General features: G+C 54.0%; 4 protein-coding genes and 1 long non-coding RNA gene across 5 annotated transcripts; 4 read left to right on the plus strand and 1 right to left on the minus strand.

Moving 5' to 3' along the window:
* Nucleotides 1-33,983: 33,983 nt before the first annotated feature.
* LOC133750563 (olfactory receptor 10AC1-like) lies at nt 33,984-36,321 on the plus strand. The gene is made up of 3 exons (XM_062180133.1): nt 33,984-34,109; nt 35,058-35,141; nt 35,383-36,321. The coding sequence occupies exons 1-3, from the start codon at nt 33,984-33,986 to the stop codon at nt 36,319-36,321; spliced, it is 1,149 nt and encodes a 382-aa protein (XP_062036117.1).
* Nucleotides 36,322-80,504: 44,183 nt separating this feature from the next.
* Nucleotides 80,505-220,992, plus strand: RNF216 (ring finger protein 216). The gene is made up of 17 exons (XM_062180141.1): nt 80,505-80,581; nt 86,379-86,514; nt 93,845-93,978; nt 100,047-100,874; nt 102,216-102,292; nt 110,780-110,882; nt 111,934-112,098; nt 124,030-124,144; nt 130,637-130,776; nt 131,845-131,895; nt 133,040-133,177; nt 135,643-135,791; nt 136,246-136,324; nt 191,405-191,502; nt 199,746-199,968; nt 217,979-218,048; nt 218,638-220,992. The coding sequence occupies exons 2-17, from the start codon at nt 86,448-86,450 to the stop codon at nt 218,955-218,957; spliced, it is 2,757 nt and encodes a 918-aa protein (XP_062036125.1). The 5' UTR covers nt 80,505-80,581; nt 86,379-86,447; the 3' UTR covers nt 218,958-220,992.
* Nucleotides 220,993-228,898: 7,906 nt separating this feature from the next.
* Nucleotides 228,899-235,744, minus strand: FSCN1 (fascin actin-bundling protein 1). The gene is made up of 5 exons (XM_062180484.1): nt 234,842-235,744; nt 230,637-230,793; nt 230,421-230,542; nt 230,156-230,323; nt 228,899-230,005 (listed from the first exon to the last, which is right to left on the minus strand). The coding sequence occupies exons 1-5, from the start codon at nt 235,671-235,673 to the stop codon at nt 229,803-229,805; spliced, it is 1,482 nt and encodes a 493-aa protein (XP_062036468.1). The 5' UTR covers nt 235,674-235,744; the 3' UTR covers nt 228,899-229,802.
* A 341-nt stretch (nt 235,745-236,085) lies between these two features.
* Nucleotides 236,086-242,015, plus strand: LOC133750880 (uncharacterized). The gene is made up of 3 exons (XR_009864734.1): nt 236,086-236,165; nt 240,454-240,541; nt 241,742-242,015. It is a non-coding gene; the product is annotated as an uncharacterized LOC133750880 (long non-coding RNA).
* A 26,358-nt stretch (nt 242,016-268,373) lies between these two features.
* Nucleotides 268,374-271,743, plus strand: ACTB (actin beta). The gene is made up of 6 exons (XM_062180395.1): nt 268,374-268,458; nt 269,169-269,297; nt 269,552-269,791; nt 270,184-270,622; nt 270,715-270,896; nt 270,982-271,743. The coding sequence occupies exons 2-6, from the start codon at nt 269,175-269,177 to the stop codon at nt 271,123-271,125; spliced, it is 1,128 nt and encodes a 375-aa protein (XP_062036379.1). The 5' UTR covers nt 268,374-268,458; nt 269,169-269,174; the 3' UTR covers nt 271,126-271,743.
* Nucleotides 271,744-276,982: the final 5,239 nt, after the last annotated feature.

Raw genomic sequence — 276,982 nt, forward strand, 5'->3', positions numbered from 1 at the left:
TTCGGCTCCTTACGGTCCATCCCCCGGACCTGAGGGTTTCACACGTTGTGTGGGCTGGAGGCGTGGTGTGGCAGTGCGGTACCACCTCGTCTGAGCCCACTGCCTCATAGCCGCTTTTGCGCGGCTCATCAGTTAGCGGTTTAACAGTTCAGCAAGTTCCCCACCTCGCAAGGCCCGTGTGGGTACGTGGTCCAGCATGGCCACACATCCTACAGCACGCCTGTAACTGCTGTAACAGTCCTACCCCTCGTACACGGACGTCCTGTAGACCCATCGCCTTGAAGTCAGCCGGGCATACCTAACATAATTATCTAACTCAGCTTAACAATCTGATGTACTCGGACACGATCAGGATAAAATGATTTTGATTACAAAAAAAAAGGGGGTTGAACTTATTATAACTTGACCTGTGTTGACCTTACTTGCTTGGAGTTCTTGTATTGGCGCAGGTCAAACATGTGGTCATGTTGAGTATGTTCAAGCGTTCTTGTATGGATGCCCGCAGCTGATCTGTTCCTAGACTGCCTGCTGGTACTCTTATCGTTCTTGACGTGAGGATAGTGGAAATTTCAGATTGGTTATTCACGGGAACTTGGCATGCATGGAAGGCTCATAGACACTTGCTGTCAATGCTGACTGGTTGGTCGGTCATATTTTTGCTGGAAATTGTGGCGTTGGCCTTTTCCTTAATGCCCATGATGATCCTGAAGTTTCCTTGATCTGTTGTGCTGGGTGGGATCCCCTTGTTGGCGTTTGGATCAATGCAGTTTCTCGTACTGGGTCTCCTGTTGTGACGTATACAAATGGTGATGTTTGGTCGAGGCCATCTGTTTTGAATATTTGCTCATCTAACCATCTGGTATCTTCAGCTGGTATTACTGCTGTGTCGCCAATGTCCTGGGGGTTACCGTTTCTTCTGTGCAGTAACTTTGTTTTCTGTAGGAATCTGTAGTCAGTTCATCTCCTGTGTCTCTCGCAGGCATCCTGATTGTCCTGTGGGATCTAGGAAGGCTTGTGAGTATGTCCTGCTGTTCCCGTTCTGCAAATTTGTGTAATTTCTCCAGTTGCTTGGTCCATGAGGTGTTGTAATGGTAGGCGGGTAGTCTGTTTATGCCTGACGGTTCATTGTGCATCGATTTTTTTTTTTCATTCATCTTTTCTTGGTTTTCACACATCGTCTTAACAGAATCTTTGGGCATTTCGTGTTGTATTTCCAGATTATTGGTTAATGTTGTTACTGTGCCCAGTGAAGTGGATAATGCATTGATTGCTACTATTTGATCGTGTTGTACCTTTGTGACTTTCAGTATCTCTGTTCTGATTTCTTCAATTTTTGCCGTATTTGCTATTTCTCCGAGAGCCAGGCCTCCTGTGGCGAGCCATTGGTGGGTTCCCAGGAATCACTTTTGTGGTTTGTTAAATTTTTGTGGTAGAATTGGGGTCGTTATGAGTCCTTCTTCTTGGCAGTGATTTACGTTTTCCTGTAGTATTGATGTCTTTAGTGGAAAGGTTGTTTTTATTTTGGTTACTTGGATTTATGATGACTGCGAGTGGAATGTTTAAGCAGGGAGGTATCACTGGTGATTCTCCAACGATCGAGTCGCTATGTGATCTAGTTTATAATGTGCATTTAATAATAACGTATGTGTTGAATTCAAGTTGCCTCTTTCCGTAGTGCGTGATTCCTGTTTAATATCACACTTTCCAAAGGAGATTGGGAAGATCCGAATCGTTTGGTGGTGGAGCTTTGCCAATGTCCTACTGATAATGTGTGGCTGAGAAGTTTCTTTGATCATCATGTCCATCAATGTCCATTTTCCATAATGGGGTAGTAGGAGCGGGAAGGAATATGGTAGTGTTGAAATGTCCTGTGTTAGGAAATTTTGGAATCATTGTCCCTATGTTATCCAAAAGTCCGAGTCCTCGTTATCTGTGTGTTTTAGATGATACCAGATGTTTGCGAGGATAGGTCGGTTCTCGGCTGAGCATTCTACTAGCTGTACGTGTTTTGTCTGAACCTTTGGGATTTTGTAGTCTTTGATGTTAGTTTCACGTGTTGTAACAGATGATCTGTTTCTGCACTTGGTACGGTTGGCTGGTTGTGGCTTTATATCCAGTGGTATGTGAAGGGCCAGCGTGGGTTCTGATTTTGTGTGTCATCGCTGATGAAGAGTTACCTTGTGGTCGTATTCTGTGTCTGTCTGGTAACCTGATCTGGCTCCATGGAAGGCCAGTGAATCTATAACGGGGAATATTCTTCCAAACGTATCTAGTCTGCTTAACCCATTTGTTTCAGAATTTGGTTTTGTAGCCTTGACGAATGGATCCTTTGTCCTATGAAACCAGAAGACTGTGAAAGTATTACTGTTAATTTCTAGTTGTTCTACATATGAGGAGTTGGCTCTCCAAAGTCTTGTTGAATTAAATGTAAAATTAGTTATTTTTTTGCAATTTTGTAACTTAGAGTTATGTTATTATCTTTGATTGTATATATATTGTGTTTGTTAATCCATTTTATTGTTTTATCCAAAGTAGTTTGTTTAACATATTGGAGATTACAGCTATGAATCTGTCATTTGGATGTTAGTTTGTGGGAAACAAATAGTGGATGGCATCCAATCTGTGGTGTTCTGGTGATTATTAATGATTCCTGGTATACCCGACCCCAAAAGGCAGGCATCAGTGATCTGTGTATTTTGAGATATTTGCTTAGTGTCTAGTCCGCAATATAGCTTTGTTTGAAGATTTGTGGGATGGTTTCCGTTAGTGCCAATGGGTGTGTCCCAAATTGGGTTCCTGGTGTGGTAATTTTTCATGAGTCTTCTACACTTGATCATGAGATATTTGTTACTGTCGGGTCTCAGCTGTTATTACAATTTTTTTATATTACGTTTTCCATAATGTGACAGGTTTGGAAAATCTACCACGCATGAGATTGTGGTGTTCACATTGTGTGTATTGTTCTGACTTCTTGTGGGTATGGAAGGCTGTGCGGGAATGCTGTCGGTTCTGTCGGAATCCTGGTGTGTGAATCTAGGGTGTGTCACCGGCATCCTTGGACCTTGACCTTCTCTGTTGTTGGAGTAGTGGAAGGAGTAGATTCCTCCCCTTCCTTCTCTTGGTTATGTTCTGATATTGGAGTCCTCATAGTCATTGTGCCCCACATCTGGTTGGTACCACAATTGCTTCCAGGCTGAGAGAACTTAAAGTTCATGGCGTTTTGGCGATGGTACTGGCCATGTTGTGTCACTGTATCTTATCGATCTGCCTCCATGATGTCTTTCTAGAGTCTGGCTATCTGTGTGGCACTTCTATGGGTTTCATTTACTTGTAATATTCGTATTGCGTCACGTCCTAATAGCTGCCGGTAGGCGGGTATATCGCTCTGGGTGCTGTAAGTTGTCTCCATATCTCTGATTCTTGACATCTATGTGGGTCGGCTGAAGTTACCACCAGTGGGTCATTTGTTATATGGAAATGTGTAGAGTGCCAGAACTATGTCTTTTATCTGCTTTGTAGTATTCTTCGCACTGGCTGTATAAACATTTTTTGCTTACACGGAAGCGGAAGACGTATTTGGCATAGAAGCTATTCACGCTGTAGCAGATATTTTTGGCACGCTGTAGATGATCAAAGCATCCGGCCACATGAGTAGTGTTGTCTAAGAAGGTCCAGCCTGTTACTTTTGCCATGGGGTGAGGTATTACGGTTGGAGGTGCGCCAGCCTGAGCGCAAGTTAGGAGTGTAGACGGAAAGGCGGGGCCAAGGGCGAAGGGATTGACCAGTCTTCCATTACTCTGTGTCTCCATCATCTTGTCCAAAGGTTTTCTCACAAACTGTGCCGCAAGTTGGTGTAAATCAGTGAGCTGGTGAACATTTAATTGTGGGGGTAGGTCCTCGAGGAAGTCATTAGTGCATAGCTATTCTTCTGGATTAAATCTTTAGTGTCAGTTTTGTCATTGATCATGGTTTTCGTCTGCGTCTTGGTTTGTATCATCGCTATCTGTTTGATCAATCAGGATTGCATCTGTATCTACTTCATCTGTTTCCATATACTCTTGGCTCGTACATTCTTGGGTTGATATCTGATCAGGAATTGATCCGATGTAAAGGGTAATGGATGGAATCTGTGTAACGCCGTCTGGGCTCTGTGGCTCTATCATCTATCAGTATGGGTGTGTTGAGATTACAGTCTGGGTATTCACTTCCATTGGTTGTTACTCTTTGAAGGCTTCAATCAAACAGAAGGTGTCGTTGGTGATGAGCTTTGTCTGCCAGTCACTGCTGTTTATGTGCTGTCCACAAAAAGTGGAATGTCCAGACAGGAGGGCAGTGGTAAAAATCAGGCAGGTTAGGGCCACCGTAAGGAGTACGGTTTTGATGAACCTTGAAACTGGTTTTACGGGGTTGGACAGGCAAGCTGGCGTCCCGCGCTCGAGGTAGGTATTATCTAAGTCAGTGTCAGTGTGGAGGGCGTCGCAGTCAATGTCTGCGGTAGGACTGTCGTCCAGGATACTCACGGAACGCCCAGCAGTTGTGAGAAATCCATCCGAGGGCAGTAATGGTTTATACGAAGCTGGCGCTGCTGAGGGATCCTGGTCCTGTACGTGAGTTTCCACCTGACTTTACAGAAACGTTCGTTGATCCCTTGTGAGAGTTGTAATTGTCTCTTTTTGCCTGTGGTCCAGTATGTGTTTCCCGGTCCATTGGCTATAACTTCCTGTGGGGATAATGTTTGGTCCTTAAAGGCTTTTCTGATTACCTTGTGTGGTTTTGAATTGTGTGACATTTCTTCTAAGAAGTCATTGACATGTTGTGTTCTACTCTTTCTCTGGGGGCCTTCCCTGCTTATCCTCGGTCTGGAGTGTAATTCATGAACTGCAATGTCTGGGGCGTTTTCTAATTTTTTACTATTATTGTCCTGGAGTATGTTATTTTTAATTAGTCCACTAAAGCTTCCTACATTGCCTCTGCCTTGTGGATTATATGGCATATGATAACTCCATATTAGGTCAAAATTTTCCGCCCATCTTTTGACTTCAGATCTCATACGGTAGGTTCCTGGTTGCGTTCGATCACCACTGGGCCGCCCGAGTGTGAGACCCTCGTCCACAGCGAGCTAACAGTGGCGTCCTGGTTTGGGCGTTTGCGTTCTCTAGCCATTCCCAGCCCTGTCCCAGTGTCCACTGCTGAACGTGCTCATTGAATGACTCTTTAAAGCCTATTTGTAGTAAAGAGTTCAGCCTTCTAGTTTTACAACTTGGTGGCGGGTCTCCGTCTAGATCGGACAATTTTATATTTGGACAATCATTACATTTTTACACTGTTGGCACTTGATGGGGGGGTTTCTGTCCGAAACTCATTTTTAAAGAAAGATTTATTTATTTTATTTGAAAGTCAGAGTTACACAGAGAGAGGAGAGGCAGAGAGAGAGAGGTCTTCCATCCGCTGGTTCACTCCCCAACTGGCCACAACGGCCGGAGCTGAGCCAATCCAAAGCCAGGAGTCAGGAGCTTCTTCTGGGTCTCCCACATGGGTACAGGGGCCCAAGCACTTGGGCCATCTTCTACTGCTTTCCCAGGCCATGGCAGAGAGCTGGATTGGAAGTGGAGCAGCCGGGACTCGAACCGGCACCCATATGGGATGCCAGCGCTTCAGGCCAGGGTGTTACCTGCTGCGCCACAGTGCCAGCCCCCAGAAATCCATTTATACATTCCGTGTGTTCCTATGTGTCCTTGCTGTTGGTGTAATTGAATAATTTCTTCTGTTACCTTTAATGGGTGCCATTCACTATTTTCCACTTGGATTTTCTTTTTAACTTTGGTGTATTTATTTGTATTTTTCATTTTCTTTAGTGATTTCTAATTTAGGTATGTCAGTCATCCAGTTATTAGAGTCTTTGTTAATTTTAATAGTTGCTCCTTGAGCTGATTTACTAAGCTTGTCTGCCATCTCACTGTATTGTTCTTCATGAGTAATCATTATTTTAAGTGTTGACTCTGCTGTCTCCATCCATGTCTCTTTGGACCAAATGTCTTTACCTTGAATTTGCCAATTATTTTGTTCCCAAACTGCGATTGCATTGCATGCGCACCATGACTCACTGAAAACATAAATGAGCTCACGTCCTCCTTGGGTGTTCTTTCTCCTGCTGGCCAAGTCGCAAGGCTCTCTGCGTGTTGTCAGGATCCTCCCTCCGAGGGTCCGTGGGCTGCAGCGTGCCGTTGTCTCCCAAGGCTGGGCCACCTGTGAACCAGGCTTTCCCGAGTCGCTCTGACCACGTCAGTCCTGTGCCAGTGGGTTCAGGCAGTGGGTTTTGTCTGTGGTGGTGGAGCCACTGTCATCTCAGCCGCCTGTTTGGTGACTTGAGATGTTGTCACCTGTCTTTGCCTCTGGCTCCTTCAGGAATTCTTGGATTTACCGTCTCCAAGACGAGACCTTTGGTTCCAGATGCAGCCATGATGGCCTCTCCAGTCATAGTGACCCGGGGTAGCACAGGTGTAGTTGTTTGGATTGTTATGGGTTGGTCCCAGCAGAGGGGGCATATTTCTCAGGGCTTCATATAGAGTCCATACTGTTTTTTCAAATAGCGAATATTTGAAATCTGAGTGTGGAAAGCTCTTGCAGTGGAATCCAATTGGTATCCTGGGTTTTTTTAAATGGTTTTATAAAGTGTCCAGTTACCATAGTTTTGTTTTGTTTTGTTTTTTTTTTTTTTTTTGATAGGCAGAGTTAGTGAGAGAGAGAGAGAGAGAGAAAGGTCTTCCTTTTTCCGTTGGTTCACCCCCCCAGTGGCCGCTACGGCCAGCACGCTGCGCCGATCCAAAGCCAGGAACCAGGTGCTTCCTCCCAGTCTCCCATGTGGGCGCAGGGCCCAAGGACTTGGGCCATCCTCCACTGCACTCCCAGGCCACAGCAGAGAGCTGGCCTGGAAGAGGAGCAACCGGGACAGAATCCGGCACCCCGACTGGGACTAGAACCCGGTGTGCCGGCGCCGCAGGCGGAGGATTAGCCTAGTGAGCCACGGCGCCGGCCCAATCAGTTGAATATTAATAGCTGTGGAACATGCTCTTTAAAAATTACTGGAATCCAGTTCATTCCTAAAACATTACACGGGGCCGGTGCTAGAATTGTTTTACCTAAATTATCTTTTCTGTCATAATTTTTCATTTTAATCAGGATCTCCTACGGCTTTGTAGTCTGTCCACTAACACCTTCCGTCGTTTTCTCGTTTCTACTTAGAGTGTCTATGTGTCTGATTATGGTTACTTGGCTTCTTGCATCTATTAGGAATTTTAAGTAATAATGTATATATTGAAAGTCAACAGGCCATTTATGATTACCTATGTAGCTGCATTTTAATCCTATCTTTTGTATTTTGGTTTCCACTTGGGAACAGGAAGTTCCTGTTTGCTGTCAGGCCAATTGTCGGGGCCATCCCCCGACTCTCACCTGTTTCCATGGTATGGGGGAAAATTTGGTGGCCTCTGAAAATGTGGGAGGAATGTGGGGCCCGAGGGATTTTCTGCTATAACACAGGCAATTCTGGGGGCCCCTGATGGGGTTTTTTGGTGAGTTTTCCTTTCAATAATTATTTTGAGTTTTAGGTTTTGGGCTCCATTGTATATTTTTAAATTTTTCTCTCTGGATCTAGCAAAGAAGGTGGTGGATGTCTGGGTTTTGTCCTCCTTCTAGGTCTCTGGCTTGGTGGAAATAATCGATAATTTCTTGCATTGCTTTTGCTCCCGTTAGGGTGGGCGTCAGTTTAAGACGCGAATGCTGCGGCCCACCTTTAATAATTAGATTTGCAATCCCTCGTCCTGCAGGCACCATCGTGGGAGCGGTTGCCTCTTGGGAATGTACCACCGTGAACAGCCCAGGTTTTCTCCATGGCCTCATGGTCTGGCCTGTGTTCTGGGGCACCCCCAGGACACAGAGAGCTCGTGTTTGAGTCCCAGCTCCACTCCTAGCTCCAGCTTCCGGCTGCAGCAGCCACGGCCCAAGTACTTGGGCCGCTGCCACCCATGTGGGAGGCGAGGATGGAGTTCTGGTTCCTGGCTTCAGCCTGGCCCAGTCCCGGCTGCTGCATTTGCCACTCGGGGGAGTGAACCAGCAACTTGGAGACCTCTCTCCCTCTCTCTCTCTCCCTCTCCCTCTCTCTCTCCCTCTCTCCCCCCCTCTCTCTCTCAGATAAACCAGATGAGCGTGGGGACTGTGATGGAGCGAGAGGCTCCCCACAGGGGCTACACACCTGACAAGCCCACACCTGGGGACCTCGGGGAGCTTTGCGGGGGAGAGTTTATGTCCTGTGTGTGTGACACGGAACTTGGATGAAAGGTTCACTTTCCCTGGAGCAAGGAAGAAGCTGACCCGTGGTCACTTTGCCTCTGGGCTGGGCAGCCCTGATCTCGGGTCTGCAGCCCAGTGCATCTCAAAAGTGGTGTGGGCAGCGCCCACTGCCTGGCCCCCGGATGCCGCCTGCAACCTGCCTGCCCCGGGGGAGGGCAGGGCGCAGCTCCAGCATGGACGTGTGATCCCCTCGGGCCGGGGCCAGCTTTGACCCTTCATGGGTCACCCAAGCGCTCCCGCAAGAGGGGGAACCAAAGCTTGGGAGAGTAACACCACGTGGGCACACACATAAACACACACACACGTAAGCACATGCACACATGCATGTACACACACAAAGCATACACATGTGCGCGCACACAGGTGCACACGCACGCACACACATGCAAAGATCCACGCGTGTGCGTGCACACACATGCAGCCATACCCACATGTGCACAAACATGCACGCACACACATGAGGGAGCAAGGGGAAGCCAGGAACGAGGAAACTGCCTGCCGGTGTCAGAGGTGGCCGGCAGCGGGGCGCCTTGGACGGCGGGGAGGCGCCAGTGCCCGCACTGGTCCCGCTGCCGCCGCCCTCCCCTCTCTCCTCCCAGGGGTGACGGCGTCCAGGCCGGGGAAGAGCCGCCCGGCCCCGGCTGCGGGGGAAGCGGCCAGGGCTGGAGTCCCCGCGCCCACAGCCTCCCCCTCCCTGTCCTCAGGGTCCCGCTGAGGACGCTTGCAGGGCTCAGGGTGGAGGTCAGCGCGTGTCCGGGCAGCCTGGACTCCGGTGCTTGTCGCCAACGCTTGGAAGAGGAGGTGCCGGGGACTCCGTCCACTGGGCAGACTCAACACTGGCCCCTGTCCCCAGAGAGGAGCCCTCGGCTCTCCCCCAGGCGGCGGCGTGCGATGCTCCAGCCCCTGGCCCCTGCTCGGCTGGTGAGTGCCCTGCCCAGCCCCGCCCAGCCGCCGCACCTGTGGCTTCCTCGACCCGCCTGGCGCCCGAGGGGGTGCCGTGTCCAGACGACCTGGGAGTCCAGCATACCCAGGGATCCCCCCCCAAGCCCACGAGGAATTTATGTCCAAGAAGGGCAGCGCGGGGGCGTCAAATGAAGAGAGGGGGGATGTGCCCGCGGTGGGGGAGCAGGGTCCCAGGCGTGCCAGCTGCAGCTGCCGCGGTGCAGCCCCCCCCCCCGAGTTCGCGCGCTGTGGGTCCTCGCCGGGCAGGGCCTTGCAGGGACGCGAAAGGCGCCCAGTACAGAAACCTGGGGCCTGGCTGGGGGTGGGGACGTGGACCAGTCCAGTGTCCAGCCAAGAGCCGGGCGCCGCCGACCCCAGCCCGGGCGAGGCCCAGCAGGGGGGTCGGCCCGCAGAAACGCGGACCCTGCGTGGGGACGCGCGGACCCCAGGGCGGTGGCCTCGGGCTGCATGCGTGTGGCGCGGCCCTGCCCTCTGGCGGCAGCACGGGGAACTGCGCCGCCAGCCCCGCGCGCCTGGGCAGGAGCACCTGCTGTGCACCTTAATGCATAAGGACCTCCGAAAAGGACCTTCCGGAAGGGGCTGGGGGAGGGTGGGCGGCCAGGGGGAGACCCCCTGAAGACGGGTCAGCGTGGCCCCCGTGAGACTCGACCTGAGATGTGAGGGGTGGGCCCTGGGCACCGAGATGATGGGGTTGGGTCTCGTCCCTGGTGCGTCCGGGCTGTCAGCCTGGCCCTTGCTCTTGGCACCAGGTCCACCCTCCCGCGACTGTCGGGGTCTCCTGTCTGTCCGGCCTGGGTTCCGCCTTTCCTCTGGGTTCAGGGGTTCACGGTCAGGCTCAGGGTCACGGTCAGGGCCAGGTTCTGGACCCAGGTTCTGTCTGGGGCTGACGACCTAAGCGGGCAGGTGCAGGAACAAGGGAAAGCTTAGGGACCCCCCATAGAGACGCCAGCAGGCTCAGCCCATCCTCACATACCCCCCGTCGCTGTCCAGCCTCCTGCCTGCCTGTCCCGTGGTGAGCAGTGGGGTCCCCGAGAACATTTGGGGAGGCCTTGAGAGTTCGTCTTCCTCTGGGCTCTCCCTGCGGGCCTCGGGGCAGCAGGAGCTGAGATCCGGGTCTTGGGTAAAGAAGGGGTGCCCCCTCCCCCAGCGCTGGTGCAGTGGGCCCGCCCCCAGGCAGGCAGCTGCTCTGCCTCCCCCCAACCTCTGAAACAGGAGGGGGATTTGCATCCTCTGGGGCTGTGTGCTTGGCTCAGGAATGTGGAGCCTGGACTTGGGAAGCAAGGGGGCTACTTGCAGGCCCCTGACCCCCTGAGCCCTCTCCTGGGGGAGGAGGCACCCTGAGGACACCCACTGCCCCCAGGAAGCCCCTCGTCGTCTCCAGGGGAATGGCGCGGAATACTGCCCTCTGGTGGCCAACTGCAGAACTGCAGAGCCCCGGCATCGTTTCTCCCTACTCTCAGGTATATTGATTTAAAAAATCACAATTTTTTAAATAGATCAAATAAACAAAAATTTAAATATAAAAAAATCACACACACATACAAAGAAGATGAAAGGCTTGAACTTGTGTACAGAGAAGATTTTGGTTATGGAAAGCAGGCCACGGACACAAAATAGACATAAAATTGATGTTGCTGAGCTCTAAAAGGGCATCTTAAATACCCAGATACAGTACAGGAAATACATTTCTAACAAGTTTTTTGTTTATGTCAGGGGAACAGATTTCACATACTTTTCAAATATTTGAGAGGTGACCGGCGCCGCGGCTCACTAGGCCAATCCTCCGCCTGCGGCGCCAGCACCCCAGGTTCCAGTCCTGGTCGGGGCACCGGATTCTGTCCCGGTTGCTCCTCTTCCAGGCCAGCTCTCTGCTGTGGCCCGGGAGGGCAGTGGAGGATGGCCCAAGTCCTTGGGCCCTGCACCCGCATGGGAGGACCAGGAGAAGCACCTGGCTCCTGGCTTCGGATCGGCACGATGCGCCGGCCGTAGCGGCCATTGGAGGGTGAACCAACGGCAAAAAGGAAGACCTTTCTCTCTGTCTCTCACTGTCTACTCTGCCTGTCAAAAAAAAAAATGTTACCTGCAATCCTCAGAGAAATCACTGCAAAAATCACACACACACACACACACACACACCCCAGGAAACAGTCAAGGAGAGAAGGGACTTAAAATGCTGCAGCCGTGGGGCTGGTGCTGTGGCATCGCGGGTAAAGCCACCATCTGCAGTGCCGGCATTCCATATGGTCACCAGTTCAAGTCCTGGCTCCTGGCTTTGGATGAGCACAGCTCTGGCCACTGCGGCTGATTGGGGAGTGAACCAGTGGATGGAAGACCTCTCTCTCTCTCTCTCTCTCTCTCTCTCTCTCTGCCTCTCCTTCTTTCTCTGTGTAACCCTGAGTTCCAAATAAATAAATAAATCTTTAAAAAAAAGGCAATGAAAATGCTACAACCAGAGAATGTCCATTTAACACAAAAGAAGGGAGTATGGGGGACTAAAAAATAAATCCTAAGTCCTTATCAATAATTAAATACAACTTGATTGAACAGTCCATCTTTTTTAAACATGCATTTGAAAGCCAGAGTTAGAGGGAGAGAGAGAGGTCTTCCGTCCACTAAGTCACTTCCCAAATGGCTGCAATGGCCAGAGCTGTGCCGATCCGAAGTCAGGAGCTGCTTCTGGGTCTCAAGCACTTGGGCCATCCTCTGCTGCTTTCCCAGGCACATTAGCAGGGAGCTGGGTTGGAAGTGGAGCAGCCAGGACTTGAACTGGCACCCATATAGGATGCTGGCATCACAGGCGGTAGCTACACCACAGACCGAGTCCCAGATTTTTTAAATTTCTTAGTGCTATGTTGGTGCAGGGGCCCAAGCATTTAGACCATCTTCTGTTGCTTTCCCAGGCGCATTAGCAGGGAACTGAATCGGAAATGGAGCAGCCAGGACTCGAACCAGTGCCCATATGGGATTCCAGCACACTGCAGGTGGTGGCTTAACCTACTGGGTGACAATAACTTTTAAACAGCTCTTTTGGGGTATAATTGACAAAGCTTTTAAACAGTTAAAGCATGCAGCTTGCTGTGTTATGTTAATATACGTAGACATTGTGAGATGATCACCACAATCCAGCAAAGGAACCAGTCACCTCACAAAGGTACCTTTCTCTTTGGTGCTGGACCACTTAACCCTCTCAGAGAATTCTGAGTCTCCGATGCTGTGGTGGTATTTGATAGCCACCATGCTGCAGGTAGATCTCCAGAGCTGGTCCCCTTTGGTCAGCGTCCCACGCTCCTACCCCCAGCCCCGGGCAACCACGATTCTACTCTCTGCACCTGTGCTTTGAACGCTGAGGCTTTGTGAGTGAGATCCTGCTGTTCCTTGTCGACTGCATCTGGCTTGCTTATTTCTTTCTTTTCTTTTTTCTTTTTTTTCTTTCTTTTGACAGGCAGAGTGGACAGTGAGAGAGAGAGACAGAGAGAAAGGTCTTCCTTTTCCGTTGGTTCACCCTCCAATGGCCGTTGTGGCCGGCGCATCTCGCTGATCCGAAGCCAGGAGCCAGGTGCTTCTCCTGGTCTCCCATGGGGTGCAGGGCCCATCCTCCACTGCACTCCCTGGCCACAGCAGAGAGCTGGCCTGGAAGAGGGGCAACCGGGACAGAATCCAGCGCCCCGACCGGGACTAGAACTCGGTGTGCTGGCGCTGCAAGGCGGAGGATTAGCCTGTTAAGCCACAGCGCCGGCCCTGGCTTATTTCACTCAGAATAATATCCTGCAGGTTCACCCGGGTCACTGCACAGTAGGATTTTCTTACTATTCTGTTTTTTATCTGAGAGACAGAGAGCTCCCTTCTGCTCGTTCACCCCCTGGGCCAGGCTGCAGCCAGGAACACACTGATTTCCCACGTGGGAGACAGGGACCCAGCTGTTTGAGCCATCGCCATCACCCCTGTCTCCAAGGATCTGCGTTAGCAGGTGCTGGAATCGGGAACAGAGCTGGATCCCCAGGCGCTCCAGGCTCCGGGCTCGGGCTCCAGGGATTTTCTGTACAAGGTTGAGAAATATCCCCGAGGGAGTAGAACATGTTCTTCGTCCATCCGCCAGAGGACTTGCTTCCTGCAGCGCTGCTGTTGGGAATCGCCAGGCAGTCAACACGGGGGTGCAGCCTCTCGTCACGACCCCGATTCAGAAAGGCTAAAAAAATGCACATAGTGGAAAACATGGGTGGAGCACTAACTTTTTTTTTACACCATAATAAACTTCATTCCATTATCCTGTGAACTTTTGGAGGTACCCTCATAAGCCCAGGGGAAGGTGTAGGATCACCTGGTGGTCTTATTTTTAATTTTTGGGGACCCTCTGTGCAGTTTTCTGTAACAGATGCACTAATTCATGGTCCCACCAGCAGTATAGGGGGATTTATTTATTTATTTGAAAGGTAGAGTTACGAAGAGGGAGAGAAGAAGAGAGAGAGAGAGGTCTTCCATCCATTGGTTCACTCCCAAAATGGCTGCAATGACCAGGGCTGGGCCAGGCCAAGCCAGGAGCTTCATCCCGGTCTCCCACGTGGGTGCAGAGGCCCAAGTGCCTGGACCATCTTGCATTGCTTTCCCAGGCACATGAGTAGCAAGGGAGCTAGACTGGAAGTGGAGCAATCAGGACTCCAGCTGGCTTGCAGGTGGTGGCTTTACCCACGCCACAGTGCTGGCCCCAGTCTCTTACTCCTTTAGTCAGGGTGTGCCTAAGCATTTTATTCTTGTTGTTGCTGTTGTCAGTTGGATTGTTAGTATCCTTTTTCAGGTTGTTGCCAGTATATAAAAATGCCATTGAATTTTTGGTATGTTAGTTGTGTAGCCTGCAACATTACTAAATTTGTTTTATTCTAATAAGCAAAGTGTGCAGTTTTTATTTTATCGCTGTTGGCGTTGATTGCTCTCTACACATTTACCTGGGGTTTTCTCCGTGTGAGTACGCCATCTGCAGACAGATTTTAGTTCTTCCTTCTTCTGGTCTAAATGCTCTGGCTAGGACTCCCAGTACGGTCAAGCTGCTTTGTGGTGCAGCCTTGTTTTCACCCACTGGTGGTCCTGTTAGCCGCGGGCTTCCATCCTTCCATGTTGAGGTAAGTTCCTTTTGTTGAGAATTTTTTTTTTAAATCATGAGTGGTTGGTGGATTTTGTCAAATACCTTTTTTCCAGCACCTACTGAGATCATCATGTGAATTTTCTCTAATTTTGTCAATGTGGTCTCACACTGACAGATTTGCATGTATTGAACTATCCTTGCTTTCCAGAGATAAATCCCATATGGTCATGGTGTGCAGTCATTTTATGTGCTGTTAAATTGGTTGGCAAACGTTTCATTGAGGATTTTTACACCTATGTTCATCAGGGAAATGGGCCTGTAGTTTGCTTTTTTGCATGATGTTCTTGGCTTTGTTATCAGAATGATCCGGCCTCATAGAGAGTTTGGACGCATTCTTTATTCTGCTTTTTGGAAGAGCTTTAGAGGGACAGATATTAATTATTTTTTGAAAGGTGGAATCCACTCCTGAACCCATCGCCATGGGCATTTCTTCATTGGGCAGTTTTTGACTACTGATGTCTGTTCAGGTTTCCTATTTCTTGATTCTGTCTTGGTAGATTTATGTTTCCAGTAGTTGACCCATTTCTTCTAGGTGTTCCAAGTTTTGGACATGTAACTGTTCATAACACTCCCTTATGATCCTCTTTACTTGCGGTATCAGTTATAATAGTCTCTCTTGTATTTCTGATTTTGTGTTTTCTCTCCTTTTTTCTCACTTGAGCTAAGTGTTTGTCAATTCTGTTTATCTTTTCAAAAAGCCAATTCCTTGTTGATTTTTTAAAGATTTTTTTGAAAGGCAGAGTTACAAAGAGGCAGAGGCAGAGAGAGAGAAGTCTTCCATCTGCTAGTTCACTCCCCAATTGGCCACAGTGGCCAGGGCTGCACCAATCTGAAGCCAGGAGCCAGGAGCTTCTTCTGGGTCTCCCACATGGGTGCAGGGGCCCAAGGACTTGGGCCATCTTCTACTGCTATCCGAGGCCATAGCAGATAGCTAGATAAGAAGTGGAGCAGCTGGGACTCGAACCAACACCCATAAGGGATGCTGGCATTGCAGGCAGTGGCTTTGCCAGCCACACCACAGCACCAGCCCTCTTTGTTGATTTTTAAAAATTGTTTTCCTGGGGCAGCATTTGGTGCAGCAGTTAAGAGGCCCCTTGATTCAATACTTCACTTTCAGCAATGGACAGATAAACCAGACAGAAAATCAACAAGGAAACAGCAGAGTCAATCGACTCTGTAGACCAAATGGACCTAACGGATTCCACAGAACTTTTCATCCTACAGTTGCAGAATCCGCATTCTTCTCACCAGTACATGGAACTTTCTGTAGGACAGATCACACGCTAGACCATAAAGCAAGTCTCAGTAAATTAAAAAAAAAAAAAAAGAAAGAAATCATACCATGCATCTTCTCTGACCACAGTGGGTTGAAGCTGGAAATCAGCAACTCAGGAATCTCTAGAGCACATGAAACACATGGAGACTAAACAACACGCTCCGGAATGAACAGGGGGTCACTCAAATCAAGAGAAATAAAAAAATTTCTGGAAATGAATGAAGATGACAACACAACATATCAAAACTATGGGATACAGCAAAAGCAGTGTTAAGAGGAAAGTTTATAGTATTTGCTGCTTAGATCAAGAAATTGGAAAGGCACCAAATAAATGAGCTATCGATGTATCTCAAAGACCTAAAAACAATAGCAAACCAAACCTAAAACTGGTATGGGCCCAACTAACCAAAGAAAGGAGGGAGAAGACCCACATCAATAAAATCAGAAATGAAAAATGAAATGTACCAACGGATGCCATAGAAATAAAAAGAATCATCAAAAATTGCTATAAAGAGCTGTATGTCAACAAACTAGGAAACCTAGAAGAAATGGATAGATTCCTAGACACAAACAACCTACCTAAACTGAGTCATGAAGACACAGAAAACCTAAACAGACCCATAAACAAGACAGAAATTGAATCAGTAATGAAGACCCTCCCAACAAAGAAAAACCCAGAACCAGACAGCTTCACTGCTGAATTCTACCAGACATTTAAGGAAGAACTAACTCCAATTCTTCTCAAGCTACTCAAAACAACTGAAAGGGAGGGAATCCTCCCAAACTTCTTCTATGAAGCCAGCATCACCTTCATTCCTAAACCAGAAAAAATATACAACAGAGAAAGAGAACTACAGACCAATTTCCCTCATGAACGTAAGATGGAAAAATCTTCAACAAAATACGAGCCAATCAAATCCAACAACACATCAGGAAGATCATTTGTGGGGAACCGCAGGCTGGCCACCTGTGAGAACCTCCTCATCTACATGGTTTGCAGCAATCGGTCGACCACAAGGCCCACGAAAACAGCCAGGTGAAGCAGATGAAACGGAATGGACTCTGCATAAACAACTAGGAAGAACCAGGTGAAACAGATGAACTTTCGACCTGAGGTTATAGGCGCCCTTTCATCTGATTGGATGGTATCAGCATAAAGGGACATTGGGATCTGGGCAGGGGGGCGCGGCTGCCGCTGCTGGCGGCCACCACCGCGGCCCCTCCTCTTTTCTCCTCTCCCCACTTTCCTTTTGCCCCCACAAGTAAAAGTTCCTTGAGAACCGAGAAACAGTGACCGTGTGGTGACTACGTTGGACCTTCGCTGGCGAGGGTCCGACAAATGGTGCTGTGACTCAGATCGTCGGACCGGTCACTGGAAGCAGGAAAGAAAAAATTAGAACGTGTGGAAAACACGGGAGTCGAGGCGGTAAAGTCTAGGAGGATCGGTACCGGGAAAAAAATTAGAACGTGTGGAAAACACGGGAATCTAGGCGGTAAAGTCTAGGGGAAAAAATTAGAACATGTGGAAAACATGGGAATCTAGGCGGTAAAGTCTAGGATTGGTACCGCGGAAAAAAGGGATCCCTCAACAACCAAGTTGTCCTTAAAAAAAAAGTAGCGAGGACGCCCGTGAAAGCGGCCGCTGTAAAGCAGTGCGTTAGAACAGGAACAATGGCGTAGAGTCGGAAGACAATTGAGGGCAGCAGAAAAATCGCCTGAAGTCCTTAGGTTATGGCAACTAATCGACCAAGCTAGGAAACAGCAGCCCTCTTAGATGAAGGGGCTGATTTACTAGAGGAAAGAGAATCTCAATCTGGGAGCCTAGATGGAGACAGAGGTCGGCACATTTGCTCATAAGAGGAGTTCCCCCGTGTTGCTGCAAACTGGCTCCAAGGCAGTGCTTGGTAGGGAAGACTTCCTCCTCTGGTCCGTGGCTTACAGAGAGCTTGAGAGGGCTCAGGCCCATGATAACGCTAGGAACGGTCAGCCAGCCTGGAACGAGGATAATGACGAACAGGCTCAGGCTGGTTGCCCTAATGAGGTTTTGATGCAAGTGAGAGAACTAGCTCAGAGGGCGTGGAAGGTCATCCAAGATTACACAAGGCCCGACAGAACCCTATGCTGATTTTGTGAACAGATTAATGGAGGCTACCGGCAATATCTTTGAGACCATGGATGAGGCTATGCCTTTAGTCCGAAGGTTAGCCTATGAACAAGGAAACAAAACCTGCCGTGAGGCTCTAAGACCCCGGCAGCACAAGGACATTCCCACCTTTCTAAAAATCTGTGGGGATGTCATGGATGAAGTAGCCTCGGGCGAGCACGCAGCAGTTGCCAGGGCCAAAATTATACGCAATAACGGGCTAGGACAAAGATGTTTTAAGTGTGGAAAAGAAGGTCACATGAAAAGGGAATGTACAGAACAGAGACAATCAGGACGCCAACCAGGACTGTGCCCTCGATGCGGTAGAGGCAACCATTGGGCAAATGAGTGCTATTCCAAGCCAGATAAGGCAGGCAATCCGCTCCTATCGCCCACCAGATTAAGTGGCCAGAATAGTACATTCCAAAAAAACGAGTGGTGAGCCCCCACACCCAGGGGCCTGAAAACTCAATGGGTGAGAGGACAAACCATGGGGGGAGTAGGACCGTCTCAAAAGGACCGGCAAGCATTTACTGCACAGAGCTGCGAGCCACCAACTGTTTAGTATTAACACCTCCAATGGGAGTCCAGGCAATAGATGTGGAACCTCGGGAGCCCATGGATGATAGCCACGGTTTAGGCCTTACTATAGGAAGGGCTACAAATTCATTAAAGGGGTTAGTGGTTATAACGGGGCTTATTCGGTTGCCTTGCTCACAGCTCGAAGTAAAGTTCCAATCTACTAAGGGGATAGTGCAGCTGTTGCCATTGCAGCCCGTCGCTCAGCTGCTAATAATAAGCCCTGTAAAGGATGCTAGAGGTAATCAAGGAAAGCATTTTACAGTCCTCACTATGACTCTTGACTGTGGACTCTTATCAAAAGAAAGGCAATCAAGGGGCTGTTAGGTACGGGCGCAGATGTTAGTATTATCTCCAAACAAGACTGGCCTCCTTCATGGCCCCTCCAGGAAGGAGATAACACCTTGGTAGGATTGGGCACTGCTGTTGCCCAATCCCAAAACTCGCAAGTGCTAGACTGGAAAGATCAAGAAGGCACCACAGGCAAAGTACAACCTTACGTGTGTGCCATCCCTGTAACTTTATGGGGGAGGGATGTCTTAGAGCAACTTCATTTGCAGACCTGTTGTTGGCAGCCACGAGAGACGACACCCTAGAAAGAGCGTTTACCATGCTAACCTCATGCTTGCAGACGGCGGGGTTACAAATTGCACCAGAAAAGATTCAAAAGGGCACCGTGGTCCAGTACCTAGGACTAAGGTTAACACCAACTACTGTGGCTCCTTTAGATTTTGTCATATCCACCGCAGGGCTTAGGACGTTATGTGGTAACTTAAACTGGATACGGCCTTATTGTAAAACATCTTGGAAGGCGATTCACAGCTCGCCTCACCTCGTACAGCTGCAATCTTACAGAATGTTGATGTTTTTGTATCAGTTTTTTCTTTTGTAAATGGCATTAACATTGTTACTTGAGGTCTTGCTTAATCACTTTTGTTGTCCTGAGGACTTGAATTTCAAATTTCCTTACATTTCTCATACAAAAATCATAAATATCTGTAGTGGTCCGACAGGCTATGCTTGCTATGTATCGCTCTGACCTTCAGCAACAGATAATGGCTTAGCATGATGAAGCGGTAGCCAAAGACGGGTAATCACTAGCGAGTGCCCCTAGCAACCTAAGAAGCAGGTGGCGCGTCACTGGGAACCTAAGACAGGCACAACTCCACACCATAAATAACAAAAAAGGGGGAGCTGTGGGGAACCGCAGGCTGGCCACCTGTGAGAACCTCCTCATCTGCATGGTTTGCAGCAATCGGTCGACCACAAGGCCCACGAAAACAGCCAGGTGAAGCAGATGAAACAGAATGGACTCTGCATAAACAACTAGGAAGAACCCGGTGAAACAGATGAACTTTCGACCTGAGGTTATAGGCGCCCTTTCATCTGATTGGACTATATCAGCATAAAGGGACATTGGGATCTGGGCAGGGGGGCGCGGCTGCCGCTGCTGGCGGCTGCCACCGCGGCCCCTCCTCTTTTCTCCTCTTCCCCACTTTCCTTTTGCCCCCACAAGTAAAAGTTCCTTGAGAACCGAGAAAGGGTGAAAGTTCCTTTGCTGGCGAAGGTCCGACAATCATTCACCCAGACCAAGTGGGATTTATCCCTAGTATGCAGGGCTGGTGCAACATTCACAAATCAATCAGTGATACATCACATCAACACACTGAAGAACAAAAAACATATCTCAACAGATATTTGACGAATTACAGCACACTTTCATAATGAAAACTTTAAGCAAATTGGGTATAGAAGGAACATTGCTCAACAGAATCAAGGCAATTTATGACAAACCACAGCCAATGTCCTATTGAATAGGGAACAGTTGGAAGCATCCCACTGAGATCTGGAACCAGACCAGGATGCCCACTCCCCCACTGCTATTCAGTACAGTCCTGGAAGTTTTAGCCAGAGCCACTAGGCAAGAAAGAAATCAAAGGGATACAAATTGGGAGGGAGGACGTAAAATTATTCCTATTTGCAGCTGATATGATTCTATATATAGGGGACCAGAAGACTCCACTAAGAGACTATTGGAACTCCAAGAAGAGTTTGGTAAAGTGGCAGGATATAAAATCAACACACAAAAATCAACAGCTTTTGTGTATACAGACAATGCCATGGCTGAGCAAGAACTTCTAAGATCATCCCATTCACAGTAGCTACAAAAAAACATCAAATACCTTGGAATAAATTTAACCAAGGCTGTCGAAGATCTCTACAATGAAAATTATAAAACATCAAAGAAATTAAAAACACCAAAACGTGGAAAAATTTTCCATGTTCATGGATTGGAAGAAACAATATAATCAAAAATTTCAATACTACAGAAAGCAATTTGTAGGTTCAATGCAGTACCAATCAAAACACCAAGGACATTGTCCTCAGATACAGAGAAAATAAAGCTGAAGTTCATAGGGAGGCATAGGACGCCCCAAATAACTAAAGCGATCCTATACAACAAAAACAAAGCTGGAGGCATCATAATACCGGATTTCAAGATCTACTACGGAGCAATTATAATCAAAACGGCTTGATACTGGTACAAAGGCAGATGGCTAGACCAATGGAACAGAATAGAAACTACAACAATCAGTCCAAGCATCTACAACCAACTTATCTTTGACAAGAGCTAAAATCAACCCCTGGAGCAAGGATAATCTCTTCAATAAATGGTGCTGGGAAAACTGGATTTACACATGTAGGAGTATAGAGCAAGACCCCTACCTTACGCCTTAATTGACACATGGGATTACATCAAACTGAGAAGTTTCTACACTGCAAAAGAAAGTCAGGAAAATGAAGGCGACTGACAGAATGGGAGAAATTATTTGCAAATAATACAACTGATAAAGGATTAATAGCCAGAATATATGAAGAGATCAAATAACTATACAACAAAACAAACAACCCAGTAAAGAAATGGGCAAAGGACTTAAACAGACATTTAAGAGAAAATCCAATGGCTGACACACACATGAAAGAATGTTCAGGGGCCAGCGCTGTGGTGAGTGGGTTAAGCCACCATCTGCAGTGCCGGCATCCCACATGGGTGCTGGTTCGAGTTCCAGCTGCTCCACTTCCACTCTAGCTCTCTGCTATGGCCTGGAAAAGCAGAAGATGGCCCAAGTCCTTGGACCCCTGCACCTGCATGGGAGACCCAGAAGAAGGTCCTAGCTCCTGGCTTCGGATTGGCACAGCTCTGTTGCAGCCATTTTGAGAGTGACCCAATGAATGGAAGATATCTCTCTCTCTCTCTCTCTCTCTCTCTCTGCCTTTCAAATAAATAAATGGAAAAAAATGTTTAGGATCACTAGCCATCAGGGAAATGCAAATCAAAACCACCAAAAAGTTTCACCTCACCCCTGTTAGAATGGCTTTCATACAGAAATAAACAAACAACAAATGTTGGTGAGGATGTGGGGGAAAAGGTACCCTAGTTCACTGTTGGTGGGAATGTAACCTGGTAAAGCCACTATGGAAGACAGTATGGAGATACCTCAGAAATCTGAATATAGACCCCCATATGACCCAGCCATCCCACTCCTGGGAATTTACCCAAGGGAAATGAAATCAGCAAATAAGAGTTATTTGTACCCCCATGTTTATTGCAGCTCAGTTAACAATAGCTAAGATATAGAATCAACCTAAATGCCCATCAACTGAAGACTAGATAAAGAAATTATGGGATGTGTACACCATGGAATACTACACAGTGGTAAAAAAAAATCCTGTCATTTTCAACAAAATAGATAACTGGAAAACATCATACTTAGTGAAATAAGCCAGTCCCAACAGGACAAATGCCAAATGCCGTCCCCAATCTGTGATAACTAACAGAACACCTAAGAGGGAATCTATAGAAGTAAAATGGACACCTTGAGATGCAATGACTGAACAGCCTTGTCTCAGCTATTGAAGAACAGGTTTTTTCATACTATTTGTTGAACTCTACTTAGTATAGTTAATCATATATGTATAAAGTTAATTGAAAATAGATCTTAGTAAAAAATAAGAATGGGAATAGGAGAGGGAGGAGGAAGAGAGGTGGGAGTGTGGGTGGGAGGATGGGTACAGTAGGAAGAATCACCATGTTCCTAAAGTTGTGCTTATGAAATGCATGAAGTTTGTATTTTGTTAATAAAGGGTTACTGGAGGGGAAAGTAAAATGAGAGGCCCCTTGAGGGGCTGGTGCTGTGGCACAATGGGTTAAGCTGATACTTGTGATGCCAGCATCCCGTGTGGGCACCAGTTTGAGCCCTGGCTGCTCCGCTTCTGATCCTTCTCCCCACTCTTGCACTTGGGAAAGCAGTGGAAGATGGCCCATGTGCTTGGGTCCATGCACCCAAGTAGGAGACCCAGATGAAGCTACTGGCTTTGACCTGGCCCAGCCCTGGCCGTTGTGGCTATTCAGGGAGGGAACCAGAGGATGGAAGATCTCTGTTTCTCCTCCTCTCTAACTTTTTAAATAAATAAATCATTAAAAAGGGGGGCTGGCACTTGGGACACGCACATCCCATCTCAGAGTGCCTGGGTTATAGTGCCAGCTCTGCTCTGATTCCAGCTTCCTGCTAGTGTGAGTCCAGGGAGGCAGCGGGCGTCGGCTCAAGTGGTTCTGTCCCTGCCACCCACATGGAGAGCTGCATTGAGATCTGGCCTCCAGGCTGTGGCAATCGCTTGGGGAGGTCACCAGCAGAGGGGAGATCCGTCTCTGTCTTTGGAAGGATTATCTGCCTTCCAAATAAATAATTCAAAACTTTTTCTTTTTATTAAATATTTATTTACTTGGAAGGCAAAGTTAGAGAGGAAGGGAGAGCACGCACGAGAGTCAGACAGACAGACAGACAGATCTGCCATCCGCTCTTTCATTTCCCAGGCCATGAGCACAGAGTTGGATTGGAAGTGGAACAGCTGGGACATGAACCAGCACCCATACGGGATGCCACCTTTGCAAGCAGTGGGTTTACCGGCTACACCACAAGGCTGACCCCTCCTCCTTTTTGGATGTAGGTATCTATCACTATAAATTTCCCTCTGAGTATTGCATTTGTTATATCTCATAAATGTTAGTGTGTTGCGTTTTCACTTCCATTTGTTTCAAGTTTATTTACTGTAAAATGTCACCGATTTTTAGGGGCCAGTGTTGTGGCACAGCTGTCTCAGGATACTGGCATCCCACACTGGAGCGCTGGTTTGCGTCCCTATAGCTCAGTTTCCAATTCATGTTCCCTGCTGTGTTTGGGAGGGCAGGAGAAGATGGCCCAAGCACGTGGGCCCCTGCCACCCACATGGGAGGCCAGGAGGGAGTTCCTGGCTTCAGCCTGGCACAGGCTTGGCTGTTGGAGCCAACTGGGGAGTGAACCAAGAGATGGAGATCTCTCTCTCTTCCTCCTCCCTCACCCTGCCTTTCAAATAAGTAAATAAATTTAAAATATGTCTTTATTTTATGTGCAGGGGGATGGAGACAGAGCTCGATCTTCCACCTGCTGGTTCACCCCCCAAGATGTCCACAACAGCCAGGGTTGGTCCGTTTTGGCTTTCTGCTTCCAATGGTTGTATTGCCTAACTCCCACTTATTTGTCAATTTTCCTATTTTTCAAAACTATTTATTTATTTGAAAGCTGCTCTCCCAAGTGGCAGAGAGAGAGAGAGAGAGAGAGAGAGATCCTTCATCCACTGGTTCACTCCCCAAATGGCCGCAATGGCCTGGGCTGGACAAGGCTGAAGTTAGGACCCGGGAGTTTCATTCAGGTTTCCTATGTGGGCTCAGGGGCCCAAGTACCTGGCCCGTCCTCTGCTGCCTCCCCAGGCGTACCAGCAGGAGCTGGATTGGGAGCGGAGCAGCCGGGACCCATACTGGTACTCATCCGGAATGCGGCATTGCGGGCGGTGGCTCCACCAGCTACGGCACAGTGCCCAGCTCCAACTTCCCTGTTTTCTTAATGTTGCTGATTTCTGGTTTCAATGCAGTTGGGAAAGATACTTGGTATGATTTCAGTTTACGTAACTTTGTTGAAACTTGTTTTGTGACCTAACCTATGACGCCAGAGCACGTTCCACACGTGGTTAAGGAGGTGCGACTTCCTGCTCCTGGGTGAGAAGTGCCGCGTGTGCCTGTTAGGGCTACTCCGTCTGTGTTCACGTCAGCTGTCCATTGCTTTTTCTGTCTGAACCTTCTGTCCACGAAGGAGGGCGATACTGAAGACTCCCGCTTAGTTTTTCGGCACTGTCAGTTTCCCCTTCAGATCTGTCCTTAGCTGCTCTGATGTTGGGTGTATCTATGCTTACAACTGTATCTGCTGTTGCATTGACCCTTTTCCTATCCCACCCATATAATCAGCTTCTTTGTCTCTGGTGAGAGTCTTTCTTCCTTCCTTCCTTACTTTCTCTCTTTCTTTCTTAAGTATAGCCTTCATTCCTTTCCTTCCCTCCTTTGAAGGGAAGGCAGACTTGGAGAGAGAGAGAGAGACCTTCGATCCACTGGTTCATTCCCCAAATGGCCAGGGCTGGGCCAGGTGGAAGCCAGGAGCCTGGAACCCCATCTGGGTCTCCCACGTGAGTGGCAGAAGCCCAGGCACTCTGGCCATCCTCCACTGCTTTCTCAGGTACATCAGCAGGGACCTGGATTGGAAGTGGAGCAGCCGGGACTCAAAGCAATGCTCACAGGGGACATTGGCATTGCAGCCAGTGGCTTAACCCACTGCTCACAGCACCGGCCCCCTCCCTTTCTTTAGGATACCATTTGCTTGATGTCTCTTTATCTCTTCCCTTTCAACTTAGGTGTGTCCTTAAATTTAAATTCAGTCTCTGTACACAGCTACTCCCAGGATTCTTTTTTTTTTTTTTTTTGACAGGAAGAGTGGATAGTGAGAGAGAGAGAGACAGAGAGAAAGGTCTCCCTTTTGCTGTTTGTTCACCCTCCAATGGCCGTCGCTGCCGGCGCACCACGCTGATCCGAAGCCAGGAGCCAGGTGCTTCTCCTGGTCTCCCATAGGGTGCAGGGCCCAAGCACTTGGGCCATCCTCCACTGCCTTCCCGGGCCACAGCAGAGAGCTGGCCTGGAAGAGGGGCAACCAGGACAGAATCCGGCGCCCCAACCAGGACTAGAACCCAGTGTGCTGACACCGCAGGCGGAGGATTAGCCTATTGAGCCACGGCGCTGGCCCCCAGGATTCTTTTTTAATCAGTTCAGCCATTTTATGGCTTTTTGATTGGGGAGTTTTATCCATTTATACTTAAGGTAATTATTGATAGATAAGGGCTTACTATTGCTATTTCATTGTTTTCCATCCTTTTTGCAATTAAAAAAAATGTATTTGAAAGGCAGAGATACAGAGAGAGAAGGAAAGAGAGGGATATCCTCCCTCCACTGGCTCATTCCCCAAATGGCCAGAGCTGGGCCACTCTGAAGCCAGGAGCCAGGAGCTTCCTCTTGGTCTCCCACGTGGGTGCAGGGGCCCAAGCTGTCTATCCTCTGTGGCCCTCCCAGGCACATCAGCCGGGAGCTACATCGGAAGTGGAGCAGCTGGGACCCAAACCTGTGCTCACATGGGATGCTGGCAAGGCAAATGGAGGCTGAACCCTCTTTTTTTTTTTTTTTTTTTTACACTCTCCCTCTCTTATCTTCCTGTTATGTGATTATTTTTCACAGTGATTTGCTGTAATTCTCTAACGTTTCTGTATCACAGGTTTTGTCTCTGCAGTTGCCATGAGACCTACATGAAGTCATCATAACCATGTGTTTCTCGAGGGTAACAACGTCAATGGCGTACAACACTGCACTGCAACTTCTGCTTCTGTGCTTTGTGTTCTTGAAATCAGTTTGTTTATGTAGTCATTAATTTTTGTGTGTGTGTGTGTGTGTGTTTTTTTAAGTTACAGAGTTAGGTCTTCCATCCACTGGTTCACTCCCCAAGTGGTTTCAATGGCCAGGGCTGAGCCAGGTTGAAGACAGGAGCCAGGAGCTTCTTCCAGGTCTCCCACGTGGGTGACAGGGGCCTAAACACTTGGGTCATCTTCTGCTGCCTTCCCAGGCCATTAGCAAGGAGCTAGAATGGGAGTGGAGCAGCCAGGACTCAAACTGGGACCCACTGGGGACACTGGTGTTGGAAGCAGCAGTTTTAGTCACTATGCACATGGCCAGTCCCCTTGTGGCTATTCCTAGTTTTACCTTTCAATGTCCACATTAGGATGTGACATTATTTTACATTTGTGTATATATCTTTACCATGATGTTTATGCTTGGATATTTTCACGTTGCTATTAAGCATATTTTTATTTTAATTTGAAGAGTTTCCTTATTGTTTGTTTTCTAGGAAATTTTATCTCCTTTCTGTTAAAGATGTAATTTGTTTGAAAGGCAGAGTTAGAGGGAGAGAGGAAGAGACAGAAACAGAGAGAGCGAGCAAGAGCGAGGTCTTCCATCTGCCATTTCACTCCCCAAATGACCACAACAGCCAGGACTGGGCCGGCCTGGAGCCGGCAGCTGCCTCCAGGTCTCCCACGTGGTGCAGGGGCCGTCCTCTGCTGTGCTCCAGGTGCGTTACGAGGGAGCTGGATCAGAAATGGAGCAAACCGGTGCCCTGATGGGATTCTGGTGTCGCAGGTGGCAGCTTTACCCACTACACCATAGCGCCATTCCTGGTCCCTCTTCTATTTTTCAAAAATTTTGGGGGGCAGGTATTTGGCTCACCATCTAAGGTGCTACTTGGGGGCTGGCGCTGTGGCATAGCAGGTAAAGCTGCCACCTGCAGTGCCACCATCCCACATGGGTGCCAGTTCTAGTCCCAGCTGCTCCATTTCTGATCCAGCTCTCTGCTACGGCCTGGGAAAGCAGTAGAAGATGGCCCAAGTGCTTGGGCCCCTGCACCCGTGTGGGAGACCCAGAAGAAGCTCCTGGTTCCTGGCTTCAGATCAGCATAGCTCCAGCCATTGAGGTCAACTGGGTAGTGAACAGTGGATGGAATACCTCTCTCTCTCTCTCTCTCTCCGCCTCTCCTTCTCTGTGTAACTCTTTCATGTAAATACATATTTTTTTTAAAAAGAAAATAAGGTGCTACTTGGGATGCCTGCAGTGTTCCTGGGTTTGAGTATTGACCCATTCCCGATTTCTGCTACTGCACATCCTAGGAAACAGCAGGTGATGGCTCAATTGGCTCCCTGCCACCCACATGGGAGACCTGGATTGAGTTTCCTGGTTCCCAACTGGTTCCCAACCTGGTTCCCAATCGGATCAAGCTGATCCGAGCCCAGCTATTGTGGATACTGGGAGAGTGAACCAGCAGATGTGAGACTTCTCTCTGCCTTTGAACTTTCTTTAAATTTAGGAAGGATACTTTTCCTTTTTTTTTTTTTTTTTTTTTTTTTACAGGTAGAGAGAGACAGTGAGAGAGAGAGACAGAAAGGTCTTCCGGAAGGATACTTTTCCAACAATGGGATTCCTGGCTGGGAGTTTTCCTCCTTTAATGTACCATCCCTCTTACAGTCTGCAAGGCTCCTGCTGAAAATCTGCTGACAGTCTCAGGGGATTCCCCCGCCTGTGGGGGTCTCTTTTTTTATGGCCACTTTGAAAAACGCTGTTTGCCTTTGACTTTTGACAACTGAATGGTAGAATCTCTCCTGCTCTCTTCACGTTCCTACATTTGGGGTCCTTTTCCTTCCCAAGATTGGATGTTTTCAGTTATTTCTTCAAATGATTTTCTCCCCTCTTCCTTCCAGTGTTTGTATTCACTTGATGGTTTCCCACAAACCCTGTAGATTTGGCTCCTCCTCTTTTGCCTCCCCTCTGATCTGCAGTGGAACTCGTGGACGTGTGGGGCGTGGTGGGGCTGGGTCCAGGGGTGGGCAGGGCTGGGCTCCCTTGTGTGCATGGTGGGGGACAATGTGGTGGCTGTAGTCTGGGGAGGCCCCGTGACCTGGGCTTTGAGTATGTCAGGCAGCTGGGGTCCGCGTCAGGGAAGGTGGGGGTGTCTGTCGGGTCACTGGTGTGAGAACACTAAGTCTTCCTGTGCGTACCCCTGCTGGGGACCTGTGGCGGGAGCCTGAGCTGTACCGGGGGGCCGGGACATGAACCTGTGTTCGCTGTCCTGTTCCATGCAGTTACTCTTGGGTTTTGTTCTCTACTGGGTTTGCTGCAGCTCCCCATCTAGACTCTAGAACTCTCTCACAGCTATTTCGATCTGTAGGTAGTGGTGACATCATTGCTGCTTGAAAAATTCATTCATGGCCGGCGCTGTGGCTTAACAGGCTAATCCTCCGCCTTGCGGCACCGGCACACGGGTTCTAGTCCCGGTCGGGGCGCCGATTCTATCCCAGTTGCCCCTCTTCCGGGCCAGCTCTTTGCTATGGCCCAGGAAGGCAGTGGAGGATGGCCCAAGTGCTTGGGCCCTGCACCCTCATGGGAGACCAGGAGAAGCACCTGGCTCCTGGCTTCTGATCAGCGCGATGCACTGGCCGCAGCAGCCATTGGAGGGTGAACCAACGGCAAAAAGGAAGACCTTTCTTTTTTTTTTAAATTAAACTTTTATTTAATGAATATAAATTTCCAAAGTACAGCTTATGGGTTACAATGGCTTCCCCCTCACAAAACTTCCCTCCCACCCACAACCCTCCCCTTTCCCACTCCCTCTCCCCTTCCAATCACATCATGATTCATTTTCAATTCTCTTTATATACAAAAGATCAGTTTAGTATATATTAGGTAACGATTTCAACAGTTTGCCCCCATATAGCAACACAAAGTGAAAAACAAATACTGTTGGAGTACTAGTTATAGCATTAAATAAGAGTGTACAGCACATTAAAGACAGAGATCCTACATAATATTTTTTTAAAAATTAATTAATTTTCTATGCCATTTCCAATTTAACACCAGTTTTTTTTCATTTCCAATTATCTTTATATACAGAAGATCGATTCAGTATATAATTAGTAAAGATCTCATCAGTTTGTACCCACGCAGAAACACAAAGTGTAAAAATACTGTTACTGTTTCAGTACTAGTTATAGCATCACTGCACATTAGACAACACATTAAGGACAGATCCCACATGGGGTGTAAGTACACAGTGACTTCTGTTGCTGACTTAACAATTTGACACTCCTGTTCATGGCGTCAGTAATCTCCCTAGGCTCTAGCCATGAGTTGCCAGGGCTATGGAAGCCTTTAGAGTTCACTGACTTTGATCTTATTCCGATAGGGTCATAGTCAAAGGAAGTTCTCTCCTCCCTTCAGAGAAAGGTACCTCCTTCTTTGATGGCCCCGTTCTTTCCACTGGGATCTCACTAACAGAGATCTTTCATTTAGGTCTTCTTCTTTTTTTCTTTTCCATGGTATCTTGGCTTTCCATGCCTACAATACTCTCATGGGCTCTTCAGCCAGATCTGAATGCCTTAAGGGCTGATTCTGAGGCCAGAGTGTTGTTTAGGACATCTGCCATTCTATGAGTCTGCTGTGTATCCCACTTCCCATGTTGGATCCTTCTCTCCCTTTTTGATTCTATCTGTTAGTATTAGCAGACACTTGTCTTGTTTGTGTGATCCCAAAAAGGAAGACCTTTCTCTCTCTCTCTCACTATCCACTCTGCCTGTCAAAAAAAAAAAAAATGCATTCATTTTTGTTTTATTTGAAAAAGAGATCTTCCATCTGGGAAGACGGGGCTGAGTCAGGCCGAAGTCAGGGGCACAGGACTCCAGCCGGGTCTCCCCCAGGGGTAGCTGGGCCCCAAGTGCTCGGGCCATCACCGCTGCCTTCCCAGGGTGTGCGTCAGCGGGAAGGGGGACTGGAATCAGGCCCTGTGATGTGCGACGTGGGTGTCCCCAGTGACCTCCCTGGAGCTGCACACCCCTGCCCCCGAATGCTTGGTCCTGCAGGGGCGGAAGGGCTGGACCCTCCTCCCGCGCGGACGTTACTCCCGGTCAATCCTGAGTCTCCAGTCTCCCCTTGGTTCCACTTCCGGGGAAAGCGTGGAGCACAGTGACTCTGCTCTCCCAGGAGCTGGCCTCACCGGTGCTTTGGGCTGCTCACTCCCCTGGGCTCGCGTTTATGCCATCTCTTGCCGCAGACAATTTTTGTCACTGCAGGGAGGGGACCTGCTGTCCCCTTGGCCCAGAAGTTTCAGATTGTCCCAGGATGCCACGGTTCAACTCCCCAGTCCTCTTCTCCCTCCGCCCCTGGGCACCACGGGCAGGGTGGGGTGGATTCTAACAAGGCCCTGGGGTTTTCCATCCAACCAGACCCGTAAGTGGGCCCGGGGAGACCAGTTAAGTACCTTCTCTCTCCAACATTGAGTATTCTCTCCTTATGGGGAATAAGAGTTGGGAGACCGGGATGAGGGAGGGATGAAGATGGGTGTAGCCCGTGCCCTCGCAGGTTGTGTGGAGTCCTCCCACGGCTGTCTCTGCGGCTTCATCAGCTCTGTTTACAGGGGGGCTGACGTCTTCCCTGGCCCCTGAAGAAGAGGTGCAGGACGGCCCTGATGTTGGAGAAGCGGGGGTGAGGTGGGGGAAATGAGCGATGGCGGCACACCCCTATCCAGGGCTCGCACGGAAGGACTGGGGCAGAAGACAGAGGCGGGTGAGTCCACGTTTTCATGGTTGGACTTCTTTGAGCCAGAACCCGGTCCCTGGGTCTCTGCCTGTCTCGGGAGCCCTCGCTGGAACTTGTGTCCCGCCCCGGCGGGGAGGGCTGGGGTCCTGAGTCTGCGTCGTCTTTCCACGAGCACTCGCGGCTCGGTTCTTCTCCTTCCAGGCGTGGCGTGGAGGTGGCGTGGACGTTGTCCCTTGTGGGGAGTGCGTGTGGGGACTGAGTTCAGAGCTCTTGATAGCATCCTCCAACTGAACGCATGTTTCAGGAAGAGGGAAAATGCAGTAAGGTCCAGAAAGCTGGTGGAACACAGAAATGTCCAGCTCTCCCTCCCTCCTCTCGTCTCTCCCCCTCTCTCCCTTTCCTTGTGTTTCTCCTGCCCCCTCCCCTCTGAGCCAGCTGGGCTGGGGGCTCCTAAGTCTGCCGCCCCCGCCCCTCTGCGGCCTGACTGCGCCCTGTTCCGATGCCTCTAACGCTGCTCTTCCTTCCAGTCCCTTTCACGCCTCCTCTTTGGAGGGGAAACAGTTAACGAGAGCAGACCACAGCCTCCAGCCTAAGACCACAGACACTGAAATCCGTTAGGCCTGGGGACGTCCCAGCCCGGGCAGAAGCCCTGTGACCCAGGAACAGTCGGTCCGTCTCAGTGAGGGCAACACCTGTCCCTGTGTGCTGCTCCCGCAGGGCTTAGCCCGGCCCCGGCGTCATGGGCTCAACAGACGGCGGTGGTCACGGTGCTGGAGTACACAGCTCTTGCCCATGAGGGGTGGGTTGGAGGTCATGTCCGTGTCACCAGGCGCCTGTCCAATTGTCCAGCACGGAGGTCCGGCTCATCCTTCATCCACCTGGGCGAGTCCCCCTTCCAGACAGCGTCAGCCAGGGTAGAACGTGAGGTGTGCGCCGAGCAGGAAGATGAGCCCGGACCCGAGCTCATCCTGCTGCTCTGGTGGTGTAGACCCACCCGCACTTCCTAAAGGCAGGGGCCGCCGTGCCCAGCGCCACCCACGCACTGCGTGCACAGGAAGCTCATGTCTGTCCTGCTGTACCACATGGTTCATCCCTGCAGAACTGGGAAACTGTGGCCAGGGTGGGGGGCGTCTCAGGGCCCACCGAGCTTCCAGTGCCTCACAGCGGGGAGAGACAAAGCATCCGAGACCCAGGGCAAGAAATACGACTACCCGCAGCCAGGTGGGACCAGAAAGCAGAGCTCTGACCCCACTCCCCACGCTTCTCTGCTCCCAGAGGTGGGAGGTGAAGCAGAGGATGGCCCAGAATGCACTGCACTTGTGAGCCAGTGCACATTGACGCAGGTGCACTGCCTAGCTGGAGCATCCTGGATACGTACCGCGGCCCTTCTGAGAAACGGGGCCAGCCACCTCCTGCTTACTGAACATCCGCCTTCCGATGAGCTATTCTAAACTACACCTAGGCTTTCAAACTTCCTAAGAATTTTTACGAACCTTTTTGAAAAGCAGAAATAGGTAACCAGAGATCTTCCATCTGCTGGTCCATGTCCCCAGATGTCTAACAGCTAACGCCGGGGCCAGGCTGAAGTGAGGTGCCTGGAACTCAACCTGCGTTTCCCATGTGGGTGGCAGGGGCGCAAGGACTTGGGCCATCACCTGCTGTCCCCGAGGGTGTGAATTAGCAGGAAGGAGGGATTGGAAGTTGAGCTGGAATGCAAACCAGGCGCGCTGAACACGGGATGCAGGCACCCCGGGTGTCTTGAACACTGCACTGGACGTCGGCACACAAAGTTCTTGATGGGCTCTTAAAGCATCCAAGTGTCTTAATTAACAGCTTACATTGAGGATAAAGACAATCACAGTCCACTTGTGACAGAAGCGCAAGATGTCAGAAGTACAACACCTCCCTTGTTTCACAGGCCAGGAAAGGAGCCCCCGCATGGTGAGCTGCTCCACGTGGTCGATGCTCGGAGGGGGATTTCGTGGCTCTCAACGTGGCTTGGTTTGAGCTCTACAAGGATGACCTCAGTGCCCTCCCAGCCTCCTGTGACCTGCAGCGGCCACTGATCAGACAGCGGGGAACGGTGGTGGTGTTGATGGGCCTCATCGTGTCCGTCAGGGCCTCTGGCGATCTGACTTCAAGCCAGGTAAGGCTTCTTCAGGAAGGTGAACTTGACTACTGTTTTAGGGGTTAGGACACAGGAAGAGAAAGAGGAGGAAAATGTGGTTTTTTAAAAAGATTTATTTATTTATTTGAAAGTCATAGTTAGACAGAGAGAGGGGAGGTAGAGAGAGAGAGAGGGGTCTTCCATCTGATGGTTCACTCCCTAATTGGCCACAATGGCCAGAGCTGCACTGTTCCAAAGCCAGGAGCTAGGAGCCACTTCCAGGTCTCCCGCACAGGTGCAGGGACCCAAGGACTTGGGTCATCTTCTACTACTTTCCCAGGCCATAGCAGAGAGCTGCATAGGAAGTGGAACAGCCGGGTTTTGAACTAGTGCCCATATGGGATGCTGGTATTACAGGCCAGGGCGCCAGCCCCTTGTTTTGTTTTTTAAGAGATTGACCTATTTGAGAGGCACAGTTAGAGGTCTTCATCTGCTGCTTCACTCCCTAAATGGCCACAACAGCCGGAGCTGGGCCAGTCCGAAGCCAGGAGCTTCATCCAGGTCTCCTACTCAGGTGCAGGGGCCCAAGCACTTGGGCCATCCATCCTCCACTGCTTTCCCAGGCTATTAGCAGAGAGCTGGATTGGAAGTGGGGCAGCCAGGACTTGAACCAGCACCCGTAGGGAATGCCAGCTCTGCAGAGGCCTATACCTTACTATACCACAGCGCCATCCCCAAACCCGTGTCTCTTAAAGGAGTCAGGGGAAGGCAGGACTCAGGCCGCTGACGGCCGGGAAGGGAGCCAGGCGTGATGCTCGTCATGCTGGGAGGTGTTGACCAGAAGGGCGACTGCGCGTCCCCGAGGTCACTGTGACACCGACAATGACGGCCAAGGGCAACTTCAGCGGGGAGGCAGTAGGATCTGGAGCAATCGGCCGTCGAGACCTGTGGCTGGCCGTGGCTCCAGAGCCACAAGCCCAGGTCGGCGACACAAGAGGCACAAATCGGGTAGGAAGGAGGGCTAGCACCTCCTCCCTTTATGCACAGTAGTTCAGCAAACAGAGACAACTCAGATCATTGTGCCGAGTGGACCTTACCCGACTCAGCGTTAATGGACAATGCCAGGCCCGAGTGGGGGACAGGAACGTGTGCCCAGGACGTGGTGTGTGTGAGTGCAGCCTCAGAGGACACGGTGGCCTTTTCCAGGTGGAGAATGGGGGCTCCAGGGAGTTTCATGAAATGCAGAGAGGGGTGCAGTGCACGAGAGGGAGCAGGTGGAGCTGCTGCCATGCTGTGTGGGGCCGGCAGTGCTGTGTGCTAAGGGGTGTGGACGTGAGCTCCAGGAGGCTGAGGCGCCACGCAAGGCAGTGGTGTGAGGAAGCCAATGGAGGTGGAGGACGTGTTTGCACCTGCTGTGGTCACCCGGGAAAGGGGGGCTAGGGAAGACCTGGGGGGTGAGATACATGGTGACATCTGGGGCCCCACTGTGGCTGAGGGTGCAGGAGCGAGAACTGATCCCGACGGCTTCCTGACTCCCACTTCGGGCACTGAGCCAGGTCCACTCCCACAAAGGGAGGGGGAGATTTGGGTTAGAAATAAGCCGATTTGGGGACAGCTTGAACTGGAAGTGCTTTGGGAGGGTCCCGAGATAGATTTGCCAGTCATGGGAGCAGGAGCCACTGCTCCCGAGGGCTACTGGTCACCATCAGGTGATCACACCCCCATCTTCCCTTGCAGGGTTCTTCCCGAGAAACAATGGGCTCAGAAGTACCAGTGGCTTGTCCCGAATCCAGCTAAGAAAAAGAAGAGAGAACACACCAACCAAACCACCACAGGGCAGGTGAGAGACAGGGCTGCCGGCACAGCGCCGGCACACACCGTGTCCGCCAGGAGCGGCCTCTGAACACAAGCTTCCAGTGCTGCCCCAGCCCCTAACCGTCATGGCTTTGTCTGCAGGTCCGGTCGTCGCTGCAGCACGGAGTCAGCCCCCTCCTCTTCCCCCTCCTGGCTGTGGGCCGGGAACCAGGATGCCAGGCTCAGGTACAAAGCAGGGACGACTGGAGGGTGGGGAGGGCAGCTCTGCCACTGGATGGCAGGAAGTAGGACGCAGGGGAGGAGAGACGCGCCTGATGGGGAGAAGGCGCCACGGCCCTGAGGAAGTGTGGGGTGGGCAGGGCCAGGCGTGGGGGCCCTTGGGCCTGGGAGGTGGTGTCACCAGGCCTGTCCTCCCCCAGGCCCCAGCTGGAGCCACGGGCCGGCGTCCAACTGGACGGCCCCACAGGAGTTCGTCATCCTGGGCTTCTCGGGGTGGCCCCCGGGGCTCCGAGTGCTGCTCTTCGCGCTCCTCCTGCCGCTCTACCTGGCCACCCTGGCGGGGAACCTGCTCATCCTGGGCCTGGCCCTGGCCGAGCCCGCCCTGCACACGCCCATGTACTTCTTCCTGGGCGCACTGTCGGCCGTGGAGGTGGCCTACACGCTGGTGCTGACTCCGCGCATGCTGGCCGGCTTCCTCCTGCCCCCGGGGGGCCAGGCCGTGGCCCCCGCCACCTGTGCTGCTCAGATGGGCCTCTTCGTGGCTCTGGGGGGCTCCGAGTGCCTGCTGCTGGCGGCCATGGCTTTGGACCGCTACCTGGCCATCTGCCGCCCCCTCTACTACCCTCAGCTCATGACCACAGGGCTCTGCTGGGGCCTTCTGGCCTCGTGCTGTGCAGGTGGCTCCGTCCTGGCCCTGGGCCTCACCACGACCATATTCCAGCTGCCCTTCTGCCGTGGCGGGCTCGTGAACCACGTCTTCTGTGACCTCCCGGCGGTGCTGGTGCTGGCCTGTGGGAACCGGGACCTGCAGGAGCGGGCGCTCTTGGCGGCCTGCCTGCTGCTGCTGGTGCTGCCCCTGGTCCTGATCCTGCTCTCCTACACCCGGGTGCTACTGGTCATCTTGGGCGTGGGGGGGGCTGCGGGCCGCTGCAAGGCCTTCGGCACGGTGGCGTCCCATCTCACGGTGGCCGTGCTGCACTACGGCTGTGCCACGGCCATGTACGCCAGACCCCTGAGCAGCCGCTCCCTGGACGAGGACAAGCTGGTCTCGCTCATCTACGTCAACCTCACACCGCTGCTGTACCCTGCCATCTACACGCTGCGCAACCGGGACATGCAAGGTGCTCTGCAACGGGTGGTGGGCGCCAGGGGGCCGGTGGCGGACCCCCAGGCTGACGTCACCTGACACTGCACATGGAGGGGGGAGGGGGCAGGGTCTGTTTGGACGTTTTCCCTCTAGATGGAGATCTCGCCCCCCCAGAGCCCTCTGCGGCTCCCCAACACCGACACAAACCCGGGCGTGGCACGCAAGGACCTCGGCTCTGTTGGCCTTCTGGGCGGGACTGTTCTTTGTGCTAAGATGTTCAGCAGTGTCCCAGGTCTAGGTTAGATGCTAGTTACCAGCAACCACACCGTGTGACAGCCAGAACTAGCACTGGACACGGCTAAAGGTCCCCAGAGAGGCAGAATCGCCACCACTTGAAACCGGCCCCGAACTCCAGCCACGTGGAATCTTCCGTCAAGAATGAAACGAGTAACGGACAAACCTTAGGGACGTGCTGTTTCAAGGAGCCGGACCCAAAAGCGAAGGTCCACAAATGCAAACGCCTGGTGGCACGGTCCACGATGACCACACAGCAATGAAGAGGCGTGAACGGCACCTACGAAGCCGAGAGAGGGGCACGTCCTGTATGGTGGCATCCGAACAAAGGCCAATGCCCAGTCGATGGGGCTGATGGCTGATGTGGCAGCCGTGCCCCCCTGGGTGGCGGGTCTGGGTTGGACTGAATGCCTCTGTCTTGACGAGGGTGGTAAGGATGTGGGTATGTGCAAGTGCAGAACTCCGTCAGATCCGGGCAGCCCGGCCACCTGCGGTCAGGCAGCTCGGCGTACATTCGTGCGACCCCGGCGTGCCCGTCTCTGCTCCTACCCAACCCCGCTGTGCCAGTCGGGGATCTGCCCAGGCCCTCCTCAGTGCCTTTCCCTTCTCCTCGCGGTGACGGCAGGTGGCACTCTAAAGCCTGGTTCTCCCCGTGGCCCTTGCCTTGCTTCCCGCCCACCCCCACTGAGACTGCACGCTGCCTGAAGGCAGAGCTCGGCCCCAAGGGCTCTGCCGTCCTAGGCGATCGTGGAAAAGCGCTGGGGTGCGTGGGGGCGTCACACACAGACTGCAGCCCTGAAATCACCACAGTGGATACCCGCATGACTGACTTCTCCGGCCGTCCATGGCTGTCTGAGCCGGCTGCGGGGACCCAACTTGCTGATGCCAGGGAGCCCGAGGAGGAACGGGCTGCAACTCCGAGCGAGCCACTGCGTTCGGAAATCCTGCCACCTGGCTGTGCCTGCAAGCGCAGGGTCCTGGATTCCGTGGGAGCTTTGCCCCAAGACGTGACTAAGGGGGATCCTCAGCCTAAAGACTGTCCGAAGAGCCCAGGATCCCTGGCGCCAAGTCCTGCCCACCCCGTCCCCGGCTGGACCAAGTGCGCGTCAGCAAAAGCTGAGCCGGAGCCCAGGAAGTTCAAACTGTGGCCGGCGCGATGGAGCCGCAGCTGGGGAGCCCCCCGCTGCTTCCAGCCAAACCTCCACCTTCCTCTCCCTGAGGCTGGTGCCTCGGAGCCCGAGACACAAACCCCTGCCCACGGCCCTCGAGCCTCCCACCCCGGAAGGCAGGAGGATGATCATGAACTTGGTAGCCTCCAGATTCGGGGTTCCACAGCATTCACCCCAAACAGCGGAGACGGTAGGCGAATGTCGAGTGTGGGCTTCCGGCTTAGTCAATTCTATGGTTCTGGTTTCAACATATGTTACAAAGATGGCAGTGTAGGCTGGCGCCGCGGCTCACTAGGCTAATCCTCTGCCTGCAGCGCTGGCACCCTGGGTTCTAGTCCCGGTTGCTCCTCTTCCAGGCCAGCTCTCTGCTGTGGCCTGGGAGTGCAGTGGAGGATGGCCCAAGTGCTTGGGCCCTGCACCCGCATGGGAGACCGGGAGAAGCACCTGGCTCCTGGCCTCGGATCAGCACGGTGCACCAGCCGTAGTGGCCATTGTGGGGTGAACCAATGGAAAAGGAAGACCTTTCTATCACTGTCCACTTTGTCAAAAAAAAAAAAAAAAAAAAAAAAAGACGGCAGTGTATACTTTAGTGCACAAAGTCGGCACTGTCTTCAGTTCCTTGTCAAAAATGTTTTTACATAGCACACTCAGGAACATAACACCGAATTACTTCTGAATCTTACACTATTACCCTAAATGCCCACCGGAAAGTTTATATGCACACTTAACACAGACACCCTGTATAGTCAAGCGTATCCTATACAAATACATCATTCCAACAGCTCATCGCTTTTCTTGATTGACTCAACTGGTGGTGGGGCTGTGTCCATGGGTCTCTGGGTGCTTGCCCAGGGTGCGCCCATGGGTCTCCGTGCTTAGATGTGCCAGGATTTCTCCACGCTGACATCTGGCACTCACCCGTAGAGCTGCGCCCTGGTGTGGATCCTGTGGCGGTGGACGAGGTTCGCCTTCTGGGAGAAGGCCGTGCCGCAGGCACTCGTTGGGTTCCTTGCCCATGTGGGTCCTGCAGGAGTGCCGGGAGAAGGCCTTCTGGCTCTCGGTGCAGCCGGAGGGCTTCTCGCCCAGGAGACGGGACTTGCGGGAGAAGCCTTTCCCACTTCCTGAGCACTTCTAAGGTTTTTCTCCAGGGTGCACTGGCCTGGGCACAGAAAGGCTGGCTTTGCCATGGCTGCTGTCCCCGTGGGCTTTGCCGTGTGTGACTTCCTTGTTGTTCGAGGCCAGTCTCCTTGAAACTGTCCCTGTCCTCTGTGGACTCTGATGGACGGCGACCTCTAACTGGCAGGAGGTTTTCCCACATTGCGTACCTGGGTGGGGCTTCTCTGGGCTCGGGGTTCCCAGATTGGCATTAGGAGCCACGTTGCGACTTAGGGCTTTCCTGTACCGGCTACAATCACGTGGGTTCGCTCCAGAATCTGTTGTCTCAAGCGTAGGGTAGAGAAACAAGTTCCCCTGGCCATCACACTCGGACCTCCTCCTTGCAAGGCAGGCGTGAGGCCCGAGCTCCACGGTGGCTCTCAGAATCTCCCCACACGAGCCGTAGGTGACGAGCTGCCGTCTGGGCAGTGCAGGGGCTGTGCGCCGAGGGGGCTTCTCCCCAGGGCCCTCCCCCGCCTGGAGCCTTGGCGTGGTCAGGCTTTGTCGTCCAGGCCTGCCGCCTGCTCTGAACGTTGGTCTTGGTGTTGTCTGCCCGCCTGGGCGTCGACCTGCCATGCATCTTCCAGGAAACAAACGCGTTCACCTTCCCGTGTCAGAGCACACGACATTTCAGCAACATGTGGAGGGAAGATTTCGAGGTTTTAAGCCTAACTGCCTATTGTAAATAGTAATTCTACACTTTTTGGGGAAAAAGATTAAAACTAGGGATATCTGCTGACACTGGATTGTTAACGTAGCTCCGATGCTAAGGAGTTCGAGGTGGTAAATGGGCAAACAAGACAGAGCTGAGGGCGAAGGACCCCAGGTGCTGGTGCAGCCATTCGCTGATGGGATGGGCAGGAAATCGCCCGGCTGCAGCCTCGCTGGGGCCAGGGGGGCCAGGGAAGTGGACACATTTTACAGTGTGAAAGTATAAGTTAAACAAGACAGGACCGGTCCTGTGGCTCACTTGGTTAATCCTCCGCCTGCGGCGCCGGCATCCCATATGGGCGTTGGGTTCTAGTCCCGGTTGCTACTCTTCCAGGCCAGCTCTCTGCTGTGGCCCGGGAGTGCAGTGGAGGATGGCCCAAGTCCTGGGCCCTGCACCCGCATGGGAGACCAGGAGAAGCTCCTGGCTCCTGGCTTCAGATCAGCATAGCACTGGCTGTGGTGGCCATTTGGGGGTGAACCAACAGAAGGAAGACCTTTCTCTCTCTCAATGTCTGTAACTCTACCTGTCAAATGTTAAAAAATCTATGAACCCTACTCATGGCAAAGCCCCTTTCCTAACCCCAAGAGAAAACATAAGACAAAGCTCCCAAGGAGGGGCTGGGCAGAACCCGAGGATGAACTCCCGTCTCAAGGTCACGGGCCCCACATCCACGGCATACTGCACGATCCAAGGCTTTTAAAACCCTTTCCTGGGGGGAGGGGGCAGCCACTGTGGTGCAGCGGGTTAACGCCCTGGCCTGAAGCGCCCACATCCCACATGGGCGCCGGTTCTAGTCCCGGCTGCTCCACTTCTGATCCAGCTCTGCTATGGCCTGGGATAGCAGAAGATGACCAAAGTCCTTGGGCCCCTGCGCCTGCATGGAAGACCCGGGAGACTTCGGATCAGCTGTTGCAGTACATCCCCAATCCGAGTGCTGGTTCAAATCCCACCTCCTCTCCTACTGATCCAGCTTCCTGCTACCGTACTGGGAAGGCCGCAGGTTAGGGCCTGAAGACTTGGGTTCCCCCCAATGGAGACCAGGGTGGAGTTCCTGGCTTTAGCCTACAGGACACTGTGGCCATCTGAGGGGTGAGCCAGTGGATGGGAGATCTGTGTAACCCCCCCCCCCCATCTGCCACTCTGCCTTCCACAGGCATGAATGAGTAAACATACAAAAGAGCAGTTTCCTGGAACGAGAGAGCTTGAGGCTCTGCTTGGGGTGACTCGTGGCCCCTGCCCTGGCAACGCTCCTACCTGGACAGCTCCTCCTCTACCCATGGCTCTCTGCCCTGCTCCAGCCGGCCGATTGCAGCAGGCTTGCCGACTTGGCACCCTGGTCACCAGATAACGTTACAGGGTTACAGCCGAGCCTTCTGAGTGGACAGAGGTGTAGGCTGTACCATAAAACACCGACATGTTGGCCAGGAACCAGGTCCCTTGCTCCGGAGGCGAGGTCACAAACAGCCGCCCCCATCGCGGTGGGCAAGTGGTTCCAAGACCCACACCACCCTGGGTACCAAATCCACAGATGCCCGTGCTCCTTATTTAAAACAGGGCTTCATTTGCATAAAATCTGTACCCCCACATACTTTACATAGATGATTTACCAGAATACTTCCAACGCCTAACAACATAACTGCCTTGCAACAAGTTGTTAGCTTTGGTTGTTTAGGGAATAACGGCGAGAAAGCAATCCTGGTCAATACAGACCGTTTGGTTCTGCAGGACTCTGTGGTTGGCTGGACCCGCCGATGCTGTGGGCCGAGTGCACTTCAGGGGGCCGCAGCTCGGGCACGAGGGGAGAGGCAGGAGCCGAGCTCACCCAGGGAGACCTGGTGGCTGAGGTGCTCCAGCATCACGCCGTGATACAGGGGGCCTCTGTGTGGGCGCCAGCTGCTGCCACTCTTGTTGGGTGAAGCCCACGGCCACGTCTCCAAATGACGGCGACCTCTGCAGCAGCACAGCCCTGGTGAACGTGGCGTCTGCGGCACCGAGCTCCACAGCAGAGGCTGGGAAGAAACTGAGCTCACCACCTCGGGGGTCCGGTTTCCCCGATGTGAGGCCACAGAAGACGCTTAGCATACTTCCGACTTTGTCCCGTACTCTGTGGGAGAGGGAGAGAAAATATCAGGGAAGATCTCGCTGCTGGATCTCCATTCATCCCGGCAGCAAGCAAGCGTCCACTGAGGATGCTGGGGCGGGAGCTGAAGGCTCCGCCGCTCCCATCTACGGGTGCGTAAGTCTGACAGAGCGCGGGGAGCAGTGTGGGATGGCAGCCACATCCCACGTCCTGGCATCAAGGTTAAGCGTCACGGGCAGTCACGTTCGTGCAAGACGAACCACTTTCCGACGTCAGAGGGTGTTCACGTGACGAGGCCTGGCGTGGGCACAGGAGGCGAGAATGACAAGTGACAAGCCAGGGGAGCGTGCGTGCGAGTAGCCGAGACTGCCAGGAAGGATTACGTTTTCTCGCCTGTTGTCTGAGGGCTTCTGTACCACAGCGCGTAAAGACAGGAACTACAAGACCACCCGAGGTGGAAGGAAGGGGAGTCACGGGGAGAGAGGGTGAATGGACTGGAGCACCACTCTCATTGTCCACGCCACGTCAGGTCAAAGTGGAAGTGATGTGTGTGGGCCAGCCACACCAGTCGAACAGAACCTGAAGGGGGGCGTGGGAATGAAAAGAGGGACAAGGGCGCCGAGAATGGACCAAGACAACGAACTGATCCAGGCTCGTTTATTCCAGTGTCTCAGCGGTATTTATACCTAACCAGCTGCAGCTCAAGAAAGCACAGACGATAGCATGCAAGCAACTTATCGGGCTTTCTGTAACACAGTTTTTTTTTTTTTTTTCTCTTTTTTTTTTTTTTTTTTGACAGGCAGAGTGGACAGTGAGAGAGAGACAGAGAGAAAGGTCTTCCTTTTGCCGTTGATTCACCCTCCAATGGCCGCCACGGTAGCGCGCTGCGGCCGGCGCACCGCGCTGATCCGATGGCAGGAGCCAGGTGCTTCTCCTGGTCTCCCATGGGGTGCAGAGCCCAAACACTTGGGCCATCCTCCACTGCACTCCCTGGCCACAGCAGAGAGCTGGACTGGAAGAGGGGCAACCGGGACAGGATCAGCGCCCCGACCAGGACTAGAACCCGGTGTGCCGGCGCCACAAGGCAGAGGATTAGCCTGTTGAGCCACGGCGCCGGCCCTGTAACACAGTTTTAACAGTGTTCTTGATCGTCTTCCTCCTTCAACATGGGAGTACGCGACTTTCTAATCCCGGGAATTCCACAAGCCCCAGGACTGACCTTGACTTGTCCATAGGCTGCCTACATCTCTCCCCTCTTTATTTAACTAGGAGTGGCCTCTGCCTTAGGTTGCCCTCAGTCATCTCCGTCCTTACCTGTCATTGGTAACTCTGGCAACCTGGCCTAGAGCCCTGTCTTAGGGTGGTACGGGATGCTGTCTTACCTGTCTGAGGATTATTCCAGCTTGACATTGGGCGAGAGTCAAGGATGGATGAAATATGCGGCCAATTATCAATTATTTTGATTATAAAGGAGGTTTGGTACCAAGTTTTAAATGATGGATCTCAGTCCATACAGACTGTAGCGAAGTTAACGTAAGTTGTAAAACACGCGGAAAACATCCCATACAAAGTAGGAAAAGCAGTAGCAGTCCAGCCAACATTAATAACCAATGAATCCGTTGGAACCCTCCAAGTGATAGGGGGTTAGTAATAAACTTAGGAGTGAAGTGCAACATATGTTTATCAATGACAGACTCTACATATGACACATGAACAATGTTAAAACAACATCCCCCAGGCACAGATTCCCAGCTTATGTGATCTTTCAACAGTAAGTAATCAACAGCCGCACGACTTAAAAGTGCCCCTGAGCGGACCTGATCCAATTCTTCGGCTACATTGGACAATGCAGCAGCGGTAAGATTAACTGTCTCGGTTACTAAACATGCAAGCTTTCCCAATCCATGGGTATTCCCATAAGCCAATCCAGGAACTCCCACCAGCGATACAGCCATGATAAAGGCAGTGTCCTCTCCGAGTAGGATGACAGTGTCATTGCAGTCCTCAGGTAGTGAACGTCGCCGTCGTGTCTCTGAAAATACGGACGTCAGCATCGGGGCCACACGGCCCAGTGAGCAGTCACGGAAATCATCAGGGGCTAACGACGGAAAGGCATATTGGCTGCATAAAAAAGCCCACCCCTTAGGAGCCCGCATCCCATTCAACAAATCAAATTCTCTGTAGCTAGTTCAGTTGAGCTGCCATGGTACGGTAAATAATACACGAGTAACATCATCTACTTCAAGGGAAGTTATATTGAGGCCTGTCATATTGGTAAACTCCTCCCTAGAAGAGGGTATCCCTATAAGATTATTGGCAAGAAGACGGGAAGGAGAATCAGCTGTATTAACACAAAAAGAAGTATTAGTTGTTGCTGCCAAGTGCAGCCAAAAATTGCTAGATTCAGTAGAAAAAGCAGCATTGACAGACAAAGTTACATTGACGGTTCCATTAAGGACATCAGGGGAGTTCTTTTTCCAAAACTGACAAGAATACACCCCCGCATCTGATAACATGGCCAGTTTGGTTATACTAAAATCGGAACTTTCTCTTTTTGATTGGTCAGACACATTACGCCCCTGCCAATGGGTTATCTTTTTCTGGCGAAATATAGTTTGGTTCTTACGCACCCACCGAACAAATCCTGCTGGGCCACTCCCGTTAGGGTAAACACAAGAACAGTTTAGAATCACCGGAGCGCCCACAGAGACAGTAACGTTGGCCTGGCGCGTGGATAGATGACAGGACTCACTCGTCTTCAGGAAGATCCCGATCGTTAGCAACGTCCGGAGGAGCACCGTCAGGGGGCGTCGCTGGGAGGGTATCCACCTGTCGCACCAACCGTTCCGGCGGCCATCGCACCACATCGTCCTTTTGGGAAAAAGCAGAAAAAACAGCACCGGATCAGGTCCGTTCCATTGTTGGCGATGGGATCCCTCCATCTCACCATGGCTCTTTTCGCCGGTTTGTGGATGCCCGTGTCCATCAGCTGCAGAACGACCATCTTTGTCCAATAGAAGAATTTAGAATAAAGCACGTGAAAGCCATTTATTAGGAGAATGGACAGAAACCCCATGCTCCCCCTTTTATACTTAAATATTGCTTTAAGGTATTATGAGAATGTTCAACAATGCCTTAGCCCTGAGGGTTATAGGGAATGCCAGTGACATGAGATATAGAAAAGGTTGCAGCCGGCGCTGCGGCTCACTAGGCTAATCCTCCACCTTGCGGCGCCGGCACCCCGGATTCTGTCCCGGTTGCTCCTCTTCCAGTCCAGCTCTCTGCTGTGGCCCGGGAGTGCAGTGGAGGATGGCCCAAGTGCTTGGGCCCTGCACCCGCGTGGAGACCAGGAGAAGCCACCTGGCTCCTGGCTTCGGATCAGTGTGGTGCGCCGGCCGCAGCGGCCATTGTGGGGTGAACCAACGGAAAAAAGACCTTTCTCTCTCACTGTCCACTCTGTCGGGAAAAAAAAAGGTTGCACAAAAAGTTTTAAAAGAGGCAGAAATATAAGCAGGTCCATTATCTTTTTTTTTTTTTTTTTTTGGACAGGCAGAGGGGACAGTGAGAGACAAAGGTCTTCCTTCTGTTGGTTCACCCCCCAAGTGGCTGCTACAACCGGCGCGAAGCCAGGAGCCAGGTGCTTCTCCTGGGTCTACCATGCGGGTGCAGGGCCCAAGCACTTGGGCCATCCTCCACTGCACTCCCGGGCCATAGCAGAGAGCTGGCCTGGAAGAGGAGCAACTGGGACAGAATCCGGTGCCCTGACCGGGACTAGAACCTGGGGTGCTGGCGCCACAGGCGGAGGATTAGCCTAGTGAGCCGCGGCGCCAGCCCATTATCCGTTTTAATCTGTTTTGGAGCTCCTAGGGAAGCAAAAGCTTGTAAGCAACGGGTGATGACATGTTTTGTCGCTTCACCTGTATGTAAAGAAGCGAATATAAATCCAGGTATCAGACACATGTATGTATCTATTGGTATTTGGTATTGTTTACCAAATTCCATGAAGTGGGCGATATCTGTCTGCCACAACTGATGAGGGAGCAAACCACGAGGGTTAATTCCGTAATGAGGTACCGGTGACAAAATGGAGCAAGTAGAGCAGGGTTTCCCGACCTGCCGAGCTTGTTCGAGTAATATCATGTCTTAAGCGTATCGTGTGAGCATTCACATGATGTACAGCATGGTCTCCTGTAGCTGTCTTAATAGAACACCCGCACAGAGCGGTATCCGCTGAGCGATGACCTTCTACTAGAGGCCCAGGAAGATTAGAACGGGACCTATAAAGAAGGGCGAGTACGTTGTTGGATAATAGTGCAAATGCAAGAAAACCGAGCCGCAGCAGCGGATTCAGGAGCAAATGAACAGGTGTCCATTTGAGGTACTGCTAAGAAAGCATATTGCTATCAGTGTGTACGTTGAAGGCTGTACTTAGAGCAATTGCAACGCAAGCGCAACAGCAGCTAATTCTACCGACTGTGGCGATGAGAAAGGGGTGTTGATAATGGTACAGCGACCGTCATGAATCAAGGAAGTCTGACCCGTGTTGGAACCCATCAGTAACTATCAAGGAAGCATTTTTTAAAGGTTGGAAACTTGTATTTTGTGGGAACACACAGGGATGTTGTCACAGAAACTGCAATACTTTGTCTGTTGGATAATTATGAACCTGACCCGAAAAGGAAGCTAATGCAAGAGGCCAATCCTCTGGGAAAGACAGGAGCCAGGTTACTTGTCTGTTGGTATATGGTTGACATCAATACATTGGTTCTATTCCAAATATCTTCCTACATTCCTGTCTCCCTTTAGCTGTAACCTCAGCTATAGAGATAATATGGCACAACATTGTTCTTAAGGGTAGCATGCAAATAAATCCAAAGCAAAGGAGCTTCTTGCCATAGCAGGGTGGTGGGTAAATAATCTGTAACTAAAATAATGAGTGTTAAAGGTTGATTATAATCAATATAAGAAACAAAGCTCCGAGATAAAGCCTGTTGTACCTTTTCTAAAGCTAGCTGTGCTGCGGGGGTAAGTGTTCGCTGGGAGGTAGAGAAACTATCTTTTAGGATATTAAGTAAAGGTTTAAGGTCTCTTGTAAGATGGAGATGTGGACAAAGCCAATTGATATCTCCAAAAAGTTTTTGAAAATCACTCAAGGTTTGCAATGAATCTGATCATAAGGTGACTTTCTGTGGAAGTATTTTTCATGGGTATAATTGGCAGCCTAAGTACTGATGGGGTACTTTTTTTTTTTTTTTTTTTTGAACAGAGTGGATAGTGAGAGAGACAGAGAAAAAGGTCTTCCTTTACCGTTGGTTCACCCCCCCACCCCCATGGCTGCTGCGGCTGGTGTGCTGTGGCTGGCGCACCGCGCTGATCCGAAGCCAGGAGCCAGGTGCTTCTCCTGGTCTCCCATGCGGGTGCAGGGCCCAGGCACTTGGGCCATCCTCCACTGCACTCCCGGGCCACAGCAGAGAGCTGGCCTGGAATAGGGGCAACCAGGACAGAATCCAGCGCCCCAACCGGGACTAGAACCTGGGGTGCGGGCGCTGCAGTCGGAGGATTAGCCTATTGAGCCATGGCGCTGGCCTCCAAGTGGAATCTTAGCCTAGAGTTTAAAACTAAATACTGGTTAACTCCTGATGAATTTGGATGTGTCTGGCATGCTGCCAATCAGCATATGGCTGGAATGCACTACCTGGCCCCAGACACCCAGAGGCAGCCCGAGCTGTCCCCAGAGCCAACCCTAACCCGGACTGGATTTACCAACCCGGGGTCCCAGGGCTACAGGCCGAGACCACGTGATCTGATGCCTGCTGGCGGCCATGGTAGAGTATGTCCCATCTTACAGAGGGGATGGTAAAGCATACTAACACCGATCCCAAATCCCCAGAGGGACGGCTGTATGTAAATTCCCACTTTATGTCCTAGTCAGCTCCAGCTATCTGTCACAAACTCCAAAAATCACAAGGTGGTAACAGACCCCGCAGAGGGACCTCACAGATGCAACTTTTCGCATTTTAAATCAATAGAGATGAGGAATTAAGGAAACAGAAAACTGAAGTTTCAGATGCTTACCTCTAATCCACCAAAACCAATTCACGCCAAGTCTCACCCCCCGAGATGCCCTGCTACCGATGCAGCAATGCTGGGCACTGGGCTAAGGCCTGCTCCAACAACTCCCAGCCCACCTCGGCTCAAGGCCCTCCGTGCCAATACCGGACATGTGTAAACAGATGCCCAGAGTGCCTGAAGCCAACATTCAGAGACTCAAAGTGATATTATTCCCGATATCAAAAGAAGCAACAGGGCTCAGACAGGAAGTGGCAGCTGGAACTTGACTCCATCTGCAGCACCCTCCCCATCTAATTTCTTTATTTTTAATATTTATTTGAAAGGCAAAGTTAGAGCGCGAGACACAGAGATTGTCTGTCTGCCAACGGCCCAGGGCTAGGCCAGGCTGAAGCCAGCAGCTTCACCCCAGGCTCCCACGCAGGTGGCAGGGGCCCAAGCACCTGGACCATCCCCCACCTCCCTTCCAGGTGCATTAGCAGGGAGCTGGATCGGAAATGGAGCAGCAGGATCTAGAACCAGAGTGCTACGGGCTGCTGGCCCTGCAGGCAGCCGTTCAACCCACTAGGACACACTGTCAGACTGTTTTGCTTAATTTACTTGAAAGGTAGACAGAGAAACTGATCAATCTTCCATCCACTGCTTCACTCCTCAAATTCCCAATACAGCCAGGCTGAAGGCAGGAGCCAGGAGCTCCATCCAGGTTTCCCCGCATTAGCGGCATGGACCAGGCCATGGACCATTACCTGCTGCCTCCCAGGGCGTGCATCAGCCCGGAGGTGGAGTCAGGAGCAGAGGCAGAGAAGCACTGACAGAGATGTGACAACCCGAGGGGCATCCTAACCACACGGCCACACATCCGCCCTGGATTCCCTCCTCGATTCCCTCTAGAGGGAAGCCACAGGGCTCCTGAGCGACGGCTGCCAGCGCTTCCGAGGCTGCCTGTTCTATCACGGGGCAGCCTCCAGCCTTCTCTGCAGAGCACTTAGCTCATATTTGCATAGCCACACCTCCAAGGAGCTTTGCTCCCTCGTGGTAGCCCTGACAGCTACCCAGGGTGCACCTGGGCAAACTGTATGTCAGAGTTTAGCTGGTGTTTAACGGGTGAGTGACCAGATAGGGACTAGAACTCTGCCCCCCCATTCCTAACCCAATGCCATTCCCACTGGACACCTCATCCCAGTCTAAGAAGGGAAAAGGACAGGAGGGAGAGCAAGGTGGTGCTGCAGTGGTGGCCCTGGGGGCCATTGGACTCGCCTCAGTTGCTGCTGTAATAAAAGTCTACTTTTGAGGGGGAAGGGCAGGAAACCTGGGGCTCACTCAGCAGACCTAGACTGGAAGAGGTGGAGGCAAGGCTGACGTGAGCATCCTTGGACACTGGAGCAGGTGGTGTACCGGGAACGCAAGCCCGGGCTTCATGCTGCGCTTTGAAAACCGCGGCCAAGACACCGCGGTGCAGGCCAACCCCGCTCTGTACCGCGCCTCCACGTTCTATACGCACGCCGACACTGTCCTCCCGCAGTCCGCCCGCCGGCCTCCCCCTGTGCAGTCAGCACTGTTGCTACTGAGCTAGGATTCACATTCAGTGAATACACAGAACCTAAGTATAGTCTGAGAGATCTTTTAAAAAAAAAAAAAAAAAAAAAAAAGAGAGACCTATTTAAGATGCAGATTAACAGGAGAGTGACAGACAGTGCCAACCCCTCTGATTAAAAAAAAAAAAGAAACACATTTGAAAGTCAGTTACGCAGAGAAAGAAGGAGAGGCAGAGAGAGAGAGAGAGGTCTTCCATCCGCTGGTTCACTCCCCAAATGGCCACAATGGCTGGAGCTGGGCCAGTCTGAAGCCAGGACCAGGAGCTTCTTCTAGGTCTCCCATACGGGTGCAGGGGCCCAAGGACCTGGACCATCTTCTACCGCTTTCCTAGGCCATAGCAGAGAGCTGGATCAGAAGTGGAGCAGCTGGGACTCACACCAGCGCCCGTATGGGATGCCGGCACTGTAGATAGCAGCTTTACCCACTACACCACAGTGCCGGCCCCCTGATGGGTCTTTAAAAATGTATTTGGGAAAGATTGAGTGAGGCTGGCACTGTGGTCTAGGTTAAGCCTCCACCTGCAGTACCAGCATTCCACATGGTTTGAGTCCCAGCTGCTCCACTTCCAATCAGCTCGCTGCTGATGTGCCTGGGAAGGCAGAGGATGGTCCAAGTGCTTGGACCTCTGCATCCATGTGGAAGACCAAGAAGCTGCTCCTGGCTTCAGCCTGGCCCAGCCATTTGCCATTGCAGCCGTTTGGGGAGTGAACCAGTGGATGGAATCAGTATCTATCCATCTCTCTCATCTTTTCTCTGTATCTTGGCTTTTCAAATCTTTAAGAAAAAAAAGAGCTCACTCCCATCTGCCCCACTCCGGTCTGGCTGCCTGCTGAGGTACCTGGGGAAGCAGTGGAGGATGGGGCAAGTGCTTGGGTTCTTGCATCCATATGGGAGACCTGAATGGGGCTCCTGGCTGCAGCCTGGCCTAGCCCCGACTACTGTGCCATTTGGGGAGTGAACTAGTGGATGGAAAATCTCCCTCCCTCTAACTCTGTCTTTCAAGTAAAATACATATTTTTAAAGACTTGTTTTATTTATTTGAAAGAGTTACAGAGAGAGGTAGAGACACAGAGGTTTTCCATTTGTTGGTTCCCCCCTAGATGTCCGCAACGGCCAGTTGTGCCGATCTGAAGCCAGGAGCTTCTTCCAGGTCTCCTACATGGGCGCAGGGGCGCAAGGACTTGGGCCACCCTCTACTGCTTTCCCAGGCCATAGCAGAGAGCTGGATCGGAAGAAGAACAGCCAGGACTAGAACCGGTGCCCATACGGGATGCTGGCACTGCAGGCCAGGGCTTTAACCCGCTGCACCACAGTGCCGGCTGCTGTGTGTCCACTGTGGAGGAAACGTTTGCCTCCCACAGTCTGCAACAGGACCTGATAGCAGGACAGAGGGCGACGACGTGGAGTGGGAGACCTGGGGGAGGCTCCGTGCCCCTCCCCGCTCCCTGCTCTGCCTCCTGAATGCGTCTTAGTTTAATTCAGAGCCGGCGATTCTGCACGGGGTGATGACTCAGCAGCTGCCTTGGCCACAGGCACAGGCTGCAAGCAGAGATTCTCACAGCAGGGAGCCGAGAATGCTTGAACAATGCACGTTCTCTCCAGGAAAGCAAGTGCCACGGGGACGGAGGCCACGTTCTGTGTCCAGCAGTTTCTAGTGCATACAGGTTGAGAACCCCTACTCTGAAAACCCAAAGTGATCCAAAACCTGAAACTTCCTTGAGTACCAACTTGACACCCTAAGAGGAAAGTTCCACACCCATTCAATGTTAGGCGTGTAGGTTTGAGTATGTATAAGCAAACACTTGCAGGGCCAGCGCTGTGGCATAGTGGGTTGAAGCCCTGGCCTGCAGTGCCAGCATCCCATATGGCAAGGAGTAGGAGCGCCAGGTTAGGAGTTGGAGTCAGGAGCCAGCGCTGTGGCATAGCCGGTAAAGTCGCCACCTGCAGTGCTGGCATCCTATTTGGATGCTGATTGGAGTCCTGGCTGCTCCACTTCCAATCCAGCTCTCTGCTATGGCCTGGGAAAGCAGAAGATGGCCCAAGTCTTAAGTCCTTGGGTCCCTGCACCCTCATAGAAGACCCAGAAAAAGCTCCTGGTTTCAGATCGGTGCAGCTCTGGCCGTTGTGGCCATCTGGGGAGTGAGCCAGCAGATGGAAGACCTCTGCTTCTGCCTAACTCTGCCTTTCAAATAAATAAATTTTAAAAAGCCCACTTGCTTATGGCCAGCATAGGTTCAGTCAGGGATATGCTGAGGCCAAACAGTCCTCGGGGTGGGCGAGACCCAGCTGCTTTCTGCCGGCTCAGTGTGCACAGAGTTGGTGTCACACACCGGACTATTTAAACCACTGCATAGATTACCTTTACCTTTGACTATCTGCGTAAGGTAAATAGACAGCTCACTATGTACGAGCACACACAGATATCCCAGAATCCAAAGCACTCCTGGGCCTAAACAGTCCAGATATGGGATCCTGAACCTGGACAGGCATTGAGAAAACTATGTTTTAGTGTGTCACGAGTACAGTGTGACAGGTTGGCTCAAACATTCCCACTTCTGGGCTGGGTGTTTGTAGGAGCAGTTAAGACGTTGCTTGGGACACCAGCATCCCATATTGGGGTTCTGGGTACGAGTCTGGCTCCACTTCCAACTCTAGCTCCTGCTAATGCACATCCCGGAAGGTGGCAAGTTAAGCCGCTGCTTGCAAAGCCAGCATCCCATGTGGACGTGCAGGTTCTCGTCCCGGCTGGAGGCCTGTCTGCTCCATTGCTATCTAGCTCCCTGCTAATAAACCTGGGAAGACAGGGTGACTGCCAAAGTAATTGGATTTCTACCACTTATGTGGCAGACCCAGGTGGAGCTCCTGGCTCCTGGGCCAGCAGGGAGTGAACCAACAGATACCAGATGGGTCCTGATCTCAACCTCTCTCTCTCCCCCTACCTTCTCACTCTGCACCTTAAGTAAATTTTTTAAGAAAGATTTATTTATTTGATAGGCAGAGAGACAGGGAGAAGTCTTCCATCCGCTGGGTCACTCCCCAAATGACTTCACCAACCAGAGCTGGGCCGATCTGAAGCCAGGAACAAGGCGTTTCTCCAGGGTCTCCCACGCCGGTGCAGGGACCCAAGGACTTGGACCATCTTCTACTGCTTTCCTAGGCCATAGCAGAGAGCTGGATCAGAAGTCGAACAGCCAGGACTTGAACCAGTGCCCATACGGGATGCAAGCGACAGCTTTACCTGCTATGCCACAGCTCCTCAAATCTATAAAAAAAACTACAAATATTCCCACTTCTATCCAGAACTGAACAAAGCTGTTAGGTAGGAAGTCAGTTATGAGCTTATGTGTGTGTAACAGGCCTAAAGAGAAGACATCTATGTCCAGCATATGCATCTGCATCTCAAAGTCATCCCAATAATGTTTCAGGGGCAGCCTGGCCCTCGCATCCTGCCCTGCCCCCTTCTGCCTGACAATCTTCCACAATCTCCCAGGTGCAGCCTAGTATCTGCATCTCAAACACCCTGCTCCCTTCCTCCTGTCTGATAACATTTGCATCCATAAAGTCCTTTGTATCAGACCTTCAAGAGAAGTTTTTCTATTTGCTTCCAAAAAGCCCTTTGTTCCAAGAGGAGCAGAGGTGGGGAAGCCAGACCCATCTCCTTAAAAACCCCCAGCCTCAACTGGACTGCACGCTCAGCTCTCTGCATCTTTGCTGAGCCGCCCGCCTGGCCTGGTCAGGTGTAATCTCTCCACTCAACGTGTAACCTCCCTCCTTCCTCCTCCCCAGTCTCTCAGGCTCTGTCAGGAGAGGTGCCCATCCGTCCTTACAGATGTTCCTGCCCTAATAAACCTTGCTATTTTACCTCCCACTACTTTGTCTCACGCCTGAATTCTTTCTTGCGCTAAGACAAGAACCCTGCAATTTCTCCGGTAACAAAGCCAACAAAGATACCAGGAGCCAGGGCAACCAGCACAGAGCTGCACCTTCACACTTAGGCGGACAAACCGCTGACCAGCAGACAGGGCTCTGGCAGCCTGTCCGGCACGTCAGGGTCCTAGGAGTCACTGCTCTGTGACAACAAGGAAAAAAACCAGGAAACGAAGAACTCAACGACCCTTCTCAGAGCTGCCTGAGCAGTGAGGTCAGGGCGAGCTGCTGGTCCCTAAAGGATGTTGCACCCTTCCCTCCTCCTCCTCCCCTGGCCTCATTTCCTCCCTTGGTGCCTACCAGACCCTTCTCAACTCCTTCAATGCAAACGGCAAAGCAGGTGAGCTGCACAGGGAAGCTATGAGACAGCAAGAAGAAAGTTCCCCGAGGCTTCAAAGAGCCCCCTACCCTTCCCCTCTCTCACCCCCCCCCCCAGTGGCAAATTCCCTCCTTAACCAGATAGAAATCTGAATTCTAAATGAACCTGCACACAGTCTCTCCAAGCACAGACTGTCGCCAACCTCTTTGCTTCAAATAAACAACCTGTCTCTGTCGAGGTCGGTCTCCGTGTTCTTTTTCTGTCTCCTTTCTGGGGGTATGAAAGGCCAGAACCCCGAGCTAGTCCACACCTAACACCCCCAGGTTGGAGACAGACAAGTACCGAATGCGGACTCACAACTTACCCAGGCAGCCAACCTCGAGTGGGGATTTCCACAGAAAGCAGCCCAGGCCGAGGGAAGCTCGCTGGAGGCTGAGACGGAAAGACCCCGGGATCCGCAGGGCAGCCTCTGCAGGGGCCCAGGCTTTGTGAGGAGGAGCTGGCCCAGGTTCTCCCGATCACCGCGTTGGAGACTCGGCCCTCGGGCGTCAGGGCCTGCCTCACCTGGGGAAGGCGAGGGCTCACACCCACCCCGGTGCCGCTGGGCTTTGTCCCAGGTTCTGACAATAACCACGTTGGAGACGCGGCCCTCGGGCTTCAGGGCCTACCTCACCTGGGGAAGGCGAGGGCTCGCACCCGCTCCACGTGCCGCTGGGCTTCCACCTATGGGAGGACAAACCTCACCACCTGCCTCACCCTCCCGCCCCCCTCCTGTCCCATCAGAAGGCGGGACGTCAGCCCTGGTGGAGTTCACAGTCCCCACAGTTTCCTGCAGACTTGGCCCACGGCAAGAGTGGGCGGCTTCTGCACATCTGACTTTGACCGCCAGGGCCTCGCGGTGACCATCAGAGGACAGCCCCCTCGTGCCTGTCGTGCGGAAAGCGGCATGCTCCAGCCCCCGGCGTGGTCATCTTAACGAGGTCTGCCTGTCACAGGAGGGACCAGGTGACCAGAGCCTAACCTGCTGGGCTCATCAGCACCCCCTTCCCCGGGGACACAAATGACCCAGTGTGTAGCACCTCCCCCCCAGCCACCCTCTCACTGAAGGGGTGGCGAGGGGGGCTGCGAAGCACTTGCAGTCCAGGGGCACAGCAAGACCAAAAGTCTGCAGGCCGACCAGGGGCCACGGAACCCCTCCAGACACTCAGCACCGCCTTGCCGTCCCCTCTCCCCCACCCACGGGGTACTGGTTCCAGGACTCCCGTGAGCACTGAGATCTGAGAATGTGCACGCTCCTCATACTGAAGGGCGGAGGATCTTCACACAACCTACTTGTGACCGCACAGGTCACCTTGTTGGACCTCTCAGTAGTAGAGATGCCCACTTGCTCGAGAGGACGCCCAAAAATCCAGACTCCAAACCAGTTGATGTAAAAGCATGAGGTATTTATTGTACGTTTGCGCAAACGGGCCCCCACCTCAAGCAGTGAGGAGCCCTGAGCGGCAGTTTCACACAGGTTATATAGGCCACGAATTAGCATATTCCTAACGCATGCATAGGATTGGTCAGTTCAGAGGGACCGTTAGCATATGGGAGAATGCTGGCGAAGAATGCTGGTGGAGAGTGCTGGTATAAAATGCAGAGGTGGCACGGGATTGGTTGGTTCGGAGGGACAATTAGCATACCGGAGAATGCTGAGGGAGAGTGCTAAGCGAGAGTGCTGAGGTGTTACAGGATTGGCCGGTCGCAGTGACATCATAAGTGTGCGCCTAGAGACCCTCCGAAGGGAGGGGCAGCTCTGCTCTGGGCGCGCCCAGAGGTTTCCTGGAGGGGAGGGGCATTTCTGCTCTGGGCGTGCCTAGAGGTTCTCTGAAGGGGATTGACTTTTCCTTCCCAGAGAAGGTCCTGCCCGCTAGACTCTGGGGAACATCTAACCTCTTAAGAAGCCCCTGATATTTGCCCAGGCCTAGTTTCTTGTCCCCCTCCCCCATAAGGGTCCATCATTCCCTCCTTTTCTTTTTGCACAGATTTTAATCCTAAAATCTATTGGATGTTGGGTCTTAGTCCACCCGTACAGGATGGACTGGGTCCGAGGAAAGGTAAGTGCGCCGCTTGCCCGTTCCCCAGCCTCCTGGTCCCGGAGACAATCAGACGCAGCGGGGAGCCAAGTCTAGCAAGGACTCAGTTACCTTCTGCATAATAGTACCTTTTATAACACAAAACTGCAGAGTCATTGGGGCAGGGCTAAGGACCAACCAATTACTTAAAAAAATTACCTTATGGGGGGATTTCTATAGGACTAGCCCTATGTCTATACACTTGTTACTGGTTTTGTTACCTCCCCTGATGTTGCGCAGCCAGTTAGTTTTAGTGGTAAACAACTTTGGATTTCGCCCATCTTACTTCCTCTGGGCGCCATTTTACTTGGCTCCAGCTTGGGCGGGGGCACCCGGGGGCAGCTGCGCATGCGGAGCCCCCGGGCCTGGCCTGGCCATGCTATGGCCGTGCTCATGCCCCACAGATTTCCCCTTTTTGTTTTAGCACGCGATCCCTGTCTTAGGTTGCCCCCAGCCGTCCTTGCCCTTACCCGTCATTGGTAACCCAGGCAGCTTGGCCATGAGCCCTGTCTTAGGTTGGTGCAGGACGCTGGGTGCTTTACCCGTCTTGGGGTGTCGCGTGACTTGTAATTATGGGAGTGGGGTGAGCTTTCTCCACCGCCTGTCTTAGGTTGTTCCAGTCCATCCGGAATCTTACCCGTCATTGGCAATGTGGAGAGCACCGGGGGCGCTTCCCCAGTTTAGGGGATCATAGCCCTCTGTGGCTAGCAGCCTCTGGTAATGAACCTCAACCTGTCTTACCCTAGTTGCCTCTATGCGCTATTGTATAAACTGTATAAGCCTATTCGTTATGCATGGGCCAATAGCAAGGATTAAAAGCAGGGCAAGAAGCAGTCCAAGAAGAGAGAAGAGGTAGGGAAAGAGTCCATTACGGCTCGTCCAAAAGAGGCTTTTTTGTAGTTCTCTTTGTCTTTTTCAGGTGCTTTTGAAGTGTTTTGATGATCTCGTTTGGGTCATCGAATCCCCCGTCACTGGGCCGGGCACTTCAGGATCACAGCGAAGAGTAGTGTCCACATCATCGCCTGTCTTTCGATTTCGATCTCCATCCATTTCTGGAAGAGGAAAGACAAGGGGATCTCCCTCAGGGGCAAACTGCTCCCTGGGTGGGTTGTTACTTGCATAGGGCATAGGCCTGATATTTCTGGCCGGTATTTAAATTGGAGTCAACTCCCCTATGGGGAACACACAGCCAAATCCTCTTCCCAACTGAATCAGTGGGTCAGGCCCTCTCCAGAGTCAGGTGAGAGGGTCTCTCCATCTAACGAGCATCTGAGGTTTAGGGGTTAAATGTCCCCAATGTTTTTGGAACCTTGACTCCCTTGACCCTTTTAAAAAATTTAAAATATTGATAGTAAACAAGGCCTTATGTAACTGTCATAATGATATTTAGCAATGCTTTTCATCAATTTGAACTTAACAGAGACAGTAGAGTACACAATAGATTACCTTGAAAACCAGAAATAAACACCTTGAACATAAGAGTTAGCACACAAAATCCTTACATAACTTAGAACTATTTAACAGAGCTAAAAAGGACCTAACTTTAGAAATGGCAGAGTAACCCTTTAAGCAGACACTGTTAAAAAGAGATGTTACAGTTTTTGCAAAAACAGATTAAGATTTACGACTTAGACCATTTTTAGATATTTACTAACATTAGTGTACATTTTTTACTTTAACTTTAGGTCAATGTAATTTTGGCATTAGCACGTAACTTAAAGAAAACTCTGTAAACAATTTTAAAGTTGTAAACCTTTTAAAACCTTTTATGACTTGTTTACACCTTTTGAAACTTTATACCTGTAGTTACTTTTACATAGTTTTGAATTGTCATGTATGGACAATTTATGAGAATACATGCTAACAAACTCAAAAAGTCTCTTAATCGAATTTAAGATGTGAAAAGTACACAATACATAAGACACTGAGTTATTAATGAATACCACACTATTATCTGAATTAAAAGTCAAAATTACATTTCCATGCTTTTAAGTAACATAAGAATAACTCCTCCTGGACAGTAAACATGGGCCCTAGTACATGTTTACAACTTTGAAAAGATCTTTATCATCGTTAAGAGAAACAAGTTTAAAGCATAAAACTGAGCAAGTGAGCTACCAAGCAAACCGAAGGGCTTTGGCATTAACTGAATTTTCTGAACCAATCTGTATTGGCTTGCTTTAGTTAACAATATAAGGGCTTGTATACACAGAATTTACTCTTATTTTTATAAGACCACTTTAGCTGGAAAGCAAAAACATGAATACAGCATAGGTCTGACACCATTTACAACATTTTAACCAAAGCTGTGGGGTAGATCTGATCAGAGTTAGGTAATTACTTAAACATTAAAGATAGACAAATTTAATAAAACACGAAACCTTCAAGACACGTGCAAACTCTCAGATAAGTTAACTACAGCTGCACAGAAAAGAGCTGGTTATCAGCATAGGAGCCCATTGCTTAGGACAGGGAAACACATCTGAAATAAAGCGGCAGGGAATGAGAGACTTCCGTAGTGCTGGAGAAAAAAGTTTCATTAACTGCAAATAAAGACTCATTAGGTTGGAAAGGGTTAATGGATGAAGGTTTTTGTTCCTTTAGGTAAGGCCAGTGGTAGCCAAAGGTATTTTTTTTTTTTTTCCCTCCTAGTGAGGACAGCATTGAATTGTAAATGGAGAGGAAAAAAGCAGCCCTTGGGACTAGTCTCCCTAGAATACCTGGCCACGGGCCTGCACGGATGCAACAGGCTACGCTGACTGGAAGAGAGTGCAGAGAAAAGCCATGGTCCCCCATTTACGGGGAAGACTGTGCACGTCGGGGCCTAGCAGGACTGGCTGTGGGGTTGAGTAGGCATGCTGTTTACAAGATCGCGGCCGGCGATTTAAGGGAGGGGAATAACCATAAAGGGGTGGCCACATGGGCGGAATTGGAGGCGCCGTGCATTGAGGCAGTGTTGGGCTTTTAGGGGTTGCCGCCACACCTGGGAGTTTCACCTTAGTTTTAACTGCCTCTGGGGATTTATGAGCCTCCCTCAGGCCAGTGCAGGCCTTCCGATGATCAGCATTTATTCCTTCCCAAACAAGCATTTTAACAAACTGATCCCGAAGGTCCCCAGCCAGCAACTTACAACGGAGACTATGTTCGACCCTAACTACAAAATTTGGCAGTGACTTTCCTGGCTTTTGTCGCACCCCCGCGATGGGAGATTTGGTGGGCCCCTTATCCAGCTTGTACCAAGCATTAAGTCCTTCCTGCCTTACTTGTTCACGGTATGGAGCAGGCAGCGCAGCTTGCTGGATCCCCGTAGAGAATCCTTCCCCCGTCCCAGCCAGCATAGCATATGTAATAGGGATAGCTGGCTGGGCTGCTTGGTTAGCTTCGGCTCTCACCCGGCACTCCTCCTTAAAGAAGGCACACCACTTTATGAACTGTGAACTTGTGAGGACTGCCTTGGCCACGTCCAACCAGTCCTTGGGGACGCTTGGGTGATAGGCTATATCTTGTAGCAATGTTTGTGCCCAGGGGGAATTTGGCCCGTCTTCCACCACTGCCTTGCGAAGCTCCTTTAAGTCCTTCCCTTCCCAGAGATACCACTCCAGAGCTCTGTTGCCGCCTGGAGCTAAATTAACAGGGTAGGCCTGAGGCAGCAGGTTCCCTGGCCCAGAGTTCAATTCCCTATGCTGCTTTATGTCCACCAGATAAGTTTCCGCAAAGGTCGCCTCATTTCTCCTCTCCCCTCCTGGGCAATCATAAGTGCCCAGATCACAAAGCTCCCTCCATGGCTCTACATAGGGGGAGGCTGCCTCTGCCCCGGGGAGGTATGGGGGTGGTCCCAGCCCTTCTAGGGTGGATGGGCTAGGCGGGACGCATATCCTCCGTTCTCCTGTTAACCTCCCGCAAGTCCTGTACCGGGCGGTAGTCACCCGTACCAGGCTTCTTTACTGGTAATAGGGGGGGTGTTCCAAGGTGAACGACAAGGTTTTAAAATGCCTAGGTGTAACAGTCTCTGGATATGTGGCCGGATACCTTCCTTAGCTTCCTTGCCCATCGGATATTGACGAACTGACACGGGAATGGCCGTGGGCTTCAGATCTATGATCAAGGGAGGCCGGTTGACGGCCAGCCCTATTCCCGCAGTCTCTGCCCAGGCCTGAGGAAAATCTGCGAGCCACTTGGGATCCAGGGGAGCCATGGTGGACGAGGGCCTCTCGAATAATCGATGTTCGTCCTCCAAGCGTAGTGTTAACACCTGGAGGGGCCGCCCTCCTGAGTCTGTGATGGTAGCTCCTTTCTCATGGAAGTGAATTTGGGCTCCTACCTTCGAGAGTAGGTCCCTGCCCAGGAGGGGGTAGGGGCAGTCTGGCACTAGTAAGAACGAGTGTGTCACAAGTCCTGTACTCAACTGGACCTCTCGATTGGTTGTCCAGCGATATAACTTCCCTCCAGTTGCCCCCTGAACCCAGGAAGTCTTGGAGCTTAAAGGCCCTTTTTCTGAAGTCAGTACCGAGTGCTGGGCTCCCGTGTCAATCAGGAAGGTTACCGGTCTGCCCCCCACTTCAAGGGTTATCCTGGGCTCAGGGGGGGCTCCTGGCCCTGACTCACCTAGTCGTCTTCTTCCAGGGACAGGATTGGAACTGGTCTCTTTTTTTGGTCCCTGTGTTTTCTTTGGGCAGTCTTTGACCCAGTGTCCTCTTTCTTTACAATAGGCACATTGATCTCTTTCCACCCGAGGCTTTCGTTTGTCTCCCAAGTCCCTATTCTGTCCTGGTCTACTCCTTTCTGTATCCTGCACTACAGTGGCCAAAACTCTACTAAGCTCTCGATTACGTCTTTTATCTCTTTTGTCTTTCCTTTCCTCATGCTCCTTGTGGATCCTTTTTGTTGTAAATCCTTTCTGCCTCCTTTATTAAATCTTGTATAGTATACCCCTGAAGCCCCTCTAGCCGCTGCAATTTATTGCGGATGTCCGGCGCTGACTGTCCTATAAAGGACATGATTACATCTCCCTGCCGGTCCTCTGCCAGGGGGTCAAACGGGGTGTACATACGGTAGGCTTCCATTAATCTTTCTAGGAAGCCTGCCGGCGTTTCCTCAGCCCCCTGTACTACTGCACGTACCTTGGCCAAATTGGTGGGGCGCTTTCCAGCCCCTCTGAGACCCGCAAGGAGAATCTGGCGGTAAAGACGAAGTCGCTCCCTACCAGCAACGGTGGTGTAGTCCCAATCAGGACGGGTTGAGGGAAACGCCTCCTCGATTTCGTTTGGCAGTAGGGTCGGTCGGCCATCTGCTCCAGGGACGTTTTTCCGTGCCTCAAGGTAGACGCGCTGCTTTTCCTCAGTAGTAAGGAGGGTCTGCAAAAGCTGCTGACAATCATCCCAGGTGGGCTGGCTGAAAGACTCGCGCCTTAATCTGTAAAATAATATCGAGGTTAAAAGTGCCGTTCCTTGGCCAGCCGACCTCGAAGGCCGGCCACTCTGAGGAACAGAATTTTGCCCATCGTTTTCTTTTAACCTCCACTGAGAGGTGGCGCGCGCGTTCTCGAACGTCCTTCCAGTGATCTAGAGTGAGACTTAAAGGGGTGGTTATTTGTTGACCCATGGGTGCAAAGATTTCAGCCCAAACAAAAAGAATAGCCAATGCACAGACATATACAGTAAGCAAGACAAACCGCATGGCTAGGACAAATCGAACGCTATTGTGCTATTTTTGGGAGCGGCTGCCTGACCAGCCCTCCCCGGGAAGGAGGGAGACTTGGTCTCCGACCCACCTCCAGACCACCCCGGGTGCGTGTTCCGGGGGAACAGACCGAGGGTTTCCCCTCTCATCCCGGAGCGTCCTCCGGGGAACGGGCCAGGGGTTGCTGGGCACGCCTGCCTCCCCCACTGGTCCCACAGAGTCAGGTCAGATACTGGCCAGTCAGAATACTCCAGTCAGAATCAAAATACTCAAGACGAAGACAACAGACAGAAAACACTTAATTATACCTCCAACTGGTCCGCAGAGAATGGGTCTGAGGGCGACCTCAAGCCCCACGTTGGGTGCCAAATGTTGGACCTCTCAGTAGTAGAGATGCCCACTTGCTCGAGAGGACGCCCAAAAATCCAGACTCCAAACCAGTTGATGTAAAAGCATGAGGTATTTATTGTACGTTTGCGCAAACGGGCCCCCACCTCAGGCAGTGAGGAGCCCTGAGCGGCAGTTTTACACAGGTTATATAGGCAACGAATTAGCATATTCCTAACGCATGCATAGGATTGGTCAGTTCAGAGGGACCGTTAGCATATGGGAGAATGCTGGCGAAGAATGCTGGTGGAGAGTGCTGGTATAAAATGCAGAGGTGGCACGGGATTGGTTGGTTCGGAGGGACAATTAGCATACCGGAGAATGCTGAGGGAGAGTGCTAAGCGAGAGTGCTGAGGTGTTACAGGATTGGCCGGTCGCAGTGACATCATAAGTGTGCGCCTAGAGACCCTCCGAAGGGAGGGGCAGCTCTGCTCTGGGCGCGCCCAGAGGTTTCCTGGAGGGGAGGGGCATTTCTGCTCTGGGCGTGCCTAGAGGTTCTCTGAAGGGGATTGACTTTTCCTTCCCAGAGAAGGTCCTGCCCGCTAGACTCTGGGGAACATCTAACCTCTTAAGAAGCCCCTGATATTTGCCCAGGCCTAGTTTCTTGTCCCCCTCCCCCATAAGGGTCCTTCAACCTCTAGATGGAGAGGGGCACTGCGGTGCAGTGGGCTACCACCGGGGCGCCTACATCACACATCAGAATGTCAGTTTGAGTGCCGACTGCTCTGCTTCCAATCCAACGCCCTGCTAGTACACCTAGTGGGGAGCAGAGGCTGGTCCGAGCACTTGCACCACTGCCATCCATGGGGGAGACCCGCCTGGATTCCTGGCTCCTGGCTTCCGCCTGGCCCGGCCCTGGCTGTTACAAGCATTTGGGGACTGAACCTGCAGATGAAAGATCTGTGTGTGTGTGTGTGTGTATTCCTCTCTGTCGCTCTGCCTTTTAAATACATATTAAAAAAGAGATTATTTATTTATTTGAAAGGCAGAGCGACAGAGAGGGAGAGACAGAGAGAGATCCTCCATCCACTGGTTCACTCCCCAAATGGCTGCAATGGCCGGGGCTGGGTTAAGCCTAGGTTGAAGCCAGGAACCTTGAACTCCATTCTGGCCTCCCACATGGATTGTGGAACCCAAGTATTCAGGCCATCTTCCACTGTTTTTCCCAAGGGCAATGGATCAGAAGTGGAGCAGCTGGGACTCAAAACTGGTGTTTAGGGGCTAGCACTGTGGTGTAGCGGGTAAAGCCACTGCCTGCAGCACAGGCATCCTATACTGGTGCTGATTCGAGTCCTGGCTGCTCCACTTTGAATCCAGCACCCATATGGAGGACCACTACACCCACGTGGGAGACCCGGAAGAAGCTCCTGGCTGCTGGCTTTGAACCAGCACAGCTCTGGCCATGGTGGCCATTTGGGGAGTAAACCAGAGGATGGAAGATCTCCGTCTCTCCCTGTGTCTCTAATTCTGCCTTCCAATAAATAAATAAATCTTTCAAAAAAATTGCCTTGAAAAACAAAACATCAGGCCGGCGCCATGGCTCAACAGGCTAATCTTCCGCCTAGCGGCGCTGGCACACCAGGTTCTAGTCCCAGTCGGGGCGCTGGATTCTATCCCGGTTGCCCCTCTTCCAGGTTAGCTCTCTGCTGTGGCCTGGGAGTGCAGTGGAGGATGGCCCAAGTGCTTGGGCCCTTCACCCCATGGGAGACCAGGAGAAGCACCTGGCTCCTGGCTTCGGATCAGCGTGGTGCGCCGGCCGCAGCAGCCATTAGAGGGTGAACCAACGGCAAAGGAAGACCTTTCTCTCTGTGTCTCTCTCTCACTGTCCACTCTGCCTGTTAAAAAAAAAAAAACAGAAAAACAAAACATCAGAACTGGTGTTTATATGGAATGCCAGTGTCACCATGGAGCCAGAGATGTTATCAGAGATCAAGAGGGAATTCCACAGTGATAAAGGAGTCACTTCTCTAAGGACATGTATGTCCCCAGTACCAGCATAAACACACGTAAGGCAGAGAGTGTTAGAAGTCCCGCCGCACTCGAAGACCTGCCGTAAAACCAGCAGCCCAGCACGGGTGAAAGAACAGACTCAGATCCGACCGGGGCAGAGGTTGTCTGGAACAACCGCACAGCCGCAGGCAACACAGCAGCGAGCCCAGACACAGGCCTTCGTGGCTCACAGCTTTCTGGAGACTACCAAAGGCACGAGCCCTGGAAACACACACCGGCTTCATTACAGGGTGGGTACCCACAGGGCTGCTCTGCCTGACAGCAAGGCTCTGCCCTGCATTTCTGAACGGGCCGTTCCCACGCACGTGTTTTTGCAACATCAGGGGTCACTCGTTTGGAAAATATCGGTCACTCAGTGATGCACTAACAGGAAAAAAAAAATAAAAGCTGTTTTTCCTTCTGCTTTCTCCCCCGCCCCCTGCCCTCCACCGTGCCAGGCGGTTCTCCCGATCTCTGGATATTCCCTGGGTTTCCACCACACAAACCCCACAGGCTCGGGGCTCAGCCCCACGAGGCGCCCCCACTTCAGACGCCAGCTCCAAGTCCAGGCGTCCTGTCCTGATATAAATTGGGGATTTTGGTGACCCTGCCCCCAGCTCCGTGGTTTCAAGAATTTGCCAGAATGGCTTACAGAACTCAGGCAAACGCTTTGCTCTTGGGAACAGCCAAATGCAAGCGAGAACACAGGGCAGGGTAGGGAGAGGGGTGCCCCACGCCCCAGCAGCTCCAGGTGCTCATCAACCCAGAAGCTCTCCGAATCCCAAATCTCCGAATCTTTATTGCTTGTCTCAAAACTGGGGCAGGATAGAGCAAGCCATTGGCCGTTAGTGATGAACTTCACCTGGCCCCTCCAAGAGTCGGCCGGGACCCCTGGCAATCAGCCCCGACCCTTGGCGGCTTCGCAGAAGGCGCCCCGGCCACATAAGTTCAGGTGTGGTTGAGACAGGGGCTTAGAAAACAGCAGAAGATGCTGCCTGCGCCTGGGCCTCTCCAGAGCTGCCGCAGGAGCCGGGGACAAAAACCAAACACGGGGAAATATCAGGACAAAAGATGAGCCTGGCTTCTCTCTCGTCTCTCCGGAAATTGCAAGTGTTTTAGGAACCCCGGGCAAGAGCGAGCACCGGAAGACAAATTTCTTCTTCTCTCACAAGAGCGCGGCAGCTTTTCTGAATGCTGACGCGTTTCATAAACTATCAGAAAATGACATCTGTTACTATCGCCACCTATCTCGTCAGGAGAGTTTTCAAGTAGTGGGAAGCTGTCAGGCGCACAGTGGCGGACATAAACCTTCCAAAATTCTAATCTTCTCTTGAAAGCTCAAATGTTCTCATTGCACAGTTATCTCCTTTGAAGTGATAGGCTCACTTTGTTCAGTCCTGAGGAAATGTCTGTGTGCAGCCAGGTCTGGATTACCAGGGTTTACCAGTCCGTCCGCCGTTCCTTCGTGACAGCTTCCAAACGAGCTCCGCGCAGCTCAGGAGCCCGGGCGCCGCACAAACTTTCCCTGTGGGTGACTCCTGTGTTCTGCGCATACTTCCCATCTCGCATTCAGAGCAATAAAAAGACACGTACTCGAGCACCTACATTTAATAAGATTAATAAATTCTGCTGGTGGAAGCGTGATCTTAAATGAAACCAGAATTTTGCTTTCTCTGCCATTGTGTGGTAGCCAGAGAAATACTGTATGAGTCTCTCTGGTGCCATTGTCCTGATTAGTGCTGAGAGGCCAATATTTCTACCCATCTCTGCTTTTGCACCATTAGCAAAAGTATTCAACACAATGAGAAATGAAAAATTACAAAGTAAGTAGCGTTGCTATTGTTGTAGGCAGGCACACAGGATAAAATTGATTAAGTCTGTGAGCTGGGAGGCCACGCCTTCACCACGTTCCTGTGTGACCGCGCGCTCCTACCTGACCACACCTGTGCACCCACCTGCCAATCAGGCTAAGTAACCATGCCCCTTTAGAAGTGGATTAAAGGCTTGGAACACAGTGGACCCAGCCCTCGAGGCCTTTTGCCCTGGACCCCCTTGCTGCCCCTGTGCCTTTGGGCCACCCGCCCCATGCCTCCTGGCCTGCCTGCTGCTCCATGTGGCTGGCTCCTGGTCTTGGTATGAACCCAGATTTCCCCCTCTCTTAGATAGGGTCCCCACTCTCCTATGCATTTTTCCCACTGAATAAAAAACTTAAAACTGTCATGCTGCCTCGTTCATTTGTGGCAGGATTCAGAATTCTCTGAATATTAGGCAAGAATGCACACAGGCTTGGTAATATTCTGGATCCATTAATAAGCACCGGTAATATAACTGGCACCTCATACTCTGATAGTATTTGGCGACCCAGATGGGACTTCTAAGGGAGTATGCCTCCGATAACACTATGACAACAGGTTTGACCTCACAGGCTCCCCAAAGGGCTTGTGGCGACCTCTGGGTTCCACAGACCCCGCTGAGAAGCAGAGCTCTGCAATGCGTCACAATTACACGTAGCTGTGCAGGGCTGAAGCCACAGTCTGAACGCTAAGAGAAGGCACGACTTCATGGATGGGTTCCCCCAAAGGTGGGACCTTGGCACCTGAGAAACTGGCAGAAGCAGGAAAACCACTCTCTTCTCGCCCCCTGAACTCTGCAGCACAAAGGCCTCACGGGAGAGGCATGCTCCCATATCTGGAGGAGAGACGCCAAGGAGGACCAGCCAGACGAGTCTCAGGTCAGACCTGCTCTCCAGTCAGAGCTCCCCGTGACCATGCACCGTCAAACCCAAGCATACGGACGCAGGAGTTTCCCTGTTTCTTTGGGTCTTCTCTTGCCAATCTGTCTTTTGTTACAGGGGCTCAGCCATAAACCAAGTGATGAGAAATTTTCTGTACCTGTTGATTTAATAACTGAATGGCAGACAGGCAAAGAGTGGGCATTTAAAACACATTAGTGGCCGGCGCCGTGGCTCAACAGGCTAATCCTCCGCCTTGCGGCGCCGGCACACCGGGTTCTAGTCCCGGTTGGGGCACCGATCCTGTCCCGGTTGCCCCTCTTCCAGGCCAGCTCTCTGCTGTGGCTAGGGAGTGCAGTGGAGGATGGCCCAAATCCTTGGGTCCTGCACCCCATGGGAGACCAGGAGAAGCACCTGGCTCCTGCCATCGGAACAGCGCGGTGCGCCGGCCGCAGCGCGCTACCGCGGCGGCCATTGGAGGGTGAACCAACAGCAAAAGGAAGACCTTTCTCTCTGTCTCTGTCTCTCACTGTCCACTCTGCCTGTCAAAAAAAAAAAAAAAAAACACATTAGTAGGGTCTGATTCTTCTCCTGGATATGTCCTTTTTAAACCTGGGTACAGGGACAGGCATTTGGCCTAGAGGCTGGGACGCTGCTTGGGATACCACCATCCCACATCCCAGTGTGCGGGTTCCAGTCCCAGCTCCGCTCCTGACTCCAGCCTCCTGCTCATGGAAACTTCGGGAAGCAGGAGGTGTTGGCTCAAGCGCTTGGATCCCTGCTACGGAGGCAGGAGACCCTGACTGAATGCTCAGCCCCGCTGATGCGGGCATCTGGGGAGTGGATGAGCTGATGGGAGATCCCTGTCTGCCTTTCAAATCATAAATAAATAAAAATTACAAATCTGGGTGCAGAGACAGCTAGAGAGGGCAGAGCAAAAGGCAATGGCTGTGTGCAGTGGAAACCGGAAGCTGGAACATGGAAAAATCTCCTGGGTTTTAGGCCAGACTCCGACACTAACAGCACACAGACCCTTGCCCTCCGCTTTCCACCTATTAATGCCCCTGTGACATCAGATCAGCTCTTCCAAAGCAGGTGCATCTACCAGTGGTGCCAAGCGAGGCTGTGTTAATTGATAAATGTCTGTATTCTAGAAGCAGGGAGAGCGCCCCCATCAGCTGCTCCGTTCTCCAAGAGCCTCAAAACTAGGAGCCACAAGACCGGACAGTCACGCAAAACAGCAGCCTCGGACACGGGACTGCATGCAGAGCAGGGCCACGTGCCCTCAAGAAGGCTGACAAATGAGGCAGCCCTAGCTGTCCCCAGCTTCCTGCTGGAGGCAATTTCTGGACCAAGGATGCAGCAGGGAAGCTAATCCAAGGCCAGCAGCTTCGTGGCGTGCAGGAGACAGACCGGCTCTCAGGAAGGCGGGGGTGGCCGGCGGTCGGCAGGCACAAAGCCCGGTTCTGGAGAGGCCAGGGTGGTGGAGTTTCTGTTACAGCGGAAGGGAAAGCACAGAAGACGGTGGGAATGTCCTTGTGGGGTCTCAGGTTACACACACAGTGGGAAAACATTATTTGAGGATGGGGTGTGGTAAGATAAGGCCCCATGTCATAAGCCTTAGCAAAAAAACGGTAGAATATTAATTCAAAGAGCAATAGCTGATAAGTTGGTAGTGGAGATAAAATGGAACTCACAAAATTAATTCAATCCAAGGAAAGAAAAGGGGGAAAGCAAACAACGGATGGAAGAATCAGGTAGAGGGCAAACTGCAAGGCAGCAGGCGCAAACTCAGCCGTATCATAACCCCAGTGAGCTGGGGGATCAAACATCGTCCACGTCAATTTAAAAATGCACCGCCACTCCTTCTTGCCACCCCAATCCCGCTATTCCTGAATTTCACCGGCAAAAGGAGACAGGGACCAAGAAGGGCCCTTAGATACTTAACCAAATGTAAAGAAGTGAGGAAAAATATACTTACTGTTGGAAAATAAAACTTGGGACTGGCATATGGTGCAGTGGGTAAACTGGCATCCCATATGGGCGCCTGTTCAAGTCCTGGCTGCTCCACTCCTGACCCAGCTCTCTGCTAATGTGCCTAGGTAAAGCCGTAGAAGATGGCCCAAGTGTTTGGAACCTGCCACCCACGTGGGAGACCTGGCAGGAGCTCCTGGCTCCTGGCTTCCGCGAGCGACCATCTGGGGAGTGAACCAGTGGATGGAAGGTGGATCTCTGTCTCTCTCTTTTTCTCTCCTGCCCTCCAACCCCATAACTCCGACAGGAGCGGTGGAAAGCACGCGCCTGCCTCTGGAAGGTCATCCTGCTTTGCAGGGTTTGGGCTTCCAGGAGCTTCTGGACTGCACACGATGCGCGAACCCCGTGGGGTTCCCGTGGCCGGTAAGCCGGCATCTGAGCCTTCCACTCAGCTTTCCAACGTCATCTCAAGGATGAGCAGGACAGAATTCTTGCCCAGTTGATCCCATAATGCAGCCACTGAAGAACGTCTCATCTGAGATGGGGCTCGCTTAAACCAGACTAAACACTGCAACTCACTCATTCAGCCAGCCAAGGTCCTTCTCCAAAATGTCTACCAATCTATGAGTGAATTCAGAAATAACCATCTTATTCTGCAGTTTTCCAAATGTAGTTGAAAAGTTACGGCTAGGCAGGGCTGTAACCAGAACCTGTGTGGCTCAGTGGTGGTCCTGGTGGCGTGGTCTGAACATCTTAATGAAATGACAGACTATTGGAGCTGATAAAGACAACTGACCCAGCTCTATGCGATCAACAAACCTACAGGTGTCGCGGATTTCAAGACTCCTCTCTGACTAACCGCCAGACCAAAGACACAGAAAATCCGTAAGGATATAGATTTGGGCACCGACGCAGGCAACGACACAGGGCCACTTCACTGAGCTATGCAGAACCAACGCACTGGGGCGTGGTGGCTTCCGCCGATGCTCATCATGCCATATCAGAACAAGGGTTCTAGTCCTGGCTGCTCTGCTTCCAATCTGGCTTCCTGATGATGGGCTTGGGGAGGCAGCAGATGATGGCCCAAGGGTTTGGATCCCTGATAGCCGTGTGGGAGATCCAGATGGAGTTCTCGGCTCCTGGCTTAGGCCTGGGCCAGCCTGGCTGTTGTGGCCATTTGGCAAGTGAATCAGTGGGTGGATGACCTCTGTCTGTCCGTCTGTACCTCCCTCTCTGTCCTGCTCTGTCTTTGGAATACAAACATTCATACATATGTCTTTCAGAAAAGGACCCATATTCTTTCCAAACGGACCTGGGAAATTCATGCAAGTAGGCCATATAACAAACCTCCATAATACTTTTCAAGGTGACGGCAGACAAAGCATATTACCTGGATACAAAAGACTTAAACTAGAAGTTAGTAAGAGAGATACCTAGAAAACTCTCCAAATAATGGAAGAATTAAGAACACAATTCTAAATAATCCATGGATCAACAAAAAGAATTACAAAGGAAATAAGAAAATGTTTTAAGTTGAATGGAACTTTTAAAATATATATCAGAATGTGAAACTTTTAATCTTTAATATTTTTTTCATTTTATTTGAAAGGCAGAGGGAAAAAGAGATCTTGTCTCCCTCTCCCCTCCCCCTCATATCCCTCTGCACTCTATTTCTCCCTCTCTAACTCTGCCTTTCAAATACATAAAATATTTTTTTAAATGGGGACAAAATTTAAATAGAAGCTCCACAAAAGAAGACACAGAAGTATAAAAGGCCACAGGCACAGGGCCTGACACGTAACTGATCACTAGGGAGACACCAATGGAAACCACAGGACATCCACGGCGACAGCCAGGATAAAGACTGGCAATGCCAGGTGTTGACATGGAGGCCACCGGGCTCCCGTTCACTGCCGGGGAGAGGAGAGGACAGAACCACTCTGGAAAACACTGTGGTCCTTCCTATCAGACCCTGCCTTTCCACACCCAGCGGGAAGCCAGCACCCCAAAACGTGACTGCAAACGTTCGCAGCCGCTTTACTTCTATAATACCAAAGCGAAAACAACCCAGTGTCGGTCCACAGGTGAACGGATGAACAAACTGTGTTCTGTCCTCACAGCCGGACACTGCCAGGCACACCAAAGGAGTCAGTACCGATGCAGACGACAACGCCGAGGATCTCAGAAACACGCCACGCAGAAGCAGGCGGGCACAGAGGACACTCTGTGGGATCCCACCTCGACGAAACTACAGAAAACGCAACTCCAGGCCACAGGGACAGACAGCAGGTGAGGGCCTGCAGGGCACCAGGGAGGGGAGTGACGGGCGGGCTGGGGGAGTGCAGGGGTCTGCCGGGCACCAGGGAGGGGAGTGACGGGGGCACCAGGGAGGGGAGTGACGGGCGGGCTGGGGGAGCGCAGGGGGCCTGCCGGGCACCAGGGACGGGAGTGACGGGCGGGCTGGGGGAGCACAGGGGGGTCTGCCTAGCACCAGGGATGGGAGTGACGGGCAGGCTGGGGGAGCACAGGGGGGTCTGCCTAGCACCAGGGACGGGAGTGACGAGCGGGCTGGGGGAGCGCAGGGGGCCTGCCTGGCACCAGGGAGTGACGGGTGGGCTGGGGGAGATGGCAATGACCTCTACCTTGACTGTTGCGCTGGTTACCGGGTATAAAATCTGTCAAAACAGAAAGGTGCGCTTCATCTGGGGGCCATGTACTGTGCATAAATTATACCTCTGAACATCTTTTTTTTTTTTTTTTTTTTACAAATAATGGGCCAGTCTGGCAGGAAACTACTGCTTCTAAAAACAGACTGAGGTGAGGGATCATCCCCTCCATGCCAAGACCGGCACAGCTTCATCCAGATAAAGCTGACGGCAATACTTGGTGCTCTTGGGATCAAAGCTGACGCAAGACTGTAACTAATGGCTGTTGTCTGCCAGTGAAAAAGATTTCACAGGCACCACGCACGCAAGTGAAACTGAGGGTTGCAGAAGCGAAATACAGTAGCACTGTGACGGCTCACAGCCACAGGCCACGGCTCTCGGCAGGCTCCGGAGTCTACTGTGTCTTTCAGGCTGTGTGGAATCATACCTACTATAGATAAGATGCCCTGGAACAGATGGAATTCCCATGCTTCTTGCCAGAAAAGATCGCCAGACATTGCTTTTGGAAGACCCCTTGAATGCACAGGTTTCAAATCTCTTTTGCATCAGGTGACTGTTTAGCTTGGTGGTTAAGACACCAGCACCCACATTAGAACATCCGAGTTTGATTCCCGGCTTTGGGAGTACACATGCTTGCTTGCTCTCTCTCCTTCTCTCTCTCTGCCTCTCAAATAAAAATTAAAAAAGATTGCACCCAAGTAAGCTTATCTTTTAATTCTGTTGTTATTTAAAGATTTATTTATTTATTTGAAAGTAAGAGTTATAGAGAGGCAGAGGCAGAGGCAGAGAGAGAGAGAGAGGTCTTCCATCTGCTGGTTCACTCCCCAAATGACTGCAATGGCTACAGCTGAGTTGATCTGAAGCCAGGAGCCAGGAGCTTCTTCCGGGTCTCCCACACAGATGCAGGGGCCCAAGGACTTGGGCCTTCATCTGCTGCTTTCCCAGGCCATAGCAGAGAGCTGGCTTGGGAGGGAAACAGCCAGGACTTGAACAAGCACCCATATGGGATGCCAGTGCTGTAGGTTGGGGCTTTAACCTGCTGCACCATGGCACCAGACCCTTAATTCTGTTTTCCAACCAACTTTCTGAAGTATTCCCATGTCTTTGGCCCTTTTCCAGTTCTCGGTGCCTGTTAGCATTAAAACTACAAGGGAGTGGGTTGTTAGCCCAAGTGTAGATATCCACTTCCCACATCTGAGTACCCAGGTTCAGTTCCTGGCTCTGGCTCCTGACTCTAGCTTCCTGCTAATGCAAACCCTGGAAGACAGTGTGACTGCTCAAGCAATCGGGTTCCTGCCATCACCATGGGAGACCTGGATTGCATTTGGAGCCCTGGGCTCAGGCCTTGGGGCCTGCCTAGTGACAGCCTTATGGGCATTTTGGAGGTGAATCCGTGGAAGGGAAATCTTTCTGTTTGTTTCTCTCCCCATCTCTCTGCCTCTCAAATAAAAAGAAAAAACATTTTTTTTAAACAATAACAAAAAGACTCAGCTTACTGATGTAGAACTTCCTTTCTTTGAAACTAAAACACATGAGCAAACAACCCTTTCCTTCTGACTGATCATAAACTATCTCATTCTTCTCTTAAAGACACTTATTTTTTTAAAAGATTATTTATTTATTTGACAGGCAGTTACAGACAGAGAGGGGGAGAGACAGAGAAAAAGGTCTTCCATCCACTGGTTCACTCCCCAAGTGGCTGCAACAGCCAGAGCTGGGCTGATCCAGAGCCAGGAGCTTCTCCTGGGTCTTCCACGCAGGTGCAGGGGCCCAAGGACCTGGGTCATCCTCTACTGCTTTCCCAGGCCATAGCAGAGAGCTGGATCAGAAGTGGAGCAGCCAGGACTAGAACTGATACCCATAGTGGGGGCTTAAGCCTACTACTCTACAGTGTCACCTCAAGATATTTATTTTTAGTTATCCATTTCACACCTTTCTTAGGCTTAATTTGTACTTGCAGTTCATTCGTTTGTTTAAGCTAATGATAAATTTTCTTAAATACAATAATAGGGTTGGGCATTTGGCACAAGCATTACGATGCTCTCTGGGGGGGAAGGTGTTGTGGCACAGCGGGCAAAGCCAGCCCCTGTGGTGCTGGCATCCCATGTGGGCACTGGTTCCAGTCCCAGACGCTCCACTTCCGATCCAACTCCCTGATAATGTGCCTGGAAAGGCAGTGGACATGGGCCCTTAACCACGTGCGAGACCTGTGTGGAGCTCCTGGCTCCTGTTAAGCGCGGCCCAGCTCCAGCCTTTGCGGCCGTTTGGAGAGTGAGTCAGCAGGTGGAAGAGCTCTCTTTCTCTCTCTCTCTTTTCTCCCTCTTCTGTAACTCTGAATTTCAAATAAATAAATAATTTTTTTTTAAAAAAGCCGCTGCCCGGGGCCCCCACATTCCGTCGGCCTGGCTCTGCTTCTGTTTCCAGCGCCTGCTCACACACGCCCTGGGAGGCGGCAGGTGATGACTGGAGTATGTGGATCCCTGCGCCCACGTGTGGGAGACCTGGATTGAGTTCTGGGCTTCTGGCTTCGGCGTGGCCAGTCAGCCCTGGATGTTGTGGGCATCTGCGGAGTGAACCAGCAGATGGACTGGCTCCTCTCCCTCTCTCTCTCTTCCTGTCTTTCAAACGAATAAAAGCAAATAAAAACTTTAACATAAATTAAATGCAGTCATACTGCTTTATTTCATTGAACTTAATGTTTACGGTTATTTTCTGTTTGTGGAAAGCTAGATTTGTTTTCTTTTTATAGTAATAAAGTAATGTTTCCTTTGGAAAGAAATTATTATTATTTTTTTTTATTTTTTTTTATTTTTGACAGGCAGAGTGGACAGTGAGAGAGAGACAGAGAGAAAGGTCTTCCTTTTGCCGTTGGTTCACCCTCCAATGGCCGCCGTGGCTGGCGCGCTGCGGCCGGCGCACCGCGCTGTTCCGATGGCAGGAGCAGGTGCTTCTCCTGGTCTCCCATGGGGTGCAGAGCCCAAACACTTGGGCCATCCTCCACTGCACTCCCTGGCCACAGCAATTATTATTTTTTTAAAACATGAGAACATGTACTTTATTTTTTTAAAAGATTTATTTATTTTAAATTCAGAGTTACACACAGAGATAAGGAGAGGCTGGGAGGCGGGGGGTTCCATCCGCTGGTTCATACCCTAATTGGCCACAACAGCTGGAGCTATGCCGATTCAAAGCCAGGAGCCAGGAGCTTCTTCCGGGTCTCCCATGCAGGTGCAGGGGCCCAAGGACTTGGGCCATCTTCTACTGCTTTCCCAGGCCACAGTAGAGACCTGGATTGGAAGTGGAGCAGCCAGGACTAGAACCGGCATCCATATGGGATACCGGCACTGCAGGCGGCAGCTTTACCCGCCACACCACAGCACCAGCTCCAGAAATGAATTATTTTAATGAAAAATACATCAGTCTAAAGAAATAAATATTACTATATTAGGTGACAGTGCAAACACTGTGGTGGTCCTGCTCAAAGGTCTAGGGGTGCAGCGGCCGGGCCTCTGACTCGCTGGCTGCTGTTCTGTGGCTCTCAGAGGGAGGCTGTGCCCTTGGCGGCAACACCTGGGGAGACCTGCGCATGCCGCTATTAGCTGGGGTCCTCCTGCTCCCTCTGCCCCTTGAAACCCCGTCTCAGACCCTTCTGTGAATCGCAGCGCACAAGCTCCTCTGTGCAGAGCGTTCAACTTTTCCACTGCTTCAGGGCTCGATTTAATTCCCCTCTTCCAGCTCCCGATACAGGGACCATGGCCATGCAGCGACCTCCGTCCCCTGCTTTCTTCCCAGGGTGTGTCTGAACTGCACAGCGGGCAGGGGAGGGAGGGCTTGGCTACTCAAGGCACCTGCCCACAAGGACACCCCGATGCTCCTGAGGTGGGCGGGCCTACAGGTTAAAAATGATCAAGTTTGGGAGCTCGAAGGCCACGCCTTCACCACGCCCGTGTGACATCATGCCCAACCTGCCATACCTGGGCGCCCACCTGCCCACTAGACCATGTCACCACTCCCCTTTGAAAATACATAACAGGCAAGAGCGCCCCAAAATCGCTCTGCCTCCGCCTCGCTGCTCGTGCTAAGCGGTGGATAGCTGCTCAAGGCGCTTGCTGCACGTGGCTTCTGGCCTGCTCTCTGCTTGGCTGGACACCACCCTAACCTCCAGATTTTCCCTTCTCCTTAGGCTGAACTAATGCCCTCACTCTCCTATGCATCTTTCACACGAAATAAAAGCTTAAAATGCACCATGCTGCCTGGTCCAGAGAAGAATTCTGAATTCTAGGCAAGAACCCACATGGGCTCATTAATACGAGGAACTTACTAACAAGCACATGGTGATATCCCATGGCACCCCAAATTCCGATATCACACCCACTGTCCACATGCTCTCGGCCTGCAGGCTGCTACGCACACCCTGGCCCCTGGGCCTTGGCTCCTTCATGTCCAGGGGCTTTCGTGTGTTTGGACACAGCTCTTTATACCCCTCCCTCTCTGGCTGTCCCAGCCACTCCGACTGCCTCTGGATCCCCTGTCTACACCCCCAGCATTCTCCCCGCCATGGCTTCCTTTTCCAGCCCCGGGGATTCCTTTCGCTGAGCCCATGATGAGCAACAATCACAGTGGAAAAACCACGTGCTGTTTTACTCTCAGATGCCCACCTTCCGTGTTGAAGTCTCCAGAGCAGTTTCCAGAACTGCAAAGGCCAGCAGTCCTCCCACCGACCTTGCCAGGGGAAAGGGGAAGCAGAAAGAGAAAGCCGTGAGGACAAGGGGAACTGGGAAATTCGCGTCTCTGAGCCTTTTCCTACCTTAGCTAGAATCAGCCGGCCTGGGGAAGGAAGGCCTGAGACCCGAGAGGGAAGATGCAGGCAGCCTGTGCGGGCAGAGCGGCCCTCTGCCGCCCTCTCCAGGCCACGTGCAGAGTTAGGGACAGCGTCTCCCAGGCCCACAGTCCAACACCTGGACAAACGACTACCACAATCCCACGTCATCCCCGCAAGAATGAGGGCAGGAGATAACGAAATATCCGCGTTTCACCAAGGAGCAATCCCAGGTGATCACGAGGAGCAATCCCAGGCGATCACAAGAGGAATCCCAGGTGTCTCGATCCCACCTCTCTTGGATTTGACACCAGCGACAGCAAGATGCAGGGGTCCGGGAAGATCCCGGCCTTCGTGCCAAGGTCACCGAGCCCCTCCAATCCTGCGAGCTTCCACGTTACAGACGGTCTATGAGAACGGTCTCACGAGGTGGCTGTACCTGGGACGGATTTTTCCACTTGTCCCGAGAGGACCACCGTGGGGAAGGAGCCAGCAGGCTCGACGTCCTTGTTCCATGTTTCAGACTGTTCCCGTCTCAGTGTGTCCCTCCAACAGAACGCCCCAGACCGGGTGACTCCTGAGCAAGTGTCTTTCTGCAGGCCGGGAGGGCCACGGCACGCGGCAGCATCTGGTGAGGGCCTCCTGCTGCAGCAGAACGCGGCAGAAGGTGACGGGAAAGCCCCCCCCCCCCCCCCCCGCCAAAGCAGGAGGCTTCAGAACCAGCCATGTCCGGGAGAACATCCCACCCCAGTCAGAGCGGTTTCAATCGCTCTCCCAGCACTGCCACGTCGAGACCTTCTGGGCGCCACGTTTGACTGCAGCCGTCTCTTCGTCAAGCTCTCCCACCTGTGCACCCTGTCCACCTGTCCACTCTAAGCTCCTCCATCCTGTGTGCCCTCTGAAGCCCACGGCCTCATCCTTACCCTCTTCTATAAGCAGCCCTTCAGCTTTTTCTCCTTTTTTAAAATATTTACTTATTTATTTGAGAGGCAGAGTTACAGACAGAGGGAGAGACAGAGAGAGAGGTCTTCCATCCGCTGGTTCACTCCCCAGTTGTCCGCAACAGCTGGAGCTGGGCCCTGAAGCCAGGAGCCAGGAGCTTCTTCCGGGTCTCCCACGTGTGAGGGGCCCAAGCACAAGCGTCTGTGTCTCCTGACAGAGCCAGCGGCTCCAACGATGAGGGCTCCACCCCATGACCACTGCCCACAGACCCCACCTCCAAACACTACAGCTGGACGAAGGGTCCACCCTCCAAGGACTACCCACAGAAGACTGGGCACTCACCCGCTCGAGGGCAGAGTGAAGATCGTAGGTAAACCAAAGGGTGACAAAAGGCCCGTTGTGCTGTCCTGGACGTCACACACTCCGGGCCGCACACAGCATTCTGTCCTCTCCATTTCAGTTCAAGCAACACAAACGACGATGGCTCCTCACGGCATCCAGGGAAGCACGTGCCGTCAGCCCGCTCTGCCCTTTCTCCCACAGCCTTCCGCTCACCTGCCGTCACACTCTGCCCTCGCCGAAGGTTTTAGAACCTGTCTTGGGGCCAGGATGTGGTGCAGCAGGTTAACACCCTGGCCTGAGGCACTGGCATCCCACATGGGTGCCGGTTAGAGACCCCGCTGTTTCACTTCCAGTCCAGCTCTCTGCTGTGGCCTGGGAAAGCAGTGGAAGATGGCCCAAGTCCTTGGGCCCCTGCACCCACGCGGGAGACCTGGAAGAAGCTCCTGGCTCCTGGCTTCGGATCAGCACAGCTCCGGCCATTGTGGCCAATTGAGGAGTAAACCATCAGATGGAAGACCTCTCTCTCTCTCTCTCTCTGCTTCTCCTCTCTCTGTGTAACTCTGACTTTCAAATAAATAAATCTTAAAAAAAAAAAAAAAGAACCTGTCTTTTCCAATGTCTCCCCTCCCCCGCCTACCACCTGTTGCTGACATCTCCTGAAATGACCCACCCACACCCAGGCCTTAGTTTCCTGGACACTCCCCTTCGATGGTCTTGACCCCACCTCTAGTTCAGCCACCTGCTTGGGGTTGCAGCCCAGGCTGCATCAATACCAACGCCCCCACCCTCTCCGTAATCTCAGTCCCAAGCTTCGCTCTGACCTCTCTCTCTCTCTCTGGCTCCATTTCTCAGCATGTGAGCAGGTGTCTGGGGCAAGACCCATGTCTGCCACCCGGCCTCCACTCAAGCTTATGATTTCAAACTCTAGGCCAGGCAAGCTGACAACAAGCTGCCTCCCACCCTCTCCTCCCCTGCCTGACGTCACTCTCAGCTGGTGCCCCTCCTGGTTTCCCGAGACTCAACTCCTCCGAGCAGCATCTGGTACCACTGCTCACTCCTTTCCGCTCTGAACCACGCTCTGCCGGGTTTTCTCCACATCCCCTACCCTTGGGCGGAGCGCTCAGTAGTCACCTCCTGTCACATGGCGTACGTATTACCCATACGTCACTGAGCCACCGTGTTTTCAATTTTTAACGACACAGCACCTATGTGACGGATATCTCAATGCATGTGTTCCGTGGGTGACGAGCCCACGATGGTAACCATCACCACCAACACTCACCATTTCTCTGGGTTGGGGAACTTCAACATCTTCTCCACTATGTATTTTGAAAGACACAATCGTCAACAAGCACGGTTAGCCCACTGTGCCTCAGAACATCGGGGGTTATCTCTCCTCCGCCACAGTTCCCCTGTGTCCACACTGTGTCCACACACTGTCCACGCCTGCCTCCCCCAGACCGTTCCCGGTCCCGCCAGCCACCGTCCACGCGTCCACGCTGCACTTCTATGAGCTCAGTGTTTCTGACCTGCACAGATAGGAACAAGCAGTGTGCTGACTCCAAGTCCCGCTTTCTCCTCAAGCTACAGCCTCCTGTGTCTAACCGCCTACTGGACATTTCTCCTGGAGGGCCTACGTGGCAATTCAGCGTGCCCACAACATGCTGGCTTCTCCTGCCCTGAGTACAACCTTCCTCCCCTCCCCCATCTTCATGAATGGAACCATCCGCCCAGCTGGGCAGTCAAAAACCACGGGAGTGACCCTGGACTCCTCCTCCTCACCCTACACCCATTCCACCCGCAAGCCATCTTTTTATTCTATTATTTATTTAAAAAATATTTTTAGGGGCCGGTGCTGCAGCGTAAAGCCGCCACCTGCAGCGCCGGCATCCCATATGGGCGCCGGTTCGAGTCCTGGCTGCTCCACTTCCCATCCAGCTCCCTGCTATGGCCTGGGAAAGCGGCAGAAGACGGTGCAAGTCCTTGGGCGCCGCCTTCGTAAGGGATGCCAGCGTCGCGACCACACAGCCTGCATGTCTGTCCGTTTCTCACCGCCTCCCCCCCGACCGTACCGGTCGGCCATTTGGACTCCTGCAGTGGCCCCAGACCGGCCTTCCTGCTTCTCCCCGGACCTCTCTACACTCTCCCAGCAGCCGGAGACACCATTCCTGCCCCTGCTCCCCGCGGGGAACATCTGGATGCTGCAGCCCTGGGGGGGGGGGGGGCGCACACGCCTGTGCAGGGCCTCTGCCCCTACTTTATGTATTTGAAAGACAGAGTTAGGCAGAGACAGCCATCCGCTGGTTCACTCCTCAACGGCCGGGAGCCGGGAGCTTCCTCCGGGTCGCCCACATGAGCAGGGAGCCGGGTCGGAAGTGGAGCGGCCAGGCCTCAAACCAGCGCCCGTACGGGATGCCAGCGCCGCAGGCCGGGGCTTTAACCCTCCAGCCCCTCTCTCCTTGTTTTTTAAATATTTTATTTGACAGCCAACGTTACAGTGAGGAGGGGAGAGACACAGCCATTTCCCACCCGCGGGCCCACTCCCAAAATGGCTGCAATGGCCCGGGCTGGGCCAGGCGGAAGCTAGGAGCCAGGAGCTCCATCCGGGTCTCCCACGTGGCCGGTAGGGGCACGAGCACTTCCGGGAAGCAGGAGAAAGGAATGCTGGGTCGGAAGTGGGGAAGCCGATGGCGCCACAGCAGCCCCTCCCCGCTTCCAGACCATTCTGTGGAGGTGTTCTTAGCCCGGGTGGTCCCCACGGCTCAAATACCTGCTTTTCTGGGGGAAATGGCTTTCCCCAGCCACCCGCACTACCCCTTCTCATTGCTTTATGTATTTATTATTGCTTTATGTCCCCCCACCCTCCTGTGGTTGAACTGCGGCCTCCACACACCCAGTCTTGTCAGTCCTTGGCCGGCCACCTACAACGTCATGGCACCCGCCATGCCTAAGAACGGCGCCCAGCACGCACGCAGCCGTCAGGGCGCTCCGCGAGGCAGCGATGGGCGACTTACCAAAGGCGGGGGCTGCACACAAGCACTCCCACGGCCACCTGCCCTCCTACCCCTTCCTCTCCACCGAGAGGGGTCGAGCAGGGCGCCTCCCGTCCTTTCGTCCTCCCGCCTCGTGGGGGAGTCGAGGCCCCGCGGGCGGGCGCGGCTAGGCGGCCCTCTCTATGGTCTCTCCTCCCCAGCGCCCCGCGTGCCTCTATGGTTCTTCCTGTCAGCAGTCGGGAGGGGGCGCTGTGCGCAGGCGCGAGGTGACGCCGCGGCAGGGCCGGAAGGAGCGCGGCGGCGGCGGTGGCGGCGGCGGTGGCGGCGGCGGTGGCGGTGGCGGCGGCGGACCTGTCGGCGCTAGAGCCAGCTGACTGAACGCCGCGGCGGGCGGGCGAGGTGGGTGGCGAGGCCGGCGGGGCCGCGGGGCCCGAGGCGAGGCGGCCTCTCTCCCCGCCGCCCGGTGTGATCCCTGTGGGAGTGGGGGCGGGGGCCGCCGGGCCGAGGGGGCGCGGGCCGGGGTCTGGGCCCGGGCCGGGGGGCCCGGCTCTGGACGCCGCCGAGCCGCTGTGGCCGGGGCTGGAGCGGGCGGGAGGGCTGCGGGCGTCCGGGCGCCCCGCTCCCGCCACTTCGGGAAGTTTGCGCGGGGTGGCCCGCGCGTCTGTGTCGGGGGTCCTCGCCCCCGCCGGTCCCGGGCTGGAACCCGCGGGGTCCGCGCGGCCTCGGCGGGCCGGAGGAGGCGGGCCGCGACGTTGAACCCTGCTCTCCGCAGCCCCCGGGTGCCGACCTTTCGCCCTCGGTCCCCGGGCGCTCGGCGGAAGTTGGCGCCTGTCACCGAGCGGGGCCGGGGTCGCAGCCGCGTGGCCGGGGTCCTGGGGCGGCCCGGCCCCGAGACAGCCCTGGCCTCTGGTGTGTGGAGCCTGGCGGCCGCTTCGGGCCAACACCAGCTCCAGTCGTCGCGGTCGGCGGCCTGGGGGCAGTCGCCCTTGGGGTTTCGACCGTGCAGACAGAAAATCGTCTCCGTGCCCTGGAAGGAAGAGGGAAGAGGACAGGGACAATCCCCCGGCCTCTTCCCGACGTGGGGCGTTCGCCTAAGCCGTGGCCTCCTTGGCTTTGCCTTGTGTCCGGTTAATTCCTTGTGCCCTGTGGGTAGGGCATGGTGGTGAGTTGGGGGTGCAGGCTGGCGAGCTTAGCGCAGAGTTTGCACCCCTTGTGACCCTCGCTAGAGGCTGTACACAGGGACCCCTCGGAAGAGAGAGCTGTTGAGTGGCTCTGGGTTAACGCGCTGCAGGCCTCCCATACGGACACCAGTTGGAGTCCCGGCTGCTCCACCTGGATCCAGCTCTCTGCTGTGGCCCGGGGAAGCAGCAGAGGATGGCCCAGGTCCTTGGGCCCCTGCACCCGCGTGGGAGACCCGGAGGAGTCTGGCTCCTATCTCCCTGCTCAAACCCTGGCTGTTGTGGCCATCTGGGGAGTCAACCAGCAGATGGAATCTCTGTCTTTGTAACTCTAACTTTCAAATAAGTGAATCTTAAAAAAAACCTTTGAAGGCCTTGTAGTAAAGTCTAATGAAGTTGGGTTCTGACTCGGAGGCTGAAAGCATACAGATAGGATGGGAGGGAGAGGAGTGTTTGCTGACGGGAGCAGGAGCTAGTATTGAGCACGCTCACTAGGGAGTCTTGGGTTTACTTCAGACTAAAGCTATTTATTTTTATTTATTTATTTTTTGACAGGCAGAGTTAGAGAGAGAAAGGTCTTCCTTTTTCTGATGGTTCACCCCCCAAGTGGCCGCTACGTCCAGTGCGTTGCGGCTGGCGCACTGCACCGATCCAAAGCCAGGAGCCAGGTACCTCCTCCTGGTCTTCCATTCAGGTGCAGGGCCCAAGCACTTGGGCCATCCTCCACTGCCCTCCTGGGCCACAGCAGAGAGCTGGCCTGGAAGAGGGGCGACCGGGACTAGAACTCGGAGTGCCGGCGCCGCAGGCAGAGGATTAGCCTAGTGAGCCATGGCGCCGGCTAGTTTTTTATTATTATTTGAAAGGTGTAATGACAGAGATCTTCCATCCATTGTTTTTGCCAACTGGCTGGGGCAGGCTGAAGCCAGGAGCCAGAAGCTCCATCCTGGTCTCCTACATGTGTGGCAGGTGCCCAAGTACTTGGGCCGTCTGCTGCTGCTTTTCCAGGTGCCTTAGCAGGGAGCCGGATTGGAAGTGTTGAGGGACTCAAACAGGCGCCTAATGTAGGATGCCAGTGTCACAGACTGTAGTTTAACCCACTGCAGCACAGTGCTGGTCGCGTTATCTTAACATATTTTTAAAAAATACCTATTTGAAAGGCTTACTTACAGAGAGGAGAGACAGATCTTCCACCTGCTGATTTACTACCCAGATGGCAGCAACAGCCAGGATTGGGCCAGGCCAAAGCCAGGAGCTTCATCCGAGTCTCCTACATGGGTGGTGGCAGGGGCCCAAACACTTGGACCATCTTCCGCTGCTTTCACAGGCCATTAGTGTGGAGCTGGATCATAAGTGGAGCAGCCGGGTCTTGAACCTACTATGCCACAATACTGGCCTCAGTGTCTATTTCTAAGGGGAAGAAACTAAGGTGTTGAAAAACAGCTTGCTTGGTCACGTTAAGGGTCAGGGTCAGGACTTGAACTCAGTGTGTCCAGAGCCCGTCACTCGTTATCCTTCTGTACCTGTGAATGCTGCCTATTCACAAAGTATTGCCAACGTGTCAGCGTGGTGCTTGGCAACGTGCTGTGTCCTGGGGCGAGAAACAGGAATCAAACAGATGGTCCCGCCTTCTTGGAACTTAAGGTTTAGCCCAGGAGAGCCATGGTGAGCAGTGTCCTGAGTGACCGAGTGACATTTCTACGTGCTAAGTACTTTGAACAGCCGAGGGGTGTTGTATGAGTTCACGGAGGGGAATAGGAAAGGGTTTTCTCCGAGGAAGTGACGGTCTGAAGGGTGAGTGGGTTTAATTCGGTCCTCAAGCGGCAGCGTAGAAGAGGAATGCAGCCAGCCCGGGAGCCCGGGATAGGAGGCGGCACGGTGTGGTTGAGGCAGAGCCATTGTCGCTGCCGAGTGGGGGATGGGGGTGAGGTAAAGGTGAGGCTGGTCAGCAAGGCTCGTGTGATGTCGCGTTCTGTATGCTGCTTCTGCTGGCCATGGTTAGGGTTTTATTTTTATTTTATTTATTTATTTTTTGACAGGCAGAGTGGACAGTGAGAGAGAGAGACAGAGAGAAAGGTCTTCCTTTGCCGCTGGTTCACCCTCCAATGGCTGCGGCTGGCACATCGCGCTGATCCGATGGCAGGAGCCAGGTGCTTCTCCTGGTCTCCCATGCGGGTGCAGGGTCCAAGGACCTGGGCCATCCTCCACTGCACTCCCTGGCCACAGCAGAGAGCTGGCCTGGAAGAGGGGCAACCGGGACAGAATCGGTGCCCCAACCGGGACTAGAACCCGGTGTGCTGGCGCCACAGGCGGAGGATTAGCCTATTGAGCCGCGGCACCTGCCCATGGTTAGGGTTTTGATTCTACCATGATGAGTTTGATGGTTTAAAGGGGGGGAAACTTAATTCTGTGTCAAGGGATAGAGCCTATAAGGGCAGTATTTGGGATAGAAAGGTCAGTGTGGCATGGTTCATGACAGAAGATTCAGTTGTGAACTCATTGTAAATACTCATTTTTGGGACTGACTGGCACTGTGGCAAAGAAGGTAAAACTGCAGCCTGCAGTGCTGCCATCCCGTATGGGCGCCGGTTCCACTCCCAGCAGCTCCACTTCAGATCTAGCGCTCTGCTCATGTGACTGGGAAAGCAGTAGGTGGCCCAAGTCCTTGGGCTCCTGTCTCCATGTAGGACACCCAGAAGACCCAGCTTCAGCCGTCGTGGCTATTTGGGGAGTGAACCAGCGGATGGAAGACCTCTCTCTGCCTCTGCCTCTCTCTAACTCTTTGAAATAAATAAATAAATTTGAAAAGAAATATTTATTATTGTCCACAGTAGATGAAGATGTGCTTGTTTGTCCCAGTTCCCAAATCTTAATGTTGTCTGTAAAAGCAGCCAACTCACTGAATATTTTTATTTTAATTTTTGTTTAAAACCTTACCTCTTGTGGATATAACTGATGACATGATTTTTTGAGCTGTTTCAAGCACTACTAAAATTCCAAACTTGTTGTCGATACAATTATGCCTGTTTATGAATTTCATCCTTCCACCTTCATCATTTCGTTTTGTGTACGTGTTACAGTGAACACACGCTGCCTGTGTTCTCAGCTCATCATCTGTCTTGTTCTTCTTTGACAGCATCTCCATCCTGTAGTCACCTGACCCCAGCTTCCACACCCACTCCCGTTCCTTTCTTCCCCTTGCTGTGATGGCCAATTTCACACAGAAATCTCATCGAGTCTAACTTGCAGGCAGTCCCTTGTGTGTTATTCCTCCGCCATCACACGGTTATCTCCCCTCCAGGCTTCACTGGCTCTGGTGTCCTGGCGCCAGTTGTCTTCTCGTCTGCCTTACACACTGCGTTGAAGTTGATTTTCCGAAAGCGCAGCTCTCATTGCATTGCTTCCCATTGGCTCAGTTTCCTGCTGATGCGTAACAAACCACCACAAACATGTAAGAGTCTTCTTTGTTGGTGGTTTCATCAGAAGGTGGGGACGGCTCGCCTGGGCTGTTTTCTGTAGTCTGCTGCCAGCACAGGTGGTGAGGACCGAGGGACCCACTTCCGAGGTGGCCTTGTCAGACTGCTGGAAGGCTGGACTCAGCTGGCCCTTCTCTCCAAGGCAGCATTCAGACGTCGTAGCTCCCAGAATCCTCGGTGAAAGAGAAGCCGGGCCTGTTCAGTGCTCAGCTCAGCTGCCTCGCTTTCCCCGCCGCCCTGCCCTTGCCCTGCTCTCTTCTGCGCATTCACAGTGAGCTCCGTTGTGTGCACATGCTCCTCCACTGATGGCACTCCGAAGTCTCCCAGCAAAGAGCTGTGTGGCATTTTCTTTATTTATTTGAGAAGTAGAGTTACAGAGACAGGGCGGAGAAAGGTCTTCCATTCGCTGGTTCACTCCCCAGATGGCCGCAGTAGCCAGAGCTGAGCCCATCCAAAGCCGGGAGCCAAGAGCTTCTTCCAGGTCTCCCACACAGTGCGGGAGCCCAAACACTTGGGCAGTCTTCCACTGCCTTCCCAGGCCATAGCAGAGAGCTGGATCAAAGTGGGATGCTGGTGCTACAGGCAGGGGCTTAGCCTACTGTGCCATAGCACTGGGCCAAAAGCTTCTCTTTGGATGGAATGACCATGTATAAATTGGTCTCTCTTATTTAATCTTCATCACAACATTACAAGGTAACAAGGACCAGTGTTGTGGCATAGTGGGTTTAGCTGCCACCTGCAAAGCCAGCATCCTGTGTGGGTGCTGGTTCAAGTCCTGGCTGCTCCGTTTCTGATCTGCCTCCCTGCTAATGGCCTAGGAAAGCTCCTGGTTTTGTCCTGGCTCAGCCCCTGCCATGGTGCCATTTGGAGAATGACCTAGCAGCTGGAAGATCACTTCCTTATTTTCTCTCTTTCTGTAAACTTTGCCTTTCAAATAAATAAATCTTAAAAAGTATTTTGAACACTAAATTCCAGTAGCTAAACTTAAATTCTTTTTTCTTTTATCATAACTAGCTTCCTTCAATTTTATGCTGGAAATCAAAGGAAAATGTGATTAATTTTACGTCTAATTTAGTTAGGACGTCAGACCTGTAGTTAAACAGATTGCTAGTGACCTTTCAAGATTCCTTGGGAGTGGCACATCAATGGCCCCAATTTATCATGGAATTTTTATTCTTCACCAGAAGTAGGGCTTACAGCAGGTCATTTAAACCCCTGACACTCAGCGCTACCTCTAGGCTTCAGATCATGATGCCTACATTTGAATCCCAATGTACTGAACTAGTGAATGGGCTGGGCCAGGCCAAAGCCAGGAGCCAGGAGCTTCTTCGAGGTCTCCTACATGGGTGCAGGAGCCCAAACACTTAGGTCATCTTCCACTGCTTTCCCTGGCCATTAGCGGGGAGCTAGGTCAAAGGTGGAGCACCTGGGTCTCCTGCTGGCGCCCACATGGGATGCCAGCTTCGTAGACAGCAGCCTTACCCAGCACGCCACAGTGTTGGCCTGCTTCATCGCCCTCAGTGCTTCTCTTTTCTCCTTTTCCAGACCCTTCGTAGCAGAAGGTCACCATGTTTAGATGTTAGCAGCCATATATGTGCGAGTCTGTGATTGAAAATGGCAGAGGGAAACAGCAATGAAGAGGTAATTCCCCTGAACAGCTTTCACTGCCACCGGGGACAAGGTGAGTTGTGCATCTGTCTCATTTTTTCTTTCCTTGTTGCTTTTTCTTTTCTTTTAGCAGCCATGTCATCTTGGAAACGACCATGTTTTCATCATTTAAAATCCAGAGAGATTTGAGTTTTAGGTTTCAGAACGTGCAGCATAAAGGGACTTGCCAGAGAAGAGTTAAGTCAGTGGTGATACCTCCTGGCATGAATGGAGTTGAGAATCATCCATCACAGGGAATGGATGTTCAGCCTAGTGGTTAAGATGCCCGTGTTCGGGCCAGGGCTGTGTGTGTAGCGGGTTAAGCTGTCATCTGCAGTGCTGGCATCCCATGTGGGGGCCAGTTCAAGTCCCAGCTGCTCCACTTCCAATCCAGCTCCCTGCTGATGTGCACTGGGAAAGCAGCAGATAATGGCCCGAGTGCTTGGGCCCTGCCACATGGGAGACCCGGAGGAAACTCCTGGTTCCTGACTACAGCCTGGGCCAGCTCTGTTCATTGCGGCTATTTGGGGAATGAACCAGCAGATGGAAGATCCCTCTCTCTCTGTTTCTTCTCTCTGCGTAACTCTGACTTTCAAATAAATAAATAAATCTCTTAAAAAAAAAAAAAAAAAAAAAAAGCTGCCCCTGTTCTACATTGGAGTGCTAGGATGAGATTCCTGACTCCAGCTTCCTGCCCTGGAAATGCAGGCCCTAGGAGGCAGCAGTGCTGGCTCAAGTAATTGGGTTCCTGCCACCCACATAGAGAACTTAGATTGCATTCCTGGCTCCTGGTTTTGGCCCTAGCCCTGTCCTGGCTGCTGTGGGTGACTGGGGAGTAGCCCAGCAGGTGGAAGCTCTGTCTCAGTCTTTGTCTCTCAAAAAAATAAGTAAATAAAAATAAGTTAATTTTAAAAACTGTAAGCTCCCAGAACAGCTCTGAATTTGCAGCCGCAGGCTCTGAAGAGGTGGATTACTGGGAGTCCAGTTCTGTTTCCAAGCGTGGTGACAATAAAGGTGCACTCCGTGCTGCAGTGCTGCTGAGAGGTCTCACCTTCCCATGGCTTAGCCTCATGGGAAATTTTGTGGTATTTAAAATTCTGGGAATTTTACTGGTTTGTAAAGAGAAGAGTGCCTGGCTCTGGTATTATGGCACAACAGGTTAAGCTGCCATCTGTGACTCTGGCATTCCATAGGAGAGATGGTTTGAATCCTGACTGCCACTTCTGAGCCAGCTCCCTGCTAATATGCCTAGAAAAGCAGCAGAAAGTGGTCCAAGTACTTGGGTCCCTGCCACCCATGTGGGAGACCCAAATGGAGTTCTTGGCTCCTTCCTTCTACCTGGCCCAGCCCCAGCCATTGCAGCCATTTGGGGAGTGAACCAGTGGATGGAAGACCTCCCCCTCTCTGTGTAACTCTGCCTTTCAAATAAATCAATGAATTTTTTTTTTTTTTAAGAAAGTACCTGCATTTCTGTGACATTCTTAAGTGTATTTGAAATTTCCTGTGAAATATTCACATTTGCACTTGGGCTAAAAGGAAAAATTCATGTTGATGAGTAGGAAAAGAATCCTTAAGGTTGTGCAGGTTTTGTTTTCTTCTGTTGATGGTATTTTGTGCTCACGAAGATGACTGTTTTCCAGGAGAGAATAAAGTATATACACTTGGCTTTCAGAGCATTCAAAGTTGAGCAAATTTTGTTATGCAAATAAATTGAGAAAAATAAAATTGCTCAAGCTGTGCAAATTCTGAGTATCAAACACTGATTTTTAGAATTTTATTAATGGTGTGTTCTAACTTGGGTGGTGATGGTAGCCATAATTTATTGTGATTTTGAAAGTTTTAAATTTTAGTTTTAACTTGTATTGTATTCCAAATTTTCTGTATATAAAAGATAAGTATTGTGGTTGTTATCTTTTATTTGGGCCTTAAATACAAACTTTTTCAAAAACAATAAATAATTAATTAGTTTGGAAGTCAGAGCAACAGAGACATAAGGGAAAGGCAGAGAAAGAGAGCTATCTTCCATCCACTGGTTCACTCCACAAATGGCCGTAACAGCCTGAGCTGGGCGGCTCCAAAACCAGGAGCCAGCAGCTTCTTCCGGGTGTCCCACGTGGGTGCAGGGACCCAAGCACCTGAGCCATCCTCCACTGCCCTCCCAGACACATGAGCAGGGAGCTGCAGTGAAACTGGAGCAGCCGAGACTCAAACTGGTGCCCGAATGGGATGCCTGCATTGCAGGTGCTGGCTCTACAAAGTATGCCACAAAACGCGAGCCCCAATAAATAAGTCTTTAAAAAAATTTGAAAACTCAGTGAACTCCCAGGAAGGTTAAACACAGGGCAGTCTGTACCTAGACTGCCTGTCTTTTGCCTGTGTGAGTCATGACTTGTCACCCGGCTGCACGGGAGAGAAATCTGGAAATCTGCTCGCAGTGCAGACTCAGATCACTGCTCCCCTGTGCCCTCAGGAGTATCGCATGCCACACGTGTCTGAGCTCTCCTGGGGCTCTGCAGGGTGAATTAGGCCATTTCTGGTTGTCCCGTCTGCAGACTGATACAGAGCTTGCCTCTTGTAAAGCTGCAGATTGGAAGAATTTTGTTGAAGTCTCTTTCCTGCTGTCAACTCCCGTTTCTCCTCCTCGTTTGAACTTGAGGGTTATTCTTGAGTTCCTTTACTGTCGTCATCCTGGTGGGGCTTTGGGAGGTAATGATGATCTTCTGGATTCGTTCTGCCAGGTTTAACTAGAAGTTTCTTTTTATTATTTTTAAAACATTTATTTATTTATTTGAAAGGCAGAGTTACACAGAGGCAGAGGCAGAGTGAGAGGTCTTCCATCCTCTGGTTCACTCCCCAGTTGGCTGCAACGGCTGGAGCTATGCCGATCCAAAGTCAGGCACCAGGAGCTTCCTCCAGATCTCCCATGCAGGTGCAGGGGCCCAAGGACTTGGGCCATCCTCTACTGCTTTCCCAGGCTGTAGCAGAGAGTGAGATCAGAAATGGAGCAGCTAGGTGTGGCCTGGGAGGGCAGTGGAGGATGGCCCAAATGCTTGGGCCCTGTACCCGCATGGGAGACCAGGAGGAAGCACCTGGCTCCTGGCTTCAGATTGGCGCAGCGCCGGCTGTAGTGGCCATTAGGGGAGTGAACCAACGGCAAAAAGGAAGACCTTTCTCTCTGTCTCTCTCTCTCACTGTCTATAACTCTACTGTCAAATTAAAAAAAAAAAAAATTAAAAAAAAAAAAAGAAATGGAGCAGCTGAGACTTGAACCAGCACCCATATGGGCTGCCAGCACTGCAGGCAACGGCTTTACCAGCTAAGCCACAGCACCGATCCCTGGAAGTTTCTTATAATGGACCTTCTAAGCCCTCAGTTTAGGGGATAGCTTTATCTATTTATGCCTTTAAGTCCAGTTTTCTTTTTCTTTTTTTTAACAGTAAATTTTTTTAAAAAAATTATTTATTTGCAAGTCAGAGTTACACAGAGAGAAGAGAGGCAGAGAGAGAGAGGTCTTCCATATGATGGTTCACTCCCCAGTTGGCCGCAACGGTCAGGGCTGTGCCGATCCGAAGCCAAGAAGTTTTTCCAGATCTCCCACGTGGGTGCAGGGGCCCAAGCATTTGGGCCATCTTCTGCTGCTTTCCTAGGCCACAGCAGAGAGCGGGATTGGAAGTGGAGCAGCTGGATCTCGAACCGGCACCCGTATGGGATGCCAGTGCTTCAGGCCAGGGCATTAACCTGCTGCACCACAGCACCAGCCCCCCAGTTTTCAATTCTATGAATATTCCAACAACATTTATTTCAAAGTTACCATAGATAGAAGAAATATTTATTGCTCAATTTGTCTTCGTAGCTGCCCTATATAGAGGATGATGGGACATAATTTACAGTTAAAGGTGGCTGTGGTATAGTGGAAACACCACTGGATTTGAAAGGAGGCAACTCTGTAATATGTCAAGTGCTGTATAATAAAACAGCATTTTATGTGGGTTTTCACAATTATTTGCTAATCTTAATATTGAGGAAATGGATACTTAAATTAGGTGACAACTCCAACAGCTAGTGTGTAGTACAACTGTCAATCCAACCTTATATCCTACAGACATACGTTTTCTTTTAAACTGCTGGCCCTGGTATCACCATTGTTTTCTTGTAGGACTTAAATTAAGTTATTGGTTTTTAATGGCTTTTCAAATTGTAGGGTGCCAAAAAATATCTGAAACATTAACCTTGAGAAAGAAATTATAGCTTTAATGGAAGAATTTCAAAAATTACAGTGGTAATGCTTTTTTCTTCCCCCAACCTTGCCTTCTCTTAGGACACTGAGTATACTTTCTCTTCACTGCCCATTTTAACCTTTAACATTTCCATGGAGGCACTTAGGAGAAAAGTATGTCTGTGTTGTTACCCGGGGATTCATATAAAATATCATCTATCTGTAAGCAGATAGAAGGAAGTAGATACCTCGGACAGAATTATTACATCTCTCTCTTTTTTTTTTTTTTTTTTTTTTTAGATTTATTTGATTTATTTGAAAGGCAGAGTTAGAAGTAGAGACAGAGATCTTCCATCCACTGGTTTGCTCCCTCAAATGGCTGCAACAGCCAGGGCTGGGCCAGGTTGAAGCCAGGAGCTTCCTCCAGGTCTCTCACGTAGGTACAGGGGCCCAAACAATTGAGCCATTTTCCACTGTTTTCCCAGGTGCATTAGCAGGCCACTGTATTGGAAGTGGAGCAGTCTGGACTCAAACCAGTGCCCACCTGGGATGTCAGCGTTGCAAATGGCAGCTTAACCTGCTGTGTCACAGTGCCAGCCCTGAGAATAACTGCATCTTGATGGTTTATTTATAATTATATTCAAGAAAATTAAGAAAAATACACTGCTTCCTGTCATATATACTAAATGGTTACTGAAGTATGTTTGCTTAAATAATCCTTAAGGTTTATGTCTAAAATGAGCAAATTTTTAATGTTTTAAATATTGAATGAAGGGTTACTGTTTTTAAATGGATTTTTTTTTCATACCTAGCAGTTTAAATAATTGAACCATTGTTCCTAGGAAGAATATTTTGGGAGGCCATGATTTCACTTTAAAGAAAGAGGCACCAAGATTTTATCAGGGGCTGGCATTGTAGCACAGTGGGTTAAGCCACAGGTTGCGACACCAGCATCCCATATGGCCGCAGATTCAGCTCCCTGCTCTTGCCCTGGGAAAAGCAATGGAATATGGCCCATGGACCCCTGCACCCACTTAGGGGACCTGAACGACGATCCTGGCTCCTGGCTTTGGCTTGGATTTGCCCTGGCTGTTGTAGCCATCTGGGGAATGAATCAGCAGATAGAAGGTATCTTTCTGTCTCCCCCTCCCTCTCACTGTAGCTTTGACTTTCAAATAAACAAATAAATCTTTTTATTTTAAAGATTTACTTGTCTATTTAAAAGGCAGAGTTGGGGGGAGCCAGGGAGAGAGAGTTTTTCCATCTGCTGGTTCACTCAGCGAATGGCTGCACCAGCTGGAGCTGGGCCGATGAGAAGCCAGGAGCCAGGAGCTTCTCCCGGGTCTCCCACACAGATGCAGGGGCCCAAGGAGTTGGGTCATCTTCCACTGCTTTCCCAGGCTGTAACAGAGAGCTAGATCAGACGCGGAGCAGCCAGGACTCTAACTGGTGCCGGTTTGGGATGCTTGCATTGCAGGCGGTGGCTTTACTCATTAAGGCACAGTGTCAGCTCCATAGATAAATCTTTTAGAAAAGATTTTATCGATAATTTCTCCAACCTAATATAGGAGAAAGTTGATAGAAACTGGAATTGTGGTGCAGTGGAGTCACCTTGCAGCTCCAGCATCTCCTGTGAGTACCAGGTCAAGTCTTGCCTGCTCTGCTTCCAGTTCAGCTCCCTGCTGATGTTGCCTGGGAAAGCAGAGGAGAATGGCCCACTAGCTTGATCTGTGCCTCCAGTGGGAGACCTGGATAGAGATCCAGACTCCTGGTTTCAGCCTAAACAAGACCCAGATGTTACAACCATTTGGAAAGTGAATCAGTGGATTGAAGATTTCTGTCTCTCCCAGTCACTCTGCCTCTCCAATAAATAAATTTTTTTTTTTTTAATTTTTATTTATTTTATTTATTTTATTTTATTTTTTTGACAGGCAGAGTGGATAGCGAGGGAGAGTGAGACAGAGAGAAAGGTCTTCCTTTGCCGTTGGTTCACCCTCCAATGGCCGCTGCGGCCAGCACATCTCGCTGATCCGAAGCCAGGAGCCAGGTGCTTCTCCTGGTCTCCCATGCGGGTGCAGGGCCCAAGCACTTGGACCATCCTCCACTGCCTTCCCGGGCCATAGCAGAGAGCTGGCCTGGAAGACGGGCAACCGGGATAGAATCCGGTGCCCCAACCGGGACTAGAACCCGGTGTGCCGGCGCCGCAAGGTGGAGGATTAGCCTGTTAAGCCACGGCGCCGGCCCCAATAAATAAATTTTAGAAGAAGTTGATGGCTGACGGTTGTGGCATAGTGGGCTAAGCCTCTGCCTGCGGCACCGGCATCCTGTGTAGGCGTCTGTTCGAGTCCTGGCTGCTCCTCTTCCTATCCAGCTCGCTTCTATAGCCCGGGAAAGCAGTAGAAGATGGCCCCAGTGCTTGGGTGCCTGTACCCATGTGGGAGACCCAAAAGAAACTCCTGGCTTTGAATTGGCCCAGTTCCGGTCATTGCGGCCATTTGAGGAGTGAACCAGTGGATGGAAGACCTTTCTGTCTCTCCCTCTCTCTCTCTGTAACTCTACTTCTCGAACAACAGCAACAGCAAAAAGTTGATAATCTGAGCCTCGTATTATTGTCAGATTTTTTTGGTGCAATTTCTAAAATGTGCTCCTGAAAAGAATCAGCATAGAAGCACGACTCCTGTATGTGCTTAGTTGCTCTCTTACTCAGAAGGCAGAGTTACAAAGAGGGAGAGACAGATCTTCCAGCTGCTAGTTAACTTCCCAGATACCTGGAATGACAGGGCTGGACCATGCGGAAGACAGAAACCTGGAACTCCGTCCAGGTCTCTCAGATTGGGGGCAGGGGCCCAAGTACTTGGGCCATCTGCGGCTGCTTTCCCCCAGCACATTAGCAGGGATCAGAAGTGAAGCAGCTGGCACTTGAACTGGCATCCAGATGAAATGCTGGTATTACAGGTAGTGGCTTAACCCCTGTGCCACAGTGTTGGCCCCTGGAAACATGGCTTGAAATGCTGAGTTGCAGGTGCTGCTTGAGGGAGGTAAGTTAACCCACTAGCAGCTTTCGGCTTCTCCCTCTTCAGACCAGAGTTAAAGGACCGAATGTGATGGTGCTCGTCTCCCAGTAACCATTTTCTCCGCCTTCCCGTAGACTGGGTCAGTCTCAGAGATGGGCCCATCACCATCTCTGACTCCTCTGATGAGGAAGGGCTTCCAATGCTGGTCACCCCGGCACCTCCACATCATGAAGAAGAGGACTTGGATGATGATGTCATTCTGACAGAGGTGAGTTTTTCTCACATGTACCGTGATGCGACGTATTGGAAGTTAGTGATCTGATGGTTCCACTGTGGGCCTTGCAGAGCAGCTGAGAGCACCTCTTGTACATTTTCCGCATTTCTGAGAACAGCCCCTCTCGCCCTAGCTCACATTCCTGTAGCTTTAGAGGTGGTGTGTGTGTGTGTGGCTGGAAGTCTGCGCCACCCCTGCTGCTGTAATCACTACAGCACTGTAGTGTGTCCCAGAGGCTCGTCACCGAATGATTTCGTGTGTTCAGCACCATCCTCAGTTTTCTCATGCTGCTATTTTCACATGAATTTTACAATCAGCTTTTCTGCTTGAAAGTTATCGATAGATAGGGCCTGGCACTGTGGTGCAGCAGGTTAGCGCCCTGGCCTGAAGCGCCAGCATCCCATATGGGCCCCAGTTCGAGACCCAGCTGTTCCACTTCCAATCCAGCTCTCTGCTATGGCCTGGGAAAGCAGTAGAAGATGGCCTAGATCCTTGGGCCCCTGCATCTCCGGAGGAGACCCGGAGGAGGCTCCTGGCTCTTGGCTCCTAGCTTTGGATTGGCACAGCTCTGGCCATTGCGGCCAGCTGGGGAGTGAACCATCGGATGGAAGACCTCTCTCTCTCTCTCTCTGCCTCTCCTCTCTCTGTGTAACTCTGACTTGCAAATAAATAAATTAATCTTTTTTAAAAATTATAGGTAGATAAATACATAATAGGTTTATTTAAATCTCAGCAAATCTTCAAATCTTGTTACACGTAGAATAGTTTATAATACTCCAAGTGTCTTGCCTTTTTTTTTTTTTTTTAAATTTAGTTATTCATTTGAAAGGCAGTGGGACAGAGATCTTCCATCCACTGGTTCATTCTCAAACCTGGTTATAGCTGCCAGGGCTGGGCCAGGCCATAGCCAGGAGCCAGCAGCTCCATCCGGGTCTCCCAGGTGGATGGCGAGGGGACATGCATGTGCACCATCATCTGCGCTGCCTTATCAGGCCCATTAGCAGGAAGCTGTATGGGAAGTGGAGCAGCTGGGACTCCGCCAGCACTCCAGTAGGAGATGCCAGCGTCACAGGGGGCGGTTCAACCTGTTATGCCACAACGTCAGCCCCTTTCTTTTATATTCTTCAACCAGGGCATTTTGAATTTTTCCTAAAATAATCTAAATTTTTTGTTATTCATCCTTTTTAAAAATATTTATTATATTTTTATTTGAAAGAGTTACACAGAGAGAGAAAGAGAGGCAGAGAGAGAGAGAGAGCTTCCATCCACTGGTTCACTCCCCAATTGGCCAGGAGCTTCCTCCGGGTCTTCCCGCATGGGTGCAGGGGCCCAAGGATCTAGGCCATCTTGCACTGCTTTCCCAGGCCATAGCAGAGAGCTGGATTGGAAGTGGAGCAGCCAGGACTGGAACTGGGGCTCATGTGGGATGCTGGCACTGCAGGTGGCAGCTTTATCTGCTGCGCCACAGTGCCAGTCCCTTGTTATTCATTCTTGCTTATTTTATCTTTTCCTTTTGTGAGTGCTGTCTTTTCTTTCATTTTAATGGCTTTTTTAAAATTTAAGAGTTATTTTTTACATTTTCTTACAATTACCTTCTGTTGCCTAGTCATTTTTTTCACTTGTCTTTCTTAATTTCTTGAGAGTTTTTGCATTTGACCTGTCTGCAATTAATAATTTTTCCAGCTTTTTACTGTGTTTTGCCTAATGATACTATAATACTTCAAAAAAGCTTAATTGTGGTGATAATAACAACAGTCATGACATAACTGGGAGTATTCTTAATATTTCTTTTATAAGTGATGGTACCTCTTTGCCTGTGATTTCTTCTGTAAAATATTAAATTAAGGAAGTAGCCATTCTGTTTTATTTCAAGTTTTTCTTCCATATGGATGTGGAATTCTGTCGTGTCAGCTTCAGCATCTACAGATTGCCTCAAGATTTTTCTTTGGTCTGTTGATTTGGGGAATTATTCTGTCTCTGGTCATGGTCATGTAATGCTGGTGGATTCCATGTGCTAATACTTGATTTAGGCTTTTCTCTATAGATTTCATAAATGAGATTGGCGAGTAACTTGAGTGTGTGCCTGTGTTTTCTTTGACAGATTTTTAATAAGCCTGATCCTTGCTTTGTGGAGACAAAATAGCATGTTCCTTCTGCCTTCCCGTATGCTGTGGTTCCTGTTTCGTATGCTTGTGTTTTCTGCCTTTTTCTTGATTTCATGAGCTAACCTTTACATTCCCTCCCTTTCCTCCCTTGTTTCCCTTCCTCCTCTTTACCAAAGAAGCAGCCCTGAAATTTATCTCAGTTCTACCATTTGTTTTCCTTTTCTTTTCAAAGATTCATTTATTGGAGAGGCAGAGTTACAGACAGAAGGGACAGAAAGGTTTTCCGTCCACTGGTTCACTCATCAAATGGCTGTAACGGCCAGAGTTGGCTGATCCGAAGCCAGGGGCCAGGAGCTTCCTCCAGGTCTCCCATGTGGGTGCAGGGGCCCAAGGACCTGGGCCATCTTCCACTGCTTTCCCAGGCCACAGCAGAGAGCTGGATCGGAAGCGGAACAGCCAGGACTCGAACTGGGCCACAGGCAGAAGCTTAACCTACTGTGCCACAGTGCTGTCCCTACCATTTGTTTTCTTACTCATTTTTTTGACAGGCAGAGTGGACAGTGAGAGAGAGACAGGGAGAAAGATCTTCCTTTAGCGTTGGTTCACCCTCCAATGGCCACTGCGTCCGGCACACCGCGCTGACCCGAAGCCAGGAGCCAGGTGCTTCTCCTGGTCTCCCATAGGGTGCAGGGCCCAAGCACTTGGGCCATCCTCCACTGCACTCCCGGGCCACAGCAGAGAGCTGGCCTGGAAGAGGGGCAACCGGGATAGAATCCAGCGCCCCGACCGGGGCTAGAACCTGGGGTGCCAGCGCCGCAGGCGGAGGATTAGCCTATTGAGCCGCGGCGCCAGCCCCATTAACTCTTCTATTTGAGCATATTTAACAGATTTCTTTGCGTCTGTTTTATGGCCCTTTTACTAACTTCTTGAGTTATCCATTCTTTTGTATCATTCTGGTTATAGCTGTCTAACTTACTACAAAACTTAATGGCTTAAAACAACTTCAGTCTTTCTGTTACCTCTCATCTTCTGTGGTCAGGATTTGAGAGTTCCCTTGGGAACTCTTTGGGCTGTCATCAGATGGTGCTGGGGGAGGGACGCTGGCAGGGAGCAGAGCAGCCAGGCACTGGCAGACCTCATCTCTGCAGGACCTCTGTGTGGTCTTTTTTTAAATATACTTTATTAGACTGTACTTCATATAAGTTCATATACCATGCAGTTCTTCCATTTAAATGTACAGTTCACTGATTTTTAGCACGTATTCACAGTTGAGCAACTATTGCCACAATGAATTTTTGAACATTTTGATCAGACATCCCTGCTTTATAGTAGTAACTTCTCATTTTCCCCCAACCTCTACTCCTGACTTCCCACTCTAGGCAACCACTGATCTCTGGTGTACCTTTAAAGATTTGCCTATTATGGAAATTTCATGTAAATGTACTCTTAAAATATACAATTTTTTTAAAAGATTTATTTATTTGAGGCAGAGAGAGAAAGAGAGAGAGAGGTCTTCTCTCTACTGGTTCACTCCCCAGATGGCAGCAACTAGCAGAGCTGCACCCAGTCCAGAGCCAGGAGCCTCTTCGGTCTCTCACTACGCTCTTCTGGGTTTCCCCACTGCAGTGTCAGCACCACACGTATGAGTGTTGTACCTAGGTATACTTCGGGGAATGGTTTGGAGTCTTTAAACAAAGAATTATTCTGTGTAAAGTTTTTCAACTGACTTTTCTTCACTAAGCCTTTTTTTTTTTTTTTTTTAAGATTTCTTATTTATTTGACAGGTAGAGTTACAGACAGTGAGAGGGAGAGACAGAGAGAAAGTCTTCCTTCCGTTGGTTCACTCTTCAAATGGCCGCAACAGCTGGAGCTGTGCTGATCTGAAGCCAGGAGCCAGGTGCTTCTTCCTGGACTCCCATGCGGGTGCAGGGGCCCAAACGTTTGGGCCATCCTCCACTGCTATCCCAGGCCATAGCAGAGAGCTGGACTGGAAGAGGAGCAACCAGAACTAGAACTGGCGCCCATATGGGATGCTGGCGCTGCAGGCGGAGGATTAACCCAGTGCGCCACAGCACCGGCCCCCAGTTAAGCCATTCTTGATGAGCTTTGCTTTTTAGTACACACTGAGCTACTTGATTTTTTTGGTGGAGGGCTATATAGAGTGTTTTGTAGAACAGATAAGTTACAGATTACTGAAACATTCTCATAGGGATAAACTCTAGAGTATCTAGGTTTTCTTTTTACACTACAAATAGTATGGCAGTGAATATCCTTGTGTATGCTCTCTCTAAATATTTAGGGATTTGTAGAAAAGATTTTAATGAAAAAGTGACATTAATAGATCCAAAATAACATTTTTTCATTTTACTAAATAGTGCCATATTGTTCTGCTAAGTTCATCAACATAAATGACGGTATTAGAGTTGTCACACGTAGCCTAGCCATTGCTTGATATTTGTCAGCAAAAAGGTTTGCCCATCTTTTTTTTTTTTTTTTTTTTTTTGACAGGCAGAGTGGACAGTGAGAGAGAGAGAGACAGAGAGAAAGGTCTTCCTTTTGCCGTTGCTTCACCCTCCAATGGCCGCCGCAGTAGGTGCGCTGCGGCCAGCGCACCGCGCTGAACCGATGGCAGGAGCCAGGTGCTTCTCCTGGTCTCCCATGGGGTGCAGGGCCCAAGCACTTGGGCCATCCTCCACTGCACTCCCTGGCCACAGCAGAGAGCTGGCCTGGAAGAGGGGCAACCGGGACAGGATCGGTGCCCCGACCGGGACTAGAACCCAGTGTGCCGGCGCCGCAAGGCGGAGGATTAGCCTAGTGAGCCGCGGCGCCGGCCAAGTTTTGCCCATCTTACGGAGAGAAAATGGTCTTAATTTTTGTTTTGCTGTTGCTAATGAAACTTAGATTCTGCTCATATGTTTATTGACAGTTTCTTGTTCCTGCAGCTTGTTATCGTTCTTCGATTATTTCCTTTACTACTGGGCAGTTATTTTTGTTTAGTGATCTCAGAGGTTGAGTTATAATTTGAACTATAACTCAGGCTTTAATCTATGCGTCATTACTTTGATTCTAACAGATATTTTAGAGTGATCAAATTTCTTTAAGATAAATGTAAAGAATGGATTTAAAAAAGATTTATTTATTTGAAAGAGTTACAGAGAGAGGTCAGGATACAGAGAGTGAGGTTTTCGAACCACTGGTTCGCTCCCCAAATGGCCCCAACGGCCAGAGCTGAGCTGATCCAAAGCCAGGAGCCAGGAGCTTCCTGCAGGTCTCCCATGCAAGTTCAGGGGCCCAAGCACTTGGGCCATCCTCCACTGTCCTCCCAGGCCACAGCAGAGCTGGATTGGAAGTGGAGTAGCCGGGACTCGAACCGGCACCCATATGGGATGCCAGCACTGCAGGGGCAGCTTGACGTGCTACACCACAGCACTGGCCCCATGAAGAATGGGTTTTGCTAAGAGGAAGGGAGGGTTTTTTTATTCTGTTTTTCCTTATTATTTTTTTTTTAAGATTTTTATTTATTTATTTTACAGGTAGAGTCACAGACAATGAGAGAGCAACAGACAGACAGAGAGAAAGGTCTTCCTTCCGTTAGTTCACTCCTCAAATGGCTGCTACAGCCAGAGTTATGCCTATCCGAAGCCAGGAGCCAGGTGCCTCCTCCTGGTCTCCCATGCGGGTGCAGGGCCCAAGCACTTAGGCCAGCACTTAGGCCATCCTCCACTGCACTCCCAGCCACAGCAGAGAGCTGGACTGGAAGAGGAGCAACCAGGACAGAATCCGGCGCCCCAACCGGGACTAGAACTCGGAGTGCCGGCGCCGCAGGCAGAGGATTAGCCTAGTGAGCCATGGTGCCGGCCCCTGTTTTTCCTTATTCTATCTTAGAAGCTAAGTGTAAGTGACATACAGACATAGCTTTCAATTGAATTATTGTTAAAATTTCATTTTTTTTCTTAGACAAATAAACCTCAGACATCACGACCCAATCTCATCAAGCCAGCTGCCCAGTGGCAGGATCTGAAAAGACTGGGAGAAGAAAGGCCTCAAAAGCCTAGAGCAGCATTTGAATCGGACAGGAGCAGCTATTTTTCAGTGTGTGACAACCCGCTGTTTGATCCTGGGAAGCAGGATGACTATGGTGAATTTCTGCATCTTGGGCCTCCTGGAATCTCTGAATTTTCTAAACCAAGAGGCCAGATAGAAAGAGAACCTAAACCTGGACCAAGTCATAGCCAAGCAGCCGACGACACCGTCAACCCCAGAGCAGAGCAGAAGGTCATCATCTTGGAAGAAAATAGCCTTTTCCCAGAAGGTGATCCTTTGGAAACTGCACACCGGTCTTCTGAGGACTCTGAGACAGAGCTTGTATCAAACCTGGGCGGATCCGCTGGTACAGCAGGTGATCAGGTCATCGGAGAAGACTGCTGGCTGAGCCATCCGTACCTCCGCTCTCTGAGCCAGCAGCCCCGGGAGGTCAGGAACCAGGCCGTTCCTCAGGAGCGACAGCCTGAGGCAGAGCTGGGCCTGTTGTTGTTCCAGCGTGAGCTCCCGGGGCCAGCTTTTCCCAGGCCGGAGCCTCAGCAGGATGGGATTCCAGGCCCTGCCTCTCCTCAGCCCGCCCATCCCCTCGGAGAGCTTGAAGAGCAACAGTTAGCAATCGATGAGGAAGAGCCAGGGCCAGCCTTTCCGCTGCAAGGATCTCAGGAGACCGGTTTGAAAGATATTTGGAGACAGGAAGCTACTGAAGTAGATCAAGAACTTATTGCACTACTAGTTAAAGAAACAGTAAGTTTTGTTCTTGAAAATTATTTAAGTAATTGTGTACATTAAATGTTCTGACCTTTCTTTCATAACCAAAAAAAATGTTTGTGTCTGTGGACTTCATTTTCCTAAGTACATGATGTAGGTGCATGGAATAGGAGAAGACATTAAAATGATTGGTTTTTACTTAGCTCTCCAGAAAGCACCGAGGAGTTCTAGCTGCTTATCAAGGTGTCCTGGTGCTTCCACCTGACTTCCTTCAGCAGGTTTTTTTCAGAGATCTGAGTTCACTCCAAACTTAAACCTGTAACACACGTTTATGGAGTTACTTAATCCTGTTTTACCCATTGTAGCAGTCGTTAGCTCCATGAGGCTGATGATATTTAAATGTGATACAGTTGACTAAAATTATAAATTCACTTTAAAAAAAGATTTCATTTATTTACTTGAGAGGTATAGAGTTACAGGAACAGAGAGAGGTCTTCCATCCGCTGGTTCACTCCCCAGATGGCCACAATAGCTGGGGCTGGGCTGATCTGAATCCAGGAGCCAGGAGATTCCGGGCCTCCCATGTGGGTTGCTGTCTTCTGCTGCTTTGCCAGTCCATAACAGAGCTGGATCAGAAGAGGAGCAGCTGGGACTAGAACTGGCACCCATATGGGATGCCGGTGCCGCAAGTGGAGGCTTAAGCTCACTATACGTATCACAGTGCAGCAGTGTGTGGCAGCAGTCACATTTTAACCCCAGTAGCACCATGGGGCTAACAGCTGTCTTATTAGGAAGCCCAGAATAAAAGTTTCCATCATCACCCAAAGTTCTGTTGGATAGCCAAAGAGTAATGCAGGGCTTAAGAATGGGGGTGAGTGTTTGGCAGAGCAGGTAATGTATCTCTTGGGGTGCCCACATCCCATATTAGAATACCTGGTTCAAGTCTCAGCTCCTCTGCTTGCCTTCCAGCTTTCTGCTCATGTATGTCTTGTGAGGCAGCAGGTGGTGGCTCAAGTGCCTGGGTCCCTGCCACCCACATGGGAGACCTGGATTGAGTTCCTAGCTCCTGGCTTTGACGTGACTGGCCCTGTCTGTGTGGCCATCTGGGGAGTGAACCAGCAGATGGAACATCTCTCTATATAAAAGAAAGAACAAAGAATGGAAATGCTAAATGGGAACAGAGAGCCAAAGGATCTCTTAAGAAACTTTAGACTTTATCTTCTATACAACCAGTGAATCTGAAAACCCACACACAGAACTGTTATAACCTTACTCTAATTGTTATTTTGTATATACCTCTTGCTATCTGGTTTTTATTGCCACTTAAAGCCAAACTGAATGAAATATAAGTAAATAATAATAATAATATCTTTCCAGGAAGCAAGATTTCCAGATGTAGCAAATGGGTATATTGAAGAAATAATTCATTTGAAGAATTACTATGATTTGAATGTGTAAGTAGACACCATACTTTTTTTCTTTTCTTTGGTGATAAAATATGTGTACTAAAATTCATCACTTGAGCCATTTTTTAAAATGTTTATTTAGTTAGAGAGCTGTTATCTGCCTCCTCACTCCCCAGATGCCTGCAACAGCTGTGCCTGGGCTGTCCCCGTGGGTGGTAGGAACCCAACTGCTGGAGTCAGGAGTACCTGCATTCAGTATAGCACCTGGGCATCTTAATACTAAGACCAAAAGCCCACTCTCCTTTTTTACATTATTAACTGAACAAAAGAGTGCTTTTTAAAGATTTTTTAACGTTAGAAGGGGTGGGGAAGCCGGAGCTGTGGCACAGCAGGTTAGTGCCCTGGTCTGAAGCGCCGGCATCCCATATGGGCGCCGGTTCAAGACCCAGCTGCTCCACTTCCAATCCAGCTCTCTACTGTGGTCTGGAAAAGCAGTAGAAGATGGCCCAGGTCCTTGGGCCCTTGCACCCATGTGGGAGACCCGGAAGAAGCTCCTGGCTCCTGACTTCAGATTGGCTCAGCTCTGGCCATTGTAGCCAGTTGGGGAGTGAACCATTGGACGGAAGACCTCTCTCTGCCTCTCCTGTCTCTGTGTAACTCTGACTTTCAAATAAATAAATAAACCAGCTCTAGCTCTCAACTCCAGCTTCCTGGCAGTGTAGCCCCTGAGAGGCAGCAGGTGATGGCTCAGGTAGTTGGGGTCCTCCAACTCATGGAAATCTGGATTGAGTTCTTGGCTCCCAGCTGGATCTGGCCCAGTACTGGCCATATCAGGGGTTTGGGGAGTAAGTGAATGTGAACTTCGTCTCTATCTCTCTACCTCTCAAATACAATTTTTTTTCATGATTTTTAAAAGATTGCAAAAGAAAAGTGAGAGAGGGCGCCAAATCAAGGTTTCTCAATGAAGCTTTGAAAAAAATTGCCCTTGTTTGTTGAGAGGAGCGAGCAGGAGCATTGCTGTATGGAGGACTTTGTTGTTCTCGGGTGTTTTTCTGTTACTTTTACTGCTTTCTTCAGAAGACGCTACTGATAAGCAGATGTTACCGTTCTTTGGTCCTCCAGAAAGTCCACAATGAGAAAACTTTGATCGTCCCAAAAAACTATTGCCATGACCTTTGCTCCTGACCCTCCCGTTTTGGCTTTGACTGGAATACATCCACCTCTTGGTAGCCCTTGCTTTACCCGCTGTGCCATGCCAGCCCTGTCTCATCCCTTCTTAAAACAAGTTGTCTATTTGTAAACTGATTTGGAACATTGTCCCCGTAAAACTACTGGTCAAGCATCAGTGGCTCCACTGTTTGTCCATGAGGCTTTGCCCAGTATTTTGATACTTGCTCTTCTAGTTTAGCGGGAGCTCGTGTTGCTCCGATAGAGACTTTCCTCAGACTTCAGACTGATGTCTCTCCCTTCTTTGTGCTTCAAGCCAGCTTCTGTTCAGACCTCTTACATGTGACAAGTTACTCTGAGTTTATTTTGATGGAAAATTTGTTCCATCCATGCATCATTTTTTCTATCATTCACTTTACTTAAATTTTAAGACCCTCATAATAGCAATGTGAAATCAACAAATCTTAATGCTTTGTTTGCACTGAGTATAGACCTCAATTAGGCAGTACAGTTAGAAGGTAAACTATATGGGGCCAGCATTGCGGCATAACAGCTTAAATCACTGTCAGCGTGGCCTCCCATATGGGCACTGACGAGTCCTGGCTGCTCCGCTTCCAGTCCAGCTCTCTGCAGATGTGCCCAGGAAAGCAATGGGAGATGGCCTAAGCACTTGGGTCCCTGCATCCATTGGGGAGACCATTTGGGGAGTGAACCAGTTGATGGAAGTCTCTTTCTCTCCCTCTCTCTAACTCTACCTTTCAAATAGATAAATAAATCTTTAAAAAAATTTTTTTAATGTACCTGGCCATAGATTAGTGATTTGGTCACTTGTGTGATTTTGTAGCCATTGCACCACGTGGTCCCTTTGCCTTGCTCCTTTCTCCTCTCTTCTGTTAGGTCTTCTTCCCCCCATCCTTCATGTCTCTTAACCTCATCTCTTCTAGTTTGAGATGCACTGTTCTTCAGTGCTTTCTTCTAGCTTATGTTCTTTTTTTGGTAGGATATATTCTATTAAAGTAAACTGTGTTAATTTCAATACTTTTTTTTCATTTTAACTTTTTTTAAAGATTCTCTGATTGATTGATTCATTTGAATGGCACTAACACAGAGAGAAAGCGTCTTCTACCCCCTGGTACATTCCCCAAATGCCCGTGCTGGGCCAAGCTGAAGCCAGGAGCCAGGTCATCTGGGTCTCCCATGTGGGTGGAAGGAACCCAACTACTTGGGTTATTGCCGGCTGCCTCCTAAACACGTTAGCAGGAAGCTGACTGGGAAGCAGAAGCAGAACTCAATCCCAGGTACTCCAGTAAAGGATGCAGACATTTCAGGCAGCTGTGTTGTTTGTTTGTTTGTTTGTTTTGACAGGCAGAGCGGATAGTGAGAGAGAGAGACAGAGAGAAAGGTCTTCCTTTTTGCCGTTGGTTCACCCTCCAATGGCCGCTGCAGCCGGCGCACCGCGCTGATCCAAAGCCAGGAGCCAGGTGCTTCTCCTGGTCTCCCATGGGGTGCAGGGCCCAAGGACTTGGGCCATCCTCCACTGCCTTCCCGGGCCATAGCAGAGAGCTGGCCTGGAAGAGGGGCAACCGGGATAGAATCCGGCGCTCCAACTGGGACTAGAACCCGGTGTGCCGGCGCCGCAAGGCGGAGGATTAGCCTGTTGAGCCACGGCGCCGGACTCAAGCAGCTGTTTAACCTGCTGTGCCACAACGTGTGTTCTTTGCCTGTGTTTGTGATCCCTTTATTATGTAAACATTGCAGAACATAGTTACTTTATGCTGTGAACATGGTCTTTATCAAGACTGTTTCTGCAAGCCCTCCTTGCGCCTTGTTTCCTGTGTAGTTAATGAATTGGACTCCAAGCTCGTGTCTTGAGGTGTTGATAGAAGTGGCTCCTCCAGAGCAGGTTTGCTTCTGCTTTGCTCAGGTGTGCAGGGCAATGTCAGTCTCAGATTACTTTAGATTGCTGTCCTGAAGTCTTGGGGCCATCCCAGTGGTGAGAGTCCAGTCCTGCTTGAGGACTGCTAGTTCTCAGGGGAGTTTTGGTTTTCCCTCCATTTAACATCTGTGTTGAAGCATGCTTCTTCCTTGTGGTCTGCTGTCTGTCTTCTGTAAGTGTACCATCAGCCATGGAAGCCAGGAGCTCCAGACACTCAGGATAAACAGAGTCTCAGGCACGGTCTGGCGGGAGGTGTGTGTGAGTTGCTTTCATAGTTCTTTACCAGATTTGAATGATGGGATTATCTTTTGCTGTTGTTAATGACGCCTAATGTTTAGGTTGCATTTCTGTGATAATAGTCCATGTGGCATTTTTCATTATTTGTTTACTGATTATAGTTTCCTCCAGTGTGAATTGCTTAATTCTCTCATTGAATTTCTTTCTTTCTTTTCTTTTTTTTTTTTTTTTCTCTGTTAATGTTTTCATGGTTCTGAAATGTGGTCCTTGTTAATTCGTTATGGGGAGTGTCAATGATAGAGAAGTATTTGAATAGGAAATACCAAGTTTCAGTATTTTTGAAGAATTTATGGTAGGTATTAACCTCACAAAAATGTAGTATACTTGTTTCCCTCTCCTGCAAATAAACATCCTATTTTTTAAAAGATCTTCAGGGTTGGTTGGTTGTAAAATTTAATCAAATTGACAGATTCTAATACTGTTTTGTTCTAACTCCTGAGTCATACGTGTTATTTTTAGAGACTTACTGACTCGTGCTTTGGTGTCATTCAGGAGCAAACATTGACCCTTAAACGCACAAAAATTCTTGTGAAATCCAAAAGGCAATGGAATGTCCAGTAGTAGTAGGTCGTATCCGACCACAATCTGATTTTCCCAACACTGCTTTCCTTTCTGTGAGTCCCTGGGCTCCTAGGATGTTGTTGATTCTCCAGCTAAGATAAAATGTGTTAATGTAACCCAAAATGAAAGCAGAGTCGATTTTAGCAGGCTGGGTATTGTTGTAACTGACTCTCGGCTGGGCTGGGCCAAAGCCAGGAGCCAGGAGCTCCATCCAGGTGTGTTACGTAGGTGGCAGGGACCCCAGACCTTGAGCCATCATTGCCGCCTTCCCACGTGCATTAGCGGGAGGCTGGATTAGAAGAGGAGCTGAGACTTGAATTAGCGTTGTGATGTGGGGTACAGTTATCCCCACAACACCCATCTCACGAATTTCTTTTTTTTTTAATATTAATTATTTATTTATTTATTTGAAAGGCAGAGTTATAGAGAAGCAGAGGCAGAGAGAGAAGTCTTCCATTGCCAGTTCACTCTCTAATTGGCCGCAAAGGCTGGAGCTGTGCTGATCCGAAGCCAGGAGCCAGGAGCCTCCCACATAGGTGCAGGGGCCCAAGGACTTGGGCCGTCTTCTACTGTGGCTTTTCCAGGCCATAGCAGAGAGCTGGATTGGAAGTGGAGCAGCCAGGACTGGAACTGGGGCTTATATGGGATGCCGGCACTGCAGGTGGCAGCTTTATCTGCTGCGCCACAGTGCTGGCCCAACAAATTCTTTCTGTTGAAGAAAAATGTATTTATTTGAATGGCAGAGATAGAGAGATTCACACCTCAAATGGGGCCCAGGCACTTGGGTCATCTTCCACTGCTTTCCCAGGCCATGGCAAAGAGCTGGATCAGAAGAGGAGCAGCCGAGACTAGCACCAGTACCCATGCGGGATGCTGGCATTGCAGGCAAAGGCTTATTAGCCCATACACCATAGCGCCAGACCCTTTTTTTTTAAAAAGATTTATTTGAAAGGCAGAGTGTGACAGAGGAGGAGAGACAGACAGATCTTCCTTCCACTGATTAACTCCCCAGATTGAGCTGGACCATGCTGTAGCAGGTGCCCAGCACTCTGTCTGGGTCTCCCACGTGGGTGGCAAGGAACCAAGTACTTGGACCACCATCTGCTTCCTTCCCATGCGCATTAGCAGGGAATTGGATTGGAGGCAGAGCAGCCAAGATTCGAACCAGCAGTCCAGGTGCAGTGTCTCGAGTGGAGGCGTAACCTGCTGTGTCCCAGCACCAGCCCCAAAGATAGTTCTCTTCTATCTGACCTGTCTTTCCGGAACTCTAGGATCCAGCAGTTTGTTGGTCTTGGTATCCACTGTTACCGCGATTTTATAAACTGGCAGGCGTGACATGCAGGTGGTATTCCATGGCAGGTGTGTGGCTCTAGTGGGTGTGCACATGTAAGGAGTTGTTTAGAACTCCAGGTATTTTTCTGCCGGCGCCGCAGATCAATAGGCTAATCCTCCGCCTGCGGTGCTGGCACACCGGGTTCTGGTCCTGGTCGGGGAGCCGGATTCTATCCCGGTTGCCCTTCTTCCAGACCAGCTCTCTGCCCAGGAAGGCAGTGGAGGATGGCCCAAGTGCTTGGGCCCTGCACCCGCATGGGAGACCAGGAAAAGCACCTGGCTCCTGGCTTCGGATCAGCGCGATGCGCCGGCCGCAGCGGCCATTGGAGGGTGAACCAACGGCAAAAAGGAAGACCTTTCTCTCTGTCTCTCTCACTGTCCAGTCTGCCTGTATATAAAAAAAAAAAAAAAAAAAGAGGCAGCTCCTTGCAGGCTATCAGATGGTCACAAATCACACTGTTCACGTCTGTAATGAATGTGGAGCCCAGGTCAGGGAAAGAAAAAGACGAGACGTCTCTGAACTGCAACACTGGATCAGAAACAGTCATTCCAATACATAAACACAAAATGCTCCCTTGTCATCTGTACTAGCCATCACACAAGGCACTTCCAAATACTCATGGCCAGCGCCGCCGCTCACGTGGCTAATCCTACACCTGCCGCGCCGGTACCCCGGGTTCTAGTCCCAGTCAGGGCGCCGGATTCTGTCCCGGTTGCCCCTCTTCCAGTACAGCTCTCTGCTGTGGCCCGGGAGTGCAGTGGAGGATGGCCCACGTGTTTGGGCCCTGCACCCGCATGGGAGACCAGGAGGAAGCACCTGGCTCCTGGCTTCGGATCAGCGCAGTGCGCCGACCGTAGTGGCCACTTGGGGGGGTGAACCAATGGAAAAAGGAAGACCTTTCTCTCTGTCTCTCTCTCTCTCTGTGTAACTCTGCCTGTCAAAAAAAAAAAAAAGAAGAAGAAGAAGAAAAAGAACTCCAGGTATTTTCCTGCAGAAATAGGATACTTTGGGGGGCGGGGGTATTTCTTTTCATCTTACTTGAAAGAGAGCCATAGATCTATCTGCTGATGTCTCTTCACATACCTGCAATGTCCAGAGCTGGGCCAGGCTGAAGTTAGGAACCTGGACCTCCATCCAGGTCTCTCACATGGGTGGTGTGGGCCCATCACCTGCTGCCTCCCACAGTGTATTAGCAGGAAGTTGGATTGGAAGCGGAGGACTGGGGACCTGAATTGGCACTCTGATTTGGGGCTGTGGCTGCCCCAAGTAGTGATTTAATCAGATGCACACAGTAGCTGCGCCCAAGTAGAGAATTCTTAATGTTGACAGTTCTGGGGTCAGCCTTCAGAGATGCGTATAACCTGCAGTGCAGGCCAGTGCATCCTAGGACAGAGAGCCTCTATCTGACCATGGCTCTAAGGAGTGGGGAACTTTGTTTTTTTGTTTTTGTTTTTTCTGCCAAGGTCCATTTGGATACTTACAACATCGTTCACAAACCACACAAGATTATCAGCTTAGAAATTTGCTGGCTGCAGAGTTGGTGAGTTTCGAGTCCTGCCTGCAGTTGCCTTAGCAGGGCCAGACCGAATGATTTCATGGCAAGTCAGATATTTCCTACCCCTGTTATAAAAGAAAGTGAGCTCAGAATTCTTGACTAGGGTGTCACTCCCCTAGCTGCAACTCTAATATTTGTGCAGGAAGAGGAAATTTTCCTCTCCAGACTTTTAGAGTTGTGTCTGTAGACCAGAGAGGCCATAGTGTGGAGGAAGAGGAGAGCTTAGAGATGAGGACCACCTGGGGCTCTTGGCCGTGACAGTGAGGAAGAAGATAATGGAGCTGTTGCCCTTCCAAGAGGTGGAGGAGAGAACTTTGTTTAGCCGGCCTGGGCTGTGAGTTTGTTTTCTAGTCCCCAAATTGTCTGGGTGTGAGAGAGAAGCAGCTGGAAATGGGCATGTTTCCTGTACCAGACCTCTCCTGCCATCATTAGGAGCCACACTGTGGACATTGGGCCAGAGAGAACTGAAAGGAAGGGAGTTGAATGAGAATTGTGGATGGAGCACCTGAGAGGGGGTGGGATCATCCCAGGAATCTGCAGGCGCAAGGAATAGAAGTAGGACAGAGAAGATGGTAGGCCCCAGTTGCCCAGCGAGCAAAGCTTTCTTGTGACTGACCCTGTCTGAGCTGTGCCCTCCACGTGGGCTCATCGTAAGAGCAGTTGTGTGATTTGATTAAGCCCTGGAGTGAAGAGCCTGGAGTGGTAACATTTGTTATGTCTGGGTAGTGATACGTCAATGTGTGTTGTCCTACCCTGTTACTCTTTTACCTCTGAAATACTTGATAGTAATCATTCTATAGAGACAAGGCTAATGGCTTTGGGTATGGTCTTTTGTAAGAAAACATGATCTGTTCCTCACTCTTGCTTCAGCCAAATGAACTGTGCGTAACTCAGGGCTCGTAGAGGTTTTTATTACTATTGAGGTAAGGTGTTTATGAGTACCAGAAGGTCTTTTGTAGTTATTCACTGTCTTTGCAAGCTGTTTGTAATTGTAATTGTGAATATACAATACACTTTTTCCTATTTCTTACTGTTTTCTTGACCAGAAAATAGCTACTTTGAGTCTTCAATTTCATAAAGTTTAGCTGGTAGTCTTTTTTTTTTTTTTTTTTTTAATTTCACAGGTTGAGTTAGACAGTGAGAGAGAGACAGATAGAAAGAAAGGTCTTCCTTCTGTTGGTTCATCCCCCAAATGGCCGCTAAGGCCAGAGCTATGCCAGTCCAAAGCCAGGAGCCAGGTGCTTCCTCCTGGTCTCCCATGTGGGTGCAGGCGCCCAAGCACTTGGGCCATCCTCCACTGCCCTCCCAGGCCACAGCAGAGAGCTGGACTGGAAGAGGAGCAGCCGGGACTAGAACCCGGCGCCCATGGTGGGGGATTAGCCAAGTGAGCCACGGCGCCGGCCACAGCTGGTAGTAATTTCAACCGCTTGATTACATCACACACAACTAATAGACAAGCTTCAGAGGAGCTTGCATTCATTAACATGTTCATTGCTCTTTAAGCTAATCAGAAATAGAAATTCAGTGTAACTCTTCATTTCTTTGGTTTTCTGGAGTGCAGGCACCTTCATTCCTTGATGGGCTCGTTGTTTGTGACTACGGACTTTTTTCAAACAGTGCACTTGGATCAGTGGGCAGATACGAGAGCTGGAGGTAGTGTGAAAGTAACATCATTTGTTTTTGCAGACTTTGTAATTTTCTTCTGGAAAATCCAGATTATCCAAAGAGAGAAGATAGAGTCCTTATAAACCCCAGCAGCAGCCTGCTTGCCAGCCAGGATGAGACAAAGGCAAGTGTTGTGCTCTGGTCTTGCTGTTTCTGGAAATGCTCTGCTGTTGTCTTCATCATTGCTGTGGAAAGAAAGTGCCTTGTCAGAACACATTTGTGATGGAAAGTGGGGTTTCAGAGCAAATCTGTGCTTCGCTGGCATCTCTCAGCTCCAGCCACTTTGAATTGTGTATTTCACTTCTGCCTTGTGTTATTCTTATCTTCCTCTCCCATAAGGAATTAAATCCTCTGTATTTTTTGTTGCTGTAAAGCACATTCCTAAAATGAAACAGAAGTTGGCCAAAATTCTTTGTGTCATTTTAGAGTTTTTCTTAACATTTTATTATGAAAATTTTCAAGCATACAGAATGATTGAGATATTTTGTATTTATAACCTGTGTTCCTACCACCAGTGCTACTAAAAAATTAACATTTTATGGAATCCACTTTATTACATAGGTTTCCTGTTTTTCCATCAGGACATCTTTATAATATTCATTTTATTATAATGCATTTCCAAGTAAATTACAGCACTTAACCATACCTCCCTGTAAATCCTTCAGTGTGCTGATCATTACTTGAAGTTTATTCTTTGTGTTTTTTTTTCTTTTGGTATAACAGTTCATGTAACTGTTCAACCACATCCCATTATCAAGATGTAATGGTTTGATTTTTTTTTTTAACTTTAATAATTATGATCTAAAGTTGGTGTTAGTATGTTATATGGTCAAGGAAAGTGTAGTTCAGAACTGACTTAAGGTCTATTGTTTAATCCTCCCCCTTAGCACAGACTCGAGGTTTTCATTTAAATATTTTGTCACGGGAAAACAATGTTTTATGGAGAGAAACCAGCTGAAAAAATGCGTTCAAACCCCCAGGTACACTTGTTAGTTCCATCTAGAGACACGAGTTGCCAGTCGTTGGCCTCTGAGCCACTGTTCTGTTTATAGGGCTAGAAACCTTCATTATAGAGGAGTTGTAAGAACAAACGATTATTCTTTTTGGCAGTACTTGTCCCACAGTGATTCCCCTTGGAAACACCAGCCTCTCATTGTGTGCTCCTCTCATTCCAGTTGCCTAAAGTAGACTTCTTTGACTATTCCAAACTGGCTCCTCTTGACCAGCGCTGCTTCATCCAAGCTGCCGACCTCCTGATGGCCGACTTCAAAATGCTGAGCAGCCAGGACATCAAGTGGGCCCTGCATGAGCTCAGAGGACACTATGCAATCACCCGCAAGGTGCTCGACCTGCCTTTCCTCTCCTGACTGCTGCTTCCTGTGCTAACAGTGGGTGGTTCATCTTCTGGAAATGGGGATGGTTGTGATGGCAAAGAGCTGAAGGTGTTTGTTGGGGTGGGGTTAAGTAGACAGGAAGATCTGAAAAGAAATGATGGGGCCAGCATTCTGATGTAGCAGGCTCCAGTTCTGATCCAGCTCCCTGCTAATGTGTCTGGGAAAGCAGTGGAACATGACTCAAGTGGCTGGGCCCCTGCTAGCCAGGAGACCCAGGTGGAGCTCCAGGCTCCTGCCTTTGGCCTGGACCAGCCCCAGCCCTTGCCGGCCATTTGGGGAGTAAACCAGCAAATGGAAGATCTCTGTCTATATTCCTCTTTCCCCTGTGCCTCTCCCCCTCCCTTTCAAATAAATAAATCTTTTAAAAAAGGAAAGAAATGATAGATTAGTCTGACCATGAAGACATGGAGGACAGCAGCCTTATGGAATAAAGGATGATTAGAGGACAAAAGGTTAATTCCAGTCCCGCTCCTTCCTGATTGTTGACAGGGTCATACAGCCATCCCCCAATGGCTCTATTACCAGTTACAGGAACCCAGGAACACACTTGCGTCCAGCTGATGGCTTGCCTCAGAGTGGGCAGCTGCTGACAGCACCAGGGTTTACTCTCAGGGCCTGAAATAAGATGGCACGTTAGGGCCTCTGCTACGTAGCTGGGGTGGTACTGGTTACTGAGCTGACACAGATGTACTCATTTAGTGAGGTGCCCTGCACAGTACTTATCTGAGAACAGCAGCAGGCAGTTCCCAGAGGACTGAGCGCCAGCAGAGGCCCGCCCCCGCTGCATTAAACCTTACCCTCCTAGAGCTCTCTGTGGATCTCAGCAAACACTCACGTGTATTTTTTTCCAGAAGACAAACGTGAAGTGACTGTCATGGTTAAGATGCCTGCTGGTCTTACCTGAAGGAAGGTGAGCCGCAGGTGAATGTGGCTCATGCTGAGTTTAGCCCGCGCTTTCATTGCCTCCAGACTCAGGCAGCTGCCGATCCGAATCGTGGGTTAATTTTAGGTAAAGCTCCTCTGAAGGGAAGTTGGAGCTTTCTGCTTCCGAGTCTCATTCCCAGTGCTGCGTGGTAGGGAATGCCTGTGCTGTCCGTGAAAGTCAGACTCCCCAAAGTTATTTGCACGACATCTGTGGGCCTGCAGCAGGACTCTGCAACTTTTCAGTTCCTGGGGAGCCCAGAGGAATGGGGAAATGGCAGCAGTAAGCAGTGGCTCTTGTGGTCTCATTCGTCCTGATGGTGCCTGGGGAGAGCCCCATCCAGGTGCCCGTGGAAGAAACTGCACTAGCAGGTGTCCTTCCCACCTACTGTTTGCCAAAAAAAAAAAAACCAGAAAACAAAGGGTCTGGTCATTACACTGCCCAGTCATTTGAATGGGTGGTGTAGATTTTTGTAGTTATGTTGCAACTCTTCGGTAAACCTTGCGCAATCCTCAGGCAGCTTTGAATGACAGGAAAATTCATCTAAAGGTTCTCCTGAGCTACTTCCTAGCTTTGAAACTCTTTGTTTGAAAAACTCATCCAGTTCTCTTTGTGCATTTCCTCCTCACTTGCTGCATGTTTCTGGTCCTTCTGTAGCTTCTGGTGTTTGTATTTTTTTTGTTGTTGAGATTGTTGTGTTTAGAAATTTACATGGGTTTTGAAGTGGGGTGGGTCATGCTATGTGAATTAAAGAGGTATGTTTCAGAGGAAATACTCTGTGGTGGAAATGAAAATTTGCACCCAGTTAGAACTTAGAACTTAGGCTTGCTATGTGTTAAAGTTGCACAGGAGTTCTATCTTCTGGAAAGTAGCTATAGTATAGACCAAGGGATGGGCAGCGTACTCACAAACATTTCTGGATTGTACAAATGGTATGGCTTTTCTGTGGCACCTGTAAACAGGACCACTCATGAAGTCATGTTCACTGTGGAGATTGTGTCACACTCCTCTGGATTTGCCCACACACATGTATTATTAGCATACGAGGGTAGAGATTGTGTTCTAACCAGCCCCTGTTCACCCAGCATTCAGCTTTGGTGATTATCAGCTCATGCTTAGTCTCAGTGCATCTCTATCCCTGCCCAGACAGTTTTGGAACAAATTACAAATATCTCATCTTTTTCCTCCACAGCTATTTCAGTGTCTGTCTTTAAAAGATATATACTCTAGGCCGGCACCGTGGCTCACTAGGCTAATCCTCCATCTGCAGCACCGGCACCCCAGGTTCTAGTTCCAGTAGGGGCACCGGATTCTGTCCCAGTTGCTCTTCTTCCAGTCCAGCTCTCTGCTGGGGCCCGGGAAGGCAGTGGAGGATGGCCCAGGTGCTTGGGCCCTGTACCCGCATGGGAGACCAGGAGAAATCACCTGGCTCCTGGCTTCAGATCGGCACAGCACGCTGGCCATGGTAGCCATTTGGGGGGTGAACCAACGGAAGGAAGACCTTTCTCTCTGTCAAACTCTGCCTGTTAAAAAAAAAAAGCTATATACTCTAAAGCTGTTTAGTTCTGTATACATTCCTACGGACTTACTTCTAAGGGTACAGTTTAAAAACTTGCCATGGAACCTCAAATCCTCTTAAGCTGGGTGGTAAAAATACCATCTTAAGTGTTAAAGTGATCATATAGATAGGGTTAAGGGTCTGGTTATAATAATAGATAGAATTAAAAAGGAATGAATGTTCCAACATGGGAAGCAGTCCACACAGCAGACTCATAGAATGACAATCGCTTTAAATAGCACTCTGACCTCAAAATCGGCCCTTAAGGCATTCTGGTTGGCTGAAAAGCCCTTGAGAGCATTTCAGGCATGGAAATCCAAGACACTGAGGCAAGAATGTCCTACATGAAGAATCTCAGTGGGTGAGACCCCAGTGGAGAGAAGTGGTCATCAAAGATGGAGGTACTTTTCTCTGAAGGGAGGAGAGAACTTCCATTTTGCTTACAGCCTTGTCTAAATACTGACAGTTTGTGGGTTCAGAAGACTTCCATAGCCTAGGCAGCTCATGTCAAAAGCCTCAGGTGATCACTGATGTCATACATAAGAGTGTTAGTTGTTAAATTAACAGCAAGAGACACTGTGCACTAACTTCCCACGCAGAACCTCTGTCCTCAAAGAGTTATAGTATAACTATGTCTAAGTGCTCCCAAAAGATGTATCATTATTCTTGGGTGCTTCCTTAGAGTTAATTAAGTTTCTAAAATTAAAAAAAAAAAAAAGTGAAATTAACTTCAAGATGCAATGATTTTGAACAGCCCTTATCTCGACTATTGAGGAACAGTTTTTTGTTTTGTGTTTTGGATTTTTTTGTGCAAATCGTTGAACACTTTACTTAGTATACAGTTGGTCTTCTGTGTATAAAGTTGATCAAAAATGGATCTTAGTGGAGAATGGGACTTGGAATGAGAGAGGGAGGAAGAGGAGGGGAAGGAGAGTGGGTGAGATGGCAGGTAGAGTGGGAAGAAAAACTATATTCCTAAAGTTGTACTTAAGAAATGCATGAAGTCTGTATTCCTTAGATAAATGGTTTCTTTGGGGGGAAAATAAATTAAAAAATAACAAAAAAAGATAAATACTCTTTCAAAAACATAATCAAAATGCCATGTCACAACTTCTGGATGTGTTGGCAGTTCCTTTAACAATTTTTTTTAAAGATTTACTTATTTATTCGAAAGGCAGAGTTACAGGGAGAGAGAGGTCTTCTGTTCACTGGTTCACTCCCCAAATGGCCACAACAGCTAGAGCTGGGCCTATCTGAAGCTAGGAACCAGGAGCTTCTTCTGGGTCTCCCATGTGGGCACAGGGGCCCAAGCACTTGGGCCATCTTCCAGTGCCTTCCCATGCACATTAGCATGGAGCTTGATTAGAAGTGGAGCTGGGACTCAAATTGATGCCCACATGGAATGCCGGTGCCGCAGATGGTGGCTTTACTCACTATACCACAGTGGCAGCCCCTCAGTGACTTCTTTGGTTATATACAAGTAAAAGCTATTTACTACAATTGATAAGTTACTTGAATTTCTTATTAGGTTCTGTTTCCTTCTCACTTGATTTTTTGTTTGTTTTTTGTTTTTTTTGACAGGCAGAGTGGACAGTAAGAGAGAGAGAGAGGGAGAAAGGTCTTCCTTTACCATTGGTTCACCCCCCAATGGCCACTGTGGCCAGCGCACCACGCTGATCCGAAGCCAGGAGCCAGGTGCTTCTCCTGGTCTCCCATGGGGTGCAGGGCCCAAGCACTTGGGCCATCCTCCACTGCACTCCCAGGCCACAGCAGAGAGCTGGACTGGAAGAGGGGCAACCGGGACAGAATCTGGCGCCCCAACCGGGACTAGAACCTGGTGTGCCGGTGCCGCAGGCGGAGGATCAGCCTGTTGAGCCGCGGCACCGGCCCTTACTTGAATTTTTTCTTACAGCTTATTTGTTGAAAGCATTGAGTCTGTCCTGTAGGTTTGACAGTCTAGATTTCATTGCCTACATCCCTGTGGTGTCATTATCTAGTTCCTCTGTTGTTTAAGTTGATAGATTTAGAAATTTGATCAAACTTATGTTTGATTTTTTTTTTTTCTTCCACCTTGGATCCTAGTTCTATTTCTGCTACTTGTTAGTATGTGACTTGAGCAAGTGTCTTCAACTTGTCGACCTTTAGTTTTCTTTCAATGTAGATAGAGAATCTTAGATAGCTATCAAGAAGATTAGGTAGTAATGTGTGTAAAGCCATAACCTAGTGCCTGTTATATGTCAGATTTCTCTTTTTTTAATATTTATTTATTTATTTGACATATAGAGTTAGACAGTGGGGGGGGGGGGCCTTCCCTCCATTGGTTCACCCCCCAAATAGCCGCCACAGCCAGTGCTGCGCCGATCCGAAGCCAGGAGCCAGGTGATTCCTCCTGGTCTCCCATGCGGGTACAGGGCCCAAGCACTTGGGCCATCCTCCACTGCACTCCCGGGCCACAGCAGAGAGCTGGACTGGAAGAGGGGCAACTGGGACAGAATCCGGTGCCCATATGTGATGCTGGCGCCGCAGGTGGAGCCATGGCACTGACCCGATTTCCTATTGTTTTGATAATTTTTTTATTCCAGCTAAATGTTTTCACACCTGACAGCTCAAATACAGCTCTTTCTATTGTCAGCTGTCAGTTTACCCCTCAGTCCATCTGCCCCAAACTTGCCTTCCTCTTCCTGGTTCCTCTTGCTGATCTCTGTTCTTGCTACACAGCCATTTTCCGGAAGCCTGCCTTCAGCCTCATCTTGGGAGTTCCGTGTGTTGTTCTCCTGGCTCATTTCCTGAATTCTGTATCTGATGACGTTCCTTGTCTTGGATTTTACTTTTAAAGATTTATTTTATTTATTTGAAAGAGTTAGAGAAAGAGGTCTTCCATCTACTGATTTCACACCCCACATGCCCACAACTGCGAGAGTTGAGCCAACCCAAAGCCAGGAGCATCTGTGATAAGTACTTTGAAAGAAAACTACAGGATGCTTTAAAAGGGAGAAACAGGAGGCCCTTAAGTACTTAAGCCCCTAAGAACACAGGGGCTTCAGGAGGGCCTTCCTGACGGATGACGTTTAATCACTAATCTAACCAGGAGTTAAGGGAGTTGTAGAAATAGAAGATGTGGTGTAGGGGTTAGTGCTGTGGTGTCACAGGTAAAGCCACTGCACGCAGTGCCAGCATTCCATATGGGTGTTGGTTTAAGGCCCAGAAGCTCCAGTGTTGATCCAGCTCTCTGATGGTACACCTGGGAAAGCAGTAGACGATGGCCCAATTCCTTGTGCCCCTGCACCCATGTGGGAGACCCAGAAGCTTCTGGCTCCTGGCTTCGGATTGGCCCAGCTCCAGTTGTTGCCACCATTTGGGGAGTGAACTAGCAGATGAAAGATAGTACGCTTGCTCGCTCGCTCTCTCTGCCTCTGTGTAAGAGAGGAGAGCTTCTTCTGGGTCTCAATCTCGCATCCACATGGGATGCCAGCACCTCAGGCCGGGGCTTAACCCACTGTGCCGCAGCGCTAGCCCCCTTAGTCTGGGTGTTCATATCCACACTTGACATTGTTTCACTGTGTTGAAGATCCTTTGCATGTTAGTTTTTTCTTGTTTAAAAAATTATTTATTTGAAAGGCAGAGTTACAGAGAATGTTTGCGATGGATGGGAGACAGAGAGAGAGAGAGAGATCTTCCATGTGCTTGTTCCAAATGGTCACAACGGCCAGGGCTTGGCCAGTCCAAAGCCAGGATATTGGAATTCCATTTGGGTCTGCCACATGGATGGCAGAAGCCCAAGCACTTGGGTCATCCTCTGTTGCTTTCCCAGAAGCATCAGTAGGGAGCTGGATCAGAAGTGGTACACACAGGACTCAAACCAGTGCTCATAGGGATCCAGGCATCCCAGGCAGCAGACCAACCTGCTGTGCCACAGCAGACTCCAGGCTTTGTCTTGAAAATACTGCCGCAGACTGTTGAATGCCTGCCATGGCCCATACAAGGAGTATCTTTTTTTTTTTTTCTTACAGACAGAGTAGACAGTGAGAGAGAGAGAGACAGAGAGAAAGGTCTTCCTTTGCTGTTGGTTCACCCCCCAATGGCCGCCGCAGCCCGCGCACCGCGCTGATCCGAAGCCAGGAGCCAGGTGCTTCTCCTGGTCTCCCATGGGGGTGCAGGGCCCAAGCACTTGGGCCATCCTCCACTGCACTCCCGGGCCACAGCAGAGAGCTGGCCTGGAAGAGGGGCAACTGGGACAGAATCCGGCACCCCGACCGGGACTAGAACCCAGTGTGCCGGCGCTGCTAGGTGGAGGATTAGCCTATTGAGCTGCGGTGCCGGCCTTTTTTTTTTTTCTTTAGATTTATTTTGTTTATTTGAAAGGCAGAGTTACAGAAGAAAAGACAGAATCTTCCATCTTTGAAAAATAGGGGCCGGCGCCATGGCGCAGTGAGTTAATCCTCTGCCTGTGGCTCTGGGATCCCAATGGATGCCGGTTCTAGTCCCAGCTGCTCCTCTTCCAATCCAGCTCTCTGCTGTGGCCTGGGAAAGCAGTGGAAGATGGCCCAAGTCCTTGGGCCCCTGCACCCGTATGGGAGACCTGGAAGAAGCTCCTGGCTTCGGATTGGCACAGCTCCGGCCAATGTGGCCATCTGGGGAGTGAACCAGCGGAAGAAAGACCTCTCTCTGTCTCTGCCTCTCACTGTCTGTCACTCTACCTCTCAAATAAATAAATAAAATCTTAAAAAAAGAGAGAGAATAAAGGAGCCTAAATAAATATATAGGTATATTTAAAGATTCATTTATTTATTTGAAAGGCAGAGTGACAGAGGGAGAGACAGAGAAAAATCTTCCATCTTCTAGTTCACTCCCCTAATGGCCATCATGGCTGGGGCTGGACCAGACCAAAGCTAGGAGCCAGGAGCTTCTTCACGGTCTCCAACATGAGTAGGTATCTTTTGATTTTCCCAGGCCATTAGCAAGAAACTGGATTGGAAGAGAAGCAGCCAGGAATCAAACTGGCATCCATATAGGATGCTGGCTTGACAGGCAACAGCTTTACTTGCTACACCTCAGTGCTGGCCCCCACAAGAAATTTCTTAATGAGCAGCCGAAGCCCCCTTCCTTTGAGGGAGTTAATTCTAGTGGCTAGGGCCATCTTTTTTTTTTTTTTTTTTTTTTTTGACAGAGTGGACAATGAGAGAGAGACAGGGAGAAAGGTCTTCCTTTTTGCCGTGGGTTCACCCTCCAATGGCCACCGCGGCCGGCGCACCGCGCTGATCCGATGGCAGGAGCCAGGTGCTTCTCCTGGTCTCCCATGGGGGGTGCAGGGCCCAAGCACTTGGGCCATCTTCCACTGCACTCCCGGGCCACAGCAGAGAGCTGGCCTGGAAGAGGGGCAACCGGGACAGAATCGGTGCCCCGACCAGGACTAGAACCCGGTGTGCCGGCTCCGCAAGGCGGAGGATTAGCCTATTGAGCTGTGGCGCCGGCCATAGGGCCATCTTTTTACCCACTGTTTAGCTTCTGCTGTCTGGGGATCTCCCCCTGGGCTTCCTAGATTGCTCCCACCACATGGCTTTGTCATCCTGGTGTCTGCACGTGCGAGACATTCCCATCTCTGGGCCTGATCTCCACCAGGCTTCTGAATCTGTGTCCATCCCTCACCCTTCACATCCTTAACATGCCATTGTAGTGCTTCCAGGTCATCCTTACAGAAGCTTTGGCAGTTGTCACAGATGTCTCCAGTATCTTACCAGAGTACCTCAGTTCTCAGAACTGTTGAGTGCCTGTCTGATTTGTGAATGTTGAAGCTGGGAGAAATGTCAAACAACAAAAGGAACACTATTCTTGAACATTTGCTGTTCCTAGGTTCTTTGAGCTGAGCTTTGTGAATACTGGCTGACTTCCTGATGGGTTAGGACTAGACCTGAGGATGCTGAGATCCATGGACACAAAGTAGCTTTCTTCCAGAGGAAGCTGTTAGGAGGGGCCAGGGTCAGGGATGGTTAGAACAGTAAGATGAGTCTTCCAAAAGCCCTGAGAGCTGGGAGCAGTAGGGAAGAGATGAAGGTGGTGGTTAAGCCGTCTTAAAGGAGCGATGTTCTTCCAGAGAAAGGATACGCACAAAGGCTGAATCGAGAGTAGCCATGGTGCCTTTGGGGTATGTAGACTAGCAGGTCTCAGAAGGAAGGAATTACTATTAAAGCAACATTTTGAGGGGGCCAGCACTGTGGCACAGCAGGTTAAGTCACCACCTGCAGCGCCAACATTCTGTTGAGCACTGGTTTAAGTCCTGACTGCTCCACTTCCAGTCCAACTCCCTGCTATGCACCTGAGAAAGCACCCACGCTGAAGACCTGGATAGAGTTCTAGGCTCCTGGTTTCAGCCTGGCCCAGTCCAAGCCGTTGTTGCCGTTTGAGAAGTGAACCAGCAGATGGAAGATCTCTCTCTCTCCTTCCCTATCTGTCACTCTTTATAGAGAAAGGCTCCTTTAATTTATTATCTTTAAAATATTTATTTATTTGTTTGAAATGCAGATTGATGGAGAACAAGGAAGAGTCAGAGATACTCATTTGCTGGTTCACTCAGATGGCCGCAGCCACCAGGGTTGGTCCAGGCAGGCAGGAGCCTGTAGCTTGTCTGCCATGAGGGTAGCAGGGGCCCAAGTGTTAGGGCCATCTTCCGCTGCTTTCCTGGGCACATTAGCAGGGAGCTGGATTGGAAGTGGAGCAGCTGGGACTCTTACTGGTGCTCCAGTATGGGATGTCATCATGGCAGATGGCAGCCTAACCCACTGCGCCACAAACCTGGCACCTCTAGGCATTTTAAAGATACAGTTTCCTTTGCGGCGCCGGCACACCAGGTTCTAGTCCCGGTCGGGGCACCGACCCTGTCCCGGTTGCCCCTCTTCCAAGGCCAGCTCTCTGCTGTGGCCCGGGAGTGCAGTGGAGGATGGCCCAAGTGTTTGGGCCCTGCACCCCATGGGAGACCAGGGGAAGCACCTGGCTCCTGCCATCGGATCAGCGCGGTGCGCCAGCCGCAGCGCGCCTACCGCAGCGGCCATTGGAGACTGAACCAACGGCAAAAGGAAGACCTTTCTCTCTGTCTCTCTCTCAATGTCCACTCTGCCTGTCAAAAATAAAAAAATAAAAAAAAATAAAAAATTAAAAAATTAAAAAAAAAGATACAGTTTCCTGCCAAGTGCCGATTTATGTTTGTACCGTGTGGGGCTTCCCTTGCTATCTAAAAAGAATATTTGTCTTTTTTTTTTTTTTTTTGACAGAATGGACAGTGAGAGAGAGTCAGAGAGAAAGGTCTTCCTTTTTCTGTTGGTTCACCCCCCAATGGCTGCTTCGGCTGGCTCACTGTGCTGATCTGAAGCCAGGAGCCAGGTGTTTCTCCTGGTCTCCCATGGGGGTGCAGGGCCCAAGCACTTGGGCCATCCTCCACTGCCTTACTGGGCCACAGCAGAGAGCAGCCGGGACAGGATCTGGCGCCCCGACCGGGACCAGAACCAGGTGTGCCGGCACCGCAGGTGGAGGATCAGCCTAGTGAGCCGCGGCACTGGCCTAGAAAGAATATTTGAATGAGAACAAAGTAGTGAACCCACAGGTTTCTAGTCGGGAGCCTCTATATGCGATATGGTTAAAAAGACTAAAGAACATCAGTGAAGATCCCAGGAGTTATGGGAGGTGTAGAAATAGAATATGGTGATGTAGGGGCTGGTGCTGTGGTGTAGCAGGTAAAGCCTTCACCTGTGGTGTTGGCATCCCATATGGGTGCCAGTTCAAGTCCCAGCTGCTCCACTTCTTTTTTTATTATTTATTTATTTATTTGAAAGAGTTACACAGAGGAGAGGCGGAGAGAGAGAGGTCTCCCATCCGATGGTTCACTCCCCAGTTGGCGCAACGGACAGAGCTGTGCCGATCCGAAGCCAGGACCCAGGAGCTTCTTCTGGGTCTCCTACATGGGTGCAAGGGCCCAAGGACTTGGGCCATCTTCTACTGCTTTCCCAGGCCATAGCAGAGACCAGTGAGATGCCGGCGCTTCAGGCCAGGGTGTTAACACACTGCGCCACAGTGCCGTCCCCTGCTCCACTTCTGATCCAGCTCTCTGCTATGGCCTGGGAAAGCAGTGGAAGATGACCCACGTCGGAGACTCGGAAGAAGCTCCTGGATCCTGGCTTTAGCTCAGCTCAGCTCCAGCCATTGTGGCCATTTGGGCAGTGAACCAGCAGATGGAAGACCTCTCTTTCTTTGCCTTTGTCTCTCTGTGACTCTGCCTTTCAAATAAACAAATGTTCTCCCTTAAAAAAGAAGATGATGGTGTCATTGGCTGGTTTAGAGAGAGGGATCCTGAATTGATTTTGGGAAGTATTGATTACATGCAGAGTAAGCCCTGTGAGACATCTGTGTAAAAATAATTCACTAGGCAGTTGAGCAGGTGAAAAAGGCGTTAATGTGGACCGGGAATGAGATTTTTGAGGGTCCTCAACCTGTAGAAGGTAACCTTCCCAGCCCGAATGAGGCATGGAGAGGGGATCAGGTGAGAAGAGAGGCGAAATCCACAAGGAGAGAAGAGGGAATACCTGGTTACTAGGGTCAAGCTGACCTAAGGCCTATTCGAAACTAATATCAATTACAGTCTTTTTCTTTTCTTTCTTTCTTTCTTTTTTTTTTTTTTTTTTTTTTTTTTGACAGGCAGAGTGGACAGAGAGAGACAGAAAGGTCTTCCTTTTTACCGTTGGTTCACCCTCCAATGGCCTCCTTAGGTGGCGCGCTGCGGCCGGCGCATTGCGCTGATCAGAAGCCAGGAGCCAGGTGCTTCCTCCTGGTCTCCCATGGGTTGCAGGGCCCAAGGACTTGGGCCATCCTCCACTGCACTCCTGGGCCATAGCAGAGAGCTGGCCTGGAAGAGGGACAACCGGGACAGAATCCGGCGCCCCAACCAGGACTAGAACCCGGTGTGCCGGCGCTGCAAGGCGGAGGATTAGCCTAGTGAGCCACGGTGCCAGCCTATCAATGACAATCTTGACAGTAGACAGATTACAGGCTTAACGTTAATCCAGGTGCAGCCTATCTGTTTTGAGCTTGAGCAGTCATGCTAGGGAGTTCTGTGTGCTGCCAAGTGGGATGCAGTGCACTGTGACCATAGTTTCAGACCAGAGTCTCATGGTGGGGAGTGCTTTCTCAAGAGTCTCGGGTGCTCTGAGGTGGAGTCCCTACTGCCAGGGTGTTACTTCAGCATCACGGTGTAACCTGTCAGTAAACATTTAGGCTCTGACAAGCACTCCTGTCCGGAAGCCATCAGGGAAGAGTGAAGTGGGGAATCCGACTGAGGTTTGGCAGGTGCCACCGTTTCACATACCCTTGTTTTCTGTTTACTGTGGTAACCTTTCCCTTTCTCAATTTTTAGGCCTTTTCTGATGCCATTAAAAAGTGGCAGGAGCTATCACCAGAAACCAGTGGAAAAAGGAAAAAGAGAAAAGAAATGAATCAGTTTTCTTACATAGATTTCAAGTTTGAACAAGGTAATGGCAAGCCGTGAGTGTCATTGAGAGTGTGTGAGGTTTCGGTGCAGGCCTTCCCGCCTCGTGCAGTAAGTGACAGAGGTCGCGTTACAGGCTGCTCACACGGTGGCAGCCAGGCCAAGGAGGGACTGTCAAGGACTGGTTTGACAGTGTTTACAGTCTTGGCTTCCTTCTTCCCGCTGGTGATGTTCTGTGATGGGAAGACTGTGGAAGCAGGGATGCTGTTAAGCTGGGGAAAAAGTAATCTTGAAGTTGGATGAGAATGGGCTGTGGTGTTAGCATAAACCACCTGGCCAGTGATTGTTCGCGGCTTGCACGAGCGTCACCAGTATCTGAGAGTGGCTAGTTACTGCATCTCTCTACAATCTGTGATTCCTACTGACAAAATAACTGCTGAACGGAGGGTGGCCCAAGTACATGGGTTCCTGCACCCACATGGGAGACCAGGAGGAAGCACCCGGCTCCTGGCTTCGGATCAGCGCAGCGCCAGCCCTAGTGGCCATTAGGGGAGTGAACCAACGGAATGAAGACCTTTCTCTCTCTCTCTCACTGTCTAACTCTGCCTGGCAAAAAAATAAAAGAAAAGAAATAACTGCTGAAGCTCTTTACCCTGAAAAGGGTAAGCTTGTAGAGTTTTTTAACAGATTTTATGAGTTACTTGTGTCCAAGAAAAGAGTTTACCACAACTTTTTCTGTATATTGTTTCAGAAATATGACTATTTCTCTGCTTTGCTCCTGTTTGTTAAATGAGTACTTAATTATAAAACTTAATAAGGGGGGGGGGGCACTATGGCACGGTGGGTTAAAGCCCCGATCTGCAGTGTCAGCATCCTGAATGGGAGCCGGTTCGTGTCCTAGCTGCTCCTTTTGCGATCCAGTTCTCTGCTATGGCCTGAGAGAGCAGTGGAAGATGGCCCAGGTGCTTCAGGCCCTGTACCCACAAGGGAGACCCAGAAGAAGCTCCTGGATCCTGGCTTCAGATCAGCCCAGTTCCGCCTGTGGTGGTCATTTGGGAAGTGAACCAATGGATAGAAGACTCTCCTTCTGCCTCTGCCTCTTTCTCTTTCAGATAAATAAATGAATCTTTTTTTTAAAAAAAAAAAAAAGATACAGTTCACTTTGTATGTGCTATTCCATGCTCTTAGTGAAATCATAGTTGTACAGCCATCACTGCAGTTAATTTATCACCGAATAGAAACCTAGAACCTTTTCCCTCCATCTTTCCCCAGACTCTGGCAATAACTGATCTGATGTCTGTCTCTAATGTTTCTTTTAAAGAGATTTATTTATTTATTTGAAAGGCAGAGCGGGGAGAGAGAGAGATCTTCCATCTCCTGGTTCATTCCCCAAATGGCTGCAACAGCCAGGACTGGGCTAGGCTGAAGCCAGGAGACGGGAGCTTCTTCTGGCTCTTGCACGTGGGTGCAGGGGCCAAGTAATTTGGGCCATCTTCCACTGTTTTCCCAGGAGCATTAGCAGGGAGCTGGATCAGAAGTGGAACAGTTGGGACTCAAATCAGTGCCCATATGGGATGCCAGTGCTGCAGGCAGAGGCTTAACCCCCTGTGCCACAGCGCCGGCCCCTAGTGCAATGGTTTCAAGGTTCATCTGTGTAGCAGTATTAGTGCTTCATTCATTTTTACTGCCAAATTAATACTCATTGTATGTATGTACAACATTTTATTAATTCATCATTTGTTGAAATTTTAAGTGATTAACTGATATTTTTTCTTTTTTTTTTTTTCTTTTTTTTTTTTTTTTGACAGAGTGGATAGTGAGAGAGAGAGAGACAGAGTGAAAAGTCTTCCTTTGCCGTTGGTTCCGAAGGCAGGAGCCAGATGCTTCTCCTGGTCTCCCATGGGGTGCAGGGCCCAAGCACTTGGGCCATCCTCCACTGCACTCCCGGGCCATAGCAGAGAGCTGGCCTGGAAGAGGGGCAACTGGGACAGAGTCCGGTGCCCCGAGCAGGACTAGAACCCGGCGTGCCGGCCCTGCTAGGCGGAGGATTAGCCTGTTGAGCCACGGCACTGACCCTAACTGATATTTTTTAAAGATTGTATGTCTAATTTATTTAGCTTTTTAATTTATTTTATTTGAGAGGCACAAAAAGAGAAACAGATGGACAGAGAGAGCCCCCATTTCCTGCTTTACTCCCTAAATGCCTGCCATGGCGAGGGCTGAGCCAGGCTGAAGCCAGAAGCCAAGAACTCCATCCAGGGACCAGAATTGTGGTACTGTGGGTTAAGCTGCCAGTTACAATGCCAGCATCTCATAGAAGCACCAGTTTGAATCCTGGTTTCTCTGATTCTGTGCCAGCTACCCACTAATATTTCTAGGAAAAGCAATGAAAGATGGCCCAAAAAACCCAGATGGAGTTCCAGGCTCCTGGCCCAGCCTCACTCATTTTGGCTTTTGGGAAATGAACCAGCACATGGGAGATGGATCTCTCTGTCTTGCCCGTTCTCTTTTCATCTGTAACTCTGCCTTTCAAACTGATTTTTTTTTTTTTTTTGACAGGCAGAATTAGAGAGAGAGAAGGTTTTCCTTTTTCCGTTGGTTCACCCCCCAAGTGGCTGCTGCCATGGCTGGTGCATAGCAGCCGGCGCACTGCGCCGATCCGAAACCAGAAGCCAGGTGCTTCCTCTTGGTCTCCCATGCGGGTGCAGGGCCCAAGACCTGAGCCATCCTCCACTGCACTCCCGGGCCACAGCAAAGGGCTGGCCTGGAAGAGGAGCAACCGGGACAGAATCCGGCGCCCCAACCGGGACTAGAACCCGGGGTGCGGGCACCGCAGGCGGAGGATTAGCCTAGTGAACCACGGTGCTGGCCTCAAGCTGATTTTTTAAAATTTAGTTTATTTGACGATTAGAGTTTACGGAGGAAGGGGAGAAAGATCTTCCATCCGGTGGATCACTCCCCAAATGGCTACAGTGGCCATGGCTGGGCTAGACTGAAGCCAGGAGCCAGGTGCTGCTTCTGCATTTCTCATGTGGGTGCAGGGACCCACTGCTTGAACTGTCACAGCGGCCTCCCAGGGTGTGCATTCAGGATCAGAGCTGGGATTCAAACACTGGTGCCTCCATGTGGGATGTGGGTGTTCCAGGGACAGCTTAACTTCCAGGCCAAATGCCTGCCCCCAGCCAACTGGTTTTCAAAAAGGTACAGAAGCAATTCAGTGGAAGAAAGCTATATTCTCTAAATATTTTTAAAGATTTTTTCATTTATTTGAAAGGCAGAATTACACAGAGGCAGAGAGGTCTTCCACTACTGGCTTGCTCACCAGATGGCAATGGCTGGAGCTACGCTGATCCAAAGCCAGGAGCTTCTTTCAGGTCTCCCATGCAGCTGCAGGGGCCCAAGAACTTGAGCCATCTTTTTTTTGTTTTTTGACAGGCAGAGTGGACAGTGAGAGAGAGAGAGACAGACAGAAAAGTTTTCCTTTACCGTTGGTTCACCCTCCAATGGCCACCGCGGCCGGCGCTCCGCGCTGATTCCAAAGCCAGGAGGCAGGTGCTTCTCCTGGTCTCCCATGTGGGTGCAGGGCCCAAGCACTTGGGCCATCCTCCACTGCACTCCTGGGCCATAGCAGAGAGCTGGCCTGGAAGAGGGGCAACTGGGACAGAATCCGGCGCCCCGACAGGAACTAGAACCCGGGGTGCTGGCGCCACAGGCGGAGGATCAGCGTGTTGAGCTGTGGCGCCGGCCTTGAGCCATCTTCTACTGCTTTCCCAGGCCATAGCAGAGAGCTGGATCGGAAGTAAAGCAGCCAGAACTCGAACCCGCACCTATATGGGATACCAGCACTGCAGGCCACGGCTTTACCTGCTACGCCGTGGTGCCAGCCCCAAAAGCTATACTTTTTAGCACATGGTTCTAGGGCAGTTGGATATCCATAAGCAAAAACAAAAACACCTTAACAACCTAAGTTTCTACCTCACACATAATGTCAAACTATAAAACTTTTATGAAAAACATAGAAGAAATCTTTAGGATTTAGGACTACTCAGAGTTCTTAGATTTGGCACCATCAAAATTCAAAATATTTAGTCAGCAAATGGCCTTTTTTAAGAGAATAAAAAGGCAAGCTACAGACTGGGACAAAGTACTTACAAATCATACCTCTGACAAAGGACTACTGTCTGGAATAAAAAACTTAACTGTAGGGCCAATACTATGGCCTGGGGGTAAGCTGCCTGCCTCCTGCAGCGCCAGGATTCTACATGGTTTCTGTTTGGAGTCCCACCTGCTCCACTTCTGACCCAGCTCCCTGCTAATGTGCATGGGAAAGCAGCGCACGATGGCCTAAATGTTTGGGCCCCTTCTACCTGTGTGGGAGCCCCGGGTGAAGCTCCTGGCTCCTGGCTTTGGCCTGGCCCAGCTCCATTTGGGGACTGAGCCAGCAGGTGGAAGATCTCCCTTTCTGTCTCCGCCTCCCTTTGTCTGTAACTGCCTTCAAATAAATAAATAAATAAATCTTTTTTATTTTTATTTTATGTATTTATTTTTTTGACAGGCAGAGTGGACAGTGAGAGAGAGAGAGAAAGGTCTTCCTTTTGCCATTGGTTCATCCTCCAATGGCCGCCGCGGCCAGCGCACTGCGCTGATCCGAAGACAGGACCCAGGTGCTCCTCCTGGTCTCCCATGCAGGTGCAGGGCCCAAGCACTTGGGCCATCCTCCACTGCCCTCCCCGGGCCACAGCAGAGAGCTGGCCTGGAAGGGGGGCAACCGGGACTAGAACCTGGGCTGCCGGCGCCGCAGGCGGAGGATTAGCCTATTGAGCCGCGGTGCCTCAATCCTCTGCCTGTGGTGCCGGCATCCCATATGGGTACCAGTTCTAGTCCCGGTTGCTCCTCTTCCAGTCCAGCTCTCTGCTGTGGCCCGGGAGGGCAGTGAACAATTGCTCAGGTGCTTGACACCCTGCACCCACATGGGAGATCAGGAAGAGGCTCCAGGTTCCTGGCTCCTGGCTTCTGGCTCCTGGCTTCGGATCAACGCAGCACCAGCTGTGGTGTCCATTTGAGGAGTGAATCAGTGGAGGGAAGCCCTTTCTCTCTCTCTCTCTCTTTCTCTCTCACTCACTGTCTAACTCTGTCAAATAAATTTAAAAAAAGAAAAGAAAAATTAGAAAATAAACAAAAGATAGAAGACATTTCACCAGACTTTGAGGATGATAATATAGAATATGCTTAACATCATTAGCAATTCAGTGAATGCACATGAAAAGCACAATGATGTCACCACACACCTTACAGCGTGGCTAAAACAATAAGTAGTGCAGAGAAACAGTCAGCCGTTTAAAAGGTGACTCAGTGCTTCAAAGGTTCAGCGCCCCGGGCCGGTAGGCAGGCCGGCCGTCTCTCTGGAAACTAAGGAGCAGCTGAATTCCTGTGCATTTACCAAGAGAAAAGAAAACTTCGTGTCACAAAAATTCTTGTATATACATGGTCATAGCAACTTTATTCAGATGGCCAACAGTTAGAAAAGGCAAAATGCTTTTCAGCTGGTGAATAATTAAACTGTGGCACCACCCATACCATGGAATCCTGTTCAGCCATAAAAAGAAACAGTTGATACATGCGGCCTCCTGGGTACATACCCAGAAAGCTGCTGAATGGGAAAGCTGATCCAAGAGTTTACTTTGGTGTGGTTAATTCAACGAACTTGAAGTGACGCAACTGCAGAGATGAAAAGCAGGTCGGTGGTTGGCAGGGGTAAGGAAATTGCTGGTAGGGGTGGCTCTGAAAGGCGGCAGCAGTGGTCCCTGGGAGGCAGGTGCTGTCGGGACTATCTTGTTGGTGATGTGGTGTCAGGGGGAGCAGACACAGGATGCCAGGCTGTCTAACAACTGCATGTACATAAGTGTGTCAGGAGAAAAGTTAGAGGGACGTTTGTAGATTTTGTTGCATTTATTTTCAGAATATAAGAGTAAAAACTTTTAAGATGTTAACTTGATAAGCCATTAAAAAAACTGAGTAAAAGAGGCCGGCACCGCGGCTCAATAGGCTAATCCTCCACCTTTGGCGCCGGCACACCGGGTTCTAGTCCCGGTTGCCCCTCTTCAGGCCAGCCCTCTGCTGTGGCCCGGGATTGCAGTGAAAATTATTTTTTAAAGCTGAAAATTCAGCATATCCCATAATTGAGCATTTCTACTCCTTCACGTGTACCCAGCTTGAGTGCTCTCATCAGTATGTATCTGTGAACAGTGCTGGTTCTAACAACCCCAGACTGTGAGCCCAGATGCCCTCAGCAGTAGAACAGGGGGCGCTGCTGATGGTAGCGCTAGAAGGCTCTGCAACTGGGACGCAACGAGGAGCGACCAAGGTCTGAAGGCACGTGGTAGACTAGTGGATGGGGAGGACCCAGTGTTCCCAGATGATGCACCTGCTGTTCAGGAGGCCTGGGCCACAGTGCAGGGCGTCCAAGGGACACCAGCAGTCGGCCTGCTTCCTGAGCCGTGTCTGCATGATTTTGTGTTGTCATGTGTGTTCCCAGGTGATATAAAAATAGAAAAGAGGATGTTCTTTCTGGAAAACAAGCGGCGACACTGCAGGTCTTATGAGCGGCGTGCCCTCCTTCCAGCTGTGCAGCAGGAGCAGGAGTTCTATGAGCAGAAGGTCAAAGAGATGGCAGAGGTAGGCGCATGTGCTTCTCTAGGGGTCTAGCCGAAGTTCATAGTTTATGAATCGAATTTAGGTGAGGAGAATTTTAGTCAGAGCTTAAAATTCCCATTTTAATTTTTCAAAGTATATTTCCGAATGTGCTAGTCAACCAGAATAAATGCAGTGATGGTTGTGAGTAACTGTAACACGGGCTCCACACGGTCGGAGCTGTCACCACAGTGCTCGGACGCTGTTTGCTTTCTGCACCTTGGGTTGTGTACCAGCAGAGCAGAGCTGCGGTACCTGAGCCGGAGTAAGGCAGTGGCACAGACTCAGTAGTAATCACGTGGGCTCACATTTTTACAGAGCCAGTTTCACACAAATACACGCATGTTCTCCCTCACGTGTGGGAACTAAAGCTTAAAAACCAAATAAAGAAATGTCAGTGTGTATCAGCATTGCTACATATGTAGTTTTGTAAAACTTTGTTTTATACCTTTGTCCAGATTAGTTTTTAAGAATGTTATATTACTGTAGTTTTAATGATCTGTGATCTCTTTAAAATTTACTGTAAATGGGTGGAGTGGTCATTTTTCCATTCAATTATTGCTTATAGCCATTGTCAATATTTCCACTAAACTAGGGTCTTTTTGCTTTTTACTGGTTAAGCTTCTCATTTGATGAAGTTTAAGGCTTTTTACTGTAATATAATTTTAAAATACATTATCTCAAAAACTAAAAAAAGAAGGGGAGAAGAAAAGAGGGTGGGAGGGAGGAGGAAGGAAATATCAGTACATTCTTAGCATTGTATCTACAAATCACATTGAATCTGTTAAAGACTAATTAAAATTTAAAATGGCAGTATGAAAAAAATGCCACTGTCATCTGAAAATGTCTTATGTGTCAGTTTTCTCTTACTCATTCTGCATTTTAAGGCAGATTTAAGAAAAATATTCCCATATTTTCTAGTACTTGTTTTAACTTATCTCTGATACATTTTAAGAACAACTGACTATTAATAATAGAGTTCTTTATGTGTGTGGAATAAGTACTAAATATTGGTGTTTTCCTTACCAAATTTATATCTGAATTTTTCCTCAGCATGAAGACTTTCTGCTTGCCCTGCAAATGAATGAAGAACAGTATCAGAAGGTAATTTGAAGTCTCAGCTACTTCATGTGTTTTGGTTATTTTCATAGGCTGTTCTATCACATCTCCTCAGTGTTCTGATGGCATGTTTGTTCAGATATAACCTCTGGGTGATCTGAGTTTGTGGTTTGACCAAGTTGCAGTCAGCTACATGACCTCAGGTAGTCCTGTTGATTCTAGACTGCACCAGAAGATGTGGATGTTTTTCAAAAACATGACCTGGAATCTGTCAGGTGGATTGTTATCGGAAAGGCAGGAGGTTGGTGTCCTACTCAGGGCCAGATGGCTTTCTGTGCAGTATCTGCCGTCCTTACACGGTGGCCTTCTCCAGTGTGGGGGAGAGGACGGTAATAAAGAACGTAACTTTGTTGTCTCTTCCTCAAGGTTACTGCTTTGGTCAGCTTCAGTAGCCCCTTAAGATAAAGCTTGTGTGGAGTCCCAAAAAAATAGATAGGTATTTTCTCTGATATGTGGTAGTTAATGCAGAATACAAAAAATGTGTAAGGATAACATGGACATCTTGTGATTTGATTGTTTTTAGTCCTCATTTATACTGTGGAACTGTGATCGTCCTGCTTTTTATTTGTTGAATATTATGGTTAGTGGTGCAGTAAGCCTCTAATTACAGAGTGAATTGAAATTATGTTTTTGCAAAAATTAAGGAAGGGAAGAATGGTTATCTTAGAATTATCCCTTTGAAATACATGAAATCTGTTCTCTTTCTGTTAATAAAGTTCTTTAAAAGACAGAGCTTGTCTGGGTTACGGCCCTCATTCCTGTCCATAGCAAGAAGGGCAGAGCCCAGCTTTGAGCAGGGTTTCAGGCAGCATCTCAGGCAGCTCATCCCTGACTTTGAGAATCCCGCGAGCATCTGGTTGTGGATGTTCTGGTTCCCTGGCACCGTGAGCTTGTTGAATAGACCTCCCTCCCATTACTCTGGAGAATAGGAAGTGCACTGTCTGTGGTTGCGGTTGCCCTCGCATCTCAGGCTGGCTTTGTGTAGCAGAAGGCGACTCAGTGTTTCACGGCCCCAGAGGTGGCTTTGTACCCCAGAGTATGGATCTGTGGGTCTTATGACAGATGAGGTGAGGCTGCCCCACGGCCTGAGTAGAGGGCATTTCACGTGTGTGTGTCTGATGATCTGCAGGACGGCCAGCTGATTGAGTGTCGCTGCTGCTATGGGGAATTTCCATTCGAGGAGCTGACCCAGTGCGCAGATGCTCACTTGTTCTGCAAAGAGTGTCTCATCAGATATGCCCAAGAGGCCGTCTTCGGATCTGGAAAGGTAAGAGTTGTCTATTATGTCCATGCTTGAGAAACTTTCTTTTTTTTCTCTCCCCGAGTGACCACCGTAGCCAGGGCTGGGCCAGGCTGAAGCCAGGAGCCTGACTCTCCCTCCTGGTCTCTCACATGGGTTGCAGGAGCGCAGTCGTCTGTTGCCTTCCAAGGCACATTTGCAGGATGCTGGATCTGAAGCAGAGCAGCCAGGACTTGGACCTCACAGCTCCCTGTGGGAGTGATTTAACATACGGCTGAGGGCTCCGTTCCACAAGACTGGCCCCTCCTGACTGACCGGCCACAAAGTGGGGTTCCCACATCTCCCTCTGAGGCTCATTTAATTTGCTAGAATGGCTAGCAGAACTAAGAGAAACAGTTCACCAGGTTACTATAAAGGATAATGTAGAGGATTCAAATGAGCAGCCATATGAAGAGGATGCCTAGGGTGAGGGCTGGAGACGTCCCGTGCACTGGCACTTAGGGCCCTGGCGGTTGAGCTTTGCTGCCCTCCTGCGGTCAGCGACTCGGTGTTCTCCCGTCCAGGACCTCTCCAGTTGGCTTTTGGGTTGTTGCAGAGGTGCCATCGCGTAGCCAGGACTGAAATGTGGATTGCACAGGAGCGTGCTCTGACGCTAATGAACCAAGCGGGCTGCTGCTCAGCCTCTCTGCAGCATTCCTCCACGGTGTGTCTGAAGTGAGGGCTGTGACAGGGGCTTCTGTTAGGACAGCTGCAGGACACAGCTTCTGGGATCTGCCTTCACGAAGAGAAACTCGAGTTTCTGCAGCCTTCCTTGGAGAGAAGCAGCAGATGAAGAGTGCAGGAGAAGGTCAGGGAGAGAGACTTTGCTTTCTGAGGCTTACAGTGCCTGAGGCTGTTAGCAAAAGCCTGTTTTTCTGAGGCTGTTCTGAAGCAGCTTCAGGGACAAAAGGCCAAATAATCTAATTTTATTTTTCTACTCAATAAGGGCTATGAGAGTTACGAGGCAGGATGAATATCAGAAGATCTGTGTATCCTGATACCACACTGTCAGAGCACGGGAGCGACTAAGGAGACGTGATTCAAGATGCCCTGTGGGGTCCTAAGCCAGAAAGAGGGAATTGGAAAATCTGGTGAAATCCAAATGAAGACCGATTTAGGAGCCAGTGTTGTGGCATAGCAGGTTAAACTGCCACTTGCGATGCCATTATCCCTTGACACAGTACCATGTAAAGTCCTGGCCGTGCCTTCATCCAGTCCAGCTCCTTGCTAATGTGCCGAGGAGGCAAAGTACCTTAGCCCCTGCCAGACATGTGAGAGGCCTGGATGGATTTCCTGGCTCTTGACTTCAGCCTGCATCAGATCTGATTGTTGAGGCCCTTTGGGGAGTGAACCAGCAGATAGAAGGTCTCTTTCTTTGTCACCCTGCCTTTCAAATATGTAAATAAATAAATCTCCTTTTTTTGAATATTTATTTATCTGAATGGCAGCATTACAGAGAGTCAGAGACAGTGAGAGAGAGAGAGGGCTTCCATCAGCTGGTTCACTCCTTAAATGGCCGCAACAGCTGGACCTGTGCTGATCTGAAGCCAGGAGCTTCTTCTGGGTTTCCCACGTGAGTGGAAGGGGCCCAAGGACTTGGGCCATCTTCGGCTGCTTTCCCAGGTGCATTAACAGGGAGCTGAATCAGAAGTGGAGCAGCTGGAACTGGAACCTGTGTCCATATGGGATGCCAGCACTGTAGGCGGAGGCTTAACCTTCTATGCCAGAGCACTGGCTCCTCCAGACAACTTACGTTGTCTTTTGCCATTTGTTTTCCTGGTGTCTTTCATGTTGGAAGTGTTCCTGCCTGGATGCCAGCCAACTTTCGTGTTGTGAAGCCTTAATGAGGCTGTTGCAGGTCTTTGTTCCGGGGAGACTGTACCTCCCACTGAGCTGTGAGCCCTTTGCAGCATTCTGGATCTGGGGAGGAGGAAGGAGCTGGAGGACTCAGAGCGCAGACCCCTGCCTTCCGGCCACGCCCTCCAGCCCTGTGACTGGTTTCCAGACAGAGTACCCAAGACTCCCTTCCTGCTTTTTCTCCGAGTTTGTTGATTGCACCTGGAGGGGTAGCAACTGCAAGCTCACACAGTCCCTGTGCTCACTTGACTTCTCTGTCTGTGGGGGAGACAGCCTGCTCCTCAGCGACATCTCCTCTGTGGCCTTCCTCCTCGAGTCTGCCAAGCCGTTCTTCCTCCGTCCACTCTCCATCCTCGTGGTTTTGGGAAGAGTTCCCCTAGGACTGTCAAAGGTGGCCTTAGGGTTTTGGTCCAGTTTCCTTGTTCGCAGTGTGATTTCTCAGGGAAGGTGGAAGGATCTGTACTTGCCAGCTCAAAGTCGGTTTTCATAACCACTGTTTACTTCTCATTTAAGATGCAGGTAACACTGCAGCTTTTTTAGTTTTCGGGAAGCGAAGTACAACTTTCTTTTTTCTCTGCCTGTTTACCTTATTCTAGTCAGAGCTCAGCTGCATGGAAGGCAGCTGCACGTGCTCCTTCCCAGCCAGTGAACTGGAGAAGGTGCTTCCGCAGACCATCCTGTGCAAGTACTACGAACGGAAGGCTGAGGAGGAGGTCGCGGCAGCCTACGCTGACGAGCTGGTCAGGTGAGTCCCGGGATTGGAGGGCGTCACGGGGCAGTGAGTGCGGTCGCCATGGTGGGCGCTTCCAGCAGATGGAGTCCGCTAACAGTCAGTCTTCTGGTTTCCCGCCATTGCTGAGAAATAAAGCCGTCACTTCTGTTGAGGTGAAAAAGCTCAGGTTTCACCTTCCTTGCCGCCTGGTAATCTGGCTCGTAGGAACAGTCACTGCTGTGCCCTTAATTTGGAGAAGGGACTCTTGCAAGGGGTTCTCCCAGAGCTGGGGAGGTGTGTTCATTGACTGGGCCACACAAGTCAGAGCCTGGAACGGCGTGTGTTTTCTAGTAGGAGCCAGCATAAGGAAAGTTTCAGTTTTTCTGTTAATGAAACAGTTGAGTAAGACAGAATGTGAACTCTGTTCCTGTGAGCAGCCTGGTTGACGGACATCGGGGCTCAGTGTCCTTGTGCTCTCTCACTCCAGGTGCCCCTCCTGCAGCTTTCCTGCTCTGCTGGACAGCGATGTGAAGAGGTTCAGCTGTCCAAATCCTCGCTGCCGAAAGGTAGGGAGCAGACTGACCTCTGGATGCGTGTTGGGTTTGGGGTAGTGAGCTGCCCTGAGGGCTCGCGCGTTAGCTGCATGTTGATGCGTGAGAAGGACTCGCGCGCTCTTCCTCCTGAAAGCAGATGAGGACCGGTCCTTTGTGAATGGTGGCTGACATGGTTACAGAGATGAACGCCACTTGTGGAATTGAACTTTCCAGGCTCTGCATCCCTAGTAGATGCTGTCGCATGAAAACGTGCAGAGTTGTGGTTTTCTCCACTGTGTCAACATTTTTCTTGCTTGCTTTCTCCCCACCCTGTGCTCAGGTGCCACCCTGACATATGCATGTACTTCCTGCCGTTTTCACAATCCAAGTAACACATCTTTGATAAAAGAACCGGGCCTCATGGTGGCGTCCTTGTCATGTCGGGTCGTTTTTTCACTTGACATTTTCCTCACGAGAACTGATCATATCAAGTGAGACCAGAGAGCTGTCTGGTCACTTAACTGCTACGGACCTGTCTTCTCTCTAACTAAGCTCCTGCTGTATGAGCTAAGAATGTCTTAAAATTTGTCAGCTGTTGACTTACTAACCCCTTTAGAGTTTTCAGTGAATGTTGGCAACCACCTAGCAAATATATATTAAGCTGTTTTTCTAAAGCCACTTGATCAGGCTGAACTTTACAGAGTCTCAAGTAAAGTAATTAAGGTAGAGATTGGAGAAGGAAGAAGAAATGAAAGCAGTGGAATAAAACTTTATTCAATTTCTTTTAAACATTAATAGTTCTGTGTGAAATCTGGATGTATTTTTGCAAAATTCATGAGGCCATTTAATAATTTGTCCCCACTCTAGGCCGTTGCTGTAACAGTTGTTTCACAGTCTTTGATGTCTCAGAGCTAGGAAAGAAAACTGTCTTTGTGTGCTTCTGTGTGTTGGGCACTGGGCTATCCAGGAAGTTGGTGTCTGATCTCAGATACAGAATGAGAAGTGCAATGAATATGGGCCTCAGGAGCAGCAGCAGCAGCCTGTACACTGGCTGGTACCCAAGGAGTGGGAAAAAGTCTCAGTGAGTGGAGCAGGGCAGGGCATCGAGCATAGGTTTGAGATGGGACCAGGTGAGCTGTTGGGAAGCTCCATGTGGAGGTGACAGGGGAGCTGTCGGGAAGCTCCGTGTGGAGGTGACAGGGGAGCTCTCAGGAAGCTCCGTGTGGAGGTGACAGGGGAGCTGTCGGGAAGCTCCGTGTGGAGGTGACAGGGGAGCTGTCGGGAAGCTCCGTGTGGAGGTGACAGGGGAGCTCTCAGGAAGCTCCGTGTGGAGGTGACAGGGGAGCTGTCGGGAAGCTCCGTGTGGAGGTGACAGGGGAGCTGTCGGGAAGCTCCGTGTGGAGGTGACAGGGGAGCTGTCGGGAAGCTCCGTGTGGAGGTGACAGGGGAGCTGTCGGGAAGCTCCGTGTGGAGGTGACAGGGGAGCTGTCGGGAAGCTCCGTGTGGAGGTGACAGGGGAGCTGTCGGGAAGCTCCGTGTGGAGGTGACAGGGGAGCTGTCGGGAAGCTCCGTGTGGAGGTGACGGGAGCTGTCAGGAAGCCCCGTGTGGAGGTGACAGGGGAGCTGTCGGGAAGCTCCGGCTCCGTGTGGAGGTGACAGGGGAGCTGTCGGGAAGCTCCGTGTGGAGGTGACAGGGGAGCTGTCGGGAAGCTCCGTGTGGAGGTGACAGGGGAGCTGTCGGGAAGCCCGTGTGGAGGTGACAGGGGAGCTGTCGGGAAGCTCCGGCTCCGTGTGGAGGTGACAGGGGAGCTGTCGGGAAGCTCCGTGTGGAGGTGACAGGGGAGCTGTCGGGGAGCTCCGTGTGGAGGTGACAGGGGAGCTGTCGGGAAGCTCCGTGTGGAGGTGACAGGGGAGCTGTCGGGAAGCTCCGGCTCCGTGTGGAGGTGACAGGGGAGCTGTCGGGAAGCTCCGGCTCCGTGTGGAGGTGACAGGGGAGCTGTCGGGAAGCTCCGGCTCCGTGTGGAGGTGACAGGGGAGCTGTCGGGAAGCTCCGTGTGGAGGTGACAGGGGAGCTGTCGGGAAGCTCCGTGTGGAGGTGACAGGGGAGCTGTCGGGAAGCTCCGTGTGGAGGTGACAGGGGAGCTGTCGGGAAGCTCCGTGTGGAGGTGACAGGGGAGCTGTCGGGAAGCTCCGTGTGGAGGTGACAGGGGAGCTGTCGGGAAGCTCCGTGTGGAGGTGACAGGGGAGCTGTCGGGAAGCTCCGGCTCCGTGTGGAGGTGACAGGGGAGCTGTCGGGAAGCTCCGGCTCCGTGTGGAGGTGACAGGGGAGCTGTCGGGAAGCTCCGGCTCCGTGTGGAGGTGACAGGGGAGCTGTCGGGAAGCTCCGGCTCCGTGTGGAGGTGACAGGGGAGCTGTCGGGAAGCTCCGTGTGGAGGTGACAGGGGAGCTGTCGGGAAGCTCCGTGTGGAGGTGACGGGAGCTGTCAGGAAGCCCCGTGTGGAGGTGACAGGGGAGCTGTCGGGAAGCTCCGGCTCCGTGTGGAGGTGACAGGGGAGCTGTCGGGAAGCTCCGTGTGGAGGTGACAGGGGAGCTGTCGGGAAGCTCCGTGTGGAGGTGACAGGGGAGCTGTCGGGAAGCCCGTGTGGAGGTGACAGGGGAGCTGTCGGGAAGCTCCGGCTCCGTGTGGAGGTGACAGGGGAGCTGTCGGGAAGCTCCGTGTGGAGGTGACAGGGGAGCTGTCGGGGAGCTCCGTGTGGAGGTGACAGGGGAGCTGTCGGGAAGCTCCGTGTGGAGGTGACAGGGGAGCTCTCAGGAAGCTCCGTGTGGAGGTGACAGGGGAGGTATCAGGAAGCCCGTGTGGAGGTGACAGGGGAGCTGTCGGGACGCTCTGGCTTTTTTGTTGTTTGGTTTGGTTTTTTGAGGTGCGGGCAGGTAAACTCTCAGGAAGCTCTGTTTGGCTGTTGCGTATTCCAGAGGAGAAGTGCACGTCCCTGCCACCTGCTCTGGTGTGGGTACAAGTAGCGCTCTGCTAATGGCAGTGCCTGTAGCTAAGAAGGCGCTCCCTCTCCAGGGACGTTCAGGCCTGAGAGCACGGTGAGCCTGCGCTGGTTTCTGGTGATGTCTTACCAACGTGGCTAGTTAGTGGGAGCTTAACGGAGGTGCTTCAGATCCCAGCCAGGAGCTCCACACATTCTACCTTCTGTGTGGGAGGAATACAGTTGCCCTGTTGAACTTGGAGGTAGCTATGCAGCTTCTTTTGGCTATTGAACTGTGAGAGTGAGGTCACTTCCAGAAAAAAGCCACTAAGGTGAGTACCTCAGAGTGATGTCAGCAAGGTAGCACAATGAGAAGTCTCAGACCCTCCTTCTCCCACAGAAATGCTAATTCGGCAATTCATAGAGTCTCTCTTTTTGTGAGAAGTCTAGTAGTCGTTAAGAGGTACCACATGCAAGCGTGAAACTGGATGGACCCAACATGGTAGGAGTCACTGTGGCGCTCACTCTCTAGCCCCTGCTCCCCCGCACAGCGTGATGTGACTGAGAGGAGACTCCCATCCTTTGGCACCGCGCTGGAGAGGGAAGAAGACTGGAGTATGTATCTGATGTTATGCTAGGGACTAGCTTCTGTCTTGTCTTGCAGGAAAGAGCTAGCCTGGTGGGGGGCCACAGAGTACAAATGTGATGTTGGAAATGCACACGCTCACCATTACCCTCTCTCAGATGGGTGTACGGCAAGCGGGGGACATTACCCTCTCTCAGATGGGTGTACGGCAAGCGGGGGACATCTCCGGATCCCTGCGTTTCCCGGGAAGGAGTTGGAGCATGCGTGCAGCATACTAGTGTTTTCAGACCCTGCCCAAGACCGATGTCTCAGCCAAGCTGGAGGACTGATGGGACCTTTCATAGTCCAGATGCTGGAGGCAGAAGAAAACTCTACTGTTGAGAGGACCCACACAACAGTGGACAGAGCCTAGTACATCTCAGAGACCTCTCTGAGGACGAGGAAAGAAAGAACAGAGCGTGTGTCCAGTGTTCTGTGTTCTCAGTGTGCTGCCCAAGGAACTGGTTTCTCTTTTGCCCAATCCAGAGTGCTCTTGGGACCCAGCATTCTCTTGATGCTGGGAGCTGCTGAAGCCAGCAGAGAGCAGGACAGATTAAAGCAGCCCTTCAGAGCCTGTAGTACCACACAGGTACCCGAAGACACCCAGATACATGCCTGGGCGGGACTCTGCAGAAATTCTCAGTTGGGAATTTGCTTTGGAAATTCAGAGAAGACACATCCACAGAAATGGTTTGAGAGGTACCCACAGTCTCTCGGGCGGGGGGTCTTTCCCTCTAGTCCTCCCTCAGGTGAGGGAGTCTGTAGACTGAGGTGGCTCTCCTGCAGATCCCAGCATAACGAGCATAACGAGAAACACAGCACAAAACAGATGAACAAAGTTAATTTCCAGAAACTGACCCTAAAGAAATAGAAGTGTATGAATTACTAGACCAAAAAATCAAAGTAACCATTATAAAGGTTTTTAACAAGTTCGGTGAAATGATTTGTGAGAAAAATGAAAGCATCAACAAAGAGACAGAAAATAGTAAAATGCAACAATTTGGAGCTGAAGAAAGCCCCAGGGGTTTATGGGACTCATCAGATCAACCAATGTATGCATTGTTGGAGTGTCACAAGGAAAAGAGAAAGGGGCAGAGAGTTTACTTGTGGAAGTACTAGGTCGTTCAGAAATCTGTGGAAAATGGAATTAAACGTGAAGTTTATTTTGGCAGAAATAATTTTAAATCCATATATAGTTTTTTGAAAGTATGCATTTTCATTTTCCATGAACTTTTTTAAAAATCTGAATGCACCTGCTGTGTAGCCTGGTTCTTCTCCTCCTCTTCCTCTTCCTTCTTGCTTTTTTTTTTTTTTTTTTTTTTTTTTTTTTTTTTTTTAAGATTATTTGAGAGGCACAGAGAGAGAGGTCTTCCATCCGTTGGTTCACTTCCTGAATGACCACAACAGCAGGAGCTGGGCCTCTCCAAAGCCAGGAGCCAGGAGCTTCTTCCAGGTCTCCCAAGTGGGTGGCAGGGACCTAAGGAAAGCAGAAACAAAATCAAAGTAAAAAGGCAACATAAGGTGAAAGGAATTGAAATCCTTTTGGGAAAGGCTCTCAGGAGCATGCTCCGGGTCTGTGCTGCGTCATCCACGGTGTCCTCTCGCCAGAAATGGCTCGGGTCCCTGAGCAGATGAGTGGGTCTGAGTGTGGGATACACTTGTAGTAGAGTGCTGTGCAGCCTGGTAAAAGAACAAAATGCTGTCGTGGTGCAACGGGTGAGCCTTGAGCATGTACTAAGTGAAACTGGCCAGTCATGGTGTTGGGATGCAGCATGAAGATGTTCTAGAGACTGCTTTATGACATCTTGTGTACAGCTAACAATTTATTTTAGTATACTCTTGGCTTTTTATTAGGGTCAATTTCAGGTTGTGCCACAGGCTTTTTTTTTTTTTTTTTTTTTTTTTTTTTTTTTTTGAGATAGGCAGAGTTAGAGAGAAAGGTCTTCCTTTTCCGTTGGTTCACCCCCCAATGGCCACTGCGGCCAGCGCACCGCGCTGATCCAAAGCCAGGAGACAGGTGCTTCATCCTGGTCTCCCATGCGAGTGCAGGGCCCAAGGACTTGGGCCATCCTCCACTGCACTCCCGGGCCACAGCAGAGAGCTGGACTGGAAGAGGAGCAACCAGGACAGAATCCGGTGCCCCGACCGGGACTAGAACTCGGAGTGCCGGCGCTGCAGGCAGAGGATTAGGCTAGTGAGCCGCAGCACCAGCCCACAGTTTTTTTAAAGGGGGGTATGGGTCACTTACCTTTTCCTCTGCCAAGATGAATATGAAGCATGAATGAAAAATCCATCTGTTTTGAGCTCCTGAGGTTTGCATTTTTTCCGACATCCTGACAGGTACATGTCATCAGGACCAGCAGAGAAAAGGAGGGGTTGAGGGTTAGGAGGGAATGTGCTGAATGTGGGAGTGGGGAGGGGTCCTGAGGACTCGCAAGCTCCTCTGGTTTGTAGTTGATGCTGTTGGCAAGATTGGAAATAAAACCAAAAAGATCTCAGGAGAGGACTATTTTTGCCTTGGACTTGTTTAGTATTTGGGTTGGAAACTTCCAGTGTGTGTATTTTCACAGTGCCTGGCACATAGTAGGTGTTGAGTAATATTTAAACAGTGACAAGGGCAGGAGCACGTGGAGAGGTCCAGGCTAAGGAAGGACTGTGGGTCTGGAATGGGAAGTGGGAGGATTGTAGCCTTAGAAACGCTGGGTCCTGCTACGCAAGTTCAAAGTGTGCCTTTCTGTTTAACGTCTTTTTGCACGCCTTGTGTCCCCAGGAGTGTGTTCCTGTGAAGAGAATGTGTCCCAGGGCATCGTCAGTTACAGTATGTTTTGGAACTTGGCTTTGGCCTGCAGACAGTGCCATTCACATTCTAGCTTCCCTTTTACTGTTAGGGTAAGGTTTGCCCATCAGAGAACGTGAAGTAACTGTCTGATGGGGACCTGAGGCAGCGAGAACCTGATGAAGATGGCTCAGCCAGCACATTAGAAAGAGGAGAGGTTCCCGCCAGGTTTTGGGGTGAGAGTTTATATTTTACGCTTAGAGCCCAGCCACAAGCCGGTCTGTCCTTGTGTGTGAGTGGTGGGAGGAACCGCCACAAGGTGGCACTAGTGCTCCATGCGAAAGGACTTGCTGGCTCAGGTGTCAGCGCTGCCTTGTCCTGCAGGCAGAACAGAGCGCTTCGAGGCTCCGTGCCAAAGCAGACCACTCCGTGGCTCAGAATTCAGCGCCAGAGACGTCAGGGTTATTAGGCCTGTGCTTTTACCTGTTCGCCTGGGTGCACTCTCAAGACAAGAGCTAAGCCAACTGTTAATCCTTAAGGATTCCAGATGTCTAAGAAGTGAGCCACAAGCTCATTTTGGTCCATGTGAGACTGGGGGCATCTGCTTTCTCATTGCAGTTGTCTTTGCCAGTGATCTAAACTGGTAGGATTGCCAGACACTGGTCCCTGAGCTGAGGCGTTCATCTGAATGCGTTATCTGGAGGAGGGTTTGTATGCCTGGAATCCCTGAAGAATCAGGCCTGGGATCTCTGGTAAGATGGGAGAGCCTTTGTCTGGGGCCTGGGATGGAATGCTTTGGTCAGGCCCACGCCCTCCGCCCTCTGCTGTGTGTTCCCAGATGAAGGACTGATCAGTTTCTTGTCAGCATGCTGCTTTTAGGAATGAACCGGATATACTTGGTGAGGGACTGAAGAGTGTTAGATAAATGGAGATTGGAAAATGATGCTTCTGGAATATTGATTTTAGGGAAGGCTTCCTGCCTTCCTAGAGCCATAACCTGATAAGCTGAGATGTATAAAAGTAGAACTTTCCGGAAAGTTAGCCAGGTCACAAGATGGAGGTCTAAGCACACTGATGAAGCAGAGTGCTAAGGCAGAGCCCATCCGAGGGTAAGAGTGAAGCCAGACAAGAGGGGGTGCGTGCCGTCAGGACGAGCCCCTGGGTTCTCACGGAACCTGAAACTGTGAGTGTGCTGGTGTCTCCACCTTGCAGCCCCATCCTGGTCTCACAGCACTGAGTGTTGTCACCTCTCCAGCAGTGAATGAGACGACGTCCACGCCGGCAGCACACCAGCATGTTGCTAAGAAGCAGGCGAGAGCGAGTGGCTGCGTGAGGAGAATGTGAATGAGTCTGGACAGCTGCGAGTGCCCCGGCAGCTCCAGCTGTGATGGCGCGGGTAGCACTCATTAGCTGCACTCGGATTTGGGGCCCAGCCAGTCAGCTGACTGCTGTGCTGGGCACAGGCCTTCGTGCATATCTAGAGATAAATGAAGCCTGGGCCACTTGTTCCTGCCATCGGGGAGAACCTCTATTCAGGAAGTGAGGTTGACACTAACATCTGGGTAATAAAAGGATTTTTAAGCCCACAAAGGTGGGCTTATTTACTGGAGTGGAAGTCCGTCCATGCTGCATAGTGCAAGTCAGAAAAGGAGGGTGACGAGAGAAGTTGGCAGAGCACGGCCTGTTCTGGCTCCTGCAAGATGAACCCTTCCCTCAGTTGTCCGGCTGATGAGCTCTGGGCCACAGTAGCGGTCCTTCCTGGCAGGTCCACTGTGGAGAGCGCCTGGGAGAGCCTTCCCCTCTGTGGGTCCCCACAGCAACCCTTTGAAGTGGACACTGAGGCTTGTAGTCAAGTGCGGGACAGCTGGCTTTCAGAACCCCAAAGGAAGCCTTCTTGCCCCAAACCTTAGTCCCAGGCCTGTCCCTGTGAGCCTTCCTCCATTGAGCACTGGGCAGAGCTGATGGGACAGCAAGGCACTTTCAAAATACAGTGTGTTTTTGCCTTAATGTTTTTGTTGGTTCCCACTTTGTAAAATTCTCTGTAGTAATAACCAGCACAGAGACTCTTGCTCACAGGCTCCTTGCTCCTGGAAGGATTCCTGTTGGTAGTGACGCACACAAAGCCGTCGGCCTCCCGTCCCTGACACCTCAGCCTCTTAGACATAGGGTGGAGAAGCTGATCTCTTCAGCAGTGTCTGTTTGTTTCCAAGAAGAATAAAAGCAACTAAAAGCAAAATAGCTCACCTGTCTTCTGCCCCGTTTTCCCATTAAACACAAAATAGGAAGCAGGCACTTAGCATAGTGGTTAACACGCCCGTATACCGGGGTTTGATTCCCGGCTCTAACTGAAGGCTTGTGCCAGCCCTGGAAGGCAGTTGTGATGGCTCAGGTGAGGTTCCTGCCATCCGCGTGGGAGACCTGGATCGCATTCCTGGCTTCTGCTCCAGCTCACACTGAGCTGGCAAGGGTATCCGGGGAGTGGACCAGCTGATGAGAGCTCTTTTTGTCTCACTGTTCCTAGCTCTCTCCTCTACTTTGTCCTTTCTTTCTCCCTCTGTCTCAGATGAATAGATAGCATTTTTTGAACGTCAGAAAGTAATGTAAATATTATATTTGCTGTCACTTGGAGTACTTCAAAAGATCGTAACTGCCCAAAATAGGAAGAGGTGAAAATACAGGCATGTGAAACTAAACTGCCAATATGAATAAAGATTTTATTTTTGTTTCCCCTTGCCCCTACAGAAGTTGTTTTTTTGTCTTAATTTATTTGAAAGGCAGAGACAGACACATAGAGGTCCTCTATCTGGTAATTCACTCTCCCAGTGCCTGCAGTCGCTGTGCCAGGAGCCAAGAACTCCATCTGGGTCTCCTTTGTGGGTAGCAGGGACGCAGCTACTTGAGCTGCTAGCGCTGTCTCCCAGGGAGTGTTTTAGCAGAAAGTGAGCATCAGAAGGGGAGCTGGCACTCACACCCACGCACCCGGTATGGGGTCCACTGTGTCAGACGCCTGCCCGCTGGGTGGTAGAGACTCTCACGGCCTGCCATCGAGGAGGGTGGGCGCTGGTCACTGAATGGGGCCACTGCTGCTGTCCCCACTTCCTCCACGGGGTTGCTGCAGCCCCTCAGAGGTTTCCCTGGCGAAGCCTCCCAGAGGCTGCCTGCTGACCGTCTGGAGGTGGTGCAGTGGGCGTCAGCCGGACCCGGTTTCAGAAGCAGGGCCGTGGAGACAGGCTGAAGAGCCTGAGGCCGCAGGGCTTTGCTGGCTTCCCTGATCCCAGGACGGGGCATCCCTCTGCCTTGTCCCCCAGAGAACATCCCGCACAGCTGCTTTAGATGGCTAAAATGTTACCTTCCCAGAAGGCAAATCCCAGAACTTCTCTTTCCCTTCAGATGAAAAGGCACCTGTTCTCCTTTCTCGGCCTTTCGCTAGGTTTCTCAGGAAGCTGCCTGCCCTGAGAGGTGTTGGAAGACTGGTGCCGTGAGGCTGTCGCCTGGGTTGCAGCTAAGGAAACAGCAGCATCATGGTTAGGGTGAGAGGTTGTTGTAGGAACCCTGCCCTGTCTGATTTCAGCCCCTCCACTGGCTATACTTCATCTTTGCTAGCCACTTTTTCCCATCTATAAAATGAAAGCAGCTGCCCCTACCGTGGGGAGCTTTTGTAGAAAGCAAATAGCACAGTGTAGGCACTTACTAGCCTGGTGCCTGGGCTTCCTAAGTAGCTGCCAGCTGGCATGGGGAAGGTGGAGACTGACGCTCACATGTGTGCAGGAGTGGAGCCACAGGTGATAAAATTCCTGGGTAGGAGGGACTTCCTGCCGTGTGGTAAGTCACACTGCCACCGGAGCGTGGAGTGAGCAGTAGACGGCTCAGCACGGGACTTGGCTTTCAAATCTGGTGCTCGGAATACTCGTTTCTTACTAGAGCCCCAGTGTGCTGCAAGGTAGAGGGGATAGGTTTTTGAAGCTTATTTTTTCTAACCAACGCCTTCCATCAGAAAAGATAGTTCTCCTTTGTGGGTTTGCTTGCTGCTGCTGCTGCCACTGTGGTCTGTGCGGCGCTTTTGCACACCCCCTCAGGGTTCCTGCCCAGAAGGATTGGGATCTCAGGGGGCGTTCTCAGTCAAGTGTAGGGAGGGCCTAGAAGTAAGTGACCACATTTTGCTGGGCGACACAGATCCGTCACGAAGCAGCAGTAAAAACGGGTGGTGTGTCTCCAGGACTCCTTGGCCATGGTGTTTGTCTTGCTGCCAGAGTCTAGGACACCCTCCCATCCCCAGCAGTGGGCAGGCCTTGAAGTCAGGGCCTCTTGGCTTTCACTGGCCTTGAATTGGAAAGACATGCTTCCTGGTGGCACTTTTGTTGTTCTTAGTCTCTTAAAATGCACTGTAGTACTTACAGAAAAAGAATGTGGATTTGGGGCACATATACTTTATTTAAATAGCAACTCTGACCCTTTTTCATGGTTTTTGTGGCTGTTAGCCATTGCTTCTCAGAATCATCACATCCTAAGTTTGTTGTTGACAACTTGGATGAGGATCATAAGCTTTGAGTGACACTGTCTCTAGAAAGTTCCTTTATGTGTTTTGCTAAAATAATTTTTTAAAAAGATTTGTCTGGAAGGGGGAGAGAGAGATAGAAGATGGAGTGGAGATGGAGATGGAGATTGGGATCTGCTGGTTCACACCAGGGCTAGGACAGGCCAAGGCTAAGCGCCCAGAGCTCCGCCCCAGTCTTCCGTGTGTGACAGGAGCACAGGCACCTGGGCCATCCTCTGCTGCTTCCCCAGGCCTGTTAGCAGGCAGCTGGATCAGAAGTGGAGCAGCCAGGACTTGAGCTGGTGTCACAGATAGAGGCTTAACCTGCTGCACCACAGCGCCAGCTCCCGCTCAGGTAATTCAATCATGCTTCCTGTGCTTATGGCCTTGCTGAAAGACATAGATACGTAGTGTTGGGCCCAGCTGTTGCAGGCATTTGGAGAGTGAATGAGCAGATAGAAGATCTCTATGTGTCTATCTCTACCTTTCAAATAAATTAAAAAACAATTTCTGTGTGGCCAAGAGGAAGCAAACATAAAATATTCATATTGGCAGTTTAGTTTAACACTAAAAATCCCTCAAGAAGTAGTGTCTTCAGAACATCTTGTTTAAAGAATGATTTGCCTCCTTTTAGTTTTATGCTGATGATGTGAGTGGATATCGGCGTCTGTGCTGCAGTGACCTCAGCGTGCTGTCCTTGAGAAGACTGCGTGGGCGGGGGAGGGACGTGCAGCTCGCTAGTGTCCCCTCTTTGCATTCCCAGCACACAGCACTGCGGGGTTTGCGGTCTTCAGGTAGGAGAGAGCTGGTTGCTATGGTGATGCCACAAGCCTGGAAACACCCCTGGTCCCTTTGGGTGTCTGTGTCAGGTGGAGGAATGTGGAGAAGGCAAATAGCAAAATTAGCACAGAGCCTAGGCTCCTGATGGGTAGGGTTGCTGAGTGTACTGTTGAGTTTGGGCTTTTTGGCTTTTTTTTTTTTTTTTTTTTTGAAAGGCAGTGAGACAGACAAGCAAGAAGGAGAGATCTGCAGCATCCAGGGTAGGCCAGGCCAGAGCTGGGAGCTGGCAGTTAAATCCAGGCCTCTGTCACCTCCCAGGGTGTGGATTAGCAGGAAACCGGGATCACAAGCAGATCCCACACTTGAGCTCCGGAGAGGAGAAAGATGCAGAGAGTAAGGAGGGCCCTGTCACCTCTGTGGTCCCTGTGGCCTCTCCACCATTCCAATTGGAACTGACCACACAGGCCAGACCTGCCTCCCTTCACCTCCAGTGTAATAGGGGAGGGGCCAGTGCCTACCGTCTCGGGAAACTAAACTGCAGCTGTGTGCCGTGTGTCTGTTACATGCCAGTGTCCCCTGAGAAGGACTCGGTCACCTTGGTGATCTGGAGCAGCGCTGAGTAGAGTGCGCTCTCCTGAGGTCAGGCTGAGGAGCACAGCGCAGTCACTGCACAGCTCGCAGCTCCGCGGAGGGCAGGCAGGAAGTGCTGCTACGCTGGCAGCTGGCCGTCTTCTGGCTGCAGCCTGGGCTTCCTGTCTTAGAACGGTGTGAGCTTTGGGGGCTTCCCACTCCTCTGCACACAGCCAGCAGGAGACAACATCAGGAGTCAGACCTAGGCCATCTTACTGTTATTTCTTCGTTTGCTTTCTTGGTTTTTAAAGTTCTAACCTTTGGAATACAAGCTGAAATATTTATAAATAGGATGAAGTTTAATCTGGGATTTGCTTCAAAATTGTAGTGGAAAATGGCATGGAGGAGTGGGTAGAGTATAGGAAAGCCGGATCAAAGCCGGATCAGCCATGCACAGAGCATTATTCATGTGAGTGATGGGTACATGGAGTTTCATCTTTTATCTGCTTTTGTATGTTTAAAATTTGCCATAAAAATTAGTTTAGGAAAAGCACCAAATCAGGAAATCCAGGTGGGACTGGATTTGTCCTTTCACTCTGCTTTGCTCTCTAGGGTGCATCACTCTTGGGAACTGGAAAGCGTTATTCAGATGCTCTGTCTTGTTCACCGTTTTAAGTGATGAGAGCATTTGTAACTTAACAGGAAGATGCCAGCAGCTGTTTGGAAGGTTCAAGGGTTCTTCATCCTGGAGAAGGGAAGGCCTTAGGTGTGTAGTTTGTACACACAAAATTGATCTTTATATAAGTGCTGAGGACCTGCCATTCAACTTTTCTGGAAAACAGACTTAAACTACCCACTAAGAATCCAAGATGAGGGCTGGCATTGTGGTGTCGAGGGTAAAGCTGCTACCAGAAATGCCAGCATCCCATATGGGCGCTGGTTCGTGTCCCAGCTGTTCCACTTCGGATCCAGCTCTGTGCTGATGGCTTGGTAAAGCAGTGAAAGGAGATAGCCCAAGTGCTTGGGTCCCTGTTAGCCATAGGGGAGACAGGCAAGAAGCTCCTGGCTTCAGCCTGGCCCAGCTCCAGCTGTTGCAGCCATTTGGGGAGCGAATCAGTGTTCCTCCTTCCTTCTCTGTAACTCAGACTTTCAAAATAAATTAATCCTTGAAAAAGACTGAGGGCCACGGCCTCCCCTGGAGGCTCTTAGACAGCCTACAGCGAACTCTTTCCCAGAGTGACTTGCACACATGCAGTCCAGCCTCTCGGCCACAAGAGAGACCAGATGACCTTTGCAGTGTCCTAGCCCAAAGTCTGTGATTTCTAGAAACTGAAGATTTTCAAGCTCGTATTGGCATTTGCTTTTCAAAAAGAAATGGTCTAAGAGTTTCTCAGATCCAATCCCTGTAGCCTCATAGAAGGACTTTGTCTTCAGTTTTATTTTCCATCAGAGGTTCATATGAAAAGCATTTTAGGTTTCAAAAGCTTCCTGTGTCTGAGGCAGCTGATCCTCGTTCCAGCCCAGAGAAGAGTGAAGGAGATGACCATTTTTTCCTCCCTTGTTTTTGACGATAGCCTGTCCTTCCCTGCTTTCTTCTAAAAACGTCTGCGACCAGTGCCCTCCTTTCTCCCCCAGAAAGCCTCCTTCTCACCTCAGGGGCCATCACCCACTCTGACCTGACCCCTTCTCAGCTGTGTCTCTCCCCCCAGTGAGCACCCTGCCCTCCCTGCCCTCCCTGCCCTCCCTGCCCTCCCTGCCCCACGGTCTTGCTCTGGACTAAACCGTTGTCCCTAGCGCAGGAGCCATCAGGGATCTTGCCCCTTGCCCTCCCTCCACATTTCCTGTGCAGATGTGTGGCACTTCGCTGTCTTGGCTGCATTTCGGCCATTCACTCAGCAGATTTCCTCTGCGGACTGTTCGCTGAGGGAGTGCTGGTCACTGCTGTGGGGAGCCTGAGGAGGAAGAGGTCACTCAGATGTGGAGCAGGCTGGGTGTGGGCCTGCCTGGACCCTCCAGGCATCTGAGGGGCAGATGCAGGGAGTGACACAAGCCAGGCTGTGTGAAGGGTCATCCTGCGGACAAGCGTGGCCCATGCAGAAGTAGGAAAGTAGACACCACACTTGCAGTGCAGAACAAGGAAGTGAGGTTGGCTGTGAGGACCCTAGGAAATCTGCGGGTTTAACGTAGGGACCTTGGGATCATGAGCTGTTTGGGAGAGTGAGCCTTGCAGAGCCAGGAAGGGAGGGGCAGTGGGGAGAGATCAGATAGAGAGTGCAGGGAGCAAGAACAGCTTGTCACCGTAGTTAGCACAGCGAGTGGTCGCTCGGAGCCTGCGCGTTCAGTAGCCCAAAGCCCGGGGGGATGGAGTGGCCTGCAGAGGCTGGGCTGCTGAGGGGTGGGAAGAGAGAGGTGGCAGTGGTCAAGAGCCATGCTGGTGGCAGCCAAGAAGGCGGCTTTCGGGAAAGACAGGTCAGTCCAGGACCGTCGATGGTGGACAGTCTGGAGCATGCATATTGAGCTCCGTGCTGTGGGTGTCCTTGGAGCAGACCTTTTCACTGTGGCTGCTTTGCTAACGTTTGGAAGAAACCACAAGTCTTTCTCTCATTCATTTAGAACTGCTTGTTTCCCAGCCACAGGCGTATTGGATAAGCTTAATTTCTCTCACTCAGTTAAGCTTAATTTCCTGAGCTCTGATGTGCAAACACAAGATCTGGATTTTCCTTTTCCAGCATGTTTCGCAGCTGTTGAGGGCCTGCTCTTTTTCTGTGGACCTCCTGACATGCAAATGACATGCAAATGACAGGAGGCCTGTGGTGCAAACTGCTGTTGGTTAGCTTGTGGGCCAAGATGCTGGTGTCTTTCCTCAGGGGAGCTGGTGGCTGCTCTCCTGTGCCCTCGTGCCTCACGGGAGACAGATCAGGCTGTGCCGCGCGCCTCCCTCATGGGGCCTGTGCCAGAAGACACAGTTTGTTCCTCGGACACATCCTGACTGAAACTTGTTTTCTGGGACACTTGCAGTTAGGTCTTTCAGGGAACTAGAAGAGATCTTTGATACTGCGTTCTGTAAAAAGTTCACTTCCACAGAATTCAGGCTCGCCGGTGATCCTGAGCGGGCACAGCATGTGAGGCGGGGCAGGGAGAAGCGTGGGAGCAGCGTGGCCAGACTGGTGCTCTTCCCTCGTTGGCTGCCTGGCGCAGCATCCATCCCGGGGGGCTGGGCTGCCAAAACCACAACAAATGACAACTTTCCGTTCTGTCATCTCTGGCTCCGCTGCTGGGCAGGCAATTCATTTTTCTACCATAAAAGGGCAGTGAAACTTGTCTGCAGCCGGGTGCCTTGTGCATGCAGGAGGACAGCAGAAAACAGGCGGGGAGAGCCACCCTGCAGTAGGCGTGGCTGCCCGCCCCGTGCCCAGCAGCGTCTTGCTTATAATAAGTCCAGGCTTCAGGGCAGCAGCAGCAGCAGTGGGAGAATACAGGTGAGGGGTGAACCCTGGTGGGCCCTCAGACTGGGGCATGTTGACCTCAGGGTAGCCAAGGGGGTCATTGTGTCTGTTCACCTTGGGGTATACGGCTGTGGGGCCTAAACCCTGAAACAAGGAACTGCTCTGAGTCTGTCCAGATGGTTCCACGTTGTTGGCTTTGGGTTCTCTTGATTGGTAACTGTAGATGTCCTCATAAAGGGAGACCCAGGAGATCCTATAACCCAGGCGCCATCACTGTGCAGGTGAAGAGAACCCCTGGAGAGGTGCAGTGCCAGGGTCGTGCAGTTTGAAGAAAACTTCAGCCTCCATCTTCAGGTTGCATACAGCTTTTGGGTTTGGGACTGGCTGTCTGATCCAGATGTGTCCCCAGTGGCCCATTAGTGTGCAGTTTCACTCAGTGGAAGGTAAGCCAGGGAAACCTTGACTAATAGAAGTTCAATTTGTTTGTTTAAAAATTTGTTTATTTTAATTTGAAATTAAGAGAGACAGAGAGAGAGGTCTTCTGTCTGCTAGTTCACTCCCCAAATGGCTACAATGGCCAGACGGCTGATCTGAAGCCAGGAGCTTCTTAGAAGTCTCCCATGTGGATGCAGGGGCCCAGGGACTTGGGCCATCTTCTGCTTTCCCAGGTGCATTAGCAGGGAGCTGGGTTGGAAGTGGAGCTCAGATAGTGTAGGATGCCAGCACTGCAGGTGGTGGCTTCACCTGCTACACCACAGCGCCAGCCCCAGAAATTAAATTTTTAATTGGTAGACTTGTACCACAGTTAGCTAGGAACTTTGAAAAATGTATAGTCTTTGTAATATCTATAAGAGCCATTAATCCTTTAGGCCATTGGAAATAAGTGTTCAAAATCAATACAGGCGTAGCTGGAAACCAAATACATTCATGTTTGGTGTTAGAACACTTTGAGACAGTAGCTGCAAATTTCCTGCCCCAACCATACTGGCAAAGGAACCAGGATACCAGCCCAGCACACACTGAGCAGAGTGTAGCGTGCACTGAGCAGGCTGTGTTCTAGCCTGAGCCAGGACAGCACAGCCTGCCCTGCCTTGGCTTTGGGGGGCCGGCTCTGTGGTTGCACCCCGGTGGGGATCCTCCTTTTGCTTGATTGCTTTGAAGGCTGTCCTGCAACAGAGGACTGAGGTTGGTTTGCTGTTAGGTTGCCTGAGCTCTGCACGTCTGATTTCATAGCTGATTCTGGAGCTGAGCTGAGCACAGTCCTAAGGGAATAGAAATTGCATCCAAGAATTTTGCTGATCTGGAAATTTGGGAGGAAAGCAAGGCTTTCAAGGTTAAATGTTACTACCCAGATAATGTTGGTGGTCGGAATAGATTCTGAGCTCATTGGCTCAGAATCAAAAGTTATCTCAGAAGTCATTCCTGAAGGAGAATGTCATGAGCAGAGCGGCTGAAGCCAGCCCAGTGGGGAAGGTTCAGGCACAGACCCCAGCACCTGGTGTTGAAGCTGTTAGTCTAAGACCTGACTGCCCTTGTCGTCAAACACTTGGTGGGCAGCACCAGCATGGAGTTTGCATAACTTTCTATGAGATCTTTTTAGATGTTTTTTCTCGATAGTGTGACAGTGCATGTCTTACTCCATTAGAGAGCTGTTGGGGTCATTTCTCAAGCCCTTCACTGCCTCGGAGTAAGTGGACAAAGCCCAGGAGCATCTCACTGTATTCACATAGCTGTTGCTGGTGGAAACCTTAGAAGCTCTTGATTTTTTGTCAGCAACAGGCAGTAAATTTTGTCTTACAGAACAATTACTAGTCCTAATTAAGAAAACTTTAAGGCAAATTTCTCAAGCTGATAACATTTCCTTCTTGAACTGGAAGCTCCCCGCTGCCCCATCCGTCACTGTCCATGCATGCCCGGGCGTCCTGGCCATGTGCTGACCAGCTTGAGACATCAGCCTGCCTGCTTCCTAATTTGGTCACAGCGTGCCTCGGGCAGTCTTGCCTAACTTTAGAAAAACACAAACACAGGGAGTAGCTTCAGTATATGGCAAAGGGGGATTTCCTCTTCTCAGAAGACCCACCGTTCCCTTCGTACTTCCTCTAAAAAGAGGAAGTGACACTTTGGAGGCTGTAGCTCACCCTGAAGTTCCCTTTTTAAGCTTGGTTAGTTATGTCAGCTTCGTCCCAGTTAGTTCCTGCACTCTCCTCCGTCGTGCCTCAGGAGTCTCCTTTTTCCTTAAGCATGTCCACTTTGCACTTGAAGGGTCGTCAGCAGGGAGTCGGTTAATGCAGCTGAGACATCCTACAGTGGCATATACAGGGGTCAGCACACTTTGTCCTTAAAAGGCAAGATATAGTTTAAGGCTTGCAATCCATGTGGTCTCTGTTCCAGCTAACTCACCCCGCCTCTCCGTCGTGAAAATAACCATAGACGACTCCCGAATGAATGGGGCTGTGTTCCAGTACAGGACTATTTACAGAAATGGGCAGCAGGCCAGGTGTGAGCCAGGAGCTGTGGTTGCCAGCCCCTGGCATTCAGCATAGCATTACAACGAAGCCAATGACATGGACCCAGTAGTGCTGACACAGAGCTGTCTCCAGCATGTGTTAGGTACACAGGGCAGGACGCACAGCAGTGGCTGTGAGTGGGCAGAGGAGATGTTTGCTGACAGTCACGTGTGCTGCTTCAAGGAGGCTCGCTGAGAGTCAAGGGCAGAGAATGTGCGCACACTGCTGTTACACCGTGTCCATCAACCCGGTCATATCTGGACTGTTAGATTGAAATGTTTAAGAGCACTTGTAAAAGAAAGAGAAATGTAACCAGTAAAATATGCTTGTGCATTTTCACACTGGTAGCTGTTTGTCCTGGTTGCTTGAGGAGGGTGTATTGTATCCCCTAAGAAGTGCTGTGCCTCAGGTTGTGTGCGAGGCGATGACGCTCTGGGGAGTGGAAGGCGCTGGAACTCCTCCTCCTCAGCTGCTTTGCTGCAGGCTCAGGGGCGGCCAGACCGGACGCAGCCAGGGAGGAAGCCTTGGGCTGAAGTCAGGGCCGGATGGGAAGAAACGCAGCCTTTAGTAACTAGGATTCACGACTGCTCCCAACTGCTGCCTTTCCCACACGGAGTTCTTCTGCCTAGCAGCTAAGGGCGGGTTCTGGCTCACCCGGCACTGCCGTGACTGGCGTTACACATGTTGGGTTGTGAACCCGGCAGAAAAGTTGTGACTTTGCTGGTGTGTGAGGAGCTCACATTGGGTGTGTGAGAAACATGAAGGGCGTCGTGTTGAGCCCTGCTCTGCTCCGAAGGCAGTGTGGTGCCCGCTCCCCTCCACGTGCTCCACACGTCTCAGATGGCCGTGCTCAGCCCTCTGCAGGCACTGGCTCTATGCTGATTTGCTGTCATTCTGGTTTTCTGCGAAGCTCCATGTGGAAAGATTGGCAGTGGAAGCTTTTGCAGGCCCTCCTTGGAAACAGATATTTGTGGAGGCACAGAGGCAGCTGTAACAATGTAAAAATCTGTCTTTTCGACCAGAAGAGGAGGGAGGGCCTGGCTGCCAGCCCCAGCCCGCTTTTGTGCTGCGGGGCTTGGCGTCAGCGTGAGGGCGTCAGTGGGAAGGCACCAGTTCTGCTGAACAAGCAGACCTTGCCTTTTCTAAGAAAAGTTGTTTAGAGCATTGACAATGTGTTTGAAAGACACTGGTGTGGTTTCTTGTGACCTCAATTTCATACACGAATAATCTCCAGCGTCACAGAATTGGTAGCATCATCTTCCCAGAGATATTTGTCCACTCCATGTAGAGAAGAGGCTGCACTTTGCTTTATTGAAGACATTCGGAGGTTGAGCTTTTCCATACGTGTGGCCCCTAAAGGGAAGCTGGGAGTTATGAGGAATAGCTTTAAAACTGTCTCTTCTGTCTCCCTCCCTCCCCCCACCCTCCGTGACTTTTGCACGTGCTCGCTGATTCTCTCGCTCTCTCTGTCATGCATGCGCACACACTTTCCTCTTCTGCCAACACAAGTACTCCCCCCGCCCCCTCCCAGCTCTCTCCATTACTGCTTTTAACCTTGAGCCCTCTGTCGTACACTCTTGCATTCATCCTGCTCCTGCTCTTGCATTATTAATGGGCTGGAGCAATCAAGCCAGAACACTGACACTGCTAATTACCCTTAAGCTGAGAAGTGAGGAGCAGGGAGGAGAGGGGGCCCGGAGACGGCCTCCTGACAGTAGAGCCCTGCTGCGGGCAGTTGTCTGTCCCCTCACCGCAGGCAGCTCTGGCGGAGCGCCCTGTGGGCAGAAGCAGGTGCTCTGCACAGTGGTCACTCCAGGCTTGCTGGCTGTGCACGCGATTCAAGAAGGGGGTGTGTTCCTTTCAGAACTTAGGACACTGCAGTGCAGCCCCCAGGAGGACAGAGCTCATGCTCACGCTTACGGGAGCTGGGGGATTGCGGCACGCGGGGGAGCTCAAGGCCCACAGCTCCCCACCGTTTAAGTGGTGTTTGCTTCAGGCAGAGAAGGGTTCGTCCTGCCACAGTGATCGATGCATCCCGGGCTTCTAATGGCACCTGGGAAACCTTCACACAGCGATCGATAGCCAGAGCTCCCCCAGCTCCTGGGGAATGCTGACCGTGGCTTTTAGAGGAGCAGGAAGTAAAGGGGGCCTTGGAGGATGTAAATAACATGTGATGCAGCCAGCAGGGTTACCTACCCACTCCTGGACTGTTTTCTTAAACTTTACGTAAATGTAGTATTTTACATCAGTTTATTGCCATCGAATTATAGTCCTAACAGGAGATTTCCAGTGTTTAAAAGCTTGACTTACTGAAAGTCTAGGAGGAAAAGAAAACTATTTTTAATTGTTCAGAGGCAAGAAAGACTGCCTTGAGAAAAGAGGATACAAGCTTAGATTTTTATTGAAAAGAAAGCAGCTTCAGAAAGTGAGGAATCACAAGTCACATGGCAGTGGAAAGGATGTGGGCTCTCCATGCCCCAACTCTGGTCTGGAGATGTTCTGCCTTTCTCTTTCCTTTCTTTTAAAAAATACTCAAATATGGCCATAGTTGAGAGTCTTAGGGTGAGTGAGTCATGGTTCCCAAAACTGAAAGTAAATCCTGTCACCTCTGCCACATACCAGGAAAATGCTGTCCTCAGGCCCCGGGGGGCAGGGAGGAACTCCCTGGGGTGCAGGGGCGAGCACTCCTGCAGCTGTCCCTGGAGCCACACCCTGCCCTCCCCGAGGCCCTGCCTGCCCAGACCCTCAGTGTACACAGGGGTCTCTTTTTTTTTTAATTTTTGACAGGCAGAGTGGACAGTGAGAGAGAGAGACAGAGAGAAAGGTCTTCCTTTTGCCGTTGGTTCACCCTCCAATGGCCGCCGCGGTAGCGCGCTGCGGCCAGCGCACCGCGCTGAACCGATGGCAGGAGCCAGGTGCTTCTCCTGGTCTCCCATGGGGTGCAGGACCCAAACACTTGAGCCATCCTCCACTGCACTCCCTAGCCACAGCAGAGAGCTGGCCTGGAAGAGGGGCAACCGGGACAGGATCGGTGCCCCGACCGGGACTAGAACCCGGTGTGCCGGCGCCGCAAGGCGGAGGATTAGCCTAGTGAGCCGCGGCGCCGGCCACAGGGGTCTCCTTTCACCTCCACTGCTTAATCTCTGCGCGTCAGCAGCCACGGCCCGGATGGTTGTGTCCTGAGACCTGATGCTGCTTCCCGGGATTGACAGCCTGTCCTCCCAGAAGGAAGGGGGCCCGATCTACCCCACCTTCTCCCATCCACGGTGTGGAAAATGATGTCCTTAGTTCAGCTCTTTCCTCCTCTGTCTCTCTCTTTTTAAACCCCCTCTTCATTCATTCAACCTTTGAGTTCAAGGTCCTCAATTTCAGAGAGTGTAGTGCTCTGCATAGTAATGTTAGCTGTTAACATGTAAGAGCCTTTGTCAGGCTTTACCAAAAGCAACCACTTTACTGATAAGAAAATGAAATAAACTAAGAATTTCCAAGTGCTGGAAAGTATCACTGACAAGCTTTTGCATATCCCATTTCCAAAAAGTCAAACCTGTAAGTACTGCTAAGGAAATCTCTCCAAGAATGCACTGTCCAGTGGAAAAAGCAAGGCTGTGTGTGTGTGTGTGTGTGCAGGCAGTGAGATCTAGTTACCTTTCTCCTCAGTGCACCGACATACCTCAAATACGTATGTGTAAGGAAAGAGACACTGCCGAAGGAGAGCCTCAGACAAAGGGGGACCTTACGTGCTGTTCCCGTCTGTATTTCTTAGAATGTTTTGTGTTTTTTTCCGTCACTGTCAACAGAGATTTACAAACTTAAACAAACCTCCGGATAGAAATCTAGCGTTGCTGAACACTCCCCCAAGTTTGGACTGTGGCTTCAACTGTGGTCTCCACACACATCTGCAAGGGTACTGCATTAGGTACAGGTTTTCCCCGTGGCTGCATGTACTGTCTGATAATACATTTTGTACCTTTTACTCTTTTTCTCTAATATAAAAATAACTGAAAGAAGACTAAACATTGCTGGAGTTCTGTGCTTCAAACAGCAGAACAAAAGCCTGGTTTCACCATTGACCATCTGTAGGAATTCAGGATATGGAGCCTGAGTGTCTTCATCTTCTGACCTCCAGTCGCCTCTTAACTTCGTTTCCAAAAGCCAGTTTTCCTGTCATACGTGAGCGAAACCCTCCTGCTAGAAAACAGGAAGAAAGGGAGTGATCGGATGCTGATTGTGCTGGACAGGAGGAGGGTGGCCAGGAGCCTGCAGCCCCTCAGCAGCTTGCTCTCCTTGTCTGTGACAACAGTGGAAACTGTGATTCCGGCCCTGCTCGCTGGGCTGTCCAAGGATGGCATAGAGGGATGTTTGCACACTTGTTCGCACCTTTAACCTTTCCAGTCCTTGGAGCTCAAACCCAGGCCCTCTGATAGGGGATTTTTAAGCAAGCCCGCCCCCGCTCTGTTTTCTGTTTTCAGAAAGGAGTGATTGTTTACCTTTCTTCTGTTGGAAGGTAAACAGTCTTTTTAATTTTGTTTGTCCCAGAGATGATCCCTGGAAGACGGACATTTTTGGCCAGGAAAAGAATAGCAGACAGGCAGCGCCTGAGGGAGTGCAGGAGGCAAAGAGCACGGAGAGCAGCAGCCCCTGGAGGTTATCGTTGGAGCCTTAGAAGTGCAGCTGTTGACCCAGGCACAGTTGTTGGCGCTCTCTGGGCTGATTGTGTCTGCATGCTCTCTGTCATGTTTTGACAGTGTATGCTTCATGAGATTCTTCACATAGTTTTCTCCAAGGTCAGAACTCAGAAATGCACCCTGATGCTGCACATATAAAGAATTCACATTTTGGAAATGTTTTGCTTTTTGTCCAAGCCTCCTTAACATACTTATTTAATTATAAGGCATGAGGATTAATGGGGCTTTGAATATTTAAAGCTCTTTCCCAAAATTAATTTTGTTACTCCTGAGACAGACATTTGCAGCCTTGGTGTCTTGCCATTTGGATGACGATGTGAGAGGAGGTAGGAGACTGTCTCTGCAGTCAGGCTCAGCTTTTGGCTTTTTACTTCCCTCTCCACCCCGCCCCTCCCTCTCACATTTAGCCCTCACGCTGTGGAGGGAAGAGGAGAAGTAACAGGGTTTACCTTTAGGGGGCTTATGCTGTAGCTCACTGTGTTTTCAGACTACTGATATGAAATGTGTGTTGTCCTCCAGGAAAACGAGGAAACAGAACAGCTCCCACAGCCCTGCCCTCCCAGAGACTCAGAACTCCTCTCTTGCCCCCTGGCTGTGTGGGACAGAGGATCTGTCACTCGCTGACAGAGGCGCTTGGACCCAGAAAGGTGCCCCTAACACTGGTCACATTTCTCCATCTAATTCTGAGGATGGAGGAGACCAGGACCCTGTGGAGCAGATTGAGGACATGGCTTTTCCAGGCTCACTGTGTTCTTTGCGGTCTTTGGCTGTGTCTGCCACAGTGGTTGGTGACCATGGGCATCCCACTAACCAAAGTTTTGCCAGGGCGTGGCTCTTGGGAGAGGCAGAATGAGGAACGAGCAGCCAGCACAGCAGAGATAGTTCGGATAAGATGCAGCAAGCGCTGGCTTCATCCAGAGTGCGGTTCACCGCCCACGAGAATCCCGGGGCATCTCCATCAGCCTCTGCTCAACGAAAACAGTTCCCTGGGTTGTCGAGTGATAACCCTGCTCACATCTGATGTCTACCTACACAGCCAGAAGCCTCGGACCTACTCCGCCAGGAGCTCCGAACATAAATAAAAGTTTTTCACTGACCCCTCCTTTGTCTGCTTCTAAAACAGCAGGCATATCATTTTGTTTGGTAGAGAAGAAAAGCCCAGAAAAATAAAGTTTTGTTTTTCCTATTTATGCATTGCCTTGGAAAGACACTTCTGGGGCATTCCTCAGAATACCTGGTAAGTGGCTGTTAAGATGTCCGTAGAGGCTGGCATTACGGAGTAACAGGTTAATCAGCTGCCACCTGTGACACAAGTATCCCATGTGGGCGCCAGTTCAAATCCTGGATGCTCCATTCCGATCCAGCCCCTTGCTAATGGCCTGGGAAAGCAGTGGATGATGGCCCGAGTACTTGGGCCCCTGCAACGCCAGCATCCCATATGGACACCTGTTTGAGTCTCAGCTGTTCCATTTATGATCTAGCTCCCTGCTACTCATGTGGGAGACGCAGATGGAATTCAAGGCTCCTGGCTTTGGCCAGTCCAACCCTGACTATTGCCGCCATTTAATGAGTGAACTAGCAGATGGAAGATCTTTCTATCTCTGTGTCTCCCTGTCTATATAATTCTGCTTTTCGAATAAATAAATCTTAATTATTTCTACTCTAGTTAGGACTCCTAGGCCTAAGAGAACCTACTTTAAAAATTGTTTATTGGCTGGCGCCGCGGCTCAATAGGCTAATCCTCCTCCTGTGGCGCCAGCACACCGGGTTCTAGTCCCAGTCGGGGTGCCGGATTCTGTCCCGGTTGCCCCTCTTCCAGGCCAGCTCTCTGCTGTGGCCCGGGAGTGCAGTGGAGGATGGCCCAAGTGCTTGGGCCCTGCACCTGCATGGGAGACCAGGAGAAGCACCTGGCTCCTGGCTTTGGATCAGCACGGTGCGCTGGCCGCAGTGCGCCGGCTGCAGCGGCCATTGTGGGGTGAACCAACGGCAAAAAGGAAGACCTTTCTCCCTGTCTCTCTCTCTCTCTCTCTCTCTCACTGTCCACTCTGCCTGTCAAAAAAAAAAAAAAAAATTTTTTTTATTTATTTGAAAGACAGATCTTCGATCTGCTGGTACACTCCAAAGGGCCACAGCTAGTCCAGGCCAAAGCTAGGAGCCCAGAACTCCATCCTGATCTCCCATGTGTGTGCAGGGGCCCAAACACTTGGGCCATCTTCCACTGCTTTCCCAGGGGGATGAATTGGAAGCAGAGCAACCATAACTCCCTGTTACAGGATGCTGGCATTCCAGTGTCCACCCACTAGGACATATTGCCAGCCCAGAGAGCCTACTTACTTAGACTCCTTTTTTTTTTTTTTTTTTTTTTTTTTTTTTTTTTTTTTTTAAGTTTTTATTTATTTAAGAGGTAGAGTTACAGAGAGAAAGGTCTTCTATCCACTGGTTCACTCACCAAATGGCTGCAGTGGCCAGAGCTGAGCCTATCCAGAACCAGGAGCTTCCTCCTGGTCTCCCACACAGGTGCAGGGGCCCAAGCAGTTGGGCCATCTTCCACTGCTTTCTCAGGCCATAGCAGAGAGCAGGATCGGAAGAGGAGCAGCCAGGACACGAGCTGTCACCCAGATGGGATGCCAGTGCCGCAGGCAGAGGCGTAGCCTACTATGTTGTTTAGGTATAGCCAGCTCTTTCTTCAGACTCTTAAAGCATAGTAACAAATTTCTTTCCGAAAGGATGGCATTGTAATTATTCTACCTCTAGTATACATTGCCATTTGTTCTATTTTTTTTTTTTAATGGGCCTTGTTGTACTTATTTTCAAAAGATTACTTTGTTTGAAAGGCAGACTTACAGAGAAAGGGGAAGAGGCAGGGAGAGAGGTCTTCCATCCTCAGATTCACTCCCCAGAAGGCTGCAATACTGGGGCTGGGCCAGACTGAAGCCAGGAGCCTGGAACTCCATCCAGGTCTCCCATTTGGGTAGCAGGGAGCTGGATGGGAAGTGGAACAGCTGGGACTCAAATCAGCACCCAAATGAGATGCCAACATCATAGACTGTGGCTTAGCCCGCAGCACTATAACTCCAGCCCCTATTATTGATTGTGGGTTTTGTTTGCTTGCTTTTAAAGGCTGACAGAGGGAAGCCATCCGTCCATTGAGTCACTCTTCCAAATGCCGGAAACAGCTTGGGCAGGGTCAGGATGAAGCCTGGAATTCAGTCCAGGTGTCCCATGTGGGTGACAGGAACCAGGGAGCCAAGTACTTCAGCCATCACTTGCTGCTTCCTAGGGTGTGCGTTAGCAGGAAGCTGGTGTCTGAACTGCAGTGGGATGTGAACATACTGCTTTTTGGAAAGTTCAGAGTGTGCTGTTTGCCTAGAGATGGGCCTCCCAGCTGAACAGTGATCTATGCTGTATAGCCCTTCTGTATATCCACCCTCCACGAGGGAACCCCTGGGAAGGCCCACTTTGAGAAGCAGCCTTTGAGGCGATTGCTGAGGATTGCAAAGTAGAATCTTTTGGAGCCCAGGTTTGAGCAGAAGCAAGTGTTAGCGAGCACGTGAGAACAGCCTGCCAAGTCGCAGTCTAGGAGAGAGCAAACAGGCCCAGCCTTCCCCAGCAGCAAGGGCTCACCATCCCGCAGTGTCTCCCGCAGCGTGGGCACGGCAGGGACATCAGAAGTGAGGCTGCTGCTCGGCTGCCTGTGCGGCCACGGCATGGGTCACGAGGAGCTTTGCACGTGGCACCAGGATTGCTGCTGTGCTGGGACGTCAGCCACCACGGCCGCCTGCAGCACTCTCTAGAAGATCTCCAGGACCACAGGTGCCTGCTGGTCTTCCCCTTTATAAAGTCAGCATTGAAGAAGGCTGTGGATCAAACGCAAGGACTGACACACTCCATTGGCAGCTGACCAGTGCCGTCTGACGTGGGGCCACGTCACCATCTCAGGCTGGGATACGGGTGGTAGGAAGGGCTCAGGGATGGAGGAAAATGCTGTCCTTAGTGCTGAGGGCCGAGGCCCACTGGACAGGCCAGAGCTAGAGGCTCCCTGAATTGTGTTGATCCACATTCATTTCTTTGTAGCTATCAAGTGTGTGACTGTGTTTGAAGCCAGGGGTGACTTTGTGTCTCAGAATAAGGCTACAGTACTTCGCACCATTTTGTGAAACACTTTAGATAACTGCTGAACAGTAACATGGGATTAGAACTCAGGTGCTCGCCACAGCAAAGACTAGGCGTCCTCGGTTAGGAAGGACGGCAGTTGAGAGCAGAGCAGATGGCCAGGCTGGCTCTTCAGTGCCTCTGAATGAGCACCCACAGTCCAGGCACACAGCAGACTAGCAGAGTGATGGAGAATGGAGCTACATGAGACAGGAGGGACCTCGCTGACGCGCTGGACTGACACGCTGGCTGGTGGGATGAGTAGAGGGTGAGGGGGAAAATGGAGGAATTCAGGTGGTTTTGCTTGAGCAGGTTTCTGGGTGGTTATCTCCAGAGAGGATTAAAAGCTGTGTGTGGAGGCCAAGCAATCAAGATTTGTTTCACACATGCTTGTTAGAGATGTCAGGTAGATGGGCGAGTGGAAGTGTTGAGTAGCCAGGGGGCCCTGTGAGCCTGCTACAGAGCTGGTGGCAGAGCTGGACCTAGTCCCTGCCATGGGAAAGCCTCAAGGCCCATGGAGACATGGACTGTGGAGGAAGTGTAGACAAGGAGACAGGACCTCTGGCTTCTGCCTGGCACAATCAGAAGAACTGTCGTATAAGTGATCGGGTTTGAACCTGGGACAGAGGAGTAAGGCGTGCCTTGCCAGGAGGGGACCCAGTGTGTGAAAATCAAGGAGCGGGCTGTGTTTCCAGGGTTGGTGAGGAGGCTGGAAGCTTTAGAGCCAGCCTGAGAAGAGAGTGATCTCTCTTATGAAGAAGGTAGACTCTGAGGCCAGGGCTGTGGCACAGTGCGTCAAGCCACCACCTGTAGCAGCGGCATCCCCCAGGTGCACCAGTTTGAGTATCAGCTCTTATTACTTCCTATGGCCTAGCCCAGGCCTGGCTGTTATCACCATTTGGGAAGTGAAGCAGCAGATGGAACATATCCCCCCCCCACCCCCCGGCTTCTCTCTCTCTCTCTCTCTCTCTCTTTCTCACTCTTTTAAATAAATAAATCTTAAAAAAAAAAAAAAAAAAAAAAAAAAGTGGGCTTCTTCCTGTAAAATGCCAGAAACCCATCTGGGGGTGTAAATAGAGGAAGTGATAGGATCAATGTTTTGGGTTTTTTGCAAGATGCTTCTAGTAACAGTTTAACAAAAGGACTGATGGCCGGTGCTGTGGCGTAGCAGGTGAGGCCACTGCCTCCAATGCCAGCATCCCATATGGGTGCCATTTCAAGTCCCAGCTTTTCTACTTCCAATCCAGCTCTCTGCTATGGCCTGGGAAAGCAGTAGAAGATAGCCCAAGTCCTTGGGCCCCTGCACCCGGTGGGGTCCTGGAGGACACTCCTGGCTTCAGATCACCATGGCTCCAGCCGTTGTGGCCAATTGGAAATTCAAGTCCCGGCTGTTCCACTTCCAATCCAGCTCTCTCCCATGGCCTGGGAAAGCGGTAGAAGATGGCCCAAGTCCTTGTACTTGTGCAGGAGACCTGAAAGAAGCTCTTGGCTCTTGGCTTTGGATCAGCACAGCTCTAGCCATCTGGGGAGTGAACTAGTGGATGGAAGACCTCTTTTCTCTGTCTCTGTCTCCCCATCCACCCCTTTTCTCTCTGCCTCTGCCTCTGTGTAACTCTGCCTTTTAAATAAATAATTAAATCTTTAAAAGAAAAAAGGACAGAGTGAGAATACGTTGGAGGCAGGGTGACCAGTAAGAATACAGTAATAACTGCAGAACAAGATGGCTTCAGCTTCCAATCCAGCTCTCTGCTATAGCCTGCTGTAGCTCCATATAACATATAGACAGCATCCTTACTGTTGTCCTTAGGCCAGGCCACAGAGCTAGACCCTGCTCACCTGAGCTGGAGGGGTGAGACTGGCTCTGTCCACCACATGAGCTAGTGTGCTGCCACGGCACTTGCAGGCCTCTCATTCCCATGAGACTAGCCATTACACAGGTCCTTCCTCTCTCAGTGCTGGTCTGGTTTTTTTGTTGCGGTGGTGGGTTTTCTCCCCTTTCTTTCTCTTTTGTCTTTTTCTTTCTGATTACTCCTGGCAACAGACATTACACTGGCAGATTCTGTGACAGGGATTTTTTCTCACTTTCTTGATTTCAGAGGTTTGGTTTTGTGTCCCGTTGCCATAGCTCTTGGAGCATAAGCCTTATCAAGTAATTGCACATGGGGTGAGCACTTTGACTCACATCGCTCTCGGCTCTGGGACCTCTGCTGCTGCCTGACTTCATTGGGTTCTGGCGTACCCTGGCCTGGTTGTGTCGAATGTACCTTGTTGCGTGTGTCAGTACACAGCATCACCTACCTGCACGCCATGTTCCCTGTCTTACACCGTACTGGGCTCAAGGACTTGCCCGAAGGCAAACACATTGCTGACAGTGGTAGAGCAGGCACTCTATCCAGCACCCTTGGTGGGAGCTGGCCAGAACTCCACCCCGTGTCAGCTGTGTGACTGACACAGGCCGCTTGACCTGTCACGGTGTCCTTGTCACAGTGCCCCCTGTAACCACAGGAGAGTGACAGCATCTCCTAAAAGGCCTGTGACGAAGATTAAATGACTTGGCTGCAAGCCTTGGTTCACAGGCACTCCGCGGTGGCTCCTGAGTTGCTCGTTGTGCTGTGTCTGATCTCTCTTTCTTAGATTCTTACAGCTTCACTCAGTAATCTTTAAAATATTCCGCACCGTGGCTCTCATGAATCCCTGGCTGCTGTATGCAAGGCCGTGTCTGAGCCCGTGTGGTTGGCGTGAGGAGAATGTCACTGAGCTGGCTTCAGCTCTCCGGTGCTCTCTGAGCACTCTCTTCTCTGTCTCCCTTCTCCTTTTAAGTCATCCAGTAGCATCTGTCTTGTCCTGCGCTCGGTCACCGTCTGTGTAAGAGCAGCCTCTGCAGCCTGTACCTCTGCTGTGGTGGGGTGTCCTGTCACTGCACTTGGAGGGCAGGAGCTCGTGTGTATCAGTCACTGCTGTGTGCCAGCCTCCTCACTGAGAGCTGGGAACACACCGCCCGGTTCACCCAGTTCAGCCCCTTTCCTAGGTGCACAAGCTGAAACTGAGAGGGGTGGAACAGCTCTCACGGGGTTACAGCTTGTGAGTGGCCCAGGTGGACTGGCCACATCTACCCAGAGGGGTCTCTTGCCCACCAGGGACTGCCAAGGTGGATGAGTCTCTGGGCTTGTCTTCTGTCGAGTGAGGCTGATGCAGGTCAGACCTTGAGCTTTGTAGTTCCCTCCCTGAGGCCTGTCACAGCCTTCATGTCCTACAGATCCCATTTATGAAATGCGGGAGCTCGGGCCACATGAAAGCTGGACTGAATATGTCTGTGCACTTGAACATTTAAAATTAATTGAAAGCAGTGGGCATAAAATGGGAAGAATTCCAAGGGCAGTTCCCTTGTTGGTCTGGGGAGAAGCTAACGATTAACAGCAGGCAGCCAGCAGAGGGCCCCAGAGCCTCACAAACCCAAAGCTGGCAGCCGCCTCTGTGTATGCAAATTCCTGTCCTGGAGATGCAGATAAGGTTTCTGGAAGAAGGTAGTGATCACCGTGAACATCTGTAGGATGTGGTCCCTTCCTGATAGGTGGCATCACCTGTGGTCCTGCTCCCGGGACGAGTGTAGGTGCATGGAGGTGGGGCTGATTCTAGACCTGTTCTTAGTAACCTCCTCCTAACCTGAGGGTGCAGTAATGTGAACAATACAGTGCCTTTTTAAGAGTGCTTTCATAATCTACCAAACTCTATGTGGTTAAGCCACCACTAGCATCCTTTATCAGAGTGCCAGTTTGAGTCCTGGCTGCTCTGTTTCCAATATGGCTCCCTGCTAAGGTGCCTGGCAAGTCAGCAGATGATAATCCAAGTGCTTGGGCCCCTGAGAGAGACAGAAAGAATTCCTGGCCCCTGGCTTTTGCCTGGCTCTTGCCTGGCTCAGACCTGGCTGTTGCAGCCATTTAGGAAGTGAACCAGGGGATGGAAGATTTTTCTCTGTCTCTCTCTCTCTCTCTCTCTCTCACTCTGCCTTTCAGACTTTCAGATAGATTTAAAAGTGGAGGGGGGGAGCTGTATACTTTTAAGCCATGGCCTGGATTTAAATTTCTTTTTTCTTTTTTTTTTTTTTTTTTTTTTTTTGGACAGGTAGAGTTATAGACAGTGAGAGAGAAAGACAGAGAGAAAGGTTTTCCTTCCGTTGATTCACCCCCAAATGGCCGCTATGGCCGGCGCTGCGCCAATCCAAAGCCAGGTGCCTCTTCCTGGTCTCCCATGCGGGTGCAGGGCCTAAGCACTTGGGCCATCCTCCACTGCCATCCTGGGCCACAGCAGAGAGCTGGACTGGAAGAGGAGCAACTGGAACTAGAACCCAGCACCCATATGGGATGTCGGCGCTGCAGACGGACGATTAACCAAGTGAGCCATGGCACCGGCCCCCGGATTTTAATTTTCATTCCTTTATCTGTATTCCTCTTTTATGGCAGAAAATCTGGGAAAATGACAAGAGATCCAAGAGTTTATGGTTCTGTAATTAGCACTCACATCCCACAGTGGGTGAAACTGACCCCATTCCCTGCTTCAGTGACCGTGGGTGGCATCCCCCAAGCTGCTCATGCAGTAGAGCAGTGTGTCCCCCAGCAAGACAACAAAGTGGTGGCTCCTGGGCTGACGCTTAGTAGTCTCCAGGCCCTGTGCGTTTGCTCCAAGCTGACCACCTTACGATTTAGGAATAGTGCCACATGGAGATGCAGCCATTTCAGTTTTCCACGCCGCGTGAGCCACACATCAGCATCATGTCCTAGAAACATCAGCAGGGTGTGGGTGAGCCAGAGTGGTATTTCGCCTAGACTAGGCACTAGTTCCTCAGAAGGGCATTGCATATGGTGGTTTTGTTGTGGTTTTCTTTGTTTTTAAGGAACAGTAACCCCTACCTGCAGGAAATGACCGGTCATAAATGAGGTTATATCCGCATTCGCTGGTCCCATTTTGGACACCCAGCTGGACTCACACCTGGTCGTAAGCCCAGGGTCAGCCCAGAATAGGAGCGTGGGACAATGGCTGGAGGGGAAGTGCCTGGAGACTGAGGCCAGTGGCTTTTCTGTGTGCCGCGGCCCGTACTGGACAGTGTGCATGGGAGTCTGTGTTCTCCCTGTCGGGCTGGAAATGCCACTGGTCTTCCCTAGGAAGAGGAACTCTGGACTCAGGCGGGACCAGCTTTTCCTGGCTTAGCTGCTTTTCACTGGTCTACGTGCATATTGTCCCCTACGGCTTCTCCGGGCATTCAGAGACGTGTGTTCCAAGGGCCCCACAGGAGTGGCAGTGGACACAGAGCTGGGCAGACAGGACTACAGACGCCAGAGACATGACGTGTAGACTAGCCATGATGGGGAAGCAGGGCGTGGCTCAGGCCTGCGCACTCACTGCAGGTGTTGCTAGGAGTTCTGTTTGGGCGCACAGGGCTTGCCTGGGTTCTGATCGTACCTAGTTTTTGCAGCTGTGTTAAAGTTTGTGTACACTCTGAAGGCATCTTGCTGGAGAGAGAGGAAAGGAGTCTGGAGTAAGAGAAACTTGAACAGAAGTAGTGCGAGTCCCCACTGCTCTCCTCCTGCACGTGTGCCTGCTCCAGGAGAGGCCTGTTCCCCTCCAGAGCCCCAGCGCCAGGTCTCTCTGACCCTGGCGTCTGACTTGAAGGAGGCCATCGCTCCATAGAGGGAGCTCAGTAACTGCCCCACAAAGGAGGGTACTGGCGACAAAGGCACACTGCCCACAAGTGGGGCTTCAGTGTTGTAGAGAGCACAGTGGTCTCGGGGGGGGTGAGGGTGGGGTCCACATTTTGTGGTAAGAATGCCCACACTGTTACTGTGTGTCCCCGTCTCACCCTGAAGTGCTGGAGGGTAGGTACACACCATCTCGTGTATCTTGTGAAAACACAACAAACCTACACATTGCAGCTCCAGGGGGAAGTCCCAGGAAAGGTGGTACATTTCCAGATTTCCTGACTGGGGATCCACTGAGGTCAGGCCACAGAACCCCAGAGAATTGCATGCTCTGGCCAGGAGCTCCATAGCAGTGTCCTAGGACTGTGCTCCAAACATGCCTCCTCCTGACGTCCCCCTTCCAATCCCAGTGACAAGCTGGACCTGGCATGCCCTTCCGCAGGAGGGGCTTCACCTGCTGTCTTCTGTCCCAGTGCCTCAGCGGCTCCTGTTGCCCTCTGCGTGCTCCGTGGGGACCTTGCACATGGCCTCCCAGGCTCCTCCCGGCTGCTGTCCCAGCCACGCACAGCCCGCAGGTCTGCGCCATCATCTACCTTTCTCTATCTGCTCAGCCTTCAGGACTCGGCCAGACTCCATCCTTTGTATGGCCCTCCCTGATCCAACTCCCAGGCCTCTGAACACGCAGAGCGCCATGGGAACCGACTTCTTTCTTTCTTTCTTTCTTTCTTTCTTTCTTTCTTTCTTTCTTTTCATTTGACAGGTAGAGGTATAGAGAGAGAGAGAGAGAAAGGTCTTCCTTCCTTTGGATCACTCCCCAAATGGCCGCTACGGCCAGCGCTGCGCCGATCCAAAGCCAGGAGCCAGGTGCTTCTCCTGGTCTCCCATGGGGTGCAGGGCCCAAGCACTTGGGCCATCCTCCACTGCACTCCCGGGCCACAGCAGAGAGCTGGACTGGAAGAGGGGCAACCGGGACTAGAACCCAGCGCCCATATGGGATTCTGGTGCCACAGCCCCCTGACTTCTTTCTTGTCTCCCCTCTGCTGACTGGTCCTTAAGTCATAGACTCCCCAGTTCCCTGGAGGTTGCCCAGGACATGGCATGCATGTCTGTCAATGAGCAAGGACACAAGTCTTGAAGGGCAGACACTACAGCTCCCTTTTTCTCAGAGGGGCCTTGCCAAGCAACAGGAGCCAAGCAATCTTATCTTTGGCAGAGGGATATGAAAGGGGGGGGGGGGCATTCTCTCGATAGCTGAAGAAAACCGTGTCGGATAACTCTTGAAAGGAGGGGGAGCGAGGGCAGCCGCAGGAAGCCAGCTGTGGTGGTGGCAGATCTGCGGCTGAATGTGCCGACAAGCGAGGGTGCACACTGTTGCCTTGGTGCCATGCGTAGACTAGGGCAAGCCCAGAGGTTGTCAACTGGCCCCCAGCACACAGCCCTGCTCCAGAGTCAGTTCCTAGCCAGTGAGGGGTGCCCAGGCCTCACCTGCATCATCAGATTTGATGCAGCGTTCTCCATCTCTGGCTTCTCTTCAGCTTAAAGGCTCCAGCAAGTTGAATCTCATTTCTACCCAGCAACTGTTGATCACTTTGTTTGGCCATTGTGTTTCATAAACCTGCATTCCTTGCCTCCCAAGAGGATGTTTTGAGTTTGCAGCTCTTGGTCTAGAGTCAGAGCCAGTCTGGTCTGTGATCTGTGGTTTTATTGCTACTTCCTGGCAGGCTTGGGAAGTACTTATGGGGTAGACTTCATTAACCACGTCTGAGTGTCATCAGTGTTTCTCGTTGGGCACTATCAAAAGATTATGGGCCGGCGCTGCGGCTCAATAGGCTAATCCTCCGCCTGCAGCGCCGGCACACTGGGTTCTAGTCCCGGTCGGGGCGCCAGATTCTGTCCCGGTTGCCCCTCTTCCAGTCCAGCTCTCTGCTGTGGCCAGGGAGTGCAGTGGAGGATGGCCCAAGTCCTTGGGCCCTGCACCCCATGGGAGACCAGGATAAACACCTGGCTCCTGCCTTCAGATCAGTGCGGTGCACCGACCACAGCGCGCCGGCCACGGCGGTCATTGGAGGGTGAACCAATGGCAAAGGAAGACCTTTCTCTCTGTCTCTCTCACTGTCCTCTCTGCCTGTCAAAAAAAAAAAGAGATTATGGACAGGTAGTTGGAAGCTTAATTCAGTGAACTCTGGAATCATCTCTTTTTCTTTAATTTATTGATGAGAGATAGGCAGACACAGAGGGAAAGCTCTTCCATCCACTGGTTCACTCCTCAAATGACTGCAACAGCCAGATCTGGGCTACACCGAAGATGGAAGCCAGGAACTCCATCCCAGGCTTCCACAGGGATAGCAGAGACCAGAGACCCAAGTCCTTGGGCCATCTTCTGCTGCCTTCCCAGGCACATTGGCAGGAAGCTGGGCTGGAAGTGGAGGAGTTGGATTTGATCTGGGCTCTGATAAGGGAATGCCGGCATCAGAAGCAGCAGCTTAACCTGCCGCGCCACAAGACCCTGGAGCACGTCTTTATTCCTAGTACAGCAATTCAGAGTCTAACTCCTGCTAAAACTATCAGGAAAATGAACTGTCTTTGTACTCTAGGCACTATGAATGTGTGGTTTTATTCTAAAAAGTGCTTGATGTGCAATGTGCACCTTTCTATTAAACTTAACTCTCCTGCTTAGTATTTTTATAGAATGGGATCATTGGATACCAACATCAGAATAACTGACAGAACTATACTATTATCATTTCCCCAAAATAAACATGTATTTAGGGGCAACTGCGTCAGGGAGCTGTGTGCTCATCTAGATGGAAAGTGTATTTGTGGCATGCTTGGTTTTCTGACATTTAGCCAGACTTTGCAGCCTGTTTTCCATCTGTCTCCCAAGAACCATAACTTCATACATGGGACATGTATGAAGACTGGAGGGTACAGGATGCACAGGACGGGGTCAGGACTTGTTGGACCCATCACCATCTGTGGCTGGATTATCACTGCAGGCCACGCGTTGTGTTAGCCAGCTCCTGCTGCCACAGCCACCACAGACCTCAGGCTTAAACAGCAGACACTTCTGACCAGGATCAAGGTATCCATGGGCTTGGTTTCTTCAAGGCTTTTGCCTTGTGCACACACCACCCTGGGGTCTGTATCTCTTTGGGACACCAGTCGGGCTGGATTAGGGACCACTCTGCTGGCCTCAGGTGAACGTGGTGTCACCTCTTTAAATGCCCATTTCCAAATACAGTCTGATTGTGAGGTGAGGCGGCTAGGCCTCAGCCCATGACAGCAACAGATACGTGCTGTGTCCTTGTTAGCACGCAGGGCTAGTTTGGGAAGCAGTGTCAGGCAGAAACAGAATCCGTCCTCTCAGAGCTGTAGCACACCGGTCCCTCGTGTATGGCCCAGCTGACCCCGCCTTCACACTGGCGTAGTGCTTCTGGAAACGGTGTCCATTCTCAGAGCTGCTCTGAGAATCAGGAATGAAAACAAAGTCCTAGCAAATGGCAACCTCGGTGGCCACTCTGGCAGCTGGCCGAAGGGCCGGCGAGTCCATGGAAATCATTCTGGGCCTGATAGAGAAAAGTGCAGTGGTTCCCATTCAGCAGTTTCCTGGCTGAGCCTTCCCCCTGGAAAGGCAACAGTCAGGCTCCATCCGGACCCAGCAAGTTCCACGGCTGAACCAGATACTTGGAGCTGAGAATGCGTGCTGTGGACTAGGCTGCAAGCGCAGGTTGGAAGATGAGAGGAAGCCATGTTTGCAGCATCTTGTTACCAGACCCACTGATGCCACCTCTGCTGTACGTTTGCATCGAGGGGTCACTCTGGGTTTCGGACATAAACCATTGAGCAGTAGGGTTGGGAGTTGGAGATTAAGCATTCTTTGGGACCAGAGTAGTAGGGGTGCCCCATCGGCTGATTTCTCTTTCATATAAACACTTCTTGGAAATGCTGCGGTCACCCAGCTTTATTTGATACTTGAGTGTCTACCCAAAATTTAAGTCCAGCAATGAGGAAAAAGAGAAAAGGGACAGTGTGTCTTCACCAGTCCCTTAAAGCCCCCTCCCCTGGTCCTGCGCGTGTCTTCTTGGAGGCTTCTCAGCACAGCAGCGGGGAGTCCTGCATTTCTGGGTCATCCTCTGCAGCCGAGCAGCAGCGACTGCAGCCAGGCCCGTGTGCCCCACAGGAGCAGTTGGTCCCTGGTCCTGCCCGTCCTGTGAGTGTCCCCCAGGATGCAGTGCCCACGCTCTCTGTCCAGTGGCAGCATTGCTAGGAAGCTTAGGTCCTGACTCACAAATGGGAGCAGTCCTTCCACCTCGGTCTCCAGCACCTTTCCCGAAGCGTTAGGTCTGTGGGTCATCTCACTTGATGCATGATGGAGAGGTGACCTCAGGAGAGTTGAATAAACCATGCTGAAAAGAAGGGATAATGAATGTGTCAGCTTCCCTGCACTTGCCAATAGCAACAGCCGCACAAAGGAACCCAGCCTGTCTGATCTTTCTTTTTTAGTAGAGACATCAAAGGATGAGTAGAACCGAGACCTGTCAAAAAGAGGTCAGGGTTTCTCACACTTTGCAGTGAGTTGGAATCAGGTGGAGGCCCTGTCAAAGTGCCCTTCTGATACAGGTACCAAGTGGAGCAGGATGTGCCACGTCTCTCTGACGTTCCCAGGTGAAGACAGGCCTATTGGTCCTTGGAGTAGTGAAGGACCAGGTATCCAGGGTTGGTCCTGGAGAAAGTTAAAATGTTCTCTGACGTCCTTTATAGAGTGCGTCCCACAGAACTAAAAAGTTACCTCTTAGGCTGCTCATACTCCTGGAGAGGACTAATTTGCGCCATGCTACCAGATCTGTGCGGGCGTGTAAGGAAGTAAGAGCCACAGTGTCTGCAAGTATCAGACGGTGGCGTACTAACCAAGTAGTGTTGGAGGACACGGTGTGCGTGACCTGGGGTGGTGACGGGGTGGGCACAGGCAGGGTTGTTGTGTCCCCTGCTGTTTGTTCCGTGTCCTTTGTTGTTGGAGCCACTCTCCATCACCTCCCAAACCTGCATTTTTTACTTCCCTGGGTTGACTGTTCCTTCTTCCTCTGACCTCATGTCTCCTTCTTCCAAGAGAGGCTTCCCACTGGTCACATTTCATTGGTGAGGAGGAACAGAGTGAAAAGCTGCCAGCCAGGAAGCCACTTGCCCAGACAGGCCAGCTCACTCGCCAAGTCACATCTGTGAAGGGTTGCAAAAGGGTTCTTGAACTTGCCCAGGTGATGCCAGCACAGGATCACAAGATTTCAAAGACTGACACTGGCTACAGTCTTGCGGTTGCTCTACCTTTGGATTTTTTTTTTTTTTTCCCAGTTAATTTCGTTTTGCTGGAAAGGTATCTACCTTGTTTTGCTTGTTTTGTGTTTTATTCATGCCCACCTGGCAAATGTTCAAAGCCCCTGCAAACTTTTAGTTGTATTTGCTGCAAACTTTTTGAAGTTGCCTCTTACACCCAGGCCTGCACATGGAAGTGAAGCAGAGCAGCCACAAGGGCCATCAGGCATGTGGCTGTGGCCCTGTGAGGGAGTTAAACACGGTGACAGGAGATGTGTGACACTGGACCACCTCGTGGCATCCACATTCAGTGCCGGGCACCACACCTACCAGGAAGTGACCCAGGAGCCTGCCTGTTAATCTCATTCTGGAGAGGCTGAGCCTGCTCCACCTCACTGTTTTGTCTTTCTTCCTTTCAGAAGGTGCTGGGGAGAGCGGGAGAGCTGTCAAGCTAAAATGGAGGGAATCCACTGGGCCTTCCCAGACACCAGCCCAGAAGCACAGCTGTGAAACTAAGCCCAGAAAGTATGGCTGTAAAAAAGAAAAAGGGAATTCCTTCAAGGTAGCCTTCTAGATGTCGTCCTTAGGGCTAGTGTATTTACCCAGCATGGCAGGCAAGAAAATCTCCAATAAAATGTGGCGTGCCTGTCTCAGCGAACAGGAAGCAGGGGCAAACCAAAGACTGCTCGTTTCCACGGAGCCCAAGAGTGAGGGGCCACGTGCAAGGGAAAAGAACAGCCGATTTAATGAGGAAAGGGGCCCGTGTTGGCTACCCGCTGGGGCAGGCCATTTGAAAGGGGAAAGATTGTCCCTGGAGAAGGAGCAGGATACAGATTGGCGGAAGGAGGAGGAGGCGGCTGTCCGAGCGGGTGTGGCCTGTCTGGAGGCCTAGGGAGAATCCACCCCACTGGGGGAAGTCCAGCGCTCACGCTGTCCTGGGCTGTTACCACCGCCACCCCATCCCACCCTTCTTCCAGAACTTGTTCTCCTCTGTCCAGGTTTTCCGGAAAACATTAGCCAGTCTCAGTATCAGAAGTGGCTGTGTGAGCTGTACCTGCCAATTTTGCCACTGTCCGGAAGCTGTCTTTGTGTCCATAGCATAGATGCCAGCAGAAGCCCAGTCCTGCTGGAAAGGCAGCGTTGACCCCAGTTGGGTGTCCGCCCACGGCTTCCTGTTCTTGGGCTGTAACTGAGCTGCTGCTGCCTGGTGGTGTTACCTTCAATGACTGTTGCAGTTCGAGCTATCAGTAGTTACAAATTCCAGCCAGGCCTTTTGGAGTGCTCCCTGGTGGCTGGATGGGGCCACAGCGAAGTCAGTTTCTTCTGTCTTAGATTCCAGGAAGCCCAGCATCAGAAAAGCCTTGGATTTGTCCCACTCTACAACTATAAAAATGACAGAAATCCTGTATCAGATTTTAGAAGATTTCACCAGAGACATCACTTAGCAGGGAAGAGGGGCTCGGTATTCGGGAGATGGAGATTGCTGATCCTCGGTTCCTGTCAGTTTTCCCCTCTTTCATTTGCATCTCCAAATGTTTTCCAAGCACTTTCTAGGACCTTAAAAAGGTTCCGTAGTTCCCCCTCTTTGTATGCAAAGCGCCCCTCTGATCTCATCCAGGCCTAGAGCCTTAAATATCTTTTTCCTGCCTGACTCCCTGAGCTCAGGGATCAGGGACTGCGGGCCTGCAGTCTAACAGACATCTCAGACCACACCTCCCCACGTTCACCACATAAAGTAAAAGCATATACCCTCTCGTGTTTTCTCCAAGAATACCTCAGTTCTGGGAGTTGGGAGCGGGTTACAGATACTCCCCATTTTGAAAAGGTGAGTTACCGAAATCACTGGAGTAGAATGATCGCCAAGCTACTGTTGCCGTGATCTGTGGCTGCTCGTGCGTCCCTGTCAGGACATCCAGGTTCATTCTGTGCCTTATCAGATGAGGGAAGCCAGTAGGGACCGCCTCTGCTCGCTGGCCCCACTGGAGCGTGCGTGTCCTGATCAGACTGCCTCCCGCATCTCTGATGTCTTCCTTTCTGAGCCTGTTTCTTGAGGTTTTCTGTTGTTTCAACAAGGTGCCTCTTAGAAGCACACTGACAACTACCCACAAACCATGCACCCTAAAAAATTAGGGTGAGCCTAATGGCGGTTGGGCACCAACGTTAAGAAGGCTGGAATACCCACCTCCCACTGCCCAGCCTCCTGGCTGGGGTTTGTGAGAAGACCTGTTGATAAGAACTGATGGACTGTGTCCTCATCGGCAAAAGGCCTCTCACCTGGGAACAGGGGAAAGTGTCCACATTTTCTTCTTCCGCCCCAGCTGGAGACTGGTGTTGGTCTGAACGGTCCTCTCTCTGGGCTGGGAGATTCACGCCAAGATCATCTGTCCCACGAGGTGAGGGGACTGGTGTCCCTGCAGCCCCATGAACATGTCTGTGACCACCATCCCCCCGTGGTGCCGTTGGTTGGAAAGGGTACAGCAAGGCCAAGCCAGAACAGCTTCTGCCAGCAGGCACGTTGTTTGAGAATACGTTTCCCTGCTGCTTCATCCTCTGCCCTACCCTGATAGCAGAGCTGATCTGGAGAGCGTTTGGAGCTTCCAGAAGTTAACATCACAGTCCCCACTGCCCTTTCTGCAAGGTGAGCCCTTGGTTTGCTTTCAGGTCAGTCTGATCTCATTTTAGACCCAGTTCTAAAATGTTTCGTTGTCTGGGTGTCCAGTCCTCAGCAGAGAGATGGGGAGGAAAAGCACGTGTACAAGCCAGCCTTAGGAACAGCAGCTGGAACAGGCCGTCTGAGTGCGGAACAGACATGGCTGGACTGGAACCGGCATGAGGCCTCAAAGACCCAGCAGCCTGAGAAAATGCAGGATGGGAACCCACTGCCCTCATCGCTCTCAGTGGGCCCCAAGGTTTCCCCAGGGTTGGTGACATCATGACCATACCCTGAGTCATCAGAACGGAATTGAATTATGGACAGTACACGCTAAGAAGTCTGTCCCAAATGGCTGAAAAATGAAAAGTCCTAATATCTGTATGACTGTCCAAGAAATACAGACCCACTTGTACCCTGGACTACAAATCCCACAGGATCTTACAGTTAGTGGTACCCTTCTTGCTGAGTGTGTGCTAAGTCTTACTTTGATTTTCAGCTGTCCGGAGGGGTTTTTCCATGGTGCTCTAAAATGGAGTCATCATTAGAGGAAGACAGTGGAACCACCCCTCGCCTGACCAGAGTGGAAACGCTCATGACAGCCCGCTCCCACTCTTCTGCTCCTCCCCTTGGGGACTGGTCTGCCTTCTCCTTTACAAGTGCATGGAAGTTAATCCAGGAGTTACACACTTTTTTTTTTTTTTTAAGATTTATTATTTATTTGAAAGGCAAAGTTACAGAGAGAGAGAGAGCGCAGTCTTCCATCCACTGGTTCACTCCCCAAATGGCTTCAATGGCCAGAACTAGGCCAGGCTGAAATTAGGAGCAAGGAGCTTCTTCCAGGTCTCTCACACGGTTGCAGGGGCCCAGGGACTTGGGCCACCCACTGCTACTTCCCAGGCGCATTAGCAGGGAGCTGGATCGGAAGCAGAACAGCTGGGACTCAAACTGGCACCATGTGGGATGCCGGCACTGCAGGCGGTTGCTTTACCCACTGCCTCGTCGTGCTGGCCCCTGTGTTTATAAATTCTTGGGCAGATGGGGGCAGTAGTGATTTTCTGAGCCCAGGAGCTAGGAGCAGGGTGTCCATCTCAAGGTGGAGGCCACAACCCCAGGCCCACAGATGTGTGAGTCACACTCTGCCCTGCAGCGGTCCCCTCTCTTGTGCCCTCCTCCCCCAAGTGTGTGTCCTAGGATGCATGTGTGTTGGCCAGATGGGGAATGTGCACGTGGTTCTCACTCAGCTCAGTTGTATGCGCTACACATCAAGTTCTATTCATCATCCCATTTTTGAGGTCTGTTTCACTTCTTTTCCAGTGCTCATTAGAGAGCCATCTTCCCCAGATACCTTGCACCACCTCCTCCTGGCCCTGGTCTCGGTTTCCCTGGGAAAGCAGGCAAGTGGCTGACACTGTCCAGCTCCACCCACAGCCTCAGCAGTGCTTGACAGCGACCGACACCACAACATGCTAAGTGTTAACCTCTGAATTCAAGGTCACCCTCTGTGGCTTGCCTGCTCATATCATTAGCCCATTGCTCCATTGCGTTTCTTTTTTTGTTAAAGATTTATTTTATTTATTTGAAAGGCACAGTTAGAGAGGGAGACACAGAGATTCCATCTACTGGTTCACTTCCCAAATGGCTGCAGTGACCCAGGCTAAAGCCAGAAGCCAGGAGCTTCTTCCGGATTTCCCATAGGAGTACCAGGGCCCAAGGACCTGGGCCATCAGCTGCTGCTTTCCCAGGCACATTAGGAGGGCACTGCATCGTAAGTAAAGTAACCAGGACGTAAACCGGCAACCATATGGGATGTTGGTGCTGCGGGCCACAATTTAACCTGCTGTGCCACAGCCACAGCCCTCCATCATGTTTCTTATTCTTTACTTCCTGGTTTTTTTTTTTTTTTTTATGTTTATTTTTCATCTACTTAGAAGGCAAAGAGAGATCTTTTATCTGTTGGTTCATTTCCCAAATGCCCACAACAGCCAGGGCTGGGCCAGGCCAAAACCAGGAATCCAGAACTCCATCTGGGTGTCCCCTGTGAGTGGCAAGAGCCCAAGCACTTGAGCCATCCTCTGCTTCCTCCCAAGATTCATCAGCAGGGAGCTGGATCAGAAGTGGATCAACCAGACTAGGAACTAGAACTCTCGTGTGGATTGGTCCCAAGTGGAAACTTTGCCCTCTGCACCACAGTGCCTGCCCCTTCTTCCCAGTTTGTAGCAGTTCCCAGTGCACTCTAGATATTTGTTAATCTCGTTTTTGTTTTAATAATACCTTTTCCTCGGGGCTGGCGCTGTGACACAGTGGGTTAATGCCCTGGCCTGGGGCACAGGCATCCCATGTGGGTGCCAGTTCGAGGCCCAGCTGCTCCACTTCCTGTCCAGCTCTCTGCTGTGGCCTGGGAAAGCGATAGAAGAAGGCCCAAGTCCTTGGGCCCCTGCACCTGCATGGGAGACCTGGAGGAGGCTCCTGGCTCCTAGCTTCGGATCGGTGCACCTCTGGCCAATTCAGGAGTGAACCATTGGATGGAAGATCCCTCCCTCCCTCCCTCCCTCCCTCTCTCTCTCTCTCTCTTTCTCTGCCTTTCCTCTCTGTGTAACTCTTTCAAGTAAAATAATCTTTTTAAAATAATAATAATAAGTACCTTTTCTCATCTTTCACATGTCTGTACTTTTGTCTAGACATTCTCCCTGCCCGTTTAAGATAAAACTACCTGATTCAGTTGTTTGCTTTTGGTAATGGTGCTTTTAGCAACTTCTTGAAGAAATTTTTTCCTGGGGCTGGCATTGGCACAGCAAGTGAGGCCTCTACCTGTGACGCTGGCATCTCGTATGGGCGCTGGTTTGTGTCCCTGCTGCTCCACTTCCAATGCAGCTCCCTGGTAATGGCCTGGGAAAACAGCAAAAAGTGATGCAGTGGTTGGACCCCTGCTATCCCAGACACCTGGAAGATGCTCCTGGCTTTGGCCTGGCCCAGTCCTGGCTGCTGTTACCATTTCAGGAATGAGCCAGTGAAGGGAAAATCTCCCTCCCTCCCTCTCTCTTTCTGCTAGTTCAGTCCCCAAATGGCAGCAACATGCAGGGCTAGACCAGGTGGAAACCAGGAGCTTGAAACTCCATCTGTGTCTCCCACATGGGTGCCAGCGGCCCAAGCACTGGGGCCATCTTCTGCTGTTTCTCCAGACACATTAGCAAGAAACTGGATCCAGGACTTGAACCAGCACTCATGGGATGCCGGTGTCTGGTGTGGCAGGTGGCAGCTTAACTCGCTGTGCCACAACACCGCCCCCCACTATTAATCCACACCTCTTTTGGAATAGTTTCTCACTCCATTTTAAGTATTTACACAGGGACCCCACTCCTGGGACAGAAGTCTCCTGGGCGGGTGGCTGCAGGCTGCCTCCTGAAAGAACAGACTGCTGAAGTCCCAGCTGTGTCACTTCCAACCCAGCTTCCTGCTGATGTGCCTGGGAAGGCAGCAGAGGATGGCCCAAGTGTTTGGGCCCCTGCACCCATGTAGGGAGACCAGGGTGGAGCTTCTGGCTTCAGCCTAAAGCTGGCTCTTAGTATCATTTGGAAAGTGAACCCGTAGATGAGATATCTCTATGCCCCACCATCGCCATGCACTGCCTTTCAAACAAATATATCTTTGGGAAAAAAAAAGCCTGGGTCATAAACTTTTGTGAGGTGTTCCGAATAATGCCCCCCAGCAGGTGTAATCCCTCTGACCCTGAGGATATGAATTCCCACTGCCCACTGCATGGAATGCCCTGAAATATTGAAGCCAAGTTACCTGCTAAACCTGTCTCCTAGAACCAGCACTGCCACAGAGACCTGTGAGTAAACTCTCCTCCTCCCCCTCTGTGCAGACCTGAGTGGCTCCTCACTGCTGCCCGGTCCAGCCCTCGTCAGCCTGGGCCAGGGAAGAAGGGCTAGGGTGGCCTCATCCCAGCTTTCGTCCTGACACCGCAGCTCCTCCAGGGCCTGTGACAGCAAAGAGCTGCTTGCTGACTGCTGCTGCCACCAGGCCAAGGTTCCCAGCTGGCAAGCAGGGCGCGGGGTAACCCAGGCAGTGCGCAGAGGCATGGCCTGCCTGGGCTTGCCTCTGTCCAGGCTGTCGCAGTATTTATTTTTGACAGTTGGAAATGATCTGTGGTTAGATCTCTTGTGTCATATATGTGGCCCTGCACCTACGCCCTGGCGAAGATTGCACATTGTTACCTCTAGAGTAACTGGAAATGGGGCCCAGTTCTTGTCATGACAAGGGACCTCTGATGCTTTTGTTTTTTTATTTTTGACAGGCAGAGTGGACAGTGAGAGAGAGACAGAGAGAAAGGTCTTCCTTTTGCCGTTGGTTCACCCTCCAATGGCCGCCGCGGTAGCGCGCTGCGGCCGGCGCACCGCGCTGTTCCAATGGCAGGAGCCAGGTGCTTATCTTGGTCTCCCATGGGGTGCAGAGCCCAAACACTTGGGCCATCCTCCACTGCACTCCCTGGCCACAGCAGAGAGCTGGCCTGGAAGAGGGGCAACTGGGACAGGATCGGTGCCCCGACCGGGACTAGAACCCGGTGTGCCGGCGCCGCAAGGCGGAGGATTAGCCTGTTGAGCCACGGCGCCGGCCTCTGATGCTTTTTAAAAGAAACTTTCTGGGCTGGCGCCGTGGCTTAACAGGCTAATCCTCCGCCTTGCGGTGCCGGCACACCAAGTTCTAGTCCCTGTTGGGGCGCCGGATTCTGTCCCAGTTGCCCCTCTTCCAGGCCAGCTCTCTGCTGTGGCCCGGGAGTGCAGTGGAGGATGGCCCAAGTCCTTGGGCCCTGCACCCCATGGGAGACCAGGATAAGCACCTGGCTCCTGGCTTCGGATCAGCGCGATGCGCCAGCCGCAGCAGCCATTGGAGGGTGAACCAATGGCAAAAGGAAGACCTTTCTCTCTCTCTCTTTCACTATCCACTCTGCCTGTCAAAAAAAAAAAAAAGAAACTTTCTGGCTTTTTTTTTTTTTTTTTAAACTTTGTGACAGAAAGGGAGACACAGAGAAAGAGATATCCCTATCCTTTGGTTCACTCCTTAAATAGCCCCAAAAGCCAGGTGGAACCCAGGAGCCAGGAACTGTATCCTGGTCTCCCACGTGAGTGGTGGGGGACCTGCCACTTGGGCCATTAGCCACTGCCTTCCCAGGCACAGCAGCAGAAACTGGATTGGAAGTGGAATAGCCCTAACCGACACTCCAGTATGCGATGCCAGTGTTGAAAGTAGTGGTTCGACCCTCAGCACCATGACGCCAAGCCACCTACTTCCTGGTTTTTGAATCAGTGAGTGAATCTCAAGTTAATAATTAAAATGTTTTAATCCACGACCTATATAGAAAAAAGTAGAAATTACCATAAAACCAGTCTTTATAGGTAAATACGTGTTTCTAACTGAAATAAGGGCTGTACAAAGCAAATACGTGATACACAGATGCACTCTAATTTTTGTTCTAGTTTTAAAAATCTACCAGTCGGGGGGCCGGCGCTATGGTGCAGTAGGTTCTAGTCCCAGCTGCTCCTCTTCCCATCCAGCTCTCTGCTGTGGCATGGGAAGGCAGTGGAGGATGGCCCAGGTGCTTGGGCCCTGCACCCGAATGGGAGACCAGGAGGAAGCACCTGGCTCCTGGCTTCAGATCGGCGCAGCCCTGGCCGTGGCAGCCATTTGAGGAGTGAACCAACATTGTTCCTCTCTTTATTTCCCTCCCGAGCACGTGGAATCATGTCTGTGTTTTGCTTACTTAACGTATCATGGTCCCTTATCCTCCAGTGTAACTTCCAAGACAGTAGGGCTTTGTTTTGTTCACGTTACTTTGCAGTGCCTAGAGCAGGACTGAGTCTCTACTAGGAATTCAGTACCTGCCTTTAGACTTTTGTATAAATTCCCACATCCTTACATTGCTGAGGTGTTGGTATAGTCCCATGGTTTTGTTAAGGCATCCAAAGAAATAGTCGTCACTGTTTGAGTAGCTACTACAAAGGAACTGGTATTTCTGCTTGTAGTTATTCTTTTGAAGGTAAAATTGAACCAGTGTTTATTCCAGAAAGACTACCTGCTGCCTTATCTTAGAAGTCTTGTAAAAAGCAGACAGCTGTGGTCACGGTGAGGCTGGCTTTCGTGCACCTAGATCAGGGCACCCCTAGGGGGCAGCATTGTCACAGAAACGTCATTTGAAGCCGCCTGTTGGAATTTGCCACCTAATCCTAATGGATTTCAGAGAAAGGAAGGCTGGTCTCCCTAATCTCTGAGAACCTGCTTCTGTGCATAGAAACCGTAGGGTCCAGAGCACACATCACAATATGTTTATGTGTATGTGAGAAATCAGAAAATATTGGAGAACAATACGAAATTGCCCCCAGAAAACCCCCTTCCTCAAGGCTAGGGAGTGTGTTGGTCTTTGTAGGGGTTTTCAGAACTGTTTCGTGGCCACGCCCTAGTGTGAATTTCTGCTTTAGAAATAATAGAGTTCTCTTGCCTCCTAGGGATGACTGACTTGTAGGGAAGGAGAGAAGTCTCCTGTGTGGAGAGCTTGGCTTCTTAGACAGACATACTGGGTAACTGATGTACCATTACACAATGCAGATTGCAATACTGCTTGTCCTTGAAGAGCTGGGCCAGGCAGGCTAGCCTGTCTTGTTCCCAGGGTGTAGAGGGAACAGGGGTCTGTCGGCAGCCCTGAGACTGTCCTCCGTCTGCCCTGAGAGGGCCCCCTGGCAGCAGCTGGGAGACTGTGGTTTCTCAGTCCTGATTCCTCCAAACCAGAGAGTCTCTGAGAAGCGGATTTGCAGGGCCACTGTCTGTAATCAGTGAGCAGAGCTCCGTCTCCACACTTTGAAATACATGCCACACTTTCTTGTGCTCCTGGGAGCATTTGGTCATGGACGCAGTAGTAACTGCTGTTTGCGGAGGCACAGAGAAAAAGACAGAACTCACTAAGGAACTAACCTCACTCAGAGTGTCTCGCATAACTTCATCTTGTGAAAACTACTTTGCATAATTATAAATATGAAAACCTGGTAGGGAAGAAATAATATCTTTTTGAGGGGAAGTGGGTATACGGAAGGGTTTTATTCACCTTTTTCCCATGTGAAATGCAAAAGTCCCAAAATAAGGCAGGGCTCTCTCTTTGCACGGAGAGAAACATGCTGTGTCTGTCAGCCTTTGTCCCCCTATCATTTGTTACATACTCAGCCCCTTGTGTGGGTCACAGTATTGGTTGGCCCCAGAAATCCAGGCTTTACCGAATCATGGTGAGGCAGAGTGTAAGCTCCTTGAGGTCAGGAATCCTGCTACTTATCCACCAGGACATCCCACTGTGGCACGTAGCAGACCCTCAAGGGTAAAACATTTGTATGAACAGATGACAGGCCTGTCTGGAGTGCTCAGCAGGGCATAGTCTACCTGGCTCCTTAGGGAAGAGAGATGTGGCATAACCACATCTTCACAAGACACCCATGGAAGCGCTGTGCTGGGGCGCCCGCCAGCTGCTCTGGCAGCCCCTGAGAGAGGGCCAGCCTCTGCCCTGGTCAGTTGGATTCTCCAGAGCCCCCGGTAGTTGAAATGAGAACTGCCAGAGGAGGCCATTGAGGGTACTGTGGGTGTGGACGCTGTCAGGAGGCCAGCCCCCACCCGCCTGGGATGCTGGCTGGCCTAAGCCCCCCCCCCCCCCCCCCCCCCGTGAGCTAGGTCTCTGAGCGCCTTTCTCTCTGCTGTCCAGATCGTGCCACCGTTCACTTGCGCTCCTCAGCATGGAACACTTCTGCCATGCCACCTCTGGACAAACAGCGTCGTGTGCACACCCCCGGGGCTCACTGTCGCTTTCCGAGTATGCAGTAGCTTGTGGGTTTGTGCAGCCTGAAGGTCACCTTTACAAGGACAAGAGTTTCCTTTTACGCACCAAGTCCTTTGCAGAGATCAGAGCACGGAAAGCGTGGTGTTGGTTCAAAGGGGTAGGGGTGAGGAAGTAAGAGTTCTCATTCCTTCCAGTGCAGAAATCATCTCCTTTACCATTCTCTCTCTGAACAAAGCCTTGGCCCAGGACACCTTGGAGGTGTGCTTGTCTCCAGCAGTGCGTTGAGAAATCTTAGTATTCCTGGGCCTGGCCACTTCTGAGGAGTAACTGACAAGTGTTTACAAGGAAGGATCCAAGACTGGAGGATGGAGTGGCTGAGTCATTGAGATCCAGGCCTGGCATGGAGAGCTCACACTGAGCCTGGCTGTTGATGTGTGTAATAGAAATCTAAAAATACTCTTCCTTCTGCTGTGCGCCAGACAGCCAACTGGCTGAAGGTGGCAGGAACAGCTACTTCCTCGCGTGTGTCCGGTCTAAGACCGCGCTGTGATTAGCAGATTCCTATCATTATCAGTGAGAACAGGCGTCCTCTGCTTAATCCCATTGCACCCTGCCTCGTAGCGGGTCTTTCCCAGCTCTCCAGGAAGCACGGGGGAGCGGGTGTCCTGCACAGCTGCAGGGGCCGTCCATGCCCCTGGTACCCTGGCGCTTGCTTACACGCCGCCTCTCCATTGTTCCTCTGTGCTCTCCTTACACAGATGCCATTGTAACCTCCGTGCTGGTCTCATAGCCTCGTGCCCTCGGGTTCTCCAGTAAACAATAACCTGTTCTTGCAAGTGAGCACCCGGCAATGGGAACATTCCCATGCAGTGGGGACAGTGGAAACAGCTAGTAGATTTGGGCTCAGGCACAGCTGTGCAGCCTCAACCAATTTAGTCTTGACTCTCTGGCCTTTGCTTTTTCATTTGCATGACAAATATATTAGGATAATGGCCCAGTACTTCCCTCAGAGTGTTACTGTGAAGATGGAGTGAAATGTATATACAGAGCATCTTTTGGGAAGATATGTTGGTTTTCCAGGACTGGCAGCTCCCATTTCTATCTAAATAAAAAAAAAATACTCATCCTACAGGAAATCTGGGCTGGGACTGCAGGAAGCAGGAGGGACCCTTTGTAAGGATGCTTCCAGCACACTGACGATGTAGCGGTGAGAAGCTCACCTTAAAAGCCAAAACAGCAGTTTGCTTTAGAATGAAAATATCATACTAAAGCCCCTTCCTAAAGCATCATCAGAAAATGTGGTCCTCTTTTTCTTTACAGAGAAAGGCAGGTGTACCACAGTTCGGCCTCACCCCTGCCAGGCTCTTACTGGCACAGCCTGACTCAGTCGGGAAGTAGACAGTTGGTTATGGCCTCATTTGGGGAGACTTTTTGGGAAGTCTGAACCAGCATCAGATCTGGACTCTGGGACTGGTTCTCAGAGACGTCATTTACCTGACCCTGGTTTGAAAAGGGCGTTGCCACAAGGTCTGCACCCCAGTGAGCCCCCATCTTTCTGACCACCAGCTGCCAGGATGATCTTTGGAAATGCGGGTCAGATCATCCCACTCTCCACCCACTGAACTCCTCTCCAGGTCCTCCCCCACTCCACCTCACCCCCATGGCAGCTGCTCAGGGATCCCGAAGACCTCCCTGGAGGTCCGGCTTCCTGGTCATCCTGATTCAGCTCTCCCTGCCGCTTTGGGCTCCAGCCACTGGCTCTCAGTTTTTGCCTCCCTACATCTAAAGCTTTCAGGCCTCCTTCCCTCTCCTGCATAGCCGGCTGGCTCCTGCTCAGCCCTCCAGGCCAGCCTAGATGCCACGTCTCCTGGTCCCCAGCCTTCTTGAAGTCTGCTGCCACGTGCCGCGTGGGCGCGGTGCAGAGCACTGCCTGTGAGATGCCCGGTCAGGGTGGTAGCTGCAGCATCTGTTCTTCACTGGAACCTGAGCTGGAGGGGAAAACCCAGCTTCTCATGCAAGTGGTACAAGTGTCATGTACAAATGCGTATCGTATATAAATAGCCTGTACAAGTGACAAAAATACCAACAGATGTGGGGAGAGAGGCTGGGGAGTAGTGAGCTTGTCTAGAATTAAACTCACGTCTACCGCCCACCGGCTCGCAGATAGGCCCGGCGGCCTACCGCTTGATCTGTGTTTGTGCTTCTCCAGCACCTCTGGGGCCCGCAGTCGGACACCTCGCCACCTGGGCCTCTCTCGCGTTCTCGCCTCTCCCACGTGCTTCTCTCTCTCTCTTCTTAGTTTTGAAAGGCAGAGTGACAGAGCCGGCACCTCCTGCCCCCAGGGTGCACATTAGCAGGAAGCAAGATCAGAAGCAGAGCCGGGTTGAGCCCAGACACTCGAGAGTCAGCCAAGCCACTGCACCACCACACCAGCCCCGGCGCTTGATTCTTGTCTGTCTTCCTGCTTGTGGTCTCAGCCTCTTCAGGCCACCAGAGTGTTCTGACATGCAGGCCTGACACCTCATTGTCCTGTCTCTACCCTTTCTCTGGCTTCCCAGTATCAAGAACAGTAGAGGTACAACCTTTGGACTACTCACCAATCAGAAAGCGATGTGGAGCCGTATGTGTGCTTGTTTATAAATTATAGCATGTACTGCATAACATACATAGGGAATGTTTTAAAGGGTGGGATGATGGAAACCAAACCTTAAAATCGTTGTATTTAATATGAAAACCTTTTGTCACTATGGAAACATATAGTCTGAAGGCCTCCATGTCAGCTGCCTGGCTTCGGTGGCTGTCACAGCTAGGAAGGGCACTATCCAGGCGGGAGAAGTGCTTCGTGGCTTGTGTGATGTTCTTGTTACTCAGGATTCTCATCTCATTCTTTGTCTCAGTCGAAGGATCCCTGTCTGACTTGCAGTTGTGCCAGTTTCTTCTCTGCTCCCCCCTCCCCTGCAGCGTGGGCACTGCTGCCCTAAACTCCACTGTTTTTGATTGCTGTCAGCCCCCGGGGGCAAGCTGAGCAAGGCCTTGTTCAGCTCCTGTGTGCTTCCTTGACATGGGAGAAGTAGGCATCTATGGATTCCCTCCATGAAATAAAGCAGGCTCACCAGACCTGCCAGAGCTTTGTTGATTCGCAAGGCTTCTGCCATCTGTCTCATCTGTTTTTATCATCTTAAAATCAGTGTCGTTCTGAACCTTCTGGCTGGCATCCATCTGTCGCTTGGCCTAGAGGTAGGCTGGGTCAGTGACTTCGACAACCGGAACCCAAGGTGTCTTGAAAGCCCACAGCCCAGTGGTCCCTGAAGTTCATTAAGCATTTGTGAGTAGACAAGTGCCTCGGCCTCATCCCTTAGCTTCTGAGCTCTGGGGGTTGAAGTTTCACCGTCCCCTGAGACAACGAAGCAGAGAGCTGGGGTTTCCCAGTTAGATTCAGCTCAGCCACAGCCTGGGCCCTAAAGCTAAGTCAGCAACTCTTCTCTTATCCCCGGAGAGCACTTGGGGGTTTCACTAGAGAAAGCCAGCAAGTGGGATGTCGAGTGTGGGCACCAGCAGCCTCGTCACCTGGGAGGACAGTGAAAGGAGGGCACACTCCTTCTCTTACAAAGAGGAGGCGCTCTCAGGACAGAAGGACCCTGGAAGACCAGCAGGCTCCCTGAGGAGCGCAGCACGGATGGCGCTGGCCAGGCTGACCAGCGTGTGCCCTCCTCACTGAGAAGGAAGGCGCTGCCCTCACTGTGGTCTGGTGAATGCCACGGCTCCTCCTGATGGGAAATGCACAGGGTGATGGAAAGCCGGGCACCCAGTGGGTTTGATGGGCACGTTGTGCTGTCCCTGGAGTCGTGTGCCCTCCCTTCCAGAATGGTCCTGTGGGGCTTTGTCCTGAACCTCGGTCTGAAGGAGGTGCTTGTGCTTAGCGTCATGTTCAGGAAGCCCTGAGGAGCTTTGCTCCTGCCAGGTGTCGTTAGAGCATGTGCTGAGCACAGGAGCGGAGCCCAGCGTGCTTTGCGAGAGAGAATGACACTTCGGTAGAACAGAGAGGGTAGGTTTTAGCCTTCCAGCAACACAGAGACCCTGAAGGTCATGCTTGCCTTCCATTTTAGTTGTGGGTTTCAGTATCTAGCAGATAGCCTTTTCCCAAGATGCTGCTTGTTTGGTCTCTGGGGCCCCTTCACCCTTCAGTGAGGAGAGCCATGGCAAAAAACCCGCACAGTGGCCCCTAGGAGAGCCCCTGTAATATTGAGAGCAAGCAAGAGAGCTTCCTAGAGGCCCTTATGCTCGACTACTCCCGCCTGGCCAGGCCATTTTGCCTGGAAAGCGGGGCTGCTTCCCTTCTGAAGAAGGGCCCAAGGGAGTAACAGCCGAGCCCCTCCCCAGTGTGAAAACAGCACCTGATGCTGCGCATTGTTCTGCCGCTGCTGCTCCTGGTGGGTGGCTGGCTGAGCGTTGTTTTGAAGTTAGGATCCAAACACCAGCCCATCTATTCTCCAGCTGTTGTTTATCCTCCAGTTTCCTGGAATAGTCAGACACTAGAGCTTTTAAAATGAGCTTTGTGCTGTTGTACATTTTGGTGGATAATAATTAAGTATACTCCTGGGGGCTGCAGTTGGCATAGGGATAAAGCTGCCGCCTGCAATGCTGGCATCCCACATGGGCGCCAGTTCACGTCCTGACTGCTGCACTCACAGTCCGGCACCCTGCTATGGCCTGGGAAAAACAGCAGAAGACGGCCCAAGGGTTTGAGCCCCTGCCACCCATATGGGAGACCCAGATGGAGCTCCTGGCTGTTAGAGCCATCTGGGAAGTGAACCCGTAGATGGAAGATTTCTGTCTGTTCTCTCTCTGTAACTGTGACTTTCAGATAATTAAAGAACCCTTTAATAATGATAATAATAATTATAACTACTGATTGAGATTCTTCACTGAATGGAACGCTGGTCACGAGCCTACAAATGGCATGAAAGCAGTGGCATTGAAAGTGCAGTTTTCCAGGCAGCTCGTCAGCACCTCAGCCCCACTACTTGGGGCCTTTTTGTAACATCCCACCCCCTTTCCATAAGGAGCAGTCGCATGGTTGCGCGTGTGCTCTGCGCACTGCCCTGTGCCGCCTTAGTCACCTCGGCAGCCATGTTAGAGAAGGCTCGTTAGCGGGGGGAGTCCCTCTGTAGGTGTTCGAAGAACTGGTGTGCAGCTAGAATGCAGCACATCGCCAGCGGTCTCTCACCTGACCACTCCCGCGTGCCCGCTTTGACCGCCCGTCTCCTCGGTGTCCAGTAGTCCCTGTGTCCTCACACCCAGATTAACTCAGGGTCTTCCCAGCTGCCCCTGCTCCCAGAACCGTCTTGGTGCCCCTGTTACCTGCCCTCACACAAACCAGAGACTGGCTGGTACCCGACACCTCCCCACACATGCGGGTTGGGCCATCTGGCACCAGGCTGGCCAGTTTTGCTCCCTCCATCTCCCAAGTCACCTTCCTCGTGCCCTCATCCGCCGCTCCAGCCGGGCCTCCTTTGTCCCTCTGCTGGTCGACTTCCCAGTGCTTCACTTCATTGTCTCTGCTCATCTTCCAGTCTGTTCTCCACCCAGAAGGATCTTTAAAAATCACAACCCTGATTGTGTTACTGCCCCGCCTGGCACCCTTTGGTGGCTTCCTAGTGTTCTTAGGATAAAGATCAACCTGGTAATTTTGCACTCTGGGGCCCTGTGTGTACCGGTCCCTGCAGGCCTTGCCAGCCTTGCCACTGTCAGGAATCCAGCTACAGGAACCAGACTTGCCCGGCTTTGTTGGCCAGAGCCTGCTGCTCCTCGGCCTGGAATGTGATTCTCTCGGCACCCATCTCGGCATCACTGACTTGTCTCTCAGATCTCGGCTGCGCTTCCTCAGGCCCTCACCCAGGCTAGGTCAGGTCCTGTTAGAGGCGACAGCACCGCCTTCTCCTCATCGTACGCCAAGGTTGCAGCTTCCGTTTATGTCTGTGATCATTGGATTAATATTTGTGTGTGTTCTTGTTGATGTGGCATATAGGAAAAAAGTTTGTAAACTATTAAGACGCCTAATAAAATGTGATTTTTAAATTGTGTGTATAAATGAAGTCAGGCTATGACGGATGGTACCTGTGCTTATGAATGATGGGTGACTGAGGGAATGTCTCCCCAGGGACCCCTGGGATCCTAAACCAGACTACTCTTGGATTTAGTAGCCGTATCTGGGCCAGAACACTCAAAGGGCATAGGTCCTACAGGGGTTGGTCAGATCCAGACAGATCCTGTCCTGAGGTAGTTCACAGTGCTCTCTCTGTTTAAAGCCAGCACCACCCAGCACCACCCAGTCTCTGTTCCTATGGTTCTTTTCAGGTAGCCTGTGGCATTTCAGAAACTCGTCCAGTCGGCATGGCAGCAGCACTGCCCTCTGGCCCAAGGAGAGTTACAAACCATCCTGCGCTTTCTCCTGGCGACTCTTCCCTCCCCTCTAGGGACAGCTGCTGAATGGGGGAGATCCTCCAAGAGGACTGAAGCCGAACAGAGCCCGTTTCACGCTCCTGTTGTGTGGTGTCCACTGACCAAGAGCTGTGTCTGTCTGTCCTTTGTCCCCAGGAAACCTGTCGGAAGTGTCAGGGACTCTGGAAAGAACACAATGGCCTCACCTGTGAGGAGCTGGCTGAAAAGGATGACATCAAGTACCGAACATCTGTGTGAGTAACAGGGCTCAAAGGCTTGCTGGCTGCTCTCCTCCCAGCTGACCCCTGAGCTGGTTCCTCATCTCCACAGCCTCACAGCTGTTTCAGAAGTCAAATGTCACATTTTATGCCTGGCATGGATGAATTTGATGAACGTTGATCCCCTTCTCCTTATGTCTAAATAAACAAGCAAGCACCACAGTTTAGTTCGATTAGATTGCACTTACATTCTGTGTGTCTGTGGAAGACTGCAGCACTGAAATGTTAAGTAGGGTTGCTCACCCCCGCACGTGGGGTGAGGAATGAGTACCCGCCATCACACTGCTGGCGCAGTGCTTCCTCTTTGCAGTGGTCACTTACTGCCCTGCAGTAACTGGAGCATTGGGGAAGTCTGCTGCTCCCCGTTGACAGCCCAGCTTGCCAGGCTGGTGGGCAGATGTGTCCCCTGAGGTCACTAGAGAATCCAAGGTTTTTAAGCTCACTGCCTCACCATTCCCCAAGCTTGGTTTTCCTGTCTGCGTAAGTGTGACTGTTTTGTGGCCACATTTGCAGTCCAACTTGCAAAAGACTTATTTTGTTTATTTGAAAGGCAAAGTGACAGAGACCCCAAGAGGCAGAGAGATGGAGGATGAAAGACCGTCCATCAACTGGTTCACTCCTTGAGTGACCACAATGGCCAGGCTGAAACCAGGGCTCTGGAACTCTCTCTGAGTCTCCCATGTAGGTAGCATGGGCACAAATACCTGGGCCATCTTCTGTTTTGCGAGGCTCATGAGCAGAGAACTGGATTGGAAATGGAGCAGTCAGGACTCAAACCAGCGCTCAGTGGGATGCCAGCGTCATGGACAGCAGCTGAACCTGCTGTGCCACAAATAATTTTTTTTTTAAAGATTTATTTATTTGAAAATCACAGTTACGCAGAGAAGTCTTCCATTCGGTGGTTCATTCACCAACTGGCTGCAATGGCCAGAGCTGTGCCTTTCAGGAGCCAGGAGCTTCCTCCAGTCTTCTCATTCAGGTGCAGGGGTGAAAGGACTTGGGCCATCTCCCACTGCTTTCCCAGGCCATAGCAGAGAGCTGGATCGGAAATGGAGCAGCCGGGACTCAAACCAGTGCCCATATGGGATGTCGGCACTGCAGGCGGCAGCTTTACCCGCTACGCCGCAGTGCTGGCCTCCCCTTCTGTAATTTTATTAAGTGATATGGAAATTATGTATATCCTTCTGTTTTTGCCGCATTGCTTTAGCCTGAGTCACGGGGGCAAGCCTAACTCTAAAACAGACACCATATATAGCCTTCAGCTGATGGCTTTATGTCCAGCTGAAATATGAAGAGTAAGGAAAGGATCCTGTTGCTTCAAAATGAAGTAGGGGACCAGTGCTGTGAAGTAGCAGATAAAGTCGCTGGCTGCCTGCAGTGCTGGCATCCCAATTGGGCGCCAGTTCAAGTCCTGGCTGCTCCACTTCTGATCCAGCCACAGCTTCAGTAGGCAAAATAATGGCTTCCAAAGATGTCCGCACCCTAACCCTAGAACCTGTGAATGTTACGCTGAATGACAGAGGAGCTTTCCAGGTGTCCTTGATATGAGAAAGTTATCTAGGTGATCAGAGTAGACCCAGTCTTTAAAAGCAAGAGCCCTTCCCACTGTAGAGATGCAGTGGTGGGTGAAGGACCAGAAAACACAGGACTTGATCTCCCATTGCTGGCTTTGAAGATGGGCCATGAGGCAGCCTCTGGAGCTTGGAGCACCTCTCAGCCTGCAGCCCACAAGAAAACTGGGGCCTCAGTCCTACAAGGGACCAAATCCTGCGGACAACCCACATGAGCAGCAAACAGGTTCTCTCCTAACATTCCAGCAAGGAGTGCAGCCCCGTGGTTGGGCATTTGAACCACTGCAGGACTCGGCAGGAGCACAAGCTGTTTCTCACGAGGAGGGAGTTCATTCTGCATCTCCTGTCAGTTCCTTCCACAGCCTGCACTCAGCATCTGGGTCTGGCACACCCTTGGGTCTTCCTTGACCCTGCTAACCTATCACCGATGGATGAGTGACTCGGAGCAGAACACCCAGATGTGATACATGTTGATTCCGAATTCCAGCAAAGCCTTCCAGGTGTGGGGCCTCTTCCTCATGGCAGAGGATGCAAGATAGAGCAGCATGAGCTTACCTTGAAGGGATGCCCTGATACACGGCCCTGGCCTCCAGACGCCGGACCTTCGCAGAAATGGCATGTTCCTGTGTTTTTCAGGAGTTTGTCTCCCTGCTTCCGGCATTCACAGACCACATTAGTGTAGCCTGGAGCACTGCTCCCACCTGTTGCCCCCACTGTAGCAGCAGTGTGTTGTCCTGGGAGATAACAGGTGATCCAGGTCCTTGTCAGCGGCTCTTCTCTTGTTACTGGACAGAGCAGTCGCTGTATACCTATTGCCATGGACTGAGTATTTGCTCTGGCAAGAAACAGCATCTGGAACAACAGCTGCAGTTAATCAGCGTCTGAATAGATGTCGAGTGACACTGCTGTCCTGACCCATTTTTCTGAACAGGCCAAACAGGTGGGAGTCAGTGCCTTTTCATCTTTTTTTTTTTTTTAAAGGTAGAGAGACAGACGGAGATCTCCCATCCGCTGGTTCATTCTCCGAATGCCTGCAACAGCCAAGCGTGGACCTGGGTGAAGCCAGGAGCCTAGAATTCAATCCCTGTCTCTCACATGGGTGACAAGGGCTCAAGTACTTGAACCATCTGTCACTTGCTGCTTACCCAGGTACATATTAGCAGGAAGCTAGAATTGGGAACAGAGCCAGGACTCCAAGCCAGGCACTCAGATTGGGATGTGACATCTGAACCACCACGCCAGATGCCCACGGGAATCTGCTCTGTTTTTAGAAAGGGGTGCTCCAGAGGCTGTTCTTGCCTTCTGCCACAGCATACCCTTCCTCCGTAGACCAGGGTATCAGGAATTCCTAGCAGTTACCAGCTGTCAGGAAAACTTGCAGGGGACACACACAGGGAATTTTAAGCGTGGTGGGCACAATGAGATGCAGCTTGATCTTAACAAGTTAAGAGCTGTATCCAGTTCATTGTTGAAAGCTAGGACAGCTTCTTTGCTTGTTTTACCTTTTCATAATCTGTTGATCCCAGCACTGACCACTAACCTAATAGACTTCAGTGACCACCCATGACAAAGCAAATAGAAAAAAAGGAAGAAAATATAATCATTACTAAATAGTTTAGGGACCAGTATTGTGGCGTAGTAGTAGGTTAAGCCTGTGCTTGCAGCGCCGGCATCCCATAAGGGCAGCTGCTCCACTTCTGATTCAGCTCTGTGCTGGTGGCCTGGGAACGTAGTAGAAGGTGATGCAAGAGCTTAGGCCCGAGAAGAAGCTCCTGGCTCCTGGCTTCAGCCTGGCCCAACCCCAGCGCTTGCAACCATTTTGGGATTGAGCCAGTGGATGGAAGACCTCTCTCTCTGTCTGTGACTGTGCCTCTCAAATAAATAAATAAATCTTTTTTAATCAAATATTTAAAATCTAATTTCCAATTTGTAATACTCAAAATATCTAGTTTTCAACAGTAATCTGTATGACATACAAAGAATATATGAGCCATTCATAGAAATAAAAGCAGTTGACAGAAACCATCCCTAAAGATGCAAAGGCATTGTACTTACTAGATAAAATACTTTAAAGATACTCAAAGATCTACAGGAACCCAGGGGAGCACAGTGTAGGATCGAGTAAAGACTATCAGTACAGAGAAATTGAAAAGAAAGTAAAAAGAAACAATAGAAATAGACTTTACAACAGCTGAAATGAAAATCATAGTAGAAGAATCAAGCTGCAGATTTGAGCAGGCAGAAGAATCGGAGGCCTTGGAGATAAGTCAGTTGAAATTACCCATTGGAGGAGTAGAATGAAGAAAGACCAGAACGCGGGGACACGTAGGACACCATCAGCTGTACCCATATCATTTAGGGGAGTGCAGAAGGACAGACTGAAGGGAGAGGAAAGACTATCTGAAGAAATAGTGGCAAACGGCAAGAAAGAGAAAGGTTTTGGGTGGATATTTCTCTCAGAAGATAAACCAATGGCCAATAGTCACGTGAAATCATGTTCAATACCAGTAGTCATGGGGCCAGTGCTGTGGCACAGCAGGCTACAGCCCTGGCCTGCAGTGCTGGTATCCCACCAGTTCGAGTCCTGGCTGCTCCACTTCGATCCAGCTCTCTGCTATCTCCTGGGAAAACAGTAGAAGACGGCCCATGTCCGTGGGCCCCTGCACCCACGTGGGGGACCTGGAAGAAGCTCCTGGCTCCTGGTTTTAGTTCAGCTCAGCTCTGGCCATTGCGGCCATTTGGGGCGTGAGCCAGAAGATGGCTCTCTCCGGTTCTACCTCTCTGTAACTCTCTTTCAGATAAAACAAAATCATTAAAAAGTAGTAATAATAATAATGTTTTAAAAAATCAGTAGTCATTATGGAAATGCAGGTTTAACCACCTCACCCCTACTAGGAAAGCTATAATCAAAAAATGAAAAATAGGCCGGTGCCGTGGCTCAACAGGCTGATCCTCCGCCTTGCGGCGCCGGCACACCGGGTTCTAGTCCCGGTTGGGGCGCCGGATTCTATCCCGGTTGCCCCTCTTCCAGGCCAGCTCTCTGCTATGGTCCGGGAAGGCAGTGGAGGATGGCCCAAGTCCTTGGGCCCTGCACCCCATGGGAGACCAGGAGAAGCACCTGGCTCCTGGCTTCAGATCAGTGCGATGCACCGGCTGCAGCAGCCATTGGAGGGTGAACCAACGGCAAAAAGGAAGACCTTTCTCTGTCTCTCTCTCTCACTATCCACTCTGCCTGTCCCAAAAAAAAAAAAAAATTACCAGGAAAAAGCAAAAGGTGACCCAAATGTTTGGGCCCTGCCACCCACGAGGGAGACCCAGATGGAGTTCTAGGCTCTTGGCTTTGCCTGGCCCAGCCAGTGTAACCATCTGGAGAGTGAACCAGCGGATGGAAGCTTCTGTCTGTATGTGTGTGTCTCCTCCTCTGTTACTCTACTGTTAAATGAATCTGAAAAGAAATTGGCACCCTCAAGCGCTGCAGGTAGGAATGTAGGACGGTATAGATAGCCACTGCGATGAACAGTCTGGTTCCTCAGTGTGGACAGAATTACTGTGTGACTGAGCAAGTCCACTTCTAGGCACTTACCCCGAAGAATTGCTGACAGATGGTCAAACAAAAACTTGGACATGAGTGTCCCATTGCAGCGTCATTCACAATAGCCTGAACATGGAAACACCCCAGATCTCCCTCAGCTGATGAACAACAAACGGGTACCGTCCGTGCAACGAATATTTCTCCTCCAGAAACAAAAACAGAGCCCTGGGCAGGTGTTGTGGCACAGTGGACTAAGCTGCCACTAGGGCTGCCTGCATCCTCCATTGGGATGCCTGGTTCAGGTCTCAGCTACTTGCTTCCTGCTGATGCTCCTGGGAAGCTGTGGATGATGGCTGAAGTACTCAGGTTCTGCCACCGACATGGGGACACAGATGGAGTTCTTGGCTCATGGCTTCAGCCTAACCCAGCCCTGGCTGGTGTGGGTGTTTGGAGAGAAAACTAGCAGATGGAAGATCTCTTGTCTCTCCCTCTCTGTCACTCTGCCTTTTCTTTCTTTCTTTCTTTCTTTATTTTTTTTTTTTTAATGATAACAGTACTGATACATGTTACAACATGGATGAATCTTGAAAACATGCAAAGTGAAAGAAACCAGGCACGAAAGGCCCTGTCTTGTACAAATTCCATTTACAGTTAGTCCCTGAATTATAGCAGTTTGACTTACTATTTTTTTTTTTTTTTTTTTTTTTTTTTTTTTTTTTTTTTTTTTTTTTTTACTTTATGGTGGATTTGTCAGAACATAGCCCCATAAATCAAGGAGCGTCTATGTGTGAACTATCCATAAGCACTAGCTTATTTGCCTATCTGTAAAATAGGCAAATCCAGAGTGGGCATTTAGCTCACTAAGATGCCCAGGTCCCACACTGGAGTACCTGAACTCAGGCCCTGCCTCTGGCTGCTGAACCCAGGAGGCAGTGCTGACGGCTCAGATAGTGGAAGACTGGATGAGGTTGTAACTCCAGGCCCATCCGTGGCTGGGGTTTGGGGACTGAACTCAGATGGGAGCTCTCTGTTTCTCTGTCTCTCTCGCTTTTTTTCTCTCTCCTCTCTAATTAATTAATTAAAATAAAATGGTTTAGGCAGTCATTTTTAGTGCATTTTACTCCAAGAAAACCGCACATGTACATAACCTGCACCTACTTGTAAGATTTTAGCTGGCATACACCAGGAATCTGAAGGAGGAGTTCCCAGTGCACTGGGATAGTGTGAGAACAAGTAATGAGGGAGTTGGAGGATGTAGACACCCAGAGGAGGGTCCTGGGCTTTCCTGTTTGAACACAGAGTCGGCAGACACAGCCGCGGCTGGGCCTCTCTTCCTGTCCTGCCCCAAGGGACACATCCTGTGGGCTGTTTGTTTCCTGCCTCATTCAGAATCTGGTTACCAAACCACCCTCCCCTTAAAAGAATCAACTATGATTTCTCCCCAGTTCAGTTTTTCACTTTTGTGTTATTGGAGCCGTAGTCAGCACATCCCATAATAGCAGTCCTGTTTTGGTAAAGGCCATTATGCCCTGTTTGGTCCTGTTCTTCTGAATGCAGAAGCAGAGGGCTTGAATAGGTATCCGTGCAGGAGCAGCTGTCTCCACGTCATCCCAGTGCGGGCTGCGTGTGCTCCAGGCTCTCCTCCACCGTTTTAGAAGTGCCTTTTCCTCCCCCACACACCCACTGTGACTGACAGCTCGATAGAACCTGGCAAACAAGGATACCCTCTTCCCAAGCCCTTGGGAGAGCATTGTGTAGCATTGATTGTCTTCAGCTTCCCACAGCCTGCAGAGCTGCCTAGGGACAGAGTCAGCAGCGCCACATAGCCAGAATGTGACAGCTGACAGCCAGGCCCAGCCTGGAGAGTGCTTTTACAGAGAAAGTTCATCCTGTAGAAAATCCACTTGTGTTTGCAAATTGCAGACTTAGTCATTAAAACCTGGAATCTTTTATTTTTAAACTTATTTGAAAGGCAGAATTACAGAGAGAAGGAGAGAAAGAGATCTTCCATTTGCTGGTTCACTCCCCAAATGGCCTCAAGAACCGGGGCTGGGCCAGGCCAGAGCCAGGAGCCTCTTCCTGATCTCCCACGAGGGTGCGGGGTCCCAAGGACTTGGGCCACCCTCCTCTGCCTTCCCAGGTGCTTCAGCAAGGAGCTGGATCAGAAGTGGAGCAGCCAGGACTGGGGTTGGTGCTGTGGCACGGCGGGTTAAGCCTCCATCCGAGTGCCTGCATCCCATGTGGGTGCTAGTTCAAGTCCTGGCTGCTCCACTTCCGATCTGGCTCCCTCCTGATGTGCCTGGGAAAGCATCGGAGGACGGCCCAGATCCTTGTGCCCCCACGCCCACATGGAAGGCCCAGAGGAAGCTCCTGTCTCCTGGTTCAGACGCGGCTCCGGTTGTTGCAGCCATTTGAGGAGTGGATCAGCAGATGGAACAGCACTCAATTCTTTCAAGTGAATAAATAAATCTTTAAAAAAATATTTAAAAAAAAAAAAAAAAAGATCTGGCTTCTAAGGGCACACCACAGTCGTTTTCCCAGTCTGCGTAGGTCAAACCCTTGCCTGCCCAGGACTCTCCTGGTTCCACTTAGTGTTACAGCTGGGAGCAGTGGACGGGGAAGACTGGTGTTCCCAGCCTGCAGTGTGCAAGCCAGAACTCGGCCCCGGCTGCGGTTGCACGTGGGCTGCGGCAGCTTCTCCTGACCGCCACACTGAGGGGTCCGCAGTGCTCGGCAGGAGGAAGAACCCCTGCTTCCAGCCGGGTGCTCTTGGGTTCTCTGGAGTCTGCCCTGGCCTCACTAGCTGGCCTCGGCTGTTCTGTCCAGGGGGCGTGAGAGCACAGCCTCTGCCTCAAGGCTAAGTGCCAGAGTGCTTATGTCTTACTCGTGATCCTCCAAACACCAATCTAAAAACAAAGACGCTGAGTCTCCAGGCAGTCATTAATTCACCCGAGGTTATACATCTGATGTACTTGAACCCAGTTCTCAGACTCCAAAACAGACTCTTTCAATGTCATAAAAGGCCATAGGCATGCACTACCTGTGGAAATACCTTGTGACTGTCATGTTTTCCTCTCTTCTTCCCTGAGAGCTCCAATTGTGTTCTCTTTTTTCAGTGAAGAGAAAATGACCGCTGCCCGCATCAGGAAGTGCCACAAGTGTGGGACCGGCCTCATCAAATCCGAAGGCTGCAACCGCATGTCTTGCCGCTGTGGCGCCCAGATGTGCTACCTCTGCCGAGTGCCCATCAGCGGATACGACCACTTCTGCCAGCATCCTCGCTCGCCGGGAGCACCTTGCCAGGAGTGTTCCAAGTGCTCCCTTTGGACTGACCCCACTGTGAGTAGATGCATGGCTGCCCTTTGCTTTATGGCAGGACAGTACCAGTCTGTTCCTCAGGGAGAAAACATTTTGTATACGTAACAGATTTTGACTCTGGGAAGATACAGGAAACTACATGGGCTGATAATCACAGGACATGTTTGAGAAGGTAATCAGAAGCTAACCATCAGAAAGCAGCCTGCCTGTTCTTTGTTTAAAGATGGATTTATTTGGAAGGCAGAGTCTCAGTCAGGGGGTGGGGAGTCTTCCATCTGCTGGTTCCATCCCCAGATGGCCACAACAGCCAGAGCTGCGCCTGTCTGAAGCCAGGAGCGTCCTCTGGGTCTCCCACGCCACAGTGCTGGCCTTGGTCATGCTTTCTATTTCTTAAAATACTAAAAATACTAGAATTTCAAATCTGTATTTTAAGGACACTCACCGAAAAATCTGTAGTTTCCTTTACGTGGGCTGTCTCTGTCAGGTTATAATATCAACATGTTAGTTCTATAGAAACACATGTGCAACTTTTCTGTGCACTGGAATTTTTGCATGGCATAAAAAATTATTTCCTAAAGGACTGAAGAATTTGCTTATGAAAAATAGGCAGTGCTGGCATCCTATATGGGCACTGGTTCGAGACCTGGCTGCTCCACTACTGATCCAGTTCTGCTGTGGCCTGGGAAGGTGATGGAAGATCACCTGAGTCCTTGGGCCCCTGCACCTATGTGGGAGACCTGGAAGAAGTTCCTGGTTCCTGGCTTTGGATCAGCTCAGCTCCAGCCAGTGCAGCCATTTGGTTAGTGAACCAGTGGATGGAAGACAACTCTCTCTCTATGCCTCTGCCCCTGCCTCTTTGTAGCTTTGCCTTTCAAATAAATAAATCTTAAAAAAAAAAAAAAAAAATGACCACATGAATTTATTCCAGAAACGCAAGGATGATGTGATATAACAATTCTGTTCATGAAATAGAATGTATGGTATCTTTCTTTTTAAATTTTTACTTACTTATTTTCATTCTATCTGAAAAACATCTCCCATCCACTGTTCACTCCCCAAATGCTGGCAACAGCTGGGGCTAGGCCAGGCCGAAGCCCAGAGCTCAGTCCAGGTCTCCTACATGGGGAGCAGATACCCAACTTCTTTAGTCCTCACCTGCTGTCTCCCCACGACGTGTGTCGGTAAAAAGCTAGAATCTGGAGCAAAGCTGGGACTCAAATCCAAGCGCTCTGATAAGGGGTGCAGGCCGCCCAACCAGCATAGCATCTTAACTGCTGTGCCAGCCCCCGGAACCTCAGTAACCTAGAACAAGACCACATAATCAATTGGAAAACTATCAGAAGCAGTCCAAATAAATGTGCTGAGTGCCATTCACAATAGCCGTTTAAATCATAAAGTAGCCTAGAAATGAAGGTTAACAAGGGATATGTAGAAAACCATAAAACTGTGTTGAAGGGCATAAAGAGACTTGAACATACAGAGAAATATACCTTGCTCTTCAATACGGTTGAATACTTAAGAGGCATCCATTCTTCTTTTCTGGTTTGTTTAATGTTTATTTTTCCAGCTACTTGAGAGGCAGAGCAACAGAGAGTTCTTCCATCTGGTTCACTCCCCAAGTGTCCACAACAGCTGGAGCTGGGACTAAGCCAAGCCAGGAGACCAGAATTGCATCCTGGTCGTCCTTGTGGGTGGCAGAGGAGCCAGGGCTCACACTGTCACTTTAATATGAGATATGGACACTAAGCAGCCCTGTAACCTGCTGAGCCCAGTACCCCACCCCTAGGCATCAGTTCTTAAGTGATTTTTTATTTTTTAAAGGTTTATTCATTCATTTATTCATTTGAAATCACATCAGGGAGAGAGGGAGAGATCTCCCAAATGCCCATAACAGCCAGGACTGGCCCATGCCAAAACCAGGGTCCAGGAACTCCATCCAGGTCTCCCCTGTGGGTGGCAGACAGTCATCTGCGCCCTTCTCGGGCACACTAGCAGGAAGCCAGATCAGAAGCAGAGCAGGCAGGACTAAGACCAGCACTCAGTAAGCGATGCCAGCACTGCAAGAGGCAGTGCAACCAACTGTACCACAACACCAGCCCATTAAAATGATTTTTTTTAAGCTAGAAGTAAGCCCAGTCAGTTGTAAACTGACTGTAAAGAGTATCTGGTGGGCCGGCGCCGCGGCTCACTTGGCTAATCCTCCACCTTCAGCGCCAGCATCCCATATGGGCACCGGGTTCTAGTCCCAGTTGCCCCTCTTCCAGTCCAGCTCTCTGCTGTGGCCTGGGAAGGCAGTGGAGGATGGCCCAAGTGCTTGGGTGCCTGCACCCACGTGGGAGACCAGGAGGAGGCGCCTGGCTCCTGGCTTCAGACCGGCACAACTACGGCCGTAGCGGCCATTTGGGGGGTGAACCAACAGAAGGAAGACCTTTCTCTGTCTCTCCCTCTCACTGTCTGTAAGTCTACCTGTTAAATAAATATTTAAAAAAAAAAAATAGATTATCTGGTAATAATGTGGGGTTTGTTCTACCAAGTGGTGATCCCTGCTTGACTTTGAGCAAGTGCACCAAGGCTCATGGGGGCCAAGTACGGTGGCAGATGCTTCTCAGCATTCACTAGGGAAGTGTGGGCGTGGCTCGGCTGCATCATGGAGACACGACACCATCACCAGGAGCTTGTGCGCTGTTGCAGAGAGATCACTTCTCTGCACGGTCATTCGCCTGGGCTAATGAATGGAAGGTCTCTCTCTCTCTCTCTCTCTCTCTCTCTCTCTCTCTCTCTCTCTCCAACTCTCTCTCTAACTCTGCCTTTCAAATAAAAATCTTAAAAAAAAAAAAAAAGACAGGGATCAGAAACAGACCTATAGAGATTTAATGGCATTTCAAATCACTAGAGAAATGATAGATTCATTCATTTGTTTATTGAAAAAAATATTTATTTGAAAGTCAGAGTTATAGAGAGAGATCTTCCACCTGCTGATTCACTCCCTAGATGACCACAATGGCAGGGGCTGGGCCGAGCCAAAGCCGGGAGCTTCATCCAGGTCTTCAACATGGGTAGCAGAGGCCCAAACACTCGGGCCATCTTGTGCTTTTCCCAGGCTCATTGGCAGGAAGCTGGATCAGAAGTGGAGCAGCAGGGACATGAACCAGCATCCATATGGGATGCCAGCATCGCAGGTGGCAGATTAACTTACCGCACCACAGTGCTGACGCTGCTGCCAGAAGTAGTCTGACCAGAAAGCCTGTATCCTCGAAGAGTGTTCAGTCATACATACTCGAAAACAAGAGCCACTGTTGTGGAATAATGAGAGAGGTGAGGGAGAGCCACAGGAGCTGGAGGAGACTGTTAGGTGGGGGGACATGAGCAGGTGTCCTGGGCTGGGGAGCAAGGCCAGCTGAGACACAAAAATCAACAGCCTTTGTATACACAGGCAGTGCCACGGCTGAGAAAGAACCTCTAAGATCAATCCCATTCACAACAGCTACAAAAAAAATCAAGTGCCTTGGGATCAACTTAACCAAGGATGTCAGAGATCTGTACAATGAGAATTACAAAACTGTAAAGAAAGGAAGATACCCAAAAAATGGAAAAATCTTCCATGTTCATGGGTTGAAACAATCAATATCATTATCATTAAAATATCTGTTCTTCCAAAAGCAATTTACAGATTCAATGCGATACCAATCAAAATAGCAAAGACATTCTTCTCAGATCTGGAAAAAATGATGCTGAAATTCATATGGAGGCACAGTAGATCTCGAATAGCTACAGCAATCTTATACAACAAAAACAGAGCCAGCGGCATCACAATACCAGATCTAAAGGCATATTACAGGGCAGTTATAATCAAAACAGCGTAGTACTGGCACAGAAACAGATGGTTAGACCAGTGGAATAGAATAGAAACACCAGAAATCAATCCAGACATCTACAACCAGCTTATATTTGATCAAGGAGCTAAAACCAATTCCTGGAGCAAGGACAGTCTATTCAGCAAATGGTGCTGGGAAAACTGGATTTCCACGTGCAGAAGTGTGAAGTACTACTTCTGAAAAAATGTTCAGGATCACCAGCCATCAGGGAACTGCAAATCAAAACCACAGTAAGGTTTCACCTCACCCCACGTAGAATGGCTCACATACAGAAATCAACCAACAACACATGCTGGCGAGGAGGTGGGGGAAAGGGGCACTAATCCCTGATCTGACCACTAACCGAGCACCTAAAAGGACACCTGCGGAAGTGAAACTGACGCCGTGAGCAGCAGTGAGCGATCAGCACTTGGCCTGACTGCCGAGGACCAGCGTACTGTTTTATCCTTTTTAGTTTTTTCTCTTCTACTTCATACCATTGGTTGAACTCTTTACTTAACACAGAATTATTCTTAGGTGTTTAAACCCAACTGAAAATTGATCCCTGTTAAAAAATAAGAGTGGGAATAAGAGAGAGAGGAGATGTGCAATTCCGCACCTTCCCTCGGACTTACCCCCAAGGGTAAATCTAACAACTTGCCATGCGACTCCAAAGCCCATTAAGTTGGCAGGTACCAATGCCTTCTTACTAGTTACAGTGATCAGCTTAAGTGCATAACTGATCATAAAGACGGCTTTAAGTGTCAAAGGGATCACGTAGATAAGACCAAGTGTCTGCTAGTAGTAATAGATAGAATGATCCACATGGGAAGAAGGCCACACAGCACGCTCATAGAAGATAAACACCCTAACTTGTGTGTGTGTGTGTGTGTCTGCCTTTTAAATCAATAATTTTTTTGAAAAAGAATTGCAGAGAAGCAAAAGTGCTTATTAGAAGCCAGTTGTCTTTCTGCTTACCCCCAGCTTGTTGTGTAACTGCTGCCCATGATAATCAAATACGTAGAAATGAGTGTCACCTGTCCGCTTGACAAGGGTTTATGCATTGATGACACCCGCGTTGGTGAGGACATGGGAGAGCGGGCATCCTATACCATGTTGGTGGGAGTGTCATGGATCAGAGTGGGCAGTTCGGTTGCACAAATCAGAATTTGAGTGTGCATGCGATGACCCAGCAGTTACTTGAGATAGTGGCCACATTCTCTTAAATGTCTGTACACAAAACTGGTCCCTAAGTTATGTAAAGTAGTGCAGAGTTAGAAACCACATTTAAGTATTCCCCCAAATAGGAGAGGTGTTTAATTTTGTATGTGCTAGTGTTAGAATAGTATGAAAAATAGTGCTATCTGTATTTTAAAACATAGATCCCCGAGGGGTAAAAGGAACATGGAAAGATTTATACATAGAAAACAAGCAGGGCTGGCACTGTGGCTCAGCGGGTTAAAGCCCTGGCCTGCAGTGCCGGCATCCCATATGGGCACTGGTTCTAGTCCCAGCTGCTCTTCTTCCAATCCAGCTCTCTGCTGTGGCCTGGGAAAGCTGTAGAAGATGGTCCAAGTCCTTGGGCCCTGCACCCACATGGGAGACCAGGAGAAGCTCCTGGTCCTGGTTTTGGATCGGCTCAGCTCTGGCTGTTGCAGTCAAATTTGGGAGACCCGTATTGAGTTCCCAGCTGCAGCCCACCAGCTGTTGTAGGCATCTGGGGAGTAAACCAATGGATGGGAGATCTCTCTCTCCCCTTCCCTCCCTCCCTCCCTCTCTCCCCCCCCCTCCCCCTCTTGTCTGTCTGTCAAATAAATTTTTTAAAGCCGAGGGCAGCCAGGATCCCAGGGTTGGGTTGTACCAGCACTGACGTATGAGTGCGGTAGGGCTATCTAGGGCACGGTAGGGTGTGGTGGGAACTGTGGGAGGCGGGAGGTTGGACACCCACAGAAGGAGCTGCCTGCCACTCAGCTCTTCGCAGTTTTTATTTGATTCTGCTTATTTAAGAAAGAGATTGTCCACCCGCTGATTCACTCACTAAATAGAACAGCCAGGCCAGGGCCAGGCTAAAGCTAGGAGCCAGGAACTCCATCTGGATCTTCCACATCTGTGGCAGGGCCAAGGACTTGAGCTTCATCTGCTGCTTCCCAGGCCTGTGACGAGGGGGCACCCAGGACTGGAAGCAGCACTCCAGTATGGGATGATGTTGTCTCAGGTGGTGACCTAACCTGCTGCAGCACACCTGCCCCAGGAACTCTCTTTTAATGTGACATCTCTTGGTTTTAAAAATTGGCCAGAGGTCAGCACCATGGCGTAGCGGGTAAAGCCGCTGCCTGCAGTGCCTGGATCCCATATGGGCACTGGTGGTAGTCCCGGCTGCTCCACTTCCGATCCAGGTCTCTGCTATGGCCTGGGAAAGCAGTAGAAGATGGCCCAAGTCCTTGGGCCCCTGCACCCGTGTGGGAGACCTGGAAGAAGCCCCTGGATTCCGATCAGCACAGCTCCGGCCATTGTGGCCGCTTGGGGAGTGAACCATCGAGTGGAAGACCTCTCTGTCTGCTTCTCTGTAACTCTGCCTTTCAATTAAGTAAATCTTTAAAAAAAAAAAAAAAAAATTGCCATTTGCTAATCTCTCCAACATGGTTCAAGCCAGCACTCCACATGCTGGAGAAGAGGTCTCATTAGCTGTCAGTCCTCACCGCTGGTGTCGGCAGTCTGCAGCATGCCTCCCAAGAGGACATGGGCCCGCAACACAAGGAGGCCGCTGTGGAGGTCACAACAGGCCCTGCCAGTGGCCACGGCTGAGGTTCCGGGAGGCCAGCCTCAGGGGTGGTAAGGGAACACAGAAGAAATAGAAACCCCTCAGCCACACAGGGTTTTGAAAAGCTGGAACTCTCTGTGGAAACTAGGTGCCTGGATTAGGAATGTTCTGTCGGGAGCAGGCTCCTCTCGGCAGGAGGCCAGGCCGAGGGACCTCAGGAATTGTGTCACCTGGCTTGTGACGCAGGAAGACCTTCAGCGTGCCTGTCCCCTCCCGCGAGAAAATGTGTGGAAGAAGGGGAGAGGTTTCGTGTGAGCAGGAGTCCTCTGTGGCCCCGAGGGGAAGTGCGCCCCAGAAGTGCTCATGGCCTGTGTGAAAACCTCCCCAGGCTGAGCCGCTCTGCTGACCTCCTCCTTGGTGCCCGCAGTGAGAATCTCGGGCCCCCGGTGTGGAAGTTAAATAGGACCCTGGTCTTCAGCTCAGCTCAGAGGGTCCTCGAGGCTGGGTTGCATCTTGGAAACAAAGCAGAGGGAGCCTCACCGGCGAGTACCGGAACCCCAAGGTCTGCCTGTTTCCTGTGTGTATCTCTTCCCCCTCTTGTCCTTGTTCCTCCTCCTGCTGCCCAGTGTCCTCCCACGTGGAAATTATTAGGAAGGTTTCTCGTGGATTGCTACCTTGCTTGGGTGCCGTCCCATGCAGCTGCCTCGTCGTTTTCTTGTTGAGTTGCCATCTTCTGTCCTGAGAAAGGTTCTTTATTTGCTCGATACACAGTTAGAAAGGAAGGTCAGGCAAACACAAACCCCTCCGGCTTCCCTGGGCAGCCGTAGCCGGAGACTTTGTTCCGTGCGTCCTGTTCCCATCAACGCTGGGATCGGCCCCGTCTCCTTGATTCCCACCAGGAGGCTGACTGAATCCCAGCCCAGCATCTGTTGTGGCTTGAGAACACACAGCCATTCAGAAGTTGAGGGAGACAAAGCATTCACTGTCGTAGAGTCTGTTCTCCGGCTTAATTAACCAGCAGCGTTGGGAAGAATCTCTTATTTGTCAGCGAGGGAGTTGTCCCTCTGTGGTTTGGAGAGAATGCGAATTTTCGTCTTTAATGACTGGAGATGGCTTGGGAACCTGAAGTCACTCTGATGAAGTGCCCAAATAGTGAATGCAACTTTCTTTCTGTTACTTACCAAAAATAAGCCAAAAAGCAGACTCTCAGGAAACAAGATGTCTCCTGTAGGAAAGCCGAGAGAGAAGCAGCAGTCAGCACAGGGCACAGTGCACGGCCGAGCCTCACACACAGACCAGCAGGCGCGGCTGCAGCACAGGCAGAGCTGCCGGGGGCGTCCCAGGCCCCTGTACTGCCTGTCTCCTGTCCCTGAGTGGTTGCAGAAGGGTGAACGGGCAGTCACTCACAGTCAGAGCTGTGGCAGAATCCTAACAGGTGTTCTCTTTAACTATCCAAGTCGGTGTTTGTCTTAGGTTTTGGCTACAAGAAACCACAGAGAATTGTTTTCTACAGCCTCTTTATTTTTTTAATATAATGGTTTGAAGCCTGCTCAGTTCAAAGAAAACCTCAGGGCTTTTAGAAGCTGCTCACAGTCGGCAGAGTTACTGCCTGGCTATTTGCGTAGCAGGCACGTTCGCCCCTCGTTTGTCCGTACGCCTACCATGTGTTTCATTCTGTGATGGCAGTGCAGGGCAGAGCCGATGTGCCAGCCTAAGAGACGACGAAACCTGTTGAACCCGAGGCCAAGCCATTTGTCCCCAGACCTGCCTTCTCCCCGACCACTCCAGCCTACCAGGCCGGGCTCCGTGTCTGCGGAGCGCAGGGGCTTCCTGTGCCAGAGCACACTGCGGGCACGTTTGAGAACTTCGCTTGATGGCAAGAACCAGGAGAGAGAAAAAGGACGTAGGAGAGGATTGCTGCGAGTGTAGAACTCAGCAAGGGAGGATCTTCTGTGCTTTAGGTTGGAAATGGATCTTTGCATTTTTTCCTTAACTTTTCAAATTTCCTTTTTGCTTTAAGGGTTTATTTATTTGAAAAAGTTACAGAGTGTGTGGGAGAGACAGAGAGAGAGCCAGAGACCTTCCATCTCCTGGTTCACTCCCCAGATGGCCACAAAGGCCAGGGCTAGGCCAGCTGAGGAGCTTCTTTCTAGTCTCCCACGTGGGCAGAGACCCAGCACTTAAGCCTGTTTATTCTGCTTTCCCAGGACATTAGCAGGGAGCCTGGATTAAAAGTAGAGCAGCTGGGGCCAGTGCTGTGTCATGGTGGGTTAAAGCCCCAGCCTGCAGCTCCAGCATCCCATATGGGCACCGGTTCATGTCCCAGCTGCTCCACCTCTGATCCAGCTCTCTGCTATGCCCTGGGAAAGCAATAGAAGATGGGCCAAATGCTTGGGCCCCTGCACCCACATGGGAGACCCGGAAGAAGCTCCTGCTCCTGGCTTCAGATCAGCTCAGCTCTGGCTGTTGTGTTCATTTGGGGAATGAACCAGTGGACCAGAAGACTCTCTCTTTCTCTCTTTCTCTCTTCCTGTCTCTCTCTCTCTCTCAAACTCTGTCTTTCAAATAATAAAAATAATTCTTTAAAAAAAAAATAGAGCAGCCAGGACCTGAACCATTTCCCATATGAGATGCGGTGGCTTAACCTGCTTTGGCACAGCGCTGGCCCCCACTTTCCTATTCTGAGAAAGTAGTGGAGTATAGCCTGTGTGCTTGGCCCCTGCACCCACGTGGGAGACCTGAAAGAAGCTCCTGGCTCCTGGCTTCGGCCTGAGCCCTGCCTGTTGTGGCCGTCTGGGGAGTGAACCAATGGAATGTCTCTCTATCTCTCCTCTCTCTGTAACTCTGCCTTTCAAATAAATAAGATAAATCTTTAAAAAAAAAAAAAAAAAAGAGGTAGTCAGCCCACGTGTTGCCCACCACTCGGCCTCCATAGCTTGCCTGAGCGTTTTATTTCTAGCCTGTTTGAAACGCCAGTTCCTGTGAGTGAGTGTTGTGTCCGAACTGTCATCAGAACTGACTGGAGCCTCTGTCTTGCGTATGCCACACTGTGCCAAGTGGGGAAGGTGTGAGCCCCCACTCTCCCATTTTGGAGATGAAGGGAGTGATGTTGACTCACGGGGCGTGGTATCACCAGGATGCAAACCCAGGTCTCCTGACCGGTATCCGGCTCCTTCCACACATGTGGAGATGCCTGGGAGCTGCCTCCATTTTCTCCTGAGCCCTGTGACCCGAGGTAGACCTCACAGAGGCCGGGGGACCATGACTCTTGCCCCATTGAGCAACTTGCAGGTGGTAGGAGGTCCAGCAACTCCACCAGCTTGACAGTGTCCCTGGTTGGGGGTCAATGTCAGTAGAGGACTTGACCACGGAGGGCAGACAGCACAGCCCAGTACACTCTGTGTTGGTGTGCATCGTGATCACGGGCCTAGGAGGCCCCAGCCTGCACACTTGACCCTGCCAGGAGCTAAACATTCCTCCCCCACCCCTAGGTTTTTGTGCGGGAGGTCCTCTAGACAGACTGGCGTCTGGGCGCTGGACCTCTGACCTGAAGAGGTAGCCAGCCTGATGCCTGTGCCCCTTTGCCCTGCCCCATCTCCGTTCAGCCCCAGCTGCAGAGCCTTGGCTGCGCCGGGCAGCTCGCCTCTTGCTGCCTCCTGTTTCCTGTCACAGGGGATGGGTTCAGGGTTGCTGTTGCCCAGGCAGTCTCAGCTGGCCTGGGAATCATTGCAAATGGAATCTCCAGCTCTTTGGAGGCCTTGTCACGCAAGTTTATTAACAACAGCTGTGGCCACACATGACCTAGAGCCCGGCCTGCCCCACCCCCAAAATTAGGGGAGGGGACACAGCAGTTGATTGCAGATTCCCTGTCACCTTTCTAAAGGGAGAAAAGTTAAATGGAGAAGAGAAGTCACCGCCCTTCCTCCATGGGTATGGTGGCCAACCCTGGTGACCAGCAACAGAAAGCAGGCTGGAAAGGGCCCTGACAGGCCCTGACAGGAGTTCAGTGCCACGGGCGCAGACATATCCTTGGAAGCCATCAGCCTGGTGATGCCTGGTGACTCCCTCTCCCTGCGTGACGCTGTAGTTCCCCTCCCGTGGTTTTCTCCTTCCATACCCTGCTGCTGCACGGACAGAGCTGTGGGGCTTCCTGTCGAGGGACAAGTTGAGGGGTTGTTTTGTGTTCTCCAGTAAATCTCACTGGTGACTGCTACCTTCTTCCTGCCAGTCCTGGGGCTGACTGAGCCCCTGCCTGCCCCCCACCCTCATCTCTTGGTGGGCCCTCCCCAGCCACTCCCGCACATGAAGCAGTGCTGTGGAGTCCCCTCTGAGAGGCCCGGCACTTTGTGTGTCCTGCTGCTCAGGGGCCTGAGACCTGCACAAGCCCTCTCCCTGCTCAGATGCGTTTCTGTGTTCGGAGTGTTCTTCCAGATGCGCTGGGCGAGTGAGGCTCCGTTGCACAGCCTCTGCTTTCCTGGTGCTGATGTAATCCTGCTGCGGTTTGTGGGCCATGGGTAGCACTAGGGATGCTGGCTGACTCGCTTCCGCTCCAGCCTGGTGTGCCATCACACTTTATGAAGGAGAAAAACCATATGATTATGTCAATAATAGATGCAGAGAAAGCATTTGATAAGATACAGCACCTTTCCTGGTTAAAAGCCTAAGCAAGTTAGGTGTTGAAGGACCATACCTCGGCACGAACAGGGCAGTTGCTGACAAACCCACGGTCGGTGTCCTCTGTGGGGAGAGGTCGGAAGCGTTCCCACTCACTCACTACATTCTTGAGGTTTTCCCCCCACACTGTCTTCTGAGACCTTGCGTGACGTCTTGCTCGCGGCCAGATCCACTCTCTCCCATCTCAACCTGGGAGGTTCCTTGCCCATCAGAAATGGATCCGTTTGAAAGTTGTCAGAGACTGTAAGGAGCCAGAAAAACAGCAGAGAAGGGAACCCTAGGCCCTGACAGCCCCAGCTGGAGGTGAGGGAGAGGATGCTGGGAGGGTCCCGCGCAGGGGTCAGCAAGCAGAGCCACTGGTCAGGGTACACAGGCTAGGGGCTGCTCAGCCCCTCCCCCGCCCTGCACTCTTCACTGGGCTATCCTCCCATAAACCCCTGCCTGTCCCTGTGTGTGAACTCAGAACCATGCAGGGCAGAGCGTGGCCTTCCAGAATGGACCCTCAGTGGGTTTGGGACGTGAGCTGTGAATTTAAAAACAGCCAATGGGAAATATATCAAAACTTTTCCAGGAGTTCTCTCTGGTGAGTAGTGAGGAATTACTAAACGTTTCTGAAGGTTGCTTGAATGGATGTATACTATTTTGATTATTAGAAAACTAGTGTCATTTTTCACTGCGTTTGAAAATCAGATTCCTTTGGGTTTTTGTTTTTGTTTGTTTGTTTGTTTTGAAAGTTTCAGAGGAGGAGAGACAGAGAGATCTTCCATCCACTGGCTCACTCTACAAATGGCCACAGCAGCCATGGCTGGGCCAGGCCAAAGCCAAGAACCCAAAGCCTCCTCTGGGTCTCCCATGTGGGTAGGGGCACAAGCACTTGGGCCGTCTTCCGCTGCTTTCCCAGGTGCATTAGCAGGGAGCTGGATTGGAAGTAGAGCAACCAGATCATGAACCAGAGCCCATATGGGATGCTGGCGTTGCAGGCAGAGCCTAGCTTGCTAGGCCACAACGCTGGCCCCTGGATCTCTGTTTTTTGGGTGTTTTTTGTTTTTTGTGTTTTTTTTATTAAGATTTATTTATTTATTTGAAAGAGTTACACAAAGAGGAGAGGCAGAGAGAGAGGTCTTCCATCCGATGGTTCACTCCCCAGATGGCCACAACGGTCGGAGCTAATCGATCCGAAGCCAGGAGCTTCTTCCAGGTCTCCCACATGGGTGCAGGGGCCCAAGCACTTGGTCCATCTTCCACTGCCTTCCCAGGCCACAGCAGGGAGCTGGATCGGAAGTGGAGCAGCCAGGACTAGAACCGGCGCCTGTATGGGATGCTGGTGCTTCAGGCCAGGGCATTAACCTGCTGCACCACAGTGCCAGCCCCAAGGATCCCTGGTTTTTTAAAGCAAGAAATCATCAGAGGGAAGATTCCTTGGGACCTCGTCATACTCCAGTAACTCAGTGGCCTTGAGAAGACACACAACGCGACAGCCCTGACATGGTTGTTCACGTTCTCTGGTCAGAGGCGGCCAGAGCCCTTGCCTCAGTGGTTGACTGTGGTCCGCAACTTAGGTTGCTGGCTCAGTAGGTGAGGCTCAGGGGGCTCCCTGATGGCCCCGCTGTAGACACAAGGGATCTGCTGGCTTTTATCCCAGAGGCCAAGTGTTAACGGTAGTCAAGGGGCCGGCGCTGTGGTGTAGCAGGTGGATCCTCCACCTGTGGCCCCGGCATCCCATTCGGATGCCAGCTCTCGTGCTGGGTCCTCTTCTGATCCAGCTCTCTGCTGTCGCCTGGGAAAGCAGTAGAAGATGGCCCACGTCCTTGGGCCCTTGCACCTGTGTAGGAGATGTAGAGGAATCTCCTGGCTCCTGGCTTCAGATTGGCCCAGCTCTGGGCATTGTGGCCATTTGTGAACCGGCAGATGGAAGAATTTTCTCTCTGTCTGTCCCTCACCATATCTGTAAGTCTAGCTCTCAAACAAATAAATAAAATAATAATTTTAAAAAAGGTAGGTGGGTAAATAGGTCGTTTTTAAGGGATGTGCATTTCAGGATGAGCTGAGTCCAAGAGAATGTAAGTTACTAAGACTGTCCAAGGAGATGCCCCTCTCTCTATTAGCTATTCATCTGCTTGAGTAGAGATGTTTTATATGGTGTTTTGCCCTGTTGTGTTTAGGAAAGGAGATTTTAGAACCCTCTTGTGTTTCAGGGAGGAGCAGCTTCAGATTTTCTAGAACAAAGCAGAGTCTTAAAATAGCCTGGCACTGAGGCTGTACAGTGACACTTGCTGGCTTAGAACTCACTGCCCCTCAGATCCCCATCTGCAGGGTGGTGGAAGTTACCCTACCTGCTTAGAAACAAGTGGGCTCCTGCTGAGGCTGCCCCAGAGCTGACACTCTTCCCAGTGCACCCGCAGCTTCTGGGGAGGCCAGTGCCACTGTCAGGTCACGCTGGGGCCTGTGTCCAGCACTGGGCACCACCCTGAATCAGCCTGGGGAAGGGGACACTCGTTCTCTGGTCAGCTCGGCTTGGCTCCCCCTCCTCTTTCCTCCTATTGTTACCGTTTCCAGCAGCTGGGGTGTGGCCTAGATTTGCTGCCTGGCCAGCCTTCTGTACCAGTGTCGCTCTTCATGGGGGCAGTGACACTCAGGATGCCTGAAGTGTTCCCTGAGGGAGCCTGCGTCCAGGAGGGACACACAGCCCATCTGTCACTCACCCAAGGCATGAGGGGCCAGGCTTCATGTTCAACCTCATAATCAATCCTAAACCTGCCACCTGGCCTTTTTCTCTTTTTTTTTTTTTTTTTTTTTTTTTTTTTTTTTTTGACAGGCAGAGTGGACAGAGAGAGAGAGACAGAGAGAAAGGTCTTCCTTTTTGCCGTTGGTTCACCCTCCAATGGCCGCTGCGGCCGGCGCATCTCGCTGATCCGAAGGCAGGAGCCAGGTGCTTCTCCTGGTCTCCCATGTGGGTGCAGGGCCCAAGGACTCGGGCCATCCTCCACTGCCTTCCCAGGCCATAGCAGAGAGCTGGCCTAGAAGAGGGGCAACCGGGATAGAATCCGGCGCCCCGACCGGGACTAGAACTCGGTGTGCCGGCGCCACAAGGCGGAGGATTAGCCTGTTAAGCCACGGTGCCGGCCACCTTGCCTTTTTCTTAAAAAGCATTAGTAATCCTGTTAATTGTGCAAGTCGTGTAAAATGTAAAAGACTCTTTTAATTCTTTGAAATTGAGTAGAAGGCACTGTGGCTTATTGGGTAAAGCCGCCACCTGCAGTGCCGGCATCCCATATGGGCACCGGTTCAAGACCCGGCTGTTCCACTTCCAATCCAGATCTCTGCTATGGCCTGGGAAAGCAGTGGAAGATGGCTCAAGTCCTGGGGCCCCTGCACCCACATGGGAGACCCAGAAGAGGCTCCTGGATCCTGGCTTTGGATCAGCCCAGCTCTGGCTGATTGCAGCAAACTGGGGAGTGAACCAGCGGATGAACGACACCTCTCTCTCCCATCCCCTCCCTCCCTCCCCTCCCCCCATCTCGCCTTCTCTGTGTATAGCTGTGACTTTCAAATAAATAAATAAATATTTTTATTTATTTGAAAGGCATAGCAACAGAGAGAGGAAAGAAAAATCTCCATCCGCTGGTTCACTCCCCAAATGGCTGCAGTGTCTAGATCTGAACCAGGCCGAAGCCAGGAGCCCTAGCACTTGGGCCATCTTCCATTCCCTTTCCAGGTTGTTAACAGGGAACTGGATCGGAAGTGGAGCAGCTGGGACACGAATCGGCACCCGAACAGTATGCCGGCGTCCCAGGTGGCAGCTTTACCCACTGTACCACGACACCAGCCCCCTAGCCTCTTGAATTCCTACTGAGGTTACTAAACACGGTGTCTTGTGGGACCCCAACCAGTTGAGAAAGGTTGAAACCTAAACATCCCGCCCATATCCCAGTTGTAACGTTACTCATAGTTTGTGGTGAAAATCATTGTTCACATGGTTCAGTGCCAACATGTTGTGGAGAAAGGCAGTCTAGGCTTCAAGGGCACTGGTGAGCTCCGGGACAAGCGGTCTCAGGTCCACTTGGTCCATCAGGAAAACCAGAGCCAGGGGACTTGTTGGCAGGAAGTGAGGAGGGTGCCGAGGCGGCAGCAGCTGCACTTCCTCCCTGAGCCACTCAGTGACAAGCTGCGGCTCCCCTGCAGGCAGTCATCTGCCTCCCCGCCGCCCGGGCAAGCACTTGAGCCCCTCCTAAGGGGGCTCTTGGGTTGGGCTCATCCAGGAATGTTTGGATTTGTCGAAGGAAGCTCAGTGCTAGAAATCCGGCAGTGCCCAGGGGTCTGGAATCTTCTGTCCAGAAGCAAGGCCTCTTGTCCCTCACGTTTCATTTATCCTGGCAGAAATGTCAGCAGAGAGGGAGAGCAGGGCGGGTTGGAGGCCGGTCTTGAAGGCTGTGCAACCGCACAGCGTTAATGGCATTTCAAAGTGTCATCCCAGCTCAGTCTGGGCTCACAGCAGGCAGTGTTTGCTCTGTAGGGGCGGGACCGCGGCTGCCTCTCCAGCATTGGATGGGGTGCCGTGCTGGAGTTCTGACGCTGACCGCCCACAGGGTTCCTCCCAGCACTGCCATTCTCTGGTGCACGTTTTACAGCGTGCGAAATGCATGATGGGATCTTGACCTGTGTCACCTCTGCCCTTCCTGTGCCTTGCTCAGAGCATCTGCTGAGACCCGGTGAACAGTGTCTCAGATACCGGGTTAGAAGGAAGCTGGGCCGGCGCCACGGCTCACTTGGTTAATCCACCACCTGTGGCGCCGGCATCCCATATAGGCGCCGGTTCTGTCCCGGTTGCCCCTCTTCCAGGCCAGCTCTCTGCTGTGGCCCGGGAAGGCAGTGGAGGACGGCCCAGGTGCTTGGGCTCCTGCACCCACATGGGAGATCAGGAGGAAGCACCTGGCTCCTGGCTTCAGATCGGCGCAGCGCCGGCCTTAGCGGCCATTTGGGGGCTGAACCAACGGAAGGAAGACCTTTCCCTCTGTCTCTCTCTCTCTCACTAACTCTATCTGTCAAATAAAAATAAATAAATAAATTACTTAAAAAGACGCTTGTGCTATGGAGCTTGGAGAATGCGAGTGGATTTGATGGGTTCTCATTGTTGCCAACATGGTGCCCTGTCTCCAGCGACTCTCCCAAGCCAGGGGAGCGTGTTGCCCGACTGCCCGGTGATCCCACGTGTGTGTGGCTTTCTGTTTGTGCTGATCTGAAGTTTAACCAGCAAGCGTAGGACAGTGTTGTGCACAGTCGGCACTGAGTAGACTTTACTGGATGAAATTGACGACTCTACCCTCGGGTTGATAGACACCCGTATGAGATTGCTGTCTGGACTGTGGCACATGGAGCCTCCTGAGTCATTGTGTAGATTGCAGTGCCCAGGCCAGGGCCAGGGCCACCACGTCCCCCGAGGCGAGGGGCTGAGTGCCCTGCACCTCACGCGTCACTGGGGCCCTGCCTTCACATCTCAGAAGGTCCACAGCATCTCCAGATCAGCAGGGAAAATCGAGGCTCGGTGACATTATTGCACCCACAGCACAGAAACTGTCCAGGTGGGCGGGCCAGCGCCTGTCTGGGGAAATAAACCGTGTGTATTTAAGACTTCTCTTGGGGCTGGAATTCGCTCACCCTCGAGGCCTAGCTTGAAGAAGCCACTGGAATTCCCCAGGAAACTGAGCCACCTTCTAGTCGGTCCTGTCTCTTACTCAGAGGGGCAGAGCCTCCTCAGGGCTACCCCTGGAGCCCTGCAGCCCACAGGGGCCGCAGTGACCTCCAGCTGTGACTGCAGGGACCCACAGCGGGCCAGGAAGAGGTGCACTGCCTTGCTGGCTACTTTGCACCTCAGCGAATGTTCTTTCCCTCCCGTGTTAAACTGGAAAGTCTCCCTCTCAGGACTGGGTCGCCCACAGGAGGGCAGGAGGCCTGACCAGGGACAGACCTGGGGCTGCATCCCTGCTCTCGGGCCACCCGGAGCTTGCCTGTGCTCCGAGTGCCTCTGGGGAATGCAGGTGTGAGGTGAATTTATCTTCTCTTCTGGCCCACCAAGTTTTTGGTTTTTGGTTGGTTTGTTTGTTTTAGATTTATTTATTTATTTGAAAGTCAGAGTTACACAGAGAAGAGAGACAGAAGTCTTCGATCCGCTGGTTCACTCCCCAGGTGGCCGCGACGGCCAGAGCTGCACCGATCCGAAGCCAGGAGCAGGAGCTTCTTCCAGGTCTCCCACATGGGTGCAGGGGCCCAAGGGCTTGGGCCATCTTCTGCTGCTTTCCCAGGCCATAGCAGAGAGCTGGATCGGAAGTGGAGCAGCCGGGTCTTGAACCAGCGCCCATATGGGATGCTGGCGCTTCAGGCCAGGGCGTTAACCTGCTGCGCCACAGCGCCGGCCCCCAACCAAGTATTGATTCGGGCAGGGAGATCGCAGCAAGACTCTGCAGTGCTGTGCTTCCCCTGCCTGGGCTCTGTGGCCGCCATGTTGCTCCTTTTGTAGCCCCCAGATGGGTGCACCCCAGTGCAGGGGTCGGCAAGACCTCCTGGGCTGTGTGCAGTAGTTGGTCTCAGGCCGACCCTCCAGACCCTGTGCTGGCTGTTGCTTCCTCCCTCTGCTTGTGCCCTCCCTACCCCTCCTCCAGGCGTCTTCATGGGAACGTGGCTCGGCCCAGGTTCCTGCTGGCCTCGCCTCTGCCCAGCCTCATGCTCCCTGTTGCTTTTTTTCTAGGAAGATGATGAGAAGCTAATTGAGGAAATCCAGAAGGAGGCTGAGGAGGAGCAGAAGAGGAAGAGTGGAGGCAAGTGCACTCCCCAGCAGCGGCGCCCAGGCACAGCCCTGTCTGGGCTCACAGGGTCAGCGGGCCACGCGGGTGTCCTGGCAGTGCCCCCAGCCCAGGGCGCACCCCTCACACTTCTGCCCACATGGCCACTGCTCAGGCTGGGGGGTGTGCCGAGAAGTCTTGGCTACAGTGAGGAAGGCCCGAGGGTTGCACACAAGCTCAGAAAACAAATAGAAGCCAGGCCTGACCCAGGAGACAGGAGGCCCGCCCTGAGCCCTCTGATTGAGGGGGGAAGCAGGAAGTGCGGGTGTGGCCTGCTGGCTCTGGCTCAGCAGAGGCCTCCCCGAGGCTCTCCTGTCCCAGTTTCTGATGCTGACCCCCAGGGGTGGGTGTCTTCACATCTCAGCATCCACTGAGGAGCCACGGCTCTTGACGCAGTCAGCGTGCGAAAGGTCAGAGGTCAGCCCCTTGACCTCCCGCTCCAGGCTCTCCCTGGCTGCCCAGCCTTGGCTGGGGCCAAGGTCAGTTTAGAGCCCTGGTCCCAGGCTAGATTCCAGCAGAGTTGGTTCACCGTCTTTCTCTCACCCAAATCCTGTCTCCTTTTCAGAGCACACATTCAAACGCATCGGACCCCCGTTGGAGAAGCCCCCTGAGAAGGTGCAGAGGGTGGAGGCCCTGCCCAGGCCCGTCCCGCAGAACCTGCACCAGCCACAGATGCCGCCCTATGCCTTTGTGCACCCGCACTTCGCCCTCCCGCCTGTCCGGCCCATGTTCAACAACTTCCCACTCAACATGGGCCCCATCCCGGCGCCCTACGTGGCCCCTCTGCCCCACATGCGGGTCAACTACGACTTGGGCCATATCCACGTGCCCTTGGAGCACAACCTGCCCATGCACTTTGGTCCCCAGCTGCGGCATCGCTTCTGACCCCCCGAGCTCACAGCCACTACCGGGCGGCCGTGGAGCCCGTGGGCTGTAGGATAGAAGGCCCCCTTCAGGGCTCGTGGTTCTGCTCTTGCCTTCAGTAGGGTGACCGGTTCGGCTCTTGAGAGGGTGAGATGGCTTTCTTCTTGCTCCTTTCTTGGGTAGGGCCCCTACCCATCGAGCGGCACTGCGGGCCGGTGCCCTCTGGGTGCCTATAACAGGACTGGTCTGGCTGTCAGTGGGCCAGAGAAGAGTTCTGCCGTCTGTGGCCCTGGCCGCGAGGCAGGCCTGTCTCTGCCACATCACTCAAGTCCCTGCAGGAAGAGGTAAGCAAAGGATTTGCCTCTGTTCCCCTGCCAGCACACGATAGGAGAAGCCGTTCAGTCGGACACCACGTAGGCCTTGGTTCCCACAGCACAGTCAGGTCCGTGGTCAGGGGAGCCCACAGGTGGTAGAGGTGGAGAGAACCAAGGGGTTGGGACTGCCCCCCCGGCCCCGGCCCCAAGTCCTGTGCTGCAGTAGCCCCGCTGCTGCCGGAGGTGCTCGGCTGGGCCGCAGGCTGAGGCGGCAGTGCTGGGGTGGGGAGCTGTTGACTGCGGCCCGTCGGGCGCTGCTGCAACTCCATAGGGCAAAGCACTGCCCCCACGTCCATCCCATGACCAGTCAGGGAGTCCCTCTTCCCTCCTGACCCTCGGATCAGCCGGCAACAAAGAACCACGTCCCATCTTCGTGGTCACCTGGTGCCCCCTTCATGGGGGTTTTCCCTGGCCTGCTCGCCGTTGTCTTTTGGGCCCTGCAGAGTCAAACTGAGAATCAGTGACCCCATGCCCGGCACTCCTGAGGGCCGGGTGGTCCTGAAGCTGTGGGCAGATAGACGATCCTCTTGAGGGAGCTGGGCTGGTGGCCTGCCGGGAGACGTCACCGCCCGGGGATGTCCCCTGAGGTGCCCTTGGGGGAGCAGTAGGCTCCCCGGGAGCTCTCACCCTCCCTCCGCACACCCTCTCAGGTAGAAGGGGCAGGCCTCGGCCTGCGTGCAGAGTCCCCAGCGCGACCCGCCACCTCGTCCCATCCTGTCCAGTCCGTCTTGAGCCCTTGCTCTGGCCATCTGCTGAGCGAGGGGCCCCTCCCGGCAGCACACGTCACCTGGACCTGGGTCTGCTCTCCTGGTCCCCTGGCCGGCACAGCGCCTTGTGCCGTGACTCCTCAGAGACCGGAGCGGAGCAGTCCTGCAGACGCCCGCCCTTTCCGCCTTTCTCAGGATGAAGGCTTCGCCGACAGGTGGTCATCTGGGCACGGGGCCGCTGTGTCTGCTGCCCGGGAGCCCGCCTCTGGGCCGCCTGAACTGTGCTCCTAGCCTGAATGACAGTGCCTTGGAAAGGCGGGCTCCGTGTGCCAGTGACAGGGTTCTACCTTCAACACGTGTTCCCTGCGCCTCTCCAGGGAGGACCTCTGAGAGCAGAGGGCAAGAGGAGGCCCACAAACGGAGGCTGGCCCCGGGTCCTTCCCTCACAGCCCTCTGGAGCCGGACCCATTCGCCCAGGAGCTCGGCTCCAGCTCCAGCCTGCATCCCGGCCCCTTGGCTCCATCGAGGGCCCGAGGTAGGACAGGGAGCGGGCTGCTGCAGAGGAGGTGCTGGCCCCGGCCCTGCCGCGGGGCCACTCGAGATGTCCCTAGCTGTCTCCAGCCGCACCCAGCTGTGGGGAGGGAGCTTTGGCCTTTGTCCCCCAGGGCACCTGCTTCCTGGCCGTCTCCTAAGTCCAGCAAGGCCCTGCATGACCACCTCAGCCTCTGGCCAGCAGGGCAGTCCTGTGTTACTTGCCTTAAAACTGGAGAGAGGAACCTAGTATTTGCACTTAGCAAATGATTGAAAAACAGGAAACAACAGTGTGCATGATCTGTCACTTTGTATTAAAATGACTAGTTCATTCCATTGTTTTCCTTTACCTTCAGGTAGCAAAAATAAAATAGTTCTGTTGAAACTGCTGTGTAAGAAGCCTGTATCATATGGAACTTGCACTTTTTGTAAATAAATGTTTGTGCGCTCTTCTTGCTCTGGTCTGTTTCTCAAGCAGCCCTTTGCTGGCAGAGTCCCAGGAGAGACTGGACCTCACTAGCAGCCCTCCCCCCAGCGAGGAAGCATAAGGATCTGGTGGGCAGATCCTGCTGGGCGCTCCTAGCCCCAGAGCGGGCACAGGCCCCTGTGACATGGAGCCCAAGTACTTCGGCTGTCTGCTGCCTCCCAGACACGTAAGCAGAGAGCGCGGTCCCAAGCACTCAGGTTTGAGATATGGACGTGTGTACCCTGCGGTTTCGCTAAGCGAAGGCTGTCCTCCCGCCCTCCCGCGAGTTACTGCGCTATCCCTGATCGGCCCCGGGGAACCTGCGGCACCTGTTGGTCCCCACCCGCTGGTGGGCGTGCAGGGCCTCCTGCCACCACACCGTGCCACACGGCAGGCTCCCCGCGGGACTGGTGCCTGGGCATTTCAGGAGGCGCGAGTGCAGGAAGGGAGTCCCTCAGTGCAGGATTCCTCCGCAGCCAGGTGAACGCCCAGCCCTGGGCCATGGTCCTGCCGGTCACTTTGTCCCCTACACCATGGTGAAGGGCAGAGCCAGGAAAGAAGAGACAGATCTTCCATCCGCTGGTTCACTCTCCAGATGGCTGCAGTGGCTGGGGCTGGTCAGGGCTGAAGTGAGGAGCTACCGGCTCTCCTGTGTGGGTGCAGGGGCCCAAGCCCTTGGGTCCTCTTCCATTGCTTTCCCAGGCACGCCAGCAGCGAGTTGGGTTGAAAGTGGAGCAGCCGGGTCTCAAACTGGTACCCTTGTGGGATGCTTTCCATCAAAAAGTGTCGGCTTTACCCGCTCTGCCACAGCACAGCCACCGGAAAGGTCTCACAAACACACAACTTGAGATAAAGAGAGTCTGGAAGATACTTGGGATTCCGGGGGATGGGAGGGAGAACAGGGGGCTCACGTGTGTGTGGCGGAAGCCTGCGGAGCTGATATCCAGGTGCAGCCCGGTATCTGCGCCTCAACCGCCCTGCCCGGATCCTGATGACCTTCCAGGGGGTCCTGCCCCTTCTACCCGATAACCATCCTGGCGGGATGACGCCAGCCAGCCTTCCCCCGTCTGATAACTTCAGGGGGAAAACTCAGGAATTTTTCGTATTTGCATCCAACAAGTCCTTTGTTCGGGAAGAGAAGAGCGGGAGGGAAGGCCAGACCCACCCCCTTAGAAGCCCCGGCCTAAATGCGCACTGCACTCTCTCCGGATCTGTCTGGAGAGGCGCCCATCCGTTCCTACGGATGTCCCTGCCCTAATAAACCTTGCTATATTGCTTTCCCCTGCTCTCTGTCTCACGCCTGGATTCTTTCCTTGCGCAAAGACAAGAACCCTTTGCTGCTCCGGTAAGACCTGCCCACGCGCACAGATGCCCGCCACTCCATGAGGACCCACCACCTCGCCCTGGGCACCTAGTGGCCAGCAGCATGTTGGTTTCTGGGAGGCAAAGGACAGTCTCTTGACGGGGCTGGGCTTTGGCAGTATTTTTCACAGATGTATTTGAAAGAGGGGGAGAGAAAGAGACAGAAAGGGGAGATGTTTTCCCCCTGCTGGCTCGCTGCCCAAATGCCCCCCCAACAGCAGGTCTGGGGCAGGCTGCAGCCAGGAGCCAGGAACTCCATCTGGGGCCCCAGGAGGGTGGCAGGGGCCCAAGCACTTGGGCCATCTTCTGCTGCCTTCGCAGGTGGCGTTAGCCGGGCGCAGGATCGGAAGTGGAGCAGCCAGGGCTTGTACCTGTGGCACCCAGTGCCGGCCCTCAGTGGGTGTTTGACGTTCGCTTCGCGGTTTATTCTCCCAGGAAATACTTGCTGGGCAGCCCGAGCCGCGGCTGGGGACACAGCGCCGAGCCACACGGCGTGCTGGGCGTGATCTGGGACAATCGGCATTTCAGATGCAGAAAAGAGGTCAGGGCCTGGGGACGGCGCTGAGCTGGGGCAGCTGAGTGCCCGTGCGCCCGGGCCTTCCCAGCGGGCACTGCTGCTCATCACAAGGCAACAGGTGAATCCTCTGGAGGAGGTGCCGGGAGCCCCGCCCAGGTCTGAGGCTGAATGTACAGGCTCGGGAGCCCCGGACACGCTTCAGGGGCACACACAGAGCCCCAAGGCCGCCCACACAGCGCCAGGCAGACGGGAAGGTGGCAGGGGGAGGGTGCTGGGGGTGTGGGCAGCCACCAGGCTTCAGCTCAGGCCCTGTTGGCCCTTCCTTGGAGCTGAGGCTACTTCCTGCCCCTGACCACCTGGAGCTGCTGGGAAGATAAAGCCGCCGAGATGCCGAGGGAGAGGCGAGGCGGCGCCAGCACAGAGCGGGGGAGGGGAGGACGGGGAGCACACCCAGGCCCAGGTGGCCCCGGCTGTGGCTGTGCGAGCGGGGGAGGGGAGGACGGGGCCTTCAGGGCGGGCTGTGTGTGGTGGCTTGTCTTTCCCCCCGGCTGTGGCTGGCTGTGGCCACCAGGGCCCCGTCCACAAGCTGCCCTCGCTGATGGCGGCACCCCGGAGCCTCTCGCGCAGCGGGAGCTCGTGGTCAGCCGCAAGGTGCCTGTGTGGTTTTACTTTGCAACAGGTGCCTGGGTATAGGGGGTGGGGTGGGGACAGGAGGGGGCGGGTCCCAGCACCGAGGGACCTTGGGGGCCGCACACTGCTGGTCCCCCCGCTGCTGCTGCTGCCTTCCCTCCTCCCCAGCTGCTCTGCACCCTGTGTGTTCTAGAACGCGGTGTGGGGCCCGGTGGGGCCCGCCCCCTGCCCACCAGCGGGGCCTTCCTGGCCATACACTCTGCCTCCTCGGTGCCTCCCACTCCCTGCCATTGCCACTGCCATGCCCAGGCCTTTGGGCCCCACTGACCAGTGGTCTCTGCCCCCAACTGCGGTCCCGGCTTTGCCGCCTCCACTCCGAAGCTCCTTCCACTGTACCCAGCTGCCCCTCCCCACTGGAGGCCTCTGCCAGGACCCAGTGTCATTCCAAAGATGAGATTTAAAATGCACATTGCCAGCAGCCACGCTGACTGGCGTCTTTCTGGGGCCCAGCGTGGGCCTGTCCCCTAGGTCTGCTCAGAGCGTGCACATAGCTGAGTGCAGCTACGTGCAGGGCGTGGGGTGGGCTGGGTGCCTCCGGGGGGGCCCCCATGGGGGTAGCTGGGCAGTGCCGGCTGGAGCCCCCCTGGGGCTGCCCTGCCCAGCCAGCGCGAGCCAAGGCACTTGGTCTGACGCCCGTGGTGTCACAAGCTGGTGCCAGGCCACAGCTGTGAGGGCTTCCGTGGTACCTTCCACGGGGCAGCAGAGCCAGGGCCGTGGTGGGCCCTTCAGGAAGTGTGGCACCCGTCTTCCTGCTCCAGGGATGGAGAAGCCAGAGGCGCACGGGCACCTTCCTGCTTCGCTGAGAAACACAGCGCGCGCCACGGCACAGACCACAAACACTGAGCTTTAGCTATGGGAGGGGAGGAGCCGGCCACGTGGCAGGGCCTGCTAAGCTGGCTTCTGCAGCACCAGGATCCCGTATGGGCACTGGCTCGAGTCCCCGCTTCCGGCCCAGCGCCCTGCTAATGCCCCTGGGGAGAACCCAGGCAGAGCTTTCCATCAGCCCCACCGGCAGGGAACAGCAGCGGTGACGCCGCGTGACCTCCGGGCCCGCGCCCCTGCTTCTCTTGGCGTCCCTCATTCTTGGCGCCCAGCTCGCCCACACGCAGAGACGACGGGGAAAAGCTGGCCGCAGGTGAGTGACGGCGCTCCAGGTGGTTCCGGTCCCCCGCCTTGAAATCCGAATAGCCGAGGCCCAGAAGAGCCGCCCCCACTGCGCCCTTCGCAGCTGCCGGTGGCGTCTGGGAGTCTTCCGCCAGCCCCTACGATGGCATCACCAGCTCCTGGCTCCCTGGTTAATATGTCTTTCTCCCTACCGTGCCAGCAGTAACAGGGGATGCAAACACCCCGTCTGACTGCACCGCCTGCTATAATGCCCAGCCCTTGCTAATATCAGATCCCTCTTGGGGTTCGTTCAAGACCCCATGCCCTTCTCCCCCACCTGCAGGTGCCCAGAGAACCCAGAAGTCTGGGGCTCTGGGAGCGGCCCCACCCACCTCTCCCGACCTCACCCTGTTCCCTGGGGCGCTGCAGCTCCACAGGGAAGGGTGCCCCCCAATTTGGTGCTGCTCCCAGAGTGGGTGGCAGCCGGCCTCTGTCTACTACTGCTTGATGCCTGCCCAGAGCTGCCATGGCCCCAGACTGGAGCCTAGACACTGGGTGTCTTTACAGGTGCCGTCCATGACCCCGAGATGGGGGACATGATCCGTGGGCCACGCCACAGCCTGCGACGGTCGCTGCATGGCTCCACGTCCCAGATGAGCTCAAGGTCACGGCTAGTCCCGGCTCAGAGACACACACCCGGGCAGGTGCATGGCAGTACCAGTACCCACCTCGCCAGTCCTAAGCCATAGTACCACACGTGTCACCTCGCACTGTGGCACAAGCTCCAAGTCAAGTCTGCCTGCGGAGTGAAAGAAGCCGGTGCCACAAGACAGACAAGCATGGCCCCACCTGTAAGAGGTACCCAGAGGGGCGGGCCACCTGCTTGGGAGACCCGCTCCCCAGGGCAGAGTTTGAGTCCCCACTGCTCCACTTCCAATCCAGCTTCCTGCGAATGCACACCTCGGGAGGTTGCAGCTGGAAGTGGTTCGAGTACTCGGGCCCCTGCCGCCCACATGGGAGACCCGGATGGAAGTCCTGGCTCCTGGCTTCAGCCTGGCCCGGCCCTGGCTGCTACGAACGTTTGGGAGGTGAACTGGTCGGTGGAAGATCTCTCTCTCTCTCTCTCTCTCTCTCTCTCTCTCTCTCTAACTCAGCCTTGCAAATAGATGAAAAGTAAACAGTTTTTAGAAGGCGTTGCCTCCAGTGGTGCCATTGTAGAGTGGTTGCCTGTCCCCGGGCGCCAGGGGCGGGGGACAGGGCAGCTGGGTGAACGCCCCAGGGCCTCGCTGGAGGGGACTCCACTGGCTTCCTCCTCGTCTCAGGTTCCCTTCCCTCACCTGTGTGTCCCCTACCCTGCTGAGAAAAACCACCTGGCCTTGGAAGCTCATCTATTTCCAGGAGAGCCCCGTCCCACGCGGCCCGCCTGCGCTTGTGCACACATTATGTGTTTTGTGGGTTTTTAAAGATCGAGTCATTCATTCACTTGAGAGGCAGAGTGACAGAGAGAGAGGAAGAGACAGAGGGAGCTCTTCCATCCACTGGTTCACTCCCTAAATGCCCACAACAGCCCGGGGCCAGGCCAGGCCGAAGCCAGGAGGAGCCAGGAGCTCCATCCGGGTCTCCCCAGTGGGTGGCGGGGGCCCTGCTAAGCGCTGCTCTCCCAGGCCGGCGGCAGGGAGCTGGTTGGGAAGAAGAGGAAACAAACCTTGAGCCACTGCTCTGATGAAGGATGTGGGTGTCCCAGGCCGGGGCTGTACCTGCTGCGCCACGCCCCCGCCTGCCTTTCCAATGAGATAAACCGCAAGCTCCCAGAAGCTCAGACTCTCACGGCGCGCCGGCGCCGGCGTGTCCTCTAGGGCTGAAGTTCCGGGCCGGTGCCCTTTGCTTTCCCACCTTATTTATTTAGGACACTGATTCCCTAGACCCAGATTGGTCGCAGCCACAGGGGCCCTCGCGGAGCGCAGCAGGGGTCCCCACAAGCTGGTTCCCCTCCTCCCTCCACCCCTCCCCTCCTGGGACAGGGAGGGGACGGTCCCTTGGTGGCCCCTTGTCTGCTTGTTGCACACTTGCTGTAGGGGCAGCTGGGGGGCCCGCTCAGGAGCTTGGGTTTCAGGACAAATGCTTGGGCAGGCGCCTCCCGGCTCCGAGGCCCCATCCGCTCCTCCAGGGTCTCAGAGCCCCTCCCCCACGCAGAGGCCTGTTGGTCCAGCCCAGGGAGGCCGGCACCCAGCTGCCCATTGTTCAGATGGACACACCGAGGCCCGAGGGCGCCAGGAAGCCCAGGACTCTGCCGGCGCTGCCTCCCGGAACGGCATTAGGAGTTAGGCCAGCCCCGGCCCCACCCGGAGAGGGGCGCAGGACGTGGGCCCCAGCTGGGAGGAGTGGGGAGGGGGCAGGGGGTGTCACTGTAAGGCTTGTCTGCCAGAGTCCTGGTCCCCGGCTCAGGGAGGCACCCCGAGGGCCAGGCGTGGGAGGGTCGCAGCACACAGGCACGGAGAGGCATCGGCTGCCCCTGCCTGTCCCTGGCCAGGGAAGGACCCAGGAGGCCTGCTGGGGTGAGCGGTTAGGGCCCGGCTGCACGCCCACACATGCTTGGTTTTGAGTCCCAAGGCCGGCATCCTGCGCACGTGCAGCATCCACAGGGCCCTGCCACCCAGTGGATGGAGCTCCTGGCTCCTGGCTTCAGCCTCTGGTGCGGCCTGGCGCAGCCCTGGCTGTGTGGGCATCTGGGGAGTGAACCAGTGGACGGAAGACCTCTCTCTCGCTCTCTCCCTTTCTCTGAGGATCCCAGTTAAGCTACTGAGTCACTTGGAGCCCTGGGCACACTTGCTTGCACTCACTAGGCCTCTTGGGCCTCAGTTTTCCTGTCTGAGCAGTGGGAGGTGGGACTTTTGCCACCCCCACCTAGTGAGACACCCCCTCAGAGCTGGTGGACCCGGGGGAGGGGGGGGGAACAGGGATGTGTTGCCGACCCCCCCCCCCAGCCCTCCCATGCTCAGCCCATGGGCGCTGCGGCCGGGGCTGGTGGTTCCTGAGGGCCGCGGGGCGTGTGACTGTGTGTGCCCACGCGTGAGCACGGTCTCCGGGTGCAAGTTCACGCCTTCCTCAGTGGGGAATCCCGCAGGCAGCAGCGGCGGGAAGTGCGCCCCCGGGAGCCCGGGCCCGTCCCGACAGGAGGCCAGAAGTGGGGCGCCGGGCGCCAGGGCTACAGCTGGGGGTCGCCGGGTGCCACCCCAGAGCCGCTCTCCTGGCTCCCCCGACCGGGCCTCGTGGGGGCGGAGCTCAGGCCGCTCCCTCCCGCCCAAGTGAGCCACGCAGGGCGGGAGGTGTTCGCAGAAGGAACCGCACTCAGAGTCCGGCGGGGCTCCAGGGCCCCGTGGGCGGGGCGGGGCTGCCCCTCCCCCAGGCTCGGACCACGGCCCCGGCGTCCATCTGTGCCTGTCCGGGTACTGAGATCCGCCTGGCTTCCGGCTGGACGATAATGGGGCGGGGGCGGGGTGGCTGCCGGGACCCCGGGGGCCCCAGCCTCCCTTTGTGGCCTCCATCTGCTTGTGTCAATCTCGAGACTCCCGCCCCCAGGGGCCACCAATCACAGCGCGGGCCTCGCTGTTTCGTCATCAGCAGCCAATCAGCGCCTCCGGCTGCCCTCGTTGGAGCTCCGACCTCTGTGGCCCCTGTAGGGGAGACCTGGGTACCCGGCCCAGCCCTCCAGGCCGCACCTGGCGGGGCTTCGCCTCAGTTTCCCGCACAAAAGGGCCCCGCCCAGGGCCCGGTGGGCTCAGAGTCCGCCCGGGCCGCCTGCAGCCTCTGGAGAGCCCAGCCCCAGGGCTTCTCTGGCAGCCTGAGCAGCCCCCGCCCCTGCCTGGTGCTTGTGTGTGACAGCTGCAGGGGGCTTCAGTAACACCCCCAAGTATGGGAAGGGGCGGCCCCACCTCCAGGCTCCCAGTCCAGCCCCTGCCCAGCGAGGGCGAAGTTTGCGGTTTGCGGAGTCGTTGGGTCACCAGCTGAACACGGATGGTGCAGGACACGCCCCCAGCCTCACCCTGCATGGCTGTGCCACGGGGCGCCATGGGGGCTCTGGGCGCACCCGGTGCTGTCCTGGTTGCAGCTGAAAGACCACCCACCAGAAATGCCAGGGACCTCCCCGCCTCTGGACAGGGGCACCCCCGCCGCTCGGCCTCCCCTCCCCCCACAGACACTCGGGGCTGCAGACTCCGCAGCGTTTTATTTTGCTCTTCCAGTTTGATGCTAACTATCATGGGCATTTGGAGTTATACAAATGACACTTACAAAAAATAAAAGACCAAGACACCCAGAGGGAGATGGAGGGCGTGGGGGAGGGGGCTGGGAGCCTGGGGTCCCTGCACCTGGGCCCAGGACTCCCGGCTGAGGGCGCCCCTGACTTCACCCCACCCGGGAGCCCCCGGGGTCCAGTCAGACTCGTGGAGCACCGATCCCAGCAGGGCTGGGGCTGGGCAGGAGAGCGGGAGACAGGGGACAGCATGGAGGCGGAGGCAGCTGCCCGGGACCCCTCGCTGGCCACTCACGGCTACAGCAGGCTTTGCCCAGGGTGCCTCCAACAATCACAGAGCGTTAAAAAGAAGGAAAAAAAAATACTGATTTGGTCAATTTCTGCTTCCAGTCAGGCCAGGGTGAGAGGGGAGAGACAGGAGCAGGGGTCCCCCACACCATCCCCGGCACCCCGGGAGCCAGGCTGAACCTCTGCAGGCGGAGGGGGGCGGACACAGGCCTCGCCCTGCCCCCAAGGGCTCCCCTTCCTGCTGCATGGCCGGGCGGGGGGGGGCAGGGGCGGGGCAGAGGGGGCGCCCGGGTGGGCAGAGCCCCCCATTCCAGTTTTCCACCCCGCTTCTCCTGGGCCACCTCCACAGATAAGGCTCAGAGTCGTCTGAGGTCAGAGGAAAGAGGTGGCAGCCCAGCCCGCGGCAGAGAAGGGGGCTCAGGGACCCGAGACCCCTCCAAGAACAGGCCACGGGGCGGAGGGATTGCGGGGCGGGGTCCACGGCGGGCAGCGGGAGGTCTGGGGGTTCCAGTTCAAAGGCAAGGGGCACCTCAACCTGGGGCAGGGGCGGGGTGGGGTGGGGCGGGGGCGGGGCCCTAGTACTCCCAGAGCGAGGCGGGGTCCACGGAGTCGGCGCAGGCCTTAAGGACCCCGGCGTGGTCCCCCTTCAGGTAGCGGCCGCCCACCTTGATGGCCACCTTGTTGTAGTCACAGAACTCGAAGAAGAAATCCACGGGCGTGTCGCTGCTGCTGGTCACCGACGAGTCGCTGCCCACCGTCCAGTACTTGCCCGTCGAGTCTGGGGAGGGGAGACCCCGTCAGGCCCAGCCCCACCCATTCGGGTCCCTAACCAAGCTGTGCCCTTTCCCTGCCGGGCACCTGTGCCCCGTTTGTGGGGCACAGCAGAGAGGAGAGGAAGGGGCTGCTCCGGGGGTGGGGGGGAACCTGCCTTTGATGTTGTAGGCACCGTCGTTGAACTCGAGCTGGAAGACGTCGTAGTTGGAGCGGTTGGCGTCCAGGGTGCCCGTGACCTTGCGGCAGCCGATGAAGCCGTGCTCGCCGCGGAACACGATGATGGGCCGGTTGATCAACTTCATGAGGAACAGCTCCGGGTCCCCTGCGCCGGGAGCGGGCAGCACGGTGAGCCCCGGGGAGGGGTGGGCGCACCCTGCCCGCCCCCGCCCCGGCGGTCAGCCCTGCTGCAGGGCGGCTACCTGCGGTCTCCACCGAGGCGGCCAGCTGCCCGTTCTTCTTGGCCGTCACGAACTTGCCGTTGGACGCCCGCAGCGTGATGCGGCGGTCCCGCCACTCGATGTCAAAGTAGCAGCTGGCATTCCTGGAGGGGGGGTGGAGGGACAGCAGGAGAGGGCTGGGGGTGGGTGTCCCCGGGTGGGGGGCGCGGGGCGCGGGCGCTGGGCGGGGGCACTCACTTGGTGGACGCGGTGGACTGCACGCCCCCGGTGGCCGTCAGTGTCCAGTACTTGCCCGTGTGGGTGCGGAAGGCGCACTTTTTGGTGTCCCTGTCTATCTCTAGCTGGAAGGTCTCCTGGTCCGTCTCTTCGTCCTGATTGGCGGACAGGTCCATACCTGCGGACAGTCGGGGCCTGTGTCCCCATTCCCGACGGCCACGGGGCGCAGGGAGGCCGGCAGAAACCGGGGCATGCCGCGCCCGCCTCACTCTCCCTGCCCTGAAACCGGCCGCCCCCGTGCCGGGCGGGGGACAGGAAGAGCGACAGTGTGGCGGGTGGAGACGCAGCAGGGTGGCACGGATTTGCCCGAAATACCACCAAAAGCGCCGACAGGCGCGGGCGGCCGGCGGATGGGCTCATCTCCCCGCCTCTGCGGATGCCCAAAGTTCTTCCAGCACCAAGAGGAGGCACCCCCCACCCCCCACGGCGGGGTGCGCCCTCCCAGCCGGCCCTCCGCGGCCCCGCGGGCAGTGCTGTGACCCTGCGGGATCCCAGGCCACCCCTGCACGCCCGAGGGCGTCCCGCCCCCACAGGAGCTATTCCGGGCCCCACACCCAAGCCGCCCCCGCTCTGCCCGCACCTGGAGCCGGGCCTTTGGTCCCAACAGAACTGACTCCCATCCCCCAGACGCCCCACCCCCCAGTGCCCACCCCAGCGGTGGGTGGCTGCAGGCTGGCGGGGGTGGAGCCTGCACCCAAAGAGCCAGCCTCAGTTCCCCAGCCCCCCCCATCCTGACGCCATCACCCCCGCTCCATAGACGGGAGCGGAGGCTGGGAAGGGGCCGGGTGGGCGCAGAGCAGAGGAGGGGGCAGACCCCTCGTCCTCGGAGTCACCCAAGGCCCCTGCTGTGACCCCTAAGGTCCTCACCTCTGCGTTGGAGGGGAGGTACCCGGGCCTCAGGCCACTCCCCAGGGGCACAGAGCGGGGGACGGCCACGCCCACCCCAGGCGCCCCTGGCTGCTGAGTCAGTAGCCCGGCAGAGCAGCCACACCCTGCTCCGTGCCCGCACAGCACCACCCACCCAAGGCTTGGCCAGTGGTCGGAGAAGATAGGGGAGGAAGAGCCCCTGGGGGCCCCGGGACAGCAGGGCAGGCAGAGGGGGCAAGAGGAGTAGGGGAGGGGGCGAGGGGCGGGGAAATCGCCGGGGGCCAGGGGCCAGGGGCCTGGAAGCCACATGGCAGCACAGCCTGGTTTAGGGCAGCCGGCCGAGGACAGAGGCGCCGAGCCCAGGCAGGGGCTCTCTGGGGGCGGGGCCGGCCCAGCCACTGGCTGCTCCCACCTTCCCCCCACTACCCCCCCCCACCCGCTGCTCATGAAGACGGGGAGGCAGCCAGGCAGCCATGAGGGATCATGGGATAGGGCTCCTGCCACCCACGTGGGAGACCTGGCTTGAGTTCCAAGTGAGGCCCAGTCCTGGACAGTGCGGCCCTGGAGGGGGGCTGGCTCTGCCTGCTCACCTGGCAGCCGTAGGGGAGGGACTCCGGCACCCCCCTCTCCTCCCCCACAGGCTGCTGGGACCCCACCCGCCTGTCGCATTCAGCGTCTGCCCAGCCAGTTTGATGGAAAGGCCTAGACCAGTGTCCCTCTCACATCCAGCCTCGGTTTCCCTGCCTGCCCAGAGGGTCCCCACCCCCATCAGACAAGCCGAGGCCCCCGTTGGCCTGGGAGTCTCTGGCTGGAGCCGCGTCTCCCGGGAAACAGTTTTCCCTGGGATTTTTCTGTCCCCCCCCAGCAACCTGAGCAGGCGCTGGGGGGCTCAGAGAGCCCAGCGCTGGGGGGCCTCCCCACAGAGCCCCAGGCGGCCAGGGCTCCCTGCTGCCCCCACCCCGCCCCAGCGCCAGGGGGAAGTCCCTGGCCCCAGCTTCTGCTCAGAGGGCCCTCCCCCCGCCTGTCCACCGCTTGGCTCTTAGCAGGTCCCAAATCCCCCAGCCCCCTAGTGGCACTCAGGGGAGGGGCCTAGCCCTCCTGTCCCCCTCCCCCACCCTCTCCCAACCAACTGCCCACCTCCCTCTCTCCTTCCTCCCTGTACCAGCAGGGCCCCGCCCAGAGGAAGAACTCTTACATGTTCTGCAAAGCCCCACGTGACCCGCTCACCAGCCCACCAGCCCCTGGAGTGGCCAGGCCAAGGCACCCCCAGAGCCAGGCTCCCAGTCAGGCATGGTGCCCCCAGAGCCAGGAGGCTCGAGGCAGAGGGCCTGGAGGGGGCAGTGAGGGGAGGGGCTGGCTCCTGAGACCCCCCCACCCCCCCACCCCCGGGGAAGATGTGGGCGGGACGAGGCAGCATTCCCAGCCCAGCCAGGCCTCACACTGACCAGGGCCCCCTCCTGGAAACTGAGGCCAGCAAGCACCCCGCCCCCCTCCGCCCGCCACAGCAGGCCTGCAAGGCTGACTCACCCCCCCCCCTCCGCTCCCGCCACGGGCCGGGCTCCAGACCCCCTCCCTCCGGGCTGCAGCTTCCAGATGTGTGTGAACACAGACCCCGCCCCTTGCCACGCAGCCCTGTCCAACATGGCCCCGGCAGACACACCCCCTCCCCTCCCTGCTCCAGGCTCAGGTCAGCCCACGACCCACCCCAGGTAGCCCCGGGGAGGGGGGCGGCCACCACAGGACCCAGGATCTGAGGCCAGCGGGGTTCTCACCTCCGCCCTGAAGCCCCCCTTCCCGCCCCCACCTCTCGGAACTCAGATGAGCCACACCGCCGTGTACCTCCAACTTCCTGCCCTCCTGCCCCATCACCCTGAGTCACCACCAGGTCGGCAGAGAGGGGGCACCTGCCCAGGCTCGCCCCAACACCCTCAGGCTCTCTGCTCCTGCCTCTGCCTCCCCAGCACAGATGGGGGCACTCCCACCTCCCAACGCCACCAGCTTCCCAGCCACACTGGGCTTTGTGCTGCACCCACCAGCCCCAGGGCCTTTGCACAGACGCTTGCTGCCTGGGACTGTTCTCCCCCCACCCCGTGCATGGGTCCATCCTCCAGGTCAGCTCCAGCCGGGACCGACCCCCTCCATCGGACCTGGGGGCCCCCTGGGCTCCCTCCAGCCCTGCACTCATTTGCCACCCGTCTCAGCACCGAGCCTACGGAATGGGTGGGGAATTCTGTCCCACCCGTGGGAGAGGAGAAAGGGGCTGAGAGGCCGCAGGGGTCCAGATAAGAGTCCATTCTGGAGTCACGTGTGCCCAGCTTTGCACCCTACTTATCTGCTGTGTGACCTGGGGCCAGTGGCTTTCCCCCTCTGGGCCTTGGCACAGCAAACTCAAGCACAAAACGGCCACTCCCTCTGCCTCCCCCCCTGCGGAGGGGGGTTGGCCATGGGGAGGGCTTCCTTCCCCGGGAGGGGAGGGGCCCATCGGCCAGGCTCCAGAGCCAGGACCCCCGCAGGCCCCTGCCGCGAGGCCTCAGGCTGTGCGCAGTCAACTGGCTCTTGGCAGAGGAGGGGAGAGCGCCCGGCAGGGGGAGGAGGGGGCTCCATCCCGTGCCCAGGCCAGTCGGAAATGGCCAGGCCTGCGGGAGGCCCCGGAGGGGCCGGATCGCATTGCAGCCAATTGTTCCCGGCGAGGGCGCTAGGGGATGGGTTCACGCGAGGGTAGGGGCTCCCCAAGGGAGCCAGGCTGGGGTCTCGGGTTCGTGCCGAGCGCAGGAGCGCACCCGGCGGGAGGCGCGCGGCAGGGCGCAGGGCGGGGTGCCTGGCGGGCCGCCATCCGCGCCACGCCGGTCCCCGGGCGGGAGCGGGGAGAGGCCGCCCCCTGGGGAGCCCCCTGCCTGACCGGGCACCGGGCCTGGGGGGGGCGGCGTGGGCGGGCGGGGCGCCCCCGCAAAAGCCGAGCCCCTCCCCGGCCCGCGCCCCGCCGCATCTGGTTTCCCCATCTGCAGAGACCGAGCAGGACAAAGGGGGCGCGGGAGGGCCCAGGCGAGGCGACCCGCCCCCCTGCGCACAAAGGCCGCGGCCTGCAGCGCGGGGCAGGCGCGGGAGGAGGCGCCGCGCGCACCCCGCGGGGATCCAAGGGCCCGCTCACCTCCCCCACCCCGCAGCCCGGGGTCCGCCCCCGGGGAGAGGCCCCGCCGCCGCCCGGGGGGGGGGAGGGGAGGGGAGGGGAGGGGCGCCCCCTCCCCAGGCGCGGGCCCGCCCATCCGCCCGCGCGCTCGGCGCCCCCGGCGCCCACTCACCCTGGCGCGTGGACACGTTGCGCTCGTTGGCCGCCTGCAGCACCACCTGCGCGCAGCTCTGTTCAAGCGCGAAGAGCTCGTCCTTGCCCACCTTGGTGGCCTTGCCCGCCTTGAGCGTGCCGCTGGGCCCCGACGGCGCCAGGTAGCGGCCCTCGCAGTCGCGGAAGGCCACCCGGCCCGAGCGGAACTCCAGCGTGTAGCCGGTGGCGGGCTCGGGGCGCGCCACCAGGCGCCCGTCGTGGCGCAGGAAGCGGTGGTCGGCCGTCTGCACGCTGTAGCGCTGGTCCTGGAAGGCGAGCGTGATGAGCGAGTCGACGCCCCAGGGCACGTCGCGGTCCACGGCGATCTCGTCGGCCGGCCGCGCGCTCAGGTGCGCGTAGCGCTTGCGGGTCAGGCTGTAGATGTTGACCTGCGGGTGCATGGCGATGTGCACGCTCCACTTCTCGGCGGGCGACACGCTCTGCGCGAAGCACGACAGGCGGTCCTCGGTGCCGCCGAAGTAGCGCCGGTGCGCCTCGGACTGCAGCGACCAGCGGCCGTCGTCGTGCGCCACGATGAGGAAGCGGCAGTCGGCGCCCGGCGCCTCGCGCTCGCAGCTCACGTTGCCGTCCTTGTCGGCCGCCAGGTAGCGGCCCAGGTGGCTGCGCAGGCACACGGCCGCGCTGCCCGCCTCGTCGGGCGGCTGCTCCAGCGTCCAGATCTGCTTCTTCTTCAGGCTGCTGGCCGACGCGTTCACCTTGAACCCGAACGCCTCGGCCGTCAGGTACTTGTTGCCACAGTTGATGAGGCCGAACTGGATCTGCACCGCCTCGGCCGTGCCGTTGGCGGCCATGGCGGCGGCGGAGAGGCCCCGGCGGCCCGGGAGCTGCTGGCGCCCCCTCCCCGCTCCTTTGTCTTCCGCGGCGCGGCCCCGCGCACCCTCGCCGAGCGCTCCACAAAGCCGGCCCCGCGGCGCCCCCCGCCGCTTTATAGGCGGGGTGACGTCAGCGCCGCCAGGCCCCGCCCAGGCAGGGGAGGGGGCGCGGCGGCGCGGTGCGGGGGGGCGGGGGTGCACGGCGGGGCCGAGCGCCCCGCACCGGGCCCCGCGCGCCTCCCCGGGCCGCCGCCGCCGCCGCCGCCGCCGCCGCTGCTGCCGCCCCTCGCCCCAGCGGGGACCCGGGCCCCCCCCCCCGGACCACGGACGACCCCCGCCCCACTCCCCGCGGGCGGGAAGGCTGAGCAGCTGGGACCGCCGCACGGATGGGCGTTGCGTGGAGGCGGGGCCCGGGCTGCCCGGAGGAGGTGGCCTTTCGGCCGAGCCCTTTAGGAGCTTGGAGACTCACAGGTGAGGAGCAGCTGGCTGGGGGCTGGGGCGGGGCCTGCAGAGCCCAGCGCACCCGGTCTCGGTGTCCCTGGGGTCTTGCAGCCCGGGGCTGTAGTCCCCTGAGTCCCTCCCCTCCTCTAAGGCCACCAGATGCCGCCGTTGGCCCAAGCGCCCGGCCCCACTGCCCGCACGGGCGTGGGTGATGATGGCGCGAGTCAGCCAGCAGCGTTGCCCGCCTGGGCCTGCGGGCGGTGGCGCGGGCAGGGCCCAGATCTGCGGTGCTGGGGCCAGCCGGCCGGCCCCCACCCCAGCGACCCTGGCCGCGCCCCCATCCTGCAGGACCCGCCTCTCCACCCCCTCCACACGGACTTTTGTGGGGACATTCCCAGCATGCCGGGTAGGCCCCTGGAATGCCAGCCAGACCGCGGGCTGCCCACGAGCTGGCCGCGGGCAGACCCTTCCTGGGGTTTTCAGTGGTCGGGTGGGACGTGCTGTCGCCTTCCCCATGCCATTCAAAAGGGTTTGAACCCTCCCCCCCGACCCGGCATGGCCTTAGGACCCCCTCGCACCCCTCAGAGCTGGGAAATCTACTGTCTCCTTCTGAGGGCACCCAAGGTCGCACAGACTCAGGAAAACCTACTCAACCCCTCTGTGCCTCGGTCTCTTCCTCGGTCCCCCATCTCAGGCCGGGAGGGGGCCCGAGGCTGGGGGCTCCTGCCCTCCTGGGCGCTTACCCCTGGGGCAGAACGCCCGGGAAGGTGGCCTGGGCTCTGCCCCCCAGCCTGCGTGGCTCCAGTGCCCGCCATGGCTCTCCTCTAGGGATGGGTTCATGTGTGAGAGGGGCAGAGGGGTCCCCAGCCCGAGAGGGACTGCCCACGTGTACTGCGCCAGCGAGGGGTCCCTGGGCCGGGGCCCTGTCCTTGTCCGTGAGTGCCAGCCGGCTGACTTCGCTGGGTGCTGCTGGCCGCGGCGTGGGCCTGGGCACAGCAGTGTCCGGGTGGATGGGCCAGAGCTGGCTGAGTGCGGGTGGAATGGAGCCACCGGGGAGGGGCCCCGGGACTTCCCCCGGGCTCCTGGGCGCCGGGGATCTCCACCGTGGCGTGGAGGGGAGGGCGCTTTCCAGAGAGGTGCAACTCCAGCCTTTGTTTGCCTCCTAGACAGACGCAGGGGCAGGGGCCGGGGCGGGGCAGGGGCGCAGCTCTGATGTCCAAGAGCCCGGAGCCCGGAGACCTTGGCCCCCGCTCCGCTCCTGCACACGAGCCAATGTGGGTGTAGTCCCACAGCGTTTTGCTCAGGTTCTTTTATTTCTTTTTTGAGAGAGAGAGACTGAGAGATCTCGCATCCACTGGTTCACTCCCCAAATGCCCACAGCAGCTGGGGGGGGGGGGGCTGGGCCGTGCCCGAGCCGGACGCCAGGAGCGCCATCCGGGTCTCCCCTTAAATAGCAGTGGTCCAGCTATTTAATCCATCACCTGCAGCCTCCCGGGGCCACCTCAGCAGGAAGCTGGGGCTGGAACCCCCACCTGGGTATGGGACAGGGGCGACTTAACTGGCAGGCCATGCAGCCCCGCCCTCACCCGTCTGCAGCTCCCGGGGTGGACGTGTCTCTCTGCCTCTGTCCCTGAGCTTCCTCCACGTGCGTGAACACCTCCGAGTTCGCAGAGCCTTCGCATGCTTGGGCTGTTTGCACCAGGCCGCGTGCCACCCACGAGCCCCTCGCTCCGTCTCTGCTCTGTGCCAGCGCGGGGGTCACGCCTGTCCCTGCCTGGGAGCCGTGCACACAGCGGGTCTTCTCCACCCTAGCCTTACGCCCCTGGGGCTGGCATCGGGGTGCACTGGCTCTCTTTGGAGCTCTGCTTTGAGTCCTGTCGGATCCAGCTCCCTGCTAACGCACCTGGGAAATCGGCAGAAAGTGGCCCGTGCTGGGGCCCCTGCACCCACGTGGGAGACCCGGATGGAGCTCCTGGCTCCTGGCTTCGGCCTGGCCCAGCGCTGGCTCTCGCAGCCATCTGGGGATGGAAGATCTCTCCCTCTCCCTCTCCCTCTCCCTCTCCCTCTCCCTCTCCCTCTCTGCCTCTCAGTATAAATGAACAAATGAAACTGCAAAGCCTAGCAGCGTAGCCCACGGACGGCGAGAGCGTGAGCGGCAGGATGTAGCTGCTTCCTCGACGGGGTGGGGCGCGGGGTGAGGGAGGCCTGGCCACAGCCGCTGCCCGGAAAGGGGGGAAAGGGGAATGAACTCAGGGACAGGGCAGCCTGCAGGGCCCGGGAGCTTGGGTGGGGCCGGAAGCCGGCGTCGCAGCCCTCAGGCTGTGAAATGTGACGGCCACCACTGACCTGCCGCTGCGGCCAGGAACTGGACACTATGTCCCCACCCCCCACGGGAGCCCGGGTGCCACCTGAGCCACCCGGCGGGGAGCAGCCGGGAGTGGCCGGGCTGGGCCGAGCCACTGGGGCCTGGCACCCAGAGCCCTGCAGCTGGCCGGGGGCGGGGCCAGGGGCGGGGCCGGGCCCTGGGTGCATCTGGAAGCCATGGCACCCGGAGCCAGTGCCGCCTCCTCTCTGAAGCCTGGTCCCCTGTTGTCCAGGGGAGGTGAGTGTGGCTGGCCCGGCATGCAGCAGGTCCCGGGGAGCTGTGGGTCACAGGCACACACACGGCGAGGGCGGTGGCCGACCTGCCCTGGAGGGCGCTGGAGGGGGGCTGTGAATGGCATCTTTGTTCCCCTGCAGTCCCGGCCTCCGAGCCCCCCCCCCCCGGGCTGCCTGGCACGGCTGGCGCCCCTCAGGGAGCCCCGCAACCCGGAGCCGCCCCAGGTAGGAGTCCCGCCAGGCCTGGCTCCCTGGCTGACCACAGGGCCCCGGCGCCGTGGGCCAGGCCGAGGGGCCAGGATGAGGCCGCTGCCCACTGCCCGCTCCCTGCAGGCAGCTCCACCCACCTCTGACCTCAGGCTGCGACAGGGGAAGCTGAGGCCCACACAGGAAGTGGCACAGCTTTAAGGAAAGATGTTCGGTTTTGGGGGGACCCCGGGCTTGGGGCTCTCAGCATATGTATGAGGAGGCCTGTGACCCACTCCTGGCCGAATCTGGTCCCCAGGGAGTCCAGGAGGGCCTCTGGAGGTGGTGGTGCCGACGCCCGGGGAATATGAGCTCCCAGAGGCGGAGCAAAGGGAAGAGGAGGCTGGTCTGTCTGAAATCCAGTCCGGAAAGGGGTTCTGCTACTAGCAGCCGCCTGCCATCGAGGCCTGGACCTGGTGGCTCAGAGGCCGTGCCCGGCCAGGCGGCGCACCTGGCCATCCGCCCTCTTCACACGCGTGCGACCCTGGTCCCGCGCCCGGGCCTACGTGTGTTCTGTGAAGCAGGGCGGTGGCAGCCGGCGCTTGGCAAGGGCCCGGCTAATTAAGAGGACATTAGCGTCCTGGGCAGAGCCTGGCTCCTGCCACACTGGCCCTGCCAGGAGCAGGGCCGCCGGCTGCTGCCAGGCCACCGCCCAGCCTGCTTGCCTGGGACCCAGGCCCGTCCCGCCAGGGCTCTCCCTGCCCCTGTGCCCGCGCCCGGGGCCAGCAACCTCCTCCCCTCTGCCCAACACACCGGAGGCCCCATCTGCTGCTGGACGTGCCTGGGAGGCCAGGGCATTGTGGTCGGCGCTGGGGACCCAGCGCTGCTCGGAAGGCACAGCTGTCGCGGCCTCCACCCTCATCGCCCCCGGCACAGCCAGGCTGAAGCCGACCGCAGGCTCCGTGGCTCCCCAGCACCCACAGCAGAGCTCAGAGCCCAGGGTGCTCCTGGCCCCAGGTGGCGCAGCCTCTGCTGCTCTCTGCTGCCTCCAGTGTAGCCCGTCCAGGGTGACTGCCGCCTGCCAGCCACAGTGCCTTTGCACGGCTGTGCCCCTCTGTGTTCTCCACCTCCCCAACTAAAGCCCTGATTCAGACAGGCAGCTCCTCCAGGCAGCTCCAGCCACATTTCCCTGAGCATCTTGGGTGCAAGCTGTGGCCTTTATTTATTTGAAAGGCAGAGAGAGAGAGAGAGAGAGAGAGAGAGAGAGACAGGTCTTCCATCCACTGGTTCGCTCCCCAAATGGCCACAACAGCCGGGGCTGGGCCAGACTGAAGCCAGGAGCCAGGAGCCTCTTCCGGGTCTCCCACATGGGCACAGGGGCCCCAGCACTCGGGCCATCCTCTACGGCTTTCCCAGGAGCCTTAGCAGGGAGCTGGATCGGAAGTGGAGCAGCCGGGACGAGACTCAAACCAGCACCCAAGTGGGATGGCAGCGCTGCAGGCGGGGGCTCTAGAATGTTCTCTGTCCCGTACAGGGGCCGACTGCCGACACGTGTAGACACAGGCCATCTGCTGACACGTGTAGACATGGAGCACTTGAAGTGTGGCGGTGCGCCTGGCGAGGTGCGTCTTTGTTTTATTGACCTCTGATGTGTACTGAGAAGCCACGTGACTGGGTGACTGGCGGGGATCCCTGGGGGTCCCTTCCGCAGCCAGGGCGGCCCGCACAGCTGCAGGCGGTTTGGGGACGGAGGGAGTCCTGTGAGCCAACTGGTGTCAGCAGGGGGCCGCCTGGCGGTGACTTTGCCCGGTGTCCTGCCGGCCCGGCCAGCGGGCGGTGCTCTGTCCCGAACTCTTGTCCTGGCGGGGAGGGGGCATTGCATAAATCCTGCAGAATGCGTCCCTGCAGGCCGCCCGGGAGCCGGCAGGCCTGGGCAGACCCCCAGGAGCCCAGGGCCCAGACGCCCCCAGGGGGACTCACAGGCCTGGAGCTGTGGTGCAGGGGGTTAAACCACCCCCTGCAGTGTCGGCATCCCACAGGGGCACCGGTTTGAGTCCCGGCTGCTCCACTTCCGATCCAGCTCCCTGCTGTGGCCTGGGAAAGCAGTAGAAGATGGCCCACGTCCAGGCCGGTCTGTGGACATTCCCTGGAGGAGGGAGTCACGTGCTCACTGGCGGGGGGGTGCAGGTCTCTAGGTCTACAATGGCCTCCCTCGGTGACACCTGCAGGCCCTGCCCTCACTGTGTGTCCCTGCCCCAGGTCCGTCCACTCTCCTCAACCCGGGTGCCCTGGCCCGGGACTGCCATGTACGGTTGCACGGGTTGTGCCCTGCACCACGGCTCTGTGAGGGTGCGAGGCAGCGGTGCACCCTGGCTGGGGGTCTGTGTCGCCCTCCGGGATTTTCACACAAAGCAGGAGGCCACCCTGCCCTGGAAATACCCTCTGTCCGTCACAAACTTGGACACAACCACAAGAAACAAGAAGGTCAAGGAAGGGAGTTCCCAGGGTGAGTCCACTGCAGAGCGGCTGGGCGAGGAGCTGTGGACTCCCCCACCCCTTACCCTGCCCTGCTGTCAGGTCAGCTCTGCCTTCAGGCTGAGCCCCTCAGAGTGACAGGATAGCTGCCAGGCTCCAGACATCACATCTTCCCGACGCTGTCCCTCCTGGGCTTTTGAGGAGTTGGGAACCTCTTCCCAGCATCAGGTTTTGCGTAGCTGCACCCAAAATACTTTAGAGCAGGGCCTCAGAGCTGTTTGCACACCAGTCACAAGCAGCCCGGTGTACGGGTGTCCGTCAGAGCAAACTGTGCTCTGTTCTTACAGCCATAAAAGCCAGAAACATCCAGGGGCCGGCGTTGTGGCTCAGCAGGGGCGCCGGTTTGAGTCCCGGCTGCTCCACTTCCAATCCAGCTCTCTGCTGTGGCCTGGGAAAGCAGCAGAGGATGGCCCAAGCCCTTGGGCCCCTGCACACACATGGGAGACCCAGAAGAAGCTCCTGGCTCCTGGTCTCAGAAGCACAGCTCTGGCCATTGCGGCCATCTGGGGAGTGAACTAGTGGATGGAAGACCTCTCTCTCTCTCTCTCTCTCTCTCTCTCTCTCTCTGCCTCTCTCAAACTCTACCTTTCAAATAAATAAATCTTAAAAAAAAAAAAAAGCCATGCCCCACTCTACAAGGAGGGAGGGGCCTCTGAGCCCGCCCCGGGCCAGTCTGTGTCTACACAGCACCGGGCAGGCGTCTCCACTGGCCCCGGTACCCGGCTGCTGTGGAAAGCAGGCGGGTGGCAGCCAGGGCAGGGGGCCCTCACTCCCGGAGTCTCCCCGCCTCCCTCTGGCCTGGCCGGGGGAATCCCCTCCCTGTCCCCTGCACCCGGGGCTCCGCGGCCGAGAGATCTGGGGAGCCCACGACCTGGACCAGGCGAGAGGGCGGGGTGTGGCGTTCATTTGCAAACCCTTCCGGAGGGGGGCAAAAACGCCTGCCTCCATCCTCCGCGGCGGCCGAGGAAACAAAGCCGTTCCGCTTCCCGCCTCACCCGGACGCGCCGCCTCTCCCTGCCCCCCTCAGGCAAAGCGGGACCGAATCGTCGTCGGTGGGAGCCGCCTGGGCGCGGGTGCTGGAGGCCTGGGGCTGGCCTGATGCGTGCTGTGCTGGACTTGCTGTGCGCCCTCGCACAAGTCTCCTGCCCTCTCTGGACTGGGGTCAGGGCAGAGTTGAGCACCAGTGCCCACCATGGTTGGGGTCTGCCCCCGGAGCTAGCAACCCAGCGGCCATCAGCTCTGTGGCTACCTCCGGTCCAGCATAACTTAACCCCGAGTGCCTGTCCAGGCAGGAGCCCCTGGTGCCCCCCAGGGTGGAACTCACGTCAAGGGTGGAAACAGAGCCCAAGGCACGAGGGTGGGCCTTCAGGAGAGGGGCAGGTGGGGGCCCAGCAGGCGCGCAAGGGACAGCCCTGGGCCTCAGTCCCGCGGGGCCCCCTGAGAGTGCAGGGCCCATGCCCCCCGGACGGGAGCAGAGGAGCTGGAGCCCAGCGAGAGGCGCGAGCTGGCAGGGGCTCCCCACGAAGACGCTGCCTGGCTTTGCGTGGCTGGCCCGCCAGGGCTCCAGAGCTGAAAAATGGGCGCAGAGGTCGCATCTGCGGTGGTTCCGCCCCCTACTGCTCTACGGGAATAGGGATTCTGTCTGCCACCCCCGCGGCGCATCTCGGCATCTCCACCGCTCCTCCCACCCCAGCCTGGGGCCTGAGCGGCCTTCCTGGAGGCCTGGACGCTGTGCTGCCCCACGGCCAGGCTGCCCCTGGCCGGACACCTGCTCTGGGAGCCCTGGGCTGTTGGAAAGCCAGGCCAGGGAGAGGGAGGGCGAAGCCAGGGGCTAAGGCTTTGGGGCCTGCCCGGCACAGCTCCGGATGCCTGAGAGAAGCAAGAGGTGCTCACTGAGCCCAGGCAGCTCCAGGTGTGGGCACGAAATGGACGACCGTGGTCGCCAGCCCGTCTGTGATGATGGGCCACATCATGTCCCCTCCAGAAGAGCCTCTCTCGGCCCCCAGGGACAGCTCGCGGAGCCCTCTCCATCCAGGTCCTAGGCAGACAGAGGGGCAACAAGCCAATAGGGCTGGGGGGCCTCAAACCAGGGCTCTGGGAGCCCCGGGCTTGCCGTGCCTCGGTCCCGGGGGCTCCCCGGAGCGCCACCTGTGCCCAGGGACAGGTGTGGTCCTTGGCTTGTGGCTACACCCCCGCCGTCCTGACTGTCCCTGCCCCCAGATGGACCTCACACCAAGAACTTTCCACAAGCGACAGCTGTGACGATGCTATTTCTGGGGCCGGCGCTGGGGCACAGCAGGTAAAGCCGCTGCTTGGAATGCAACTGGCAGCCCATGGGGCACCGGTTCAAGTCCTGGCTGCTCCACTGCCCATCCAGCTCCCCGCTGATGCGCCTGGGAAAGCAGCGGAAGATGGCCCACGTGCTTGGGCCCCTGTACCCACGTGGGAGACCCGGCTGTAGCAGCCACTTGGGGAGTGAGACCACAGATGGAGGACCTCTCTGACTGTAAACTCTGCCTTTCAAATAAATAAATAAAAATTTTTTTGAAAAAAAAAAGACGCTGTTTTCCCATGAGGCCCCGTTCCGAGGTTACATGTATTTGGGGGTGAAGGGGCCCCTGCAGCCCAGATTTGGGCCTTGCTCAGCTGGATGGCCCCTGCTCCCCTCTGCAGCCCCGCAGACCCGGCTGTGAACTTGACCTCTGCGTCCCCTGTCCAGGGCGGAACCCACGCAGAGCTGGGTGAACTGTGGGAGAGCAGAGAGCGTGTCTGGGCAGGAGCCGGGATGACGTACACGGCGACGGCGGACTGCTGAGCTTCAAGAACAATCCAAACCGGTCTGAGCTGGCCACAGCCGCTGGGCTCCGGGGACCTCCCGATGGGACCTCGCCTGCCCCCACTGGTCTGGGCCTGGGTCTGTGCCCTTGCCGGCATTTGGGGAGTGAACCAGTGGAAAGGCACTCTCTGTTTGTGCCTCTCTGTCTCTCAAATAAGTTGGTTGGTTTTTTTTGTTTTTGTTTTTGTTTTAAGATTTATTTACTTGGGCCAGCGCCATGGCTTAACAGGCTAATCCTCCACCTTGTGGCGCCGGCACACCAGGTTCTAGTCCCAGTTGGGGCGCCAGATTCTATCCCGGTTGCCCCTCTTCCAGGCCAGCTCTCTGCTATGGCCCGGGAAGGCAGTGGAGGATGGCCCAAGTCCTTGGGCCCTGTACCCGCATGGGAGACCAGGAGAAGCACCTGGCTCCTGGCTTCAGATCAGCACGGTGAGCCGGCCGAAGCAGCCATTGGGGGATGAACCAACAGAGAAAGGAAGACCTTTCTCTCTGTCTCTCTCACTATCCACTCTGCCTGTAAAAAAAAAAAAAAAAAAAAAAAAAAAAAAGATTTATTTACTTGAAAGGTAGAGGCAGAAAGAGAGAGGTCTTCCATCCACTGGTTCACTCCCCAGGTGGCTGCAGAGCTGGGCCAATCCAAAGCCAGGAGCCAGGAGCTTCTTCTGGGTCTCCCACGTGGGTGCAGGGGCCCAAGCGCTTGGGCCATCTTCTGCTGCTTTCCCAGGCCACAGCAGAGCTGGATCGGAAGTGGAGCAGCCAGGACTCGAACCGACGCCCATATGGGGTGCTGGCGCCACAGGTGGAGGATTAGCCTAGTGAGCCGCGATGCCGGCCACAGGCAGCAACTTTACTTACTATGCCACAGTGCCAGCCCCAAGTTGGTTGTTCTTTAAAAACTTTTTTTTTTTAAGGAAAATGGCAGAATAAAAAAAAGTGAAATGGAAGTTAATCGTATATTTTATTATTTAATTAGACCAATTATTGTGTCTAAAATGGGGTCATTTCGGGGCCAGCATTGTGACGTAGAGGTTAAAGCCACTGCCCATGACGCCGGCATCCCATATGGGAACTTGTTCCAGTCCCGGCTGCTCCACTTGCTGTCCAGCTCCCTGCTAATGGCCTGGACAGCAGCGGAAGGTGGCCCAAGTCCTTGGGTCCCTGCACCCATGTCAGAGACCCAGAAGAAGCTCCTGGCTCCTGGTTTCAGCCTGGCCCAGCCCTGGCCGTTGTGGCCATTCTGGGGAGTGAACCAGCAGAAGGGAGCTCTCTGTGTAACCATGCTTTTCAAATAAATGAAATCTTTAAAAAAAAAAAAAAAAGCGATCATTTCAGGATGCAATCAACAATCAACGGAACAGTTACTGATGGAGGTGTTAGGCCCTTCCCACACACACTAGGTCATCTGACCTCGCGCGGTGATTTCTCCCCGCGGGGCCGGGTTAGGGACCAGGGGCTCTGCCGGCTGCCCGCGGCCTCCGGGCACGGTGGGGGCAGGGCCGGGCCCTGGCGCCGGCGCCCTCGCCAGCCGCCAGCCGGGAGCAGGCCAGGCTGCGATTGCTGCCCCGGCAGGGCCCCTTATCTCCGGGCGGCATCCGGCAGCCCATTGTCTGGGGAGGAAGAGACCGCCGGCCGCTGAGCGGCCGCCCCTCCCCCAGGCGTCCCCGCCCCCACCGGCCCCTTCCTCCCCTCCCGAAGCCCGGGGCCGCGCGCCCTCCCTGCCCCAAATGCAGGCCCTGGAAAACCCGCCCCGGCCGCATCACGCGCGCATGCGAGGAAGCGCGCTCTGGGGGAAAGTGCACGCGGGCAGGAGTTTCTTAGATAAAGCAAAAAACGGAGACTGCCCTTCGTCTTTTTCCCTTTGTCTCTTCCTCTTTCCCTTCCCTTCGGGAACAATCTAGTCCTAAAGCCAGCAGCCCCAGGCAGGGCGGTGGGAGGAGCCAGGGTGGCTGCCCAGAGGTCGGAGCCCAGAGAGTGCAGAGGGTTGCGGGTTACAGGGGGCGGCCTGCGGGCGGGACCCCTCCTCTGGATGGGGAAGGTGGCCCGGTGAGGGGTCCCCAAGCCCTCGGCGGGGGAGGGAGGCATCCTTGAAGCGAGGAAGAGGCCAGAGGCAGGCGCCAGCGGTCATGGGAGAGCAGGCACACCCAGGAGGGCCGGGACAATCAGCAGGTGCATTAGGACAGTTCTAGGGCCAGCCCTGTGAGCGCTCAGGGCCGCCTCCTGGCTTGCCATACACACAGCTGGATCTAGGACTCAATGCAGATGGCCCGACAAGGTGTGTTCCTAGCTCCGTCCCCCAGGAGGGCCCTGCAGCACTGGACACCCCAGGAGCACCTCGTGCCTACACCCCCATTCGCCACACAAGGGATCAGTAACACCTGATGTCCGGGCTGGGCTATTTTTCGGAGCTGGGAGATCAGAAGAGCTCAAAAACCCACAGGCATTGCGGCCAGTGTTGGGGCGAAGCAGGTCGGGCTGCTGCCTGTGCTGCTAACATCCTGGATGGACAACAGTTCGAGTCCCAGCTGCGCCACTTCTGATCCAGCTCCCTGTTGATACACCTGGAGTCTTGCCCTCGCTCTGTAACTCTGCCTTTCAAAAAATAAATTTAAAAATATGATAAATCTTTAAAAAAAAAAAAAAGCCTACCTCAGACTCGGGGTTTTCCCAGCCAGTATACAAATGACCAAAAAGCAAATGAGCCAGGTCAGGCTAAACCACAGTGGGTGCCGGCCTCCGGGGCATCAGTGAAGACGCTGCTCCGGACAACGCAACAGCATCCCATCAAGTGCCCACGCTGGGAGTCCCAGCTCTGCTTTTGATTCCCTGGTTCAAGTAGCCCGGGCCCTGACACCCACGTGGGAGACCCGGATTGAGTTCTGGGCTCCTGGCCCCTACCTGCTCCAGCCTCGGCTGTTGAGAGCATTTAGGGATGTCTGTCTCTGTGTGTCTCTCTGTCTTATATAAAATGCTAAAATGTAAAAATAGAGTCACAGAACCAGGCGTCTCAGAAGCACCCGCCATGCGTGACTAACACCACGTCAGCTTTTTCGTGTAGGGATTAGCGCAGGGCCAGCCAAGACTGGCGTGTTGGGAGTGCTTTCCCGGTCTCTCTCCTGGCCATTCAGAAGGTCATCACAGCTGGGTGAGCGACCCAGGACTCCACCTGGACCCTGAGTCTCCGGGGGTCCAGGGCAGGAGCTCAGTCACAAACAAGGGAGGATGTCATTGCTCTCAGAAATTGTCAGTTGCACCTCAGGAAGCACAGGAGGCTGGCTCACAGCGTGGGTCTCCCACACCCCAAGTGGGAGTTTCCCGGGATGAAGCCCCACCTCCACTTCCCATCCAGCTTCCTGCCAACGCACCTGGGAGGCAGCAGCTGGTGGCCCAAGTCCTTGGGTCCCTGCCAGCCAGGCGAGAGACCCACATGGAATTCCTGGCTCCTGACTTCACCCTGGCCCAGTCTGACTGTTGCAGGCGTCTGGGGGTGAATCAGTGGGTACGAGATCTCCCTCTCACTCTGCAGATATGTAAAACTTGGGGAAAAAAAGACGTCTCAACCGAGACTTTTTTTTTGACAGGCAGAGTGGACAGTGAGAGAGAGAGACAGAGAGAAAGGTCTTCCTTTGCCGTCTGTTCACCCCCCAATGGCCGCTGCAGCTGGCGCACCACGCTCATCGAAGCCAGGAGCCAGGTGCTTCTCCTGGTCTCCCATGCAGGTGCAGGGCCTAAGGACTTGGGCCATCCTCCACTGCACTCCCGGGCCACAGCAGAGAGCTGGCCTGGAAGAGGGGCAACCGGGACAGAATCTGGCGCCCCGACCGGGACTAGAACCCAGGGTGCCGGCGCCGCGGGCGGGAGATTAGCCTAGTGAGCCTAGTGAGACTTTTTTATTAACACCCAGTTGGCCCAGCATGCAGGCCTGATGTTTGTCCCAGGGACCTGTCCCTGGCTCAGCAGATGGAGGTGGGGGATGAAGCCAGGAGCCTTCTCACCTTCCCACCCCCCATCATTGTTTTGGGGGGCTACCCCTGGCCATTGCGTGACTTGGGACAGGTCACTGAACTTCTGTGAACTGCGAGGTTCTCATGGGCAGCCTTCATACTCAAGCGAGTCCACGCACCGCACCCCAGTGTCGAGGACTGAGCAGGGGACAAGGAGGAGCCGGGCACCTGGGGCGGGGGATCAGTTCCTGGGAGGGAACGGAGCCGAGGCCTCCAGCTCGGGGTCTACACCCCTAACCCCCAGGCGCGCCTCGGCCCCGATGGGGCGGAGACTGCGCGCTGGCCCGTGAGGGGGCCGCCGACCCGGCCCAGCTCTTTGTGCCCCGCTAGGGGGCGTGGCCTCGGGAAGACGCACCTATCCGAGGAGACCCAGCTCTAGGGAACCAATGGCTGGGCCGTGGGCGGGGCTTGTGGAGGACGGGGCGGCGGGCCGTGGGGAGCCGGCGAGCGGTACTCGGGGGAGCAGGGCCAGGACCCCGCCGTGTCTGTGCGCAGGGAGGGGGCAGGCCCAGGGCCCCCCTCGGCCTGCGTGCGCTGGGACACCCGGCGCCTCCAGGTGCCGCCTCCCTCGCTTCCGGCCTGCAGAAGCCGTTGCGGATGGAGGATGCCGGCCGCGACCCCGACGGCTTCCTGTAGGGTGTGGCTTCCGACATCCCGGGCTGGAGGCTGCTTCCCGGAGTTTCCCTCCCCGCCGCGCCGCGGGGAGTGCCCCTTGCACCTGCAAACCTCCGCAGCTGCGCCCGGCCCCGCCCCGCCGCTCCCTGGGGCCGCCCCGTCGGCCCAGCCTCTGGCTCCCCAGGGACTTCCTCCACGCTCCCAGCCCCGCGTTCTCCCTCCCGCCTCCTGCGGGTGCCCGGGGGCCCTCCCAGCTTCAGGTGTGCTGAACAGGCCGGCTCGGCGGACTCCCAGGTCCTAGGGGTGTCACCGGACCCCGAGCGTTCCTGTCGCGGGGGGTGGGGGGGTCCCCGGAACGCTGCCGCAGACCCGGCTCTGCACCAGCGCATCTGGTGTTCCCGCACCTGCGGCAGGCGTCGGGCCAGCCCTGTGGACGACGATGCTGAGGGAGTCACAGAGCCAGGGGCTGGAACCCTGTCACCTCTGGACAGTTACAGAAGCCGGTATTTTGTTAAAGATTGCTTGACTGGTTCATTGATTTGATCTTCCACCTGTTGGTTGACTCCCCAAAAAGCTGCAACAGCCAGAGCGGGCCCTATCTGAAGCCAGGAGCCAGCAGCTTCTTCCGGGTCTCCCATGTGGGTTCAGGGGCCCAAGGACTTGGGCCATCTTCCCCAGGCCACAGCAGAGAGCTGGATCGGAAGTGGAGCAGCCGGGACTCGAACTGTCGCCTACATGGGATGCCAACGTCCCGGGGGCAGCTTGACCTGCTGCACCACAACGGCCCGCCCTGCTGATATTTCTTATTCCAGCCAAGATACTTTTTCCCCCATTTATTTCAAGATGAAGATCCTAACGGACAACATGTTTGATCCATCGTTAAAGCAGTGCTGGGAAGATGTCATTTTACAGCGTGGATAGCCGGCCCATCTTCAAATCCGCCCAGCAAGGGCGTGCCAAACGGGAACCACAAAATGGGCTTCTCCACTTGCAGCAGGGGCTGTGTGCCCAGGACCATGGCAGGCATTGCCAATCAACTGCCGAATCCACCCTCCCTCTGTCTTAGGATTCCAGGCCTGTTTCCAAGCCTAGGGCCAGTGGGAGTTTGCCCTGCTCGCCTCCCCACTGCCTCCCTCCAGGGGGACCCCCTGAAATCCAGAGAGGAAGGGATTTCCAGACTCTAATCTGGGGGCTGGGGGGGGGGGGCAGCCGCAGTTCCGCTCCAGCCTGCCCTGAGCCCAGAGCCCAGAGGGAGACCTGGAGGCCCAGAGAGGGGCCAGGCTTCCGGGAATCAGTGAGCCCCTCAGGGCAGCACTGGGGAGCAGGCCGCTCCAGGTGGTCATCAGAGCCGCCCAGGGGTCTGGAAGGCGGTTGAGACAGTCGGGTAGGCGTAGGGATGGGGGGGAATGCAGTGGGTGGCTCCAGGGGGTATTTGGAGCTAAAACCAGTCAGCATGGGATCAACTGGAAGTCTGTCCGAGGCCTGTGGCTAAGAGGACCCAAGTGAGAAGGGACCACATGGCCCCTGCCCCAGCGCGCAGAGCAGTGCATCTGTGGCCCGCCAGCCGCCGGGCGCGGGCCGGACTGCGGGAGGCGCACCTCTGCTCAGGAGCTGCCCCGGGCTGGTTTAATTCTCCGGGAAACTTCCGGTTGATGTTTGCTCTCCATTCAGGGCTGAGCCCCTGGGAGGTCACAGGTTAACCTGGGGATTTGGGTAACACCAGATAGCACCTCAGTCAGGTTGTGTGGGCTCGCTCTTTCTTTTTTTTATTTTTTGACAGGCAGAGTGCACAATGAGAGAGAGAGAGAGACAGAGAGAAAGGTCTTCCTTTACCGTTGGTTCACCCTCCAATGGCCGCTGTGGCCGGCGCGCTGCAGCCGGCGCACCGTGCTGATCCGATGGCAGCAGCCAGTTGCTTCTCCTGGTCTCCCATGCGGGTGCAGGGCCCAAGGACTTGGGCCATCCTCCACTGCCTTCCCGGGCCATAGCAGAGAGATGGCCTGGAAGAGGGGCAACCGGGATAGAATCCGGCACCCCAACCGGGACTAGAACCCGGTGTGCCGGCGCCACAAGGCGGAGGATTAGCCTAGTGAGCCACAGCGCCGGCCCGCTCTTTCTTTCTTTTTGTTAATTGAGTTTAGGAATCTTCATCCAACTTTTTTTTTTTTACTTGAGAGAGTTACAATAGAGAGAGGTAGAGAAAGGGAGGTCCTTCATCCGCTGGTTCACTCCCCAAATGGCCGCAACAGCCGGAGCTACATGGATCTGAAGCCAGGAGCCAGGAGCTCCATCCAGGTCTCCCACGTGGGTGCAGGGGCCCACACACTTGGGCCATCTTCTACTGCTTTCCCAGGCCACAGCAGAGAGCTGGATTGGAATGGAGCAGCTGGCACATGAACAAGTGCCCATATGGGATGTCGGCACTGCAGGCGGAGGCTTAACCTATTACTGCCCCTTCTTCCAACTTTTTTTTTTTTTAGATTTTATTTATTTATTTGAAAGGCAGAGTTACAAAGAGGGAGAGAGAGACAGACAGACAGACTTTCCATCTGCTGGTTCACTCCCCAGATGGCCGTAATGGCTGGAGCTGCGCTAATCTGAAGCCAGGAGCCAGGAGGTTCCTCCGGGTCTCCCACCAAGGACTTGGGCCATCTTCCACTGCTTTCCCAGGCCATAGCAGAGAGCTGGATCAGAAGTGGAGCAGCCGGGACTTGAACCAGCACCCATGTGGGATGCCGGCACTGTAGCCGGCACTTTACCCACCATGCCATGGTGCCGGCCCTCTTCCAACTTTTTAAAAGAAACCAGCACAGCGCCTTGCTCTATTGGTCTTTGTGTCCATTTCCCCATCGTCAGCTCCCTCACCAGTGAGCCGGCTGAATCAAACCTTTGACCACAGAAGAGAAAAATCTCTGGACACTGCCTGTAGCCTAATCGCACGGCAGACCTGGTTTTAGCCTTTGCTTCTGCCTCCCAGCCCAGTGCCCTCCCGCCTGGCCCCTGCCCATCCAGTCTGGGCCTGGGAGGGGGCAAGGCCTGGAACTGCCCCCCCACCCCACCCCAGCACACACACACCTTCAGAGCAGTCACTACCCGGCCACCGCAGAGCCTGAGCTGGACGTGCCTTTTGTCCTGACCCAAGGAGCTTGCGGGTGGCTCATGGCCCAGCCACCCGGACCGGTGGGCATAGCCCTGCACTGGCACGAGGCCCCCGGGGGGATCCTGGGAGCTGGGATGCTGTTCAGTTGGGAGAAGGCAGGCGGACCTCCTTTGTACCCTCAATGAGCACAGGTCACCGGACAAGGGCCAGCTCCTTCCAAGTCCCCAAAGCCACTCCTGGCCTGGCAGCGCTGGGGACACACACGTCCCCCAACCGCGCCCCCCAAACATTCCACTTGCCCAACCCCCCCTGTGCCGAGGCCGCCCGCCGGGCTGGACCATCCTGCCCAGCCGCCCGCGGCTCCAGCGCCACCTGGCGGCCACTAGAAGCCCCCCCGCCCCCCCAGCCGTGCCGGGCGGTGGCGCGGGCGAGCTCCGGGGTTTGCGCTGGACCCGGCCTGAGCCGCCCCGGCGTGGCTATTATTCTTGGCCGTCGAGGGCAGCTTCTCTCGGGAAGACAAGTTCAAGCCGCCTTCTCGGCCCGGCCGCCCCCGGGGCGCACAGCGTGGTCCTTTCGCTGTACATGGCCGAGGCAGGTGGACGGCGCCCAGCCCGCCGCTGACCCCAGAATGCCTCACGGTCGGACACCCGTGCCCGTTTTACGCGTGGGGAGGCGGGCTCAGCGCCCTTTCTCATCTTCCATCGGTTGGTTCACGTCACCTCCCAAATGGCCACTACCGCCAAGGCAGCAGCCGGGAGCCTGGGGCTCCATCCACGTCCCCCACGTGGGCAGCAGGGACCCACGCACTGGGGCCATCCCCGCGACCTCGCGCGGCGCGCGTGGCTGCAGCCGGAACCGGAAGCTCGGCGCTGGCGTGCCAGGGGTCGCCTCCCGCTGCCCGGGGCTGACCCCTCCCCCTGCCCAGCCGCCGAGGAATGGGGCCGGGGTCTTCCGGGGCTCGCTGAAAGAGAGGCCTTTGACTTGGAGGAAGTGTGGGTCACGACCCGGCTGAGTCACCCCGGGGCTTCTGGAGGGCGCCCACCCCACCCCGAGGCCCACGGCCAGGCTCGGGGCCGCGCAACCCTGCCCCGCACGGCGGCCCGCGGAGCCCGTGGGGAGGGGCGCGCGGGGATTCCGCTGAGTCACTTCCGAATCCCGGCCGCGGCCTCGCTGCGGTGTCGTGAGGGTCGTGCAGTCCAGCAGCCGGCGGCCCCGCGCCCACCTGGAGGCCAGCCCCGACCCCGGGCGTCCTGGCCCAGCCACACTCGGGGGCCCCGCGCTGGCTGCGTGTCCTGCCCGTCACTCCTCCCCAGGGCACCTGCGGACCCTGCCCCGCCCCACGCCCGCCACCGCCGAGACCCCCGCTCCAGCAGGCTAGTGTTGGGGGGCGCGGGCGGCTCGGACACAGCGACCCAGGTGCTGCGAGGGGCTCGCGTGCGCAGGTGCGCGCGGCCGTGGGCTCGGATGCACCACGCGTGCAGCGCCTCAGCGACTCGGACGTCGGCCACGCAGCCATTGTCTCGCCGCGCCCACCCTTCTCCGCGGCCTCGGGCTGCGAACTACATTTCCCAGAGTCCTTGGAGGCGCGCTTCCTGCCGGGATCGGCCAATAGGCGGCAGAGCGCGGGGGGCGTGGCCACGCTTAGCGTCTCGGGGCGCTTGGGGTCCCCCGTTTTAAAGCGCCCTGCTTTGCTCCGGGCTCCTGGCCTCAGCCGGACCCAGCCCCGGCCTTGGGGGTGAACCAGCGCACTTCTCTCCCTCTTTCCACTTAGAGGGGTCCAGGCTGAAGACGTGCTAGGAACTCCATCCCGGTGTCCCACGTGGGTGGCAGGGGCCCAAGCCCTTGGGCCAGCACCTGCTGGCTTCCCGGGAGCATTAGCAGGGAGCTGGATAGGAAGCAGGGGACTCCATGCTCCGCTCTGCTTTGGGATGCTGGTGTCGTGGACGGCGCCTAAACCATTGCACCGCAACACCAGCCCACATACGTACATGCATCATGGATCTCTGGCAGTTTGCTTTCGTAAATGTGTGCTTATTTTCCTTTATTTGAAAGGCAGAGAGGGGCCCGCGTTGTGGCCTAATGGATTGGGCCATTGCCTGTGACGCTGGAATCCTATTTGGAGACCTGGCTGCTCTACTTCCAATCCAGCTCTCTGCTAATGGCCTGGGAAGGCAGCTGGGGATTCCCCAAGAGCTTGGGCCCCTGCACCCATGTGGGAGACCCAGGAGAGGCTCCATGCCCCTGGGGTCAGCCTGGCACGGCCCTGGCCACTGCCATTTGGGGAGTGGTTCAGCAGATGGAAGATCTCCCTCTCTCTGTCTCTCTCTCTCTCTCTGCCTTTCAAATATATTTTTTAAAAAACGTCCCCCAGAGAGGGGCCAGGCCAAAACCAAAAGCCAGGAACTGGATCTGGGTCTCCCACATGGGTGGCAGGGACCCGAGCACTTGGGCCACCCTCTGCTGCTTTCCCAGGCGCATTGGCAGGGAGCTGGGTTGGAAGCGGAGCAGCCGGGACACATATCTGGTATTGGTGTCGCAGCTTTACCCACCACGCCGCGATGCAGGCCTCCCTCCTATGTCGCTTTGTGTAAGGGACTGAGGGGCTGTGGGTTTGGGAATGGCTGTGAAGAGGCCCCCTGTGTGTGCACTTCAGGGTTAACCCTGGCTGGTGAGCCCCGGGCAGACGACCATCTCCGTCGACATCACCCACAGCCACCCAGAGGTGAAGACTCACAGGGCCTGGTCCCGCAGGTGCAAGGAGAAGGAGGCTGAGGGCACGTGGGGCGTGCAGCTGTGCCATCGTGTACATTTTGTGCCATGTGTGCTGTGTGCACAGCTCAGTCCCTGCTTGGCTGTGTGTCAGCCATTTCCCCAGCCGTGGAAGGAGGAGAGCGATGCCTGCCGGGGCCTGCAGCTGGGTTATCTGCTGGGCAGGCGGCGGCCGACCCTTAGCTCAGGACACTACCGCTGGATACTTGCCCACGGCTGCTTCTTGCCACAAAGCCTGCGGTGTGGCAGTCTGATGCTCCTCGGCCTGCAGGGAGGAGGCAGAGCAGGATGGGAAAGGGGTGCACACAGGTGGGGTGTGCAGGTGGAATCTGGCTAGCCCTTCCTGGGGGATGTCACAAGGCGGCAGCAAAGAGGCCCCGCTAGAGGGCACTCGAGAGGCGCCTCCGCCCTCCTATGCCTTCTTCGGGCCCCTAAGCGCTCTCTACCTAGGTTCTGCAATCCCAGCCAGCCTCTCTCTCTCTCCCCCTCTCTCCCTCTCCCTCTCTTCTCTCCCAACTCCGGAGCCTGCCCTTCCTAGCTGGGTCACCTTGGCCACATTGCTTAACCCCCCCCCCATATCCGGAGCCCTCCTCGTAGAGTAGGGGTGCACTGCCCAGCACACAGCGGGCGCCCAACGTACCCAAAGGAGAAGCTGAGGTTCCGCTCTCACTTTCTCTTTCCTCTGCCCTATCCTTTCCCCGCCCTGCCCCCTCCCTCCCCGCCCGTCTCCGGCTGCCCCTACCACTCTGAGCCTCCTTGGAGGCTGTGCACCTGCCGGTCCAGCGTGTCCTCACCGACAGGTAGCTGAGGATCTGGCCACCTGGAATCTGATGCCAGGTGACCCGCCTGCCTGTGTCCTACTGGGTACACTGGTGCTGTGCCTCACCCAGACTGACCCTGGCCCTCGGGACGGGGACGGGACAGGACAGCACAGGCAGGCCCTGGGGTTGCTGGCCCGGTTTGTCGGAAACGCAAACCTTCCAGGTCAGGCCAGGCCAGGAGCTAGCCACAGGGACCTGTGGGCCAGACACCTTCCGACCCCGGCCTCCGTCTCCCGGGGCCTGAGGCAAAGGGGAGCCCCACACCAGATCCCAGTATTGGGCGCCTACCGCGCCCACCTGGGGTTCCTGCTGAGTGTCTTGGGTGAATAAGCCAACCCCAAGGGGATTAGCGCCGCCACCGAGGTGCAGAAGAGTGGTGGGGGGCGGGTGCAGTGGTGAGCCCTGGTGCAGCATATTTGCAACAGAGAGAGGAATGTAGCCGCGCCCAGCACGAGCTGGGGCTGTCCGGCTACATTTCGATATTAGGTTGCTTTCCAAAGCCATCTAGGACCGCAGAATCCGAGGAGGACCGGCGCTGCGCCCCGCCTCCCCGCCCGCCCGCCCTCCCGTACAGTCCTCGTCTTGCCCTTGAACTTGGTGCGGACACTCCGGGAGCCCTCGTCGGCCCCCGCCCCGTGCGGCTCTGGGCGGATGCTCGCGGGCTGCACCCGGGTCTCCCAGCCGGGCCCCGCCGCCCCGCGCGCGCCCCCGACCCCTCCGGGGAAGCCGGCCCGGCCTTTCGAAAGCTCCGGCTCTCGGCCTCGCTGCGAACGGGAAGTCGGCGGAGGAAGTGGCGGCGCGGCGCGGCCCGCGGGCCGCATGACTAAGTCCGGCTGCGCGGCTCGCGCCGTTTGCCTTTTATGGCGGCCTCGTGGGCCGCGGCCGGCGCCGCTGCGATCCGCGCGGACGGGGACACTGAGGCCGAGAGGGGGGCGGGGGCGGGCGGGGCCCGGTGCACGCAGGGCCCTGCTGCCCGGCCCGCGCCGGTACCGATGACTCACACGCTCCGGCGGGGTGCGGAGGGAGGGGCGGGGCCGCACGTATTGAGCACCCAGTGTTTGCGTCCTGGCATCCCAGAGACTCCAGCCGCACCCAAAAGCAGTCTCGGCTGCGGGGCGTTGCGGGGCGGGCCCGGCAGGAAGCAGCTCCGCCCCCACCCCGCCTCTCCTCCCGCGCCTAGCGGAGGAAAAAAAAATCGCATCCCCTCCCCCGCTTAACTCTGGGGGAAACTGAGGCAGCGCGCCAGCATCACGAGGGCCCCCAGGTTACGTGCTGGGGGGCCTGAGCCCAGACTGAGCGGGAGGGGTCCCGTCCCTGGAGGGGCTGGAGCCGACGGACGCCCCGCGGCCGGTGCGCACCCCGGCGGCGCCGAAGCTCCGGGCTCCCGCCGCGTCCCGGCCGCGGCGCTGCGGGTCTCGGTCTCCATGGGCACCGAGCGCGCACCGGGGGCCGGCGCGGGGCGGCGAGGGCGGTCCGTGGCGTGGTCTAGGGATTTGGGGGGGTCGAAACCCTGGGGGGCCAGCCCGCCGCCCGCTCCCCACCCGCGCTGGAGCCCCGAGGCGGTCCCTGGGAGGCAGGGGACGCGGTGGGGGCCGCGGGCCCGTGGGCCCCACGCCCCCTCCCGGGGCGCTCCCAAACCTCGCCTTTTAAGGAGAGGAAGTTAGGCCAAGAGGGCCGGGCCGGCCCGAGGGGCGGGGTGGGGGCTGGCTGGGCCCGCGAGGAGCTCCGGCCCGACCCGGCTCGCTCTGGACACGCACGGGGGCGGCCCGCTTATCTCCAGGCCTGGGAGCGCCCGATAAGAACCCCGGCCCCTAGGCCTTGGCGGGGGCTGCGCCCGGATCCGCCCTGCCGAGCGGGCCGGGCAGTGGAGGGGTCCCGGAGATGGAGGGCGCCCTACACCCCCTCCCACATCTGGGAGAGCTCCCAGCGGGAGGTCCTCCTGCTGCCCACCGGGCTGTCCTGGGAGGCCCGTGGGAGGCCCTGAGTCCAGTATCCAGATGACCGGGGCCCCCAGGCAGCAGAGCAGGCCCAGCCCTGCTGTCCTGGAGGTCTCCTCATGAGACAAGCTGCGATTCCTCCTGGGGTCCACGAGGTCTGGCGCAGCCCTCCCAGGACCAGAGCCGTGCTGGCCTCTGCTGCCTGCCTGGGGCAGGTACCTGCCTGTGGGTCGCAGGGCCTGGAGAGACAGAGGCCACGGGGCGGGAGGGGGCGGGCGTGTGTGCAGGGGCAGAGCCAGGGGGCCCACCTGAGCTGGGGGGAGGGCAGCCCTCAAGGGGAAGCCAAGGCCTGGAAAGGCCAGAGTCCAGCCCCTGCCCTTTGCCCTTTGTCCTCTGCCCCGGGTGTGGGCTGGAGCAGAGACAGGAAGCTCAGCTCATCAGCCGACCCCTGAACACCCTTCTCTCCGGCGACACCCTTCTCTCCGGCGCCCGCACTGAGCCCAGAGAGGGCAGTGGCCCAGGCTGCTCCCTGGCGGCGCTGTCGGAGCCCTGCGCACACTGGTCTAGCCTCAGACAGCAGGTTTTCGCCCCCAATTCTCAGAGGAGAAAACTGAGGCTCTTCCAAAGAACAGCCCTTGCTCAGGGCCCCAAGGGTGACAGACGAGCCCCACTGTCACCCTCTTACTTGGCTGAGCCTCACCTGCGAGTTGGGGAACCGACGCTGGCCTGGCTCCTGGCGACCCTGGAAGGGCGTATGGCCATGAGGGGACACTTGCTCCCGCTCCCAATGCGGGAGTCCGTGCAGGCGTGGCCCTGCCGGCAGGGCCCACACCCTGGGCAAGTCCCTGACCCTGGCGCTCACCATATACGACCGCTGGCCCCATCCCCATACTGCGGACACATGTGACAGCAGCTGCCTTATCTCTCGGGGTTACTGTGGGGACAGCAGCGGGTGACAGAGCCTGCAGACACTGGGGTTGTTACTGTAGCCACCACCGAATTCTCACCACCCCTAACAGGAAGTCTCCTGGCACCTAAATCTGAAATCCAAGGTTACAGAGTTTCCAAGCCCTCTGGGGCCCATCATCCCCTGCAACCTCAGGTTTGTCCCTGCCCCCTCTCTGGCTCTCACACCCTCCGTGGCTCCCCACTGCCCTTGTTGAGCAAGGTCCCAGCGGCCCAGCCTTGTGCAATGGTCCTCTGGGAACATCCTGGCCCTGAGCCTGCCATTCGGGCACCGGCTAATCTGCAGACTGCTCGGGCAGCCTCCCCGCCCCTGGCCGGCCACGTGCCCCCACTCCTTCTTGCTGTGTGAGCCGGCGGCTGGCTCTGCTTCTCTGGCCCAGGGCCGATGCTCCCGAGCCCAGCCTGGGGAAGAGGGCACGGAGGTCCTGCAGTTCTAGCTCCCCGTTGCCGCCCAGATCTCTGGCAGGTCTTGGGGGACGCCTGGCGGGGAGCCCCGGACCAACTGTGTCTGCGGGGTCCTGCCTCCAGCAGGGTCTGTCTGTCCCCTGCCCGCTGCCTGCGGAGCCCAAGGACGCCAGCCAGGGCTTGGGGCGGGCCCATGGATCCCATGGATCCCACGGATGCCTGGACTCTCGGTCCAGTGTTCCTGTGGAGGGGGCGGCCCCCAGGCCTCCCCCACGCTGCATCCTAGAAGGGATGAAGGCAGCCGGGAAGAGGGCTCCCTCCGCACTGGGCCCCCTCCCAGCTCCCTCACCTAGCTGGGCTCCTCCCCAGCCCCCGAAGGCGGCCCACCCAGACCCTTCCCCAGCCTCCCTGTGCCCACCCACAGCCCCTCCCGCCCCGCCCCGCCCCCAGCCTCCTGGCAAACCCTCCCTAAACTGTCTCCCAGGTGGGCTCCAGTTCAGACTTGAGAGGCCCCTCCTCTGCTGTCCCGTGCCCCGGCGCGGCCCTTCCTCCCGGTCAGCCCCTTGTCACTCATTTGCCCAGGGGGCTCCTGGAGCCGGCCCTGTGCTGTGCTCATATCCGCGGGGGCTCCGGGTGAGTCAGCTACAGCTCAGAGACTTCCTGTGACATCCAGCCTCCCTCTGCCCTCCTGCCAACATCCCCTGGAAGGTGTGAGCCCTGAGCCGGCCTGGCCTCTCCACCCGGCAGGTTCCGCGAGGGCCACTCCTGCCAGGGCTGGCCACACCCTCCAGTGACGCCTGCTCCCCTGCCCAGCTGATACACAGCTGGGTTTTCCTCTCTCCCTCTGCAGGCAGGAACTGAGTTTCCCCAAGCATGAGCCACACGCATGCGGCGAGCTGGGGACCCCGCCGTGACCCCCAGGGAAGGGCCCCCGCCCGTGGAAAGTGCACCTGTAATCACACACATCTAATTATCAGCTGTGCTGTAGGTGATGACTCAGCACCGGTGCCGCCACAGCCCTGGCCTGCTCGGGGGATCAGGGTGGACTTTTGGAGGAGGTGACATTTATTTACAAGGGGCCCTGAGGTATAAGCAAGACGTAAAGAGGCAAAGGGCTGTGGAGGACTGGGTGTGGGCATTATAGCCAGCCAGGATGGCTGGCAAGTGCAAATGTCCTGGGGTGGGCGGGGGTTTGGTGCTCTAAGGACAGGAGGGGGCAGCTGCGAATGGAACACGAGGTGGGGGGCTGGCATTGAGGCCACACGCCCAAACTAGCTGCCCTGTCACCTAAGTGCGCACACTGCTAGTGGGCAGCTCTGTGAACGCACACCCGCCTCTCCCCCGGTCCTTACACTCTGGGGAAATGGAGCCCTCCAGAACCAATTCTGGTCCTAACACACATTTTCCATGAGCTCACATTTTAAGAATATGATAAATGGGGGGCTGGTGTTGTGGTGTCTCGGGACAAGCCACTGCTCAGAATACACCCCCCCATATCTGAGTGCCTGGGGTCCAGTCCGCCTCGGCTCCCAATCTGGCTTCCTGCTAATGTGCACGCTGGGAGGCACCAAGGGACGGCTCAAATACTCGGGGCCTGGGGCTGCTGCTGTGGGTTCAGTGCTGTCTCCCACATCAACATCCCATAGGAGCACCGGTTCGAGTCCCAGCTGCTCCACTTCTGATCCAGCTAATGCGCCAGAGAAAGCAGTGGGAGGTGGCCAAGTACTTTAGCTCCTGATACCCACATGGGAGACCTGGATGGCGTTCCAGCCTTTTTTTTTTTTTTTTAAGATTTATTTATTTGAAAGGCAGAGTTACAGAGAAGCAGAGGCAGAGAGAGAGGTCTCCCATCCGCTGGTTCACTCCCCAATTGGCCGAAATGGCTGGAGCTGCGCCGATCTGAAACCAGGAGCCAGGAGCTTCTTCCGGTCTCCCACATGGGTGCAGGGGCCCAAGGACTTGGGCCATCTTATTCTGCTTTCCCAGGCCACAGCAGAGAGCTGGATCGGAAGTGGAGCAGCCGGGTCTTGAACCAGCACCCATATGGGATGCCGGCACTGCAGGTGGTGGCTTTACCCACTGTGCCACAACACCAGCCCTGAGTTCCAGCCTCCTGGCTTTGGCCTGGCTCAGCCTTAGCCCTGTGGCCATTTGGAGAGTGAACTATCGAACAGATTCCCTCTCTCCCTCTCTCTCTCTCTCTCTCTCTCTCTGTAACTCTGCCTTTCAGATAATAAATAAAGTACTTGAGACTTGGGGATGCCAATGCCTGAGATGCCAACGTCCCACATGGGAACGGTTCGAGTCCCAGCCGCTCCACTTCTGATCCAGCTCTCTGCTTGCTAGTGGCCTGAGAAAGCACAAGCTGGCCCGAGTACTTGGGCCCCTGCGACCCCCTCCCACATAGGAAGCCCGGATGAAACTCACGGCTCCTGGCTTTGGCCCGGCCTGGCCCGGCTATTGTGACCATTTGGGAGTGAACCAGTGGATGGAAGACCTCTCTCTGTCTCTGTGTCTCCCTCTCTCTCTCTGTAACGCTTTCAAAATAAACAAATAAGTCCCTGCCTCTTGGACTGGGTTCCTGGCTTCCTGGCCCTGGCCTGGTCCAGCCCCGGCTGTTGCAGGCATCTGGGGAATGAATGAACCAGCAGATGGAAGCTCGCTCGCTCTCTCTCTCTCTCTCTCTCTCCACCATTCTGAATAAATGAACTTTACAGAATACCACAGGCCATCTTCCGGAGCGGGGAGGCGGGGAGGCGTGGGGAGGCTGAGCCGCTCCCCTCCTCGCCGACACTTGGAGTCCTCAGCCCTGCCCTTGCAGCCGCCCGGCGTGGGTAAGGGGCATCTCCGTGCGGTTTTCATTTCGCTTCCCGAATGACTCATGCTGCTTCCCGGCGATCTGGACTTCCTCTCGTTTGAAGCGCCAGAGCTGGAGCTGGCCTTTCGCCCGCCCCGCCACCCTTCTGCTTCGCGCCCAGATGTTTGGCCACGGTTCTGTGGAAACCTACCCAGAAGAATGGGCAGTCCCACCCCCGCTGTGTGGCAGGCACGTGGACCAATGAGGGGGACCGATCTGCCGTGGGGGTCACATTGTGTGGCAAGGCGGGCTCCCTTTAGCGAGGACAGAGAGGGGAATCCCAAACATTTGTGGAGGCAGCGCTGGGAACACCTGCTGCCCATTGCACAGTGCTTGGGTTCACGTTCCTGCTGGCTTCAGATTCCAACTACCTGCTTACACCCACCCTGGGAGGCAGCGGGCGATGTCGCCAGAAGCCGGGTCCCTGGGGAAATCTGGATGGCATTCCTGGCTCCTGGCTTGCGCCTGACCCAGCCCCCGCTACGGTGGGCATTTTGGAGGTGAACCGGCCAGCAGATGGAAGATCTCTTTGTCTCTCTGCATTCCGAATAAAAAATTGGAAATAATAAAGACATGCTTTCGTCTGGTGCAAAAATAAAAACAAAATAAAATGCACACAGCTTTCTCAGAGTCCCTGCTTCCCCAGTTCTTGAAGACCCGTGCAGAGCGCGCTTGGTCCCAGCTAGGGCTGCACAGCACCGGCCTCCGCGTCCCCCCTCCCCGGGGGGCGCCTCAGCCGTCCACAGGCTGGGCGCAGGCGGCCAGGCTCCCTGTGGGGACGCACAGATCCGGGCCGAGACAGCCGCTGCACTTCCGGGCCACACGACTGGGCCGGCCCTGACACCTGCTCCTCTCACTCGGGGCAGGGCGGGCTCTGGAGAGAAGCCAGGGAGCGCGGAATCTCTTCCCCAACACTTCCCGCCTCTGCCTCCACCAGCCACCAGTCGGCCCTTGGCAGGGGAGCCCCGCCCGGCCTGTCCCTGTCACAGCCTTGGGCGTGGCCACTCTCTCCTCCAGGCCCCAACGACCTGGGGCAGCCATCAGGACCCGGCTGGCTCGCCCATGGCCCCTGCCCAGAGATGTGGCAGGCCTGTGCCCTGGTCACCAGCGTGCGGCCAGACTCGGGGAGGGCCGAGGGCCGAGGTTGTATGGTCAGCAGGGCCGGGGTGGCTGGGCCTGGAACACCAGGCCCTGGAGGAGCAGCTGTGTGGCGGCCCGAGCCTCTCAGGTGGCACCAAGTACCCACATCCCGCGTGGTGGTCGGACCCGGGACCTGCCACTGCCTGGCCTTCCGGCAGCCTCACCTACTCACCCAGCGGCACGCTGGCGGCGGGGGCTCCAGCTCTTGGACTCGCTTTGTCCCCTGGCTGGGAGCAGGGCCCTGGTGGGGGGGGGGGGGCACCATTGCAAGGGCCCTGTGGACCCTCACGGCTCAGAGATGGTCACGTCCCCTCCCTGGGCTGGGCCCAGTCCTGCAGCCTCCACCGTCCAGGGTCCCAGTCCTAGCCTCAGGCACAGTCCCGTGTATCCCCTGCCCCCGTCACCCCTACCCTGTCTGAGCAGTCCAGGTAGGCTCAGGGGCACACGGATCAGGGCCCAGGATCAGGCCCTGGGCATCCCTAATGGGCAGCCTGGGTATATACTCCCTAGAGACCCTGGAAACCAAGTGAGTGGGGGGCAGGGCCCTCACAGATAATGGGGCGCCCTGGCTGCTGCCTGCGGCCCCCACCAGAGGCCACAGTGCCAAGGGAAGCCCCTCCCGCTGCCCCTGCCTGACCCATCACTGCCCACGCCCGTGGGGCCTGGGGCTGGGGCTGGGGCCTCCTCTGGGCTCAGCCAGGACCAGTCTCACTTAGGCCACACTCCGGCTCTGTGTCCACAGGGGCTGCAGGGAGGAAGAGGGATCCCCTCGTGTCCCCAGCAGCTGGCAAAGGGCCAGGCACGGGGCAAGCAGTGGGAAGGCCGGGCAGCAGGGCCATGCCCGTCCCCTGGGGCTGGCTCAGGTTCCTGGTGCGCATAGCCGGCGGCCGAGATTTCTTTACTAGGAGAGCCTGGTTACGTGGCTCCATGGCCCCGGCCAATTGGGTTTCCCACTGGGCAGGCCAGAGGAGCTCGCTCCGGCTGCGGAGCCCCACGTGGGCCAAGGGCAGCCATGAGCCTCAGTTTCCCCAGCAGGAACATGGGGTGTTTGGAGGCTTGCCACGGATGTGGGTCTGTGCCAGGCCCTGGCTGCCCGGGGTTCTGGTACATGCTGGCATTAGCCACGCTGTGACGTCAGCAGCGGGGTCAGGTCGCTCTGCCTCACTGGCCTCAGGCCTCTCGCCTGCGAAATGGGGAGATGCCTACTGGCAGGTGCGGTGAGCTGGCCATGCAACCTGCAGGCGCTGCTCCAACTGCAAAGGAGGCCCCCTGGGCTTCCACCTCCCCTCTGCCCACATGGCCTGGGCCAGCCGGGAAGGGTGGCCGGTGGCCCCCTGAGCCCGCTGCAGTCCCACCCACTGCGGCTCCTGACTCCCCTGGGAGCCCCCATCCAACCCCCATCCCACCCACCACGGGGCCTCTGAGAACCTTGGGCCAGGCAGGACGGAGCAGTTGGGGTCAGGGACAAACCCACCCGGCCAGCCAGGGGTGGGGCCCTGCCACTGCCCTGTCCATGTGTGCCCAGCCCTGGGTCTGGACTTCAGAACCCACCTCGTTGACCACTCCTGGTCAGCCGCTGGGGACGTAAGTGCCTTCTGCCCCTTTCATGGCCTTGGGAGGGGCCCGGGGCAGGGAGTCCCAGGCTACGCCGGGGCACCCGGGCTCCAGGCTGCGTGACCCTGCCAGGCGTTCTTGCCACCCTCCCACACAACTCGGCCTGAACTTGGAAGTGCCGCTGAGCCTACCCTACTCAGCCTAAGCTATTGTCCAGCTTCCAGGCCCCTGTGGCCCCCTGTGGGAGTCCAGGGTCCCCAGGCTGCCGTGGCCTCTGGTTGACCGTGGCCAGGTCACCCCAGGGTGATGAGGCTCCTGGCAGCATTGCGGGGCAGGGGTCTCCCCGGGTTGCCCCTGTTTCTCATGTGCAAAAAGGGGCCCGTGAGCCCTCCCAGGAGGGCAGGGCTGCCCGTGTGTGGAAGGGAGGCCCCAGGGGCGGTGCCCATGGCAAATGAGCCAGTGCGGGAATTCCCCCAGGAGGGCTGGGCAGGTTCCCCAGCCGCCCGGGGGGCCCAAGACAGAGGGTAGTTTTCAAGGACTTTTACAAACTCTCCCCAGTTCCTCTGGGGGCAGGGGAGGCCCAGGGCGGGCCCGCCTGGCAGAGGCTGGGTCTGGAGGCCGGACCCGGGGCCGGGAGCGGGGCGCTGCTCAGAGGGCTGTCACCTCCTCCAGACAGCCCCCCCGGACTCCCCCTTTCCTTGCCAAGTGGTCCCCTCGCTGGTCCCTCCAACTTCATTCTCTCGCTGTCTTGTCTGGGGTCTGTCTCGAGGGCTGTGCCTGCTGGGTGCGGCATGTTCACCCCAGGGCTCCAAGCAGTGCCCTGGAGGCCGAGTGAGGATGCCTGGCCGGGCGGGGCTCGGGATGCTGGAGTTGTATGACCAGGGAGCTGCTCCAGAGGAAAGGCCTTGCTCCCCGCTGGGTGGACCTGGCGGGGGTGACCCAGCGGGGAAGCCGCTCTAGGCCCAGTAAGGGACAGAGGAGGCCACCAAGCCAGGCTTGGTGGAGCGCGAGAAGCCAGGAGCGAGGCAGCGGGACCCCGTGCACAGACCCCAGCAATCCTGAGGGCCACGGGCTCACAGGGGCTGGGGAGCCGTGGCTGTGGGATGGGAGGGGGACAAGTGTTGGGGAGGCAGGGGAAGTCCAGGCAGTGACTCTGGCCCAGCCCTCGATCCCTGGGGACATTCCAAGGGGCACTTTAGCCAGGGAGGGGCAGCCTCTTGTCCCACCTCGGGGCCCTGAGCCTGCAGTCCTCGGAACCTGGATTTTGGCCTTGCGCACCTCACCAGTCCTGGCTCCACTAAAAAAAGGGGGGGATGTGTGTTCTGGAACGTTCCAACCCCCCTTATTCACTGTTACCTCCTCTGAGCGCCTGCGGTGTGGCTGTGTCGGCCCCCCACCCCCGTGGGAGCCAACTCTAGCCTCTCTCCTCCTCACGCTCCCCCTAAGAAGCAGAGCTGGGGGTCCCTCCTGGCAGGGCGACCCAGGGGCTTAGGTGCCCAAGGCGGGGCGCAGGGGCGCGTGCTGTGTGGCCGAGGCTGGGAGCCATCTCAGGCGCGTGCGGGCTGTGCAGGTTCCCTTGCCCGAGGCCTTGGTGGGTGAGGAACTACAAGCACGCAGCCGTGCAGGGTAAAAGTATGCTTCGAGAAAGCAGGTGGAGTCCCATTGGCTGAGCCAGCCCCAGGGCTCCCGGTGGCCCCAGCCTGCTCGGGCTACTCCCCACCGGGGCAAAGTTCCCAGGCGCTTTAGAACCTGCTCACTTCCTCTCTGGCCCGCCCCTCCCCCAGCCGCTGGCTCCACTTCCTCTTTCCCTGGTCCCCTGCCTGCCTGCTCTCTGCAGCTCCTCCGCCCCCGACCCCAGCCTCGCTGCCCGGCCCCCTCTTGACCCGCAGTGTCCTCGGGGTCCTCTCCAAGGCCATGGACACCGGGCAGTCGCTCACTCGTTCGACACAGCAGAGCCGCCTGGGGTGGTGGGGTGACTGGAGACCCTCGAAGGGCTCATGGTTTTGTGGGAGAGGCTGGGTTACGAACGCCAGCCCAGTGTCACCAGCTGAAGTGGCAGGGTGAGGGTGGGGGAGAAGGCCCACGCTGCAGGCTGCAGATGCTACAGGGGTCCCCCATGGAGGGGCCTTCCGGAATGGGCTTTGAAGGGTGCATAGGAGAGCACCAGGGCCGTTGTGGATAGAAACCACAAGCCAGCAGGATGGGCCAGGAAAGTTCCAGTCTGAGGCCGGGTGGGGCTGGAGCTCCTGCCCCATGGCCAGCAACTGGTTAAGAGGACAAAGTGGTATCACAGGTCCTGCTTGGGGATCAGGTCTGCTCCCTACCCCGGGAGTCACCCCAGGGCCTCCCACCCCCGGCCCCGCAGAAAGGGTCCTCCGTCCCCACCCCCACCCTGGCCCAGTGAAGTGCAGGTTTGGCAGGTCCCAATTCAGCTGGCAGGTCGCCGAGACACAGATACAAGGCCAGGGCAGTCCCGGCCCCGGGAGGCAGGGAGTGGACAGGCTGGGAAAGTTCTCCCAGCCCCGGGCGCTGGTGGGGGAGCTCTGGCAGCTCTCTGGCGATTCCAGGGGAACACTGGCCCACGGCTGCGAGCCCGAGGCCGCTGCTGCATCTCCACCGTCACCCTTCCCACCTGGCCTCAACTTGCACAGCGCCCTGCCCCCAGCCCGGGGCCCGGAGCTGGACCAACCGTGGCTCCCCAGCTGCAGGTTCTGCACCCATATATGGACGGATCTGTGGCTGTGCTCAGCACACGCACGGAGCCCCTACTGTGTGCTGTGCAGGCCCCGGACGCCCACCCCTCCCGTTCCTATGTAAAAGCCCAGCTTCCGGTCAGTGCCTCCAGGGTCCCCGATGGCTGAGTGGGGGCCGCTCTTCGGGTGCGGGCTTTCTCTCTGCCAGGGAACGCTCCCCCGCACGGGGGTCTTGCCTGATGCTCAGGGAGCAGGCCCGGGGCGTGGGGGGGGGGAGCCAGGGTCTTCCCCTCCCAGCTCCTTTCTGGCCCCCTGATGCTCGCTCCCAAGTCCCTAGTGGCCTTGCGATGGTCCAGGACAGTCCAGCTGTGGCTTCCGTGACAGATAACGGATGGTGGGTCCAGGCATCCGAGCCTGACAGCTGCCTGGGTCGCCAGCTAACTGCCCCCCCCCCGGGGGGGCTGGCCTTGGCTGGGTGCAAACGTGGCTGGTGGCCAAGTTTCCCCGATTCAGAGTCCACTCCCTCCCTAGCAAAGCCAGGCTGCAAGCCGGCTCTCAGCGCCCCACCAGCCACTGGGCCCTGGGCCTGCCCTGCACTCGGGTGTGGCTCCGGGGCCCCCAGACTGACACAAGCCCCCACCCCCAGCCCCAAACTCGCCCACCACACCCTAGCCCCCAGCCCCAGTCTCTGCCCACCGCTGCTAAGGCCTGCTGGACAGGGGCGCTGCGGTCGGCCAGGGAGTGACGCCCCGGCCACGCCATGTCCCACATGGGCGCCTTAAGCGGCCCCTGGCACGGGGTCGCGGACCCTCGCCTCCTGCGCGCTCGGTCGCCCTGTGCCATCCACCCCCAGAGGGTCCCGGGGTGGCCGCAGGCCGCAGGGCGCGGGGCAGGCAGAGGGTCCAGGCCTGGCCACGCGGGCCGGGCGCGGGCCCCGCTCAGGGGGTGCGGGGGGCCAGGGCGCACCCCGGCCGTGGGCCCAGCACCCAAGGGCGGCCAACGCCAAAACTCTCTCCCTCCTCCTCCTCTTCCTCAATCTCGCTCTCGCTCTTTTTTTTTTTTTTTTTTTTTTGCAAAAGGAGGGGAGAGGGGGTAAAAAAAAATGCTGCACTGTGCGGCGAGGCCGGTGAGTGAGCGGCGCGGGGCCAATCAGCGCGCGCCGTTCCGAAAGTTGCCTTTTATGGCTCGAGCGGCCGCGGCGGCGCCCTATAAAACCCGGCGGCGCGGCGCGCAGCCACTGCCGAGACCGCGTCCAGCTCGCGACCACCGCGCCTCGCCCAGCCGCTCCGCCGCTCCGCACTCCCGCCCAGGTAAGGCCGGGCCCCGCGCCGCGCCGCGCCGCGCCGGAGACGCCGGGGCCCCGCTCGGCCCGCGCCGGCCGCGGCGAAGGGCGCACCCCTCCACCGAGAGCCCCGGGCCGGGCTGGGGGCGCGCCCCGGAGGCGCTGCCGGAGCGCCGGGCCGCTCGGGGGTCTTTGTCCGGGGCGGGTGGGTGCTGCGAGGCCGGCTGCACCGGCCGGGCCTTGTCGGGGTGTCTGTGGGGTGGGGCGCGAGTGGGGGTGCGCACGCCGAGGCACTGCTGAGCATGCGCACTCGGGCCCGGGGCGCCGCGTCCCGGGCTGGGACGAAGGCGGGGCCGGCCGGAAGGGGTGGGGTCTCCGCGGCGCCCAGGCGCATGCGCATACTTCCTGCGCGGGGCCGCCGGCGGGTGTGGCCGGGGCGCGCGCTCGCGCATGCGCGCGCCTCTCGGCCGCGGGGCGCCGTTGGAAGCGGGGCGGGGGCGGGGCGGAGGAGGGGGCGGGGGCCTGGCTTCCTGCCGCGCGCCGCGGGGCCGCCTCCGACCCGCGTTTGCCTTTTATGGTAATAACGCGGCCGGGCCCGGCTTCCTTTGTCCCCCATCCGGGCGTGCGCCGGCGCCCCCTGGCGGCCCGAGGCCGCGGCGCGCCGGAAGTGGGCAGGGCGGGGGCGGCCCCACCCGCGACCCCCGGGCTGACGGCGCCGCTGTGCCCCCCGCCCCACAGCTCACCATGGATGACGATATCGCCGCGCTCGTGGTCGACAACGGCTCCGGCATGTGCAAGGCCGGCTTCGCGGGCGACGATGCCCCCCGGGCCGTCTTCCCCTCCATCGTGGGGCGTCCGCGGCACCAGGTAAGGCGGGGGCCCCCGTGGGGGGGGCTGGGGGTGGAGCGGGGCAGGGGTCCCCGTGGAGGGGGTCTGGGGGTGGAACCTCCCTTCGGGAGCGGGCAGGGGTCCCCGTGGGGGGGGCCTGGGGGTGGAGCCTCCCCTCGGGAGCAGGCGGGGGTCCCTGTGGGGAGGGGCCTGGGGGCGGAGCCTCCCCCTCTGCAGCGGGCCCGGGGTCCCGGTTGAGGCGGGGTCGCTGAGCCGTGCCCCTCTCCCCGCAGGGCGTGATGGTGGGCATGGGCCAGAAGGACTCGTACGTGGGTGACGAGGCCCAGAGCAAGCGTGGCATCCTGACGCTCAAGTACCCCATCGAGCACGGCATCGTGACCAACTGGGACGACATGGAGAAGATCTGGCACCACACCTTCTACAACGAGCTGCGCGTGGCGCCCGAGGAGCACCCGGTGCTGCTGACCGAGGCCCCCCTGAACCCCAAGGCCAACCGCGAGAAGATGACCCAGGTCAGTGGCCGCGGCCCCGCCCGCCGCCTCGCTGGCCCCGGCCCCGGGCGCTGTCTCACGTCCTCTCTCTTCTGCCATTCTCTAGGACTCTCTCCTCTGACCTGAGTCTCCCTTGGACCTCTGCAGGTTCTGTTTGCTTTGCTCCAGACGAGCCCTCCTCTTTCTGGTGTCTTGTCTCTCCTGCTAGGTGTTCATAAAACCCTAAAGTGCTGTGGGTGTAGGTACTAACCCAGGCTGTGTATCCAGTAGGTGCACAATAGGTGTGAACGGGTCCCCAGTTCCCAGCGCACTGAGCCGTGTTCTTGCACTCTCTGCATGTGCCCGGTCTGGCCTGGCTGCCGTCCCCCGGGGTGCCTGGCCGAGCCTGACCCGCCCCCACCCCTTCCCCGCAGATCATGTTTGAGACGTTCAACACGCCGGCCATGTACGTGGCCATCCAGGCCGTGCTGTCCCTGTACGCCTCCGGCCGCACCACGGGCATCGTGATGGACTCCGGCGACGGGGTCACCCACACGGTGCCCATCTACGAGGGCTACGCGCTGCCGCACGCCATCCTGCGTCTGGACCTGGCCGGCCGGGACCTGACCGACTACCTCATGAAGATCCTCACGGAGCGCGGCTACAGCTTCACCACCACGGCCGAGCGCGAGATCGTGCGCGACATCAAGGAGAAGCTGTGCTACGTGGCGCTGGACTTCGAGCAGGAGATGGCCACGGCCGCGTCCTCCTCCTCCCTGGAGAAGAGCTACGAGCTGCCCGACGGCCAGGTCATCACCATTGGCAACGAGCGCTTCCGCTGCCCCGAGGCGCTGTTCCAGCCCTCCTTCCTGGGTGAGTAGGGGCCGCCGGCCCGCCCATCGCCCCCCCAGCCCGGGTGCCCTCGGCCCCGCGGCCTGGACGCTCAGTCTGGTTCTTCTGCACAGGCATGGAGTCGTGCGGCATCCACGAGACCACCTTCAACTCGATCATGAAGTGCGACGTGGACATCCGCAAGGACCTGTACGCCAACACGGTGCTGTCGGGCGGCACCACCATGTACCCCGGCATCGCCGACCGCATGCAGAAGGAGATCACGGCCCTGGCGCCCAGCACCATGAAGATCAAGGTGAGCAGCCGTCCCTGGCCAGTGCGCAGCGGGCCCGGCCCCCGGCTCAGCGCAGCCTCTGACCCCTGTCCCCTTCCCCCCGCAGATCATCGCTCCCCCCGAGCGCAAGTACTCGGTGTGGATCGGCGGCTCCATCCTGGCCTCGCTGTCCACCTTCCAGCAAATGTGGATCAGCAAGCAGGAGTACGACGAGTCTGGCCCCTCCATCGTGCACCGCAAGTGTTTCTAGGCGGACTGTTAGCCGCAGTGGCGGGACACCCTCTCTCGACGAAACCTAATGCGCAGAAAACGAGACGAGATTGGCATGGCTTTATTCGTTTTTTTTTTCTTTCTTTGGTTTGTTTTTTTGTTTTGGCGCTTTTGACTCAGGATTTAAAAACTGGAACGGTGAAGGTGACAGCAGTCGTTGGAGCGAGCATCCCCAAAGTCCCCAGAGTTCTGCAATGTGGCCCAGGACTTTGATTGTACATTGTTTTTTTTTTTTTTTTTTCCTTTTTTTGATAGTCATTCCAAATATCGTGAGATGCCATGTGACAGGAAGCCCCCGCCCCACTCCTGCCAAGGAGACATGGCGCAGTCCTCGCCCGGGCCACCCAGGGGAGGCGGCAGCATCGCTTTTGTGTAAATTATGTAATGCAAATTTTTTAAATCTTCGCCTTAATACTTTTTTTAATTTTCTTTTTATTTTGAATGGTCAGCCATCGTGGCCCCCCCTTTTTTGTCCCCCAACTTGAGATGTATGAAGGCTTTTGGTCTCCCTGGGAGTGGGTTGAGGTGTGGAGGCAGCCAGGGCTTCCCTGTACACTGACGAGACCAGTTCAATAAAAGTGCACACCTGAACACAAGAGGCCTGGCTCTGTGGCTCTGTGGGACAGCCGGGGCGGAGGGGGGCAGGGTGGGCATCTAGGGCTGAGCGCAGCGCTGCTGGGTTGTGTCTGGTATCCTACAATGGGTGGTATTGTGGGAAGGTGGGGGGCTTCCAAGCCATTCTCAGGGTCCTTCCAAGACAAATTGGCCACGGTCACTCGGAGGGAGCTGGTTGGCAGGTTCGGGGAAGGCTCCAGTGGGTTTGCGGGGCACCTGCACTAAGTGGCCTCGGTGCCCAGCTTCTGCAAACACAGGACCTGGCCTAGCAGGGACGGGTTCCAAGGACTCCATCCTGGCTCCCCAGAGGTGGGGGAGGGCAGGGCCCCCTTGCTTGGTGCTGTCTTAGGGGCCCAGAGTGTGTCCAAGCCCACCTTGGAGCACCAGGCAGGAGGTCACGGAGTGCTCGCTGGAGGTGGCCTGTGCAGAGGCCCTGCCACCATCCGGCGACAGACCCAGGTTGGCATAATGGGAGAAGGCTGTCACCAGGCACACAGAGGCTTTGTGACCAGGCAGCTTCAGCGCATCTCAGAGCAGTACCTGGTTAGAGGCCCAGCTACGGTTTCCCACCCAGCCTCCTGCAGTGGGGCGGGGCAGGACCCGGGACACCTGGGGTTCTGGGGTTCTGAGCTCCTGACCTATCCCCGGCTGTTAGCCCAGGGTGGAAGCCCGCTCTCCCTCTGCCTTTCCAGTAGTATGGTCACATTGGCCTCTGGTCACGTTGGCCTTGGCTGTGGCGCCTTCACGGTGCGGATACCAAGATGCGCCAGTTTGTGCTGCAGTAGAGCTGTAAGGGAAAAATGAGGATGTTGGAAAACGGTCATTTTGCCTTTTTTGGACAAAACACAGGTACGACGGGTTATAAAACTGGGCAGACCGGCGGGTGGGCGGGGCGCAGCTGTCCTGGGAGAAGGAAGCATGGAGAGAGCTACCTGGGCCAGTGCTGTGGCCTGCAGGTCCCAGAGCGACCCGGAACCCTCCGGTCAGGTCATCACTGCCGCGGCTGCAGCAGGGGAGGTGTGGTGGCAAGCAGGTGCGCCATCCACGCCATCCACGGAGCCTCTCCTTTTAAAGTCTCAGCTTCTGGAAGCCTCCAGCCCCACCCCCTCGCCTCCGGGCTCAGGAGCCAGGCTTGTCCGGCTGAGGCCTGGCTTGGGGCAGCCTCAGGAACTCTGATCCAAGCCACTGTGAGCCAGAGAAGGTGACACTCCCTCTGGGCTTGCTCCCAGCACCCATTGTACAGGCTGGGAAACTGAGGCTGCTGCCCCACCCCACCTGGGCAGTTCTCCGTCTGTGACCCTGGCACCCAGAAAGCCTGGTCAGTGCCTTCCCTGCACTAAGTTGCCCCCTAATTCTCTCATTCACAGCCTGAGCCACACAGGTGCAGCTCCCCTTACTCTGCCTTGAGACAGGGCCTCCCCACTGAGACAGCTCTCACCACCCAGCGCGTGCTGGGACCCGGGGAACCCTGGGTCATCCCCTTCACCATGGCCTCTTCCTGGAGCCCACTGGGGAGAGGACAGAGGGGGCCTGTGGGGCTGGGGGTAAGACAGCCTGGAGGAGGCAGCCTCAGTGTGGGCTTGGAGCCCACGCTGCTGCTGGCTGGGGCCTGGGCACAGGGCTGGCCTGGAGACCCTCGGGGGACAGAGCCTGTTCAGTCACCATGCACCCTGTGCTTGTGTTTGGAGCAGCCATGTTGTGCTAGGTGTTGGGGGTACAGCAGTGACACGGGGCCTTTGTCCCGCCCTTGCTGTCCTTTAACCTTGCCGCACCTCTCCTATGGGAGCCACTGGCCGCCTGTGGCTGTCTCACTTATGCCAAGGTAAGGATTCGGATGCTCAGTCACACAGACCCCGTGTTGAGTGTCCAGCAGCCTCTTGTACGGACGCCCGATGGCCCACTGTGACAGACGTCATCTAGGAACACTGAGGGCCACGGGAGGTCACAGGGTGGGGGAAGACGAAGAGGAATCAGCCAGAGCCGGCCCCCAGGACAGCACGCAGCACGTGCAAAGGCCCTGTGCAGAGATGAGCCACAAGGTCAGACACGCACCAAAAAAAACCTAAGGGACTTCATGCTTCCAAGGGACCACAGAGCATCACCTTGCGCTCCTTGTCCTACAGGCCCAGAGCCTCCCCAGCGCTCATGCGAGGGCTGCGTGGAAGGCGTTGGCTGAGACCTCACTTCACCTTGGGTCCCGCCTGCCCGCGGCTGTGTGTCCTACGGGCTCGCGTGGGCCTGTGCCCACCCGTCGCAGGAGCTGAGGTGTCTTCCTGTGCTCCACCTCTCCTGCCCTGGCCCTTTGTGTGGAAGACTTCCATCGTCTGGGGGAAGGGCACCGTCTTTCCTGAGTTACTAAGAGAACACCCATCCACTGATCCACTCCCCAAATGGCCGCTGTTAATGGCTGGGGCTGGGCCAGGCCGAAGCCAGGAGCCCGGAGCTCCTTCTGGGTCTCCCACGCGGGTGCAGGGGCCCAAGCACTTGGACCATCTTCCACTGCTTTCCCGGGCACGTTAGCGGGGAGCTGGTGCCCATATGGGGCCAGTGTTGCAGGCGGTGTTTTTAGCCAACGTGTGTCACCGACCTGCTGCTGCCATGCCCTGTTCCAGGGAAGGGGACAAGGAAGCCGCAGGGGAAACCTGCCTCCTCCCAGACCCGGCGGGGGTGGGGTGGGGCAGGGCGGGTCACCGGAGCCCTGCTGGGAGGTGGGCAGGAGGCCTGCTGGGTAGGGTCAGGGCTGCAGGTGGAGGGCAGGGAGAGAGGAAGCTGGGGGTGGGGGAGAGTGTGGGAGAGCCCTGGGCCCTGGGGAACCTCACACACACACCCCGACATACACACACACCCACACATGGCCCCGGGAACCTCACACACACACACACGGCCCCTGGGAACCTCATCCGCCCCCAACACACCATACTTGCTGGAGCTGGAATTCACACACACACACACCATGCTTGCACACACATACATGGCCCCTGGGAACCTCACACACACCCCAGACACACACACACACACATGGCCCCGGGAACCTCACACACACACCCCAGACACACACACACACACACATGGCCCCGGGAACCTCACACACACACACCCCAGACACACACACATACACATGGCCCTGGGAACCTCACACACATACTCCAGACACACCCACCACACACACACACACACACACACACATGGCCCCGGGAATCTCACACACACACCCCAGACATACACACATACACATGGCCCTGGGAACCTCACACACATACTCCAGACACACCCACCACACACACACACACACACACGGCCCCGGGAATCTCACACACACACCCCAGACATACACACACACACACGGCCTCCGGGAACCTCACACACACACCATGCCTGCACACAGACACACACGGCCTCCGGGAACCTCACACACACACACATACCATGCTTGCACACACATGGCCTCCGGGAACCTCACACACACACACCATGCTTGCACACACACACACCATGCTTGCACACACACACACACGGCCTCCGGGAACCTCACACACACACACCATGCTTGCACACAGACACACACGGCCTCCGGGAACCTCACACACACACACCATGCTTGCACACAGACACACACGGCCTCCGGGAACCTCACACACACACACCATGCTTGCACACAGACACACACGGCCTCCGGGAACCTCACACACACACACCATGCTTGCACACAGACACACACGGCCTCCGGGAACCTCACACACACACACCACGCTTGCTGTAGCTGGAACTGAACCCCCACTAGCGCGTCTTTGTCTGAGGTTGTGCTTAGCTGGTGAGTAACCGTCCAGGCACTGCGAGAGAGGCAGGAGGTTCGGAGGTTCGGGCGGGGTGGGGCGTGACCCGAAGCTGCCCGCCTGGGGAGTGACTCCTGGGATTCCTGTGCACCTGGAACCTCAGATTGTGACCGTATCTGGAAGGAGGCTTTGCAGATGGCAATCAGTGGAGATGAGCTCAGACTGGATTAGAGGGGCCCTTGAATCCAGCGACTGTTTCCTTGGAAGACGGAAAAAATTCCAAAAAAAAAAAGCTGGAAGGATCTGGAATGTTTTCCCCACAAATGATAAAATGTTTGAGGAGATAAACATGCTTATCTTGATGTGAATGTTACACAATGTAGGAAAACATGGTGTGCCCTAGGAACATGTACAATCTTTTTAAAAAATTGTTTTGTTAAACTTTCTTTTTTTTTTTTTTTTTGACAGGCAGAGTGGACAGTGAGAGAGAGAGAGACAGAGAGAAAGGTCTTCCTTTGCCGTTGGTTCACCCTCCAATGGCCGCCGCGGTAGCGCGCTGCGGCCGGCGCACCGCACTGTTCCGATGGCAGGAGCCAGGTGCTTATCCTGGTCTCCCATGGGGTGCAGAGCCCAAACACTTGGGCCATCCTCCACTGCACTCCCTGGCCACAGCAGAGAGCTGGCCTGGATGAGGGGCAACCGGGACAGAATTGGTGCCCCGACCGGGACTAGAACCCGGTGTGCCAGCGCCGCAAGGCGGAGGATTAGCCTGTTGAGCCACGGCGCCGGCCTTATTAAACTTTCTAAAAGAGTTATTTACAGTTACAGAGGGAGGAGAGGGAGAGAGGTCTTCCGTCTGCTGGTTCACTCTCCAGATGGCTGCAATGGCCAGGGACTGACCCAGGCCAAGCCCACAGGAGCCCACATGCGTGGCGGGGGTCCCACACTTGGGCCATCTTCCTCTGGTTCCCAGGTGCATTAGCAGAGAGCTGGATCGGAAGTGGAGCAGCTGGGGCTCCAGCCAGGGCCAGTGCCAGAGGTTAAACCCACTGTGCCAACAGCCCCACGATCTTTTTTAAAAAATTAAAAACCGAATTATTTGAAAGGCAGAGTGGCACACCCAGAGAGAGGGAGAGACAGCTCCCATCGACAAGTTCACTCCGCAGGTGCCCCCAGCAGCCAGGGCCGGGTCAGACAGAAGCCAGGAGCCCCGGACTCCATCTGTGTCTCCCACGTGCGTGCAGGGGCTCAAGCCCACGGGCAGGGAGCTGGGTCCCCAGGCCAGCCGCTGGGACTCAGAGGGGTCCTCGCATGTGGGGTGCGGGGGGCCCCCGACCCAGGCTTCGCGCTACTCTGCAGCACCGAAACCAAACGCACTGCTTTCTGACTCCAGGCATGATTTAAACAAGAAAAAAAAAAATTTTTTTTTTTTTTAAATTCATACACTAC

This window comes from Lepus europaeus, chromosome 21, assembly GCF_033115175.1.
Source record: "Lepus europaeus isolate LE1 chromosome 21, mLepTim1.pri, whole genome shotgun sequence".
Lineage (NCBI taxonomy): Eukaryota > Metazoa > Chordata > Mammalia > Lagomorpha > Leporidae > Lepus > Lepus europaeus.

Coding starts and splice junctions, on each gene's coding strand:
- LOC133750563 (XM_062180133.1), top strand. CDS start 33,984: ATGACGGCCAAGGGCAACTTCAGCGGGGAGGCAGTAGGATCTGGAGCA. Junction 34,110..35,057: donor ACACAAGAGGCACAAATCGG/GTAGGAAGGAGG, acceptor CTTTGTCTGCAG/GTCCGGTCGTCGCTGCAGCA. Junction 35,142..35,382: donor AACCAGGATGCCAGGCTCAG/GTACAAAGCAGG, acceptor ACGGCCCCACAG/GAGTTCGTCATCCTGGGCTT.
- RNF216 (XM_062180141.1), top strand. CDS start 86,448: ATGGCAGAGGGAAACAGCAATGAAGAGGTAATTCCCCTGAACAGCTTT. Junction 112,099..124,029: donor ACTATGCAATCACCCGCAAG/GTGCTCGACCTG, acceptor CTCAATTTTTAG/GCCTTTTCTGATGCCATTAA. Junction 218,049..218,637: donor GCAGAAGAGGAAGAGTGGAG/GCAAGTGCACTC, acceptor TCTCCTTTTCAG/AGCACACATTCAAACGCATC.
- FSCN1 (XM_062180484.1), bottom strand. CDS start 235,673: ATGGCCGCCAACGGCACGGCCGAGGCGGTGCAGATCCAGTTCGGCCTC. Junction 230,794..234,841: donor CAACGTGTCCACGCGCCAGG/GTGAGTGGGCGC, acceptor GACTGTCCGCAG/GTATGGACCTGTCCGCCAAT. Junction 230,006..230,155: donor CGGTGCCTACAACATCAAAG/GCAGGTTCCCCC, acceptor TCCCCTCCCCAG/ACTCGACGGGCAAGTACTGG.
- ACTB (XM_062180395.1), top strand. CDS start 269,175: ATGGATGACGATATCGCCGCGCTCGTGGTCGACAACGGCTCCGGCATG. Junction 269,792..270,183: donor ACCGCGAGAAGATGACCCAG/GTCAGTGGCCGC, acceptor CCTTCCCCGCAG/ATCATGTTTGAGACGTTCAA. Junction 270,897..270,981: donor CCAGCACCATGAAGATCAAG/GTGAGCAGCCGT, acceptor TTCCCCCCGCAG/ATCATCGCTCCCCCCGAGCG.